At 44.3% G+C, this 288,358-nt stretch overlaps 4 protein-coding genes across 16 annotated transcripts in view; 2 read left to right on the top strand and 2 right to left on the bottom strand.

The window, feature by feature from the left end:
* Positions 1-1,053: 1,053 nt before the first annotated feature.
* Osbpl6 (oxysterol binding protein like 6) lies at positions 1,054-160,358 on the bottom strand. Of its 11 annotated transcripts, XM_075984804.1 has the most exons (27): positions 160,224-160,358; positions 87,738-87,900; positions 71,657-71,906; positions 57,300-57,392; positions 49,428-49,550; positions 47,079-47,132; positions 45,918-46,031; positions 45,640-45,810; positions 43,234-43,366; positions 40,211-40,314; positions 39,164-39,256; positions 35,556-35,630; positions 31,029-31,194; positions 29,290-29,423; positions 28,481-28,504; positions 21,847-21,954; positions 19,671-19,808; positions 15,217-15,304; positions 14,448-14,701; positions 13,544-13,681; positions 12,947-13,010; positions 11,098-11,176; positions 9,040-9,184; positions 6,966-7,110; positions 4,521-4,647; positions 3,013-3,135; positions 1,054-1,394 (listed from the first exon to the last, which is right to left on the bottom strand). In XM_075984804.1, exons 3-27 carry the CDS (start codon positions 71,750-71,752, stop codon positions 1,286-1,288), a joined length of 2,898 nt encoding a protein of 965 aa, XP_075840919.1. In that variant the 5' UTR covers positions 71,753-71,906; positions 87,738-87,900; positions 160,224-160,358; the 3' UTR covers positions 1,054-1,285. The 11 variants fall into 11 exon arrangements, with proteins under 11 accessions (XP_075840919.1, XP_075840920.1, XP_075840927.1 ...); XM_075984805.1 differs by lacking the exon at positions 28,481-28,504; XM_075984812.1 differs by lacking the exons at positions 28,481-28,504; positions 35,556-35,630; positions 39,164-39,256.
* A 20,071-nt stretch (positions 160,359-180,429) lies between these two features.
* Positions 180,430-195,493, bottom strand: Rbm45 (RNA binding motif protein 45). 3 transcript variants are annotated; one of them, XM_075984815.1, is made up of 10 exons: positions 195,086-195,493; positions 192,211-192,333; positions 190,604-190,730; positions 188,458-188,583; positions 187,444-187,626; positions 185,732-185,861; positions 185,484-185,568; positions 185,136-185,299; positions 183,561-183,759; positions 180,430-180,707 (listed from the first exon to the last, which is right to left on the bottom strand). In XM_075984815.1, exons 1-9 carry the CDS (start codon positions 195,383-195,385, stop codon positions 183,567-183,569), a joined length of 1,431 nt encoding a protein of 476 aa, XP_075840930.1. In that variant the 5' UTR covers positions 195,386-195,493; the 3' UTR covers positions 180,430-180,707; positions 183,561-183,566. The 3 variants fall into 3 exon arrangements, with proteins under 3 accessions (XP_075840930.1, XP_075840932.1, XP_075840931.1); XM_075984817.1 differs by having other exon boundaries at positions 180,477-180,707; positions 185,136-185,296; XM_075984816.1 differs by lacking the exon at positions 180,430-180,707 and adding an exon at positions 180,866-180,897.
* A 4,135-nt stretch (positions 195,494-199,628) lies between these two features.
* Positions 199,629-208,633, top strand: LOC142857129 (cytochrome c, testis-specific). Its single transcript, XM_075984825.1, has 3 exons — positions 199,629-199,733; positions 203,728-203,965; positions 208,390-208,633. The coding sequence occupies exons 2-3, from the start codon at positions 203,797-203,799 to the stop codon at positions 208,536-208,538; spliced, it is 318 nt and encodes a 105-aa protein (XP_075840940.1). The 5' UTR covers positions 199,629-199,733; positions 203,728-203,796; the 3' UTR covers positions 208,539-208,633.
* A 15,425-nt stretch (positions 208,634-224,058) lies between these two features.
* Pde11a (phosphodiesterase 11A) overlaps positions 224,059-288,358 on the top strand; it is a 262,795-nt gene continuing 198,495 nt past the window's right edge. The window contains exons 1-2 of the mRNA XM_075984824.1: positions 224,059-225,245; positions 265,389-265,547. Coding sequence (XP_075840939.1) covers positions 224,334-225,245; positions 265,389-265,547 — 1,071 coding nt within the window. The 5' untranslated portion in view covers positions 224,059-224,333. The remainder of the gene's footprint in view (positions 225,246-265,388; positions 265,548-288,358) is intronic.

Raw genomic sequence — 288,358 nt, forward strand, 5'->3', positions numbered from 1 at the left:
TTCTGTGTACCTGTGGAGAAAAAACAAAACCTGAAGAATTCAAAACACAGCTTGCCCGCCCCCACCTTTGGAATGGATACATTTTTTTTTAGCCAAGTTTTTTATTTCTGCCCTTAGCAAGGTAGATGATTACTATGTAACTATGTATCATATGGACTTGCTTGACTTTAGAAAAGGAAGATGATTTGCATAGGACCCATTTACATAATGCAAATAAGCTTTTGTTCTCTGTGGAATCTGAACCGTGCCAAGGAGTGGGCACGAGTCAGGGATGTGCTGTATGGCCTCGTGTGCCACTCAAAAACAGTGCTTCATGGTACCACCCAGCCCAGGCAGAAACTGCGAACGTCTGTTACTTCCTAATGAAGTTTTAACACTGATGACAGGTATCCGAATAAAATACAGCATTGCCAAATGCCAGGACACACTGTGAGGTCAGACGCAGGAAGGATGGTTTACTATCTGGACACGGATGGGAACTTAAAGAGCAACCTGGATGCAGAGACCTTCGAGGACCATCCCTTAGCCCTCTTGCCCTTCAGATCCGCCACACGGTAACTCGCTCAACAAAGGAAAATGGGTTTTTCCTTACTTAATCTTCTTACATCAGCTGAATCAATGTTCTGACCGAGAAAGTGAATCCTTCCCAGGATTCTGTCCTTCACATACACCTAGGAGCACACATTTTAAAAAAATGGTTTATTGTACATCTTTGCATTTCTTAAGGCATGAACAATGTAAAGATGGGATGGGTTTCCGGAAGCATCACGTCTATTTTGACGAGGCTGGTACAAGCACACCACATCGAAAAACACTTCGGGTCTGAACTAACCGACCGCTCCGGCCCAGGAGCTCTAAGGTAGGGGATGACGCTTTCAGCCAGCAGACCAAACATGTAGCAGTACCATCATCTTACATGCCCCGATCCGCGTGAAGCACCAGTTACAGTGTGATCTTCTTGACCAACTCTTCCGCCTTTGGATTTTATACTCCCTTCTTTCAGTCTGCTTTCCGAGGAGGGCATGGGTTTTCTTTTCTTTTCTCTTTTAATTGTGTTTTATTTTTTTTTTTTAAGGAATATGGTTGCAGCAAAACAGAAAGGATCCAAAAGTGGTTAGGAGCCTTGTCTAATGCACTTTTGAAAATCCATTATAAAGATGAATAGAAAAGCAAATGGGAGGTTTTCAGTAGACCCAGAAACCACGCGCAGCTATAAGAAACGTAATTGTGCATAGTTATTTATTCATCCGGAGTGTGGTATGGTAGCTACCTCTACGCCTCCAGTTTACCACAGCACAGGGCTCTCTACTTTGCTAAACCCAGGGTCCTTCCGAAGCTCCCAGTAGGTGTCATTAGAAACCCAGGCTTCTCTTTGATTTGCATCAATTACTTTTCTGTGGAAATATGAAAACCAACATTAGACACAAATTACATCAAGGTCAGATGAGAACTCAACTCTCTCATATATATATATTATGCACACACACACACACACATATATAAAATATATACAGTACAGTATATAATATAGTTAGTGTGCTATCTGCCAACAATTGATAAGCTAGCAATGTCTGGCCAGAAATAACTAAACTGTTGTCATTAAATGATTGAAATGAAAGCAAAAAGGAAAAGATGAAGGGCAGGAACTAATTATCTCTAATTACCTCTGGGTAAGGAGAGACAGCATGGAGGCCCAAACACGGCTCTGTAAGTACTGTAAGGAAGAGCTTCCTCCCAGGAACTATAGAAATCTAAGTTACATAAATCTTTAGATTTAGTATCAGAAGTTGCAAAAGCCTTCATGATACCCATGTCTGAAGGGCACACTGCAGCTCTGAAGGTCACACTACAGACCTCTGAAGGTCACACTGCAGCTCTGAATACACACTGCAGCCCTGAAGGTCACACTGCAGCCCTGAGGGCACACTGCAGACCTGAATACACACTGCCCACCTGAAGGGCACACTGCAGACCTCTGAAGGACACACTCCAGACCTGAAGGGCACACTGTAGCCCTGAATGCACACTGCAGCCCTAGGGGACACTACAGCCCTGAAGGGCACACTGCAGCCCTGAAGGGCACACTGCAGCCCTAGGGCACACTGCCGCCCTGAAGGGCACACTGCAGACCTGAAGGGCACACTGCAGCCCTGAATGCACACTGCAGCCCTAGGGGACACTACAGCCCTGAAAGGCACACTGCCACCCTGAATGCACACTGCAGCCCTAGGGCACACTGCAGCTCTGAAGAGCATACTGCAGCCCTGAATGCACTGCAGCCCCGAAGGGTACACTGCAGACCTCTGAAGAGCATACTGCAGCCCTGAATGCACACTGCAGACCTAGGGCACACTGCAGCTCTGAAGAGCATACTGCAGCCCTGAATGCACACTGCAGCCCCGAAGGGCACACTGCAGACCTCTGAATGGCAAGTCTGCACTTCCGCCACAGGATGATCATGAGATGACAGCTCTAATGGGGAGGGTGTTGCCCTGAGCTTTTCTGCGCATGCTCAGGAAGATGACTGACGATGGATCTGGAAACTACAGTCATCTCCATGATGTCTATATAATCCTTTAAATAATCCTGTAGCAATCCTCTTTGATCCTGCCACAGTGAGGCTAAATATGAGCAGAAACAAGCTCCATGTTACAGAAATAAAATTAAATCCTAATGAAGTCACGGTGCCCTTGGGGGTAGAATCCCAACCACTGCTGCCTGAGGAGAGGGAACACTGTGCTGCCACTCCAAAGGGTCCTGATGAGGGAACAATGCCCTTTGGTGAGTTCCTCTCTATCTCTCTGCCCACAGAGAGAAAGGACCCACCGAGAAGAACTGTCTGTTACGGCAACTAACTTTTACACACACAAGATCCGATTCAGCATTTCCCTGTCCAGCGTAAAGTTACCCAAATCAGTTTAAGTCCTTGGATGTGCTGCAACCCTCTTTTTCTCATGGTCTGTTACAAATTTTTAGTAAAACATGAACTTGCTGTGGGAACGGCTGACTTACTTAAAAAATTTTGGTATATGTTCAAGGTTGTTTTCCTCCATGTACCGTCTTCGGGATCTTTGGAGTTCCTCAACTCTTTGTTTCTCTGCGGCTGCGGCTTCTAAGTTTCCCTCTTCCAGAAATCTAAGAGGAATACAGTTGATATCCCAATGTTAGCATCTTTTAGAAGAAAAAATACTGGCGTAGAATTACCTGCTGAGAACATGACATCCTGAACCACAGGGACATTGCTGCTGCCCCTTCACCCTGTCCCAGGCCATATGTCCAGTCTGTCCACCAATTAAAATAGTTTCCAGACGTGTGGATTGGATCACTACATTCAGGACCACAGTGGTATGATAAGGGGGCAGGCGAGTGGTTTGGCACTGAACACTTCTCTGTGTTGTCTAGAGTTCTACAACTTCAGATGGTTCTCTGGAGAATGACAGTCCAGGGTAAGAGCCACATGAAGTCACAGGCTGGTTTCTTCTTTGTGCATCCTAGTGCCAAATGTGTTTGTTCAAGGCTGTGGGTGCTGGATGGTGACCGGCTGTTCTCTATTCAGAGACAGACTGAGAGGCAAGAGCTTTCCTCTTTTACTGGGGAACATCAGGTATGAAAAAGAAGGTATCCTGAGACACAACTGAGAAGGTGAACACGGACCCAGTGATGATCTGTGAATGTTTACATGTGTGGCTGGCATGTGGACAGGAGCTTGCTAAACATACACAAGGCCCTCGGATGGACTGCCACCAGCACACACACACACACACACACACACACACACACACACACACCCTTACATTTCAAAACAAGGGCAAAGGAGAGTAGGCATATACAATATATGTTGCACAGGGTTAATTGATGAAATTAAATGTTAATCAGTGAGACACACATTCTGGGAGGATCATAAACTGCAATTTTTAGTGGAGAATCATATGTAGAATAGAATGAAGTAAAAGTCATACCATAACATTTTAGGAGGGGAAAAAAACCTCCACACGTACATGGGAAACAGAGAACCGCTGTGTGATGGAATGCAGGTGACATAGAGAAATTTGGGGAAATGAATTCTGTAGAAGTGGACATCATGATCACATAAAAAGAACAAAAAGTGACGAATTCGGAAGTTTGAGTACAATCCCACAGCCTCTGGGACTAAGGTATGGGACTAAGTTTCAGTCAGGTCACTCCAGGTATTCCTGTCACTCCAAGGACACTCCATGTTACAGGGCAGTGTGTGTAAGGAGGTCAAAACCATAGGGCAAGGCACGATTCGCTAGTGACCAGCTGTGTGTTCAGACATTTGGTAACTGAACAGAAGGTTCCGGCCACTGTCCAGTAAGTTTCTGTTACAACGTCCCTACAAATGCCATTTTGCCCAGGGTAAGAACTTGGGTATTTCTGAGTGAATACGGGGATGAAAGAATGCATGAAGAGCGAACAAGCGATGGAGAGAGGAGTCCCAATGACCTCTGACACCCATGATGTCATCTAGAATGGAGCAGAAACCCTACGGCGACCCTGACCTTTGATCTGGCCGAAATCGGGCATCCGTGGGAGGAAGGAGGTCCTTCAGCACAGGATCCAACTCGTTGAGCTCCACAGCGAACCTCGTGAAGCCGTAGTACAGCTCATAGTTGGTTGGCAGGGAACCTGGAGAGAGGCAGAGAGCAGCTCTGAGTGTGGGAGGCAGGCGGCAAGGGGAGGAGCCCACTCCACTCATCAGGAAGAGCACTTAACATGAGCCCAGCTTCCAAACGGGCTTATAACTCATGAACACAACATCATGGTTTCCTTTTGAGTAATTGAACTGTTGCTAATTTGCTAGGTGAGACAGTTTATATTGACTGTCAGAATTGAGAGATTAACACATTTAATAAAACCCTGCCTTTAAATAAAACCTTGCATTACATTAATAGTCTTTGTTGGCCGAACACAGAATTTTCCTCTCACATATTCAGTTAGGTAACTAAAGACCAGGTTAGTTAATACCAACGTCGAAATTTCACGAGGAGCCCCTCTCATGGACTTCCTCATTTAAAAGATGCAGACGGAAATTTTATTAGTAGTTTTATTAGTAATTGTTTAAAACATTTAAAAGTTTTTTTTAAATTTGTTGTTTTGTGTGTGTGTGAGAGAGAGAGAGAGAGAGACAGACAGACAGACAGACAGACAGAGACAGAGACAGAGAGAGAGAGGAGAGAAACACCTATTCTTGGCTTTTTTCTTTGGCTCAGTTTTGTCTGTTCTCATCAAACCTTATTTTTTTTTTTATGTAAGGGTGTCTCAGGGAAATATGATGCGTGTGTGCAGATACCCATAGAGTCCAGAAGAGAATGTGGGAACCCTTGAGGTTGGAGGTGTAGACAGTGCAGGCAGTTGTGAGCAACCCCCCATGGATACTGGGAATGATCCCAGTCCTCTGGAGAAGCAGCAAGTACTCTTAACCGTTGAGTCATCTCTCCAGCCCCAGTGATTTCTTTTACTACCATGTGGATTTCAGGGGTTGAACTCAGTCTTGGCAGGAGGGACCTTCTTCAGAGCCCTTTCATTTTATTCCATCCTAACAATTTACACAAACACACACACACACGCAGGCAGACAGACAGACAGACACACACACACATTTTGAGCTATAGCAAGTGTGTAGAGGTCAGAGGACAAAAGACAATTTGTAGGACTCAACTCAGGCTGTTAGGTTTGGGGGCGAGCACCTTTAACCTGCTGCTCTCTTGCCAGCCCTGAGAGCCATCCATCCATCCACCCACCCCCTGACCCACCCACCAACCCATCCCTCCAGCAACCCACCCGCCCGCCTTACTTTCCCTTCCACCCTTCTTTTTCCTAACAGCTCACCTTGCTGGCCAGGCTGATCGTGAACTCCTGAGTTCTAGCAACCCTCCTATTTCAGGGTACCACGTGTGAGGACCACAGACATCCACCATCGCCCCAGGCAGTGAGTAAGACGCTTGGTACCCAGAACCTCACTTATGCTAGGAAGTGCACCACCACTGCTTTACACCCCAACCTCATATTCATGCTTATCAGTGCATTCTAAGATGGAATCTGTGTTTGCTTTGCTTGATGAAGTAGTCCAGCCTCCTAGAGCAAGGCTGGTGCACCGCCAATACTCAGTAAGTAGTTACTAACAACAGATGAACTAGCCACTCTACCTGCAGGAATTTTCTTTTATTCTGTTTTTGTTTTTTTGAGACAGGGTTTCTCTGTACAGCTCTGGATGTCCTGAAACTCACAACTCACAGAAATCCACCTGCCTCTGCCTCTTGAATGTTGGGATTAAAAGCATGTGCCCCCATGCCCGGCACTATCAGGAAATTTATAAACATTTAAAACAGTGGCTTAGGAAACCAAAAACTATTTTTAAAAGTTGGAGAGCACCTAATAAATTCCAATGGAAATAGATGTCACATGGAGAATTTTTTGGCCACTTACACTTTATTTTCCTTTACATGCTAATGTAGCGCCTGGCTGTGCTGATGTCTTTGGTGAAGCGCCAGCACGTGGCAGCTTTTCTGCCTATGTAAAAAAGCTCACTTACCGTGGCAAGTTACTGAATTTAGGGTTACAGATACTATATTTCCTTTGTTTTATTTAAAAAGTAAACAAGATGAACAAGGTCTTGCTTATGTGTTTCAATTATTTAAACTCTTTGTTTAGAACACCTAGCATTTGCACGTATGCATTATGTTTAAATTAATTTCCCGTGGCAGATTTGAACAGGTCAGTTTATGGCATGGCAATGATTTGGTCCATTTGTTAATTACCAAGTATCAAATGGTGGATTTTACATATAATTTATTTGTTGGGTGTAAATATAACGGCGAGGGCCTTGAGCATTTACATGTTAGATTTCACTATCAACAGGAAATGCAAGGCAAATGCATGGCCCGCCCTCTGCTCCCTCCCTTCCGTTGCCCCGCCTCCTGACCCAGAAGCTCAGGCCAGCTCACCTGGTCTCCAGATGCACTTGGCAGAGGGGGCCACCCCACAGTAGAGTCCTTCATGCCACTTCCCAAAGAGCCGGTGCACCACCTTCCCTTCCTGGTCTATCACCACGCCCTGGACTTCATTCACGTTGGAGTTCCAGTAATTCACCTGGGAAACAAGCAACCCCCAGCGCTTTAGTAACACCAACCTGCCCTTCCCGTATGCAAACAGTTCTTTCCATTGGAAAACAGCTCAGCACATTGCACGCTCAGGGAAGGTGGCTTTTCTTGCTTTTCTATCTCAACAGCGTCTCACTTAAACTACTTAACGTAGTTTAAGTTGGCTTGGAACTTCCCGTGTAGCCCAGGTTGGCACAAAACTCACAGTCCTGCTACCTCAGAGTCGCATGCGCGTGCTGGGATTAGTGCAGTGCCACAGGAACTGGTTAGAATAGTTTCTAAGCAGGGGGTAGTCTGAGCACTGGCTTACCACAGGCAAGGCCCTGGATTTGGTTCCTAGTACCAACACACACTTCTGCTCCATGCCACAGCATGATAGCATGTCAGTCTCTAGCTCCAGGCCATTTGGTAGCTAAAGAACCCAATATTAACTCACAGGCTAGTGATTTTGTCTTTAGATTCTCTCCCTTGGCTCACGGATCTTAATGAACTTGAGGTGGACATGATATCAAAAGAATTGTCAAATGCTGTAAGGTAGTTCAACATGGTGTGTGTGTGTGTGTGTGTGGTCTGTGTTGTATTTCTCCTTCAGACCAGCGTTACTCGGGGAAACGGTGCTCCAAGGGCATTTCTATCCACAACCTTTTCTCAGTAAACAAAAGCAGTACTTTCTCCTGGCCCAGTCTGGATTGCTACAGAGCAGGGTTAGATAAGTTTGGAGTGACTGTGGCTACCATCTCCATGGCTCTGCTCAATGTTTTCAAGAACTGACACCTGCATTAGTATCAGAACCCCACATACGATCACATAAATGTATTTACATTGTAATCAGGCACTAACAGAAACTAGAGAACTCGGTATAGAAATGAAATGCGTTCTAGAATTTTACTCAGTGTCCTTGTTGGCTATGTAAAAACATGATTCCTTAAAAATAAACTTATTTCTCCTTTGACATGGTATTTCTGACCTCCACAAATCCAGAAGTTTAGATTCCTCACGCAATCGTGCTTTCTTCTCTAAAATGCCCTAAGACATGACACAGGGCATATCTCCTTCAATTTCTTCTCTAAAATGCCCTAAGACATGACACAGGGCATATCTCCTTCAATTTCTTCTCTAAAATGCCCTAAGACATGGCACAGGGCATATCTCCTTCAATTTCTTCTCTAAAATGCCCTAAGACATGACACAGGGCATATCTCCTTCAATTTCTTCTCTAAAATGCCCTAAGACATGGCACAGGGCATATCTCCTTCAATTTCTTCTCTAAAATGCCCTAAGACATGACACAGGGCATATCTCCTTCAATTTCTTCTCTAAAATGCCCTAAGACATGACACAGGGCATATCTCCTTCAATTTCTTCTCTAAAATGCCCTAAGACATGGCACAGGGCATATCTCCTTCAATTTCTTCTCTAAAATGCCCTAAGACATGACACAGGGCATATCTCCTTCAATTTCTTCTCTAAAATGCCCTAAGACATGGCACAGGGCATATCTCCTTCAATTTCTTCTCTAAAATGCCCTAAGACATGACACAGGGCATATCTCCTTCAATTTCTTCTCTAAAATGCCCTAAGACATGACACAGGGCATATCTCCTTCAATTTCTTCTCTAAAATGCCCTAAGACATGGCACAGGGCATATCTCCTTCAATTTCTTCTCTAAAATGCCCTAAGACATGACACAGGGCATATCTCCTTCAATTTCTTCTCTAAAATGCCCTAAGACATGGCACAGGGCATATCTCCTTCAATTTCTTCTCTAAAATGCCCTAAGACATGACACAGGGCACATCTCCTTTAATTTCTTCTCTAAAATGCCCTCAGACATGGCACAGGGCATATCTCCTTCAATTTCTTCCTTGGGAAGCATTCCATATGGTCCTTCCTCTCTTGTTCTATGGCGCTTCTTACCTTAACAAACGTGAGTTTGCAGAGGCAAACACTGCTTTTGGTATTTCTAATGGTTACTTCTCCATAATGCTCGATCCATCTTCTCCCACTGAGGATGTTGTGTATACACGTGGTGACTTTGTTCCACACATAGTAATCTCCATACCTACAGAGGACACAGCACTGATCAAAAGCAGTGGACACAGATATGTTACTGTTCCTACAAGTGAGAATAGTCTTTGGGTAAAACTTCCTTTCCCCTCACTTCCCCTCATTCCTTAAAAACTACTGTGCAGTCATAAATATGCATGACATGACCCCTTTACTTAAGGGATAATGACGTGTTCTCTAGGGACCTAAAGCCGCTAAGTTCAACAATGCTTCTTTAGTGGCCCTCTGGGGCTAAGAGTATGCTAGGGGCATAGTGACATGTAAGCAAATACTCAGAACAGTCAAGTATCATGAAGGTTACTATCTACAAATGAGCAAAGCATACGAGGACAGAAGTGGGGGTCATCCCCAGCTTTGCAGGAACACGGAGTGATTATCAAGCGAGAGACACCAGATGAGGCTTGTGGTTTGTAGTGTGGAGGTGGGCACAGTGTATGGGGGGGGTGTATCTATAAGACACAAGGGCCAAGAGAACCTGGTATCTGGGGCCCTGCCAATGGTGTGCTCCAGATCACGAGGAGGGCAGGGAAGGCACTTGGTGACCTTCAAAAGGGTCTACATTTACTAGCAGGTGATGAGAGTATTTGTGGACGGATTGGAGGAAAGAAGCGTAATCAGATACACATTTGAGAACAATTACTCCCAGAATGCTCTCACAGTACACTGTCATAATAAAAGCTAAGAAGATGACATTGTCATAATAAAAGTTAGGAAGATGGAGCCATTCTTTAGGAAAAAGACAAGAAGGCGAACAAGCATATCTAGGGCACAAATCCAGTGTATATTCTGGGGAATGAGGTGCAGAATTTCTGCCAAGCACTGGGATGGCACGGGCACAAATCAGACGGAAGTGTATACATTATGTATATTTTCAAGTACAGTTATATTTCATAATGAAATAAAATACTTCTCAGGCCCAGCTGGTATGATACGGGTATTAGAGACACCAGGGAAGACGATATCCTCATGACTTTTCACTCATTGGATGTTTATCTCTTTCATCTTGCCTTTCCCCATATCCAATTCATCAGCTGGCTGGGTATGCACATGTGTGCATTCGTGTACGTGTGTACGTGTGTGTGTGTGTGTGTGTGTGTGTGTGTGTATGCATGCGTGTGGAGGGTAGCCTTATGTTTTGGTCTTTGCCTTCCACTTAGAGACGGGCTCACTCTGCTGTTTCTCTGCTGCATACTGCAGGGTGGCTGGCCTGTGTTTTCTGAGGATTCTCCCGTCTCCACCTCCTGTCTTCCCACAGCCGTGCTGGATCACAGACACTCATGCTAGGTATATGGCTTCTGGGGATTCGAACTCAGGTCCTCCTATTTGTGCTGAAGTGCTTTTTATATACCGAGCCATCTCTTTAGCTCCCCACCCCAGCACATCCTACCATCCAAATAGATGAAACCCAAATCAACCAGACAAGCCATAAACAACAAACTCATATCTTTGTCCTCAACACAAACCAAGCAATTTAAAAATATTTATAGTTTATCTCTTCTAAGTCTTTTTATATAGACTATGGTATAAAAGGATTCCATCATTACTTTTTTTCTAAATAACTTAGAAATTTAAGATAGATCCTTTATCTAAGCAAGATAGATATACAGGTAAAGTTATAAACAGGATAGAAAAGAAACGGATAAAGGGTGAGCTTGCTAACAAAAGCGTAGATTAATATGTTGGCGAGAACATGGCAGCTCTGGGCTGATCAGGAGGAGGCCGGGACAGAAGCAGGAAGCTGCTGCACACAGGCTAAGGTTATTCGTCCTTGTGGGAGTCCATACTGAAAATATCATGCTGAAGGTAACAGAGACTATGGGCATCCAGGGAAATGGACCCTTTGGACCTTCCCGCGTACCCACTTGTTCTGGGAGAGCAGAAGCCTGAGAGGGGAGGAGGGCAACCTACTTTGGAAGCGTAACATTCAGGGTTCCAACCGGCAGGATCTCCATCGACTTCCCCCAGAACTTATTTTTCCATCTGATATCTAAATGAGATAACGAGAGGACAAAAATACAATGCTCCATGTCTGATCGGTTCTGTAAAAACTAATAGTGGTACTGTATTTTACAAAGCATTTTTCTTTTTTGCAATTCTAGCAGATACTGTACTGCTATCTAATATTACAAGGACCTGAGGACAGCCAAGGTGAAAAGACTGTGATTCTTCCCAGACTCATTGCTTATTATTTCTCCACAATCATGTTCCCCGTTTGTTTCCATTTAACGGAACAAATTCCAGAAGCCAGAATAAAATATGTACATGTGGGAGGCACTCATATACGCATATGAACACAGACCCTATGGTGCTTTAATCCCCAGACAATAATAAACACTAAGTTTCAACTAAATGATAAAAATAGTCACCATATATATCAAGCCCGAAGTATATGTAAAAGTAACTGTGGTATGGGAAATACCACTGACTTACAACACATCTCCCCTGTGTGAAGGAGAACTTGGGATAAAAGGATAAAAAAGTAAACTAAAATCTTTACATAGAGATAGCGAAGATTTATGAGCCCGTGGGATGAACTTAATGAACACATCTCTACACTGGCTACGCTATAGCCTGAAGTCCAGCACTTTCTAACACATCCAAGCACTGGCTAAGACACAGCCCGAAGCCCAGCACTTCCTCTTATTCAATGGCTTTATGTATTTCACTTGGAGACTCAGATTTGCCTGCAAATCTCTAATAAGCACCTGGTCCCATCTGTATAAACTAAGGGAGCTTAGGGTTATTTTCATACAACTTCTGACTCTTGGGGTATAACCAAGAATTAATTTATTTTCTTATTTTGCCATAAAGTTCAGTTACAATATCTGTCATTGTGTGCTTAAGTTCAGGTAATGCTTCCTGTGAGCAATGAAACACCTTCCACATGCAAAGAAATATTTTACACTTAATAGCCAAGCCAGGAAATGCATCCTTTTCTCCTGGGTGGGGGGGCTGTTGAAGCTTTATTTTAGGTAACACTGTAAAACTGTACCCCAACAATGGACCTTAATTAGGAGAGGCTTCATTGCAAAGCCTGAACTCTGAAGAGTCAAAAGACCATGAATCACTTTAGTGTTTAAACTGTTACTGCTTGGGGGAAGAGCTGTTTCAGATCTTCTATGTGTGACACCACAGGGTGCAGAAGCTTCTGTCCTTATATAAACAGTGCAAGATATTTGCATATAAAAGACTCACTGCTCTCATACACTTGAAATTATCTCTGGATTCCCTGTAAGAACTAACACAGTGTCAATCCTAAGGAAATGGTTGTCTATAGTTATTCTTAAAAGAAACCTAGTCTGTATCCGTTCTGTATAGATAGTTTTGCTGAGCGTTGCTCATCTCGGCCGGCTGACTCTACACATGCTCCTGGATGTATTAGGTTGACAGATGTTTAGACAGAGTGCCAGGGAGCATTCCTTTGGGATTAAAATCTCTGCACATGCTCCAAGAGTAAGAGGGCAACAGACACCAGCGCCACAGTATAGAGGCCCAGAAGGCACGACGAGATAAGGTGAACCAGGCTGGAATAGGAAGCACGGAGCTGATATTCCGAAGACCCAGCATCTCACTTCCAAGACAACATGGCTTCATATTAAACTGGAAAATTTAATTTCTCAAGACGATTCCTGCCAACATTGAGTAATAGTCTCTGAGTTCTCAAGACAGAAATCAAACTGAGCAGTGTGCATTCTGTTGCTAGAAACTGTCCACAGGTCTTATACATTTGACTTTCAATTGTAGTTGAAATACAAACCTTGCCAGAACACAAAGTTCTTTGATTCACAGTGGCAGGCAGAAATGGGTGGATGATGGCTAACCTGGTGAGAGAGAGAGGAAGAGAGAGAGAGAAAGGGAGAGAGAGAGAGAGAGAGAGAGAGAGAGAGAGAGAGAGAGAGAGAGAGAGAAGAGAATGATGCTATTATTCCAACTTCTTTAAATGGTATTTTTTGTTTTTTGAGACAAGTTCTCAAGTATCTCAGACTGGCTTCAAATTTACAGCATTGTTAAGCCAAGCCTTGAACTCCCGATCCTGCTGCCTCCACCCAGTGCTGCGGTTACAAGCATGCACCACCACACCTAGATCCACCAACAATACTGTTTCAAAAAAATAAAATCACTCTGCCCCCCCAGTGAAAACTAGAGTATTCATTCTAATAATAAATTCATCTAAAATACTAAGTAAACACAGAGGTCTTACACACACACAGTGTGGGTGAGGAGGCAGTTAAATGACATAATTTTTCTCTTAACTGATAAGACAGCCTGTTCCAAATGCACAGTTATTAAAGTTCTTTTTTTTTTCTTCTCTTCACCAAACCGTCTCTTTAACATGGACGGCAACCTCACTTACTTGTTCTGAGAAGAACCGGAACCCCTTATCTTCTCTTATGCATTCGTAGGTCTCCCCCAGGACAGGGTTGAACGGTTTGCTTCCTGCTCTGAAGTAGGTGGAGCAGTACCCTGAGACGGCAAACGCAGCAACGAGAACCTGTGAAGACATCAGGTGCGTTTGTCTCTACCCCTACAGACTGCACACACTCCATGTTGAGGGGGGCGAATTGACGCCACGCATGTTTTCAATTACTTGAATCTTCATGAATACACAGGTAAGGATAAGTCAAACCACCCCGATGAGAAGTGTCCGACATCTGAGTCAAGCGCTCTTCACTCATGTGTCCACACAATTTCCTGACTATCACAGATTGATGTCAAAGGTTCTGGAAGCCAGTTTGGGAACCATGTCCTGGGCACACTCTTAGCCCCACAGGCGGGAAGGTATGGCTGCTGGTGCTGGATAGAGCAGAGGTCAAGTTTTCCAGCCTTAGGAGTAGAGGACAAAGTACCAAGAGCAAGTTGCTTTCTTAGAACTACATTCCTGGCCCACAGGACTAGCTGACAGATCCAGGCTCAGCATGCTTATACCCTCGCAGGCGGTTTTAATCTCTTTGCTAACATTTAGGGGGCACTCTAGGTCAGCAGGTGTCCCCGACCTGCAACTCAAGGTCAACATGCATCTATCCCAGGAAGCCATGAATGACTCCACATGGCAATGCCAAGGGCTGAGACCACTGTGGGAGTCTAGGTCATGAAGAACTCACATGAGTAGCCTCCAATAAGAAGATCTAGAATTTTCTGCCCATGCTTGGTTCTGCAGACCAAACCTTGGCTAACACCTATGCCGTGAGGACGTTATACAAACAGAAAAGTCGTCTACACAACGGCTGTGGCCTCGCTCAGGTCCTGCCCTTCCTTACCATCCTCTCATAGGGGTCGTCGGTCTCCGAGGCCTTGTCCAGGAGCTCGCTATACTCCAGTTCTTCACAGAGGTGCTGCAGAGTGTTGAGTGGCTCGTTGAGCTCCACGGGCATGGAGACCTTCGACAGGTCTTTGCCAATGTTGTTTCTCAAGATATTCCACAGGTTAATGTTACTGGTGTCAGGGCAAGGAGCAGGCAGGCACGTGCGGCGGCCATTCCTGAAGGCACCTCCTGTGAGCTCCCCATTCAGGACTGGGAGAGGAAGAAGGACAGTGAGTGATGTGTCCCCTCTCTGGTTCATAAAATCAGAGTGGAAAATTCTGACTGTAATAATCTAATCACAGCCTCCTTAATACATAGGATCATTTCTATATGAAGTTGAGAACAACATGCAAGACATCAGAGTACGTTTTAAACAAAGTTTTAAATATACTCAAATATTTAAAAAGAGTGCTCTCTCTCTCTCCCTTTCCCTCCCTCCCTTCCTCTCTCTCTCCCTTTCTCTCTCTGCGTGTGCGCGTGCATATTTTAACGAGAGGGACTTGACATTTGTGTCTGAACAAGATGTACGTCTTCTCTACTTAACCACATACGTCACAGATTCCACAGTCGCACACCCTGACAGATTATGCGACAGAAAAGCTATCGATAACTAACTGAAGGGGGACAATTGGTGAGCAGAAGAAGGGAATGCCTGGCTAGCAATTCAACCGGGGTTGTAATCTGGCATGCAGAGAGAACAACCTGGACGCTCAAACGATGCCTACTTTGCCGAGAAATATTGTCGGCGACACTGGTGTTGTCTTCAGATATGTTGTCACTCACGTCGCTGATGTAGGACTCATCATCAGAGGCCTAAGGAAGGAAGGACAGACAGGTGATGAGGACATCCCTCAGGATTCCTGCCTTGAAAACTCAGATCATCCAATGGTTGAAAGCAACACAGTCTTGTTCAAATGAGAAGCAGACGTCACTGTGAACACATACTTGGCTCAAGAAATATTTGAGTGTCTTCTGCAGGGAGCTAGGGAGGAACCTCTGTTTTGACGTCTCTCCTCAGCTAGGCTGGGGGAGGCTAGAATGCTTAATTCAGGAAAACACAGTAACATATACAAAATAGGAGGCCTGTGGCTCTACCCTTAGGACTCCAGATAGGCTGCCCAGAGCAGGATTATTGAGTGGAAGGTGTGGAGGTGTCCGAGAGAGAATAGGAGTTGCTCAGTCATTATAAGAGGGAGAGGCATAGGAAAAAGGGAGAGGCAAAAGCAAGAACCATTAGGGAAACATTCACCCAAGGACTGCTGGGAAGTAAAGAGTGGTGGTGACTAAGTGTAGAGAGACAGGAAAGGGCACAGCAGCGATGATAGGTTTTCATGCCAACCTGAAGGGTTATTAAAAACCACCAAATTGCAAGGGAGTGTACACAGAGTCAAGACTCAATTTTCCAGAAGATGCCTACAGCTGTCTTTAGGAAGGTGAATGAGAAGATGCTACACAGATCTAGGGAAATGCTGTAGGACAATGGTCTTGTACCCTGTAAAGATTTGTCACTTGTATTGGTTTAATACAATGCTGATTGGCCAGGAGCCAGGCAGGAAGTATAAATGGGGCAACCAGAATAGGAGAACTCTGGGAAAGGTTCAGTTTGCAGTCGTCACTCAGACATAGAGGAAGCAAGATGAGAATGCCTCACTGATAAAAGGTACCAAGCCATGTGGCTAATGAAGAGAAGAATTATGGGTAAATGTAAGATATAAGAGTTAATAAGAAGCCTGAACTAATAGGTCAACCCTATTTATGCATTTGTTACTGACTCTTGACGGGCAGTGTAAGTCAGCTTTTCCCAAAGAGCCAAGGACAGCAACTGCCTCCGCCTCGCCTTCTCTGCCTCACTTCCCAGCCCACAAACTGTATCTTCCATTTCTTCACCACCTATGTGCTCTCTTCTTCTGTTCCCATTGCTCCGCCATCTACTTTCTCACTTCCTGTGGCACCCAGCTGGGAGTGGCTGAGCTGTTGTCTGGGCCCTTTATGTACAGTTGCCTAGGTGCTATCCAGGGTCCAGCATCTGTTTCTTGATGATCTCGGTTATCATGCTTGCTGGGTGTGAGCATTGTTCTTTTGCTGTTCCTCACAGCTTCCTCTCATCACAGTGATCCTCTCTGGGTTCCACCTCACCAGGCCAGAGGAGAGATGCTCATTCCTGGGAGAGATCAGGGCTTGGGCCCAGGCTACAGATGCTGCTGAGAACACTGAGCATGACTTTCAGGCTGTACTGGTTACCAGGGAACGCCATTTTGAGTCTTCTCACCTTTTTGTTTTTTAAGCTTTATGTCAGTATTTTGCTACTGAAAGTTTTAAATTTGAATATAGTAAAAACTATTAGGACTAAGGGCATAGCTAAGTGATAGACAGCTAACCTAGCATGTGCAAGGCCCTGGGTTTGATCTCTTGCACCATGAAAAATGGTTTAAACTATTTTTAATTTCTAATATTTCTAGATTTAGTGACAATTTTTAAATTGGGGTTGAGGGGGTGGGCTGTCAGTATTGTGCCTGCTGTACAAACATAAAGACCTGAGACTGGATTCCCAGGACCCATGGAACAGCTGGGTGTGGTGAATGTGCCTGAAGTCACAGCAACGGAGGAAAGGAGACAGACCCAGAGCTGGCCAGCCAGCCTAGCCCAACCAATGAGCACTAGGGCTCAGGGAGAGAATGTGTCTCAAAATGAGATGGAGAGAAACTGAAAAAGATACTGGAAGCTGACTTCTACTCATGCATGCGTATGCACACAAACACACCCAGAGGCATATGCATACAAGAACACATACACAAACACACACATACACTTAAGTAAATAAAAGACAAGGTTGAAAAGAGTTCACGTAGTTCTCTTTCCAGAGTTCACCCATTTCCTGTGGTAAACCCTGACAGAAGGACCGCACACATGGGTCAGAATAATAGGAGGTTTTGCTTTTGCATGTAAAGTCTACAAACACGGCAATTTAAGAACATTTTTTTTTATGCTTGCTTCGGCATCACATATACTAAAATTGGAATGATACAGAGAATATTAGCATTAAAAAAGAATATTTTTTTCTGATTCATAATCTCCCTCTGTGCGTGGTCTCCATGGTTCTCACCGTGAAGAGAGCTAGCGGGAATACCACTAAGCTCAGTAAAACTGAGCTCTTTAGCTTGAAGGGGAAAAGGGCAAGTCGATCTCTTCCACCCAATGCCTCCAGAAGAAGCCCATCTCACTGATTACAGACGAGGAGACCAGTGCCTATCGGAACTGAACATCTATCACAAGCATGCTTACTGTTAGCATTTGTTAAAGAAACAGCCACGATGGAGCATGCTCTTCCTCTCTGGCGTCTGATCTCTCCAAAACTGGGCCATAAATGGTACAATGTTGCTGGTGCAGAATTCCAAGGGGACAAGGGGCATGGGTCAGAGGTGTGCAAGTCCTAAGTTTGTGGTGCAGTAACTGGGGCTGGGCTATTTGCTGTGGTCCTTTCACAGGGTTCTAGGCATGGGCCAAGACCCTGTGGTGTTATCAAGGTTGGTCTTCTTCCCCGTGAGCTAAAAGTGCTGGGGTCGAATATTTTTGTTTTGAACTTCAGGGTTCAAAAATAGTTCATGAATTATTTTCTAAATGTGACTCGGCATGTCCCTGCATTCTAAATTCTAAAGCCGACACCAGACTGGTGGATCACTCTGGAAAGAAGTAGGCCATCTTCAAACACCAGTGATGCAGCTTTTAGTAGACAGTTTTCTTAAAGGGAGCCAAGGACTCATTAAGTAAATGCACTGGTAGTGACCACATCCCTAGTCAGGGAAATCTGGATGTGGGCACTTCCCAGAAGTGGGGGAATGGCCTGGAAAAAAAAAAACCAAAACCCTTCCCTTCATGACATTAGTAAATACTTATTGAGTGCCGGTTCTAAATTCACTAGACTGTTCCAGAGACCAAGTGGTAAAGTCTCCACCTTCGTGGAACTTGTATTCTAGAGAGGGGAACACAGGAGAGACAAATGGAATCGATGGAGCATAGTGTTGGCGAGTGGTAACTAGGAGGGAAACACAGACAAGGCCGACCGAAGGCTGGGGTGGGGAGAGGGAACCGGCAGAGCCACGCTGAGGTGGGTCAGCCATCATGGGCTTCCCTGATGGTGTCTACTGAGGAAGAACTAGGCTGAATGCAGGGAGAAGATGACAGACATATCTCTGGGAGAAATGCTCCTGCCAGCGTAGACGGTGAGGGCAAAGGGCCCGTCTCCACTGCCGTACAGGACACACAACTTGCACGGACCCTGCAGCTGTGACGGGAATTCATACACCAATCCTTGCCTTGCTAGATGGGCTTGCTGAGTGTGTCAGCGTAAAGGCTTGGGGAGTCTCTGATGGGGTTCTCGAGACTGGAGAAGGGGTAGACCTAGGAGCCATACCTTGACTAAGGAGGAGGGACAGCCCTGAGAGACTCACAGTGACAATCACCTGAGTTTATTTCCTGGCCAACTCCTGAGTATTGTGGCATAGGAAGAAGATAGGACTAAAAGCCACTTTTTGTGAAAACCTCTAAAACACAGAGCACAGGGACAGGTACGCAGTCCGGTTCTTTCCAGTGTAGGTCACACAAAAGACTACTTCTCTTAGTTACTAGAGACAATACGGCTTCTTTAGCAAATTGATAACTCTAGGAATCACTCCTTTGGCTGTGGGAAGAATCTATAACAAAAAGAGACAAGAGGCTGCACCTGAGTACAGAGAATGGATTATTAACATTTTTGTGTAGCAGCTGAATTGTTATCCTAAGAATACTGGGAATTGGGACATGATTAGATTTGCCTTGGAGAAATATTAAGTTACCCAATCGAAAAGGTTTCTAAGTGTCTCATCCTTTCTGTATTACCGAATGGTCCCTGCAATGAACTCTGCTAACAATGGCTGGGTTACTTGGTCACGTATATGAATTTTTGATTATTTCCCTTTATTCATCCAAGTTAAGAGCCCTGAGTTGCAATCCTGAGTCACCATGAAGTGCTCAGGAAATGGGAAGCACCACGGTAGCTTCTATACTTCCGCCCTGCTATAGGGAGAGCCTTGTCCTGTGACATAAACAAACACCTCTAACAGCCCAGAGTCCCAGGGGCTGGCGGTCTTTGCCCAGACTCACGGTTGCAGGCAAACGAGATGGACACACCCAGGACCCTTACCTCATTCTCTGATGAACTTGCAGACAGAAGCACCTCTTGGGCATCGAAGAACTCGGACACAGATTCTGACATGGAGAGGCGGCTCTCATTGGCCACCTGCTGCGACAGAGGGAGGTTGACATGGATTTGCTCACCGGCCTATAGGAGAAAGAGAGAGAGAATGTGACAGAATCAGGTTTCCCTCCTAGCAGCACTGCTAGTCCTCCAAGTTAGTTAGATTTCTAGAAAATTCCAGACTGCCCATTAACACTAGTGTCCAAGTTCCAGTTGCCACCATATATGATGTCATCTACTGTGTCTGGAGATACCCAAAGGCAGAATGAAAAGATGGTGATGTGACAATTTGATTTCAAGTCAATGCTCTATTGGTAACAAATGGAATTTAACAGGTGAAACCTCTATTAAAAATGGGAGTGGACTGTGGTCTTAGGACTGACATTACTGGTCATAGTCTAAGCCAGTGGTTCTCAACGTTCCTGATGCTTTAATACAGCTCCTCAGGTTGTGTGATTCCCACCATAACATTATTTTCATTGCTACTTCATAACTGTAATTTTGCTACTGTTATGAATTGTAACGGAGATACCTGGCGTGAGGTGCAGGATATCTGACGTGCGACCCCCAAATGCCTCATGACCTGAACCGCTGGTTTAAGCAGTACATTGAACCTCAAGAAGTATTTACAGAAACTTCTTGAGACAACTAAGACCACGGTGATGTATAAAACTAATCTCTGAAATAGGATATGTCTAATTTTATTTCCAACCAAATCGTAGATTTTAAACTAATTAAACATGTCTAGACTACTGAATGTAATTTCAAGTAAAATACTGCTTATGTGTGCTGAGGCACACACGACTGCTTTCAAGGAAGATAAATTGAATTAGAAATAATTTTAAGAATATTATATATATTCTAATTCACTTTTCAGGGTGAAGACTCCAATTAAAGATTAAGTAATTTCGAAATCACATTTATTCATTGGGTGTACTATGGGGGCACACACACATACATGGGTGTAGGGGGCTGGGTCAGAGGTCAACCTGTAGTGCTCTGTTCTCTCTACCTCTATGGGGCTCCCTGGGGACTGTACTCAGGTCAGCAGACTTGGTGGCAAGCGGCTTGACTCACTGAGTCTCCTTGCTGGATCTAAATATTTTTTCAGTGATAAGACTTAGAACTATTGCTAGATTCTGAGCAACTGACTGGATATAAATGTGATTGGAGTCCAGTGGGACCCTAAGCAAGAATGGAGACAGTAGACAACCTAAGTCAATGGTAGGATGCCTTGGGATAGTTCAAGCTGAATGCCTGAGTCTGATTTATGGTAAAATTCATAGTAAAAATATATGGTTTGGGTGCAAATAAGACCTTAGCATTAATTTAAGCTCTCATTTTGTTAGATGTATTGCCATATACACAGCTTTAATTTCTCACAATTAATAAAACAGTAACTTTACAAAATCTTAGACATATTTTAGCCTACATTCTGAATGGTTTTCTATTTTTCATGTCATTTCTTCATTATAAAAAACAGAACAGCGGTGTGTCCTGTAGAGGCCGCTGAGAATGACATCTGAGGTACAACGTGACTGGTTAGGGCAGTCCCAGCACACAGCGGTTATGACACCTGTTAGCCATACCTAGGGCCTCCGGGCGGGCGGGCGCTAGGCACGCACCCCACCACACTTCCAGTCCCTGCTGGCTTTTGACCCTCTGAGTCATCAGTTAGCTTTGTTTCAGCAAGAACAGGTCTTCTATCCCTAGATAACTTCTTTCAAAGAAACCTTTAAGCAGTTCTTATTTAACAATTTATCAGGTAAAATTATTTTCAGCATGTCATTGGACATTTGGTGCTAATGAACTTGTTAAAAAAAGGGGGGAACAAAATACAGATGCAAAAAATAAAAAAAGCTGGACTAGATAAAAAAATAAAATATTTGGTGACATCAGATGAATATAGAAATGAATGAAAAGAGACAGCGATCACCGGGAAATCATGATGTCAAGTACACACATATGTTTTAATTCAAAGACTACTGAGCTGTCTGCAACATGAGTATTTATGGAGAAGATATTATTAATGGAAAACAACTGTTTAAAATAAGCAAAAAATAAGTAGAAATTCAGATGCCATAAAATAGATGTTCTCTAACTGTTCCTAAATGAGCCTTACCTCATCAGGGCTAGGGATAATATTTACACTGACAACCTGATCACAGATGATAGACTCTGAGTGTATTCTGTTCAGCCGACTCCTGAGCTCAGCATTCTGGTTGAGTGCCTTAAAGTAACAAAAACTGCAATTGTAACTGCAAATTAGTAGGCAAGCGTTACAAGCAAATACAAGGGACCACTTGAGACAACAACATTGGAGAGGCCCTAGCTCACACTTTCCCATGCGCTGGGCCGTATCAGTTAAGAAGGAAATAAGTGGCTCCGAGTTATGACGCTAACTTTTTGTAATATAAGAGCACTACTTATAGTTCCAAAGTCAGGCCACTGTGACGGGTGACTTCCGAAGCCCTTTTCAAATTTGAATAAAATGCCAAGTTGAAATTGTGCACGGTGCTTCTAGGGCACCATTCTGAAGAACAACTGCAGGGCCGCAGGGGTGTAAGATAATTCTGGTCAGAGGGTTTTCTGGGATTTACATCGAGAGAACCAGAATGGGAGCTTCCTATACTTCTAAAGGTCGGCCCTGGGCAGGAAGAGCACTGGCTGCCTAAAAGGAAAAGACGATGGCATTTTCCCAGTATGTGCTGTTTACTTTGAGATTTACCTGGATGGTCTGGAGACAGATGTTTTTAACCCACATCTTTAATTTTTTTAGTGTTAAAACTCTGTTTTCTCCTTAGTTGGGTAGCAAACAGGTATTATGGTCACCAAAGAGAAATCTTAAGTGTGCTCCTTACTGAGATGAAGAACAAACGGTCTTCATTTTGTTTTTTTACTTTGAAGTTTTTCAAACTTCAAAAGTAAGTTCTCTGAAATTATTGCTAATACTTAAGATCAAGGATATGTGCTATACATGGAGAATAATTATTATTTGCTGCCAATATGTTGACACTGTATGAAAGAAAAAAGCTTGGATTCTACTTTTAAGGGCTGCGCAACATTTTACTAGTTCAAAATTTCAAGGTTGTAACCAACGTCCAAGACCAAATCCTACTTCTGTTTCAAACAGGCATCCCCTCCATGGAAGTCCGAGCAAATATGGGAAAGAAAGCACTTCCCTGATAATATATATGCAGTGGTAGGTGCAAGACTTGGTCTTTGACACAAAGGGAGCAGAACTAAGTCACTCCGACTCTGGCAAACTCAAGCTGGCCACCATGCATGCGTCAGCCCGTTTTAGCAATTTTACTCAGGCTGGGTCCTCCTTTTGCCTTGCTCATCAGTCTGCTTGTGAGATTGCTGCAGTCCAGAGCCTGAGCGCTGGGCATAGTGTCCCCAGCAGGGACCAGCACCACATTTTCTAACAGTATCATGGAAATTGAGAATACTGAAGAGTCCAGGTATTGAAAGAGGAAACACCGTTGGAGTGATAATAACATGAAAGACCACGGAAGATGATAATAATTTGGGAATGTGTTCAAGGAGAGTAAACAGGGACAGAGCAAGGAAAAGGGAGGAAGATTCCAGCCACTGGTGCCAGCTGCCGAGCAAGAGAAACTACGGGGGCCTGCCCGGAAGAGGATAGATGTGCCAAGGCCAACAGGGAAGAGCTGAGGAACCAGCACTGTGCGGTGCCTACTGTCTTCACTGAACAGTCATACAGGGACCATCTGCACTCACTAGCGCCTCTAGACTGTGTGAAAGACCCCACAGAGCATGCCCAATCCTGCCTCCAGTCCTCAAACAATAACAATGTCTAACACCTAAAAAACAGCAGTACCATAACGAACCTTTACATCCCAACTTCTTCAGACAATAGATGGGAATTTAACTTAGACTCAGGGAGACACTGGAACGATCGTTTGACTAAGTGGAATTGTGGGTTCTGGGAAGGAAACAGCCTGAGCTGGAGGGGGATTAATAACACTCAGCAAAGGTTTTCACACAATCAAACCCTTTGTTGAAGGTAAATCTGCTTCAAAAGAAGTGAAAGGATTAGTAAAAAAAAAAAGTCAAAACCCAAATTCTGCACAAACAGCCTTGCTTTTTTCCCAATTAAAAATTACTGTTATATTTAGAAAATTAAAGCATCTAATATGTTTTGAATTCATACCATACTACTGGACTGGGGACACCAGTGTGTCTTTCTTCCTAGTTTTTTTTTATATTGTACTTTTTATATTGTTTCCCAGGTGAACGGCTTTCACTTCTTACCTGTACTTTATGCTCTGGTCATGAACACATGCTTGAAACTTTTTAGAAACACGATTTTGGTAGCTGCACTGTAGGCAATGGTTTCCCATTGGACACGTAGGTAGTGACAAAGTTTTACTACAGCAAACACGTTGTGATATCAGCATGGACCCACAGAGACAATGGGTTACCATGGAGACTTGATACATAGCTAAAAAATCGTAAAGAATTCTATGAAAAACGTCTTCATACCCTCAGATTTCCTGGGGTCCCAGAGAATTGCAGAATTCAGAAACAAATAAGTAGACATGGGATTTCTCTCCCATTACAGAGGACCTATCTGCGGCCTGTGACAGATAGTATGGCTGGGATGTTAAATTATGCCATATGTGCCTCGAGCCAACCTTTTGTTTACAGTCTCGGTCTTAACATACTTAAATAATTCTAAGTGCGCATTCTCCCCGCACAGCCTGGAGCCTCAGACGCACACTCTGTCAGCTCAGTTAACAGCAATGCCTTTTTCCCTCTCTCTCAGCAATGCACAAAATAACGACGTCTTTAATGACTGTGGCATGTTGATGAAGTGACATATAGCAATTCCAGCTGGAGTGGATGGGTCGGATGCTGTCGCTCACATTTGTATGGACTCACTTTACACTGTATTCAGCACAAGCTGTGTCCAAATTCTGGGGTAAGAAACCAAACCAGCAACGCTAACACAGCATACTACGCTGCGGGAGAGACCCACACATATCCCGGCAAGTTACTGCTTTGTTAATTGGGAGTGCCGAAGCTGTCTTAGTTTTATACTACACAATTTAATTCTAGTGTTCGTGAAATGAGGGCTGATATAGAATAAGGTCACCTAAAAGGGACAGAAGCCAAAAAAGTCCTATTCTACACATGTATGTTCAACATCTCTGCTTGTCATGGATGTGAAAGTTACATTTCACGAGGGGTAAAATTAAACAATTATGTTGTGTTTGTGTCTGAAGAGGAGTTTATTGGTCTCTCCAGCCTTGTGAGTTTCTACTTACTCAAGGCAGGTAACAGTGTTTGCCAGATACAGAGTGAAGAATGCTAATCTCATCTACTTCATACGCTATGTCCTGCTAAAAGGATGACAGAATTTGTCAAGTTTATATGATATATACTGAATAGCTTCCCCGAAAAATGCACCATTTTAATCATCAGATATCATATCAAATAGGACTTATGTCAAATAAAATATGAACTTTAACAATGTCAGTCAATTTAAATGACTTCACTACCATCTTCCTCCTTCCCTCTCTTTAGGAGAGACCATGAGGAAGATGTCCGGGGGTCCAACTGCTGACAGTGTATAGGGACCAAAGGCGTCTTTGGGCCACCTGAAAGCACACTCTAACATGAAGTTACACTCATAGGAAAATATACACAGGGTGTGGAGACAAACCGTCTCAAACTATTTGGTACTTATGCAGTCTTAAGTACTCCAACTATTTGGTACTTTTAGAGTCTTAAGGACTCAAACTATTTGGTACTCTTACAGTCTTAAGTACTACATTCAAGGTGGGACGGTGCTAAAAGTGCTGGCCACGATGCCCCAACTGTCTCCTACTTTCAGGATCTCGTCCTCTTCTGGCTCCCATATAACAAACACATACTGATATGACTACCACAGTCAAGAACGTCATTCAGTCCATGTGCTATTCACTGATAAAGAGGATGTTTTAAAAGTTTTTCCTTTGTAAAGATTCTCAAAGCTCTACCATTGGTCTTCACTTGAGCTTAGTCAAAAGGGCCAGGAAATGATCTACCCTTGATCTTAGTGGCCATCACTTGAATTCCGCTGGCAGTTTGAACCTGATCTCCATCAGAGAATCTCTCTTAACCTGGTCCTGGCTAGTTTGATGTCAACTTGACACAAGATAACATCACCTGAGTGGAGGGCACATCATCTGAGAAGATGCTTCCATAAGGGCCACTGTAGGCAAGGTTGTAGGGCAGTGATTGATGGGGGACAAACCATCAATTGTGGGTAGGTATATCCCTGGACACACACACACACACACGATCTATGAGGAGCAAGCCAGTAAGCAGAGCTCCTTCATGGCTTCTGCATCAGCTCCTGCCTCGAGGTTCTTAGCCAGTCTGAGTTCCTGCCCTGGCATCCCTTGATGGGCAGTGCAATTCAGATTATGCTTTTGGTCATGGTGTTTTACCACAACCATGGTAACCAGAACTAAGACACCCTGTCCTTAATACTGATGTTCTCTGCTGCAGCACCAGCTCCCCTGGTCCACTTCTGCTCTGCCTGAAAATACCACCCATCAGCATCTTCAACATCCCTGAGATGCTGATTTCCTTACTTCTCTTTCTGCCCCTCAAGATGGAAATATATATATATATATATATATCTCCATTTGTCTGTTAGATGACCTACAGACATTTAAACTCCTCTACAGAATCATTTATCACAAGCCTCTGGTAAATATGTCCTTTCTGTTTTTCCTCTTTTGGGGAGAAAGAACTCACATGCTACGTTATCCAACCAGGGGCTGGAGTCTGCTTCCTAGCCCCCTTCTAATGTTCACCTGATCACCAGGCCACGATGATCCCATAATTCAGCCCTTGCTCTACCAACCATGAAAGGTCTTTGCTTTGGGAATATTACCACACATTTCATCAGACAGTCTGAAATTACCTTAAATAATGAGTCTGACCAGGTGGTAGTGCCTTTATTTCATCCATTCTCCATACTACGATACCTGGCTAATCTTTCTAATATATACAGAATGCCACATATTTCCAATTTCTGGTAGTTAAACTTCTTTAAGCCTCCTTATCATTGATAGCATAAATTTAATCCTTCGTGTCTCAATGGGATGGTTACCATCTCATGACTACCCATGGAATAACTTCCCCATTCACCAAATTCTCTAGACTCCTATTAAGTGTTCAAAATATCAGGATCAATTCACTACAGAAGAGTAACTGTCAGTAAACTGAATGCCTAATACAGAAGTCACCACTCTGCGGTGAGGGCAGAAGTGGCCAGTGTCTGCTTGACTGGCTCAGTTGAACTGTATAGATGGGCACAATAATGTCACCGTAGCCAAAAGCTAAGACACACAAAGGTAAGCATCGAATTTTCCAGTGGCTAATGTGCAACAGTCTTAATAGTCCCAAACTATTTTCATATCTTTTTGAGCCTTTTTGGTTAGGAGGAAAATCGACATTTAACAACCCTAAACCAAACAACTCAAGAAAAATCTACTGAGGCCTTGACTCATGATGCAAATTAAGTATCTCTCAAGAGCAGGAACTATTTGAACTCAAAGTGTGTATGGTTGGTTTCACTGCTATCACTCTAGGGTGGGGTCCTTCTTCATCCCCTCTGACCTGAGGAAGTCAGATCCCTGCCTGTGCTTTCCACTCAGTGATCTGACCCTGGAAATCTACCTCACCATGTCCTGCTGTGAATGGCACAGTGTGGTCCATTTAACTCTTTCCTGGGTGGACAGTGTTCACTTACCAACAAGATCATGAGCTTCTTGGAAACCAGGTCTGTGATATCCCATATCTTGCATAATATCTAGTCAGTTAAGTGTATACACAAATGAAAAAATGATTTTCTACCACGCCAATCTCTCTTCCTAGTCATTTCTAGATTCTTACAAAGCCAAATCCTAGATCTCTATCCATTTTTGAGACAGAGTTTCATGAATCTCAGACTGACCTCAAAATCATTATGTAGCCAAGAAAGACCTTCAGCATCTGATCTCCTTGCTTCCACATCCTGAGCGCTAGCATTATAAAGCATATGTCACTTTGCCCAATTCTATGTGGGGCTGGGGGTTGAACCTGGGCTATTTGTGCATGCGAGGCAAGCATTTGATCAGCCTCCTCATATCCCCAGACCTCAAGCCAATTCTCTGTCTTAATGAGAGAGAAAGAAAAGCAAGCAAGCGGCAAGCAAGAAACAAATTTTCTTAGTATATGTTCAATATGTTTATGTCACTAAACTAACATTATAAAACATACTAGAGAAAAAAATACAACACTTTGGGGTTCAGGGTGTATTCTATGTGTCTTCATCTACATGTTCGTTTGACTATTATTTTGACCTTTCTTCTTCATGGCCCATTCATAATAACAATTTGAAAGATCAATTAATATTAACAGAGCACTGAGAGGATTCATTGACGTGAGCAGATGTCATAACTTTTGCCGGTTATTAGTGAAGTCCTCTGCAGGCTGCCAGTCAGGCGCTATGGTGACGCACATATTCCCAAGGCCCTGGATTGTACTGGAAGCCTCATATGTCCCTCAGCTGGTGGGGTTTGTGGTTGTGGGGAATGTGTAGCCTAGATATTGGCATGCCATTATAGGAGACCGAATAGTGAAAACACGGACAGATCGGGTACGCAAACCACAGTGAGGAGAGTTCCCATTTCACTCCTCGGGACTACGGAAAATATTCAAGCAGGGTCGGATCCACATGGAGAACCACTTACCCACGACTTGCTGGCTCCTTCACTCTGATCCAAGGCGCCAGGAAGTGAACAATATTTTATATAAACACTGAGTTGTCACAAAACAATCACATAACAGCATCACATGCTCAAAGGATTCAAACTGGGTGCAATTTAGGACTGTCTGAAGAAAATGTTTATTACAGAAATGTGTAGCTTTTTAGAATTTGTAATCGAAACCTCAACTCTGAGGTATACAGAGGCGTGGTTACTATTAGTAAAATAAAATATGACATATGCTAAAATATAGCATATTTATGTTCAGGAGCACAACAGACTGAGGGAAATCCCAAGAGTGCAAATTAGAAAAGAAATAGGAAATTAGTAATTACCCATTTACCTATTAATTACCTATTCACAGTCATTAGGAACTTTCAACAGATTAAAATCTAAGTGGAAAAACGTACAGTGTGGTAGACCTAGTAGACTATGTTTTATTTACCACTGGACTGAATATATTCTGGAATATTCCTTAAACATGCAAATCATGTATAAATGCCTGTTTTACTTTGTCTTTTTAAAAATCAGGAGCTATCTGACAAACGACCCCAGACATTAACTCAAGCTGTCAAATACACCAATTTATATGTACTCAGCAATTATTGCTCATTTTCACTCTTACCTTGACCTTTTTAGGAAAAACAAAAACCCAACACTACTATTCAATGCTGACTCTGCAAGGTCTTGGGAGAGTGTCAGAGGGACATGCCATCTCCAGCGCTGCTGGCCTCCTCCCTCCTCCTTCGCCTAGCATCTTTTGCTCGCCCATGCACAAGAACACTTGGGCCTACCTGTGATAGTGACTGCCGGAGCCTGGCCATCTGTGTGCTATGGCCTTTGTTGTGGTCTTGCTCGGAAACCATCTGCTTCAGCTTCTCCTTCTCTATAGCGATGCTATTAAATGCAGACTTCAAAAGAGAATGCACTGAGCAGAGAGAAAAGCGAGGAACAAACAGTAACTGTAGCAGAACGAACGCACAGGCTGTCAACTTCTGGACACTAGCTGGAGACATTTTCCAGAAAGACTAGGTTATGGTCTGACTTTAAAAAAAAGAATCAGACCTTAGGGGGAAAAAAAAAACCCTAGACTTAAATAGAATCATCTGAGTATCCATACTCTGAAAAAATATGCAACTGTAATTAATTAAAATGGAAATTTTTATATTTCATGCCAGATGAGCCAACACAGATTTGGAAGCAACATACAAAATACCAACATCAATTCTCAACATCAATACTTAGAAACTAACTTACATCTCAAGAAGGAAAAGAAAGCATGTTTGTTTGTCACGTTTGATGGTAATATTTAGAGCCATTCTGTCAAAGTGTCACGCAGCTCAAGAGTTATTACAGAGTTATTTCCACAGTGCACCCCCCTCCCAAAAAAAAGAGCATTTTGTGAATCCTGTCAACATAAACCGGACAGTGGACCCAGAAGTCCTGACTGGCTTCTTTGCCGTGGGAAACGATTTGGATTAAAAAGCAACCCTGGCTTTGCTTTGTCAGCAATGAGTGTCTCGGTGTCAAAGGTGCTTTGATTTAAAAGCAACAGCAGGAACAACGGTTCTCTCCATTGCCTACATATCTAACAAGTTACGTTGGTAAAATCTGAGGCAGTCTTGTGGTTTGAACCACAAAAGGTTGAGCTTAGAATTCCTATTTTTATATTAACAGTGTTTCAAAAGTGTGTGAAGTCTTCCAAAATAGACTTCCTTTTTTGAAAAAAAAAAAAAGCTACGCCCCTGTCTCACAATCTCTCAATTCATGTGTAACAATGCACCATCAACGGAAAGGAATTCCATCAACAGCTGGAATTAATACCACTGTTGATTTAAAAGCTCCTCACAGTGCCCTTCCAGAGGCCAGTGAGGCACGGAGCTGCCGTTTTGTCCCCCTTGCACGGAGGGTCTGTATGTCTGCTGAGAAAACCTGTAGTTTTAACAGAGGCTTTCAAAGTCTGGAAACCTGAGTTTCATGGTTAAGAGCATTGTCTGCTCTTCCAAAGGTCCCGAGTTCAATTCCCGGCAACCACATGGTGGCTCACAACCATCTGTAATGAGGTCTGGTGCCCCCTTCTGGCCTGCAGACATACACACAGACAGAATATTGTACACATGATAAATAAATACTTAAAAAAAAAAAGACTAACCAAACAAAGCTCTCTTGGGGGTGCCATCGAGTTTACCCTTCCCCTGTGCTGTGCTCACCTACACACTCCTCCAACTGCTGCCACCCCAGCCCAGAAGCAAAGGCACTGGCTCTGATCCGGATATTAGCATCCGGTTTAACAAGGCAATTAAAAATGCATTTGTGAGGAGTTAGGAAACGGTATTAATTGACACATCCATAGAGAAAAGTAATAAAACGATTATTTCAGGATTATGAAATTGGAGTCACATCCGGTTGTGCCGTAAATATCGGACACAGGAAACTCGAGCGGCACGGTGACCCGGGCGTCCGCCTGGATGTCATAAAACAACGACCTTCCATCCAATTCGCCACGGCCTGAGAAAACACCTTGCTGTGTTACCTTTCTGTGCGATCAGACAAAATTCTTCTTGTAGCTTTGTATAATCCGTGGAACTTTCCAGAGGGTCAGTGAGGTGGCTAGGAGGGGTCTGGAACTCGGTATCTGCACAGAGGTTGGGGTTGGAGGAATGCAGACGCACTGGGGACATGGTGGCGCTGAAGGGAACCTGGAAGGGAAGGTGTAAATTATTCACGTGTCCCCATGTCCTGTTCCACCATCCGCTACGCAGACAAGGTCCCTCCTATCCTTAGTCACTGCTTTCTGACGGCATGCTCGGAGACCCTCAGTCCTCACCTCATTTATTTTGCAAGCAGTGTAGGTTTCGGAGAAGGGGTCTTGTTCCTGATAGTTCAAGAATGCCCAAAACTCTCCGAGTTTTCATTCTTACAAAGAATAATAACTATGGAATGAAAAAGCAGACCTCTGACCTGAAAAATAAGTGACCTCTGACTCATCCTGAAAAGTAAGTGGCAGGGAAAAGAAGCCTGAACCTTGATGCGTGGACCTGTTCTCATCCTGAGGGCAATTTATGTTCACTTGTCTTTGAGCCTAGGCAGAATCCTGATAAATATGTAAAAACACACTTGAAGACTCACTTGGTCTACAGCCACCAGAAAAAAAAACCAAGTTTATATTACATATATTACATACACTAATGACTCAAGCCATCTAAAGGTATACTCACTAGAATATATATTCACAGATTAAACCTGTGCTGTGAGTCACTGCCATTGCCCCGGTGTGCCACACACGATACTGATCTATAACAAACGTGGTTTATGAACCTGCCACCGGTGCAAAGCATTAAGAAGTAAAGGTTGCATTATTCTAGACCATTCCCGAGGGCTACAGGAGCTTCCCTGCCTGGACTGCATCTGGACTGGCCTTGTGCTGGGTGAAGGCAAAGTACTTTATCATCCCTTTTAGAAGGATCAACCCAAGGGTCACAAATGCTATTGGCCAATCGTTCTTGGAAAATGGAAATGCTAATTCTTCTAGCAAATCCACCAGAAGTGACTTTTCCCTTCATCTTAGGCGTTCATTCACTTGTCCTGAGAAGCCATATCGTAGACTCTACAAAACTACAATTGAAATAAATGATAACTCTTTCTCCCTGGCGAATTTGCGTGTTTCCATAGGAAAAAGGAGGCAAATCTTGGCTTGGGCATGGGGGTGGGGTTTTAAAATGCTTAATTTTTTTTTTTTTTGATTTTTCGAGACAGGGTTTCTCTGTAGCTTTTGGTTCCTGTCCTGGAACTAGCTCTTGTAGACCAGGCTGGCCTCGAACTCACAGAGATCCGCCTGCCTCTGCCTCCCGAGTGCTGGGATTAAAGGTGTGCACCACCACTGCCCGGCTTAAAATGCTTAATTTTAAATGTATTTTTTGTTGTTGTTGTTTAAATTTCATGGATTTGGTGAGATAGAATAGGAAAAAAAGGATTCTCTCTCTGTGTGTGTGTGTCTCTCTCTCTCTCTTGCTCTTTTTGGATAGAGAGAAAAAAGGAAATCTGGCTTCTGGGCAGCACTAGCCTGGGGGCCCTGCTGATGCAGCTCAGCTCTGCCAGGGAGTAATCTCTCTGGAAAGCTACCAAAGGGGAGACGATGCTACTGAGGAAGGAAGAGAACGGGGAAACTTCCCACTAACAAGTGTCTTTGCATGCTAACACACATTCTCGGAGGCATTCAGAGGGATCGGTGCCATCATCTTTTATTCTCAGCAGGGACAGCAGGGACACTGTGCTGGAGATGTCAACAGCTGCCTTTCTTGTCAGGCTCAAACTTCTTTTCAGTCCAGATTTGAGTCAGACAAGTTAGGAAGGAGTCACTGGAAAGAATGGGATGCGGGTGTTCCCTTACTCTGGGGACTCCTTTCTGGGGTACTTCTGTGCTAACGATGACAGAGGGCCTTTGGGAACACCTAAGAGAAGCATGGGGTCTGTGGAAAATGATTAAAGGTAGACAGAGGAACATTAAGAAACCCAAAGGCGGGTGTTTTCGGTTTGGGAGATACTGTGTGTTGAAGGTCCTGGGAAAGAGTTTTAGGCCACTCAGTGGTAGCGAGTTTCTTGTCATCAGTGATGACTGGGAAGGGAGTTGCCACCAGCTCCCCGTGCTTAGAGCTGAGAATCCTCAGTGCTGGATTTGGGCCTTTCTCTCTGCTCAGGAAAGAACCTCAAGGCTTCTGAGGGAGGAAGCCTGGTTCTGGAACTTTCTGATACTAGTAGCTGTAGTATGGAGTGGACATGTTAGGGGATGCCCTGAAAACTCACCCACAAATTAGTCAAAAGAGAAGGGAATTGTAAGGAGACCTGCTGGCCCCAAATATAGCAAAGAGCACTGGGAAAGAACCCCAGTGTGTCCAACAATAATAAGTTTAGAGGTCTTACTCAACCGGGGTGAAAATCCCCTGTTCGTATTCTGCAGTTTGCTTTCAGGGATATGTTTGAGGTACTGGAGGCTTGGGGAGCCTTGGTGTTGTTCCATAGTTGGGGCCAGTGTTTCTGTGTTTCCAGTTTGAAGTTCTATGGGCTTTGGCTAGTGGAGAAAGTGGGTCATTCCAGGGGCAAGCATTAAGACCCAACAAGAATAAATTTTGGAACCATCTCCTCAGGTATAAAGGTCACTCCACTCCGGAAGCCTGAGTGGAAGGGGATAAAATTGACAAGGATTCTGTGGAAAAATTCTAGACCAAAAAAGCTTCCTATAAGATAGGGAAGGTTCAAACGTGGGGTAACCTTCCGTGTTGGGAAGAGGAGGGGCATTAAAAGAAACAGGGAGGCTCAGCCAGGCCACTGGAGTTGGGGAGGGGGCAGGGGGCAGTGGTGGATCCTCCATGCCTCTCAGGATAGAGTCAGAGTGCAGACCCAAGCAGGTTAGTAGCCAGCCACCCCAGTTATTTCTGTAATTATTCCAAGTGTTGACAGTACCCCCTTTTTCCCCACTAGAATCTAAGTTATTTTTATAATTCCTGTGGCCACAGCTGGGTTGGGATGTGGGCATTAATGTTTCCTATTTTAAAGAGCCTTTTCTTTTGCTTCCAAGTGAAGAAAATACAAACCTACTCTAAGCAAAGGGGTGCTAGCCCTAACTTTATTATTTTCACTGTCTGCATCTAAAGTTTAAAAAACCGAGCCCAGAAAAAACACAATCACCCCCCTGCACGCTCTTTTGGAAGGGTATCAGTGGAAGAAGCATTAGCCTTCTCACAAGGTAAATGAGTTTGGCTTTCCAGACTACGATGTTGTTACTTCTCTAAAGATCATCTGGATTTCTCTACTTGGGTCCTTTAACTGGTTAGACACGTCTACTGTCAGAATCTGTTATTGAACCAGGGGCAGAGACTTCATTAATCTGCACTTGAATACATCCGCTGCACCAGAGTGCAATTTCAGGAATGACTTGGTTCAAATATTTGTAAATCTATCAACGTAGGCGTCTATTCCCTAATTAATTCCAAATCACTGGTTGTTTCAATAAGCAAAAGTAATTCTATCCCGTGGTCTGGCTGAGCACTTACGTATCCCTCCCGAGCTGACCACGAAGTAGAAAACCAACAGCCCCCACACCAGGAGCTACTCTGCCGGGCAATCAAAACCTTCTCATGAGTATTCTTAGCAATTCCAATCTGCAAATATAGCCTAATTTTTGTAAGAATAAAATTGTAATTAACTCAGAAAATATTGAACAGATAAAAACTAGCATACATGCTTACTACGAACTCGGGAATCTCTTATTTTTAAAAGTGAACAAGGTCTTGGGATGAATTAATATTATGATTGACTTTTATCTGGCACATGATTCTGTGGGGAGCTGTTCTGCTTCCTACTCTCTGGGGGATGGTCAGGATTCTTTACCCTATTGACCTAGGTCCTGCCATCCTTTCGTTTGCCTCTTAGGGGAACAGCCCTCTACACATGGATTAGACGCCATCTAACTCTGTGCGTGTTTTAACAACAGTCCTCTACACACGGACTAGACGCCATATAACTCTGTGCGTGTTTTAACAACAGCCCTCTACACACGGATTAGACGCCATCTAACTCTATGTGTTTTAAATTTCCATACTATATTTCCAGTTTCCAGGTCAATATTCTTTCTAGAAAGCGATTTCCCTTGCTATGTCTACTTCGGATTCATGAAGAGGTGACATGAAAATCCATATTCTCTTATCCCCTCGCTTCTTTCTCACATCCTTCAAAAAAAAAAGGTAGCAAAAGTTCTGGCGATCAGTATGGAAAAATAAATAAATAAACCATCTCAGGGCCCCATATCCAGTTTGTCAAAATTAGTTAACCTTAGTTTCCATCCTTTCTTCCAACAACAGGAGAGGAAGAGGATTATGAGCTAGCTCTCCCTTTGCCAAAACAAGCACCCATGTCCAATGGCTGCCATGCAAGGCGAGCCAGAGAGCATTGGAAAGTAACGTCAGCTGGGCAGGCCACAGGTGATGCTCAACACACGGGTGGCACCGCCCCCACAAAGTCACCCTTGCACAAAGGTCCTCGTTTGAGATCGAAAGCCACTCACTGTGGTAGCCACTGCTGCCGCTAGCCTCTGCCGGCGCCGAATTGTGTTGAACTGGCCCTTCGCAGGTGGCCCTTCCTGACAGTGAACGGGAGAAGAAAAGGGGGTAAAAACATGGGGTGGGGATGAAGAGGGTGGGATTTATGGGGGGGATGAAAGATAGTCAGACAAAGAAAAAGGGAAGTTTTAACTGTAATTGACTTTTCTTTAAAAAAAAATTAGCATTGGAACAGGTCAAAGGGACATGCATGCCACAAGGAATGTTCTTTATTCTCACTGCAGACCCCTCAAACATTGTGAATCCACCTCCTGAGTATCATCCCTGCCCCCCAAAAGATGGAGCACTATGAATTAGCACATTAATGAGGAGCCTGTGATTCTAAGGCAAAATGAACGCGCACACCGCTTTTGAAACATGGGATGACACACTGTATGAAGTCAACAGGCATCCAAACGGTAGTGAAGAAAACAGGCAAACTCAGGGGAAAGTAATTATATAAAATGTAATGGCAAAAAGAATGCATTCAGGGAAAAGAATAAGGGAAGAGAAACAGGATTCTTCAACCCCTTACTCAACCTCCTACCGAAAAGACTGCTGGCAGGGACTCCGTATTAGCATGAGTGCTGGGATCTTCAGCTTGAAGAGTTTCCCAAGGTGGAAGCCAGGCATACTGGATTGGGGTTTGGGGCAGCTAGGGAGCCTTTAAGTGCCTCAGTGTGTGGGGCCAACTTACTCTATTAATAACACAGGGCCACAGAACTTCTCTTCTATAGCACTTCTGACTAAATACTGTTATTGAGATTTTTTATGAGAACCAGAAAATCAGAAGTTTTGGGAGTCCTGGATGCCTATTTTCTTAAAAGATGCTCCCCACAGAAACTTCGAGACAAATGCTTACTTTGTGAGTTACACAGCAGATTTTTGAAAACAACAATTCAATGGTATCTAGCTCAGATATGACCAAACAGGTCTAACATTTAACTTTTATCTTCAAGAAAGGTGAGCCATCTATCCTACCGAGAATAAGCTACTATCCAATGTCCAGGGTGACATGCTTCATTTTCTACTTTCTGCCGTCAACAACAACAACAAAAAATAACCTATCTTAGAATTCTTTCAAGATGACAATGATTAGAATGATGGATGTGAAGTTCGATGATACAGTATCAACACGAATAATGATCACCACCCAACTACCACCGCCACACAGCCCAGCTTCCTTCACAGTCGGCTCACGACCTAAGTTACAAACAACAGAAAGGGAGCTATCATGGCCCAAGGATGTCTCCTTGGCTGCAATAATGGTCGTCTCGGAAAGTGAGATGATTATCACACAAATACTTGGCATCATCAGATGGAATTCTCAAAATCAAAAAGCTTTGGGAATAGGAAGGAAAAACCAGCAAGGGCAAAAGAAAAAGGGAGCCGGCATCTTAAGTAAATGTTATGTCTTTCTGTAGGCAAAAGACAGCGGAGTAAAGCTGTTTTTGCCTATGACAGACATTGCTGGGTGAACAGATTCAGCCCCAAAGGGTGTGCATGTTGAAGGGGCTCTGGTCCTCTTCTGCTTACACAGAAACTCCTGCCAGCTCTTGGGAGACCTGTTGCCTTAGGCAAGCAGAAATCGTTGTCTGTGTGTGTGTGTGTGTGTGTGTGTGTGTGTGTGTGTGTGTGGTGGGGGGTGATACCAAACCCTGAGGTACTTCAGTCAAATGATACACACTTTAAGTCCAATTGGAAGGAAATGGTCTCTAGGGTGATTAATAGCTTCCTGTCATCCAAAGTCTATGTTTCTACTGAAAACTACATTCTTTCCTCTTGGGCAGGCAAAGGGAGCGTGGGGATGAGGTGATCTCAGATGCCTCTTCTAAATCAGAATCCTAAGGTTATCTGGGGCACTCCTTGGTCAGGCAAAGCAAGACAGCATCAGTGAAAAATTCCAAGTCTCTCAAAGATCTGCCTGCTTTTGCACTGATTTCTTCCACTCAAACAATCCTGATGAGTTCTCGGCACATTTATTAACCAGAACTATATTCTGTTTCCTCCAGGGGGAAACATAGATCAACTGGGCTTGTGGTGGGAATCCTGACCCCACAGACAGCCAGGGGCATTGTGCTCAGACTTGCTGAGAGCTGGTCCACTCAAGACAATGGCCGGGAAGGGAATCTGCTCAGTGGTTTGCGTCATGAAACCTGATTAGAATAGTATCTATCCCAAGCGGGCATGTACTTTGGGTTTTAGCATTCTTCAATTCTTTTATTTAAAGAAAGGGTTCTTCCAGTTGCAAAAATGACTCTATTCTCTTAGACATGAGAACATAAAGACCGAAAACAAACACAACTTATAAACTCAAAACAAACGACAATGTTGCAAGTTCCCTGTGAGATCATTTGGCCCATTTCCCCTTTAGCAGGAATTTTATGAAGAGAATGGAAAACACATAAAGTATGTTCTTCCAAGGAACACGCAGAATTCCATTCATGGGCTGCAGATATTTGAAATAGAAATGTTACTGCGTAGTGCTTGTGAAAATTTATTATGAATTCCATCAAATTAGAAAGCATGCCAGCAGTTTGTTATTGACACATGCGGAGTGACAATACAAAGAATGTTGTTAAATCAGCCTGCATTAGAGGAGAATTACGTTTGTTAATTACTCAGAAGAAATGGAAGAACATTGAACAGGAGTTACTTTCACCTTTGTGTTAGGATCTAAATTCACAGATAAATTTTTTTAAAAAAATCTGAAGTCTAATTTTAACTGTGCAGGTAAGCAATCATCTTACACAGCTAAGGTAAGAATAGTAGAGATTTTTGTCAAGATTTGAAAGTAGTATCATTTAGACATAAGGGGTTTTGGGCATTGATCATATTCTGTATCACTGAAATGCAAAGAGGATCAAATCTGAAAATTTACAACTATTTATTGCAATTAAAATTTTTACTTCAAATAAATTTATCATGAGCTATGGAGATTTTAGTTCCAATTTTAGAGTGATCATTGTAGGCCAGATATGATCTACCTTTGTAATTACAGAATTTCAGAGTTGAGACAGAATTCAGTAATCAGTAAATTATTTCAATAACCTGAGCAGGAGCAAATAGAGTCCAGAAAGTTGAACAGAAATACATAAATTATGAGGCCAGAGAATCATATCAGCCACGCTGACCCCCACTGTGCTGGCTTTTAACCTACAGCACCCCTATACAAGGCCTTGATAAACTATGGACAGGGTTCACCCATGAAAGAGCCCTCTAACGCTGACTACATAAATGAGCCCACACTACGGTCCGCTGACTTTCCAGTTTTGATTTTCAAGTGGCTTTCTGTCTGGGTTTTAATGCTTCAAAGGCTGTGACTGAGGATGGAAATCCAATCATGTGGCCAAGTTGGATCATCTTTACTTTTCAAGGTTTTTGGACTTAGGTCCAACTAACTAAAACGAGTAATTCCATGTTTAGATGACACCAACTCCGCAGAGCACACGCTTTAAAGTGGGTAAGCTATTCCTTCAACCTCACGCCCAGGGGCTGATCTGGAATGGATACAGATGTAACGCTTTAACAGTGAATGAAAGCAAAAAGGAAAAGGATAAACAAAAGGCTGTACCTGCAGTTGGATTTTTGTATCTTTGCTGACACTTTTTGTTCTCCAGCGTCTGGTGACCCGCTTGTCTTTCTTTGAAATATCTACACAGTTAGCCTACGTTACACAAATAGTTAAAAGCAACAGAGGGTTATTAAGTTCACACACACATGATAATGCACACACATAGAGCCCAGAAAGTTAGTAAGGAATCATTAGAACCCTAAAACAAGCCAGCCAAAGAAGAAAGACGTTAATACTAGAGCCAAAGACCTCTCTACAACTGACTTGTGAAAGTTATATTTCTAGTGAGCAAAAATGAAAACCAGATTGGAGATTGTGAGTATCTTTTCTACACTAAAAGATGCTCATACTTCCAAAAGTTCTAGAACTTAAACTTCAAAGCCATCATTGTACATGGGGGAGTGATACAAATATGTATGTCCACAATAGACTATAGTACATTTACGGGTAAAACACTGATAAAATTCAGCTAGGCGGTGGCGCACTCTTTTAATCCCAGCACTTGGGAGGCAGAGGCAGGTGGATCTCTGTGAGTTTGAGGCCAGCCTGGTCTACAAGAGCTAGTTCCAGGACAGGAACCAAAACTACAGAGAAACCTTGTCTTCAAAAAACAAACAAACGAAATTGATAAAACTCTTCCTAATTAATACAAGAACACCAAACTTCAAAAGTATCATGAAGAACTCCAGAGGGGCTGGAGCCATGGCTCGGCAGTTGTTCTTATAGAGGACACAGGTTTGATTCTCAGCACCCGCACAGCAGCTCACAACCATCTATTATTACTCCGGTCCTAGGGGATGTTCAGGACTCCATAGCCACTGCACACATACGGCGCACAGATATGCATGTAGATAAACACAGATACACATTAACTAAAGAAAGAAAATGACTGCAGAATATAAACCATAGATTGACGTTATTATAAATATTGCAATGTTCATCTGAGTTAGTTCTTCCCTTTTGAGTGCCACCTCGCAAAGTCACAGGACAGTTCAGGAAGGGCTTAAGTTGGGATCTTAGACCTTGTTACCGGGCAGTCACGTTTACCTGCATGTCAGTGAAGTTCGGGGCTGACTGAGTCCTCTGAAGTATCTCCAGGTTTTGCAGGAGCTTGCTAAGTTCCACAAGGTTTGACTGACAGTGTGCAAGATCTAGGAAAGACAAAAATGTCAGAACTGGGTAGAAATGGTGGAGATAATATGAAAGGGGTTCAGTCCACACTGTGGTAGGTACGATGCGGTCGACGGGTGGGCAGATCTGTATTTATATAATGGTGATGCAGGTAACCCAAAGGATACCTTGCTCGGGGTCAGACCATGGGAGCCACTGGCGGTGAGAGAGTTCCAAACCCATTCTTACCACCTGCGTCTGTGAATGTCGATGGTTTTAACCTGTCAAGCTGTGTGTGACCGCTTTCCTGTCTCCACAGTTTGTCTCATGGACACTCCAGAGGCTTCAGTCGTCTTGTGGTTTTATTCCTAGGGGCTGTCTACTTGTTCCTCTAAAATGGTTTGCAAGTTGGCTGTGTGGAATTTGGGTGGGGCCAAAGTCAAATTCAGTAAAAACAGAACAGAGTAAAAATCAGTTAAACACATCTGTTCTTCAGCTCACTGATAATGTGGCAATAAAAGATTCCTTTAAAAATCTATTGTAGATTCTTACTAATTTGAATTTCATCACTACAGAAAAAAATATGTTCCAAGAGCCAAGTAATTTTCCCATATATTGGTGGCCTGGATTCATATAAGTCCAGAAGAGTCAATCCCCTTTACTGTTAGGATTATAAATCGGACACACAATGGGTTCCATAAAATGCTATGTCTTCAAATTCAAACAATGAAATAAATACGAAATGTTCCCTTTTTGAACTGAAATCCATCTCAGGAGTCAGCTTGCTCCACGGCAAATGGTCGGTATAGATTTTTTTTTTTAAGTACAGCAAGAGATTAGGGGAGGGGGGAGTGTTCATGGTTTCATGGTTTGAGAGCAGACTTACAAGCGAGACTCCACCCTGTCCCCACAAGGTTTAGATGATTGACAGAAAAGTTTTAGCCAATACGAAAGGTGGAGGAGGGCAAAGAGGTTGGGAAGAACACCTGTCCAAAGGCACACAACAGGACATATGTAAATACATCCATGTTAAGAGCAAAGCAAAACAAAACATAACAAAAAAGAAAAACAAACAAAAAAACCAGTTGCTTGAGTCTACAGAAGGCGACCAGGTTGCAGGGGTAGGTAGGGCCAGAATGCTGAATGCACTGGCTGCTAAATGCTGAGACAGGATTTTGGAGTAACACCCTAGAGCCAGTGAAGAGCCCCACGAGGGAGTCTGCACAGTTATTTTAAGGTCTACCAGGCTTGAGTGGGCACTGTGTGACGAACAAAGCACCGACCTTGGGATTAGTGAACTGTGTGCTGGCTGCCATCCCAACCTCCCCACCGAGGCAGCTCTAGAATCTGGGGCAAATGTCTGGACCATTACAAATTGCATTTTCCTCATCCACAGAGTGCAGAAAGCGAACAGTACCTATGCCTCATGGCTGGATGCAACAGAATATTAGCTGCTAAGTATTGGCATAGTGCCTGCAAACAGGCTCAAAGGTGATGATTTCCCATGAGCCTTTGAGAAGGATGACTAACTGAGCAGGAGACTAGGTAAGGTAAGGCAGTCAGGAGGCTGTGTGACTACCAGGGAGGAGAAGAATGGCTGGTCGGGGTCCCGAAGATAAGGATGGATGTCAGATAAAGGTTGGTAAGGATAAGGACAAGACTTTGAACTGGCTGTGTGAACGGGGGGGGGGGGGGGAGTGAGCTGGGTGCAACAATCACTGACGTACGGGACCCAGGTGTCGACACAGCCCCTGGGGGAAACCCATGAGGCGGGTAGGGCACATTCCTTTCAGAGGCATGCTTTGCAGTGAGGAGGTCTGAGTTTGAATCCTGGGTCCTCTTTTGCAGCTACAGGGGCCGGGCTGAGATGAGGGAGCATCTTGAAGACGATCCTCAGCACAGGGGAAGCTGGGCAGTCTCCAAACACTGCAGGAATCTACAGGGCTGGCTGAAACTGCTCCGCCTCCTCCCACAACTGGAAGTTGTGAGTGGTGAATACGTCCCGGGAAATACTTTAACGAGATGTCATATGGACATGATTATGAATCTAAAACTTCTTTTAAATCATAATTTAACATGTGGACTAAGTTTGGGAGTTTGGTGTCTCAGAGAGTTGAAAAAATGCATATTTGGAGTTATTACGCTGATAGAGTTTTTTAAAAAATGGTGAGGGTACCAGGAGGATTGACAGATTGTCCATGTTTTCCTTTGTCAGTGAAAAAAAATCAAAAAGTTACATAACACCTGTTCTTATTATAATTTCATAAATAAACAAAATTAATATTAAGTTAAATTAAGTCAGTTGAATCTTACTAAACTCTCTCTGCATTGCCCTTTTATTTTTTGTCAGTTTTGTGGGTCGAATGAAACTGTTTCGGATGGAAATGGTCTGTGGATAAAGCATGGGGCAATGGGTTCCGCTGAGGAAAGAGAAAGCTGTTAAACAGCCCAGGATGGAGTGGACAGGTCAGAAGACCCCAAGGCCTGTCCATGTAACCCCACTTCCAGGTAAGTCCGGACATGCAACCCTGGACCCTATGGTTTCCATCTGTGCTGACAGGGAACAGAACTGTTCCGTGGGCACTACGACAGCAGAGAAGGGGGTATGGAAGGGACCTAGGGAGGAGGCAGCGTGGAGTCCAGGACTAATGGGGGAGCTCTTCAGGCCCTGAGGGACAGGTCAAGGCAAGGTCAAAAAGGAGCTGGTAAAGAGATGGAAAAAGTGGAAGAGTGTGGAAGCCAAGGCAGGAGAGAAACTCAGACCCACTTCTGAGGAGCTGGGAGAACCGGCAGGAAGTAAGCCTGGGTCACAGAACAGAGAAAGATCTAGAAGGTATAAGACTAAGAAAAAGGAAAGGCCAGGTCACTCGGGGAGGTGAGGCTGGAGGCTGCGTTGTTTTGATTTCCACCAGCTTTGGGCTTGGGGGCTCACTCTGAGAGCTGCCAAGGCATGAACTAACCTTCCGCACACCTATCCATCTCTTCGGAGTCCTGCAGCCAGGCCGCCACTTTACTCTGCCCCGTTGTGCAGGTCGCAGGGAGGCTGTTACTGCATGGTAGAGGGGACTGCCATGGAAAACTGTTGGGCTGCATCTACACGCAAAGAGATGAAGGGCACGGTTTACACACGTGAAGGCTGAGTTCATGCACGCTAACAACACTCCTTCTGCTAGCTCCCTCATCCGATGAAGAAAACAGTGTTCAAAGAAATCGTGACCCATCCTCACGAGGTGGCTAGAACTTACTCAGAAAGCTGTATCTGATACAGACTGTAGGGTCCTCACTACAGTCTCCGGGACGCATGGCTAGAGGCCTCTCCTTCCCAGATCCTCCCTGTACCCTAGTGTGTGATTCCTAAGCTCACTACCCACCAGCAAGCAGCCTTAGGATGCTCTGAAAACATTCTGAAGACTATATAAAAGGCCTTCTTGCCAAGTTGTCTATAGCTGATAGCTTTCTCATGAAAAGGATTTTTGTGTGAACTACAGCTGAACAAAATATGCAGATACTAAGGTGTACAGTTAACAGCCACATAAACAGAGATTTGCTTCCCAAGAAAGGATATGGCTTTAAAGCTGCATTTGACTCGGATACTCACTGGCAACTGATTCGGCCTCTCCTGAATGATTAAGAAATAAATAATGCACACAGCCAGCAAACCCAGTCTTATTTATTACCTACACAGGGTCACAAACCAATTAACACGCAGGAGTCTCATAATTCGATATGTGGAAAGCAGGGAAAGGGACAAAGGCTCTTTACTGCATTTTGATAAATGTAATGGAAATCACCCAGGGAATCTGAGCTCGGAGCCACGCCACTTGCAACGGGAGAAACGGGCCTTTTGTGGGAAGCAGAGCTGGAGAGTGTTCTTATTCCCGAGTGAACAGTGAGGGGAGGGATTTGGTTTCAGTCCCCCAATCTCAGATATCACCCAAGTTATTTAATAAATAAGACAAGGGCCAGAAAGAATACATCTTTTATCAACGCTTTGTGCCAAAGATACCAGCCGAAACTGGAAAAACCTAAGAATTAAAAATTAACGTTTTCTTTTTAAAGACCTGTTTGGGATACAGTTCTCATTAAGTTGGGACTAACCCAGATTCATCCCACTCTGTGATGAAAATGCAGGCGGCCCAGAGAAACACAGCGACTATCTTGGATACCTCTGAGATCCCAAACCCCAATCCCCCTGGCTTGTGACTTGTTCTTCGTATTCCCAAAACTGGTTAGTGTTTCAGCCAACCTCATTCCTAGGAGAAAGGCCATCCGACAGTCTTTATCAGGAGTGCAACTACAGGGAAGTCATAGATCGGGTTGCCTTGTGAAATATAATAGTGGTTTTAACTTATACACTAGTATTTTCCATCAAATAACAAAAGCCAAGCATGGTAGATGCCACTAAGTTTGATAGGTTAGGTCTGGTGTTTCTCAGTGAAGTTCTCCAATGCTATGTAGGAAGGAAACTATATAATCTAGGTATTATGGAGACTCCTGTGGAAGCAAAGAGAGAAGGCAGACAATCCACTGAAACGTTTTTGAACCCAATCAGCTTCTCTGACCTCAGTTTGGGGTACCAAGCATAAAGCCACAACACCCCTGTGCAATGCAACCCAAGGGCCGATCAAACACAGAAGCAGTTGCTTCCCAGCCTGTTGCTGTAACCTTGACTTTCAGACAAGAAATACCTCCAGCATTTCGGCAACACAGGCTGTGAATCTTAACACAACCCAAGGAACCACAGACTCTCTTGTCTGTGTTTAACGACAGGAGGTAGTGACTTTGGAAACAGCTGTGTGGCCACATCCCAGGATGGCTATGTCACTTGTACGCATGCAAACACAGCCTCTGTGACAGATTAGAGAGGAAGGACTGTCATATGCATAACATACTCGCTCACTGAAACGCCACCAATACCACGGGACCTCTCCAGCTGACCTGCATTAACTCCGGGAGCCGGGTGAGGGGGTACCGAGCCGAGCCGCCTCTCTCTGGGTGATGTATACATTGTAGCTCAAAGCACCGAGCTTCGCCTTCAGAACTTCGGGGTCTCTTTATTACTACCCAAGAATTCCCAGCTGTTGTCTAAATAAATGTTTGCTCTACCTCCCAAGATTCCTAAAAAAAGCCACACACACATGAGGTGTGTGGTCCACTTATGATAAAGGAAAAATAACTGGAAACGCTTGGTGATTCATGCGTCTGGCTCATTTTGTGATTAACTCTAGCGCTGATGTCACTTGTCTCCTGGGTGTCAGCTTACAAAATCAAACTTCTCTTCGGGTGTTTTCAAGGACACACGGCGACGTGTGTGTACACATTTCTAAGCGGTTTCCAGGCTGACTTCTCGCAGCACGACGTCATACCTTTCCATCCACAACAGAAACGTTAGCAGCCGGGGAGGACTCGGCTGTCGAAGCTGCGGGGAAGATGTGGAAACTGGCATCTCTTGGCGATCGCACAATCTCGTTCTGACGGTACAGGCGGTGATGACGCAGTTTGGAGACCCAAGCATCAAACCAGTCCTGGGATTTCACCTGGAACAGGAAGCAAGGAAAGACAGCTGTGGAAACCGACTCCTGGATGCCACGGGCGAGGGCAAACCGCATCCCCCGCTAATGCCGAAGGCCGAAGACAATTTCACCTTCAGATGATAGATGTGCTCCTCCGTGTCAAGGTCTATTCTCCGAGCTTTCTTTTTGATTGACATGACAGACAGCCCAACATCAATGCTCCCATGGACCTTCCCCTTTTGGATCTGAAATCAAAAGACTAGTGAATTATGGAAGGATATCTGGGCTAGTGTGTCTCTGTTCTGAACTGAGGGGAGCCCAAGGAAAATCTTAACTCACTTATGGGGGTGACTACATTCTTTTTAATGATGAGAAAGTGGCCAAGGTCTGAGGGCAGTTGGGCTGTCGTGATCACACCGATTTCAGCATGCAGAGCTACTCCTCTTCCTCTGTTTTGGGCACAACTAGTAATGTCAGCGCTCCGTGATTCCAGATCGCTTAGCTTCTAGCTCCTCTAAAAGGCAACACCAATGAGTCCCAAAATAATCGAAGTCAACTTTTGAACCGTGACCCAGAACACCCATGAATCAGCCGGATGGCAGCTGCTAGCATAGAGTTGGGCAGCTGAGATCAGAGATCAGGGAACATCTGCCCTCCTCTTCTGACTGTCCCCAGCTGACCAAGGACATAGCCGGTTCCATGGCAGAGGGGCAGACAAAACTAATTCTAAGCCCTTAGTTTATTGCCCTACACCACACGGTAGGAGGGAAGGAAGAAACTCGGAGAGTCTCGTGCAAAGTACTTCTCAGCTATTAAGCAGAAGCAGTCTGGAGTAATCTTAATGATTTGGAGTTCTCAAGACAAGAAGGTGAATGAACACAGGTTAAGTACAAAAGATTTTTTTTAAAAGAACTTTGACAAGAACAAGGAGGGCTATACATTTCAAAAAGCAAAGAACATGGAATTCATTTCAAAGTGTAAAGAAAAAATAGTTTCTGAATATCCTCTCTAGGAGAGAAAGGGTGATATTATTAGTGTGTTACTTTTAGGCTTAAACTTCTGTTTAAAAAAACAGTTAAATATCCATGCGCTAGTTTGAGGGTTTTGTGCCATCTTGAGTATAAGCAAAAAGCACACCTGCTCTAGAACCCGCAGGGTGGGCAGCTTGTTACAGGCACAGACACGCAGGAAGCTGGTGACTATGGCACAGAGCTTGCCCAGTCACAAGTGTTTACTCACTTCAAGCGGGAATTCTAACTGGACCTGCAAATCGTGTCCTTGGAGCTACTTACGTCGAGTGGAGCCTTTGAGTACTTCAACAGTCCATTGTCCAGGACAAAAAAGCGCTGCAAGAACCAAACAGCCCTAGTTACTGTTTGCACTCGGAATTACACAAATATTCACAAGCCCAGGTCCCAGGGGCTTGGCATTCAGCTGCTAACGTGTTTGATGACTCTGCTACATGGATTCAGTGCATCTGGCCACAGTCAGAGGTCAGTGGGTCTGCGTTCTAGTCAAATGGCTTCACGCTAGGGATGGGGTCTCCTCTCCATGGTCTGTCTTCACCGGGGGAGGTCTAGGGACCTGCAGCTGAGACTTCATAAATGAACTGCTTAGAACATTATAAAAATAAGGAAAAAATAACCTGGAGAGATTATGGCAATTCTGTAAAGATTTCTATACTATTCTGCAGGGAAGGAGCTAAATTCTGGATTTCCCCCTGGATACTATGGAAACTTTCTAAAAATTCTCATGGCTCTTACAGGAGCCATTACACCATATCCACTACTAATAAATTGCCTTACAAGGCTTAAGTGACCTTGGCAATTTGCATGTATTTTCTCCTTGGCAATCTGCTTCTATATTAGTAAAAGAGATTAAATATTATTTCCAAGATACCTTAAGAATAAGGGCTCCACCTCTAGCTGGTAGCTGATGGTTACAAGGGCAGGAGGATCACGTTTTCCTTGGGGATGCGGCTATTGGTCCACTGCTCATGTCCCAGCCAACAGCCCCAGGGAATATACATGAGCAATACTAAGAGGATCCGATGAAACAGACATATATTAAATATATTAAGATAAAAAGGAAGCTGGTCGGTGGTGGTGCACACCTTTAACCCCAGCACTCGGGAGGCAGAGGCAGGCGGATCTCTGTGAGTTCAAGGTCAGCCTGGTCTACAAGAGCTAGTTCCAGGACAGGCTCCAAAGCTACAGAGAAAACAAAACAAACAAACAAAAAACAAAAGTAAGAGGATGTGTTGAGGTACTCTGGTGGGGGGGGTGTGCTGGGATGCTCTGTGGGCAACTGTCTGCCCTGAGGTCTGCTGACTACAGACGGAGTGAGTTTGCCATTTTTAAGTTGCAAACACTGAAGAACTGTTGGCTGGTTTCCTTTCCGTGGGCCATTCAGTAAAAGTGGAACAGCTCTCGCGAGCCAGCCGCCCTGTCTGTGGGCCCTCTTCCAGCTCCACACATGTAGGAAACCCCTCTGTGGCTGGAATTTATTCTGCTGGAACATTTCCATGGGACGCATGAACTCATAGCTGCTGAGACAGCGGAACATCAGGTCCCCAAAGTCACCCTGCCTAGAACTCACAAAGGGCCACTGCCATCCCTGTGTTTGGGATTCTTGAAAACAGGTGCCTGCCAGAATAAAAAAGTGCCACATTAAACAAACAGTTCAGTTGCCTATAACTGGGGCATTCAGAGGGGCTGGCGCCTAATCAATGCTTAGCGGTATTAGGGAGAGGAGGAAAAGCACTGTGGGGTGGGGGTGCTCTCTCGTCTTTATGCAAATATCCAGACACACAGTCCAGAAAGAATCCAAAAAGATGGCAGTCCGCAGCCATTCCAGTCAGAATGCCAAATGGAACCTAGCAATTCATTTTTTTAAAATGGGGGTTTTGGCCTGTTTTTTTACTAATTTTAAGTTTCTGTTAAAGAAGTTTAGCCAGGAATAACTTAAGAAAAGTCACAGGAAAGCACCAAGTAAGGCTACATGCGAGGAGACAGACAGGCAGCTGCAGGTCTACAAGGAATCACTGGCTCACCAAAATTCAAGTTAGAAGACTAGAGAAGGGAGGAGGGAAGTCCTTGGTGTTGGGGTAACATTATGGGCTGGAGGGAGAGTTTCTGACAAGGGAAAGCTGTATTCGATGAAAGCCCCTTTGGCTGGCTTTCATCCTACTCTGGAGACAGGTTGGGGCGGCGTTTCTCTGTCTATTTCTTTAAGGAAGTTGCAATCCATAACCTCTGTGCTTGGAGCCAGCAGGTGGCCGTTACTCAAGCGTTTGGTTAGCAAACCCATCTACTCTGAGATGAAGTTTAGCAGCAAAGCTGGCGAGTGTATGAAGCTGCTTTTGCCGTGAGAGTCCCCAAGGGGAAGGGATTCTATGGAGGAACGGAAGAGAGCCTTCTCCTCAGTGACACAGAATTTGTTTTCTTTTCTCCTCCTCTCCTGGCCCTCCCTTGATTCTTCCCGCTTCCCCTTCTCTCCTTCCTGGGCTTTTGTTTGCTGGTTTTTGTTTGTCTTCGAGACACTGTTTCAAACTCAAAAGCTCCAGTGACCTTTGCTTCCCACCTAGTAATGAGTCAGAGCTCTATGATGATGCTCTCAGCTTCAATCCGATCAGGAGTTACCTTGTGCCAGCCCTTTAAAGGCCATTTTCTTTTCTTCAGCATAAACCCCTCGTGCCTGTCTGGTTTCTGGACATTGGTTTGGCCTATTTTCAGTCCTTCTATAATTTCCCAGCTGTCAGCTTCCTGAGAGAAAAGGAAAACAAATCACTCGTGTTTCGTGCTTAATGAGACACATTTAAGGAGAGTCCTAGGCAGAAAGTCGCCTTTGATGCCGCCCTCGACTCAGCAACAGGATGAGTGACATTCTGGTGCTAATTGCAGTATCAAAACAAGTCACGCACTTTCAAATGAAGCTCCCATGAGTTTCCCAGGTAGACCTGGAGGCAGGCAGACTCCAGAAGAGGGGCACTGGGAACACTGTTTGCTTGGAAGCGGAAAGGAATTTTGATTTCCTACACTCAGAGCATTTAAAATGCATTTCCCCCCTGATGATCCTGGGCCCCAGAGGGGTTTTAAAGTTAGACATCTGATGATAAATGTTCATTCAGTGTGCAAACCAGGCTTTCTGTGAGGGAATGGAGAGGTTGCTGGGGTCCAGTGTGGAACAACCTGCTGGTACACCTATGCAGTGCTGTGGTCCTCTTTCTCCCTACTGCAGCCCTGTGCATCAAAGTGTGCACCAAAGCTTCACCCAACAGCGCATACCGAGAAGTACAGGCTTCCCAAGAGGCATGTTTCCCCGGGAGCCCAGGGAGAGCACAGCTCCACGGCTAAGACCCTGGGTCCTAGATCGCTGGTAAAGCCTGTGCTTAGCGTACACAGAGGCCCTGGGCTCAGTCTCTCCAACAGCAAGAATAAGACCCAAGAATAAACAAATTTTTAAAAAGCATCTTGGTTCTAGAGTCTCACTCTTCCTGCTAGATAACAGATTAAATCAATTTCTTCCTTCATTAGACATGTTTTGTTCATATATGTTAGGAATATTTCCTAACAGAGCCTCTCGGCCAGGAAAAAGAACTCCAGTCAAACCAGATTAGACCAAATCAAAAATGCCCATGCTTAATGAATGCCACACTCTAGGGTGGCCGGGCATGGGGGGGCGGGCAGAGGGAGAGCACACGCAAAACCCGAAACCACATGTTCCTTCTCTGGGCAGCCACCTAAATACCCTGTGGGAGTGGTCCTGACCCTCCCCTGGGGACGGGTCAGTGTTTGGCATGCTGAGAGTTGGAGTCTGGACCAATGCAACTCCCAAGCCAGGGGCTGGGGTGACACTCCCAACTTAATATTACAATATACGGTACTTTTTTTAAAAAAGCGTTATCAGCATTTATAGATCAGACAATTGTTTTTTACAACTTGAAAAATCCAAATTTGCTCCTAGCTTATAAACTCTTGGTGACACTGAGCTTCTTAAGTGCTGGTCTTCAGTTTGCTGTGGTGGCCGCCACTCCACTCCTCTTGGCAAGCCTACTTGATTCTTATGACATTCTAGGTCTGAAAACCCCACAACCAAGTAATTGCCATAGGTCCATATGCTCTAGGTTAGTGGTTCTCAACCTGTGGGTCGCAACCCCTTTGGGGTTCACATATCAGATATCCTGTATATCAGATATTTACATTATGACTTACAATAGTAGCAAAATTATGGTTATAAAGTAGCAATGATAATAACTTTATGGTTGGTGGTCACCCCAACATGAAGAACCGTATTAAAGGGTCACAGCGTCAGAATGTTGAGAACCACTGGGCTAAGTGAGCACAGCCTAGCAACATTCTTACCATGCCCGATTCTAGAGTTTTGGCATGGCACCCAGAACTACCATCGGTACTTTTAACAGAGAAAGGTTTCTCAATTCCCTCACAAAACTGCGCTCAGAGAAAAAAAACCTCTCATCTCATCTCAACTCTGCATGCAGCCTCAGCTTCAGGGAGTGGCTATGCTAGTAAGGGCAGGCCTTTGGTAGTGGCCCACCCTCAGCTGAGTGGGTCGCTGCACTCTGAAAAGACTGTCACTTAGATCCATACGGAAGGAGAATGGGTTAGAGCACTGTATTTCAGGATAGACCAAACCTGCAACTAGGAGTCTCACAGTCTCAGGAAAGGAGGTCCCATTGTCGGGCACAGATACGGCACACGGCATGGGTGAAGAGGGCTGTGTTCACCATCTCTTTCTCCCCGTCCTCATGCTAGAGGCTGCTTGCTTTGGGGCCAAGTCTAAGCTATGCCAAACCAAAATATGCAACATCCAGGGTGGAATTTTCTCCAAACTTTTGTCAGGAGATAAAAACACAGAGACGGTCCTGTCTCTCTGAAAAGCCTAAAACCAGCACCGAGCCCGCATCCTTCCTAAACCCAAGCCCACAGCTGCCTCTCCCCACCTCAGGAAAGACCCGAAAGGTATTGTTGTTTCCCCACATCCACAGAGGTCTCTGAGGAATGAGCTACACATGGTGACCTGTGGGTGTCTAGCTGGCGACATTGTGCGTTCTTCCCGCGATGTGCAACACCTCAAGATGTGGGTTCTGCTTGAAGACAATTCTAATTCTGCCAGAAACTGTGGTTGATCTGGGGTGCATGGGGTGGCGCACTCCTTTAATCCCAGCACTCAGGCAGAGGCTGGCGGATCTCTGTGAGTTCAAGGCCACCTGGGGCCCCATAGAGAGACCCTGTCTCAAAACAATGTAACAAAAGATACTGCAATTGACTGTTCCTTAGATACAAATGTTTCTGATGAGGCAGCAGTAGGCTGTGTAGAATGCCCTGGTTGTTGGCTGTCACAAGCACAGGTGGCACTGTCCCATGACCCCAGGGGCCACATGGAGGCTCCCGAGTCCTCTTTCTTTATACTGGGCTGCAACTCAAGAATAGAACCCTATTTATGAACAGCGTGAAGACCAAGGAAAGCAGTCAGTCCTGATGGAAACCATCAAGGACTTCTGGCTTCCTGTTCCCATCGGAATAGTGGCGTTCCATAAAAATTAAGTAATTAAGAACAACTTCCCATGTGCATAAATATCTTCCCTGGACTTCTGTCCTTAGTAATGTGTGAGCTGTATTTAAAGACATTTCTCTCTACATCCTATAGAAAAGGGTACTGACCCCTCCCTTGCCCCCTTCTCTCTCTCTCTCCATCTGATGGAGAATCTCTACATGACATAAAAAGGAAGCATTTAGTAGCAAGTACAATTTTCCCCCTTACTAATTGAAGTCAGGTGTAACACAAACTCATCTTTTTGTAGCTACCGTTACCATTACCGTTCCTTTTGGGGAGAGCCAAACGGGAGAGTGGGAAACAGGTAAAACAACAGATCAAAAATTAGCCTATTTCCTGAGTGAAACCCTGTACTCCGAACCAGCAGTGCCTTCTCTGTGAGCTCAATGTTCCCGAAACAGAAAAGACTCGTAATCCAGCACTAACAATTAGATAAGTTGTCATGCTGACAAAGAGGCAAAGGATAAAAGCAGGGCAAGCAACAACCCCACCTATTTCAATTATAAATGCGGACGGAAGATAAGGTTACAAATAAAATATGTAGGAAAGGAAACAACCCATTTCTACACAGGACAGAACCTTCAGCATTCTGTTTTCCACAATGCCAACGTTGCTCTTTCTCACTTAGTGAATTAGGTGTATGCCATAAGAAAATTAAAATACTTTTCTAAAAATCAAATAGTGTATTTTTCCTAAAATTTCAGTTATTATTTATTTTCAGCTAGAGTCTCCACTCCTCCTAAGTCTACATAAAACAAAAATAGAACCAAGAGCCCCAGATGATCATGTCAGTCCTGACCAACCTCAGGACTCCTAATTGCTGAGCCATCTCCCCAGCCCCCTCCTACATTATAGTTTAATAATTCCTTTATAGTCTAACAATTCTTCCCTTTCCATAGACTGGAGGTCTACTCTTGATGTGATGGGATAAATTTTGTAGTTTGCAATGCCTTCAAAGTATAAAAAGTACAAGATAGTCTACGGGTGGTGTGGGGAGAGGCAAAAATGTCTCAAGAGCTGAAAACAAAGAATTTAATAAATCCTGAGCCAGAGCAATGCCTTGTCCAAAGCGCTCCTACCAACCAGTATCCAGGAAGCCTGTGTTCTCAGGAGGCTCTGAAGTGGGGAGATGCACTGGTACCCTAAGTGTGTACAGCAGCTCTTAGGAGCCCCCAGACTTGTCCACGTGTACTAACACATGAACAAACAGAAAAGGTCTGTTAGTTCCATAGTAAGATTTAAATGGGGAGCGCAGAAGCCACGGGGGTAGCGAATGCTCTTGGTACCCCTAGCAGGACCTGCCTTTGGTCAGCAGACCCCAGCGGCTGTGCATTGGCAAGCCGCAGGGAGTGGGTTAGACCTTTATGCGGGAATTATATGGAGACGAGGAAATCAATAAAACTTTAATGATCTGGAGGCTGGTTGCAAGAACGCATGGCACAAAGCAGGTGTTCAGTGGATGCCGCTGCTCCATGGCCCACGCGTGTTCTTTCTCACCTTCTCACTAGCTAGAGGACAGACACCGCAGAGAGAGATGATGATGATGTTTACCAAGTACGTGGTCTCTACAGACTGATCAAATGGAAGTCTATCCTTCTTACTTTTAAGTTAATTTTTTAAACATGTTTTTATTTTTAACTGTGTGTGCGCGCAAGCATGGGTGTACAACTACACACACGTGTGTGCATGCCACTTAGCTGCAGGTGTCCACAGAAGTCCGAAGTGGGCAACTGATCCCCTAGAGCTGGAATTACAGGCAATTATCAGCTGCCAGATATGGGCGCCGAGAAGCAAACTTGGTCTTCCGTGAGAGCACAAAGCTATCTCTCCAGCCCTCTCTGAATTATTTTTATAGTTTCATAATTCTTTTCCTCTACCCCTGTCTGACAGAATAAACTTTGTAGCTTGTAACATCTTCACAGTATAAAACATACAAGTGTGCATATCCGTAACACCAGGGCATACAAGTGTGCATATCCGTAACACAAGGGCAGTGTGCATATCCATAACACTAGGGCATCCAAGTGTGCATATCCGAAACACTAGGGCATACAAGTGTGCATATCTGTAACACTAGGGCAGTGTGAATATCCGTAATAATAGGACATACAAGTGTGCATATCCATAACACTAGGGCATCCAAGTGTGCATATCCGAAACACTAGGGCATACAAGTGTGCATATCCGTAACATTAGGGCATCCAAGTGTGCATATCCGTAACACAAGGGCAGTGTGGACATCCGTAACACTAGGGCATCCAAGTGTGCATATCCGTAACACAAGGGCAGTGTGCATATCTGTAACACTAGGGCATACAAGTGTGCATATCTGTAACACTAGGGCATACAAGTGTGCATATCCGTAACACTAGGGCAAACAAGTGTGCATATCCGTAACACTAGGGCATACAAGTGTGCATATCCGTAACACTAGGGCATCCAAGTGTGCATATCTGTAACACTAGGGCAGTGTGCATATCTGTAACACTAGGGCATACAAGTGTGCATATCCGTAACAATAGGGCATACAAGTGTGCATATCCGTAACACTAGGGCAGTGTGCATATCTGTAACACTAGGGCATACAAGTGTGCATATCCGTAACACTAGGGCATACAAGTGTGCATATCCGTAACACTAGGGCAGTGTGCATATCTGTAACACTAGGGCATACAAGTGTGCATATCCGTAACACTAGGGCATACAAGTGTGCATATCCGTAACACTAGGGCAGTGTGCATATCTGTAACACTAGGGCATACAAGTGTGCATATCCGTAACACTAGGGCATCCAAGTGTGCATATCCGTAACACTAGAGCAGTGTGCATATCCATAACATTAGGGCAGTGTGCATATCTGTAACACTAGGGCATACAAGTGTGCCTATCTGTAACACTAGGGCATACAAGTGTGCATATCCGTAACACTAGGGCAGTGTGCATATCTGTAACACTAGGGCATACAAGTGTGCATATCCGTAACACTAGGGCATACAAGTGTGCATATCCGTAACACTAGGGCATACAAGTGTACATATCCGTAACACTAGGGCATCCAAGTGTACATATCCGTAACATTAGGGCAGTGTGCATATCCGTAACACTAGGGCAGTGTGCATATCTGTAACACTAGGGCATACAAGTGTGCATATCCGTAACAATAGGGAATCCAAGTGTGCATATCCGTAACACTAGGGCAGTGTGCATATCTGTAACACTAGGACATACAAGTGTGCATATCCGTAACAATAGGGCATCCAAGTGTGCATATCCGTAACACTAGGGCATACAAGTGTGCATATCCGTAACATTAGGGCATACAAGTGTGCCTATCCGTAACATTAGGACATACAAGTGTGCATATCCGTAACACTAGGGCATACAAGTGTGCATATCCATAACACTAGGGCATACAAGTATGCATATCCGTAACAATAGGGCATCCAAGTGTGCATATCTGTAACACCAGGGCATACAAGTGTGCATATCCGTAACACTAGGGCAGTGTGCATATCTGTAACACTAGGGCATACAAGTGTGCATATCCGTAACACTAGGACATACAAGTGTGCATATCCGTAACACTAGGGCATACAAGTGTGCATATCCGTAACACTAGGACATACAAGTGTGCATATCCGTAACACTAGGGCATACAAGTGTGCATATCCGTAACACTAGGGCATACAAGTGTGCATATCCGTAACACTAGGGCATACAAGTGTGCATATCCGTAACAATAGGACATACAAGTGTGCATATCCATAACACTAGGGCATACAAGTGTGCATATCCGTAACACTAGGGCATACAAGTGTGCATATCCGTAACACTGGGGCATACAAGTGTGCATATCCGTAACACTGGGGCAGTGTGCATATCCATAACACTAGGGCATCCAAGTGTGCATATCCGTAACACTGGGGCATACAAGTGTGCATATCCGTAACACTAGGGCAGTGCAGTAGCGTGCTCTTTTCTCAGTACTCTAAGCTCTGTACAGGAAGCAAAGCAGCAGGATCAGCTGTACAAGTTTATAAGTAACCATCTTGAGGAAATAAATCTTATTTTATGGGAACCTGCCATTTGCATATACTCTCTTTTCAGAGTTTTCCCATTAGGGAACCTGTTCATTGGCCGGGTTAGCATCACATGGGCGGGGATGAGGGGTGGAGTGTCCATCTTCCCAAATCTGAGGGAGGACGGGCAGAAGAGGAAGGAACTCTGGCTCCCATGATACAGAGAGAGGCTTACATCTGTACTGTTCTCCCCAGAGTCACTGCTGGAAGGCAGACACTGGAGGGAGGCCACACAGTGTGGGATGGTCCTTGGTGTAGGCACCGCTGGCCCTCGCAGGGAGGTAGAGATGGACAGTACGGGTTACAGAACTGGACAAATCTAGTTTGTATTTCACTCCCCTACTTAACGTTTTCGTCTTAGGAGAAACGGCTAAGCCTGAGTTTCCGGATTCATGGAACGTAATGAATATGCACATGTCAAGGAGCTGCTTATAAAAACTGTATCAAACGTGATAATGTATTGAAGTGCTTCGTGTAGTACCGAGTATGCAGTAGGTGGGCAATATTGATAGATGCTGCGATTGCTGGGCTGACGATCCCCCCCCCCCGGTTAATTAATCATAGAATTATTCGCTTATCTGTCCAGGAGGAAATAACCGTGCTTTTCTTTATTTCTTCCCTTAATATGCTTTCAGACCTTCACATATAACCCTGGAAACTCAAGGGAAATAGAGTTCTTACTATTCCCCCCTCATCCAAGGCAGAAAACATCCCTGCACGGGAAGCAGAAGAAGTGGCAAAGGAGCCCTATTGTTAGCTACTTTAAGAGAGTCAGGCGTCAACGTTATTCACAGCTCATTTGGCCCCAGAGCGGGTGGGTACTGAGCTACCTGTGAGAGCAATGGCGCAGTCACTGACCTTGGAGAGGGGGATGGGCTCCGGCTCCAGCAACTGCCGGCTGATGGAGGGCTCTGTGCTTGATGACGCGGTCCTCTCCAGAACGTGGATACTCTGCAAATGAGCAGAAAGCCACCTAGGGTTAGAGCTCCATCCCTCACGTGGGGAACATGGTGGGGGGGCGGGAGGGGGAGTCATAGGGAGCACAGCAGAAGAGTGAGCTGCCAGGAGATGAAGAGCCTGGAAGGCCAAGCTCAGCAGCAGCTGGGGAGAAGATAACAGTACTGCACGTGGCCTCTTGAGGTTTACCGCTGAATGTCTTCCACCGTGCTGGATTTGACCTTACAGGAGTCACAGGAGATATCCTGGGGGAAAAACCCTTTAGAACACAAGAAAACTAAATATGTCAGGTGGTCCACAACAGCTTCTATACAACAGGGGAGCCCCTTTGTCACCTCTGAATGCTGTTAGAACCACAAACCCGAAGAGAGACTTGACTTTGCCAACTACAGAGCATATAAGCTCATAGGCAGGGCATGAAGGATTAACTCAAGACATTTGGGCAGCCAAGGGAAACCGGATGCTCCAGTTTCCAAAATCAAGGCACACACAGAGATCAATTTGGCATAAAGTGCAATAAACGTGAGCTCAGCGCCTATAGATAGCAGCGGACTGCTAAAATGTTGCCTTGGCTTCGTGGACCAGAAGGGTGAGACACCATGTGACCCGGCAGCGGCATCTGGAAAGGAGCCTCCTGCGTGCTTGGCACGGAGAACACACATCAACCTCTTCTCTCCTTGACTTTGGAAATAGTTATGCTATAAAAAAGAGAAGCCTGTTCATCTTGACTATTCACCATACATACAATACAGTGCATATTAAAATGAGTGAAAATCTAACTTATATTTTGTTGATTTTTTTTCAAGGCACAGGCAATCATAAAAAAACATTTACTGAGACACAGTAATAAGTTTTTTTATTACCACGTGTGTGTGTGTGTGTGTGTGTGTGTGTGTGTGCGTGCGCGCGCGGGTTACTAAAAACTGAAAGTATAATTGATAAAGCTACTAACTGATATCAAGTATTATAATTGGTGACTAAATTCTAAAACAAGCCATCTTCTTCTTCAGCCCCCAGCATGTAACAGAGAAGTCAGTACCTTTTCACACAAACCTCCGTCCGGCAATTTGCTCACTGACAGAACCTGAGCACCTCTGCTCACCCTAGAACTAACCCAAATTGATTGATACCTCAAATTGACTTCAAAATCACATTTAAAGAAAAAAAATACTCTTTCGGCTTGCATTCATATGTATTCCTTACTACAATCGAGAATTCTTGAATGTTCTATCTTTAGCATCGGCAGCTATGAAAGTTGAGAGCTATATACCTCATCTCAGACTCTAGTTACACTGAGAGCTTCCTGGAGGCAGGGCCGGCTCATCTGCACTGAGAATCACCATTTCATTTCACTGTGGCCTGCCCCACACGGCTCCGTCAGAGTGTAGCGGAAGTATACTGTGCGTTTAGTGTGCAGGAAGGCCTGGGTTTGATTCACAGAACCACAAAAGGTGGGGGGAAAGGCTCTTAAACATAACTTCTATAATTCAGGAAGCAGAGGCAGGCGGAACTCTGTGAGTTTCAAGGCCAGCCTGGTCCACAGAACGAGTTCCAGGACAGGCTTCAAAGCTACACAGAGAAAGCCTATCTTGAAACGTTGCTCCCCACAAAGATCCATAACTTCTTTAAAACCTTCTAGGCTTCTGCTGGAACTGTAAAAAGCAGAATTCTAATACAACAGAATGCCTGACAACATTGAATGAATTTATTTTAAACTCCCATTTCCTCTTTACGGCATTGAAAGTTCTGGTCAGCTGGGAAACATCAAGTTTGTCCTTGAATCTGCAATTACAAAGTTAGACCCATATCATTTCTCTCTAAGATCACGATTTGTGCTATAATTGTCTACATTCTTCTTCACAAGCTGAATGTTCTCATTTTCTTTCATGATGGCCGGGAAACATATATGACCTTGAAGGGTTTAAGCATGTTCTATAAACATCGCAGAGGACTACAGAAACACGGCGCTCTTCAAAAATATAGCTTCCTCTCAAATCCTAAATTACAACTCAATTTCTAGGTCTGTGTGTGTGTGTGTGTGAGAGAGAGAGAGAGAGAGAGAGACAGAAAGAGAGAAGAGAGAGAGGGGAAGTGGGGGGAACTGAGCCAAGGCCTTGTGAACATGCGGCAAGGACTCAATCCCTAAGCACCATGCCCAGCCTCTAGGTATACATACAGAGCACACAGAGGTGGAGAATTTACCCATCCCTTGTTCTCCCCGCTCAAGGCGAGCTGATGCATAAGGAGCCTGGGCCACTCTTGACCATAGCCTTCCCTGCAGCTCTTCAGCTTGGGAAGGCTGCTCTTCAGACTAGAGTTCACAGGTTTCAATACCCCCTGGGCAGCGAGAGGAAAGCTGCCCACGTGACTGTCCTTTGAACAGACAATGAGACTCTGCATAACAGCTGAGCAGCTCAGGACAGACAACTCGCCCAGAGAAAAGCATGACTCTAAGGGCCTGTTTAACAGAGCCTCTTGTCTTTATTTCAAAGGCACAAAGCAATTGCTAGGAACATTTGAGGCTGCGGCTATGGATTCCTGGATGGGCTCACTTTCCGTCCACGTGCAGGGCACTAAGAAAGGCGCCCAAACCACTACTTCCTGAATGCCGATGCCACAGAAATGGCTCATCCGGCTCTCTCCTCCCGTTTCTTTCTCTTTCACTGTGAAAAGACGGACTAAAAGCAACCTGGGGAGGGAAGGATCTACTTGGTTCACACCTCCATGTCACAGCCCATCCCTGAGGGACACAGGGGCAAGGACTCAAGTGGGAACTGAGACAAAGGCCTTGGACTAACACCGCTTCCTGCCTTGCTCTCCATGGATTGCTCAGTTTGCTTTCTAATACACCTCAGACCACCTGACCACGGGCTGGCAAGACCTAAAGTGGGCTGAGCCCTTACATCAACTAGAAATCAGTAAAAGGCCCCATAGACTTGTCTGCAGGCCAATCTGATGGAGGCAGCTCCTCAGTTGAGCTTTCTTCTTGGCAGATGACCTAGTTTATGTCAAGTTGACAAAAACCACCCCCTTATCATCTTTTCTAATTTTGGGGTGTGCGTGTGTGTGTTGCCTTCACATGTAGTATGTGCCTATGGAGGCCAGAGGTCATCCATCCTCAGTATAATTCCTCAAAATGCCAATCCTGTTTTTTTGTTTGTTTGTTTTGTCTTTTTGAGATAAGGTCTCTACTGTAACCTATGTCACCAAGTAGGCTAGCCTGAAGGGCCAACCAACCCCAGGGACCTACCTCTTTTTATACCCAAGGCCCGAGATTCCAAGCATGCCCAAGACACTTGCCCACCCTTCTATATGCATACTGTGGCCAGGATCAGGCCCTTGTGCTGGGATTAACATCCCCTCAGCCCCTCTAAGATAAATTTATATTTACAAATTATATGAATTATTTTTCAAAGGAGAGCATCTAAATAGGCCTGACTCTCTCCTAAGGGCCACGTATTTAAGCCCAACACAGTATTTCAGTGACATTAGCAACCTACTCGGGTAGTGTTGCCACCAACCAGCAGTGAATTCCTATAGTGCTTACCATATTGCCACCGACAATCTTTGCATGGATTATTTTGTCACATCGTCTCAAGCTTTTGTACACTCACACACTTATTTTATGACTGACTGAACAGTGAGGACAGGGAGCCAGAGTGGTGCCGTCAGTAAGCACTGAGGTTTGAATGCCAATTGAGATTTGATTCAGGGGCCCAGGCTTTTCAATAGTATCTTCCATTGAAGCTAAAGCTAATACAGGATGACAGACATTACAGAAACTCCTAAGAAATAGCCCCGCCCCCAGGAACTAAACACGCGGCAAGGCTCCCTCCACCACAGCCGTCCATGGATGCAGAGGTAGGCACAAGTAAACGGAAGGAGAGAGGTTACAAACTCTGAAATGACATACAATTTCAAGGTTAATTTCTCGGACAACCCTGAAATTAACCTTGAGGTCGTGTGATTTCCAGTTTCTAATTCTGAGAACCGAGAGTCATCCGGCTTTAGCCCTGGGACTGTAGCGTATGGCACAGAGCAAAAGGTGTAACATTTTTAGACCGGAATACCGCTCTTGTTCTGTTTACCAAGTGCAGGACAAAGCACTAACCAGGCTCGGCTGCGTGTCTTCGATCTGTTAAGAGGGGACCTAGAGTTGGCATTTCTACAAAGCACTGCCCGGAGACTGGTACACAGTTGACGCTCAATGGCAGCTACTTCCTAGCTGCAAACATCCCACCATCAGTCAGGAAACTCACACGTTCCCACGGAAACGGAAGGATGTCTGCTACTGCGCAGGGATCCCTTTGCAGAGGCGAAGCCATAATTACAGCGCCCCCAGGTCAGTAACCCTCAACAGGACCGTGGCACAGCCAATGCATCAGAACTTATCGTACCGGCTGTCAGTGTGAACGGAGTAGGCAAATGCCCAGACAGCCACAACGGGAAGCTGCCAGCTGCAGGACGGTGTGGACCCTGCAGCCACCTGAGCGCCAGGAGTGGAAGAGGCTCAAGTCCTTGCCTGCCTCATCTTCATCATTTCCTCCAAGGAATACTTTTCCCTGCAATACCAAAAGCCACAAGAACAGTGGTTCTCAACTTTCCTAAAGCTGCAGCCCTTTTCTACAGTTCCTCTTGGTGCGGTGAACCCCCAAAGCTAAAATTACTTTCATTGCTACCTCATAACTATAATTTTGCCACTGTTATGAATCTTAATAGAAATGTATGTGTTTCCCGAAAGTCTTAGGTGACCCCTGTGAAAGGGTCATTCACCCTCCAAAGGGTCCCAGGCCCACAGGTTGAGAACCTCTGAATTAGAGTCACTAAAACCACAAGGTCATGCTAACAGTGTAGGAATCTTAGAGAGCGGCACCTGTCCGGCCCATCCTGCGAGAGCAGCAGCGTGTGGACAGTGAAGTGCCCATAAATGCTCTGTAAAACTCAAAGCTGAAACCCTTAGAAACAGTACAGGGCCCAGGAAAGGTCCCCCATGGGACAGTGGGAAACCCCACAGGGAGAAAAAGCCAAGTTAGCACAGTCTGACAGTCTGGGTGCTTCTCCACAGAAAGAACAGTGTCTCTGCACATAGGTTACGGTTGTGTAGCTTGGTCTTCTTGTAGGGCTCCTCACGGTGGGAGCAGCAGCTGTCTCTGACTCTGTTACCGGCTTTGGGGACCCAGAAGAGGAGGTGTCTCCTCACTGCATAAATAGGCCATGGCTGGTTGACACTCACGGGAGGCCAGCCCTTATCTGACGAGAAGAGAGGAGAGGATGATAGGGTACAGGGCACGGACTGGGAGGAGAGGAAAATGACTGGGTTGGAAAAAAATCAATCAAGAACTGAAATTTTGCGAAAGAGGTGGCTCAGCAATTAAAACCAGATGTTCTAGCAGGGGAGTCAGGATTCACATGGTGGTTCACAACCATCCGTAATTCCAGTCTCAGGGGATCCTACGCCCTCTTTTCTGGCCCAGAGAGGTACCAGGTATGCACACGGTACACATATTTAGGCAAAACACTAAATACAAAGAAATAAATAAAGCTTAAAGAAAAAGAAATATTGCTTGCAAACACTGAAGTGCTACACTGATTGATACCTGGGAAACAGTTGGCTACAAAGGGACAAAGCAGTGAGAATACAATAGCCTTTAATTCCCAGAGTTGCCTTTAAGTAGAAACAGAGCATACCGTTCAATTTATTACTTAATACCCTGATTTCTAAACACTTAGCAATGCTAGTCACATAGCAACGTGGCTATAGAGCAACTCAGAGGCTAGCCTGAGCTACAAGAGACCTGTTTCAAAAGACAAGTAGGACTAAAAGTCCCTTGCAGCTTGAAAAGGGCACCGGGGTGAAGCTACAATCTCCAGCTGTCACAATTACCCAGCATTCAAAACGGGTTTCCAGTCTCATAGTCACACCCACGATTTTGCCGACTGTATAAGGAAAAGCTCCAATCTTTTAAGGTTTATATATGTACATTACAGGCAGACTGTGTATATCTATGGCATCGTCTGTGCGTACCATAAATATTTGCTGAAGAAAGAACACACAGGTGTTGTAATACAGATAATGCCTTAGTTCCTGATCAGACGTGATTACATGACCGTAGATAAAACACAGGTAATCAAGAGGAGGGTGCTGGCCCAGCTCATGCCTCAGTGTGTTTAGAAAATTTCTTCCTATTTCCCACAGGGTGTTTCTTTCATCTTCATTTACCTTCAGGTTTAAATTTATAGTGCTAAGGCTTATAACATGGTAATAAAAAAGCTGACAGATAGATAAATTAATGACCCCTTATAGATTTACTGTAAAAACAAACAAACAAACAAAGGGAAAACAGAATTGAAAAACACCCGTGTTAAGCAATGGAGTCTTTAGCTACTTTGGCGTATTTCATGTTTTAATGCAAATGTAATTGTTAAAACCAAAATTGGAATTGTACTGTATTTCAGTTTAACAACCTGCTTTTCCAATTAATGTTCCCCAAGCAATAAATATTCTTCAAAAAAAAATTTAAAGAGCTGTGTAAGATCTCACTGGACGGCTATGAAAGGCTGATTAGCTGCTTCCTTAATTCTGAACACTAGATGGCTTCTAATTTTTCACTGATTTAAAATACTTTGATAATCATTTTGTGTACAATTATTCACATGTATACTAAACTAAAAAGTAGTATCCAGTCTTTGGTAATTCCATACATGAATACTGTGTATCTGGATCACTGTCTCGCCTATATAACCTCTGTTGTGTCCTTAGGACATATTGTTCAGAAGCTAAACTACTGGTCCTCGAACAGGACCTGATTAAAGGTTTTCTATAGACACCGCGAGGTCCAAACCCCACAAGATCAAAGCACAGACTTGGCAGCAATGTGAAAAGCACGCGCGTCCACAAAACCTCGCCAGCGCTAGCTCTGACGGGTGCTACAGTCAGCTTGTGGTTAGGATTCGAAGGAAGGAAGTCTGTGCTTGGAATGTGACCTAGATGACATGCACAGGGCGTAACATCTGCACAGCATCTGTAACCTAGACTTAGGAGTAGCAGGGAGGGGGTGAAGAATGCAAAAGTTTCACACTGTTCCTTAAAATCAAAGTTTTGTAGGCTTAGGGTCCTTCCACAGGATGTCTGATAGTCCTAATGAAACACCGTAGAATATATTCTGACTTCCAAACCCCAGAGAATAACAGACTCCAGGGAACGACAGACTTCTAGGGCCTTTCCAACCGTCTACAGTGCAAGGGGCCCTCTGGGACTCACTAACATCATCTACTTGGTGTTCTGCCTACGACTCTAACGAGCTGTGTTAAGCTTGAATCTGACAGACGGATTTGCCGCTGTAAAAATGCCATTCAAACCCAGCAAGCTGGGGGCGGGGGTCCGTGAAGGGGTGAAGGCAGGCCTAGTAAACCAGAGGGCCCCTGCAGGCACCCCAGGAACAGCAGCAGACTCTCACCCCCTAACGATGATTCCTCAATCATCTGTGGGTAATGAGTAGCTAAGCGCCAGGTGTCAAATTTCTTTCCAGTGGTCTCTGTTTCGGCACTTGTCATATGTACTGAGTGCGTGCTGTAAACAGAAAATGACAGCGGTGGGGATCTCCAAGCGGTGACAAGAAGGTTGGGGGGGGTGAGGGGTTGTTCATTACTTCCAATGGGGAAAAAAAGGCTAGTTGGAGTTAGTAGTAAACAAACGATCAAACTTTGCCTTCCAAAGTCAATATATGCAATAAATATACAGATGACTCAGCAAGTAACATGTCATTCACAAGAACAGCTATGGGTGCAGGAAGATTGTTTTGGGTACCATTGGGTTTACAGTTTACTTGGTCCGAGAATGTACAGACATCAGCACGGATGCTCAGGGGGCAACGTGAGGGGCAATACTAACGCAGAAGTGATTGACAGATCCCGCTTTGCAGAGTTCTCCTCTAAGTACCCAGAAGGCCCTCCCGTCTGACTGACTTTGCAATAAATAGATCAAGCAGTGCAGTGGCCAGGACAGGGCCTCCAGGAACAGGCAGAGAGCAAACCCTGTCCTCGTCACGTGCTAGCTGTGGGCTCTTACTGCCGTATTTTAGTTCTCCGGAAAAGGTACTCACGTCCAGCCTTCCGCAGTGAGTGTTCATGGAGGATCAGTGGCTGCTGCTGGGTTCTTATCTACTCATAGCTCTGCCTAACACTTCCAGAACGTCCCATTCGTAAAAGGATCTTACATCAAAACTTGGCTGGAGAATGGACTGCCGTGAAGGAACTGTTTTCCTCCCTTAACCAATTCTAACAAGGAGTGACCCATCTTAATGTCCAAGATCAGAAGAGATGGGAATATATCAGGGCAGTGTGACCACAGACAGAAATAGTACTTTCTTATTGATACTGGTCCTAAATCCTGAAAAATGAACTCCAGACAAAACCTTTGGCATTCCCAAAAGGCTAAATTTAAATTGGAATAAAGTCAAGAATTTATTAACACTGAACACTAAAGATTTAGTCTTTCATATTACTCTGGAAAGGACAGTCCAGATTTTCAAATCAGGTTTGGGATTTTTCTACCCTGACGTGGATTCCAGGGTCAACCTGCACATCTTCGGGGGCCCACTGGATTGTACAGAGATGTAAAAATTCATATTATTCTGCTCCCCGTGGATAAGACTTGAGGTGGTCTAAACCTCAGGTTAGGTATAAAATTGGGAATACGTGTCACTTTTCCTCACACAATTAGACCACTGGGGGCTGGAAATGGCTCAGTTGGTAAAGCATTTGCTGCACAATTATGACGATGACCTGCATTGATTCCCCAACGCCTGCCTAAGAAGCCGAGCGGGGCCGTGTGCACTCTTAATCTCAGTGCTGGGAGGCAGAGACAGGCAGATCCCTGGGGCCCACTGGCCAGCCAGCCAGCCTAATCAGCGAGCCCCGGGTTCCAGTGAGAGACCTTGTCTCAAAATTCGACATACTTGGCTCCTGAGGAAAACACCGGGGATTGATCTCTGGCCTACACACGTACACACATGCATGCATTCACACATACATACACATATACCTGCACACACACCTTCATACCATGCAGCCACAAAGGCAAACACAAATATGAAATGTTTCAAAATGAGAACATTTTTTTAAAGTTTGAGATAACATTATATTTTGCAACACTCAAAGGCAGAAAGAGGTTTGCTATTCTTAAAAGAAGCATCTTGTGTTTCAAAGATGAACCCTGGTCATCTCGCTGAAGATGCTCCAGAGACTTAGCAGGGACATCTGCCAATTCAGTCAAGATAAGCTGGGAGATGTTCTTCTCAATATGTCTGTCCAAGGAGAAAACTTGCTACAAAAACCTCGTACACCAGATATTTAGTTCTAGGACCCTTTTCCCACAGACCACAGATGCTGAGGTGGCTATCAGAACAGTCTATTGCCAACCGGTTCTACCAATACGTAGACTCATTGCTGGGATGGCCTCAAGCATCACCAGTGGGCACAACCAAAAGGGTTCTGGCTGATTATGAAATACACTGCTCTTGCTAACGCATAGGAAATGGTGGATGCTCGTGTGTGATGGCTAGTCTCCACTGCCAATCTGGCTGGACCCAGATTCACCAAGAGAACATGCCTCTGGTGTGCCCATGAGGGGGTGTCCAGAGGATGAACTGAAGAGGAAGGCCTACTTTCTGGCTGCAGATGCAATGTCGCCAGTGGCCCCGCATCCCTATCGCCATATCTACCCCCATGATAGACTGTGTCCCCTTCTCCTCTAACCTTGTCTCTTGTCAGGGATTTTGTTTCAGCGACAACAAAAGTAACTAATATAAAAACTTGGGAGACAGCTCGGTTGATCGGTGCTTGCTGTGCAATTCTCAGTGTAGACTCCAGCAGGAAAATCCAGGAGTGGCGAAATGTGTCTGCAATCCCAGTGATGGGGGACCAGAGGCAAAGGCTCATCCCTGAAGCTCGCTGGCCAATCAGTGAGCTTCAAGGTCAGTGAGAGACCCTGTCTCAAAATATAAGATGGAGAACAACTAAGAAAGACACTCAACATTGATCTCTGACCTCCGCAAGCACACATACATGTACCTGCACCTGCGAGTTCACACATACACATACAGACACACACACACACACACACACACACGAAAACTTAGGTATACAAAGTTAAATAATACTGCAACAGGCCTATTGACATCCGGGATCAAAGTTCACAAATTCTGATCTTTCAGGAGCCAGGCAGTCTATATAAATAAATACCGGAATAACTGACAGACAAGGATGTGTGATCAGGTAGAAAATGCCCCCAGAGCCACTACTGAGAGAATCAGTGTTGTCACTTAGGATCTGGGCACAGTGTCCCTATACCTTCCAGTTTATAAGTGCAAGAAAAATACGGATTTTTTTATTAGCCAAATATTAGGAAAAAAGCTTTACAATCTAACCAAATTCAGGAAGTGTTTGATTAATGCAGGTTTTCCTTCAGAACTTAACAGTCATCTTAATTCATTGCTACACAGCACCAAAGAAATGTTCCGCATGACTCTTAATTTACTTAATAAGTTTTATTTCCATATACTTCAAGGGACAAGCTTTATTTGGGGCATGTTGTCTTATGAAAGCCTCTGACGTCTAATCGACTCCTTTGTTGCCCCTCTGGAAGGTTCATGCGTGTGCATGTAAGGACGTTGTGAGGTCACACACACACAGGCAACTATGTTAGGTGTTCTAACATCTCATACCAGAGTCCAGGAGGACTTCTCGTGGGAGCACGTCCTGAAGCCCTTGAGCTTGTTAAGGACTAAGTGGACCCTTGACCCCCTCGGTGGACGAAGAAGCACTTAGTGAAATCCCAGGCACTGCGACACATCACGCCCCGTCTTCTCTCTTTCATCTGCTGTGCTACATAGCTTAGCGCCAGGAAAGACAGCCAAGTGCCACCATGCACAGATGTTCTGCTTTATTTACCCATGGGGAAGAAAGGGGAGGGCAACTAAATCTGGCTTGGGAATCTGCAATAAAAAGATAAGACTAATATCATTGTGAGTCTTTAAAAATACCCTCTGTTTAGAAACGTTTACGACACAGTGTGGAACATCAACTCATCAAAAGTAAACAATATAAAAATACTAAATATTATCTATGACAAGGTCAGTGAAGGCGCAGGGAAAGTGGTTTTGAATGGTTAGTGAGAATTAACATGAGCCATCCTTGATCCCAAGGAAGCATTAGAAGGTGGAGGTTGGGATAGGACTCCACTCAGGGAAGAGGAAGCAGAGATACAGAAGGGGAAGATTTCGGAATCACAACACACCGTGTACATGTTGTGAAATGGGGCTGAAACAGACTATGTCTCCACTGGGCACCCAGCCCATAAGGGAATCTGGCTTTACTTGTGTAGGGAACAGGAAGCCTTCGAATGATTTCATGACTTTGCCATATTCAGGGAAATTGAAACGACGGGGTTCTGAAGGTGCTAGTGAGGCAGGGGTCCTCAGCAGGACCTGGGAAAAGGTGACAAGAGTCTGGGCTGGGAAGCTGATGGTGGGAACTAAAGGAAATGATGTTCTTAAGGAAGGGTATGATCTAAGGAGTTAATCTAGGGACTTTAGGTGCAGTCAAGGAGAGAGACACAGAACAGAGCCCGCGTCACTGACAACAGACTGGCTTACACAGATTGCTGTATGTCACAGTCAGAGAGGGGGACATCTAAGCAGACATGTTTAATCAGCTCATCAGCACTGTGCACCTAGAACCTGTGAATGACGAGCAAATACGGTGGGTTAAAACACTGCTGTGTCTCTGCCGTGTACGATATCCTTCACCTATGTGATTAGGAGAAGGAAGAGTTGAACTGTGCAACACAGCAGTATCTGCACAGATGTCTGTCAAATCAGGAGGGAGAGAAGATTGAATGAAGACTAATTCATCACACTTTCCTGGTGCCCTTGTACTACACAGACACATATAAAAGTACTAAACCACAGCACAGCATACACCAGACTTCCAAGTTCTCTACATTTGTTCTGTGTTTTAGGCAATGATGGAGGTGAGGGGGGAAATGAATGATCTTTATTCCTTACTATTATTCTCCTCTTTGGAGATGAACAGACACAAAAGAGAAGTCGCGAAGGTAGCAGAGGACAAAGTCTTGGAAAGTGTTTCCACTCGCTGAGATACACAGGGACAAAAAGTAAATCCATGCAGGCTTGGCTAGCCTGGAGCTCACCATGAAGACCAGGCTGGTCTTAAACTCATAGAGATCTGCCTGCCTCAGCCCCCAGAATGCTGAGATGAATTAACGGCACGTGCTACATGGTGAGACTCTGTCCAAAACAAACAAACAAACAAAAAGCAAACAAAATCTTCATGACCGATTACACGCCCTCTCACGTCAGCAGACTTTCCTCTCACAAGCCAGACAGGAGTCACCCATTCTAACTTCAGGCTCCGGGGCAGGCCAGGGTCTCCAGTGTCCCTGTCATTTGCATGTGGGGTTGGGAGCCCAGGTGCAGCAGGCAGATCAACAGGCACGACAGCCGTTTCCATAGCAGTCTCCACCAGTCATTTTTTATTTACCACAGGTCTCCAGGGTGAGCTGGGCCCATGCTTCCCTGCTCCTTAGCAACCAGGAAAGGCATGCGACAAAATGCTCAGAGCAAGGGGGAAAAATGGAGACTCCATAAATAGAAAGAACAGAGGAGCAGGGGAAGGGGAGACTGGCCAGTTTAGGGGGCATCTCAGCGTGCAGCAGCTGTTCAACACCAAGCGTTTTCACACACAGCACCCCGAGTCTCTGAGAATTTACAAATGCATTGCACCCAGTATTACAACATCAGGTAATCGCAGACTTAGTTATTAGTTCACGGCAGAAGAACTTCTAAGATAGCGTGTGAGTATCCTTTTGAACACTGTAACAAGAGGCACGAGCGTTAAAAACTTCCGCAAGACGCTGTAGTAGGAATATCTGCGTTAGGATCTGTGAAAAATATATACAGAAAAAAATCATAAGTTTGCATAGACTGCCCTGGAATTCTTGCTGTAAACGGCAAGGGCATGCTGGGAGGGATAGTGGCTGGGGTTCTCTCAAAAGCACCCACAGAAACGTATCCCCACTGCTGTGGATCCATATCTGAGTTGTCCATTTAAAAATGCACGTACAATGAATTATTAATAGCTGACGCACAGCCTGGCACCACGGCTAACACCTATAACTGCAGCACTTGGAGGCTGGCACAGAATTGCTGAAGGCTTGAGACTGGCTTGGGCTACATAGGAAGCTGCAGGCCAGCCAGACAGGTGAGATTCTGTGTCAAAAAGCAAAACAAACAAACAAGCAAACAAAGAAAAAATAATTGATACACGTATTTCTTTAAATTAGGCAATATGTTATCATCACCTAAAACGCGAGTAGAGCAGAGATGCGAGGGCCCCTGCCAGACTCTTCACTAAGTAAAACCCACACAAAGGAAAATTACCATGAAAAAGTTGACAACGCTCTTGTAAATTTCCACTTATACAACCAAATTACTATCATAAGGCACATATAATGGATAACCGTTATTCCTGTCTGCTCAAACACCGCTGTTGTGTCTGCGGCCAGCATTTATGTGATGAATCCCCACATAACCACGGCAGCAGAGCAGCCCCCCAAACACGGATGCAGCGACTGCAAACAAAGATAGTTTTAGAGACTGGATCCAATGGGACTACGGTGTATTCTAGCATAAATAGGCTCTGACACTTTACTTCCTCTGCTGCCCTTCAAAACTGTTCAGTCCTTGATGCTCGTGGTGCTCAGATACCACAATTCCATTTGCCTCCTAACTCTTGAGATTGTCAGTGACCGGATCCCAAGGAGCCTGGCAGAGGATAGGGCTTGTCGAGCACGGCTGGTCTTACAGAAAGTCTCCTGAGGGTTCATGGGTTCTTTTCGACCTCCCCAAAGAAGAGGGACCTGAACGTGACCGTCCTGATACTGGCTCCATAGCCAGGTGTCCATCGTGAGAAGAACACCGGTCCTCTGGGAGGAACTCTGCTCCATGCTGGGGTCTGCTTTCTGAGCCTCCCACCCCCAAAGGAAAGTAAAAAATAAAATAGCAGAGAAGCCACTGTAACAGCTTCGCCCTGTCGGGAATGGCTACACAAAATAAGGGGGGGGGGGTGACCTGTGATCTAAAGGACTTCACAACAAACTTTCAGATTCAGTTAGCAAGAGCGCTATCCACACAGGGTTCTGTCTGCAGAAAATGATAAAAACGCGCTGGTTCTCCTACCTGCCTGCTTTCCCTCTGGGAGGACGTTGAGGCACTTCTATGGGTCGGAGTGGATGTTTTATGAGCAGGGGATATGCCCTTCTCGTCTGAACTCATCACGGCAGTTAGTCTAGGGGTGTGCACGTGAGACCATCCCAATCCTCCTTCCGACTCCCAGACGAAGAACCGGACAAATGGCGGCTTTAGTCCATCTCGCACAGATCAGACTGGACCAGGAAAGCACAGGTTACTACTGGGGTGTCCAAACCACCTAAAAACAAAACAGAAATTTAAAAGAAAATAAAAATCATTCTATTTAGGGTAAAATTAATTTGCATTAACAAAGGGAAGAATATACATTTAGAAGCGCAGGTCTGGGGCTCAGAGACATCGAAGCTGAAGGCACAAGTTATGATAATGATAAAAATGTACAAAATGATTCATATATGAATTCTGAAATTTCTATATGTGTAAGGAAATTTCATATAAGTCTATAGTTATATTTTTAGAATTTCTAACATTATGTAACAGATTATGTGAATTTGAATGTGGTAGGATCTTATGATTAGGATCTTAGTGATCACCTAGATACAGACAAGAATCCCTTGGTTGGGCAGGTAACTCAGAACACTTGTCAAGGATGGTCAATTTGGTGCTCAATCTGACCACCCTATAATTAAGTAATTATTAATTTAAAAAGAACAATCTCAACAGTTAAGAGAACTCTCCTGACCTTGTAAACCTGGATGCTCTAAGTGACTGAAGCTTGTAATCCTGTCTCAGGATTTTAAATCCCCTGCTATTCTATTAAAATAAAAACCGCTTAGCTGAGCGGGAGCAATGGCTCAGTAGGTAAAGAGCTGCTCTCCCAGAGGACCCAGGTACATTTCCCAGCACCCATATGGTTACTGATATGCTATAACCCCTGTTTTAGGGGATCCAGCTCCTTCTTCTGACCTTCAAGGGCACCAAGCACACACATGACACACAAACACGCATTCAGGGAAAACACCCACACATGTAAAAAAATTTAAAATCTTAGAAAATAAAAATAAACCATCTATTGTCCAAACTGGAAGAATAGATTAAAGCAAAATTAGCCTTCGTGAGCCATAAATTCAAAGAGCCAGAGGCCCTTTTGTCAAACAGCAAAGGCTTCAGCTTGGACTGGCAAAAGGCAGTAAAAAAGCCCACAGCCGCGGATGATCATCCAATCTGCTCGGCAAAGGCAATCTACCAAGTGTGAATCAAGATTCCGAAGCCAAGTCCTGGTGCCTAGAAGCAGAAAAGTGAGAACGCTGTTTAGATCGTTGATTCAAAGGACTTTGTTTTCTGGCCCAAGATGTTTTACAAGTAGATGCTGACACTTGAGCCAAAAGTGTGGCGGCTTTTCGATGTGTTCAAGCGCTCCTGTGGGATGGGGCTGAAGTGGCCAACCTATTAATCGAATATCTACTCAGACACAAATTCAATCCAAGTTTCAGGCCCTCTGTTAGTCTGATATACAACCTCCCTCCCCCCACCCTGTTCCCAGCTCTTTCTTCCTTCTCCCCTCCCCACCCCAGTACATCCACCTGCACTGTCTTCATTAGTATCAATGCTAATATATTATTTTAACTCGACATTTTCAGGGCAACTTGTACATAATTAAACCATGTTCAGTCTTATTGTATTATGAATACATTTAAAAGCTGTCAAAACCAAAGAAAATAATGGATAAAGAACTAAAGGCATCCCAAGATCCAATTTTGAGGTTATTGTTGTTATCGATGAATTTGGGATCTCGTGTTTTTAAACAAAAGGTGTTGTGTGGCTTTTCCTGGGAGACTGGGACAACTAATCTCAGATAGTGAACCGATTGCAGATAGAAATTTAATGCAGTGAACCACTGAGTTTATTGGGGTTCCATACAGGAGTATGGGTGAGAGGTTACATATAGGAGTACAGACAACCCTAAGCAACTGCATCACTAAAAAAAAAAAAAAAAAAAAAAAAAAAAGAAAGGAAAGAAAAAACCAACAACAACCCATCCCAGCATAGATGATGGTTCATGAAAGCCAGATCCCTTCAGCTCCCCATATGGCTTGTGGTAGATGTCAGAGTTTGAGGCCAGCCTAGTCTACAGAATTCCATGACAGCCAGGGGTACACAAGAGAAATCATGTCTCAAAAAACCAGAGAAAGAGAGAGATAAACACACTCTGCTCCCATGCTTGAGTAATAATAATAAAACAATCTGAGGTCAGAATCCTAAGAGACCACCCCCTCATTCCATTAGCCTTCTCTGTCACGTGAGGGTAAGGCAGTGACAGAGCAGCGGGCACTGACCGAGTGTGAGGTGAGCATGCTCAACACTCCCGTTCACAGGAACACTCTGCTCTATATAAACGAGGAGAGAATAGGGCCTAGGAAGTCAATGGCTGCAGTCCTCAGCTTGGTTTCCATCTGCTTGCTATTAGCATCCCCACAGGAACTTACTTTTCCAAAGGACTGTTATCTGTGCAGGCTGAGAGGACCCCAGGAACAAGCTGTGGGATGCTTAATGTGAGGTCACAGGACAATGACTTTGATTGGCGCGTTGACCATGGGCCCTGCTGACTTGGGCCGCTCTGTTACCATCCCCTGGTCGTTTTGCTAGTACTAACGTTTAAAGACTGGTCTGTTACTTTTCATTCATCATCGGGGTTTTGACCTCTCTGGCATGTTAAAAAGGAAGACTGCGTAACGTCACCGTGTGCCTTGCAACAGGAAGAACAACCCTGAGAAATACAGTTCCTGATGATGCTAACAGACAAGGACAGGATGCAAAAGCTTTCAGCTCTGCTCTGTGGCCTTAGCATTTACAAATTTTTGTCCATTTTGTGCACATTTCTATTCAGGCAGCCAGTGACCTTGAAGGTGCCCTATTTTGAGGAGGAATTTTCTGTCAAAACAACCATTCTCCACTTGGAGCTCCTGGGCCAACTAAAGTTAAAAATGTCCCTAAAGTGACCCTTGTACACTGCCAGCAGAAATAAAAAAAATGGCGTGGCTGCCATAGAAATCAAATGCTTCAACTATTCCTTAAATGTTTGTAAACAAGGTGACTGTGTGATTCATTCCATCTCGAAGTAAGAACTAAAGAACTAAAGGCTGGAGAACATACCATGCACACACTCATATCCACACATACAATCCCAAGACGCAGAAACAACCTCAATATCCACCAACAAAGGAATACATAAAAGTAGGGAGTATTCTATTCAGAGACTAGGATATTACTTAGACTTGAAGAGAAAGGAAATTCTAACAAGCATGGTTCTCTACGGACATAGAACTTACGGAATAAATCTCTCTCCCTGCAGTAAATATGGGCTTCATTGGAATGACTTACGGGCTGAAGCCCAGCTAATCCAACAGTGGCTGGCTAAGGAGGGAAAAGTCTGAGAACCCAGTGGCTGCTCCGCCCCACAAGGCCGGGTGTCTCAGCTGGTCTTCAGAGCATGATGGAATCCTGAGGAAGTAGAGTCTGATACCGGTGAAGGAGTGGATGTGGTGGCAAGGGGAGGGGCAAGCAGGCAAGGAACAAAAGCTTCCTATGTCCTTATACAGACTTCAGTCAGAAGGCGAGGCCCATATTAAAGGTGTGTCTTCCCTCCTCAAGATTTGAATTGAAGGCATAGATCTCCTTGACTCAAGGTCCAGATCAAAGGTCTGGACTAGAAGTGTACAAACCCACCTCAGACCAAGCAGAAAATCTCTCACGGGTGTGCTCTCCATATCTGGACTGTAATTCATTCAGATATAGTCCAGTTGAGAACAGAGACTAGCTGTCAGAGTTGGGGGAGGGACAGAGGGGAGAGCAATGAAAGAGATATCTTGATAGAGCGAGCCATGATGGGGCTAGGGAGAAACCTGGTGCTAGGGAGAATTCCCAGGAACCCACAGGATGACCCCAGGTAAGACTCCTAGCAATTGTGGAGAGGGTGCCTGAACTGGCCTGCCCTATAATCAGATGAGTGACTGTCCTAATTGTCATCATGGGACCTACATGCAGTAACTGAGGGAAACAGATGCAGTGATCCACAGCTAAGCACTGGGTCTAACCCCTGGTGTTGTTCAGTTGAAGAGAGAGAGAAGGGATCACATGAGCAGGAGGGTCAAGACCATGATGGGGAAAACCCCAGAGACAGCTGACCTGAGTGAGTGGGAGCTCACGGACTCTAGACCCCCTGAATGTGGGTGACAGTTGTGTGGCTTGATCTGTTTGTAGGGCATCTGGCAGTGGGACCAGGACTTAACCTGGGTGTGACTTTTTGGAGCCCATTTCTTATGGTGGGATACCTCTGTTCAGCCTTGATGCAGTGGGGAGGGGCCTGGTCCTGCCTCAACTTAGTATGCCAGTCTTTGTTGAAGCCCCTAGAGAAGCCTTGCCCTCCTTTAAGGAGTGGTTGGGGGATAGGATGGAGGAGGTAGGGTGGGAGGAGAGGAAGGAGGGAGAATTAGGATTGGTATATAAAATGAAATAAATAAATAAATAAATAAATAGCCATCACAATGGATGAGTCCTGAAGGCAACATGCCACATGAAACAAGCCAGATAGAAAATGGCAAATGCTGCCAGACTGCATTCCTACTGGAGACCCAGGGTGGGAGTCCCACAGACAACAGGCGCGGTGCTTACCAGGATTTGGGGGAGAGGACACAAAACTGATGCTTCCAGGACTGGATCCAGAATTCCAGTTTGGAACATGAGAACAGTGTGGGAGTGGATAGCAAATGTGAAATCACTCAGTGCCACGCTTTTCGCCTGAAATCGTAATTAGAAGATGTGATGTGTGTGTGTGTGTGTGTGATCACCATAGAAACGTTCCCCACCATCAGCTACGCTGACTGGTACAACATCCGGGCACTATTTGACACCATTTTTGCAGCCAGGTTTCATCATGCGATCGTTAGAACTGTCGCTCCAGCCTGTTTCATGCCTCCATTTCCGCACGTTCCAAACATGTCTGTTCTCTGTTTATCTGACTTGGTTCTACAGCATCCCTGAGGGAAGGGGCAATCTGACTTCTGTCATTGTGGTTCTACGTCACGAGCCACAAGCACCGCTCTGGGCACGGACTGAGCTTATCACGTCAGCTCCGTTCCAGCCCCTCCGTTTTACCCATTAAGCAGCTGACTGGGCTCACACACTGGCTGTAGATAACCTTACTCTTACGTCGCTTCTTTGATATTACCGTATAGGCTTGAAGATAACCCTAAGTAATCCAAACGAATTACAAACATCGGTTTCTTATCTGTTCAGAAGTCATTTGAGAAAACAGACTATACAAAGTTCAACCTTCCCGAGAGGAAACTTCCCCAAAAAAAGATCTGCCAGGCTACTAATGGCACCCGAGGGGCCTTACTAGGCTTTATCCTTCCTACTGCGGAGTTACCCATGAGGAATAGGGACGATGTGATAGCCTCAGTTCTTTCCAAACACAGCTGATAGACTGGCCCGGCTGCACCAAACTGGGGCACCTGCCACCTACTAATTGACTGGCCCATTGTCCAGCTTAAGCACGGCCATTTCGTGGACAGAATTTTGAGAAACAGCCACCCTTCTAGAATGGCAAGGTTTGTACTGATTGGTACGCATGTGCCAGGGTGTCTACAGCGCTAAGTTGGGGGACCAGCGGGAGGGTTGCTTTGATTACTGCTCACGCACTGTCAGGTCAAGGAGAGGTGAGCTGGCTTAGGAGGTCTACTGGCTCGTGATTATTCAACTGGGGTACGGTAACCTTTGTGCACACTCAGTGCTGAGCTCAGGAACCTGTTGTGTGTTCCCCTCCTCAGCTCAGGCTTCAGAGATACCCCGAAATTGGCCATAGCGGTGATGGGGGTGAGGGAGCATGCATGCCACTATACTGTTCATAAGCACATATATCTTGCACTGATGTTTTATTTTTACATTTAAAAAAATCTCATGGATTAAGAAAGCAATCCCAACTCAGAAATACGATTCAAACATCATCACAAGACAAGGGAATGACCAATTACGACACTAATTATGATTATTTTATGTTTGGTTTGATGGCACATACCTATAATCCTATCACTTGGAGATTGAGGTAGGGACTGCTGCTAGTTTGAAATTAGCCTAGGTTATAAAAGAGAATGGGCTATCCTGGGATTATCTAGTGAGACTCTGTCCCAGAAACTTAAAAACTAAACAATAACAACAAAAAAAAACACAGAAAAAAACAAACAAACAAACAAAAACCAAATGCCTCCTAAACAAAACAAAACAAATAAAAGCCACAAAGAAGCCAGGTGCTATTAGTGCATGCCTTTAATCCCAGCACTTGGGAAGCAGAGGCAGGCGGATCTCTGTGAGTTCGAAGCTAGCCTGGTCTACAGAGCAAGTTCCAGGACAGCCAGGGCTGTTACACAGAGAAACTCTATCTCAAAAAACCAATCCAAGTGGCTTTGTTGTGGGAGGAAGCGTGTCACTGTGGGACAGGCTATGAGGTTGCCTGTGCTCAGGATACCACCCAGTGTCTCAGTCGACTTCCTGTGGCCTGCAAGATGTAGGACTCTCAGCTCCAGCACCCTCCCCACCATGATGGCAACAGACTGTAACCGTAACTCTGAATTAAATGTAAGCGAGCCATCCCAATTAAATGTTTCCTTTATTAGAATTGCCGTGATCATCGTGTCTCTTCACAGAAATAAAAACCCTAAAGACAGCAAACCAAACCAGACCAAACAACAACAAATAAAAACCCATCAATGTTACCTTAATGTCAAAAATACTTGAAATATCACCAAAAAGTAAAGGAATGGGAGTCCTAATAGTTTGACAAGGTTGTGTGTATGAGGTTTGCAGAGTGTTGGTCCTACTGTAAGTTATAATTCACAAACAAATTAACTCCAAAAGGTTCAAGCTCCTGCTTTTTTTTTCAGGGGGGCATGTGATCCAAGTCTCAGGGAAGATGCTGAGGGGGCAAGAGACCTCTAAGCCTGGCTTAACACAAGAGATTTTGTGGGAACGAGAAGGAAGGAAGTAGTTTAAATATTCATACAGAGATACTGGAGTGAAGCTAGCAGGCTAAATACAGAATGGCTTCATTCCAAGGCTAAACTACAAATAACAGTTGAGGTTCTTAAATTTTTAAATTATTTTCATTGGTTTTACACATCCTACAGACAGTTTCTTTCAAGTATGCTACGTGTTCTGAGGACATTCGCGCCCTTCCCATTTCCTGCTTTCAAAGTCCACCCCCTTTTCTCCACCTAGAGGCCTCCCTCTGCATTTGACACATCGCTGATGTGCGCTCACAAACAGTACCTCAGGAGAACTGCAGGGAACCACAAATGAGAGAAACCATGCAACATTTGTCTTCTTGTTTTATTTATTTTTGTTTTTGTTTTGAATCTTTTGGTTACTTGAAATGGGGTTTTGCTATCCAACCCTGACTGGCCTGGGCTTGTGACCCTTCTCCTGCCTCTGCCTCTGCAATGATAAGCTTACAAGTGTCCTGCGGCTGGCTGGATCTACCTGATTTATTCACTCAAGATGATGCTCTCCAGTCCAAGCTACTTCCCTGGAGGAAGCAGAACTCCACTCTTCTTTATGGGTGAAGGAGCCGCACTGTGTGCACATACCGCATTCTCTTTATGTGCTCAGCCATTGATGGGAACCCTGGCTGATTCCAGAATATGGCTCTGGTGAGACGTAGGCACCCATGCGGTGTGTGGCCTTACAGTTTTTTGGGCGCGTGCCTACCAGCGAGAAGCCAGGTCCTATGTTCATTCTGCCTGTGCTTTATGGCGGACCCTTCGTGATGATTTCTACAGTGGCTGCACCAAGCCGCATTCCCACCAGCAGTTTGCAAGGCTCCCTACCTCCCTGCCAGCGTCTATCACTGTTTGTTTTGTAACTGGTAGCCATTCTGATTGTGTTAAAATGGAATCGTAATGTTGCTCCAGTTTGCATTTCCCTAGTGACTAAGGCTGAACATTGTTTTTCACATAGTTATTGGCCATCTGGACTTAACCTTTTAAGAACTGTTGTCTCATTAGTCCATTTATTGATCGGGTTGTTGTTTGGTGTTTGGCTTTTTTAGTTCTTTTAGTCTCAATATTAATGCTCTCTATGATGTAGGGATGGAAAGGATTTTCCTCCATCCTGATCCTGGAAGCTGTCTCTTCATTGACTAGTCCTTTCCTTTGCTGTGCAGAAGTGTTTTAATTCCACGCATCTTTAGGCTTCATTTCCTGAGCTACTGCAGTCCTTCCCAGAAACCCTTGCCTGTGCCTTCATCATCAAATATTTTCCCCTCCCAGAACTGTGAGCTCTGATCCACCCTGAATTGACATCTGCATATCAACTCTGTGACATAGTCAGTGATATCATTCGGTGAGAGATATGGGTCTCGCGTGGCCGTCCAGTTTTTCCAGCACCATTTGTCGAAGAATGTCTCTAGTTACTTGTCTATTGCTATAATAAGGCACTATGACAAAGGCGACTTCAAGAAGAAAGAGTATTTATTTGGTGAGGTTACGGCCACCATGATATGGTAACATGGAGTGTGGTGATGAGGAGGCAGGCATGATGCTAGAGTGGCAGGAATGGCCTGGATTGTTGAAACTCCAAAGCTTGACCCCAGTGTCACTGCTCCTCAAACAAGGCCACACCTCCCAATCCCTCCTCAACTGTTCCACCAACTGGAGACCAAATACGTGAGCCCATGGAGCCAATACCATTCAATCCATCACACAGATGGTGCCTGTTCGAAAAAATAAAAAAGGATGACTATCACTGTGGGTTCAAATCTCAGTCTTTTATTCGATTCCATTAATCTAAACTATCTTGCTCTGTGCCAGCTCTGCTGTCTCTGTCATGACTTGGAACCCGCTGCTGTGACATTTCGAGGCTGGTCCTTTCAGCTACGAGTTGCCTCTGCAACCCAAGTCTTCTTAGAATTTTTCTCCTTCTGTGACAAATGTCATTGGAGCTTTAAGGAAATTACATTGAACCTACAGATTGCCTTTGACAATGTAGAAGGGGATTGAGTTTATTTTCTGTTAAAATCCTGTAAGGGCAAGAAGAAGACAAGACAAAAGCAACAGAATTTGGGGGCCAGAAGTAGAATTTATTTATTTAATCAATTAAAAAATGGAAAGCATAAGGTGGTAGGATGATGGATTGATTGGCCATGAGGATATCCGGTCACAAAGACAGTGAGTGACGGAACTCAGGGACCACTTGACAGGTCACTTGACTCAGGATGAAAAGGACTCAGAAAACACCACATATGCCCACAACGAGGTGTCGGTAGGCGACCCACAGGATGCACAGGGCACTGAGCACATCCCTGCAATGCATGTTCCTCAGAGAACCAAGAACCGGACCCCACAGTGTGACAGCGAGCAAGTCAATTATGGAAGGGCTTATGATGTTAATCCAATTTTGGATTTCTCTATCTCCTCCAATGTAGTTTAAAAACATCAGTTGTGCTTAGAAAGATAGAAGCTGAGCACCAGAGAGATGGCTCAGTGGGTAAGAGCACCTTTGGCCAAGCCTGACAACCTGAGTTTGAGCCGTCTGACTTACATGGTGGAAGGAGAGAACTGACTCCTACAGATTTGTCCTGTGACTTCAAAGGCGTGCTATGGCAGGCATGTGCACACACGCACACACACACACACACACACACACACACACACACACACACAGACACACAGACACACACGTACACACATGTGCACACACACACACACATAAATACATAAGAACAGCCTCGTTTACAAGAGTGAATTCCTAGTTCCAGGACAGCCAGGGCTGTTACACAGAAAGAAAGAAAAAAACCTATTTTTCTAATCAGCATTGGGTTGGTTTTGAAAAACCTGCCAATCATGCATGAATTGAAATGCAAGATGAACACTGCCCCACTTCCTTTACCTCTGCCTTTGACATCAAATCTGAAAATATACCTGTTCAAAGATGCTTATTTTATCAAAAAGAAAAACCTCTTGATTAGGATAAAAATTGGTGGAATTTGTGATTATAAGGTAAGAATATTCATGGAATAAACCAGTGCATTTGTCCTAAGTATAGATACCAAGCGAGATAGTAGGAAAAATCAAGCAAAAATACAAACTAAATCAGGAAATCTAGGGCATGATGTCAAAATGAATGCTAATAATTCTCTTTTTTTCCTGAAAACTTCATTATTATTTGCTGTTTGGATAAAGAACTCAAAAGGATAAAAAGGGTTTTTTTAGAAAGGAAAAAGCCTAAGAACTTGTATTATTTTATATACTAAAGACTTTATTCTATTTTTCCTTGTTTTATAATTTTTTAAAAAATAATTTATTTATTTTTTACATGCTTTGTTGTGAAGATGTCAAATCCCCTGGAACTGGAGTTACAGACAGTTGGGGGCTGCCCCATGAGTGCTGGGGATTGAACCCGGTCCTCTGGAAGAGCAGCCAGTGTTCTTAACTAATGAGCTATCTCTCCAGCCCCAGGTTTTATAATTTTACATTTAAATCTGTAATCTACTGTGGTTTGAGAGAAACTGGCCCCCAGTGGCCAACAGGGCGTGGTACTATCTCAGATGCACAGGCAGGCCCAGTGTGGCCGTCTCTTCCTGTTGCCTGTGGATTCATATGTAGAATTCTCAGCTCCTCCTCCAGCACGACATACCGCCATGCTTCCCGCCATGATGATGATGAACTAAACCCCTGAAATCAGCCCAGTTAAACCTTTTCCTTTATAAGAGTTGCCATGGTCATGGTGTCTCTCCACAGCAAGAAAACCCTAACTAAACCACCTATCTTTAGTTTATTCTGTATAAATTGTAGAGCAATTCTCCTTATTTTGTCTAGGACACTCACACATTATTTGCTGAAAAAAGCTATCTTCTCCATTCATTAGATTTCAAAGACAAGAAAATTTTTTAAAAAAGAAAACTATTAGTTGAACATTAAAAGAAGGAAAAATGATTAATCATATTTGTAAACTCTTTAGATTGCTGAGAATTAAGTGTTAAAATGGAGTGCTTAAGGAAAAGAGACTCTGGCTGGATGTGGTGGCGCACGCCTTTAAATCCTAACACTTGGAGGCAAAGGCAGACCCATCTCTGTGAGTTCGAGGCCAGCCTGGTCTGTATGAGAAACCCTGTCTCAAAAAACAAACAAACAAACAAACAGAAACCACAAAACAATAACAACAGAAAAGATCCCTGCAAAGAGGAGAGGGGCAAAACCTTATTAGCTGCTCTTAGAGAAGACGGAGTTCAGTTTCCAGTACCCACATTGCCTCGGGCACTGCATACATGTAATTGAAATAACATACATACATACATACTAGCACATAAAAGAGCAATAAATAGAGCTTTAAAAAAACAGAAAAAGAAACTTAGTCTAGTCTAAACATAAGCAATGAAACCAAAATCTAGAACTCAGTGATAGAAGACTCCCAACATCCACCGTCGTTTCTCCCCCAGCCTTCCTGTGTACATTTGACCTCTTCATTTATGCAAACCCGAGGCACCCTGTACTTGATCTGATGTAAATGTTGGCATTTCTTCACTAGAACTTTTCTTTTTAAGTGTTTTATTTTGGAGCAATTTGGAATTTGCAGAGAAGTTTCAAGGATATTCCAAACTATATCGTGTACCCTTTCTCCAGGACACTGTCTGATTTCACCAGTTCTTCAGGAGGTGACGTGGTGAGGGGTGAGGCTTGCAGTTTAGAAGATGGATTTGAAAATAAACCCAAAGGCCGAACCCGCAGTTACTGTGGAAGTAAACTCTGCTGCACTTCCCAATTTATTACATATGAAGAATTAGTCAGCAAGTTGCCATTTAGTCCTTCATTCTGTCATCACTTCTGAAGAGGCACCGCACCTGCTGGGCTCCAGCACAATACTCTTTCCACTTCCTCCACGGTTACGTCACTCGGGTAACAGCTTCCTATCTACGCTCAGAAGCTTAATGCCTTGTCCCCTGTGCGCCTGGGTCACCACCTCAGGGTTCAGAACAGGGCTTGGTTGACACTGAATGAAACTCAGCTATCTTTGGCAACTAAGAAACGAATGAATGCTTACATGGGTTAGTAAAGTGTCCGTGTGTGTGTGTGTGTGTGTCTGTGTGTTTGTGTGTCTGTGTGTATGTCTGTCTGTCTATGTGTATATGTGTCTGTCTGTCTGTCTATCTGTGTGTGTCTGTGTTTATGTCTGTCTGTGTGTCTGGTATGTGTCTATGTGTGTATCTGTGTGTCTAACTATGTGTGTGTGTATATCAGGGGTGACATATGGCACACAATGAAAGACAAATCCGTCAGATGACTCTGAGTTCTGAGATGTTAACCTTCTATTCCCAGTCACACACAGCAGAATTGCGGGCAGTCATCTCCTCCACCGTCACTCTTTACAGGAACACGACTCAGCACCGTCGCTTTCAAAGCCAGCTCTCATAAGCCCATCTGTACCGTTGTGCTAGCTCACTCAAACTATTTCCTGGCCTTATTCATTCGATGCACCAAGTCAGTGAGATAAAATTTAAATAATGCTCCAAATTAGAATAATTAAAACATGAGTCATTCTTTCTGTAAAAACATATTTGAAAAATTCATGATTACTGGACACTACTGTGATTCAGAACAAGGCACTGTGAGAACGAGCAGGCCAGGAGATTACGAGACTGTGGATGAGCAAGGTGTTATGGTCAACTTGACTCCCACCGCTGACCTCTGGGATTAACAGCAGAGAGAGGGCTGTATCATCTATGAATCCTTCCGTTTCCCCACAGACAAACAGTATAAACGTGTCCAGAAATCAAAGCCCTTGATCACCTGACTGTCCCAAAGAAGAAACAATCATTCCAGATGAAAGACCACAAATTATCCATTTCCCAAATAAAAAGAAAAAGGTGATGGACATGGGAGCACCTTTGGAATTCTCTGCTGCATTTAGGGATTGACTCTTCAGCCTGGAGTGCCCCATGAGCAAGTGTGGACACGAACACACACATTCAATATGGCACAAACTGATCCCAAGAGCACAAGGAGACTACTGTCCCTCCTGAAACATCCTTCCCAGCATATGATGCACTGAGTTTAAACAACTCAAAGTCTCTGACAAACTAAAGATTTAAAAGAATAACTCTCAATGCCAAGAAATATATCTAATATTAGCACCAAAATGAAGTTGAAGGAAAAATTCATTTCCTGATTTCATATATGCATTTCAAAAGTGCTCATAATGCTAATAAATGTTTAAGAAAACGAACCTTACAATTAACTTCTTTCTCTACTAAAAGATAGTGCAATAATTAGTCGCTTAAGGCTAAGATTATTAATTTGAAACTATTTTAAATATCCCAAATATAAACTGAATAGTCTTATAATATTATTTTGAACCACACGATTTTTCAATAGAAAAAATATGTAATTATTTTTATTTTTTAAAAAATCCCATAGCATTCACTTATGAAAATCCCTAAGAATTCTTTATTTTGATGGATGTATTTCCTATCAGGTTCTACAAAACGATCAGGAAACGTCAATGACTCCCAAGGTTCAGCTACTGCTTCTAAAATCCATTTTGTACTGACAGAACCAAGGTTTGTAAAAACAGTTGAGTGCCGGAGCTCAAGAGGAGCTGAGGCAGCCTGCGCTGGCAACAAAAATCAGGGCCAAAGAAACTAACATCTCAAGTGTGCTTCTGGGATGCTCTCGACTGGTACGGAGCTGGGACTGAGTGTAGGCACATGCTGTGCACGTCAAGGTTCACTGTGACTCAGTGTATCAGGCTGTCCTCTGCAAACGTCCATGTGCAACCTGAAGGGCGCCAGAGAACAAAGCAAGCTTTATTTGAGCATCTTCAATAACAACAAAAACCTATGTTATGAAATGTTTCCATGGCAAAGACCCACAGTTGGGTCCCATATGAAATTAACAGCAGTACTTCTAAAAAAATTTCAATTTAGAACAAGATATTGATCAAGGTGGGAAGAAAGTTATTGATTAAATACAACTCACTGTACACATCGAATTCTGATGGCCATACCTCTGAGTGCCAACATGTTGCGCATGCCAAGGGCACAGCAGACCAATCACTCAGTGAATCAGATGTGCCAGTTAGAAAATGGACTCTACAGATGCCATTCAAAGAGAAGCCAGGTCAATGAGTCGCTTTTGTACCCCTGACCACATGACAATTAAATCAAGCAATGAAACCCTTAGGTCACAAAGTGCCCAACCTTAAGATGACCACACCAGTGTGTGAATAGAGCACTTCAGTCTGCTTCCTATGCCAGTCGGCTCTCTCAAGATCAACGGGCCCATCTCATCTCGGAAAAAAACTTTCCTCTCTCTAAGCAAGCTTAGTAAGTCCTAAGGGGACAACTCTCGAAGCACCTGCGTCTGATATAAAATAATAAACGCTGAGATAACAGCAGCGAATAAAGACAATCGGTTGTGCTGCCGTCCACAGAGGTGAGTTCACGGAAGACGAATGCAGAGCTCTTCAATGCCACAGCTTTCAAGGGGGTGCCTGGCAGGGCCAATCGATCTGTAGGATTCGTTGATTAAATATTGATGGAATGCTAAAGACTATCAGAAAGCAATCGTTAGGATGGTAATGAGATCACATTGCATATTCTCATGGTTTTCTGACTTTTTGTGTGGAGTGTTCATACGGTTTAAAAACCAACTGATTTTTAAAAGTTTTCATATATGAAAGTGATGGCCTAAAAACTGGCCTGCTTCCTTTTAGTTTGCAAACCATGTTGTCTTAATTATGTAGCTCTAAGTAGAAAGCTTCTCACATCACATGATTCCACTAAATTATTACTGAGCCTTGCTTCCCAAACTCCCAAGAGGGACCTGTCCATGCAAAAACAGGAGTATTATTGGAATTCGTGAAGACTGTTCCCCAGATTACACACGTCTACACTACCAACGCCTCTATCAGCACCCAGAGGAAGAGTGACCAGTGGAGGTGCAGCTTGCAAAACTCCCCTTAGACTACTAACACCATAGCCTTCCCCATGGGAAGGCAGAGGCGTGTGGATAACAAGGAGGAGTGTATCCCAACGCCGAAGGCCAAACACCCCAGGCCAACCATGCCAAATGGAATCTATGACCTGGCGCTGAAAACGTAGTAGGTGCAGATGGCAAAGATGGCAAGCAGATTGTAAAGCATGGGGGACTCTGGACTCATCACTGTAGTCTCACAGGCAACACCAGAACCACCAAGTGTCTGCTGACTACAGAAAAACAGATAATAATGTTTGTCAGCCTGCATGCTCACACTGTGCTGTCTGCATGCAGCCATATAAGGAAACCAAAGCTAAGACCACAGCCATTTTTATGTTGAGGTCTGCAACCTGTCTCCCAACCTGTTTCCACATAATGTAGAGACCGTAGGCAGAAATATAGGAGTTAGCCAATATTTGTGAACTGATGTGGGAGTGTCATATATCAATCTGTTGATTTCATTGGTTAAGTAATAAACAAACTGCTTGGCTCATAGCTTAGAATATAGGTGGGTGGAGTAAACAGAACAGAATACTGGGAGGAAGAGGAAGTGAGCTCAGAGACTTGACAGCTCTCCTCTCGGGAGCAGACGCCTCAGAAGAGACGCCATGCCCCGCTCCCGGGCAGACACACGCCATGAAGCTCCGACCCAGGATGGACATAGGCTAGAATCTTCCCAGTAAGACCGGTGCTCACAGATTATTAGAGATGGGTTGATCGGGATATCAGAATTAGCCAGTAAGGGCTAGAGCTAAAGGGCCAGGCAGTGTTTAAAAGAATACAGTTTCCGTGTAATTATTTCGGGTAAAGCTAGCCGTGGGGGCAGCCGGGTGCCGGGGACACAGCCCCGCCACTCCTATTTCAACAGTGAACATTTAGGTCCTTGCCTTTAAAAAGAGTCAAATGGAACATTCACTGAGATGACTAAACATAATGAGGATTGTGACGTGTTATTGAAGGTCAGACAAACAAGGAGGTATAAAGAAACACCTTCCTGTTCCCTGGTGCTGTGTCATCATCGTGTGGAGTCATTTGGCACTGCCTGGTCTGCCCTGCGTTTGCAGGAAGTGTGCGTTCTGCACCCTCACCTTTGCCTTGTGTCGAAGTCTTCTAGCTTGCCTGCACCATTAGCTTCTCAGTGAACTGGCCTCAGATGCCTTCCGCTATTCTTGGGGCACAGTCCGCCAGTCTGTTGGCACTGGTGGTGCCTTAATTGTCCTCGTTTGCTGTTTTCCCGGCAGGGAGCAGAACCTGGAAAAGAGGGATGACAATCATACAGGGCATTTCCAAAGAACGTCCAAGACACTCTCAGGAGGATGCCCCCCAATATCTCTCTGCATGACAAAGTTTGTACCAGGCACCTCAGCTTTTATCTCCTCCATTCAGTCTTACACAAATGCAAAGATAAGAACCCTGAACTCAGTGCTCGGTCACATTGCAGATTCCCAACTACACTCTGCCCAGAGTCTCAAGGGAAAACCCTCTACGTGACACAGCAGGTATTTCCAGTGAGGACAAAGTACATTGTGTGGAACCAAGCTTAGCTTTCCCATGATGGAGGTGGGTCTTGTATCTTATCTGTTGCTTTCATTGGTTAACTAATAAAGAAAACTACTTGGCCTGATAGGACAGAAAATTAGGTAGGTGGAGTAGACAGAAACAGAATGCTGGGAGAAAGAAGCCAAGTCAGGGAGTCGCCATGATTATCCCACCCACCACAGACGCAGGTTAAGATCTTCCCTGGTAAGCCACCTCGTGGGCTACACAGATTATTAGAAATGGGTTAATCAAAGATGTGAGAATTAGCCAATAAGAGGCTAGAACTAATGGGCCAAGTAGTGTTTAAAAGAATACAGTTTCTGTGTAATTATTTCGGGTATAAAGCTAGCCGGGTGGCGTGACGCAGCCCGCCACAGTTCCTTCAACATTCCCATGAACTGCGGATGCCAGGTGGTGCCTTAGAGAAGACAAGCACAAAGAGGGCTCATCACATGAGAACAGAAATCTCCAGTTCCATGACTCCGACAGGATCCTGTTGTCGTCTCTAATTGGCCTTTCAAGAACAGAGCTGCTTCTGACTTTACCAGCACAGAATCTAGCTTTCATGATAGATCACTCAGGAAGTGAAAAACACAGAATGAGAGAATAAACGCTTACTTTAAGAATAAAGGAAAAAGTCAGGCCTAAAGCAGAAGCTGCACCGATTACTCTCTGCCCTGAAACACGACGGCAGCTTTTCCTTCAAGCCATAGACCTCTCTAGCAAGCTCATTTCTTCACACGGAGACAGCGTTAAAAGTACTCATCAAGTCAGATGCTGTGATCCGCATCTATACTCCCAGTTCCTGGGAGGTTGAGACAAGAGGGTTTCGATTCTGAAGTCTACCTTGGTTTCTTAGTGAAACCCTGCCTTGAAAAAATAAGTAAGTAAATAAATATAAATAAATTATTTCTCAGATTTAATTATTTTAAACTATGTACACCATCCGCTTCCTAACATGACTTACTGAAAATGCAAAAGAGATCTGTCCACCCTGATTAGATTGGACAGACTGACTGCTCCATTTTAAAGGGGAGTTAAGGTCAGATCTTATCCTGTAGTTTACACTGGCCAGGAACTTCTGGAAATCCTCCTGCCTCAGCTTCCTAAGTGCTGGCATTACAGGGAGCCAGCATGACCAGCGTGATTGCTTTGTTAAGTTACATCTTTCTGCCAAAAAAGTATTTCTTCCAAATTCCTCTCTATCTCTTAAATCAAAAATAAATCTACGGTGGGTGCTATATTTTGTAGATCTAAGCAAGCATAACCATCGCTCATGATGATGGTGTGGACAGACCGGTTAACACCCATCCAGGTTGTGAACCGGTGCTCAGGATGGCACCTTTTTCTTTCTGGCACAAGGGATCCCATTTATGCCCTTTAGTCTCACATAATTAATTGTAGGCAGATGGTGAGATCTAAATTTTCAGAGTAGAAAGTCTACTGGCCGCTTCTCCTTGCTGTTGCCAGTGATGGATTCTGTCACACTGTTGGTGCAAACTAAAGGAGGTAATACAGTCAGACTTCTGGGCTATGTGGAAGCCTTTTTACTCACCGACCCCCATCCTCCTCCTTAGTCATTCTGCGCCATCGGAAAAGTGAGAAGGAAAAGAAGAACAGAGGATCATGGGACACAATCACAGTTTCCCACCCTCACCTCTATCCCTGATCTAAAATGCATCAGAAGACACGGCGATGCAGCGGGCACCTTACGCCCCCCGCCCCTCCCCCTCTCCGGTCTAAGAACCTCCATATGTGTCCTCATGGCCCATGCAAAACAGACCTGCATCCAGGGAACATTTTACCACCTCCTCCCTTTTCTCCTCCTATCATCTCAGCCAATACATCCTTTAGATTCTCACTCCAGAACACAGTCCCCAGCTCTGTCATCTACTTTCTCAACTCCCTTTCCCAGGCTTTTGGTTTATTCGACCGCTGTGAGGGTGTTTGGGTTTCAGAGTTATCTCTGTCCATATCTGGTCTCCACCGTCTGCAAGTGCACACTCGGAAGCAGAGAGATCATAGAGAGCCTGACCACACCCCGACACATACACCACAGGTCAGAGTTCAAAATGCAAAGTTGCTAGGTTTTAATCTGTGTGTGCCTTAGAAGGAATGGAATCTATTGTTGTCCATTTTGTTAAGAGCGGACTTTTGCACTGTTATGCAATGCCAAGGTTAAGGAGTCCTGACTTGTCCTGAAACTGTGAGTAACGTTCATGTAGACCTGTGCTGTGACCTTCCAAAGGACTGAGCACTCTGGGTTAAAAATTATTACACACTTCAGACATAAACAAACATCACTGAGAGCCACAAGCTAATGAGTATTGTGGCTATAGATATTAATTGGTGAAGACAGGTAGAGAATAGGTATACAGTAACATCTGCATTCTAAATCCCCAGGTGAATATTATCCTGCTTTGTTTCTTTTCTTTTTGTTTTCTAAAAATAAGGTCGTTCACCACGTGGCAGCTCAACCTTAATTAAGAACTGTCCCGGGTCCCATTTACTTCGCATAGAAACCGTGTGTAGGGTGGAAGTCCAAAGGTGAAAAGCCCATAAAGTTTGAGTCTGGTTGTTCCTTGTCAGAGTACACGTTAAAGATTAATTCTTAAAGCTGCAGGTAAGAAATGCGCCCGAGGCAGGGACAGGAATAGTTCTTCTCACGAGTAGAACTGAACCATGCTTAAAAACAACAATAGAGAGCGAAAACAAAGCCAAGCCTACTTGCACTGAACGAAAGAATCATCTTCTAGGGCTGGAGAGATGGCTCAGCAGTTAAGAGCACTGGCTGCTCTTCCAGAGGACCAGAGTTCAATTCCCAGCATCCACATGTCAGCTCACAAATGTCTGTAACTCCAGTTCCAGGGGATCTGACAGCTTCACACCAATGCACATAGAATAAAGTTAAATAATATATATATGAATCATCTTCTAATTTAACATGTTCTGGAGCAGAAAAGGGCTCCTGACACCTCAATCCTGAGTCCTTCATTAAGTGCAGGCTTTAAAGGTTGAAATGCTGACTCAAACAAAAGCTCCCACAGCAACAGATACTCAAGTAGGAGTCTCTGGAAGCTCTCATTGAGGACTTGGGTGAATTGCCAATGAATCCTTGGAGTGGCTCACTCAGGAAGGCAAGGATCGGCAGCATCCCTCCAAGCCCGGTGACTAATCCTCCCACAGCCTGCGTTCTGCCCACCAGACCTCGCGTTCTTGTCTGGTACATCCTCCGCTCTTCTTGTTTCTCATTCAAGCCGTCAGAGATGGAGACGAAGTCTACCAAAGACTAGACTGCTATATGACGCTGCAAGGCAAATGTATATCATACAAGGAGACCAGCAAAAGCAGGATCCACCACTCCGCAAAAGTAACAAAGGGAAGTTTTATAAAATGGTTATAACAATAAAGACTACCACAGTAGCCGTCAGGACAGGGTTTTACAAAGTAATCCACAAGACAAGTTCTTTCCACAATTGACTCGTGACGCTGTAGCCATGTGCAGCCATGGTGTTAGCTCAATGTTCGCCTTACTTCCACAAGGATGCATCGGTCTCCATTTAACCCCCTCTTGCTCCCCCCAGACACTCTACAAGACCTTATTTGGCTCTGTTGGGCTATTTGTAGTCGCCACCAACTGATAACTGGTGACAAGACCACCTCGCTGCTTTTTCCACCACAGCAGTGTTCTGATAAGAAACCTAAATCGCGGCTCTTTCCACCTTTGGTAATTCAAAATACCCCATGGGTTTCCACACTAGTACAAGAATCCAATAACTTTTATGGAAATAAGTTGTGCTGGGGTAACTTCCCAGAGATGACCAACACAGATTCCTGTCAGTTACCTAACAAGTAGGCTTTGCTGCAATGTAGCTAATGTCATTAACGCAACTATGTATCACAGACGTTAAAAGTCACCAGCTAAAAAAAAAAAAAACATGCCAGAGTTTTCTTATCTGCCATTAAATGCTATTAACTGAGGCTGCCCAGGAGAAAGTCAGATGTGTAGTTATTTAAATAAACATCAAAACCGCAGAATGGAGAGGACTTAGAAGTTAAAAAGCAACGTTCCTTTAGTCACACAATTGACAACGTAGCTCCAGATAACAGGACAAGACAGGCGGATAATCTTTGCAGGCTATAAAGCAGAAAAGATATTTGTGATATTCACAGCATGGAAATAAGAATTCTAGCTGGGAATTTGTGGGCTGAGAGAGATCAGAGGAAGATGGGGGCGGGGGGGAGGTACCTGTCGATTAATACCATTTGGCAGAAATAGACAGGCAGGCATGAATGAAAAACACTTCAAACCACGTGAGTGGTGCCTGACAGTTGAGAGACGCTAAGTGAAGCCCATTGGTTGGTTCAGAACTCAGGGCTTCCCTGAAGCTAAAACAGGAGAGTGGGGAGGGGCCACACAGGAGGTGGAACCAGCTACGCCAGTTTCAAATGCATTTCATTGTGCAAGCTGAGAAGGGCAGGGGAGAAACTCAGAACAGAAGGTCCCATGACCCAACAGCTAAATAAAGGAAGAGACAACAGTTGGTCTCGGAAGGTCATGGTAGCAAACCAGACCAGAAATGGAAGCTGCGGGGTATGGGACAGAGGAACAAGAGAACTTAATATCTGACAAGGGAGATCCAGCCTGTCTCCTCACTAGCAGCTCCCTCCTACCTCCGTCCTTCCTTATTGCTTCCTTTCTGTGGTGCTGGGAATCAAAGCCAGGCTTTGACTCAATCTGGCTCATTGAATCTGCTGATGCAGAACCCAAGGATAATGACAGATGGTTCACGACATAAGCCGTGCCAGCACACTTAATTCGCTCATCGCAAACGCACTTTCCACAATCTTTTCTAGCTCCACCATCCAGCCAAGGTTTCAATTTTTGGTTTGCATCTAACTCAAAATTATGTTTCTCGATTAGAGGGAGAACAACTTTTCCCCCAGATCCTAAAGACCAAACAGAGAAATGACCCAGCCCTATTAAGCAGCAAACAACTTTCTATTTCTCTAGCTAGTTCTGTTAATCTTGTCACGAATTCATATCAGATTTCTGGCTATAGATTACTTACAGGAGTCTAAGCTATTATGTTTTTGCTTGCTGACTTCTATCTCACATCCCAAAGTAAACAATATAGAAATCGTTCAGCAATTCAGTTGCATTAAATATTATAAAGCCACGGACAACCTCATTAACTACAAAGCACAGTAGAAACGCTAGAGACATACTCTGCTCTTGCGGATGGTCAATGTTCTCTAACGCTAGTCAGCAAATCTCTGCAAACAACATCTGGATCAGTGACTTTTTTACACGGTCTACTACTTGATGCAACTGTCCAACCCTGTTATTATTTGAGAAGGCAAACCCATGTAATGTGTGGACGAACATGGCTAGGGTCTAGTAACACATAATTCGCAAAAGTGGCGGAATAAGTTGGGTGTGGCCGCAGGTCAACCCAGATCTAAGGCAGGAGGATCACGAGTTCAGGGCTAGCCTGAGCTATACAACAAGCTTATGTCTCAAAACAAATAAAAACAAATGAGCAAATGCCCTGTGGAAGAACTGTGGTTGACCCTCGTATAACAGGCACTCAGTTATGGCAACCCAGAGGGTTTGGTTTTGCTTATCTGTAAATCTGTTTTTCTGTTTGTCAGTGTAATCTGCACTCCATAATGTGTCTAAGGCTGAAGATGTGAGACAACAATTCTTCTAAAGGAAGTGCACATCGCTAGCGAAGTGATCAAAGGGCACACAAGGGGCTGGAGAGGTGGCTCAGCAGGTAAGAGGACCGGCCGCTCTTCTAGAGGCCCTCGATTCAATTCCCAGCTCCCATATGGTGACGCATAACCATCAGAAGCTCTAGTTCCAGGGGATCTGACGCCCTCTTCTGACCTCCTTGGACATGCGGGGCAGATGTGAGGCACAGATGCAGACAAAACACTCATAAACATGAAACAAGAGAAAACATTAAAACAAGGGACAGACATCAAGGAGACAGCAACGTCCGGGATAACTTTAAAAGAGAATATACGCACAACAGAGGAGATAATAAGTAGATTTCTGTCGATTATACAGTTTAACAGTCTGAAATTTCTTGAATTCAAAGCTTCAGAAGGCACAGAGTAGAGTCATAAATATTTAGGCACACGTTATACTTACTTACAAAACTGAGAGACATTCCTACTACTGTGTGAATTTAAATGATAGGACTAGAAGTCCTACAGACACACTGTCTGAAATTCAAATCCTAGTTCTGTCAATTACTGGTAGTGTGATCCTGACAGTACCTCAGTTTCATGACCTATAAAGACAAAGACAGCTACAGAACCTACTGTCCGTTAGGATTGTCTGAGGAGTCCACAGATTCACTGTGTAACACTTAAAACTACATAAATGCCTGGTGCTCTTACAACTTTACTAAAAGCAGAAACTGTAGGCTGCAGGGGATCATCGCCATTCGAAATAAACTGGCTTTGCCCTCATACGTCTTAAGCTTTGATCCAACTGAATCTGTTAGGTAGAGAGTCCTAACGACTTGGCCCTCTCCACTAAGATCTTTACCAACTGAGAAGCATTCCCACCTTACCTGGTAAGATTTCTCTAACCACTCTCCACAGCTAAAATTACCAACTCAAGAATAATCCCAAAGCTATTATCCAACGGTTCTGTAGCACAATTCCTCCAAACGGGAAAAGGCTTTGCCTGCTCTTCTCTTACAGGCAGAAATATCAACAGCCCCCTTTTTGCTTACAACCGGAGCAATCCAAAAGGAGAGAGTAAACAGGAACTTGGGGAGAAAGATAAAGGACCTTAATGACTCAGTTTTCAAATAAATCCACATCTGTACGACAGAGAAAGGCAGAATGTGGCATCCGTGTGCACACCTGGCCAAAGAGGGGAGTAGGGTGGCTGTCAGTCGTAAAATTATCCAAGCAAGGAGAAATCAAGGCATGTTAAACTGTGTGGTATGGCGGACTTCCTTCTGAACAGTGTGAGCAAGGCGGATGGGGCAGCCTCTGTCCAACACATTGAGTCTAAAGGACCACTGTGACCATACACTGATGACTTCAGTTACATGAGCAGTGGATTTCGTTCCCTGAGGAACTGCCAAAACGGACACTTTGTTCTCATTAATGGTATTACGACTGGACCACAAATTAAGTTGGAATTATCACATCTAAAACAGAAACAAGGAAAGAAAAAGAGGTTTTGGCTTCTTAGCCACATACTAAAGGGTTCTCCATTAAATGCCGCCACCCCCAGCTATGTTCCAGCTTTCTCCGCTACACCTTCTGAAAGCTGAGCTTCCTACAATTACCCTGATCACACCTGCTCTCTGCCCACTGTGTGCGTCCTCTGCCTAAACGTCTTCCCTCGCTTCTGCATCCTATCTCGACCTTTATTTCATACCATAGGATCTCAAACCACTCCCCATGGCCCAGCAGAAATCATTTTTCCAGATTCTTGAATTTTTTTTAAAGACAGGGTTTCTCTGTAGCTTTGATGCCTGTCCTGGAACTAGCTCTTGTAGACTAGGCTGGCCTCGAACTCACCAAGACCCACCTGCCTCCCCAGTGCTGGGATTAAGGCATGGACCATCACCGCCTGGCTGGAGATTCTTGAATTTTTTTTAAGTTTTTTTAAAAATATTTATTTATTTATTATGTATACAATGTTCTGTCTGTGTGTAGGTCTGCAGGTCAGAAGAGGGCACCAGACCTCATTACAGATGGTTGTGAGCTACCATGTGGTTGCTGGGAATTGAACTCAGGACCTTTGGAAGAGCAGACAATGCTTTTAACCACTGAGCCATCTCTCCAGCCCCCGATTCTTGAATTTTTTAACCCTTGTTCAGTCCCCCTGGATTTGTAGTCTGTCTTGATCAAAGTTGACATACACAGCTTCTCTTTTCACGAAGGGCCGTTCTTTAGAGCAGTGTCCACATCTGCTCCATCTCTGTGAATCCATCCATACCACAGACGCTCATAGTTTTCACTGACCATGCAAGAAAAGGTCAAACTGCGCTAAATCATTGTGACTGACCGTTTACATCAAATGCATACGCACATGCCCTCAGAGCCTTGCTGGAGAAAAGCTTCATTCAAAAACATATGGTGGTGGTGCATGCTTTTAATCCCAGCACTTGGGAGGGAGGACAGAGGCAGGCAGATCTCTGTGAGTTTGAGGCCAGCCTGATCTACAGAGCTAGTTACAGGACAGGCTCCAAAGCTACAGAGAAACCCTGTCTAGAGAAACCAACCAACCAAGCAAACAAACAAACAAAACAAAAACAAAAACACGGCTCAGTGGCTAAGTGCACTGGTCCATTTTTTTAGGCAACTTCGGTCCATTCCCAGCCCCCACAAAGCAGCATACACCCATCTGTAACTCCAGTTCCACAGGATCTGGTGCCCTCTGCTGGTTTCCAGGTGCTACATTCACATGTTGCAGAGACATATGCAGGCAAAACACCCACACAAACAACAAAATAAAATTAAAATAGAAAACCCCCACAAAGTCAAAATTTGCCTTCTCATGAAACGGGAGAAGTTTAATGCTAGCTACAGTGCAAAGAAGCTACTGTTTGTAATACAATTAAGTGGCCTATTAAAAGCTTCCTTCTCATTAACATTAACAGACTCACCCCCAAGTTAGATAAGTCACAGGAAGCAGGCTCATTCTTTCACCAATCTAGACTCAAAGTGCTACTTGCCTCTAGGTGTCTGCCTTAGTCAGGGTTTTTATTGCTGCAATGAGACACCATGACAGCAAGTTGGGGAGGAAAGGTTTTATTAGGTTTACACTTTAGCATTGCTGTTCATCACTGAAGGAAGTCAGGACAGAACTCATACAGGGCAGGATTCCAGAAGCAGGAGCTGATGCAGGGGCCATGGAAGGGAGTTGCTTACTGACTTGCTTCCCCTGGCTTGCTGAACCCATCATCTTACAGAGCCCAGGACCACCTGCCCAGGGATGGCACCACCCACCATGAGCTGGGCCCACCAGGTCCCACAGCCATTTAGTCTCAAAGAAACACATAGAGGCTTATATTAATTATAAACTGGTGGGCCTATTAGATCAGGCTTCTTTTTTTTTTTTGGCTTTCTTCCCCCTCCCCTTTTTATTGATTTTATTAAGCTCTACATATTTCTCTGCTTCCTTCCCTTCCTCTTCCCTCCCTTCAATCTTCTCCCATGGTCCCCATGCTCCCAATTTACTCAGGAGATCTTGTCTGTTTCTACTTCTCATGTAGATTAGAACCATGTATGTCTCTCTTAGGGTCCTCATTGTTGTCTAGGTTTCTCTAGGATTGTGAATTGTAGGCTGGTTTTCTTTGTTTTATGACTAAAAGCCACTTATGAGTGAGTACATGTGATAATTGTCTTTCTGGGGCTTGGTTACCTCATTCAATATAATGTTTTCTAGATTTATCCATTTGCCCACAAATTTCAAGATGTCGTTATATTTTTTCTGCTGTGTAGTACTCCATTGTGTAAATATACCACATTTTCCTTATCCATTCTTCATTCAAGGGGCATTTAGGCTGTTTTCAGGTTCTGGCTATGACAAACAATGCTGCTATGAACATGTCCTTGTGGTACGATTGTAGCTCGGGCTTCTTATTAACTCTTATAACTTACATCAACCCATAATTCCTGTCTGTGTCAGCCACATGGCTTGGTACCTTTTATCAGCGAGGCATTCTCATCTTGCTTCCTCTCTGTCTGGGTGAAGAATGCAGACTGAGCCTTTCCTCTTCCCAGAATCCTTCCTTTCTTGTTGCCCAGCCTATACTTCCTGCCTGGCTACTGGCCAATCCGCATTTTATTAAAACAAATCAAGTGGCAAATCTTTACGGGGTACAAGACCATTGTCCCACACTATCCCCTATTGATCACTAATGGGAACAATGCCTTACACCTGGATCTCATGGAGGCATTCCCTCAACTGAGGCTCCTTCCTCTGATGACTCCAGTTTGTGTCAAGTTGACCCACAAAATAAGCCAGTACAGCTTCAGATAAAGAGATCTTAAGACATAGCGATCATTTCAACTGCCATCTTTAACAAGCTTTAATTCTTCCAAATGTGAAAAATCAGACATTCTGACATGTTCCGGAGCCCACAATTGCCGAGACAAAGATTAACAAGAGAACGTTTGCATCTTGGCCACCTGAGACTACATGGGCAGATCCCCGCATGTCCTAACATTCCACTTGGCACTTGCGGATGTTGGTAATCGGTTACCAGGCAGAGACCAACTTCTCTCTCACGTGAAATTCCAGGGCTGTGCTGATGGGCATGTTCTTGCCAGATCCCTAGTCACCCTCCCATGTCCGCAGTCCCCCAGCCACAGAAGGCATCTCACTGCCTTCCCACCTCACAAACAATGACATAAATGAGTTTTAATATACACTCTAAGGTATGAGAGAAGGTCCTAAGGCCAAATCATGCCACAGCAGACACCCCAAGACCTGAACGCAGAAGGAAGAATGGACCATAACAGTGTGTCTCCTGACGAAATGCTGTATTGGCAGGAAGGGGTCTGTTGGGTGACCCATTGATGACACTCAGGACATTTGGGCCTCTGATGTCACATCCCTAGTATCACCTGCATTCCCGAAATGACAAGAGAATCCTTGGACAAGTGTCAGGAGACGCTTACTAATTTAAGTGGCTGAGTTTTTTTTTTTAAAAAGCAACTCAGAAATATATACACGCAAGTATAAACATGTCTGTCACATGCAAACTGAGGTCAAAATAATGTTAAAAATTACATATTCAGTAAACACAGTCTAGTGACAAGGTCATAAATTATGCTATGTTTTGAAGTCATATAATCAATACTGACAATGTATAAAGTGGCCTGATTCTGTGTTATTTTTCATAGATGTCTCAACTTAGTAATCCTGGCCAAATTTCTCTGTGCTCAATACTTTACTCTTTGGTTAGTTAGGGATTATTCCAACCTGTTCCGTTTCCTCGGACAGTTGCACCTGTCTTTATCTGGGTCTCTATCTGATTTCCGCAGCTACTTTTTTCTAATTAGCCTCCACCAACATTTAACAGCTACATCAGGCATGCTGGAATTCTTATGACTAAGCTTCCTGTATTAAGACATATTGCAGCAGCAATAAAATCGAATCAACGTGAAAGAGTGAGTCGGCGAACAACGTGGCCCATGCCATGCAAAGCTGTTCAGGAAATTTAATTTGATGTCATAAACCGATAAGAAACAAATACATGGGGGAAACAGGGTGGCCCACATTATCACATGGCAGCAATCACCCAGAAATGAGAGGCAGAAGCCTAGAGGGCTGTAAGGTTGTTCACCTTCGGCATGGGAGTTCAACAAATGAGGCACAAATCCCAGCGTGGATGCTACCAGCTATGAAAGCTAAGGGAGGTCATTCTCCTCGGTTGGTCCTCAGTCTCCTCATCTGCAGAATGGGGTTTTAAGCTAAACAGAGTTCAAGCTGCTGTGGAGATTATAGATATTATCGGGCCATGTAAGGATGATGTCGTCAGATTACACAGCATCTAAGCAATGGGAAGGTCATGGCACAGCGTGTCGCTCATGTGCTCCCGGGATGCTGGTCTAAACAAACCAACTGTGTTGCCACTCATACAAAAGCACAGCTTATAGTTATGCACAGTGGATATATGCAATATGAGTGAATCAATTACTAGCTCCTATTTTACTATACTATATTCTTAGTATGTTTAGATACACCCCTACGTCCCCTTAAAGCAGGCTATTAAGTTGGATAACAGCCCCAAACCTCTCCTGTTTACTACGTTTTGCCTGTATCATTTTCTTTTAGGCTTGATTGAATGTCTTCTGTTTTGTTCATAATGGGCATAGTCTGTACGTACACACGCGTGCATGCACACACACACACACAAGGACACCACAGACAATGTATGTAGTACCGGTAGCATCGGGGTCTAGGTGAACACACTCTACAGTGTCTGCACATTCTATAGTGATCTACTTGCCTAATGACCCTTCTCTCAGAGCACACACAGAACCCATAACATATGCTCCAGAGCTAGCAATGCAAACTTCCCACCACAGACCAACTGAGGTGAGGTAAAACCACACTAATTTGGATTGCTAGTCTGCCGACTCAGGAAAATTATATGTAGAAATCATTGAAATGTTTGTGTCAAATATCCAACTTTTCTGAGACTTACAAGCAGAGGACACCTGATTTCACTTCCATATTCTAATTGCTCTCTGGTCGCGTGGCCATGGGGAAGGTTGCATTAGGGAGTTTCTCATTATTATAACGTGCACTGGGCATACCACCACCACAGCCATCTCTGACCCTCTGCGTCACATCCATTGGGAACACTGCATTAAAGAAGAGTTAAATGAACACAAAGCTGTGACGTGCTCTCCTGATGTGAATATGTCAGAGAACAAGAGCTACACAGAGCGATATGGATTCATCTAAAAAGGTCCATGTCTCCCGACGCACAGACTACAGCAGCGGTTAAGTGAGGACACAGTGGAAGCGCTGGAGGCCACCACAGGACAACGATGACAAGCTCCAGGATAGAAGACAGGCTGAGGACGACGGAGGAGAGAAAGAGTCAGGAAGAGCCTTTGAAGCTACCTCTGAGCCACTGCACTAATCCAGGCACAGCCCTGCTTCACTTGTTCTGGTTGAGAGAGTGAATAAATATCCATATTTTTAAAAATGAGCAGAATGCTGTGGGAATTAAGTGTTCACATGAAGAAGTAATCCACAGAAATAAAAGAAGGTTCTCTTGAAATGTCTGATGTTGGTATAGGCAATATGGGTAAGCAATATCATAGATGAATCTCAACAAAAGAAGGTTATTGTGGGGACAGAAAGATGGATTCATGGTTAAGAGCACTGGCTGCCCTCCCAGAGGACCCAGATTCTATTTTCAGCACCCAAGTTATTACTCACAACTAACCTGTTATAACCCGTTTCAGGGCATCTGATGCCCTCTTCTGGCCTCCATGGGTACCACATACATATGTGGTACGTAGGCATTCATGCAGTCAAAACATTCATACACACAAAAATAAGTAAATAGAGGGTTTTTTTTAAAGACCGTTGGCTGTTTTCTTTTATATGAAACTCAAAGACAGGCTAAAGTAATAGTTTGCTACAGTGGTCAGAATGGCAGTTACTTAAGGGAGGGGATGCAGGTTGGGAGGGGCATTGAGAGAACACCCCAAATTGGTGGTTCTCAATCTGTGGGTCTCAATCCATTTTCATAGCAATTACATATCAGATGTCTGGCATATCTGATATTTGCATTACAATTTGTAATAGTAGCAAAATTCGGTTATGACGCAGCAACAAAAAATAATTTTATGGTCGGGGGCTCACTACAACATGAGGAGCTGGATTAAAGGGTTGCAGCAATTAGGAAAGTTGAAAACAAGTATTCTAGATATTCATCCAGAGATAACTTTATTTATTGGAATACATTTTTAAAACAATGTATATGTTATTGTACATACATTTAGCCTTTTGGTAAAGGAAGATCTAAAGAAACAAAACACTGTATTTAATATCTCGTGTTCTCCAACCTTTGCCCTTATCCCTCCTTTCTGGTATTTTCTCAGGGCCAACCACTGTGCAAACACTGTACACACACCATCCAAGGTCCTCATCACTAAAGAGTCTGGGTGTTAATGCAGGCAAGTGCTTCATTGCTGACAGTGTTTATTTGGCCCCGATAAATCATGTACCATCTTCAGACACCACATCTGCCCTTGTCTTCAATTATAAGACACTGTACATGCTGATTAAATTAATAATTGGTCTCAAAATGTAACTTCTTTGGCTGTTTCAAATCCCCCCTATGTCATCTGATGTCCCTTGGGGTGTCTTACAGTAGACAGCACGCAGCCACAGTCACGATGTCTTTTTCCGCCTCCCAGTATTCCTTTCCCTGGGTTTGCAATCCTCTATCCCGTGTGACATCTGTAAAGCTGCAAATCGCTTACGGAGAAGCACATGGCTTAGACCTGCTACCGCCACACTGCTAGGAGGGACACAGTGTGGCCTGGCAGTCAGAACTTTCTATCAATAACTCTTTCACCCTGTAGGGGCGCTCAGGGATGTAGGAGCCAGCCATGAAGCAGGAAAAGAAAAGCAACGAGAGGTGGGTAGATGTCCTCTCTTGGGTCTTCTGGGGATAAGGTTAAAGCCTGGAATCGCCCTCCTGTGCAAGCCCATGGGTGCCATGCATGCCAACATGCCCTGAAAATACCCTTGTGAATAACAAAAACAATGTCATGCTTATTCCTCCTTTAATATAATTTTTTTAATGTAGCTTAAGGGTTGCTAATGAAGAAAATACCTAAAAGTTGTGAAAAGGTTTGGGCCTCACTCTAAAATGTCTTAATGACATCAGGGCTTCTCACAGAGGGGGCAGCGAGGAATTTCTCCAGTCTTCATTTCCTCTCCTTGTCCTGGTTACAGCGGCTCCTGTGACTGATTCCTGAAGCCACTTAAAGTCACAAGACCATACCATCTGCCCTCTCTTCAACGTGAGCATGGATTAAGGTTTCCTGTTTACATTCCTTCTGATCTACAAAATGGGAGTGGCTGGGCACCATCTGCTCCCTCAGAGAGCATGCCCACCCCTCACCAACCTAGCAAGTCCCTCAAACACTGGGGGGCATACTGGCAACACACTTGGTTTCTGCTTGGCTTCTCTACTGGTGTTCAAAGAGAAGATCCAGAGTGCCACAGGCTGACCTTCCTGTCCCCTTCCGGGTTTCCTCAGAAAGTACCGTCCTAGCGACACTCATCAAAGTCAATACCCACGCTGGTCCACAGGAGAAAGTCCTCCATGGTCTCATGCATTTGAACACTTGGTCCTCAGTTGATGGCACTATTTGGGGAGGTTTAGGAGGTGTGGCCTTGCTGGAGGAAGTGTGTCACTGGGGGCAGGCCTTGAGAGTTTAAAGACTCCTGCCATTTCTAGTTTAGGCTCTGTGCTTGAGAGTCAAGATATGAGTTCTCAGCTTGCAGCTCCTGTCACGGCTGGGTCTTGTGGCCATGTCTCCTCTGCTTCATCATCATCAACAACTCTTATCCCTCTGGAACCATGAGCCCAAATAAACACTTTCTTCCTTCAGGTGCCCTCATCACTATGCATCATGACAGCAACAGGAACATAACTAATACAGCCAGTAAAGGCCCGCACAGTCTGTACTATAGCGTGAAAATCAGGAATACGTAATAAGGACCCTGACAGCTCACTAGCCTCAGTGTGGTCTTCAGGGTGACGATCAGTGTCCCCAACTAACCTTAGAATGGCCCTGCAATTACTTATCTTTGTCTGTTTCCACAGCATATTATCTAATTGAAGTTTCTAAGTTCTTCTTTCCCTTTACTTATGTGGCTAATTTCTATTACTATTATTAGTTATTATTATTATTATTATTATTATTATTATTATTATTATTACAGTTTTTAAGACAAGTTTTTTCTGTGTAACCCTGGAACTTGCAGTCCTGGAACTTGCTCTGTTTTGGGGGGTTGTTGGTTTGTTTCGTGTTTTTGTTTGCCCCATTTTTTTTTATTTGTTTTTTGTTTTGTTTTGTTTGTTGTTTTTTTCTGAGGCAGGGTTTCTCTGTAGCTTTGGAGCCTGTCTTGAAATCTGGTTACTTTCAATTCGGTCCATGTAGCAGTTCTGAAGGGACACACTCTCTGGTTCTGCAGGCTGGGCCACACCCCTCCATTACCTGGTCTCAGAGCTTTTAGACTTTTACTATAGCACTTATCAATCTGCAAATCGGGATCTGTGACCTTCCCTTAGGATGTGGTTTGTCCACCACCTGTAGCTTCTCAAGGTGACCTTGTGTTCGTGATGTAGGCTGGCAGGTTCCAGAGGAACAAAGTAAGGGAGAGGGGAGAAAGGAAAGGAGAAAGTGGTAACAAGCAAGAAAGAGAATGAGGTAGCGAGACCTAAGAATAGTTCATGCCTCAGCCGTGTCCTATTTGAGCTGATGGCAGAAGTAGCACCTCAACCCAGCTCCTCTCAATACCAAAGGCTGCTGTCCCCCGAGGGCTGGCCTGTGTTTCCCAGTGCAAAGCCACCATTAGAGAGTCTGAGGGACAATTATCCAATCCTAGAGAGGGAACTTGAAAGTGAAAGCAAAATAAGAATCCTGGACACACTTTAACCTTGTGTTCAGTCATTTGACACACACGAGTGCACAATATAATGGAAGCAAGGAAAGGCCTCCTTTGAGCTGGCTCTGAAATTTATCCCAATGTAAAAGCCAAGGGACCCCTGGAAGTTGCATAACTATTACAAGGGGCCTGAAAAGGCACACATAGTGCAAACATTTCCTATACACTGATCCATTCAAACTCCTTTATTACCCTGTTGAGGATGATGAAACTTATATGTAGAAAGGGACCCCCATACTCTAAATAGTTTAAAGTTGCACCACCTAGAAAGGGGTTATACTTTGGTCCTGCATCCCATTGTGCTGTTGGAAGCGGCCAACTTGCTAAATGCAAACTTATAACCTGTCTGAACCAAAATTGTTTCCAACCTTATGAAGAGACTCATGGGGCTTGCGAAGGGCTAGGCTGCCTGACCTAGTATTGGAGGAATGTGACCAGGATTCATGAGTCAACACTAGGAGAAGCTACAGGAGACAGCTCTGCATACACTATAATAATGGGTTCAAGTCAAGCAACTGCTTGTGGGCGGTACTTCTCCTTAGTCAGGTGATTTGCAGAACTGAAAGACCTCACTGAACGAACAATCTGGAACGCACCAAGAAAGTGAGACTATGATCCCAGATTGCAGTCGAGCTGTGGATCGTGACGAAGGGGCCGGTTCCACGTTAGCTGTTCCACGTCCAACCTTCTGAGACCACAACACAATGCTGTCACCACAGAACTTGTGTTCAGGAACCATGCAACCAAGCTTGGAGAAAAAAAAAATCTAATGCTTCAAGTAAGTTTACAATTTTGTGTTGGGCCACCCTAGTAGCTACCCTTGACTTTGTCATTTCAAACTATATGATGATGTTTGGCCTCTGTCTGTACACCAAGGATGCCAGGATGTCGGAGAGCTATAAAGCCCCTCCATCACTGACAGTCTATCCTGCACGCTACCGTCTCAGGTCATGCTAACACCTTGTCATAGCAGGACTCCACCGCTACACTGACTCTCATCCCAGAACAAGTAGGGTCCCAAAATGCAATTGTAAACTTGGAACTGTGGCATACTAGAGGTAGTAACAGGATTAATGATGTGCAGGGCACGGGTGTTGGGTACCGTATGGAACTGGACACGCTTTCTTCGGGTGTGCCCTTTCAATTCTTACTTGGCTCCTTGTCCACCTCCCGTGATTTCAAAACCAGTGATTCTGAGTTAAAGTGAAGGACATCCACGTACACTGACGTCCTCTTATACCGACTAAAGAGAAAGATCTCAGGGGCAGTGAGCGAGGGGCCTCTGCCTGGATGCTCCTTTCAAGTAGGCAGATTTAGAGGCCGCAGTCTCTCTTCTCCGTCTTAGGGATCTCCATAAGATCCCAGCATCCCAATGGTGGAGGCCATTAAGATGCTTTCTGTTGGGATATTAAAAAGAATTCCACTCTTGCCACAAAGCATTTCAGTGATGTCTAATTCAAAATATTAGCAATCCTCCTTTAAAATGAATTTTAGGTTAACTAGACAGAGTGGCTCCTCAGGTTTCATCCACTTGACTCCCAAAGTAACTTCCCTTGGAGACAGGTTCGGAATAATAATGATGAAATGAGCTTACTAACATTCTTGTATAACCTGAAAGTGCTGGGAATTTTCACCTCCCACCAATAAAAAACAATTTACTTTTGAAATATGTATGAAGGAAATTTTAATATTCAAAACAGTTGAACACATTTAACATTTTTTTAAAACCAAAAAACCCTCATGACTGACATTTTTAAGGTAGCGTACGTAAGGTTATAACAAGCAATCCCCCAAATTAATTCATCTCTGAATTTCATTTTGAATTTCACTAGCAGTCAGCAAAATAATTCTAAAACTATCTCATTCCATCCATATAGCGACCACTTCAATTATCAATTATATGTAGAATAAATACACGTGTTCCCAACCTGCTTGATTAAAAAAATAGAGTCGGGCAGTGGTGGCACACATCTTTAATCCCAGCACTCAGGCAGGCAGAGACAGGTAGATCTGTGAGTTCAAGCTCAGCCTGGTCTACAAAACGAGTTCCAGTACAGCCAGAGATACACAGAGAAACCCTTCCTCAAAAAAACAAACACAAACAAAAACAGTATGCTAGGAATACTGACTTCCCCCCATTTCTCTCTCTATATATATATTTTCAAAATATCTTACACATAAATTCTCTTTCCAAAAAAAAAAAAAAGATTAATACCAAGAGAAACCTGACCAAGACGATAGACTGAGCTTGTGTGATTATAAAAAAGGAGAGCCATCATGATCAGGAGGGGACGTGTAGTCAATCAATGTTGCCTTATATTCCTGGTCTGACAGTCTTATTTCTAGAGATAAAATACTTCCCCCCCCCCAAAAAAAAACAAACTTCTCAAAGTGAGTGAGAGAGAAACTGGACGGAGAACAGTCAAACAAAAATGAAATTTGCTCAATACGAAATTCCCCATATGAACCTCTGCAATCTGTTTTCTGATCTCTTCACTGCACAGAGTACTTCCCATCAAGGCCTGCAGCCATTTCCGAACTCTAGAGGCCAGTGACTAATACCTGACTTTCACCTTCCTGAACGTCTCTCAATTCATACTTGTTCAGATGTCATTTCTGCAAAAAGGCCGAGATGCAGGCAGAAAAATAGAATACACAGTATTCCAAGGTTCCCTGGCAGATATATCTTCTATAATTTTATAATTGTACTTATATCCTTATTACTTCATAGTCCTTGATTGGTTACCCTACCCACTTTAAAACTAATTGTTCTCTGATGCATCTCACGAATCTCTCTTCTTCAATTGTTTGACCGAATTAAAACATTCCTGAAGAATAATGAAGCCATTCTTAGGGAGAAATGGTGATGATGTCATAGTCATTCTTAGGGAGAAATGGTGATGGCGTCATAAGTCATTCTTAGGTAGATATGGTGATGACATCATAAGTCATTCTTAGGGAGATATGGTGATGATGCCATAAGTCATTCTTAGGTAGATTTGGTGATGTTTTACAAACACATGTGACTATGTGACCATAACCTAAATTAATATAAAAAACCCTTAGTCTTCCTATTAAGAATTCCACAAAGAGCCAGCATCCTGATTTATGTTGCCTCATTTTTGAGGCGGGATCTCATGACATAGCGTAGCCTGGCCTCAAAGTGCCATGTCTTGCCTCAGTCTCCCCGGTGCTGGGATGGTGAGCATGCATCACGACAGCTGGCTTGTCGTTCTGTTTTCTATCGTCAAGATTTGTTCAGTCCATTTGGAAACGTCATCTAGATTAGTTAAACATCAGTCTTTGGTGTGAATTCTGCTCGTATCCATCCACAAAAACACGAATACAGCTTCCATTAAGATTTAGGAGATGAAAGGCAAAGAGATAAAGATGGCTGGAGTTAAAGACAACAAACTAATTTGGAATTTTAAAAACCCCTTATATTCATCCATTCAAATCGAGGGCATCGGTATGTACTGGTCAACAGTTTGCTTCAAGGTGACATTTTCTAACTTTACCCCCTGAGAAGAACTAGGAGAATGCTGTGGTCACCACACCTCGTGCCTAGCATTCTCGAGCCCCGTTTGAATACCAGTTCAGAACATCTCAACTATGCGGCCAATGTCAGGTCTGGAACTAAAGGTACAGGGAGAGTACCACAGTTGTCTACCAAAGACTCGAAGTGCTAGGAATACCGACATGAAATCAACAGAAAGACACTGGCTAGAAAGATAGACAGGAAGATGGACAGACAGATGCATACATGCCACAAACAACATGCCCACATATACACATACGTACCGGCTAGATGCTTCTCTAACAATGCAAGAATTTAATCATGAAAAAAATGCTTGAGCTAGATCAAAACACTTCAACCATGTGTAAATATAACCAGTCAACTTCAGAGCAGGCCAGTCAAGCAACTCATTTTGGAAAGTATTTATCTTGCTTTCTTTGGTTGCACACCATATCCCAGGGTAACTGAGGCCATGGTGCGAAGTGGTTACTGCTTACAGAAACATTCTAGCTCAAAACAGGAGATGAATGCTCCAACCAAAAGCTTTCCATTTTGCAGCTCTTAACCAACAAAGGGGATCAGGGCATTGACCATCGAGTGCTTGCTGGTAGGAACCAGCTGATATTTCCAGAATATTCACAACCTCAATAATTTCATCTGGAAAAACAAACCGGCCAGTACTGACTCAAATGCAATGCAAGCAGAAAAGGATAACTAAGAGTTAATTCTACCCCTTGAGCTCCAGTACACTTTCCAGTTAAAGAAACTCATCAGTATTAATGTACGAGTTTCCTTTGGGAAAGAAAACGGCTCTCTGCCAAAGGAGCCAGTGGCATCTATAAACAAGTTCATCCCTGGGTTCACCACTCTGCCCAGGAGTATTTCCAGTATATACTCTTGGATATTTCTTCCCTAGAAGCTAAATGTAAGGGCAATTCTATCTTCTCCAGCCAAAATTGAGATAATTGACTTAAAGAATTCAATGAAAATTCCCTACAGAAGAAAAACACATCGGATATAATTCTACTGTTGAGTTCTCACCAATTTATTTTAAATTAAACAAAATTAAATTAAACACAAACCCAGGATACAGTAATTTAACCACTATTTTGATCATTTCTCTTTTATCTAATTAGCAAACTAAGTCGTTAAGTAATACCACTGAGAATTAGGAGACAGGTAAATGGCTTTCTGGGTCTTATCATTTTCAGTGCTTGACCTTAAAATATCTGTACCCTCACCAAAGGAATTTGAGCAGGATAACGCCAGAACACAGGCAGGAACCTTAGGGACAAGCAATAAGGACAAGAGTGTGATGTCTCTTTTAATCCATGACTCACCTACCTCCAGGCAAATTAGTTCATGGTCTGGAGTCTCTGCCATGAACCATCCAGACAGAATCAACAGTCACTGCGCAGGCTGGCAGAGCTTCCACAAGGAAAACAGCCAGTCTCCCCAAGTGTGCCCAGGCAGTGACGGGGTGAGCCTGCTTTCCCACCCGGGGAATCGTCTTTCTGAATCTATAAGGTTGAATGATGAAGTGTGACATTCAACAAACATCTTGATCTTGGGTCAAAAGGACTCAGATGTGGCACTGCACAAAAGGAGCTGGAAACAAAACAGTGTCCAACTCTCGTGTGACAGCCATGAGCAAGCAGCTTGTCTCCGACGGGGTGGGGGTGGGGACATCAAGGCACCACTCATAGAGGCAGAGATGTTATAAAGGCCTTAAGAGACTCTTGGGGGACAAGAGAACTCACATGACAGGGTCTGAGCTGCACGGAGATGCCCATGTGCAAAACTCAGAACTCACGTGGCAGGGTGCGAGCTGCACAGAGATGCCCAAGTGCAAAACTCACAACTCACATGGCAGGGTGCGAGCTACATGGAAATGCCCAAGTGCAAAACTCACAACTCACGTGGCAGGGTGCGAGCTGCACAGAGATGCCCAAGTGCAAAACTCACAACTCACGTGACAGGGTGCGAGCTGCATGGAAATGCCCAAGCATAAAACTCAGAACTCATGTGACAGGGTCTGAGCTGCACGGAGATGCCCAAGTGCAAAACTCACAACTCACGTGGCAGGGTGCGAGCTACATGGAAATGCCCAAGTGCAAAACTCACAACTCACGTGGCAGGGTGTGAGCTGAATGGAAATGCCCAAGTGCAAAACTCACAACTCACGTGGCAGGGTGCTAGCTACATGGGAATGCCCATGTGCAAAACTCAGAACTCACGTGACAGTGTGTGAGCAGCACGGAGATGCCCAAGTGCAAGACACACCCAGCCAAGGTTAGTGGGCTTCGTTATAAAAGCACTTTTAAAAATCTTTTTTTAAAATTGTCATCATCAAGTGGGGTGAGAGCTGATGAACATGCAGACGATACAAGGAGAGCTAATGCTGTAGCTAAGGGACAGGAAGCCCCTTGACTGATCATTCTGCTTTTATGTTTGAAAGTTTCTACCATCAAAAGGCTTCTTAAAATTTTAAAGGGTTGGGAACGAAGCTCAATGGCGGAGCCCTTGCCTAGATGCGCGATCCTGCGCATGGTCCCCAGTGCCACCAACAAACAAAAAGGCTTAGTCCTCTCTATCCCTTAATAGTTACAGGTTCCCTAGGCAAAAATATAACCTTTCTGAACTCATTTATTTACAAATCAGAGATAACGAATCCTGGCATATCTCACTCTAAACTCCAAATTCTTACTAGGTATCGAGTAAGGCAGTGGATATAAAAATAAGTTTGAAGCTATAAAGCAATATACAAACAGCAAATTCATACCAGTGAAGATTTGTATTGGGCCATATTCTGTGTTTGAAGATAGCATTGATATTTTTCCAGACACACACGGTGTCCATCTGTTGACTTTTGGTTATTCCTGCTTTAAAATGCAGGGATAGAACCTATCCCTCAGAAGTTTGGATGACACCAATTAATTATCTTCCTTTATGAAGTATACTGTGATTCATCTTCCTTGTACCGTCATTTCCTAACAATGCAAAAATGTATGCTTTTGCATCTTCACACACACACACACACACACACACACACAACACACACAACACACAACCAATTGACGAGCAGGAGAAGATGCCAAGAAGTGGATTTCAGAAGAAAGCTGGTTTAGGATTTTAAGTCAGCTGGCTAAACTGCAGCTCATAACCAAGAATCGACTTTCATAAAGCCCACAAAAGCTTGGGTAGTCAAAATAATGTTCATGATCTATATTTAAAAATTGCATTAGGAATTAAGACGCACTACATCCTTAACAGGATTCGGTCAGGCATGGAAATGAAAGAGCGAGATATTTGGCTCCAGTATGACAAACTCAAGGAAACCCAGCTGAAAGTAAACACAAGGCCCATCCCCTATTTTACTTGTTAAAAACTTGTTTGTTAGGCTAACTTTAATCAGATGCAAACATCACAAAATAGAACGGGGTACCAGTGGGGCCGACTGGTAGCTATGCTATTGTTGGCTTCAGTCTTAAACTGAATAAGCATTCTAGGTTAATATCCAAACATGGACCTTTTAGCTCAAAATTATTCTCTCTCTATCTAGCACATGCACACACGCGCACACACACATGCACATACGCATGCACGGTCACACACACATGTGCATGCAGGCACACATATGCGCGCACGCACACACATGCATGTACACACACGCACATGCGTACACCTGCAAACACGGCACACACAGACAGAGTTGCATCAATTCTTTTGCATTGCCTTCTTCAAACAACAGCAGTACCAAGCACCTGCTTGCAGTGTTTAGCTCTCCAGATCCGGTCTTGGGGAGTGTGGTCTTTGTACCATAACTTTTCCCTGGCCTTTCAGCTCTGTCAGAAAATGACCTTATGAACTGTTCCTTCTTATGCTGCCCCAGATGCCCCACCGGTTTCTTTCCACATGACTTCCCTAAGACATCCAGGCGCAACCTTCCAACTGCTGGCTTGAGGATTTGCCCAAAGAAGCCCATCTGAGCTGCTATTTGTGAAGGTACTAACAAACAGATGTTTGAAATTGCCCCCTTCTTGCTCCTTTTCTGAGCGAGATTACACAGCTCCACAGCAAAGGTCTGTGCAATTTAAGACAGACCCAGGCTGCCCGCAAAAGCCCCTCTCCAGCAATCACCCCGTTAACAGACCTGGTCTTCAAATTCCACACAATTACAAAGTTACCTTCTAGGTCCTGTGTCTCCAGTCTCAACATGTCCCAGTCACAGAAGGGCTTTTCCCTCCTAAGAGGCTGGGTGTGTTGCTTTCTCAGAACATCAACTCTTTGCTCTGTTTTCCTAATTCATCTCAGGGCTGGGCAGCCTCCATGACCTCCAAAGAGGAATGTGTTTCTGTCAGCTCATGCAACACGCTACTGTCTGTGTGATCTCCCAAGTCAGGAGACGGCTGACAGGGCAAAGCTTCTGAATAGTTTATCAGGCCCTCATCTGTCCCCTCCTGGAGCACAAACACCACAAATATCAAAGGGCAAACCTGAACCAAAAGGAGCAGAAGGACTGGAAAGGACTCGACGGTCATTTCAAACCCTAGAGCATCACTGTTCAGAAAGGGTAAAAGCCAGCACTGAGAACACCAGCAGACATAGCTGGATGGAAACACTGCAAGATTTTGGAATATCCACTTCTTCCTTACTCCCCTCCCCAAACTGCTGGACTGTCTTTGGACTGCCCATCTGGAAATACTGACCTGGAGACTTATTATTAATTATGAAAGCTTGGCTTTAGCTTAGGCTTTTCTCCAACTGGCTCTTAAAACCTAACACATATTTTTTAAATCTACTTTCTGCCACGTGGCTCAGTTACCTCTGGCGCCTAGAGGACTCTGCCCAGAAGTCCCGCCTCTTCTCTCTCACATAGCTATTGGTCATTTAGCTCTTTATTAAGCCAATCAGAGGGTGCCTTAGGCAGAGGCACATCTCTACAGTGTAAACAGGTATTCCCAACAGCTTCTCTTCACAAAGTTTGCTCCCAGCATTCCTTTAAACCCAGAACCTAATGACACATTGTGTTATGGAGGAAATCAAGGTGAGCGGCTGAGGTAAGAATTGAAGATGACCTCTGATAACCTCTGTAGCCAGCAGCACCAAATCTCAAGCAAATCCCTTACTTAGTATAGGCCGGGAGCAGTGGTGCTGATGGCTGAAGACTGCTTGACAAACTTTGCTCCAGAAAAACGAAACATTATAAAACAACCCCAAATCTTCCCACTTGGGAGCACAGTATTAAAACACTAGTACCACCCTGGGGTTTTTAATAAGCTACCTCAGAGGGTGCTAGGATTTGGGAACTTAGTGTGTTCTAGCCACGAGCAACCAGTTTCTATCTTGTACACCTCGAAGAAGATTAACAAACGAAGTTGGGCATGGTGGTACATGCCTGCACTCAGGCATTCGGGAAGACCAGGCAAGCAGATCTTGAGTTCAAGGCCAACCTAGGCTACGTGGCAAGACCCTGTTCCTCCTCAAAAGGAAGGCATTATGAAGTAAAAACAAAACTAAGTGATGCTCACAAAAGAGCTTTAAAGGTAAAGTTACCATGCAGTAGACATTCTTAAATAGCTGATGCCAGCCGAGACAGACTTTGAAACATAAAATATTAATACACAATTTCATGAAGATGAACACATACTAATCCCATCTGTTTATGCAACCAATAACAGAGCTTTGAAATACATGTAGCATTTTGGGAGGTAGGGGGTTCTCTGGGAATCAGACCCATGGCTTCATAAATTCTAGGTAAGCACTCTACCACTGAGCTGTGCCCTCAGTCTGGAGTGTCATGATAGGACTAGGAGAAAAAGGAACATATAATCTGATTTATGTAAGTCAGCATCTGATCAAACAAGTACACAAGGACATTTTTATGTGACATTTTAAAATCAAGAATATAGTGACGTCTAGTCAACACTGTGTCTAACGACAAAGTTTGCATTCTTTCAAACAGTGACCTGCTCTTGGTAGTCAAAAATGCAAAAGTAAGCACCAGGAAGCCAAGGCCTGTGCATCTCTTTGAGTTCAGGGCTAGCCTGGCCTACATATCAAGTTTCGGGGCTTCACACTGAATGAGACCCCATCCTTAAACAAAACAAATAAAATATGAGCTATCCAGATATCTTGACTGTATACTAAAAATGTTTCAAGTGTCTGAAACTCAAATTTAGTTTGACACCTTGAATTTTCATCTGTTAAAGCTGCCCATTTTAAGTTCCATCTCCACGAGGTGACAGATAAGACCAAGAGTCACGGAAAGAACACACTGTGTTTTCCACTTGTGAGCCTCTGAGCGCATCCTCTCGGAATCTATAGCATGAATGGTGTGCAAAGTCTAAGGATAAACGTGATGATATTACTGGAAGCACTTCCGTTTCCCCAGCTGCAGAATACACAGTGCTGTGCCCCTTCCGTTACCAAACCACTGATCAACAAGCACTTATCCACATCTTACTCCACCATCCAAATCTGAAATTCTCCTATCAGGAGCCCTTGCCAAAATAAAACAGTCGCCAGCTCAATCTGTCACCCATTTTTCCTTCCACAGTAATTCCTCACACCAATTTGTCACAGTTTATCAATGATGACAATTCCTACTTGAATAAGGGAGATGGGCATCTCTCATTTAGTTGAGACTCTGCCTAGGAACTGCAGAGAGGCCAGTGCCCTTCACCCCAACCACATCACAGCCGGCATCTCAAAAGGTCTTATCACGGAAGCGAAGACTCATAGTTCTAAGATGGGGTCGTGCCAGGGATTGAGAAACAGCAGGTATTCGTGCTAACCAAGGGAAGCAGGGAGGATGTGCATTGAAGATAATGGATAAGGTGGGCTTTGTGTCTGTTTCTCTAAAATGTGGTTCTATTCAAGTGGCCTCAAGTAACCATCATGTTACCTGTCATGCAGACAGTATCTCATGGACTTACACTTGTTTACACAGGCTAGATCCTCTTGGAAACCCAACTGGGGGTCTCCTGACCATACAAGAAGAAAAGATGCTTGGGTGTGTTTTTTTTACCCTAAACATCATCTCTTCTTTCTGTGTTGTGGTTGGAGCCACTATGCTGATTTTGACATCACAGTATAGTCCTTGGGCCAAATACAGCCTGACACTTATTTCCTAATAAAAGTTTTATGAAAATACAGGATGCTTGTGTCTTTACAACATATTATCTGTGGCTGCGTTCACACCATAATGGTGGCGCTCGAAAGGGGTCAACAGAAAGCATGGCCCGTGAGCCCACAGGTCTTTACAACGTAGGTAAAAGTTTGTCAGTCCCTGCGGCAAAGTACTAACAATAGTATATTGAAAGAGAGAAAAAGTGGGGGGGGGGAGAGAAGGAAAGGGAGAGAGAGAGACAGGGAGGGAGAGAGGAAGAGAGAGAGAGATGAAGTAGCAACATTCAAAGCTTTGCATCTTTTTTTGGCAACAATTTGAGAAAGTGGGTGGTGTGTTTCAACCAAAAAGTATAAACTCAGCTCAGGTGACCTTTCTATTTTCTGTGTAGCACCTCAGACACGGAAGCGGAGTTTGAAAGGAACACTGCCCTTGACTCTTACATATCCTTAGACTCCAAAGTACAAACACACATGCATGAAGTACATAAACAGCATCGCTTTCTGCTTTGGGCAAAATTCCCCAGTGGCAAGCACACCGTCCACAGGATGGCTTCTGACACCATTATGTGTCATCTGATGAAGACAGCAAGGAAATGGTCTCCATTTAGTGCCATAGCCTGCAGGGAACTGTCACCATTGCAAGATTTTAGAATTCAAATCAACGTAAGTTCTTCGGTGGCTTCCCTCTAGACAGAAGCAGTGTGGGATTCAAAAGAGCAATTGCCTTCAAATGGAAACCACAGCAAGCTTGAAAATACCCCCAGCCACATGGGTTATGGAAGCAAGTAACAAGGGCCGGGGTGGCGGACTGTGATTTGGAGGGGCTCTTGATGAATACGTCTGCCCTACAGGAGCCAGGCACAAATCGCCCCTGAGAAGTTCCCTTCTGCACTCATGGAAAGAGCTTACAGATAGTCACGGCACACTTACAGTTAATGACATTTCATACCACAGAAAATTAAACAGATAATCCTCCCGTTGAGAAAAGCAGAGAAGAAAAAAACGCTACAGCAACCGTTGCCAAGTTTGACTTGACGATACTCACAGAGTACAGGGCTCACCAAATAGAAACTTCCAGAACTCCATCTGATTCAACCCTTCTGCTTGATGAGGGATCACAGTGGTTCTCCAGCTGGGACAGAACGGGGGTCCTTTGGCTCTTACTCCTCCAGCCTGCATCACTTGCTCCCTGAACCCATCCCTCCTCCACTGGGCTAAAGGTATAGGTCACACCTGAAGGCCCTGATACACCTCAGCCAGCAACAACCAGATCTCAATACGTCCAGACGTCATTTCTTTTCTCTTCAAGTGTTTGATAAACGGCTCTCATGAGCTCAGAGTTAAGGGTCAATGCGATGATGATAAACATGATAGGCATGGCCCCAAACTCTTGAAAGCACACACAGGCCGCAGGGCCAGGGAAGGGAGCCGACACTAGATGATAAATAAACTCACTAATGACAGTTAGCTCTGCCCAGTGTTGTGAAGATCAACAATCTGTGAGATCAGAAAAGGAATGTGGATTCATACTGTAATATCCGAGAAAGCCCGCAGACTGGATTACTCTCTTACCAGCTGCTCTGTAGTTTCCCGCATTCTGCAACATCATCGGATTTCCTGCTGTGTTCCGTAGGAATGACATTTAAAACGAAAGCAGCAGGAGGAACAGGCCTTCCTGGGGTAAAGGCAGAAACTGGGAGGCATTTCAGGCAGTGAGATGGAGAAGGCTGGGGAGGTGGATGAGTAGAGGCCTGGGAGACAGCAGCTGCCTCCCACTGCAGGGCAGGACTTCGCTTCTGTTCTCGGGACAGAAGAGAGTCACTGAAGGTTTTGAACAGGGGTTTGACTGACTGTGATATGACGCCGTGGGGAAGGGGACAGAACTGGACCTTGGCAGTCACTGTGGGGAACATCTAACAACAACATTTAGGTGGTAGACTTATCGAAAGATAGGAACAGATGCTAGGTGAAAGAGTTGTACTAAGGGTGATCCCCAGTCTTTTGCAGCTCCAGAGAGATGTTGTGGGGATCAAATCCCAGTGTGTGGACGGATACTGAAGATGGACCACCCCTAAGCATAAATGATGACTAGTGTCTTGTTACTAGAGAACCATTTCCCACAGGAGGCAGCGTTTGTTTCCACTTGTGGATGAACACACAGCACACAAGGGCTAGAGCTGAGTTCTGCATCACGATGTCTAAGTGCACAGCACACAAGGGCTAGGGCAGTGTTCTGCATCACGATGTCTAAATGCACACTGACATAGAGAAGGCACCCTTTCCTCTCCACATTTTCTTCTGCCTCACACCACTACAAACAGCACGCAGCACTGAGGACAGGTTCACACCCCGACAAGAAGCACAACAAACAACAGAGTTCAAACACACACGCAATGCGGCGCCATTTCCAAGCTAGAATAGAATTACGAGCAAGTGCCGCGTGCATTAGTTAGCTTCCCGATCCTGTGACAAAGCGCTTGAGAGAATCAGCTTACACAGACGGAAACCTTATTTTGGCTCAAAGGTTTGGGACCACGGTTATTTACTGCGATTGCTTTGGGATTGTGCTAGATGAATGTACTACTCAGGAAGTGGGTAGCAGAGAAGGTGTGGTCCCCTTATGGCAGCTAAGGTGCAGGGAGAAAGACAAGATTAGATTCCAACCCCCTCGAAAGGCATACTCCCCGTGCCCTAACTGCTGTCCACTAGGATCCATCCAATAAAGGGGCCACCACCTCCGCCATGTCCTAGAGAGGACAAAGTCGTTAACACAATGGGCTTTCAGGTACTGCCGGATCCAAACTACAGCAACGAATTTTACTGTTGTTTTCTTTTTGATTAAGAAGAAAACAACAACATAAGAAGCCATGATCCCAGCACCTTCACCCAGTAGGTCTAGAAAAGGCATCTCGAGAAAATCAAGCAGTACACCCAGGCTGAATGAAACGGCCAATGCTCCACCCCCCAAACCTCTCAGGGGGTCTTGGAAACACACAACACAGGGAGATCACGTAAGGGGTCTCTGCAATCAAACCCACTGTGTCCTTTCCCCAAAGCAACATCACCCCTGGAACAGAGGAAACCCTGGAAACCCCACACATCTTAATGTGACTCTCAAGTCCCACTGCCCCTTCCATCAAAACCATTCCATAGCAATGCTGGGACAACACTGTGGAGGGGAGGGGTAACGCATATGGAGACTAGCTTATTGCTAAAGCAGCAAAAGTATTGCTATTCTGTGTGGTGCAGTAAGACTCATACATTTTAAACAGCTTCCATAAGTTCTTCCTTCCATCAGAGGCAAGCCCCAGTAGGGATTTAAAATTAAACCGTGAACTGAGTGTCAGGAATTATGAAATAAGAGTAAGTGGGGGCTCCTTCTGAATGGCAAACACCGGGTTATTCAGAACGGTGAACTAGAAGAGACCCTGGGGGCAGCACCATCTATTCCGGCTTTCTTGACAAGAAAGCCACCTACCTTCTCTAAGAGCCAAGGGGGGATGTCTCTTTACAAGGAGACACCCACTTATTCATTCATGAAAACATATTGGGCTCCTAATATGTACCGCTCCCAATCCTAGGAACCGGGATACGGTGTTAAACCCAACAGACTTGGCGTTGAACATGGCGACTTACAGTCTGACGGGAGAGACAGTTCTAAAACCTAAACACCTCTGCGTGTGATTAAATGTCAGACGGAGAAGGAAACAGTCTGATGAGAGAGACGTGAAAGGGGCTTGGCTTCACTGAAGCAGCACTGAGGGGGGGTTAGAGGTCAGGTGAGAGCGGATCAGAGCAGCATTCAGGGTGGCATGAAATGACCATTTGGAGACCTGAAGTTACTTTTCTAAGTGCAGCGGAAGGCAGTGAGCGATGTCGATCAAGGCAGAGATGGAAGGATGTCTGTGCTCTGAAAAGGATGAGCAGAGAACAAGACAAGGGGAAGCTGAGGCAGTGGGAGCCGGAGGATGAGGCTGGGATGCGCTCTGAGTTGAACAGACCAGCTGTTTCATGTGGGAAGTGTAGTGAGGGAGTGAGCATGGAAGACGGCCCTGGGTCCCTCTGGAGCAACTGACTGAATGGCATGCCGCATACAAAGGCAGGAACAGCAGGACACACCGGTGGAGCTGATAGGTACAGGATCAAAAGCTTGGTTCGGAGCAGAGAGTTGAAAAGCTAAAGATGCCTTTGAGCCCTCCAGATGGAAACGCTGAGTAAGTGGTGGGATTAAGCTCGAGAAACGGGATTCATTTGCTGTTCCGCTCTACAGATCCTAGAGGAGCTGCTCAAGGCTGGCCCGCCTCCTTTTGAAGGTGAAGGAGTCTGTCCTACTCTCTACTCCCGAGCTAGGTGGCAGCAAAATGAGAAAGGAACACAGATACCTTCTAAGAGCTTTAAAGAATGCCCATCTTCAACGAGCGAAAACTGCACTCTGAGGAAGCAGTGAAGTTGCCTACAAACCATCTACGGATATCATGCATCTTAAAGTGGGAAGATTATATAAACACGTAATTCCAGAGGTCAGCCATTCATTCACAGGACTCCTCCCCATCCTCGACTCTTACAGCGTCCTGCCCGCCCCCCTCCACAGTGTTCCCTGAGCCTTGGTGGGGAGGGATAATACAGGTGTTCCGTGAGGGCTAGCCCCTTGGTTTTAGCGATGTTTCCACATTAACCCACTGGCCACTGTGGAGAGGAGTGTCTCTATGAATGGGCGCAGCAGTAATCTGTGGGTATCACTCAGGTTTCTTTGCGCACACCGCATCTCTTCTTTCATTGACTGTAGATTTTATAGGTATGCGTACACGTACACACACACTCACACACACACACACACACACACACGCCCACACACACACAGGTTAGAAGAGGCCCTAGATGGTTAAGAGAGCTCACCTACCCTGACACTGACAGTAACTTAAAGCATCAGTATTCCATCCACACTTTGGTGGACTCGGACTTTGAAACTCACTACACGGTCGAACAAATTCACTGCTTCACTTGGTTTGGTTACAGGTTTTGTAAAGGACTCCAAATTGTGATGAGTGCGTGTGTGTATGTGTGTGTGTGTGTGTGTGTGCGCGCGCACGCGTGCAAGTGCACACTTGTTTGTGTGTGCATACCACTGAAAGCATGTAGGGGTCAGAGGACAACCTAGGGTGTTTGTGGCTACCTTCCATCTTGTTTAAGGCACAGTCCCTTGCTGTTCGTTGCTGTGTGTACCAGACATGCTGGCTTAGAGGCTCTGCCCCCATCTGGCTGTACGGCACCGGGATTGTAGACTCACGGAACTCACCTGGCCTGACAGGGCTACTGGACATACGTCTCCCTGTTTGTGTGATCCACACTTTACCCACTGAGCCATGTTCCCAGCCCTGTTTTTGTTTTGATTAAAACCTAAATGCCATGATTCAAAAATCCTTCGTTCACTGGAAACTTTCACAATTTAATAAGCGGAAGCAGCAGAAGAAGCAGGCTCTCTTCTGGAGGGGGACACTCAGCACCATGGAGACAGCCAAATACAAAGATGACGTCATGCACATAGCTGATTCACGGGGAAAGGGGAAGAAGGGGAGGAGGCGACCTAGAGCCAAGTAAGATGTGGGGATTGAGATGACACTGTGCTGGAATGGAGGATGCTGAGCTAGGCAGCTGCACTGTAACCACCACTGGGCGCCAGCGAAGTTAAAAAAAAAAAAAAGGCAGAATTTTAGCTGGGGGACTTGAGACCAAGCTGTCCCTGTTCTGTTTCTGAGTACATATTTTCCACACTGGCCTCCCTAGAAAACATACTTTCTCATTCACACTCGCCCAACATTAATATTTTTTCCTTTTATCGAAATCCAGATTACGGTCTCCCCTCCATCTACTCCTCCCAGTTCCTCCTCCTTCTACACCTCCCCTCCCACTCGACCCATCCTTTCTGTCTCTCATCAGAAAACAGGCTTCTGAGGGATAATAAATGTAATATAATAAGATCACACACCAGAATTGGACAAAACAAACAAACAGGAGGAAAGGAGCTCGAGAGAAGACAAGAAACAGGGACCCACTCGCTCACACACCCAGGAGGTCCATAAAAACGCTGACCTGGAAGTCAGAGTACACAGAAAGGACCTGAGGAGCGCAAAGACAGGAGGAAAAATATACAAATAAAATCAAAATGAAAACTAATAAGATGAAATTTTAAAATTGTCTTAAAAAGGAACATCCCTGACACCGTGAGACAAGGGTCTCCGCAGATGCCTTTGAGTTCATTTCCTCTTGGCCACTGACTGCTAGGCATGAGGTCTGCCCTTAGGAGAAGTCCGCTTCCTCAGTCAGACTCCCTTGAGGGAGACTAAATTTTCATTTGGAGGCGGTTATCTATTGGAGACGGTTTCCGGGTTAGGGAGGGGGCCTGTGTCCACTTCTCCTTTCAGCTCCAAGATATCATCTGGAGCAGCAGATCTCTGCATACCACCTCAGTCTTGGTGGGTTCGTATCAATCACGTTGATGCAGAGCCCTTGTTTCCTTGGTGTCCCCTATCACACTCTTTCCGCCTTCTCTTCTTTGGGGTTCCCTGTGCCTTGGAGGAAGGGATTTGATGGAGAGACCCCATTTAGAGCTGTGTGTTCCGAGGTTATCTTTCTCTTTGCACACTGCCTGGTTCTGGGCCTCTTTATATTTGTCCCTGGGCTGTTGTCTCTGGTTCTTGGTCGCTCAACCAGTGTCAGGGTTCCAGCTCAAGAAATGGGCCTCAAGTCAAATCAGCTATTGGTTGGTTATTCCCAAACTTTGCACCATCATTGCCCTAGCATATCTGGCAGGCGGGAAGATGAAAGGGTCTTTTGTATTTTCATATGGAGCTGAAACTTGTCCTTTCAAGACCCGTGAAGAAGCGCGGCAGAACATTGATGGGTATTACACCGAATCTGTGGCTTGCTTTCAGTAGGATGAACATTTTGTTCCACTGACTCTTTATGTTTTGTTGTTGTTTGTATGTTTCTATTTTATTGATTTCACTCCTGAGTTTGATTATTTCTTGCTCTCTATTCTTTTTGGGTATGATTTCTTCTTTTTTATTTCTTCTTTCAGGTGTGCTGTGCTGTTAAGTTACTAGTGTGAGATCTCTCCAATTTCTTTTATGTAGGCGCTTAGTGCTATGAACTTGTCTTTTAGAACAGAGCCTCATTGTGTCCCATAAGTTTAGGCATGTTGTATATTAGTTCTAATTCTAGAAAAGTCTCTAATTTCTTTCTGAATTTTCTTCTTGGCCCATTTTTCATTCAGTAGTGAACTGTTCACTTTCCACGCATTTATAAGCTTTCTGATGTTTCTGTTGTTAATATCCAGCTTTAATCCACGGTGGTCAGATAGGATGCAGGGTCTGTCGAGACTTGCTTTGTTCAAGTATGTGGTCAGTTTTAAAGAAATTTCCATGGGGAGTGGTAGGGTTGCTGGGCTCTAGTGGAGATGTATTGTCCTGGCTGTTGTTGATTGCTTTTACGCTGGCGTCTCGGCATCTGTACAGGAAGACTGTACTTTTAGGTGCTGATATGTGGTCTTGTCTTTGTTGGGCAGCATTTTGCCCACAGCCACTGCTGAACCCGCTTCTCTCACTTGCCATCTCAACCCTACTGACTAAGCAATCTAGACATAAATGCCATTAAATAATACTCACTTTTATAATTTTTCAAGATCAACATATAAAAAACATACGTCTACCCCATCATCCTTCTCGCGGCCAGTACAATGCTTGCTGCAGCATGCTCTATCCCTGGGAAGGTAAGCTTCGATTTGGCAAAGGACAATGGCAATTAGAAACATGGAATGAACAGAAATCACTCTTCAGCAAAGACGATGAAAGGCAAAGCTAACGAAGAGTCAGGAGGGAACTCAGCTGGTAAACTGCCCTTAGTACAAGTAGGAGGACCTGAGTGTGAGTCCTGGCACACAAACCAGGTGTGCCAGTATGCACGCGTAATCCCAGAAACGGGGAGGTGGAAGCAGCTGTGACCCTAACCAAACCTAACTGGCAAGTTCCAGTCTCAGTGAGAGAAACTGCCTCAGGAGTCGAGGGAGACGACTCCTAAGAGATTACACCTAAGGTTGATTCCTGGCCTCAGGAGTCGAGGGACACGACTCCTAAGAGATTACACCTAAGGTTGATTCCTGGCCTCAGGAGGGACACACACATGCTCACATGCACGCGCGCACACACATACACAGGAACAGTAATCAAAAATATAATAATAAATAACAAAAAGCCAAAGGTCTCGGGCTGGAGAGATGGCTCAGTGGTTAAGAGCATTGCCTGCTCTTCCAAAGGTCCTGAGTTCAATTCCCGGCAACCTCATGGTGGCTCACAACCGTCTGTAACGAGGTCTGGTGCCCTCTTCTGGCCTGCAGGCATACACACAGATAGAATATTGTATATATAACAAATAAATAAATATTTAAAAAAAACAAAGGTCTCTTGAAGAGAATAAAAAAGAGTTATCAACTGAGAAAAACATTTTCATATGTGAACAGTTCTGTAGACAATACCAGAACTGAATTCCTGATATTTACCTTACTTTAGTTATGATATCCACTATTGTTGTGATGCTATCTTTACAGGAAGGTGAGTGAAGGAGATGCAGGGCCTTTGTGTGCACTTTGGGGTAACTTCTTACGAGTCTGTAATTATTTTAAAACAAAAGCATTTTAAGCATAGACACTGGTAACACCCTATAGCTAATGCCTGTCTGCACTAAACCAAAGCCAGCAATTCACGAGTTGGGACACCTTTAGGAATGCTAGCCTGAGTTGGAATTCTCTCCAGGTTCCTCTCAAGAAGCAAGAGCAAATGTTGCCGGCATTGCTGCATGGTTTCCCTTCCCAGGGTCTTATTGTGACAAATACAACAGAACTTTCAAAAAGAAAAGAAAAATGACGTGGCTTCAGGCACGTACAGCAGTGCACTTCAGGAACATTATGAGCGCGCTTCTATTTTCCCACTAATCTCCTGAGCGATCATTCAGCCTTTGAGACTGCAAGATTAGTATTATTAAAACGCTGAATAAAGTAAATTACCCTGCTGTTTTAAGACTCGGAGGAAAGCATCGTAAGAGAACTATGGTTATGTCAATTGATGAAATGCGCCTGCAAGAGAATTTTCAGTCACTAGAATTGCGCCTAGTGTGAATAACAAGACTAACGAAGATTGCTAGTATAAAACGGAGGGAGGGGGACCAGAGGGGGGACCTCCATGCTCCAAGATAACGCGCTAAGTTCACTACCTAAGTGACTCAGCTTATTAACACTCCTGGCAACCCACCAGGTAAGTACAGCTATTAACAATGCAAACCAGAAGGTGGTTAGTAGATTAGATCATGGCCAGGTTTCTTACCTACCAAAGCCCACCCCCCCATTCCTGGACAAAAAGATCCTCCCAAATGCTTGGAAGGTACCAGAGAAACCAAGTGCACTGGCTTCTGCTGCTGTCTTTCATCTGACGTGAAAGATTGTAACAACTAACCGAAGTAATAAGGGCCATATAATTCCAGAAATCATAATGAATTCAGGAGCCCCGTGCTCAGCCTACGGGAAGCCTCAGCAAAGTCAGAGGACGTAGCTCTAACGAAAGGAGGTTCAGAAACCGCCATGAACACCGTAGCAAGTTTCGAGACAACCAGTCCATCCCACACAGACTGGAAATCCATCGTGGGAGGTCGGAGGTCATCTCACTTTTGCTGTGTATTTCATTTCTAAAGCCAATTCCAGGATTTCTTCCTGTTTCTGTGCTCAGAATATCGAACATGTTTCTGGAATCAGCTGTTTCGAAAATATAACGGTAAAAAGAGGAAGATACTACTTTACGCTTCCCAGTACTACGAAGATAAATACACTCCAGGTTGTACATGATGGACTGCCCTCTCTAGTCCATGAGAAAAACCCTCTCTGTAACAAACTGACAAGCCTTGTTTGCATTTACGGGTGATCTGACAGCTAAGGTGTGCTCTGAGTCCTTCCGGAGAAGGCTATGAGAACTTGACAAGATCCCCTGAACCCAGGAGCAAGTCTGTTCTCCAAGTCTACAGCACAGGATGGAAAGGGTACCACAGATCACTGCTTCTCAGAGGCAAACCGAAAGCAGCTAGTTCAGAATTCCATTATGGACAGAGGGGCAACCCTGATGTTGCGGTAATAAAGAACAGCATACGGGGGGGGGGGGGGGGAGATGGATCAGTTGATAAAGTACCTGCCAGGCAAGCATTGGGTCCTAAGTGTGATCCCCAGCAGCAACATAAAAAGCTGGGCTACAGCAATGCATGTCTATAAGCCCAGCACTGGGGCTTGGGATGGCAGACACAGCAGGATCCTGGGGCCGTCCTGTCCAGTGAGTCTGGGTAAATCACTGAGCTCCCTGTCTCAAAATACATGGCGGAAAGCAACTGAGGAAGATTTCCAGTTCTGACCTCTGGCCTCTGCAGGCATGAGCACACACATGTGCACACACATGAGCACACATGAGCACACACATGAGCACACACATGAGCACACACATGAGCACACACATGAGCACACACAGAAACGTGCACACATGCATATAGCCTGCAAACACACACAAAGGACAGCACACAGTGTCAGCCGAAGGCAGTGGAGAAAAAGATACAGCATGTGACAGTGAAACCCTGACAGTAAGGAGCTAGGAAGCTCAGCTTCTTCCTTTAAAAAGAAATAGCATGATGCCGGAGAGATGGCTCAGCAGTTAAGAGCACTGGCTGCTCTTCCAGAGGACCCGGATTCAATTCCCAGCACCCATGTGGCAGCTCACAACTGCCTGTAACTCCAGTTCCAGAGAATCTGGCACCCTCACACAGACATCCATGCACATAACTAATAATTATTTGCTATCTATAACAAAGGTGCTGCAGATTTAGCCATCATAAATACCTCATAACATTAGTGCTATTATTCAGCTTTATCGATGAAGAAACTGAGGCTCACCAGCTTCCAGTGACTTGTCTGACATCACTGAGCTGGTAAAGCCCATGCTAAAGCTTCAATGTGAGCACTTAGAATCAAAAGCTTTCTGCTCTCCTTAGTCACGGTACCCTATGCTCATAGAGAAGTCGCTTCCCAGCTCATCTGGAAGCCTGATAAATTATTAACACATTCAAAGTTATGCATCTCTATATCACAGTGAGATATCTTAGGCTAGATTCTAGAATAAGACAACAGGAAAACATGGTAACCGCGTAAGAAAACGCCCGGAACTTTTCAAAGAGAAGCAAGATGCACTGCTACTTTGCCTGAGGCATGAAAAGAGGTTTTACCTCGTTTGTTTTTTTAATAAACAAACAAATATAGGAGTGGTTTAAGAACACCAAGAGCTAAGATGATGCCAATGACATGAAGATTTAAATAATGCCAGAGGATAGTCCTGAGTGTAAGGCTAGGCTTCGGCTCCGTCACAAACAAGTAGAATCGCTTACTAGATTCGGACAAACTAAAAGGATGCTGGAGGCAGCAAAAATGTTGGGGAAGAACTGTTTATGTACTGTTGTGTGCAGAAGACAGTCACTAGGCTCTAACTATACAACAGACGTTGAAGACTCCCAGAATATTCCTTGGCAGGCACTTGGCAATGACAGTAGTCTGTTGAAATGCTTGTCTAGAGGCAGGGAAGAAAGTTCAGTCAGTAGGACTTGTCATGCAAACATGAGAACGTGAGTTGGATCCCTGGTCATCAAGTTAAAATACTGGGTATCTGGCCTAGACTTGGGATCCCAGCACTGAGAAGGTGAAGGCGGAGACCTCTAGGGCTTGTAGCCTGATCTCAAGAAGACCAGGTGGTTAGTGTGTGAGGAATGAAAACCAATGTGGGGGCTGGAGAGATGGCTCAGAGGTTAGGAGCATTGCCTGCTCTTCCAAAGGTCCCGAGTTCAATTCCCAGAGACCACATGGTGGCTCACAACCATCTGTATTTCTTGCTATAAGTTGCCAAGAAAGAGCAAACTATAAAACTGTACAAAAGTATAACACCAACTTCTTAGTATTGATGGTCTAGATAGTTGGTTAATTAATGAAGCATTCATTGCTAGTCTCCCTGCAGAGTAGGCCTGGGACAGTTACACTTGTCTGTTATTTTTCCTTATTATCTTAAGTGCATGAGTGTTGATCTGCCTGAAAACATGCGCACCACATGCAGAGGCCAGGAACGGGCATCGGATCCCCTGGAAGAGATGACTGTGAGCCACTGTGTGGGTGCTGGAACGGAGCCCAGGTCCTCTGCAACAGCAGCCAGTGCTCTTTACAGCTGAGTCATCTTGCCAGCTTCCGTCATACTGGTGTTTGACAAGTTACACCCAGAGCTGAGGTCTACTCCAACACAGTACTGCACACACAGCCTTCTCTGCTTTAAAGAAAGTGATCAGGGGCTGATATTGGTGACTCAGGTTCGCTCTGGTGCATTCCAAGGGACGGGACATACATCCCAGCCATCTTAGGCAATCTATTCATCCATATTTCATGTATTTGAATTTTCCAAATCCTCTGTTGCATGTGACCGGCCCAATTGAGCTCCGTCCTTACCCAGTTTCAGACTGCTCTCCACCCATGTGTAAGAACACTAGCCTCATCCCATCCTCAGTACAGGAGCCAGTCAGACATCTTAGCACAGAGGGAGATGCTACCCACAAGATAGTCTATTGCTACTAATAGACCCAAAGTATCTCCAATGTGGTCAGTAATGAAGCGAAGCCGGGGCTTTAGCCACAGACAGAGAATCCTGATTCCTCCCTACTTTTCACCCAGACATCACAATGCCATAGGCCCAGCACTGGAGAGAGGACCACATTTTGTTATGAAGATACACCCGAGGCACTGAAGTTGTCATAGCAGAGGCTAGCCCACAGTTCTTCCAGCATCTTAGTTCTACTGTTTGCTGGGTACCTGGCTAGGTCCTGGGGAGACCAATTCAAATAGAAGTGGGCTCATAATGTAAAAACTCTAAATCATGAATTTTCACCCCCCCACACACACCTAATTGTAGAATATATACCAGACACAGTGGAACACACTAAAAATAGAATAATCAACTAGGAAGGTCCAAAGATGGATCAATGTGCCTCCCCACTCTGCTCCCAGGTGCTACAAAAACATGTCTATGTGAATAACTTCTGTTCCAAATATATAAGCTCCCAAAATGCAAGGAGATCCCTCTAGAATGGAGGGATACTGGCACACTGTGTCTGTTATTCCTCACGATTACCTCCTTACCCCACACTCCCATTCCCACCGTCTATTCTCCTCTCCTCTTCTCTGGCATTCAGAAAGCCACCTCTGTATAAGAGGACCACCTAGCCTCTCTTGCCCTGTAGCTTCCAGGTGATCTTGGCTCATGGAAGGAACCAAAAGGAAAACGAAGAGCAGAGACATCAAGACGCTAACCCCTACTCCCACCCCCTGGATGCTGTCCTGGCCTGGCTACGCTTGCCACTCTGTAGTCCGAGTCCTCCCTGGGTCCCGGAATCACAGTTTCTTCTCTTGCTTCTTCTGGTCCAGGGGAAGGTAATAGTCCTCCAACTTCTGCTGGCTGCTTCAGAATACTAAACCATCACCAAGTAATCCCTCAGTCTCTTTGAATCACTTGTTCAATGTCCCTCCTGTAACCCTTTAGGAGTGCCGTCCCATACCAAACAGATCACTAACTGAAAACAATGGTTTTTGTTTGGGGGCTTTTGTTTTGTTTTAGAACTACGAACTCTAATTTCCAGAAATTATCTAAATAACTGTGAAGTCCTGAAGTCTGGCAATACCATCATTGTCTGACATTGACTAAGTAACTACACTTTGGTAGGGGCTCAGTGTCCGGGTACCAATCTCAGCAGCATCTGTGTGCCTCCTGTTATCAGTTTGGGATGCTCACACACAGGACTTCAGGGAAGTTCTGGGTATTCAGGAGTGAGTTACAGGCTTTGCTTTAAAAACAATTATTTAATGTGATGTACACACGACTGAGGGTCCTATGAGTAGAAAATAGCCAGCTCCCTGCTGTCCCCAGACAAGCCTTCATCCAAGAGAACATCACTATGTTGAGCTAAAGTCCTTCCACCTGCCATTATCACCACCGCGGTCCATTCAAGTGCACTTGCTCACACAGCTGATCCTATGGCAGCTTCAAGTCTTAAATGGTTCTAATGTGTGGAAATAACAAAGGAATTATGTGCTATGATTCCGAATGGCGTCACTCTGATTCCAGAAAAGCAACTCCTGATTCACTCAGACTATAGCAGGGACTGCAGCCAGGAAATCATGGCAGGTCCTCAAAGCAGTTTATCAAACTCCTTATACACATGTCAGCTTCAGGAAAAATACACACACACACAGACAACACACACACGCGTGAACGTGCATACACACATGCATGTGAACACACACATGCATGCACACGCACACGCACACATACATAGACAACACACGTGTGTACACTGCAGTCACACACACGCACGCGCACACACATACACACATGGTACTGACTACTTTTCAAAAAAGCTTTGTCATCTTTCTGTCTTCTCCAGACGCTGCTGTCTGGGTACTGTTGTTGTTTTGAGACAGGGTGTCTTCATGTTTCTCAGAATGGTCTTGAACTCTCTTTGTAGTACTGGCAGCCCATGGCCCATCTATCTCAGCATCCTCACACTACAAACACAGGCACATAGCACCATATGTAGCCCCAGGTATTTATCACCTGGAAGTTTTCTCTAAGCATGACTTTTAGCATATGTTCTGATTGCTCCATGGCGTTTCCTTGGGCACGATCTTTTATTTGCTCCCTTGATTTGGGGCCTGTGCTTCAGTGCAATCTCGCTGCCTCTCTTCTACCCTGTTCTCTTAACTACTTCTCTTCTTCCCTGAGTCATCTTTAGATTGTGACACACTCTCCCACCCCCAGATGTCAGCCGAGCACCCTAAAATGCACAAATGTACTCCTGCTGCCATCCTGAGGACCAGGCTCACCTCTTCAGATGTGGTGTTCCCTCTGGGACCCGGGTTATCCTTGGGGCACCTGATTAGAGGCAAGGGAGGTTGCCCAGGCAACCACTCCAAATTGCCCTAGGATGCATGGCAAGTCTGTTTTCCACAGCCTGATAGGGCGGTCACACTAGCCAGCCCAGTGACAGTTGAAGGTGAAGTGCCTGTACAGTCAGCCACCAGCCGGAAAGAACATCCATCAAGGGGAGCTCAATAACATTTGCATGGCCATAAAACTGTCAGGCTCCCAAGGCCGCAAGGACTCTGCAAAGGGACCTTTCTAAAGAGCCAACGGTTTTAGATGGGAGGATGAACAACCAACAGGAGCTGTGTGTGCTGAAACAACTACAGAGAGACACATTACAGACAACCAGCTGGGACTCGGGGGCTCTGCTGGGGACAGCCGGTTACCACCCCGCTTTCTCGGGGGATTTAAGAACAGGTCCACCTGCTAAATGAACTGCATGGTCTGGAAAGAGTTGCAATGCACCTCTTTCCTCCCTATAATTTCTTTAGATTAGAATGATTTAAAATGTTAGTTCCAAAGGACGAAACCTGATAATGCAGAATATCTACATGCCCACTAAATTGTTACACCGGACTACATTGCGATCAAAATTCAAAACCAGCAGGGGAAGAAAGCAGCAAGACAGAGAGGAAATGCATACGGCTAATATGTGTGCTCACAAAACTGCAAGGTTTAGTGAGGGTGTCTTTGCAGGAAACAAACATAGGGAAAGAACACTCGGTGGCTGATTTGCAGCAAAATGCAAATGGTCAACACTATACAGAAAAATGCTCAGTCTGAATTTAAGATGTGTTTTAATATTGCTGATACAGTAGCTCATGCACGTAAGCCCTAACACTTAAGTGGCTAAAAAAAACAGGAAATGCTGTGAGTTCAAGGCTAGCCTGGGCTACAAAATGAGTTCCAGGCTAATCTGGATTACGGAATAACTCTCTATCTCAAAACAATCAAACAACACACACACACAACCAGATTGACAAGAATATACTTTTGGGAGAGCAACCAGATAACAAATCCCAAAAGCTTCCCGATACATATAATGCTTTGGAAGGTTATCTCAAAACCAGACTCAAACAAGCACACAGCCTTACATCCAAAGATGTCCTCTACAGCAAGAGTTACGGGAGGAAACAGCAGGATACCACCTTTGTGTTCAGCCGATCCTGCCGCCATTGAAAATGATGATAAACATTTAGGATCCACACGGGGTAAAGGGAGACATTTATGAAAGAGAGCATGTGGAGCATAGCAGGATTCCACCTCTATGGGTTCTAAGAATCTAAATGCTGAAGTGGAGGGGGATCTTCATATTTAACACAAAACGTTACCTTATTTCTGGACAGCAGAACGGTGAGTCCATTTTATGTCTCACGCTGGAGTCAAATCTTATTTTTTTTCTGCCACGAATAAAACTTTCTTCTTATTATAATAATATTTACATTTTAAATGTTAAAAAGAAATCATAATTTATTTGTGCGCACACCAAGATACTTATTTCTCACCCAACTTTTGCTTTTGACCAAAATCATAAAATCATTGTGTAATAGCTATGTCCCTAGGAATTAGAACACAGGAGGCTGAAGGACATCTTTGCATTTTAAGTAGAGAGCTGAACCAGGGATTAAATATGACATCACCAGCATCCATTCCTGGAAGCCAGGTCAGTGAGAAAGCTGCAGCCTGGGGTATGGGGGAGGGGGGTAATCCCCAACATCACAAGGGAAGGGAAGCGAGACTGCCTGGGGTTGGATGAGACCGAGTTACCGACCATCGCTGGCCACAGCCAACACAAAGCTGACTCTAGCAGGCGGCTTCCCTTCTTCATTCTCAACGTGCAATCCAGCAACAGAGAATGACGGGCTGCTGATGTGGCAAAGAATACAGGCTCTGAGAGCGCGCAGCAGTGTTCTGAGATCGCCAGGTGGGGAGGACATGGACAGCCGGGGACAGTTTGAACACTGTGCCCTAATGGTTCAGGTTTGACCTCAGGAAAGCAAAGTCATTCATTGCTACTGTTTGGACACATAAAATAGCTACCACTTGCTACTCTGTGCTTCAGCAATGATGACAGCAGTGCTTGACTCAGTCACGAACACCGTTCTCTAATGGCAACTACCTCCATGCAAATTCAACTCTTTAAGACCCAACCGTATCTGGCTGCTGAGGACTGGTGACTTTTTAGCGGAAATCGCTGCTAGGGACATTTAAGTGTACTAACTTGTGTGGGGAAGATGTTTAACACACACAAAGCAAACAAAGGTTCAGGGTCAAATAGTTACTCTTGGAACTTAATTTCCATTTCTAATAAATCATGCACACAGCTTCCTCTGCCCTTGCAGGATGCTTCCATTTGGGTTCACTGCATAATGGCACAACGCCTTATTAAAGGGCTGGACTTGACTTCAGGGTGAGTTCCTTCAGACACTGCTTATTATACCCCCTCGTGCTGTTTCTGCCCTGCAAGAAATGATTGACAGTAGTCTATCCTGCCCCATCAGCAATTCTTCATGTTTTTTAGGTTTTAATAGCTTACATTAATTATATTATACTACTGGGTTTCATTGGACATTTCCATGCAAGCGTAAGTTATTTCGATCATATTCACCCCTTTTTCTCGCCCCCTCTATCTTTCCCTGGCTCCTTCCTTCTGTCCAATATCCACCCTTCTGCTCTTACAGCTTTTGGGTATTTTTTCCCCATGATCTAATGATTTTCATTACAGTTGTTTATGGGAGCGTGATGAGGGGGCATGGGAGCATCCCAAGGGGCATGGGCATCTTACCAGTGTTTACGCCACTAGACACAAGGGCTCTCCCTTCCCCAGCAACCATTAACTGCCTATAGCTCTTCAGAGAGTCCCTCCCCTCAATTCTGCTGTGTACCTGCCCACCTCCCTCTCTCTGTATTTGCTAAGTGCAAATACACCACTTCAAACTGCACACACCAGAGATTTCCAGAGACTGTGTGGCATTCTATATGAACAGGTCTACCCTCAATAGCCGACCCCGGGATGGAGAGGAAACAAAGAGACGCTTTCCCACAGAGGGTCCTTGAGCAACGTGGTGGGCTGAGAAGTCAATTACCTCTGAGCTAAACCCATCACAATGCCAGTTCCGAGGCAGACCCCGGCTTAATGGACGCCACTATCCAGTGCTCCCAGAAGAGCAATTCTTTCTCAGATGCATCCATAATCAGTCACACTCCAGCCACATCCTGTGACTGCAACTTTCCCATGTAACCTGTCTGCAGCATCCTGAAAATCCAGCAGAGAAAGGCTCTTTAGGAGCTAATCCTAATGTCAGCAATGCTCGCCACATAAGCATGGCTGTGCACACCCCTCAGCCCGGGATATCTCTGCCACACCACACAAACACCTTCGAAAGAAAAATGTTTACATTTATTTTTGCTCTCCCAAACTGAACAAGAATGTACACCTAGGAGAGGTATTTGGCCAGTGATTCTAATTCCTGCATTTTCCTCAAAAACCAAGTAAGAGTAAACAAATAAGCAATATATAAACAGCGATTTAAAATTCCAATGAGAGCTTTGTTGTTGTTGTTACTGTCACTTTTTAAAAGCAGGGTAACACTCCCATTAACCCAATTCGGCTAGCGAGACAACAGAACTTGACTTGTTGGGCCCATGCAGCACTGCACGCCCCTGGCACTGCACCCGGCACTGCACGCCCCGACACTGCACACCTCTGGCACTGCCCGCCCCTGGCACTGCACGCCCCCTCACTGCACGTCCCTGGCACTGCACGTCCCTGGCACTGCACACCTCTGGCACTGCATGCCCCGACACTGCACACATCTGGCACTGCACGCCCCGGCACTGCACGCCCCCGGCACTGCATGCCCCCGGCACTGCACACGTCTGGCACTGCATGCCCCCGACACTGCACGCCCCTGGCACTGCACGCCCCTGGCACTGCACGATGCTGGATTACATGGGATAACTCTCTTTCCCTTCCCTCCCAGGCCCTCAAAGATCAAATCCACTCAGCATGTGAGCATGTGATTATAATTCCAGCACTCAGGAGGCTGAGGCAGGAGGACTGCAGTTTTGAGGCCAAGCCCATCTAGAAAGCAAAACTACCCTCACACCTCCCGGAAAGAACTGTGCTTGGAAATCTCTGGAAGCTCCACACCGCCACGTGGGGGAGATGTCCTGAACAAGCCTGTCACCTTGCAGTAGCTCTGGTGGCGGCACAGTAATAGCAGGTGTGCCTATTCAAACGGATCCATCCTGACAGGACTTACCGTCCACGGTTCTGTATGAACTGAAAGGCAACATGCCACCATGTCACTAGCTGCTCCTGACATGAGATTTACCACCGGATGTAAAATGGGGCTTGGATTTAACAGCACATAATTAGTTCCTGTGACACCCAGAAGAGACTCTTGCCAGGAAGGGGGGATGGGACAACTCTCGGCAGCCACATGCACGGGTGATACATAATCACTTGCCAAGGCCCTGCCATTTAGAGCATGGCATCTAAGCCAGTTCCCTCCCCCACGTGTTGGCCGAATAAGCAGGGCAAGACGCGCTATGGCAGACTTCTTAATGATTCTCATCAAAACGACACTTAGCCCGTGAGGTACTCTCTGTAGAACCCAGCTGCGGAATGAATACCAGTAGGCTAGGTAACAGAAATATAGTTTGAGTCTTATTGCTCATCTTTGATCTAAGATTGAGATTTAGTCTTTTTTTTTTTTTGGTCTGTGCCTCAATTTTCTATTCTATGAAATGGGAGCCAAACACATCCTCCAAAAACGTTGCTATCGGGAGTCAATGTGAAGATACAGAATACAACGAGCACAATCCTTGGCCCATAGCAACCAGCCAGCAAATGATAGCTATTAATAAACCTCATGTATTATAGATTGTCTGCTCTGCTTCTAACCCGAGTCCCTTACTCAGACTGCCTTCTCCTCAATGAAGACGCAGTGGGAGAAGTTCTACGATCATTATGGCTACAAGACGGTAGGGACACCAGCCTCTGAGGGATGAGGCAAGTCAGAAGCTGAGCGATTGAAAGGATGGGAGCAAAGAATAGTTTTACACAAGTGGCAGGGTACAGACCATTGTCCCACAGCACACATGAATTGTCAAACAGCACAAGGGTCACCATGTCCCTTTACCCCGAACTCACTGAAGCTTGATCAACTATCCCAATGACATGGGAGAATGCTCAGCGGGTGAGACCGATTGCAAGAATAAGGGGCCTGAGTTCAAATCTCCAGAACCCATGTCTAAAATCAGGTATGTCTCTGTGTGTTTGTAACCTGAGCACTGGAAGTGTCTCAGGGTTCCTATTACTGTGATAAACCTCCATGACGAAAAGAAACTGGGGTGGAAAGGGTTTATTTAAGCTTGTATTTTCAGGCCACGCTCCAGCACTGAAGGAAATCTGCTGTGAGACAATGCTCTTGTAAAGATTTGTCACTCGTATTGGTTTAATATATGCTGATTGGCCAGGAGCCAGGCAGGAAGTATAGACGGGGCAACCAGACTAGGAGAATTCTGGGAGGAGGAAAGGCAGAGTCGGAGTTGCAAGCCAGATGCAGAGCGAGCAAGATCAAAATGTCTTGCTGAGAAAAGGTACCAAGCCATGTGGTAAAACATAGATAAGAATTGCGGGTTAATTTAAGTTGTAAGAACTAGTCAGTAATACGCCTGAGCAATAGACTAAACAGTTTATAATTAATATAAGCCTCTGTGTTTATTTGGGTCTGAATGGCTATGGGACCGGGTGGGACTGTTACAGAAGTCAAGACAGGAACTCAAGGCAGAAACTGAAGACTAAAGCAGAAGCCATGGAGAACTCTGCTTGTGGGCTTGCTCCCCATGACTTGCTCAGCCTGCTTTCTTCTACCATCCAGGATCTCTTGTCCAAGGATTGTGATTCCCACAGTGAGCTAGTCCCTCCTTCATTAATCATTAATCAAGAAAATGCCCAACAGACTTACCAATTACCTACAGGCCAATCTTATAAAAACATTTTCTTAATTAAAATTCCCTCCTTTCAGATATGACAAAAATGAACCAGCACAGGAGGTGGGTACAGAGACACATAGGTTCTGGGAGCTGGTGAGTTAGCCACTCCAGTGGAATCTGCAAGCTCTCAGGTCAGGAAGAGAGCCTTATCTCAAGGCAATAAAGCAGAGGGAGCCATAGAAGAAGACGCTCAATGCTCTGCTCTGGCCCCCAGTACATGCACTGAGCATGGACCCACCACACGCTCACAACAAAAACCATTCTGTCCAGCATTATTCATTATACTTATCCATCACCATTGTGCACCTCTTTCCATTCTAAACAGTTTCATGGCTCTAGCCCTCTCCTGAACTAGACAGTGAACTGTGACAGGATCCCTGTATATTCCGGTGTCTAGCTCATAAAACGTGGGCTCTCTTATAAAGGACAACCATGAGCACCCCACTAGTAAATCAACATGGATAAAGTGTCGTTATCCAATCCACAGATGCCAGTCAGCCAGCCTCAACCACAGCTTTAATCCAAGATTTCAGGACAGAATCCAAAACCATGTGTTGTAAGAATGTTACCTGTTTCCTTCCATCGAAGACAATTCCTTAGTCTCTCCCCACTGCCTCCCTCACTTGTATTCTCTCAGGGGACCTGGGTCACGCTCACCTGGGTCCATATCTTACGCTCACATAACTCACACCATAGTCTTCTGATGAGATCCCAGCATGGAGCTGGGTTTGACGTGGTGTAGATGGCAGGAGGCGTGGGCACAGATTCACCCCACCTGAGAGTCACCACTCTTCACCGCCATAAAACCACTATTTCCTTTTGGAATCGAACAAGACAGCAAGGAAACTCTATGAGGCTACGCCAGTACTCCTGGTTTGTTTGTTTTGCAGTATAGGGAACCGAAATTAGGGTCTCACACCTGAGGCAAACACTCTACCAGTGAACTAGGCCAATTGCTCTATCAAGTTCGGAATTCGCTGACTTGTTCCCTACTGAAGCCTTCCAAATAATGAGTTTCCAGTTTCCTGACTCTGTTTGGGCCTATAGGTTGACTTCCATCTGCGACAGGAACTTGCCTCCCATTTGTTTATCAACAGAGACCCTCAAGATGCTATTTCATTTAATAGCTCGTGACTCATTACTATTGCAGAGAGAGAGAGAGAGAGAGAGAGAGAGAGAGAGAGAGAGAGAGAGAACACCACACAGCCGCAGGTCAAAGAACAACTTTCAGGAGTGTGCTCTCACCTTGCTGAAGCAGGGTCTCTCTCGCTGCTTCTGCCATTCCACACACTTCAGGCTTCTGGTGATTCTCCTGTATCTTCCTTCCTTTTGGGCCCCAGCAGCGCTCAGATTCCAGATGTGCAAAACTAAATCCAGTCTTTTACATTTGTTCTGAGGTTCAAACTGGGGCACCGTACTATCTCTCCTGCCTCCTATTTATTTTGATGTTTCAATTTTCCAAGAAAATTGGTCACTAAATGTCTCTTGCTTTTAAAAAGGCAGACTTAGTCAGTATGAATTCATCCATCAGGTGGAATGTTCAAGGCCAAAAAAATATCTCAGCTTTATCAATTTTCTTTGGGAATTATAAGACAGTGAGAAATCACTCGTGAAAGGAAAACACTTCTTTCCTTCTCTCCCACTAGTAGCTGACATTCATCTTTGGTTAGAAACATTCTCTTAGACTCATCTGTTAGGTAATGTTTAGAGCAGCAAGCCTGCACTATCCTTTTCAAAAAGACAGAAGACCTCAGAGACCAGCAAGATGGCTCAAAATCCTGACAACCTGTGTAGGATCCGCAGAGCAAACAGAAAGCTGGGAGGCAAGAACAGACTCCGTAAGGGGTTCTCTGATCTCTCCAGACACATGTGTGCCCCTCCAACCGTGTATCATATATGCACACAATAAAATAATTTTTAAAAAGATAGCAGACTTGAAAAGGAATCTTCAACACCAGGCGCCTTTCCCAACACCCCATTCGCCAGAACCCCTCTCTTCTACTATGGTTTCTGATGCTATGATAAACACCATAGCCAGAAGCAACTGAAGGACTAAAGACTTACTTTCATCTCTGGTGTGGGAGGTCCTTCTGTCTATGCGCTGCTTTTATTGGTTAATGAATAAAGAACTGCTTTGAGCCTATGGCAGGGAAGAACAGAACTAGGCAGGGAAAGCTAGGCTGTATGCTGGGAGAAAGAAGGGCAGAGAGAGAGGAGAGAGAGAAGCCATGGCTGCTGGAGACAGACGCTGGGAACTTTACCTGGTAAACCACAGCCACGTGACGATACACAGATTAATAGAAATGGGTTAAATTAATATAAGAGTTAGCAAATAAGAAGCTAGAGCTAATGGGCCAAGCAGTGATTTAATTAATACAGTTTTTGTGTGATTATTTCAGGTCTAAGCTAGTCAGTTGGGAACTAACTAGCGGCCTCCTCCAACAAACTGGCAACTTCCCTCCAACACATCTCACACTTCAGGCAACAATCCATCACTGAAGGAAGTCAGGGCAGGAACTGAATCAGAGACCATGGGAGGGGGGGGGGACAATACTTTCTGGCTTGCTCTCCATGACTTGTTTATCTTGAATTCTTAATACAACTCAGAACCCGCTTCACAGGGGTGGCACCATATGTATATGCATAGGCGAATTTAGCAACAATTTTAATGTAAAGATAGGCCACAATTTTTTAAAGAGAGCAAGAAGGGGTATGTGGGAGAGTGTGCAGGGAGAAAAGTAGGAGCAAAATGAAGTAGCTATATTATAATTTCGAATAATAAAATAAATATTTTTAAGTCAAAAAATAGGACAAGTCATTAATGCACCTAATGTCACAGCACAGGCAGAGTGGAGGAGGGAGGGCTGCGAATTGTACTGAGGATCCGGAGTCTCACGGGTGACTGTGGCTGAGAAAGCAAGAGCTTGGTCTGAATTATCTTTCACCAAGGCTCCTAGTAAATCCACAGTGGAATGGCTCCACAATGTGCCTGCCTCCCCACGTTGCTTATTGCTTCTTGGGGAAGGGGACAGACTTGGTTTTCCCTAGGGGTGTGGCTCCTGGTAGGTCAATCATGCTCCAGCGGGCAGCCTCACTCAAGAAGGAAAAGCAAAGATGTGTGGACAGTAGGGATATGGAACCAATGGGTGGTTACATTTAAGACAAGTTACCAAGAGAGGACATGAAGTTAAGATCTGTCAAGAGTGAAAAGGAGGAACTGGGGATGAATGTGATCAAACAACATTGCACAAAGTTCTGTAAGATTTAGTAAAAATATTCGTAATGCCCCACAAATGTGATCACAGGTGAATCTGACGGAAGCAATTCATCAATTGAGGGTCCCTCTTGACAGGAGTCTAGTTTCTGTCAAATTTACAAAAAGTAACCATCTCACCATCATTGGGGGACCTCATCCTAAACAGAAGTACCACTGGCCTCTAAACCAGCCATGGAACCGCCCTTGACACATCAGACTCAGGAGAGATGCACAGGAAACAGCAACTGTCCCCTTCAACCTGCCTCGATTTTCCTCCTGTGTCCTTCCCACCTCCATTACCCACCAGTCTCTCTGTCTTAAGAAAGGACCCTCGAGTCAGACCTGGTAGCGGCCAACTTTGATCCTAGCACTTGGGAGGCAGAGGCAGGCAGAAACCTGTGAGTCGGGGACCAGCCTTGTCTACAGAGCAAATTCCAGGACAGCCAGAGCCACACAGAGAAACCTTATTTCAAACAAACAAACAAACAAACAAAAGAAACTTCAAAGTCATTTTCAAATATTCTTTCCTAACCCACTGATAAACTCCATGGGTCTGAAGTCCAGTGCCCCTTCTTAAACATTAGTGGGATTTCACGCTCTTGCCATGAACCCTCTTGGTCCCTCCCCTCTCCCTCTCCACAGCACACACCAACAGAAAGGACCTCTTCTTTGCCTGCTGAAGAACGAGGTACTCCCAGCATACTGTTCTTCATAAACTGGCGTCAAAGCACACCTGGCTCACTGTCTTTGGGCCTGCAACTATTTCTTTGCTACTCTGCCTACCAAATAGGCTGTATAAGGCCTTGTAATGCAGGGTTGGTCTCTGTCTGACCTTAGAAACCCACCATCTTCTCAGAGCTTAGTAAATGCTCACTCTGCTCACAAACAGGCCCTCACAGAAGACACAGTTGCCTACTTTTTAGAGGCACTAGACATAATCGAGGCAATTTTTCCTACAATTTTATTACTGGCTCACAACTGAAGGAGGCATATGTTTGTTCTAAGAGTGTGATGATGGGGATATTTAGTATCCAGGAGACTAGGGAAACCCTTTGTTAAACAGACATTTCCATAACAAATACAGAGCCCGCTGAACAAAGCATTTACTTACATCCCAACCTTATAAATACCGAGGTTTAGGGGATGTTTTATTTGAGATTTCATTGGTTTGGCTTGCAAGGTGTTCCGTTTTATGTGCCAACTTGACTAAGTAGTCTCTAATTATTCAACTAAACATTCATGGATGGGCTGCTATGGAGGGATTATACAATGCGACTGAATTCTCTAACCAGCTGATTTTAAGGAGATCTTGGTTCAAACTCTGGTGGGCTAACGGGGTTGGCCGAAAGGCTTTAAAAGCACAGCAGATGTGTTGTGCTTCTGAAGAAGAGACTCCCCTGCGAACCGAACCGTAGTGCACCCTCCGCTCGTCCAGGAAGAGATGCAATGGGCCGCTCTCACACTTGCCTAGCCTGTTCCCATCATTGCTGGTTAGGTTACCATTGCAGGACTGTAAGGATTCCTTGGAAGAATAGAAGACCTTTGCTTTGGCTCAGGGTTTCAGAGATTCCTACTGTTGACTGGCTGGCTCCACCATTGGTATTGCCAAGGCAGAAGCACCACAGAGGAAGGATGAGGCAGTAGCTGCTCAGACAATGGCATCCAGGAACCAGAGGGTCAAAAGGGACCAAAATTAAGGTATATTTTCCACAATCCCAGCGATCTATTATCCCAAAGAGGCTCACATCCCAATACTGCCATGTTATCAAGCCATCAGCAGATTAATCCATTGATCATATCAAAGCCCTCATGACCCAATCGTTTCCCAGTAGATGGATCCAATGACTGGAGACCTTACCTTTAATACATGAGGCTACAGATGGAGCCCTTTGCATCCAAAGCAGAGCAGTCACATATGCTCCTTTCTGCGCTAAATATTTTTACCACTCACTGGCTCTTTTTCTCTAGTGCAAGCCTAGCCAGTACCGTCCTCTTCTAGAGGGAAGCAGAGAAGAGGCTAAAACAGCTGAACAATTAACAAAATCTAAATAAGGCCTTCACAGTATCGCTTCGTTACAGAGTGGGAAGCATTCAAGTTCCTAGAACATCAGATACCCTATCTTCAAACATAAGTACAATACACATAGCATATGCCACAGCTTCTGTCCAACCCGTTCATTCTACATTCAGTTGGCAAATACTTGTTATGAGAGGCACTGGGGAGAGAATGGTGAGCCAGGCAGGCATGATCCCTGCTCTCAGGGAGTTTACAAGCGAGTGAGAGGATCCGGCATCAAACCAGTAATTATACAAATACTCAATTATAATTATTATGAGTGCGAGGAAATACAGGATGCTGTTGGCATATTTAGTAGAGAGCCTTCCCAACTGGAGAGAGCTTTCGGAACTATTCCTCAGGGCTGACACTGGTGTGGGTGAATAAGCAATAGCCAGGCAGAGTATCAGAAGAGCACCCCAGACAAAAGGGAATCACGGAACACATAAGCAAATCACAACATGAACAGAATGGCCCTCGAAGACTTTTCTAGCAGCCATGGAGAATCTGGAAGGAGGCAAACTACGTTTGGGGAGACCACAGAGATAGCTTTCATTGTGTTGCAGGAAGAAAGATGGAGGAGGGCTGGACACAGGCCGTGGCAGGAAGAGAACTGGTTTGCGGAAGGATGCGTGGGGTCTGCAATTGTGTTCAATGGCCCCCGCATTGAGGAGGCAGGGGAGGGTGGAGGGCATATCTGAGAGCAAAGATGGCGGTCTATTCGGGACATACATGAATCCACAGTTTTTATAAAACAACCGAAGGGAACACACTTCTTCACTACAGAAGACAGCTGGCCCATTTGAGATCTGCGATCACTAAGGCAGAACTTGATGAGGTCAAGCCGTAAGGGAAAGTAAAGAACCGAGGGTGGAGGCCTGGAAAGACTGGTATCATAAGGGTCTAGAAAAGCTCCCAAAATAGCTGGATGAGGAGCAGCCTGGACAGCCCATGTTTGTACAGCACACAAGCATGTATACAAAACTACTCTTTCTTGAGCTCTTCTGGTCCAACCTCCAACTGAAAGAGGTGCATTTTTTCTTTGTTACTGAAAAGAAAATGGCCAAGTATAAGGGTAATGACTTGGGGGAAAACCAGCTTGAAAGAGCATGAATGGCTTCCAGCTAAGGTCTTTTATACAATGTGTACCTGCTGCCTGATTACGGTTTTGCAATAGTTATTGAGTCTTTGAGCCCAACTATAACTTGCTGAAGTCACTTCCTACTAACACTAATGGCTTGGTCCTTTATGCATAATTAGTTCAGGTCATTAGCTGCAAGGCTATGATTAGAACGCATAGCTTTAATCTTTTCCAAATCTCTGGGTGTCATATTATATTCTGAGTGTTTCACTTGAAAGAAAACACTGAGCTAACAGGAAGTATTAATTTAAGAGGACCACCTCACTCTCCACCCCCCCCCAAAAAGAATTGTATGAATTAATGCAGGCTCAGCCACTAAAAGAACAAAGTCGGTGTTTGGATGGAAGCCACACCCCAGCCCCTGGCATCCATCTATCCAAAGAGTCTGGAATGTTCAGGTGGAAGTTTCACCCCAAGTCCCCTCCCTGGGAGTTGTTTCAGTCCAGACTCCACCCCTGAGAAGCCCGCCAAATGATGACCCCCCTCTTCCCAAAGACACTCAAGACCACTCCACAGGGTATTTAAACTGCCCCCCAGAGAACAAACATGTGGTTTTCTGGTCTTCCTTCCCCAGCTCCTCTCTGGGGGTGGGGGACTGGAAAGGCATCAGAAGCACTGGAATCCATTAAACCTGGCTTTTTTTTTTAATTCTGATTTTTAAAAAAAAAAAGGCCCTGAAGAGGCCCTGTAGATTCCAGCAGTCACAACAGCTCTGTGCATGACAGTAAAGCCTAATGAATATTTGATGACGACGATTCTCCTTTCTGCCTGCTGCTGCTAGGCAGTCAGTCCCCAACTTATCAATGGGACTTGTGCACAAAACTTGGTTTTCAATCTCCTACCTAGACCTTCAAACATTATTGTACTTCAAAATATGTTTTGTAGCCAGGTAAATATATAGACAGACAGACAGATGATACAAACATACATAGATAAATGGATTGTAATGCTGGCGTCGTGATCATGTGTTTAAGCCCAAATGGCATCTAACTAAAGCCCCCAACAATCATTTATAATGCTGCTTTTATAAAATAATATAATGAGGTATAATGTATGTTCCAAGGACTTCTCTATCTGGGCAGGAGTCCCATAGTGGAGAATCTGCCAGTCTTCATAGCAGCAGCCAAAGGAGATTTCTGGCTCCAAGCTGAATCTGGCTTGCAGGAGGGCAGCAGTTAGGAACCAGGGCTGGTGGTCGCCATTTGAGAGTTCCGAATCCAAAGAAGGAGATACAAGAGATAATTCAGAACAGGTAAAGAGCAGACTCAAGTCCTAGACAGGCTGACTGGGAACTGTCCCCAAATGATAACAGGTGATGGACAGCTATCAATCACCCAAAGTCCCGGAAATCACATCAGAAGTCACGCGGCCGCTCCCCGTGTTGTGCACGAGCAGGCCCTCTGCTCGACCTGCCTAGGGTAACTCGGAGGCTCGGCACATCCTCGGGTCTGTATTTTGCTCTATCGGAGCAGACACACCCATGTTGAACTCAGTAGCTTGGCTCTGGACAATCTTCATTCCTGTCCTGGTCTCAGCCTGTGATCCACCCCAGGAAACAGTGTCTACCTACTTCACTGTATGTTCCGTCTGTGTGCCAATGTTTGTCTGCGTGCTGGGTACTTATCAAGTCATAATACTAAACAGATGGCCATCAGATAGTAACTCCAGGTCAAATCATGGTAGAGTGATGGCTAATCTTTATTGTCAATTTAATTGGATTAATTATGCATAAAAGATTAGCGAAGTACACATTTGGGTGTGTCTAGAGGGGGTTTTGGTTGTTTTTCTTTTTTTTCCCAGAGATAATTAGATTATGAGGGCTCTTGCCTAATCAATGGCTTAACACATTAACTCATTCAAATTTTAAACACTCCTGGGAAGTAGAAACTGTAGAAAGTGTCACTGGGCACTGTTTCTGGGGGCTGTACTTTGTTGACCGGGTCCCTTCCTGTTATGATTCCCTTTGCATCCTGGCTAGCACGGCTAACAGCTGTTCCACGCTCTACAGACATGATGATGTTCAGTGCCAGCACGGACTCAGAGTCAGCATCCTAGGCAGTGAGGCCTCTGCAATCATCTGCCACAGTAAATCTTCCTGCCTGAAGTTGCTTCTCTCGGGGATTTGACCACATCAAAACATTTGACACATTTGACTGTCCTAGCAAGCCAGGGCCCTTAACACGCCAATTCCTGTCATTAAATCTTTCCTATTCTATGGGTTCATTTTTGTCTAGTAAAAACCTTTAGAATCACCAAACAGACATATACAACCTTGTCTTAATTGCAGGGGAAGAGCGTTTGAAAGTCTTTGCTGACTTTACAGCCTTTATTTTTAATACAGTCTTATTTTTCAGTGTAACACAGTAATCATGTAGAGAGAGATTTTAAAAAGCAAAACAAAACCAGAGGTGATAATGTCTTCCAAAGCCTTTTAAGTTACTTAATAGAGACTAGAAATGGCTATAGGCTTCAGGCCAAAGCCTGGGAGACTCTGCCCAGGCCAATGGGGAAACACTTTAGCTATTATGGCTGCCATGGAGAAGATGGGCTTCCCACTCAGACTGGAGCTACAGAGCCCTGTTAGAAAATTCCACCTGAGTGCCTTAAATCTCTCCCCTTAGTACTTTAAAAAAAAAAAAGTCCAGATAGCTGAAAGAAAATTCTGACATTAAAAAAGGAGGCAGAACATAGGAAGAAATGGAAGAGGAGACGAGCGGAGGGGACAGATGTTTTTCTGTCAGCTTAGTGGCTGCACAAGAATCTACGGTTATTTTCATTACCATCTGCAGCCCTATAGTCCCACAGTCAATGACATGCTGGCCTTTCAGGCCACAGCCTGGAGGACCTTCTGGTCCCTCAGCCCCAGCTCTGCTGAGGCCAACATATGTAGGTTTAAACTAAGACTCTATTGTTCTATTTACCAGCCAAGACTCAGAAGTCAGATGTGGGGTGAAAACCTACTAGATCAGAGAAGGGGAGAAGCAACCAGCTGACCTTGTTTTTTTCGGCCAGAGATTCAGCAAGAGATTTATCCCTTCACTCCCAAAACCAAAAGGCAACGCCAAACTCTCTAATCCTTTCCCTCTCTTTCCTGTGAGTCTTCTCTATTCAAATTACTGGCTTCTCTATGACCAATTCTGGCCCACTGGTCACTAGCTCCGCCCCCTGATTCAAGGTAAACTTTATCTAACAGTTATTTAAGTGTTACAGTGCGATTAAAATTCCTGAAACAAGGGGCATGGATTTAAAGGCAGCAGATTCAGTGCAGAGGAGAGATGGAAGGGGGTCCTGGCTGTGGGGAGAGGAGGAACTCTACCAACGGTGTTCATGGAGCACAGATAGCATCCTATGCAGAGAAGCATGGCCCAGAGAGGCTCTGGTGAGACAAAATGTCATGAGAGGACACTTACTCTGGCTGCTATGATCCAAATCACTCATAAATGATGGGGATCTGGTTAGAACATCCCTGATAAGGTGGGTTTCATGCGTCTCCATTTCTCACCTGCTCCAGACTGATACCAGAGCTGCTGGGACCACAGACCATGATTTAAGCAGAGTGACTGCTGACGGCAGATGAAGTTAGATTCATAAGCACGTGCACACAGACACACACACACACACAGAACCTTTAACGTAAGGAAAACAAAACCGTTCACAGCAGGAAGAAAATAAACACGGTTAACTCCATGGCTCAACTGTATCCACATGGCCTACGTGATACAAATGCTGAATCCTGATGGCATTATTATTATTATTATTATTATTATTATTATTATTATTATTATTATTACTGAGTTTTTCTGTAGCTTTGGAGCCTGTCCTGGAATTAGCTCTTGTAGACCAGGCTAGCTTTGAACTCACAGAGATCTGCCTACCTCTGCCTCCCGAGTGCTGGGATTAAAGGTGAGCATTACCACCCCCTGGCTCTGGTTGCAATATTTTAACAGCCTCACCAAACATCCAATGTACCTCTCCCAACTATTTACTAATAAATAAAAATGGAAAATCAGTATTTCACCTATAAACAGACATCAAGAAACTCCTTAGAAAGACACAACAGCACCAAATATCACTTCATCAACATCAGTCATGAGACAAACAGATGTGATGCCTGCCTATAATTCCAGGACTCAGGAGGCTGAGGCAGAAGGATGTTGAACTGGAGACTCAAGCTACAGAGTAAAACTGGGGCGGAGAAATGCAAACACCACCAGAGAAATCTATATTGAAGAGTATGCTATAACTGTCTTAACAAAACCCCTCCATCACGTCAAGAGCAGGCTAACCATCACTCAGGAGTACATGCATGGAGCCATGTTCAGAAGCCAGGACCCAATCAGAGGTCACACGACTTTCTCACTGGGAAAAGAAAAATTAGCTTTGTCTTACTATAACTGACTGTAATTCATGTAAGAAAACAACTGACCAAGAATTCACCAGAGTGTCTGATAGAGAAACCAAACTATTTGGTAAGTGATTGAACAGAAATCAAATTTTCTAGCCCTTGTCTTGAAAAATTAGAAACTCAAAGAAAGGGTAATATTAGAGTTACCTTGGTTATGCTTCCATGGCCTCAGTTTTGCTGCGACCTGACTTTTTATCCCATTGGTTTAGTATAAAAAGAAGACTATCAAGTCATAAAATAAAATTGATTTTTCACAGGTTGAGTTAATTTGCATGAATTCATAATTCCCAGCCACGCAACAGAAAGTACCTTCCGTGCTCGCTTTCCCTTCTGTGTTGATACAGTGTCAACAGGTGTTTGTATCCTCAAGAACTCAAGAAGGTTCTTTTTGTTTCCTCCTATCGACTAGAAACTAATTCCTCACACGAGACAGATATTAGATACTGATTTATTCAAGAGACAGCCTGTGACACAGCCTTTATATTAAGATTATGGAAAAAATTACCAAAAAGTGTTGAAAAATTCGATGCATAACCTGATTAGCCAACACACTTTATGCGTCTCAAGAGCTAAAGGCTATTAACTCACTCGGGGGTCGTCTCTCACAACCTGAGACGTGACCTGAAAAGATGGAGGAAATGCTTCTCTGCCTTCGATCCTTCCATAACCAAGAGCCCAAGGCTTCCGAAGTATGACAAATGACCATTCTAATTAAACTGATCAAACACTTAGCGGGGCTGCTCACTGGTGTAATGCCCTTAAGAGGATTAGACAAACAATTCTGGAAATCCACAAAGCCTGTACGTCTGCTAATAAATTACTGCTTCCATACGCAACCCCAAACAACTCTGATTCGTCACGTCACAGACCTGAAAACACCCTAGGAGCATCACCTGCTGGCTTTGCTTTGTTTCTTAACTCTGCACAGTGCTCTGTGGTGGGGGGAGGATTACTCTGTCCCCTCTGCCCACTTGTCCCTTTATCATCAACACTCTGTGTGTCCGTTGTAGGAAATGTCTGTTTACTTTCTTTCAGAGAAGCTCTGCTGTTTCACCTCTGGGTTTATCGTCTATGGAGAACTGTTAGGAGGAGGCTAAGACTTACTAGACAACCAAGATACAGAGTTCAGGGACTCCTTTGCCCCACAGCAATGACCAGTAGACTGCAAGCACCTACGATCGCCTCTGGTGTTTCAGGACATTTCACCCACTGTATCTCACTCAACAGTATCTGAACACAGTTGAGAAAGTCTCCATTTAGGTTATCTGATAAATTGTGTTGCATCTACCCTGCACGGGCTGTGTTAACTTTAACCCCACCCCTCAGCCCCAACTTTACTCCTCTGCCTACCTCCACTCTTTGGGAGATCTGCCTCTGGCGAAGAGGAAGCATGACAGGAACTGATTTACCCTCCTAACAGAGCTAAAGAGCGAGTAAAGAAAACAGCCATTCAGGGGCTGGATAGATGGCTCAGTGGTTAAGAGCATTGCCTGCTCTTCCAAAGGTCCTGAGTTCAATTCCCGGCAAGGCCACGCCCAGCAGACTAGCATGAAGTGGAGTTCCCAAACACAGAGAGGGGAAGAAAAAGGAAGGATAAAATCTGGATAAATCATGGCAGAAAGAAAATGTGCCAACTCCTATCCCTCCAGAAATACACACACTGTGTGTATGTGGAGAGAGAGAGTGTGTAAGTGTGTGTGTGGAGAGTGTGTGTGCATGTGCGCATGCACATGTGTGTGTGTGTGTGTGTGTGTGTGTGTGTGTGTGTTTTACAACTGCATTTAAATCCTTTACACAGAAACTAAATGATTCCAGATGAACGCAAAGACCTGCAAAGGAATGATGGGCGCTATAGATGGTGAATACAATAGTAGCTATATGAATACATAGTTTTAAAATGTTATTTACTTCACCTTAAGAGATAACAGATGGTTCAAATGAAAGCAGCAACAGTTCAATGTGCCATTTATTATGAAAGCAAAATATCTGACAATAATCGCACCAAGGTCAGGAGGGGAGGTGAAGTCCCTATTGCAAGATTCCAGTACCAGAGGCAGGTGCTTCGGTGCCATGTCGGACTGCTTGGATTAATAGCTGCAATCCACCATCTACCAGGTTATCCCATTCTCGGAGGGCTCTATCTATATCTGCCCAGTGTGTGGCCTGACTTTAAAGCTGATGTCACTCCTGAGAAAGCAGTAGGACAGCAGCAACTCCGCACACATGTGGGACTCGCCGTGAACTCCACCCATCAGAAACACACCTCAGAATAGGAAGAACCCCTGCCAGCATTCCCCTGCATCAGCACACATACCTGCAAACCAAACCTACTGTGCACCACACACCAGTCACGATGCTTTAGAAGCCAGGGTCTGAATACCTCACTCAACTCTCTGTGCCTCAGTTTCCCTGTTTGCAAAATGAGAAAGGTGAACCAGGTGATGTCTGAGTCCCTTTCACAATTTGGTTCATGCTGGAAAGGCAAATACTACATACTGAGATGCTAAGGAAATATGGAGGCAGAGGCTTGGGGCATCTGCTTGTCACAAAAACAGTCTCCGAGTTATTCCCAAGGAACCATTATTTTGAAGGCTGGCTGTTCTTTTCCTTTTAAGTTGTCGTTCTGAGCTCATTCTGTGAGAATCAGCTGTCTGACAATTCCCAATAGTTCACCAATATTTTCTTTAGAATACTAACCAGGATTCTAAGCTCTTTAAGTCAGAACGGTGAGTTAAGCTGTACTTCTCAACAGAGACTATCCAGTGACGTTTGTATGATCAGGCATTTTAGCAATACTTTTCTGGAATTCTGAATAAATTCAGCTCTTTCAGAAAAGTTCACAGAACTATAACCAATAAACAATCTTCAAAGAACACAGCACTCCACCAGCACCCTCAGAATGAGATTACTAACACCCTGTTGGTAAGATGGTCCCCACATCGATGCTAGCAAACAAGAGAGAGAAAAGGATTCCAACATGAATTACAGACAGCTTTTAAAACAACCCACAGGACTGGAAAGATGGCTCAGCAGTTAAGAGCACTGGCTGCTCTTGCAAAGGACCCAGGTTCAATTCCTGGCACCCACACTGCTCACAGCCATCTATAATTGCAGTTCTAGGGGATCTGATGCTCCTCTGACCTCTGTGGACTACTGCATGCATGCACATACTTACGCTTGGGCATATGCATGTGTGTATGCACACACATACACAAACACATAAAATAATTTTTAAAATTTGTATGTGTTTGAGGAAAAAGATTTTTTTCTTGAATTTAATTCAAGTCATCGATTTGCAGAAGAGTCAAGCAGCCCATCTGCAACCAAACTGAAGCTGTTCAAGAGTTGCAATACCTGCATATTAAAGAAATGCATTTAACCTTTATTAGCCTTACTGCCGCCTTGGAAACCAAATTCTTAAACTTTGTTATCTCTCACCAGTTGGCCAGCTCACAAAGAATAGTTAGACATTTTCCTCAAATAACTTTTTCTCAATGTTTTTAGAAGCATTTCTCATGGGGAGAAACAGAAATAACTGTCAGCTGCCCCAGAATGAAAATTATGAGACTAGACACACAGTATTGCTTTATTCAGGTATGTGTTTGCATTAAAGGGTAAGGAAAAGGCTTCAAAAAATGTTTTAAATCCAGTATTCCCAAAGACTAAAAAGTAAACACAAATAAAACAAACCTATAATTAGCAATTCTAATAGCAAACAGTATACAGAGTAATTTTTATAGGAATCAATTAACAAAAATTATATACTGAGCAATACTTACATGGATGTGGGAGTTAAGAAAATGAATAGATAGGGCTGTCTAGCTCTAGGAAAAGCCTTTAAAGAAGATTAGTTTGAGGGATTTTTAAAAACGGAGAAAAAAAAAGAAACCCAACTGCTTCCTTAAGAGTTCTGAGTCTCCACTGGGGCTCTCCATGACATCCGAGCGGTTATTCACACGTGGCTAAAAGATGAAGACTCAAAGGAAAGCCCAAGAACAGCAGGGCAGAGCCCAAACCTACACAAGAAAATCTACTTCCTTCTGAACAGAAGACCCAGAAGACATTTAGCATCAAATCCCTAACCACCCTCCAGAGAGATGCTAAGGGGCTGGCAAGATGGCTCAGAAGGCAAAGGCACTCCACCCCTTGAACAAATTGCCTACACACACCTCTCTCTCTCTCTCTCTCTCTCTCTCTCTCTCACACACACACACACACACACACACACACACACACACACACACACAGTTACACACACAGAGTCACACATATCTCTCTCACACACACACACAGTCATACACATACACACAAGAACCACACACACACTAAATAATAGTGATTACATTTTTAAAAATAAATATCAAACGTCTGGAATGTGGAAGAAGAGAGAAAAGAGGAGGGAAAAGAGTGGGAAATAGGCAGATCCCTAGACTGGCTTGGTCTGTGAGCTCCAGGTTCAGTGAGAGACTCTGCCTCAAATTTAATAAGGTGGAGAATGACAGGGGCAAACACTTAACATCCACCTGTGATCTCCACACATGCAAACAAATGCATGTTCGGCCCACACATGAACATCTGTACACACCCATATACTACACACAGTTGGGTTTTTTTTTATGATCTTGGCTAGCATATGGTTCTTCAAAACAACCAAATATAGAACTACCATACGATATCACTCCTGGCCAACACACCCAGAGAAACTAAGTCAGTGTGCTGTGCAGACACCTGCACATGCACTTTTTTAAAATTTTCTGTAGCAGAACTCACAACAGCCAAGCTCTGAAACCAGCCTTAGTCACTACCAGATGAACAGACAGAGAAACATGTATACACCGCAGAGGTTTGCCCAGTCTAAGGGAGGTCGGAATGATACCACCTGCAAGACCATGGATACATCTGCAGATCCTAAGAGTAAACAAGATAAGCCAGAGCCAGAAAGATAAATACACAAATACTTCAAGCTTTCTCTCATCCTCTATTTTTAAACTTCATATATAAATCATTGGGTATTTGTGTGTGTGTGTGGGGGGGGAAATGTATTTGTACACTGTAAAGATTATTGGTGTAATAAAACACTGATTGGCCAGTAACCCAGGCAGAAAGTATAGGTGGGGCAACCAGACTAAGAGAATTCTGGGAAGAGGAAAGGCAGAGAGTCAGACACCAGTCAGAGACAGAGGAAGCAAGATGAGACTGTCTTACTGAGAAAAGGTACCAAGCCATGTGACTAAACATAGATAAAAATTATGGGTTAATTTAAGTCGTAAGAGCTAATTAATAGTAAGCCTGAGATAACAGGCCAAACAGTTTATAATTAATATAAGCCTCTATGTGTTTCTTTGGGACAGAACGGCTGCAGAACTGGGTGGACAGAAACTTCTATGTACATGTGTGTGTATGTGTGTGCATGCGTGCATGAGTGAGTGTGTGTGTGTATGACATAAGTTAGAAGAGAGTCTGGGGGAAATGAGAAAATAGTATGAGGGCAGGGGGTAAGAAGGTATGAGAGGGTGAATATGGTCAAAATACATGATGTACATGAACAAAAATATCTTTATTAAGCCTATCACTATGTGTAATCAATGCACACTAACAAAAATCCCATTGCGGACAGCTACGCAACAAAACTGATCAGCGCAAACGATCCCCTAGAATGTTTTTATCAGTTGAAAGACAATACATTCTTGTACTGAACAATCTAAAAGGAATAACAGGGCACACAGGAAGAAAATAAGTGTCCCTCCATATTCTCCCCAGCCCCATGTTTTCTTCCCAAGAGGCAATTGTAGTTTTCGTTTTTTATGGGACAGCCTTACAGTTGCAAGACAAAGTGCCTTGAATTCATATGTAACACAGGTCATCTTCTAACCTGTGCCTTGCTCTGTTTCTGTTATTCTAGCCTAGAGATCTCTGCATACAGCATTGTGTCAGGTGGTCTTGCTTAATTTTGTTTCTGCCCCAAACTATTTATCAGTTTTTTTGTTTGCTTGGTTAATTCGGTTTCTCAAGACAGGGTTTCTCTGGGTAACAGAGCCCTGGCTGTCCTGGAATTAGGTTTTTAGATCAGGCTAGCCTTGAGCTCACAGAAATCTGCCTGCCTCTGCCTCCCAAGTGCTGGGACTAAAGGCGTGCACCACGATGCCCAGCTTAACCAGTTCAGGATAATAACTTCCTATACACTTTTCCTTAATCAATGCTGTATGCAAGCTCATCCTGCCAAGTGTAGCAATAGAGCAACCCGTTGAGGTCCACAGAGCACATGTTTAACTCGGGTGGAAACGCCAGTGACGCTGTCCCTGGATGCTGCGCCTGCCATTCTGTCCACCCAGCCACAATGCTCACTGGTTTCTGAAAGCCTTGCCATCATAATGTAGTAAATGTCATGATTTTTGCCGATACAAGAAATTAAATAAGGGAAGCTTGAATTTCTCCCCTAATGAAGAAAGCATGATTTTGTATTTATAAGTGCCACTTCTAATTAATTTTCTGTGAAATGAATGGTTTCCTCATTTCCTTCGCCCTTTCCTTTAGGTTATGAGTCATTTTCTCTTCTTGACACATGAGAGCTCCTTGGCCATGAGGAATGCTGTGAGCAGCCTCTGATATGATACATCTTATCTTCTGCCTGTTAGACTGGTGACCACCCCTCACACGGAGCTACATCTGTTTCTTTTCATAATGTTATTTCTTTTACGGTCTCCAAGATATTTAAAGATTTTACTTTAATGGAGAGCCAGGTGGTTTCCAAAAGACCTGACTTTCATCCTCTGAGGTCTATACTTTTATTTCCCCATTGGCACATCCTGAGAGACAGGAGAGGTCGCAGCTACCTCCATCCCCTTCTGCTGACCTTCTGCTACATTACCTGCTAGTCTTGGAGTCAACACTGTCCTCTTCCCCTGTGTTCCTAGGGGACTTTGACATGAGCCCTACATTTGCTTCGCTTGCAGACTGTCTCCCTCCTCCCCCTCCTGTAGCTCTTGCCTCAATTGTAAATTTACTGGGATCAAAAAGAATACATTAATGTCTTTCCACAATCCACATGCCAGTCAACCGTGCCACTCTCTCTATTCTTGGGAAATTATGCGATCAACACTGCTCAGTTGTGCTGCCTGATGGGGTGAGAATATGCAAAAAGCTTGTCTAGCTGCTATGGATAAACAGAAAGCAAAAATATGGTCATAATTTAAAATAAACCCAGACTCTCAACTCTCATCTCCAGAAATAACACACAATGAAATATGTTTACTTTAATGTTCTTTTAGATACTTAGGTAGCTAATACATGTACTATATGGGATAGAACTGTGTTATGTATTAGAGCATCCGAGTAGCTTCTTCAAATGTAGAAGAAGGAGTTGAGGATGTAGCTCAGTGGTAGAGCACTTACCTAACATACAAGGTCCTGGGTGCTGTCCCCAGCACCACAATACAAATAATTCAATAAAACTAGTTTAGGGCATGTGAAGTAGCACCTACCACTAGAAATTGAGGCCAAGTTTATTTTTGGTTTGACTTCAGGGGGTGGATTCTAAAAATAAATGAGTGTAATTCTCCATCCTCTAACAGGTTTCAAAAGGTGGACAGGTCTGTCTCAAGGCCACAGAAAGGGTGGCAAAACCTAGACGCTAAGGTCCCATGCCCAGCCCCGGTGCACACTGACATAAAGAAGGAGGATGCCAAGGAAATGAGACAGAACAGTCAACACAAGAGAACCTAACTTGCTGCTGTGCTCTCCCACTACTGAACAAAAGATGGGACGATGGTTGTCCAAAAAGCAAACTCTTGGAGCTGAAGAGTTGGCTCAGTGGTTAGGAACTTGCTGCTCCTGCAGAGGACCCTGGCTTGGTTCTCAACAGCCATGTGACAACTAACAACCATCCATAACTTCAGCTTCAGGGGATCCCATGGCTTTTCTGGGGTACGCATACATGCATGAATGCAATGCACTCATACACATAAACGAAAATAAAACTTTTAAAAATGGAGTAAACACTAAAAACTATATACTCACATTTTTCATTTTCTGGTCAGAAAAGAGAAAAAGAAAGAAAGAGAGGAAATATATAAATAAATACATGAGGGGCTGGAGAGATGGCTCAGAGGTTAAGAGCATTGCCTGCTCTTCCAAAGGTCTGGAGTTCAATTCCCAGCAACCACAACCATGTGTAGTGGGGTCTGGTGCCCTCTTCTGGCCTGCAGGCATACACACTGACAGAATGCTGTATACATAATAAATAAATAAATAATTTTAAAAATAAATAAATAAATACATACATGAATATATATAACAAGAAGGGTTAAAAATCTTAACCCTGACTCACTTTCTTATTCTTACAGCCCTGTGAGCTTGAACATCTAGGAGCCAACTTACAGTGAGTCATTCAGGCATCAACAAAAACACAACTATTTCTACTGCCTGAATATTTGCTTCGTATATTTGAAAACAACATCAAAAGGCAAGCGTCCCAGCTAATTTTAATTGTCAACTTTCAAAAGCCTCAACTGAGGAACTACCGAGGTCAGACTGGTCTGTGGCTATGTCTGTGGGGGACTGTCTTGATCGCTAATGGATGCTTCAGGGGCCAGCCCACTGCAGGCAGCACCATCCCTGGGCTATGTAAGAAAGCTGAGCAGAGCTCAACCATGTGAGTGAGCTAGCATACAGCGCGCTAGCACACAGCGCTTCTCCGTGTTTTCTGCTTCACGCCCCTGCTTAGCTCCTATTCTGCAATGGGCTGTGCCTTAGAAGTGGAATCCACACCAACTCTTTCCTCCCTAAGAGGCTTTTTGTTTACAGTGTTTGTCACAGTGACATGCAGCCAAAGTGACATTATATCTTATCCCAAAATAGCCTCATAAGTAGAACGCCCAGTCTAGAAATGGCTATAACCTTAATATTCCTACAGCTGGAGCAGAAGGATCTTGAGTCTGAGGTCAGCTTGGGCCACGTTAGTTCAAGACCAAACTGAACTTTACAGAGAGAGCCTGTCAAAACAAAACAGAACAAAGGACTAAATCAAAAGCCGGTAACCTTGTCTCCAAAGGAGAACAAAGCAACACTCTTAGGACAGAACTCCAGAGGGCGGCTGTATATTTGTCAAGGAGGTATAATGAGAAAAAAATGCATGCGTGTGTGTGTGCTTGGTAATATTCAATGAGGAACAGTAGGAAAGCAGACCTAAAGGTTCCTATTTCTGAGCCTACTACATTATCGGGGACCTTGTGAGGTGGTTATTAGCATCCTCACTCCAGGTGTGCAGTACAAGCCCCACCCTCGCCTTACACACCGCGGGTGGCTGGTCCTTCCTAGCCAGTGCTTGTCATGTAAGCCCAGGGCTCTCTCGACTCTGAATCAATGTCGCCGTGCATCCTGACATATCACGCAACCTTAGTGAATTTACTGCATTTACGTTAGCAGACACACAATACAAACGAGTCCTCTGTCGCCGTCACCGACCTTCCCACATCTGCTCAGATACCTCAGGGGGTGCCGTCCTTCAGTGCCGAGGGTCCTCGCCACTCCTCAGAGCTCCTAGGTCATGTGTTCATGTGTGTGGCATCTACTAACTCCGTGTTCGACATCTGAAACCCCACCAGTTTCTTTAGCCAAATATCTCTGACTGATCTAAGGTCACAAGCCCTAGATCACCTTTTCAGTGATTTAACATGAACCCTTTTTCATTTGCTCCGAACTTGAGAACTCTCAGACAGCCAGGGCTCCTGCCCTGAACCTCTCTTCCTAACTTCTACCCATCATCCCCTGGGCATCTGGAGTATTTCACTATTGGAAAACTGTCAATGTCTCCCTCCTCCATGGTCACACATCTCCATAGTTCTACATGGTCCTCTTCCCAGTGGGACCACTTCCTGCCCATGCTTCCCGCCAATGTCCTACGCCAACTCTTGGCAATTCATGCTTATACAAAGGGACAGCTTCTTGTCCTTCAAGTGACATCTGGGTCTTGACAGAGGAGCCTGCTGTGTGGCAGCCCTACTAACCTTGTTTTCTTTTCCCTGAGAATTTTAAAACACCATCATCAGTTCTTCCAAGATCCTCTGCTTTGCCTTTTAAAAATATAATGATTTTGTATGAATTCATCACCATACCTACGTAAGATCATTGTGTGTAGCCTGTAGTCACCTCCCTGATCCTCCTAAAAGACAACCACACCCCTTTCTAAACATTTTAATTGTTTGTTCATCTGTTTATAGGCACGTGCGGCACAGCTTGAGTAGAGAGGTCAAAGGCCATCCTATGGGAGCAGTTCTTTTCCTTCCACGTGGATGCTGTAGATAAAATTCAGGTCATCAGATTTGCAACAGGCCTTTACCCGCTGAACCAGTGATGAACATTAAGCTTGGGAGGAAGCTTAATGTTCATCACTGCTTTTCTTTAAAAAGAAAGAAAAGAAAAGAAAACAGTGTGTGTCAGAATATATATGTAAAAACTGGGATTTTTTGTTTCTTGGTTTGTTTTGTTTGTGTTTTTGGTTGGTTGGCTTTGTTGTTGTTTGTTTTTGCAGTTGCTTATCCATTAGCTTGTCTCGCTGACTTCCCCAGGTAAGCTAGCACAGCAGTCTTGGTATATAATATGATGATATTTAGGAATTCAGACACCACTCTTCAACCCAGCAATCCTATCCCTTGGCATCTGCCCAGGAGAAACATTTACACGCATACCTCAGGAAAAATAGTGCAATTTTTTTAATGCAAAAGAAAGGGGCCACTGGCTGCAGATCAGACAAACACAGTTACAAGGCACGGATGGGATATTGCACAGCAGTGGGAGTCAATTAGCTACACACAGCATGGTGACACAGAGTCAAGGGAGCAATTCAAAAAGATAAAAACAGAAACAGAAAACTCTTTTGTCCAGGACTTTAAAGTATATTACTTAACCTTTTCAGGAAACAACAACCAAAAAAAAATTATTCATGAGGGCAGGGGAATCCTTTATATCTCCCACAGAACGCAGACTAGTGTCTTCAACAGAATAGGGACTTGCTGAGAAATTATCAACTGAATGATCACAGGATCCTAGTTAACCAAGCAGCGTAATAAAATGAAATCTCCCTAGTCTTCATAACTTCATGAGTGACCACATTAAACTTTTGTCCACTTTAGTTTCACGTGAGTCTGTTTTCATCGATAGCACTCCAACCAACTTCTCACCAAAAGCATTTCATCTTGGACAGACTTTTTTGAGGCGGGGGGTGGAGGTGGGGGGAGACAGGGTTTCTCTGTGTAACCTTGGCTGTTCTGGAACTCGCTCTGCAGACCAGGCTGGCCTCGAACTCACAGAGATCCGCCCACCCTTGCCTCTGGAGTGCTGGGATTAAAGGCGTGTGCTGCTGCCGCTGCCACCACCACCAGGCAAACTCTGTTTCTTACTGGAGTAATATTAACGTAAGGAAGAGTAAAATTCATATGAGGTTCAATTAGAGATAAGACAACATCTGTTACACGATCTTGTGGAATCCAACAGAACTACAAGATACTAAAAGCAAGATACAACTGATAACTCATCACCATTTAAAAAAGCAGTCTCCCCAAAAGCAATCCAGCCACTGAATGTATAAGTAAGTTCCCATCACAACAACTGAAAATCTGGCCAAAAGCAAGAGGTTTTAGGGTTGGTAAAAAGCAAAGGTTTTACATTTCAACATATCCTGATAACTTTAAAAAAATATTTACTTGGGTAAAATATACTAAATCAGGAAGCCAATACCAGGAATAATTCCACCAATCAGGGCCTTCCTTGTAACCCAATGAGGCATGCACATTCTCTGTAGGTGATTATAGCTGAGTTACACAGCATCTTCCCTTCGACCTTGGGAACCTGCTCGTTCCCAGAGTTACCGCGAGGTCTTCTGATTCATTTATTATTGGTCTTTGCACCTGCAATGCTGTAACACTAGATAGGAATATCAACATCGTGAACTCGCAGTATCCAAAGCTGCGGAAATGCCTCAAAGCAAAGGGGGATGGGGGCGCAGAAGGGAAATCTATAGATATATATGAAAAACTAAAATAGAGAAAAGCAAAGTTTTATAGTCTTAAAGTGAAAAATTTAATTTCCTTTGAAGAATACATTTCTTAACTCTGTATCATAGCTACCAATCAATACGCAATTTTTCAATTTAAGAAAAGATGTTCAAAATATATTTTGTTAATCAGGAGAAACTGCAATCAAATATAATGTATGATTTATTAAATCTTGCCTAATGACTCCAAAATGGAAATTATTTTCCAAAAAGCCTTATAGGACTTTCTGTCCAGAAGCGAGAAATAATTTGGCAAACCGGTAAATCCGCTTAGTTTCTGTCATTTGCTTCATGTCCATTATGTAATGCTTCCCCCAGCTTTAGGTCTCTAGTTTCACCAACCTTCCAGGTAGATAGATCACAGAATCGTCACAAAATCAGTATCTGCCCATAACTTTCCAAAGCAGCTTAAAACGTGGCTTGCGGTGCGTATGCAGACAGAAGAGGTTTTTATAAATCTGCGGGTGCCATTAGTTCTCCGCAGCTTCCTCCCCAGGTTTCCCATCCCTCCTCCCCCAAGCGTCCCCGGCGACTCGATTTGCGGGCAGCTCCAAGCTCGACGCAGGGGAAGCACGTCCTGACTGCAATGCAAACCCTGTCCCGATCTGAACCGGAGAAGGTAGCTAGGGCCGTGAGCGTGGACGCAGGCTGCAGGGAGGGCTGCAGGGACGCTAGCCTGGGTTAGCCAGGAGCGCCCACGAGGGCAGTCCGCAGTGCACGCGCACAACCAAACCCGCTGCACAACTTGCCCGGCCACTGCCCGCGGCTCCCCGGATTCCCTGAAAGGTGCAACGTAGGCGTCAGCTCGCGCGGGCGCGGGCGCTCTCATCCGCACCGGTTCGGTTCTCCGCCGACAATTACATCAGTCCTCCCGGCCCCTACTTCCATTCCCAGCCAGCCGGCCTGAGGGTGCGGGCACAGGGGGTGCAGAGCTGCGCGCGGGGGGCGGGGAGGATGCGTGTGTACCAGGAAGCCGAATTCCCGGGCAGCCGCGGGAACGGAGGGCGGGCGGCGAGCAGGGACAGTGACACCGTACCCCCTCCCACTCTGGCAGCACCGGGGACCTATTCGGCCTCCTCTGCTTCCGCGCTACCCAGCTTGGGAGCCTCTGGGGTCCGCGATGCCTCCGGGGGCCTGGGGCTGCGGCTGCCCACCAGCTTATCACCAGGGTCCTCGGCCCTCCGGACGCGCACAATGCCCCTGGGTCGCGCGGCTGGCGCGGGGTATCCACCCAGAGGCCGAGAGACACTTACCTGCAGGGCGAGCGGAAGGTCGCCGTGGGAGATGGCCCGTGCTATCCGCTCGGCGCGCTGGCTGGCGGAGGCTCCGGAGGCGCAGGGACCGGCGCCGCCTGCGCCGAGCTGCGGTCTCCAGAGCGGACAGCGGCGGCCGCGCGGCGCCTCCAGTGGTCCTCCGCGCCGCAGCCCCTCCTCTCCCACGGGCGGGGCGCTCTGGCGGGGCGGCGCTCCGGGCTCCCCGCCCCCCGGCTCCTGTTCACCCGCCAGCCCAGATCGATCCCGCGGGCCCGGGGTTGTCCAGCTGCGTGCCCACCGCACCCGCTCCTGGCGGGCTCCAGTGTCTGTCTGGTCCTGGGCAGGCGTCCTCGTGAACCCGAGGGGTACAGAGATTGGTCACCCGGCAGAACCTGCTCAGGACGGGCGATCCTCCCGCGAGTCCAGTCCAGCAGTGGTGCGAGTCCTGGGAGAGGAGAGGCCGGGAAAGACTGCGGCATTCAGGCCAGGGAACGGTGGGAAAGGGCTTCACCCGGGAACCGCAGCCTGGCGGCCTCGGCTCAGTAAGACCAAGCCTCTGGCCCCTGGCGCCCTTCTGAGGCCTCGTTCTATAAACAAACACTATGTGCCGACTGTCCCGCGAACTCCCAGTCCCAGAGGGACAATCGGAGTGTGTGGAAGGAAGAACCAAAGGCTCCAAGCCCCTGGCAAAGCCCCGCAGTGTCGGTGCAGTACACCCTTTCCACCTAGAAACTTCCATGCTTAAACTATTCCTGGCATGCGTCCAAGACCAGATTGATCTAAAGGCAAATTTGCACGGAGGGACGAGGTAGTTTAAATATTTGCACAGACGTTTCTTCTGTAAAGGGATAATTGAAGAATGTTCCCGTATCAAGACATTTCTGTCATCAACAACTTCAAGGGGACAAAGCTAGAGAACTGGGCCAAACGGGGACTATTAGAGGCTCTAGCTGTTCTGAATTGGATGGGGCAGGAGAGGGAAAGCCCTTTAAAGGGGGACGGTGCCCTGAAGATCTTGCCCCCTACTGGGATAGTAGTGATGGCATTTCACAGTTGTGCTGATACAATGTAGCTATGTGCACTCTTGTCTACAGATAATTGCTCTTGTATCTCCAGTCTCATTTTGGGGATTAACTTTTTCCATCTTGAGTAACAACTGTCATAAAATAACAAATGCTGGACCTTGTGACACATGGCAGTCTCCCCCCAAGTTTCCTCCGTGTGGAGACAGTCTCCCCAAGGGAGCCATTAGGTTGCCAAACTTTACTCCAACATAGTCCCCTTTTCCACCGGTCCCAGTGGCCGAAACTCTATTCAAACAGCTTTTACACACAGACACAGGCATAATACACGAAAAATACCAGAGCATGGGAGACAAGAGAACTCCCAGTCTTCACCTAACGATGTCCTCTCAAAAATGTTCCCATAACCCCTATCGGCAAATCATACACTATCAGGGGACTTGGGGAGTTACCAAAACCCACACCTTACAGTTACTCATCAGAAAGCATGCGTGTTTGCCATCCTCTTCCATAGCAATATTTGGGCAAACAAATTTTATCCATCAGAAACGTCTCCTGCCTGTCCTGCTGACTAGTGGTCAAATAAGCTGTCATGGCACTACCCGATCCATCTCGGACAGCGGGTGGGTTAAAGCGGGCTGGATGTGCACAGAGCCGCATTTCAAGGCAGTTTCTTCCACTCTGTGGATCCCAGTATTTACAAAGTTCAGACTGGCAGAGATGTGTACCTATGAGGAACGGGTTTTTCACCATCCTCCAATCATGGCAGTGCTCTTGCTCTGGAAAGTGTCAGGGAGTATCACTTTACCTATGAGGAACGGGTTTTTCACCATCCTCCAATCATGGCAGTGCTCTTGCTCTGGAAAGTGTCAGGGAGTATCACTTTCTTTACATGTATATTCTCACTGGAGCTTAGGTCACAAGTTGGACGTTAGCTAAAAGGACCTCTACTCCCGGAATCCACCCCTTTATTTGTTTCAGAGAGGGACGTTTTCTGTGAAGAAGGATAAGGATGTTCTTAAACCCCCAGTGCTATTAATCCTGTAATTCCATTACATGCAAATGAACAGAGCCTCTGTGAATCAACACCATCCCCACCGTCAGCCATCCAGCTCACACGTCCACTTCCATTGAAGGCTTTTATCGCGTGCTGTTTTGGCTTGGGTTTGCTTGAAGGCTGATGTGCTTGCTAAGGCTTCCCTGAAAGATACAACCCCTAGGCCTCGTGTATGAGGAAATCCGGAAGTGAGCCTTGAAGCTGAGACTGGCCCAGCTGTTTGGCTAGTGAATTATCTGGCCCTTTTGGAGTGTGCCGGAGAAAGAAATCCCATGCTTTGACGTCAGAATGCTGTATTTGGGCTGAACAGTTCTTCAAGTGACAGATCTCTTTTCCTGGGTGCTTACAAGTCTGCTTGTCAATATGGGCAGAAGCATAGGGCTGTCGGATATTTCAGAGGCAAAAACAACACAGTGGACACTACATCTCAAGTCATCATTGATTAATGCCGTTTGCAATGGATTAAAAAGATGGATGAGAGTTTCTGCCCTCGCTCCTCCCCCTTTCAGGGTGTGGTCCATGGAAGGATCACAAGCCAGCTAACAGACTTCATAGAGACTCACCGGAGGTGGCAGTCACAGGATGCCCAAGCTTTCTGGGGATGTCTGGTCCCTTCACTGGCCCCTCGATAGCAGCAGGATGTGTGCAGGTGTCTGATTTCCCGGCCAGTTTGGACTCCCTTACCTGTGTGGTCTCCAGTCCTTCGACTCCTCTTTTACACTTCTTCATCTCCCATAAGTGTGAAGATGACCCCCCCGTGATAAATTCCCTCATTCCAGACACACTCCCTGTTGCTGAAACCCCAGTGACACCCTGTTTGCAAGGATCTCAAGCCAGAGCTGAGGTGCCTCCATCTTGCAATGGGAGCAATTATGACAAATAGCTGTTGAGAAGCAAGGAGAAACGGGGCTTGCCACTCTAACTGTGCTTGAAACAAGAGGCAAAATTATCCATTGTTTGACATTGTATTGGTTCACAGAGAAGATTCAGCTTTGACACCATATAATTATTCAGCAATTATTAGTAAATTAGCCTGTGTTAGTAAATCACATAATCAAAGTGAACAATTATTTTACATTTGGTGGGACATCATTTTGGCTTCCAGAATAGAAAATAAATCAAACATCAATTGGAAAATTCTGACCAGTATCTTCTCCCAGCTGTTGACAAATTCTGAGTTTCTCATTTTGATGCAAATTTAAACATATAAATGAGCATTCCCTTTTAAATTTACTTTTAAGAAAGTGAGCTTTTTGTTTGCTGTTTCTTTTGGCTTCTTGAAACAGGGTTTCTCTGTGTAGCCCTGGCTGTCTTGGAACTTACTCTGTAGGCCAAGCCAGAAACTCAAGAGATTCGCCTGCCTCTGCCTCCCAAGTGCTGGGATTAAAGGCTTGCGCCACCACCGCCTAACTAGAAAGTGGTCTTTACAACAAATGTATCAAAGCTAGCAAAGTGTGGGTAAAGACACTTGCCACCCACCAAACCTGATGACCCGAGTTTGTCCTGAGACCCACATAATGAGAAAACCAACGTCCATAAAGTTGTCCTCCGACTTCCACATGCGTGCATGGCATTCATGTGCCCACACATCCCCCAGGGAGAACCACATGAAATAATAAATAAATAAATGTGATTATATTGTGTGTGTGCGCACGTGTGTGTGTGCATGTGTGCACGGGTGTGTATTTGGAGGAATGCGCATGTAAATACAGTTACAATGAAGGCCAGAGCCATTAGATCCGCCATGAAGCTGGAGTTTCAGGAAGTTTGAGGCACTATAATGTGGGTGCTGGGACAGAATTCGAGTCCTCTGCAAGACCAGTACACACTCCTACCCGAAAATATAATTTTTTTTTTTTGGTGTTTCGAGACAGGGTTTCTCTGTAGCTTTGGAGCCTGTCCTGGAACTCCCTTTGTAGACCAGGCTGGCCTCGAACTCACAGAGATCTGCCTGCCTCTGCCTCCCGAGTGCTGGGATTAAAGGCGTGCGCCACCACTGCCCGGCTCCAAAAATATAATTTTAAAACCCAAATTCAGGGCTGGAGAGGTGGCTCAGAGGTTAAGATCACTGACTGCTCTTCCAGAGGTCCTGAGTTCAATTCCCAGCAACCACATGGTGGCTCACAGCCATCTGTAATGAGATCTGGTGCCCTCTTCTGGCCAGCAAGCATACAGATAGACAAAACACTGTATATATAATAAATAAATAAATAAAATAAGAAAGCCTTCTTCAAAATAAATAAATAAATATAAAACCCAAATTCATGATTTTTACAATATCAAGGGGCATAGTTAGAAAAGCAAAGGAAACATGAGTTTCTTTGAAACAATGAGTTCTTGAGGGCTGCAGTGTTCCCTAGTACTTCCGGTTGCAGGGAGCCTTTCTCTAGCCTTTCTTCCAGCCTGCTGGACAGATTTGATGGTGGCTTTGCATGTGCACACATACCCCCAGCAGAAGTACAGCGTCCCCTAAATCTCACATACTATCACGCTTGTGTAACGATTCTCCCCAAGAAGACTGCCATCAAGAACCTGAGTGTTTTCTGGTGAGCACGGAAATCTAACCCGGCCACGTGGCCTCACATCCTTCATCCCCACCCTGGCATCTTCCTCCCAAGGGACTTGGTGATCCAGCCTAGAGAATTCCACTGTCTCCACTTCAGCGTGAGCCATTTGCTCAGACCGCCCTAACTCAGTGCCTAAAAGGGTAAAGAACTGAGGTACCGCTGAGTGTACAGAAACAGGCTAACTTGTCCTGGTCAAGGCTGGGGACCGTAGTAGCTATGTGTTCTCTTAGTTAGTTCAGCAGTTCTCAACCTGTGGGTCTCAACTCCTTTAGGAGTGAATCAACCCTTTCATAGGGGTAGCCTATCAGATATCCTGCATAGCAGATGTTTACATTACGACTCAGTAGCAAAATTACAGTTGCGAAGTAGCAATGAAAATAATTTTATGGTCATGGGTCACCACAACATGAGGAACTGTATTAAAAGGTCACAGCATTAGGAAGGTTGAGAAGCAATTGATTTAATTCAATAAGTATTTTTGAATGGGTTGCACAAATTAGGCACTATTATAGAAATGGAGTTAATATGAGGAAGAAAAAAAAAAAACATGTGCCCTGATGGAGCTTACCTTTTAGCAAAGTGAGACAATAAGCAATTGACTCGACAGATGAATAAATGATGCAATAAATCAGAAACTCATAGCTAATAAGGGGAGGAAGTAGAGCATATTGACGGGGATGGAAAAGGATTGTCAAATAAGCAGTTGATAAAAAATAATGAATCAGGGCTGTCCTGAGAAGGTGACAATTGAACACAGGCGTTAAAGAGATGAGGTCATCTGGAGGCTCCCAGTCCCATCCCAGTCTGCCCTGTAGACATACTGGATGGAGGAATGGACAAAGGGACAAACCACGGAGGACTTGTAAGCCACTGGGAGGACTCTGAATTTACTGTGAGATGCCACAGCCCACAGGACTTCATTCAGAGGAGTGAGAATATTTGACTCGTGTCTCGGCACAGCGAGGGTTGAAATGGGCAGGTACCGAAACATGCACGGGGTCAGAAAGAGGGCTCTTGAGTCCAGGGACAAGGCTCCAGGAGGCTACGGTAAGGAGTAATAGCATTAACGATGTTTTAGGCAGGTGCCGCAAATTTGGTTTTTCTGATGGGCTGGATATCTGATGGATTAGGTCACGCTGGTCTTTGAATGACTTATCAATGAGACTTATTGTCGTTAGATGAGAGTAGAAAAAGTTCCCTGGTCAAGAGTATAGAATCTCCGGGCCAACTGACATTTCCCGTTGGACCAGGTCAATCACTTTGGCTCAGGGACCACTCCCCCGGAAGGAGGACTCACCTTAAGTCACGCTGTCAAGATAGATGGAATGACTAGTGTTTTGACAACTGATGTTTTAACTTTCCTGCCCAGAATCTCCATTCCTAGGGCAGTACCTAATCGGTCGGCCACAGCTTTGCAAGTCTACTGGCTTTTCTCAACTATTTGGGAAAGTAAGTTCTTTCTTCTTTCCACCCCTTTCCTAAGCTTGTTTTCCTTAACATATGGGATTTCCCAATATTTTTGGCCCTCCTAACTCTTTCTCTAAAGACTTGCGACCTGCCATGTGGATGCTGGTTGGGCATATGTCTGACCTCCATGTAGGCTCACACAGCTTGCCCCACCCCCTACTCCTCAGCTCCATTCTCCAGAGAGCTGTTGAGAGTCACATCTATCCTGTGTGTGGGGGGGGCTTTTCTTTTAAATGCTAATAAAATTGTTCTTGAGCTTCTGTTTGAGTCTATTCTCAAAAAAATACTTTATTAATGAGGCTAAGAACCCCAAGAGGGGGACCCTAGCTTCCCCTATAACCCCTGGTGTCCCAGGTGGGATCCCAAAATTCCATTAGCAATTCTATTGTTCACTAGGATGATGAGAAGAAATGGTGGCCCTTCTCCTTTCTGTCCAGGTAGTACTAGTGACGGACAGAGATGCCAATACCTGAGGGTGACCATGACACACACAGACACACACACACACACACACACACACACACACACACACACCCTTCCTTTCCTGGAGACTAACGATCAAATGAGACTTATAACACACTTCCTCAGCCTAGAGGCCAGATTCTTATTTCCCTTGTCACTGTATTAGTTCTCCTTAGACCAGCCCGCCTTCCTCCAGATAAGCCGAGAAAACAAGGACTCGGTGTTCTTTCTGTTCTTGACAGAGGCCTGCTATGAAGTCCTCAACACAGACACTCTTGGACCTCCTCCTCCACTCCCCAAGTGTTGTTTTCTTTGTTTGCTTTGCTTTGGTTTGGGGTGGGGACTAAACCCAGTGCCTTGCTCTTGGCTCAGTCATAGAGACCATTCTGAACCCCAAGAACTCTACAGTTCCCGGTCCACAATGGTGTTGTGGAGGTGAGCCTTCTCTATGAGTACATTAGCTTAACAGTAAATGCTGTACTCCTGTGGCGAGTCAGACCTCTTTCCCCGTGACTCTCTCCAAAGTCATTACTCCTACTGGAAGGAGTGGGCTATGTAGGGGTGTGGTGAGATGATTTAGCTGAGTGGGCCATATAGGGGTGTGGTGAGATGCCTTAGCTGATTCCCAGAGGTCACATTTTAAAGAACAAAATCAGATGAGCAAGTCTCTTTTCAAAACCCTTTCATTTAGGGCAGCTGACCTCAAAGAATGAGTCTCAGTTTAAAACCTACCCACCTCCCAATGCTTAACGAACAACAAGCATCACAGGCTCACGCTGGTTGCCTCCAGAGTTTAACCAGATTTTGGGTTGGTTGGGTCTCATAGCAATTGTTTAAAGGCTTCTATTCCTGTGGTCCAGTTGTGACGTGGAGCTCACTTTATAGATGAATTTATTGAAAAGCCAGGATATGGCACACAGCTATAGCCCAACCATAGAACACATTTCAGGCCAGCCTGACCTTGTTTCAAACTAAACTAAAAAGACAAATAGAGTAAGAGAATGGTAATGCATTTAAGGTTTTTTGTTTTGTTTTGTTTTTTGTGTGGTGCTGAGGCTCAAATCAGGGCATCCCTACACAGGGTCAAATGGTCTGCCAGTGAGCCATACCTTGTGCCAGCCGAGATTTTTTTCTTTTTCTTCCATTATTCCCCCCATGTTTTGTTTTTGTTGTGTTGAGATGAGATCTTATCCGAACAACCCAGGCTGGCCTGAACTTACACAACTCTCTTTACCCAGTCTCCTGGATGGTGGGATTACAGTCCCGTGCCTCCATTCCTCCATTCCTGAGAATATTCAAGTCTATTTTAAACCATCCTATATGCCATGTAAGAAATACATTGCTATAGTTCATTTTTGCTAGGAGGTATGCTTAGAGTTCCTCAGTCACAGAGATGCAGGGGCCATAAGCTCCTCTTTGCCCTAGCTGGTGGCTGCACCTGATTGTTCCAGAACCCTGAAAATTGGAAAGTTAGAGTCTGCTATGTGATTGAGCCCAGGATCAGGAAGAGGGGGGCAATCTCAAGCCCTAATTATTCACAAGATGAGACTTTGTCTTAGTTGCTCTTCCTTTGCTGTGACAAAACCCCATGACCAGGGCAATTTATAGAAGAAAATGTTTAATGTGGAGCTTATGGTTTCAGAGGCCCAGAATCCAAAATGACAGAGCACAGCCATATTAGTAGGGACAGCTGAGAGCCTACATCTTAGGAGGCAGAGAGAGAAACTGGGAAACCGTGACATCTGCAGCACAACTCCTCTAACAAGGCCACACCTCCCAATCCTTCCCAAACAGTTCCACCAACTGGAACAGAGCATGCAAGCACATGAGCCAATGGGAAGCATCCTCATTCACACTACCAGTTTTGTATCTGAAACCAGCAGGATGGGAATTTGAGAATGGAGCCAGTCCTGTCTTATGGAAAAATGGGAACAGGAATTTATCAATATGTTTCAGCGTTTAAAGTCACTGTCTTGTACCAAATCAGCACACTAGCCACTTGTGCATTGTCTCTACGTTGGCGTCCCTTTCTGCAGAATGTGATATTTAAAAAACTGTCTTTGTTTGCTTTGTTTTGTTTTGGTTCAAAAAAAATTTCCTTTTGGGGGGCACTGCAGGGGTGAGGGGATGATATGGGGGGTCCAGGAGGTGAGAGGAATTAGGATGCATGATGTGAAATTCCCAAAGAATCAATAAAGAAATAACATGTTTTGTTTTTTTAAAGACTGCTTTGTTTTCAGTAGTCTCTTGAATTTGTTATTCTGAGTCCCCAGAACTAGGAATGGTAGCACACACTTACAATCCCTAATTCCCAAGACTGAGAAGGGAGGGTCAAGAGTTCAAGGCCAAGCCTGGTGTGATGGCACACACCTTTAGTCTCAGCACTTGAAAGCCAGAAGCAAATGGATCTGAGTTCAAGGTCAGCCTGTTCTACACAGCAAAATTCTGTCTCAAATAAATAAATAAATAAGTAAATAAATACCCATATAAATACATAAATAAAACATAAAAAGGTTAATGACCAGCCTGGATCACATAGAAAGACCCTGCTCTAAATCCTAACTAAATATTTTAAATTTATTATTAATATTATTATTATATTATGTATATGAGTGTTTTGCTGCATGTGTGTATACCACATGCATGCAGTAACCACAGAGGCCAGGAGAGGGTGGTGGAGTCCTGGGAGTAGAATTATAGATGCCTGTCACTGTCACTGGGGGGGACAGGACACCATGTGGGACATGGACGGAGCCTGAATCTGAATGATGTCCTGTGAAAGAGCAGTCTCCTAGCTGCTGAGCCATCAAGTCCTGAAGAAAAGAAGCTTTCTTTTAATTGGAAAGTAATGCCCTCAAGTTTTATAATATGCCCACCCCCAAGACAAATGATAAAGGTCTTAAGATAAGAGTTTAAACTTCTGGAAGACTGGAGGGTTGGAAAGAATGGTCAGAAAGGCACAGATGTGGAACCTATGGACCTTCCCTGATTCCCTCCAAATGCTTGGTCCTTATTAAAAGAACCTAAAAGCTGATTCAGAAAGAAAATGCAAGAGCATGTTATTAATGTGTTAAATATATTGTGTGTGCTTTGCTGCACACACCTCTAGTCCCAGGACTTGGGAGGTTGATGCAGAGGGACCGAGAACTTGAGGCTAGCCTGGAATACATAACAAGTTTCATGTTAAGGCTAAGGCACATAGTAGGATCCTGTCTCAAAAATCCAGTAGTTGAAACCAAGCCAGGTTTAGTGGAGTACACCCTTAATCCCAGCACTCTGGAGGATAAAGCAGGAGAATCTTCGAGTTCAAGGCCAGCCCGGTCTACAGAGGGAGTTCCAGTACAGTCAGCACTACACAGTGAGACCCTTTCTTCAAACTCACCCACCCTCCAAAAAAAGCCAGGGACTGAAACTGTCAGCCCTGAAAGCATGCATACAAGTAACAATGTATGGACTGAGCACGATATATCATGGAATATATCTGCAGGCAATAACAATTAGTACAATAAGAGGTCATAAATTTGAAAAAGAGTGGAAACAGGTGCTCTTTGAGAGTGTTGAGATTTTTTGGTTGTTGAGGGAGAAAGGGAAGTAATTATACTATAATCTCAAACAAAAAATCCCAGAACCCAGGGTGCGGTGCAGTGGCAGAGACCCTGGCTAACTTGTGATAGGGCCATCGGCTTGAGCCCCAGATTCATTTTTTATTAATAATTTTATGGAATAAGATTAAGACTGGGTCTTGCATTTTAGCCCAGGTTGTCCTGGCACTTTGAAGCCCAGGCTGGATTTGAATCCTCCTGCCTCAGCCCCCTGAGCACTAAAATTACATTCAGATTTAATTTTTATTCTAGAACCCGGTAACACTTCATTCTATAAAATAGAGTAAATGTCCAATTTTAAAATAGAAGTAATATTTTAAAGAACTAAGGCTAACTATTATTTTAAACGTTAAGCTTCTGGGGTCTGCAATTGAATGAAATTTGTCCTGGTGACAGAAATCACAGCACACCGTGACAATGTGGGGGGGGCTCCCTTGCACAGCACACTGTGACAATGTAGGGGGGCTGCTCCCTTGCACAGCACACCATGACAATGTGGGGGGGGCTCCCTTGCACAGCACACCGTGACAATGTGGGGGGGCTCCCTTGCACAGCACACCGTGACAATGTAGGGGGGCTGCTCCCTTGCACAGCACACCGTGACAATGTAGGGGGGCTGCTCCCTTGCACAGCACACCGTGACAATGTAGGGGGGCTGCTCCCTTGCACAGCACACCGTGACAATGTGGGGGAGGGCTCTCTTGCACAGCACACCGTGACAATGTAGGGGGGCTGCTCCCTTGCACAGAACACCGTGACAATGTAGGGGGGCTGCTCCCTTGCACAGAACACCGTGACAATGTAGGGGGGCCGCTCCCTTGCACAGCACACCGTGACAATGTAGGGGGGCGTTTCCTTGCACAGCACACCGTGACAATGTAGGGGGGCTGCTCCCTTGCACAGCACACCGTGACAATGTGGGGGGGGGCTGCTCCCTTGCACAGCACACCGTGACAATGTGGGGGGGGCCGCTCCCTTGCACAGCACACCGTGACAATGTGGGGGAGGGCTGCTCCCTTGCACAGAACACCGTGACAATGTAGGGGGGCCGCTCCCTTGCACAGCACACCGTGACAATGTAGGGGGCTGCTCCCTTGCACAGCACACCGTGACAATGTAGGGGGGGAGCTCCCTTGCACAGCACACCGTGACAATGTGGGGGGGGCTGCTCCCTTGCACAGCACACCGTGACAATGTGGGGGGGGGCTGCTCCCTTGCACAGCACACCGTGACAATGTAGGGGGGCTGCTCCTTTGCACAGCACACCGTGACAATGTGGGGGGGGGCTGCTCCCTTGCACAGAACACCGTGGCACATGGATTGGCGGAACATTTCCCTATCACCTTGACATGGTATCAAATGGCATGAAATGGACCAACTTATATTTTATCTCAGTAGGAAAAGATTAAAAAAGAGGGGTGTTTATATGGTAAGACTGACCAATTCATATTTATGTAACTGAAACAGCATACCAGTAAGTAATATCATACTAAAATAACTTGAAAGAGGTTGTTAAAATCTTTGATCATATCCATAGCTACTTAGTTAGGCAGAACTTTAATCTCACATTGCTACAAATACAATTTCCTTAACCAAAAACATTGATTTTCATTGCCCATGATCTGCTAAAAGTAGATGTTAGCAAGTACAACAGGGCTAACATGTGTCATTAAGAATTAGACCTCATTATTTCTGCAATAAATGATTGAATCTGCTAGTGCAGGATTTATGGCAATTTTTCAAATAGAAATGGTTACAAAGACTAGCTTTTCCCAAGATATTTCCCCAAGGACATATAATAAGAGAACTCCCAGTGATGTATAAACAGAGAAGCTGATTGCTTACATGGATGATTTAGGGGAGTAGCAAAAGCTACCCCATCTTGCTGGTGCCAACACATTCATTATTTTCCTTCCATCATGCTTTGGGAGTGTTGTGAGCAGAGGAAGCCTTAAAAAGAACCGGTTTCTTCCCTTTCAAGCTTCTTAAAGGACAGTGATGTATTAAGTCCTATTAAAATGCATTAAACAGAAATATTTTTATTGGCCTTTCAAGAAACCAATTTTGTGTAATACATTAAATTTAGGACACATTTTTAATACCCAGAGATATAAAAAATTTTATTTAAAAGACGACAGGAAATAAAAGGCATCTTCCATACATGATTTGACTTTGAGTCACAGTGTTAAGTTCCTGGCTCAAAGGTATCCCTCTGACCCAAACTAATGGCTATAATAGATAATAAATTAAAGTAAAATTAAAAACACAGTGGGTATGGTTGTATTCAATAAGACAGGAGAGCCAGGGTCAGAAAATGCACCCAACAATAGTCCTTGTCTTAGCTTTCTATTGCTGTGATAAGATGCTGACCATAGGGAGGGGAGGGTTTATGTGGCCCACACATCCTGATCTTTGAGGGATGTCAGTGCAGGAACGCAAGCAGGAGCAGACGCAGGAGCCATGGAGGACGGCTGCTTTCTGGCTTCTTCTTCACGGCTCACTCATCCTGCTTTTTTATACAACCCAGGACACCTGCCCAAAGGTGGTACCATCCACAGCGAACCGGGCCTTCCCACATCAATCATTGATCAAGACAATGCTCTATAGACTTGCTTACAGGCCAATCTAATGGTAGTTCTCAATTGAGGGTTTCTTTTCCCAGATAACTCTAGCTCGTATCATGTGACAAAAAAAAATAAGAATAAAAAACAATAAAAAAAACAAAACCAAAAAACCACCAGGACAGGTCTGCGGGACATGGAGAGCCCAGCCTGCTGCTGCTGCTCACTGACACTATGGTATCAGCCTCAGGAGGACAGAATCACCTGGCAACCATAACACCACCCGCCGAGAGTGTCATCAATAGCTGGCTAATGTTCTTCTCACCCCTGTACTCACAACATTTACCACTGCGACTTCAGCGTCCTTCCCACAGAAGGCAGTAAACACTTCACCCAGTCTTTGGGCCCAGCTGTGGCCCAGGCTCTCACCAATGGGATATGCAGAGACACCATGAAGGAAAGACGTGCTCATCCGAGGGGCTCTGCCCTCTAGTCTTGGTTATCACAGTGAACCTTTCCCTCAGATGGCCGTTCCTGCTCTGGGCCCCTGGGGTGAGCTGGTTGAGAATCACACTCTGTATTAGTTACTCTCCTGCTGGTGCGACAGAACCCACTTCAGGAAGAAAGGGTTTAGTTTATCTCACAGTTTGAGGTAGAACATCACGGTGGAGAAGTCGCCAAGAGCTTGAGGCAACTGGTCACATTCCATCCACCGGTCTGGAGAGGAATGAACGCTTTGCCCAGCTCACTTTCCCCCTTACACAGACCAGGAGCTCAAAGCAGGCAGGGGTGCCACCCACAGTGAGCGGGTCTTCCTGCAACAATGAACCTGATTAAGATAATCTCCTGCAGGCATGCCCAAAGGCCCATCTCTCAGAGGGTTTTAAATCTCTTCATTGACAATTGCAATGAACCAACCATCACTTCCTCTGTGATTAGAGGCATGAACCGCAAGGCCCAGCTTTGGCCTTCGACCACCAGGAATTCTCCTAAAACTGGTAAGAGGGCATGCATGGTAGCAGCACCAGTGGCTCCAACAGTGGGTGGACTGGGATGGAGGATCCAAGTTGAAGGACAGTCTGGTCTGTACAGTGTGACTCTACCTCAGACTTCTGGCAATGTCTTATCTTCGGTGGGAATATCTATTAATCAAGAAATCAATCTGCAATCAGTTTCCTGGCCATACTGTTCCTCTCACTGAAACCAGTAGAGGGGGTTTTCTGTTGTTTTTGCGGATGCAGCTCAGCCTGGCCTCAAACTCGCCTCGGGTGCATGGATTACAAATTCACTATCCTCCCCTAGTGGCTGGATACATGGAAGCACCAAGGGCCTGAGGGTGTTTTAGAGATTATTTTTCCTGGTGATTAGGGTTAGAATCCCTTCAATGGAAGGTTATTAAGCAGTCTACTGATAAAGATAGCTCCAAAGGGTAGCACCCACTTCTGTCTTCCTTTGAGGCTCACCCGCACTTCATATCATTATGAAAAGCAATCTTTTAAAGATTTTTTAAAATATTTATTTTCAGTGTTATGCCTGCAGGCAAGAAGAGGGCATCAGACCTCATTACAGATGGTTGTGAGCCGCCATGTGGTTTCTGGGAATTGAACTCAGGACCTTTGAAAGAGCAGACAATGCTCTTAACCACTGAGCCATCTCTCCAGCCTCTGAAAAGCAATTTTTATTGCTGTAACTTATTTTTGAAATCCTAGGGGTTGATTTAGGGCCTCATATCCCAGACGAGTGTTTAAGCACAGATGCAGAAGCCAGCCCCTGAAAAAGACTTCATAGCCTCCGTTCTTGGTGGATTTGGCTCTATAGCTGGGGCTTTGCTCTTTCTGTCCTGGAATTCTCAACAGGTATCCCAAAGGACTAGCATGGCCTTCTCACACACACATCGTCACACAACAGTGACATGTTTCAGTGACGAGCTGCTGACATGTACATCTGACTGAGTCACTTGGAGGTCTCGTCCTTTACTGCCCGACGCAGCAGAGATTCCTTCTGGTTTCCACTATCACCAACTTTCTCTGCTTGACAGGAACTTGGTTTTGTTTGTACTGAGTGTTTCCTGGCCCACTGGGAGGAGCACAGGATGGCAGTGCTTATGTCTACATTGCTAATTACCATCTATTTGTAAAAGATGGGAAAACAGGACCAAGAAGGGGTGTGGTACTGTCCGTGAGACCTCTCTTGGGGTCACCGGAAGATTCCAACATCAGCAAGCTCTAAAAGGCTGAGCTGTTGGGCAGAAGCCAGGCACTGCGGTGGGCACACCACACGTCTCTCAGGATGGCAGGGGCATGCAGGGCAGCAACTGTGACCCTTTACTGTGGGAGCCTTCTTTGGAGTTTACTACAGGGGAAACCCTGGTTGCGTGAGAAACCCGATTACATCAAACATCTCACACGGAACCTTTATTGCCTGGAGCCCAGAATTACGCTAGAAGTGACACAGCAGGATTCCCAAGGGAGACTCCAGCCGAGACGGTACCTGAGGTGGGGGAACCTCAGAGGGCATTCGTATTGAGAGCGGAGGCTGCTTCCAGCTCTTTCTGGCATGTTGGTGGAACCGTGTTACTTGCCAACGCAGGTCAACCACCCAGTGCAAGCTGCACTGCCTTAGACTCTTCCTGATGTCGATCCTATCAGCTAGAGATTGTGACTTGTTTTTCTTCCACGTCCCCCAAATGCCACATAGCACTCTATTCTTTGGTGAGCCATTTACTAGCATGGTAAAGAAAGAAGCCTTTCTGACCCACAATAGGACTGGGAACGCTACTTTCTAGCGCCACAGCTGAACACAGCAGGATTTATTTTTAAGATAAAAGGTTAAAAAAGGGTTATGTTTTGATAAATCACACCTTGGAATAAGTTGGCAAATGACTGAAGTATACAACTTTAATTCGTTTTACAGCATTAAAAAATAAACACAAGAGAACAAACACCCTAACAATCTGACCCAGCTGCTGGAGGCTATGCCCGATGTGCAGGTTCTACACGAGAAAATCGGTTTGCTGCACACTGCTTACAACGGCAGGGAATTCACAGAACACCAACTCTGCGGGGTGTCTGTGAATAGTCACTTCCATTGTCTGTATTTCCCCAGTTTTTGTGGGCAGCAGTACTTACCTTGTCACAGAGTTTCATATCTCAAACACAATCATTTTCTTAAAATAACCCCTCAAGTCTTCCTTCTCCCGAGCCTGCAGCGGTATGGTCAGGCAGGCAGTTTTTACAAACGCTGCTCTGTTGTGGCCCTGGTCAACCTGCATCTCTGCTAGGTCACAGAGACCTTGACATGCAGCCTTCGGTTCCTACTGGGTGACCTCAGAATTCCCTTTTCTGGGGCAGCCGCTCAGAGAGACTGGCAGGGACTGTGCGTTTTCAAAGCACACATGCATTTTCTCCGAGCATGTTCGTTTCTCATCCTCGGGAGCAAATGCGGCCGTCAATCACCTCTGCTGAGCTCACAGTGGGAGCCCGGCAGGGAGAGAACTGCAGCTTCACATTTTCCCCACACACTTCTGTCGGACTCTCTAGCCACACCATACCTTTAGTTCCCGGGGTCCATGTGCTCCTGAGTTACTCCTTCTAGAAAAGGAAATGATACAATCCATTTATTAGACTTCCAGACACTACAATGGAACTTGTTATCAAACGAGGAATGTTATCTTTCCCCTTTTTTCTAAAATCGTGTAAAAATAACTCTAAGTTTCTTTTTCTGATGCTGAGATGGGGTGAACCTGCTAAGACTTTTAATAGAACTTAACAACCACATATGTAAGAAATCCTGCCTGAGTGAGGCTATACCACTACATATGACTTCTTATATTTATACATATCAGTTTCTTATTGCAATTCATATTTACCTGCACTAAACTGAGGAAAAGGAGATCCTCAATTTTCAAAAAAATTTTATGTTAGAAAACATAACTTCTTAGTGTTCTTCAGCAATCTAAACCAAAGATCAACATATAGAAACTGTTTAGAATTGAATGTTGCAAAGTGAAAAACCAAAGGCTGCCTATCAGAATCACTTAGGGAACTTGTTGAGAAATCCCTACCCACCACATTGCCAACTGGTGTAGCCACTCTGGCAATCAGTGTGACTTCTCCAAAAGCTAAAACTCCATCTCCCTTACGACCCAGTGATCCCGCTCCTTGGCATATGCCCCAAGAACTCGGCATCCTATTCCAGATACTTGCTCAGCCATGCTCACTGCTGCTCTATTCATAATAGCTTGGAAGCTGAAGCAGCCTAAATGTCCTTCAACTGACAAAGGGATAATGAAAATGTGTGACGTATACACTGTGGAATATCATTCAGCTGTAAAGAAAGATGGAATCAAGAAACTTGCAGGTAAATGTATCAAATGAGGTAACCCAGACCCGGAAAGACAAAGGCCCATCTTCTCTCTCATCTGAGGTCCCAGCTCCAAGTCTGCAGAGGTGGGTTTATGACCTGGAGAAACATTAACTTCCAGGCCTGTGTGCACAGCGCCTAGTCTCGGCGGCTGAGAATGCCGAGGAAGAATCCATGGCCCTTGCTTTTCTTGTCTCCGGAAACCCACACCTGCCAAGTTTGGCTGAGCACTTGGGGTGAACCCTGACTTATTCCGGCCACAGTGGTAGCAGCCTTTCTGAGAGGGTGAAAACATTCCCTATTTATTGTTTTCTGCGAGCAGCGAAACCTTTAATGTCACCCCTACCACACACACACACGCACCCCACCCCTACCACACACACCCCTCACCCCTACCACACACACACACGCACCCCACCCCTACCACACACACCCCTCACCCCTACCACACACACACACACACGCACCCCACCCCTACCACACACACCCCTCACCCCTACCACACACACACACACACACGCACCCCACCCCTACCACACACACCCCTCACCCCTACCACACACACACACACACGCACCCCACCCCTACCACACACACCCCTCACCCCTACCACACACACACACGCACCCCACCCCTACCACACACACCCCTCACCCCTACCACACACACACACACACACCCCACCCCTACCACACACACCCCTCACGCCTACCACACACACCCCTCACGCCTACCACACACACACAATCACCCCTACCCCCTCCCACTAGCGCGTATGCACACATACACACCACTCCTGCCCCCCACCCCTAACACACACACACCCCAGAATTGGAGCATTAGCTGGGTGGGATCTTGCCCTGAGGGCATCTTTCCTGTGATAGTACACAGTACAGTCAGGGGCTTCTCTTTAAGGGTTCCAATTCTCTTAACAGCTACAGTCTTTCCTAGCACAAGTCCTGGCTGCAATCTTAAGATTTTCCTTCATCCACTTGTTGCTTCACTACAGATTTTCAGAAGAGTGACCAGTAAGAACTATTTCACACAAGTCCATGTCGGGAGGGCTTGAAATTCCCATTACTAAAATTAGTCCATTGCTTTTAAATTCAGCTTCATGCAAATTCTCAAACACAGGTGGGATGCAGTCAGTTTCTTTTCCAGAACATCAAGTGACTAGCCTGCAGGCCAGCTGCTACCTAGTCCTCAGGAGCTAATCTCTACTGTCTGCATTATATTGGCATTCTTATATTTTACTCCAGTCTTTGGGATAGGGTCTCACTATGTAGCCTTGGCTGGCCTGGAACTCACTAGACCAGACTGGTCTCGAACTCTATAGAGATCCATCTGCCTCTGCCTCTGCCTCCCCAAGTGCTGGGGTTAAAGTTACTCAATTTCTCTCTGCTTTACCTTCCAAGCTTCTCCTGGAACAACCTGTTAAACTCTGCCACTAACTTTGATTATGACTTTCCAAAAAAGTTCCAAAATCTTCCAAACAATGTCATTGTGTGCTCAACTCCGTGACCCTATGGGGGCCATTTCTGCTCAAGCCATCGCAGCACCTGTGCAGACTGAGGAAGCAGGCTCAGTGAGCACACTGGAAAAGCTGGACAGCAGGAAGGCTTACATACGGCAGCTACAAAAAAGGACCAGCCTCTGTGTGGGCTGGCAAGACAGCAGATTAAAAACTGGAAGATGGGGGCTGGAGAAATGGCTCAGTGGTTAAGAGTACTGCCTGTTCTTCCAAAGGTCCGGAGTTCAATTCCCAGCAACCGTATGGTGACTCACAACCATTTGTAATGGGGTCTGGTGCCCTCTTCTGGCCTGCAGGCATACATGCAGTGAGAATACTGTATACATAATAAATAAATAAATCTTAAAAAGAAAGATGTGGCGGTACACAGAAATTAAAAAACAAAAAACAAAAAACTGGAAGATGTTGAATTTTATCTCTAACTATGAGGATAAGACAAAAGTATGAGGCAGAGGGTGCTTCCTTTGTCTAAAAATGTGTTATTTTTGCCCAGTATAAACACCTGGACAGGAGCATTTTTGAAAGGGAATTCAATCATAACTGTAGTGTTAGAGCCAGACGGCCTGTAAATAATTTCAACTGTGAAAAGTGAGCTGTGTACAGGAAGTAAGTCTGGGAAGAATGAATCTGCTGGTAACGAATCCTCAGCCGTCTTTACTTCAAGTCTTCGTTTCCCACAGCGAGCTCTGCCTCTTAATAAGCATGGCTCCAGGCTCACAGAAAAATCACTGGCTCAGTTTCTGTCTGGGAAGACCAGATGCAATTTTATTTTATTTTTGCTTTGTTTGACAGGATCTCACGGCTAGGCTGGCCTCAAATGCACAGCAATCTTCCTGCCTCAGCCTCCTGAACATTGGGATTTCAGACATGATATGCCACACCTGATAAGTTCCTAGTTTCTATTTTTCATTTCAGAATGAGTCCATCTTCTATCATAGTCTGTTGTGATAACTGCTTGCATATCATATTTTTGGACTGGCCATTATGTTTCTATATTTATAAATAAAAAAAAGTTCATTTGCTCAAAGCCACTGATACTATTGAAATTTAAGTCAGGCGTGCTAGCCCAGACCTATATTCCTAACCCCTGGCAGGTAGAGACAGGAGGCTCAGGGGTTCTACGTCAGCCTGTTATTACATGACAAATGACAACCCCATGTAAAAAACCAAAACAATCCCTATAAATGTTTAAATCATTGACACTTTATAGTCCCCAAAACGCTGATAAAACTACCAACAAGTTTTGGCCTAGCAACAAATCCACAGCACTCCACCCTTCCTAGTACAATGTCTCCGCTGTGTCACTGCGGCGTCGACGGAGGGATGTGTGGATTGCGCACGTAGCTTGTTTCACTACTCTAAGACGCACGTGGCTGAAAGGAACACCTTTACTTACGCCGCACTGGGAAGAGACCGCCAGTCAGCCTGGTTCACCCACCTGGCATGTTTCTACTCCCAAAGATATTAAAATGTGAAGATACGTATCTCAAAAATCAACGAAACAGGCCGCTTATTTCAATTCTGAACACCTATTACTATTTCTTCACTCTCGTCTTTCACATAAATAAGTCATGGTTTAGTTATGCAAAGCAAACTTTATTTCTGCTATGGACGACAACATATTTCTCTATGAAAGCTTTATTTCTACTGTTCACAACAACATATTCTTCCAGGAAACAATTTCTATATTAGTTTACCATGACGGTCGGACAGAAATACAAGTCAGAAATCCCAGGAAGCAATGGTGTGCAGACTATCAGATATGTGAAAAAAAGAAAAAAAAGCTGTCAACTGTCCACAGGGAGTTCGTCCAGTCAGTCAGCTGAGGACTATGTCATTAATTAGTCTCTGTTCTGTAGAAAGAACACAATACAGGTAAGAAAATCATCACCTGGAAGGGAACAGCTTTCGTAATTAGTATTCCCAAACTGTCGGGGATTCTCTAGCTTCTATACAGCCAGTCTGATCCGTTCAATCATAAATGCCACCAAGTAAACAAAACCAAACTTACTCAGAAAGTTGGAGCCCGCAGGGACTGGATTTCTAGAGGGAAAGTTCTGTGAATTAACTTAGAACAAGATGCTGTGAAATATTAAAATTTCTATTTGCCTCAAATAGAAAGAGAAAAAAATTATAAACACAAGACTTATCTCCAAATAAAGTTCAACTACATTCAACATTAACTCTTAACCAGATTCTTATTTCTTAGGTGTGGCTCATTTAGTCTCAGGCGTATTCCTGGAAACAAAAGCAACCAGCATTCAAGAGCCCTTGTACCAACCACACCAAAGAAGTTCTTCCTGTTACAGCCATGGAAAGTGCCGGGGTCTATCACACTACTGTGCTGAACCTGAAAACAAGATCATCACTGACAGACAGGCTCTCACTATGTCTTCCAGGCTGGCCTTCCACTCTTGAATTTACTTGACTCTCCGGCCTCAGTCTCCCAAGAATGGCAACTATAGGTTCAGGCCACCAAACTTGGCCAATATAATTTCTTAATGCAACCCAAAAGGTAGAAAGTTTCACTGTGATAGCCAAGGTAAACAGAGGGTGGGTAGCAAAAATCAATGCCATGGTGCATTAGAAGACACCCAAACTGTAACTATGTCTATCCTAACCACGTCACCATTTTCAAGTTATAGGACTTCTTTTGAATCTGCCCTGAAAATGTATCTTGATTCAATAATGAGAAAGGGCCAGATTCATGCTGTGCTGGCTAGTCATGCCAAAAGCTGTGCAGTTTCTCTGACTGGGAAGCCAGGTGAGCGCACAGCAGCGTGAAGAAGCTCCCATAGTTTAGAGCTTGGGTCTCAGGGTCCCAGGGGCCTGGGAGGTAGTTGTGCACCATCCCTGGACGGGAGGACATCTGAAAGGCTGTGCTAAAGCCACACGTGTCTGAGTCTGAGTCCCATTTACAAAGCCTTTATTTCGGTCTATCAGGGATGCTGCTGTCTCCGGGCCTCTGACGTGAAGGGATCTACACAGACTTAGGTATTAGAGGTGGATCTAGTACAAGTCTGCTGCAAGCTTGTTCACACTCTCTAACGCTCTCCCCCCATACCCACGCTAACCTCAGTCAGCATTTCCGCTCCAGTATCCCGAGTGCTGAGATTATAGGCCAATAATTCCCTTTAAAATGTAAATTATCATTGGGAAAGGCTCAACTATGAGAGTACTTCATGCATTTTCTTGTAATAGGAAGTTAATATTATTGCCCCTTTAGAGGACAAAGATATCCTGAACAAAAACAGTCATTGTCACTGATATGCTGAAACATTTAGACATAGGGTAAGTGTAATCTTTGCAGAACATTTTTATTTCTGTTTATTTAAACAGAATTAAATTAATAATATTTTTTTAATAAACAAAATTTGCTTGCTAATTCTCTTTCAATGATAACTTAGTATTTTTAGAGCTGAACTGTCAAGTGTTTGGAGTAATGAGTGTAGATTTGGTCATTAAATAAGACATTCAAGAGCATTTTTTTTTTTTTGACTTTCGAGACTGGGTTTCTCTGTAGCTTTTTGGTTCCTGTCCTGGAACTAGCTCTTGTGGACCAGGCTGGCCTCAAACTCACAGAGGTCCTCCTGCCTCTGCCTCCCGAGTGCTGGGATTAAAGGCGTGCGCCACCACCACCCAGCATTCAAGAGCATTTTTAAGGTGGGCATTTGTCACTGCCAAATGACTTCTATAAGGGAGGAACTAACAACTTGCTTTGCGTTACAAAAGCAGGGTCCTCAGTGGTGAGGCCTACAGTGATTAATTCTGACAGTTATGCGTGCACAGCAATGAACCGGACACAGCTGACATGTAGCAGGGCTGGGGGGTGATGAGTGTAGGAAACAGGAAAGAGATTATCCTGGAAACTCAGAATTCATTAGAGTAAAACAATCTAAGATGACATCTCCCTTAAGTCATAGCTAAAACCCACCACAGGAAAAGACTGAGTTTTAAAAATTACTCAATACAACAATGAATCCCTATGTTTTTCAGTATTCGTGAGAAAGAAGGATTTAGCACTGGTCAGAGTTCTCTAGAAATACACATAAGTTTGAGTTCAGAAAGACACCAATATTTAGGTTTAAAAGGTCTAAATATATATATTATTCATACTGTTTCTCGTTAGTAGGAAGTGAGATTACTTTTTAAAGCCATATTCTATTATTAAGGATTTATGCGTCTGTCTGTGGGTGTGTATACAGGACTGACTGTGTGTAGAGTTCATAGAGCGCACCGGATTGCCCTAGACCTTAGGAACATACAGGTGGCTCTCAGCAGCCTGATGTGAGTCCCCTGGAAGAGCAGCAAGCACCCTCAGTAGCCAAACTCTCTTTCCAGCCCTGACTTTAAACTATTTTTTTAAATTTAACAAATATATTGGCCAGGCAGTGGTGCACACCTATAATCCCAGCACTCGGGAGGCAGAGGCAGGCAGATCTCTGTGTGTCCGAGGCCAGCCTGAGCTACACAGCAAGTTCCAGGACAGGCTCCAAAGCTACAGAGAAACCTTGTCTCGAACCCCCTCCCCAAAATAAACAAACAAATAAATAAATAAATTACAAAAAGAACTTGGCTTTATTTATAGGGTTTAAGCCGACATGGTCTTAACTAGCTTCTAAAGTCCCCAAAGGAGAATCACAAGTAAAGTACTTACAGACCTTATTCCTGCCAAACTCCTTGGCCAGCGGCTAAGAAAGACTTACCAAGACTCAGTAAGTTCTCTGCCTCTTTTTGGGTTCTTCCCGTGGGGAATCGGCCAGCATGACTTTCAGTCTGACCCCGTTCAGAATCTTCCCGTGCAGGGTTGTGATTGCGTCGTTGGCACTTATCCTGTCTGCGTACTTGACGTAGCCCACATTCTTTCCTGACACAAGGTAAACCTCGATCAGGTTACCGAAACGGCTGAAACACAGTAAAAGACCCGAGCATCAGCAACAGACGGACGCTCTCAGGAAGTTCTAAATACAGCAAGTTCTTGACTCTTCCCCAGCGCCTATGGCCAACACCCGGCTGCATCAGGTACTCTGCAAACAGCCCCTTCTTCAGGAACACCCTTGGCTCTGCCAGGAGGCTCCCTCCTCTCCAACTGCCTCTTCATTTTTTCCTCACTCCAACATGCTCTTCCTGCCTCTGCTTACCCCACGGCTGCCCTCCCTCCCAACTCTAATGCTTTCTACAGTCTACCTCATGGCTGCCCTCAAGGGTTCCACTTCATTTCCCAGGTAAGCATGAACTTAACTTTCAGGACAGCAATAAATTGTTTGCTTACGTCACAATTAGCACCCCAGTCCAGGGGCTGCCTGGCACAGAGAAGCGGCTCAAAAACAAAACAAAACCTAAAGCTAAATTAATCAGTGACACGAAGGTCGACATTCTATCACTACATGCCTGATACCGTGTGCATCTTTAACATGCTCTTATCTGCTTACCTCACTAATATTCTTAGAAGGCAAAAGGAAAATGTCTTTTAAAAAAACGCTAGGGTAAAAAAAAAAAAAGGGTAGGGTAGATATAGTTATATTAAAATAAGAGAAACTGGCATTTCCCCCTCCCCTTTTCTTTTTACACTTATTACATATTATCCCTATAACCAAGTGATTTGCTCTACACGACGTAATCCTCAGGTGCCAATCAAGTGCTGGCAAACGTAAGATCTTTAGCAAACATTCATCTGCCTGGATCACAACACGAGGAAAACGGAATGCGCAGACAGGCCTATGCGAGCATCTTCTCCCAAGGGACGAGGGATCTGTCCACTCCACACCGCAGTTCTTAAAGACCATCCCACGTGTCTTATGTCTTCAAAACGGGGGGTGGGGGGACCAGGAAATCCTGGTAGAGGTTAGGATATGTGCCCAACAAAGGAGTGAATTTTTTTGAAATTTATGCCCTGGCAATGCTGAAGCATACATGGGCAACCCATATATGGCGGTTCTGTTGAACTCTTCCTTACTGGGTTTCATTCATGGTCTAAGTTGATGAGGACGACTGACCAGGTCTCTCCCTCAAGAGGGTACCAGATCCCATTACAGAGGGTTGTGAGCCACCATGTGGTTGCTGGGATTAGAACGTAGCAGGCAGTGCTCTTAACCGCCGAGCCAGGGGGGTGCGGCAAAGGAAATGATGGTAAATTGAAAAGACCACTAAGGAGTCTTTAAAACCTCAGAACAGACCGTTTCTCAGTGGCGAGATTAAGAGAACAGTGGTTACTTGCTTAAATGCATCGAATGTACCTGTTTTTACCTACCGACGTGTGGCTCTGTAGAAGCGAATCTTACCAGAATATATCCTCCAGCACGTCTAAGGGCAAAGGATGAGGATTAAACACGATAAAAAGTCTCTCTTTCACGGGCATTTCAGGAGGGGCTTTCTTTTTGCACGACGGAAGTGCAACATCTGTCTGGATTTGCGGCACCTGTGACCCAGAACTTCCTCCGAACTGCTGTGGAAGAGCAGGCACAGAGGAGAGAAATAAGATCGCTCTTCGGGGATTTGGGGCCCAGAGCTAAGATGTACGTCACTGCACCATGAGGTCTTTACAATAGTTCTGAAAATGTTTTCTTTGTTAATAAACAGATATCATATTTGCTGACCGCATTACAGAGGTCACATTCTCACACACTCACCAGAAACTGCTGCTGACTTGGGTCACTCCACACCATTGACGTGAGCTGTGACGTCACCATCTGGGTGGCCATTTTTCTGATGAGACTGGAAAGAATAACCGACAATTTACATAAAACTAGGAATAGTGACCATCTTAAGGGTGACTTGCTTGGTGTGACTTCCTCACCCGAGGTTAACTGTTTGTTCCTAGTCGACAAGCCACTGTCCTTGACCACCCACACTAACACATTCCCAGAATGCTACTTACTCTGCCGAGTTACTTCCGTCATCCAGGAAGGAGACCCCTAGCCGATTCCCAGGGGGGTACTGGAATCCGTGCAATTTGTATTTTGCATAAATAGCAGATGCTACATTAAAATACTGAACCACACCATGACCTGAAATAGAAAAAGCAGAGATGGAAAAGGTAGAAGATGGCGGGTATCCATAAGGCCCAAGTTACAATGTACTCGAAGGTGAAAAATACAGAACTCTGATGATCACACAACTAGTAAAGAGAGATCCAAGGGAACAGAGTGCAAAGCTCTGTTAAACACACATGCAATATTATTTGTAGGCATTGAAGTGTAAGTCAAATTTTGGTCAAACAGAAACATAGTACTTTAAGAAAATATGGTCCCAGCATCTATTTCATCCAATGAATTGAATTTTAAGACCCCCCCTCCTTTCTCAGCAGGAACTCAATACGTAAGCCAAGCCAGGGCCTTTAGTTTACAATCCCACTGCCTCTGTGTCCCAGTGAGGACTGGGACTACAGGCACTCACCACCAGGCCCAGCTTAATTTTTTTTAATAGAATATCAATATACATAAAAACCAGAACTCTTTTTTTTTGTTGTTTTAATTTTTGTTTTTCGAGACAGGGCTTCTCTGTAGTTTTGGAGCCTGTCCTGGAACTAGCTCTTGTAGACCAGGCCGGCCTTGTACTAAAGATCAACCTGCCTCTGCTGGTGGGATTAGAGGTGTGCACCACCACCATCTGGCAAAATGGAAACCCCTTAATTCATTGAAATGAGGAGTTTCCCATTAGTTACACTGTATACTCAGCTGCCTGAAACATCAGAGGAAGGCGGTAGGCATGAAAGCAGCAGGCTGGGGGCAGGGTCTTAGGCTGCAAGCTGCCCATTTCACATGCCTTTGACGAGATTTCAGCTAAGGGGGCAGCACTGAAGGGAGGGGAAGATTCGTCCTTGAGCCCAGGAGCTCGCGACAGAACCAAAAGGTTTCAAAGACCAACTCTGGGGAGAAACACAGCACCATTCCATTTTCCTCTGTAAGGATCAGTGCTCACTGTCAACTCGACACAGCCTAGAGACACCTGGTGAAGGGACACTCAGCTAAGTCACTGCCTGGATCAGAACGTCAGCTGACAGGCCTGTGGGGAATGCACTGGTTGAACCGATACACCTTATTCTGCAGCAAATCTGAGAATGTACAGAGATGCAGAGCCCTTAGGATGTAAGAGAGTGTAAGAAAAGGAGACTTGGAGGGTGCCTGGGGAGGAAACCTTAAGCATTTTATAACTTTGCTAGCATCAATCCAAAGGGTAAAAATAGACCAAGACTGGGCACTGTTGTTCAACAGTGGGATAGAGAGTCCTTTATTTTGTGAGTTAAAATATTTTTACAGCGAATGACTTTTATAAAGAAGACACATTCTCGGGAGTTTATTTACAAAGGTATCCTTGGATTTAACTATACAGTAGAAAAGAAGGATCTGGAGAGGGTAATGGGTAGTGATGAGATTGAAGTACATGGTACCTAAAGAAAACATCATTGTGAAAACAATTACTGTACAGTAAACATGTATGTTTAACAAAAGAACAAAAATTAACTAGAAAAAAATAAAATATAAACTTCTTGGAACATAAACAGTACAAAAATGTGTCATGGATAAAAACAACAACAACAACAGAAAAAAAAAAACAGTAAACTTAACAACAGCAAAACAATCATCTTACCGTAATTTGAGTAAGGATCGCGCTGAACCTCACAATACTCCAGGCCTGGGACTATGTCAAAAATGCTGAAGAGCTGCTCCTCCGTGAAGGGGACGCGCGACACAACCGACAGGCGCTTAGAGACAGCTTCCTGGCCTCTGTCACTCTTGTGAAAGCTTGAAAACTCAGGCTGCTGTTCTCCAACTATACACACACATGTAAATTGTTACATTTGTATACACTAAAAATTCATGTAACCATTTTGCACACGGCTATTTGAAGTGTACTGTGCCAAACAAAGACACTGTATTTTGTGGTATTCTTTTTTAAAATACACTTTTAACTTTATTCTTTGAGAATTTCATATATGTATGCAATGCATTCTAATCCTATCTATTGTCCCTACTTTGTAGTATTGTAATATTTATTCTACAATCATGAAGAACATGTGACCAGAAAACAGACCACTTCACCCACTTCTCTACCAAACTTCAATACAGAACAACTACAGGAATGTCTAGTTAAATACCACAGGATGGAGTTGAGTATACAAAACTGTGAAATATGGCAAGAATTTTATCTGAAAAGTTATGCCAGTGACAACCAGGGACCTTGATTTCACCACTTCCCAGCAGCCTCTTCTAGCTTCTGCACCTGCTAGTCTCCTTTCTGTAAGCCAAACTTTAAGGCAGCGTACTGAACAGATACCTGTGCAACATTTTTGTACTTTTGGTTGGCTGCACAAAGGCAGAATTCACACACACACACACACACACACGTGACACAGGTTAGTATGTAGATAATGTGTAGCTAGCCAGAGAAATCTATATTGGACATAAGTTAAACAAAATAAGGGTGAAGTATTAAGGATATTAGAAGTACTGACAACTTCTCAGGAAAAACAAGACAAACTACATATAAGATTTTTCACTCACTCGGTAAGATTTTCAGGTTGCTGACGAAAGAACGACCTGAGAATGAAATTAGATCACACACTCAACGCTGCTAACGCAGAGGTAGCGGCGGCCCACTCACCGAAGGGAAGCAGGCTGACTCTCGGTGGTTCATGGCCCAGGGCCTCGTGCCTTATGCTACTGTAATAATCTTGCTCCGAGGACTCGGATACTTTATTTTTAGGTTCAGCCAAGAGCGCTCTGAAACCTGAAAGTGAGAAGCCATGAATTTTCAAGCTTCATAGCAAATTTAACATATTTGGACTTATGGGTCTGACCTAGTTTTAGAAATACAACTATAAAAAACAGAATCTACATAGTGGCCACCTCCATCAGCCCGACTTCTTCATCTCATGGTAAAGAACAAAACGTAAATGAGAAAACCACAAACAAAAACAAGCCAAGAACCCCTCGTCTAGTCATCAACAGACGAGAAAGGCAATGCAAAGCAATGCTGTGCCTTCCACCCCAAGAAAAGATGGCCATCATCCACTTGCCCAGTTTCCTTAGAACTAAAACCTCACCTGGCATCTTCACATTTAACCCTTTGCCAACCTGCCTCCTTTATATGTCCTTAGCTTAGTATGGTACTTTGCACATTAACTTCTCTGCCTGTTTTTAAGTTATATCTTTAATCACGACAGTTCTGTAACTGGTCCCCTTGTTCTAGATTGAGAGTTCTTACTTAGGGGTCCAAGAATTAGCTTCAAACAGTGGAAGAGGGAGAGACAAGTCACTGAAAGCAGACTGCCAACAGCCACATGAAAGCCAGGGGAGTCCAGGCATGCCTATAATTCCAGCATCAGGGAGGCAGAGGCAGGAGATCGGGCTAGCCAACTGGTGAGCTAGGTTCAGTGACACCCCGCATCCTCCCTAAGACCCTACAAACCCTCTAAAACAAAACGCTTATCCATGCTATGCAACATGGGTGTACGTCAAGGGGTCATGGCACTCACGTGTCTCAACAGTGTGAACATGACGGACCAGCTGGCTTGAACTCACTCAGTACTTCCGGAGGAGCTACGGCTGCTTGAGGGATTTGGAGGTGATGGAAAACAAGATATACTTCTTGTTTTCAGCCTTTAAAAGTATTCTTCTATTCTTTATTTTCTAGGTCTTAGCCAATACAGACATAAAGGTTTCCATCTGGGACTACCAGTTACCTCATTCCTATCTTCCTCTTGGCATGCTGAGGAGCACACCATGGGAGCCGATTAAGAAGAAAACTGTGCTGTGGCCTTTAGAAGCACCTAAGAATTCTACTGACCAAAGGCAACTCCTTCCTGTAGATACTGATTTTTATAATGGTCTAAAGTTCGATAATTTATCAAACCTCTCATTTCTCAAAGTCAACTTTATGTATAATGTCGAAGTGTGCAATAATTTATCACTATAGCTTCCAGTTAATTATCTGTGATAGCGAATCTCACCAACCCGATCTTAACTCGTATATTTGTTAGTGTATTAAATACTGGTGAGGGTTTAGGCTGAATAGGAACAAATACAAAGAATAAGATTTGCCGGGCACATGGCATATGCCTATAAAGCCAGCACCCAGGAGGCTGAGGCTGCAGGATCACAAGTTCAAGGTCAGGTTGGGCTATATAGCAAGATCTGTCTTTAAAAAACAACAAGGAAAAATATTTTTAAAACCTAGAAGGGTCAATCAATTTTTAGTACTTTAAATTACAAACTGATTTTTTGTATGTATGTATATATATATATATACTATTATATATTATATTTATATTATATCCTATATAAATAACAAGCCTGAATATGCCCTGTGCTTACATCCTGACAGCTCTGTCACCAGGATGGCTTCTGTGCATGGCTGATTCCTAAGTCCAAACATTTCCCTCCTTGAATCACATGGAAATATTCACTACTTATTTAACTTTAGCAAAAATATAGTCAAAGACTCCCTTATTTATAATATTGAGAATTCTTTTTTTTAAGGCCTTTTAGCAAGGTTAAAGAACGAACAAACAAACAGATCTGGAGCTGGAACGATGCTGGCAGTGGTTAGGAACACATTTGCTCTTACAGAGGACCTGGGTTCTGTTCCCAATACACACAGTGGCTCACAACCACCCGGGACTCCAATTCCAGGGGTTATGATCTCCTCCTCTGGCCTCTACAGGCACTGCATCCATGTGGAACACAGATGTGTATTCGGGCACAACCGCACACATAAAATAAAGCTTTAAAAAAAATATCATTCTTACTTTTATCACAGTTTTCTATTGCCTGGGCGGCTTGGGATGGCTTCAGATACCGCACGTAGCCCAGCCCTTTGCTTTCTCCCGTGACTTTATTCTTGATGATGCTACAGTACTCGATATCGCCGTACACCTGCGAGAGGAAAAGAAATGGCCTCAGGAGGCTCACAACTAATGACAGAAAAGACACTTCAAATTTAAATTTTTACCTACTCATGTCTCATGTATAAGCAAAGCAATCCTTCAAGGCTACACCGACATTCTGCACTGCGGATTTCGCAGACAGCGACGCCGAGCCCACAAAACCCACAAACCTTGCCTAGACAACAGAGAAACTGAGCCGGGAGAGAAAGAACTTATCCACACCGTCTTGCTCAGTAGAGGACTGTGAGGGCTTTGGAACTGGGATTCGGAGATTCAAATCCTAACTGAGCAACTTAGTACGTAGGCAGGTGACTCACCTTCTCTGTGCCAGTGTCTTCTGCAGCACTGACCGCAATGGATTGCTAAAGGTTAAATGGACTAATTTGTGTTAAATGCCTAAGCGCCTGGGAAATACCAAATACGCAGCAATGCTAGCTGAAACTGTGTAGGTGTCTCTAATAGTATCGCCAACATCTGGATGCTCTTCTGAGCGCACTTCAAAGTCAAACACGATGGCTCTCTCAGATGATGAATCCCATGTGAGAAACACACTAATGTTTACAGTTGAAGGCACACGGGATTATAAACTCATGGCATGTCATTTAGTATGAATTTTACAGAATTCTCTTGTAAATGTTTTTCTTCCCTCTTAGAAAAAAAAGAGGTAAACATTTTCTTACTATGGATGAAGTATGGAATATAAGTTTTTGGAATCTGTTATTCTTGAAGGTTAACTCTCAACAGGAGGGCAAAAGACACATAGCATCTTTTCCTGCTAGCTTTTTTTCTTGCTTGTAACCTACCCTCAACTTAGTGCTAAAAGGTTAAACAGAAGAAAATACCACCACCACCACCACCACCACCACCACCACCACCACAACAACAACAACAACAACAACAACAACAAAACAACTTAAAACATCGTTGAGTAACTTCTGGGAAAGCCTATATGTAGCCATTGCATACAAAGGCACAAAGATTTAAAATTATCTTCAAAAATCATTTCCTCTGAGCAGTAGCTTAGAGCCGTAATGGATTCCCTTAAATATGACCTGTGTAGAAGCCAGATTTTAGGACAAAACCACTTGAAGGAATAACTTCCCTCTGAACGAGCACCATGTCAACACAGCATGATAGGCATTAGCCAACACAGCCCGCGCACGGGGGCCTGACTGGGGCCTGACTCAGGCCTGCGACTCACTCTGCAGAGAGGCAAGAGAAGTGAGGACCAAGAAGTGCTCAGAACTGTAAAGTCTGGGCGCAGGCTCTGGGGGCAGAGCGGGTTTAAATCTTGGCACCACCACCTATTAGCTGTGTGGTTTTAATGAAAACTCTCTGGCCTTGCACTTCATTTTCTCAGCCTATGCTTTAGGATGAAGTCTGGGCAGAGGGGATGGTCACTGTTACTGTCCAGATGTTTGTGGCTGTACAGTGTTGAAAACAGAGTTATGATAAGAACACACAAGGACCTTAAATTTTTCCTGCAGGTCTTCTTCTGTATAGGACTTTGGTATCATAACAAAGATTCTTGTGAGTTCTTCATCTTCCACATCTCTGTGACTTCCTGACGATCGGGACTGAGCAATGAAAACCTAAGAAACATACAGAGCCCTCAGGATAACGATAACTGTATCCCTATTCCTTAAGCACACTTACTTTATAATACAAGTATTCAACTCAGAAATGCAATGTGATAGGATCTTATAATTTTTTTTTCAAAAAAAGCTTTATTACAGTGATTTAAAAAACTACAATACCAATCTTTACAGCGCTCTTTCCAAGCACATTTTGGTTTTTGCACTTTTTCCCTTTTGTCTTGTTTTGAGACAGTGTCTCCCTATGTAACACTGGCTGTGATTAAACCCTGCATGTAGGCCAGGCTGGCCTTAAGCTCAGAGATCTGCAGGTCTCTGCCTTCCAAGTGCTTTCATTTGCATTTCTGACTACCAAGAGCAGGTCACTGTTTGAACAGATGCAGACTTTGTGGTTAGACACAGTGCTGGCATATCTTTCTTTCGTGGTCTACCTGTTTGATCAGATGCTGACTGTACATAAATCAGATTATATGTTCCTCTTTCTCCTAGTCCTGTCAAAGACACTCCAGACTGAGGGTAGAGCTCAGTGGTAGAGTGCTTGCCTAGCATTTATGAAGCCATGGGTCTGATTTTCAGAGCCCCTCTCCCACCCCAAAATGTTGAATGTATTTCGAAGCTCTGTTATTGGCTGCATAAGCACACGGGATTGCTATATGTTCATCTTTATGAGATTATCTATTAATATTCTACATACGGATATCTATCTTCACTGATATGAGCTTCTTTTTTTCTACGGCATGGTATCTTCAAAGCATTTTCTCTTGTAAACATCACTTAGTTGTGTTTGGTTCATTTTTGTTTTATGGCATCTTCTTTTGGGTGGCACACGGTCTTCCCGTGGAGCCTATGCTGGCATTGCACCCAAGAACTGCTTGCCTGAGCTTCCTGAGTGCAGGGAGTACAGGCAAGTGCCACTATGTCCGGTGATGATCTTCTCCCTGAGATGCTTGGTTTGTTTATATTTAATGTAATTATTCATATAGTTGGGGTTAAGTCTAGACACTCTACCTGCTTCCCAACACTACATTTTTAGACACAGGCAGCATCGTCAGACTGATCTGTCTCTGTGAATCTCCAAAAGCTTTTCACATGCAGATGGAAAGTTTACCAGAGGTTCTACTTTTCTATTGGCAGTTCAATCTTACTAAAACATTATCAGGGAAGTGAATCTGAATCTAATTTGCTTTGTAGTACAATATTTGTTTATCAATTTGTCTTTGTTTTTTTTTTCTATTTCCATAGGAATGTTAAAATCTATGACTAAGGCTATAGACTTGTTTGTGCGGCTATAACCATAACATTCTTAAGGTAATGCCACTTTTTATAATTTGAAGTGACATAGATCCCTTATACACAAGGACTCATGAGGCTTTATGCATGCATACGAGTGTGTGTTTCCTTTAAGGAGGGTAGCATATCACTGAAGTATATGAGAGCCACGGACAGTGAAGGCTGCAGGAGGCAGAATCTCAAAAGGGATACTGAATAAAAAACAAAAACATGTCACTGTATACTTCGGTGGAAGAGAGAGAGCACTGGACCCAGGGACACAAGAGTTGTCACTCTTGCTCAGAGGACAGCTTGTTAGAGAGGCAAAGGACCCTGCTTAGAAAATGGAGCCGGGTGGTGGCGGTGCACGCCTTTAATCCCAGCACTCGGGAGGCAGAGACAGGCAGATCTCTGTGAGTTTGAGGTCAGCCTAGTCTACAAGAGCTAGTTCCAGGACAGGCTCTAAAACTACAGAAAAGAAAGAAAGAAAGAAAGAAAGAGAGAGAGAGAGAGAGAGAGAGAGAGAGAGAGAGAGAGAGAGAAAGAAAGAGAGAGAGAAGGAAAGAAAGAAAAATGGTGTCAGAGGCAGGTCCCTAGGTAGTCTATCTTTAGTTGTTTCTTCAATAATTCCCATCCTAGGCCAAGCACTCCTGGGGTATGAGTAGAAATGCCCCTCAGAGTCAATCTAGTTGATACATCAATAATGAATATCCAAAGGAAGATACAGGGAAGCAAGAAAATGCATATATTGGAGGAAAAAAAGGGACCTAAGGTAAAAGAAGATCAGAGGTGCCATCAGCTCACAAATTTCTTTTTTTTTAAAATATTTATTTATTTATTATGTATACAATATTCTTCTGTGTGTATGCCTGAAGGCCAGAAGAGGGCACCAGACCTCATTACAAATGGTTGTGAGCCACCATGTGGTTGCTGGGAATTGATCTGAGGACCTTTGGAAGAGCAGGCGATGCTCTTAACCGCTGAGCCATATCTCCAGCCCCCTCACAAATTTCTAAATTTTAGAGCCTGAAGTGTCTGTTTACTCTCTGATAAAGGAATGTGTCCACACAGCACGTGGATCACCTAGGGCACACCTTGTTCTCAGTTTCATCCCTTCCCTAGCTGATAACACCGCATCCTGGTGCAGCAGCAGCAGCAGCAGCAGCAGCAGGAGAGACCCCAACCCACAGTCCATGAACACACATACACGGTATTCTTGTAAAACCAAAGTCAGGACTCCCCAACTTCTGCATCGTTTTCTAGCTTATCACAACATAATTTTACTTTGATAAACCTTGTGGCTATAGGCTGGTCCTGTTATATCCCCTGTACTTTGTAACCGTCGCTTCCGCTGACACACCCCCCCGCCCCCCGGCAACCCCGGGCACCCCGACCCCAGGCACCGCAACCCGAGTACCCTTATCCCTGACACCCCAACCCGAGCATCTTCACCCCACACACCCTAACCCCAGTGCCACACCTTGATGGGCTTGGTTTTGTAGGGGCTAAGGCACTGCCCGTGCATCTCCTCCATAGCCCGGCAGGCCTGTGAGCTGCGGGCGAACTTGATGAAGGCGACGCCCTTGGACTCCTTGGTGTGTTTGTCGCGCACCACCCAGATGTCCTGGATGTCTCCGAAGGGAGAGAAGCGCTCCCGCAGCACCGACTCGGGAGTGTACTTGCTGATCACTAGGAAGATGCGGCTGTTGGGCGGCTCGTCCAGGCTGTCCACGCCGGGGCGGAAGCCTCCGCTGCCCGCGGAGCTGCTGGCGTCGTCCATGGTGCCCCACGTAGGAGAGGGAGCCTGGCCGGCTCGGTCCGCCCGCTCGCCCACCAGCCCGCCGCGGCGGTTGCACACCTCCGCTTCCGGAAGAGCGCTGAGCCCCGAAGCAGGTGCGGTCCCCGGTGAGAGAGTCCGGCTTCCGGGAATCTTCTGCAGCGCCCCCTGGCGCCACGGTGGACTCTGAACAGCCCCAAATTTCAGTCCCATGCTAACAGAGGATCAGCCTGTGCAAACCGAGCTGCCTTGTGGCCAAGAAGACCCCACCTGCCAGATGCTTAAGCCTTCCCAAAGCTGGCGTCTGGTTTCTTCTAAGCCAAAAATGGTGTCGTTACGAAAAGATTACTCTTCACCCTCGTAAGAGAGAGACTGGAAGTGGTGACACATGCCTGTAATCCGAGTCTCTTAGGCAGAATTAGGGAGTTCGAGGCTAGGATCTGGGCAACACGCTGTCTCAAAAATAAAACAATAACAAAAACACCAAACTAAAAATAATAATAAAAAAAGGCAGACCTTACTCATAAGGGTCCATCGTGACAGGTACAGAGGATTTGCAGCAAGGGAGAGAGGAGACTTGGTTCCAGGAAGAGAAGTGGAGATTTATAACAGGGCAGTATGGAAGTCAGTAGATGAGAAATTACTGAAGATTGGGGGTAAGAGGGACTCTTGTTAGACCTGCTTCACAGAATTCACGCTGCAGGCTGGCCAGAGGGGTGGATATTAACAGCGGTCAGACATCAGGGCAGGAACCACCATGAAACTGATTTATCAGGATTTGTCCTCATTCTGGATGCCCCGAGGACAGAGAGCCAGAAGTTGGGGATGGTCAAACAGAAGACTTGGGGGAGCTTGTCTGAAGTTTTGGTTTTTGACAAAAAAAAAAAAAAAAACAACGTTTTTTTTTGACAAAAACAGGGAGTCTTTGTCACCATTTTGACCATAAGCTCAATTAGAAGTCGCTAGAGACAAAGTTTGTGGTGGTTTGAGTAGAAATGGCCCCAATAGAGTCATAGATTTGAATGCTTGGTCTCTAGGAAGCGGTGCTGCTTGAGGGGATTAGGAGGTGTGGCCTTGTTGGAGGAAGCACATCACTGGGGGGTGTGCTTTGGGAGTTTCGGAGCCCCAAGCCAGACCCAGTGGCCCTCTCTTCCTGCTGCCCAAGGATCTGGAAATAAAACTCTCAGCTCCTTCTCCAGCACCATGCCTGCCTATCTGTGGCCATGCGTCCCACCGTGGTGACAATGGACTAACCCTCTGAAACTGTAAGCAAGCCCCAGTTAACTGCTTTCCTTTATAAGAGTTACCATGGTCAGCGTGTCTCTTCACAGCAATTGGAACCTGACTAAGACAATTAAAACCACAGAGCCTGGTGGCTGCACGGTGTCTTTACAAGCATAGAATCCTAGCCCCATTCTTTAGAGGTGGGGAACCTGAGGCCCAAAGTTAAGAGGCTCAGGTCACAGAACCAGGCCCTGGGGGTAACGTAACCCTCTGTTTGATCTGCTCAATTCCCACAAGCACTTCCAAGAAGCAGGAGCAGGGGAAAATGGTGGCTGCTCACCTAGGAAGTAGGAGAAATTAGAGGTCCCAGTGAGGTGGGAAATACCTGCTGGCTTTTAGGGCTTGTTAATGAGCCTCGATGAGGAGGTCAGCAGCCAGCTAGAGCCGAAGACTGAGTTAGCCTTTACTAGCCCTAGAATGAAAGGAAAGAAAGAACCGCAGAAGCAGGCTAGGAGTACAGCTCCTAAAGCGCCCGTATCCCGGCTGTAAGATCTGGCCATCTACGAAGTCAAGCGCATCCATATTTGCTGTGCGCCAACTGTGGGCCAGGAGCTAGACACTGGGTGGTAGAACAAGAACCATCTTGTCACAAGATTCTGTAAACTCCTTGCGTAGTTCCTGCTCCAGACATGTCAACTGTAGAGTAGAAATAACGCTACTATAATTAGTGGAGCAGTTAGCTGTCAGATGCAATTAGTGAAGTTACCCATTCATTCAGTTCATTAACTTTAATGAATTTAATAATTTTTTCTAGAGACTTTTATTTATTTTTATTTTATATATTTGAGTGTTCTTCCTGCATGTATGTCTGTGCACCACTTAGATACAACACCTGTGGAGGTCAGAAGAGGGCACTGGATCCCCAGGAACTGAACTTCCAGATGTCTGTGAGCTGCCATTGGTGTGTGTCTTGACCATGGAGTCATCTGTCCAGCCCCTTAACAATATTTTGACACAGAGTCTCACTCTCTGGTACAAGCTGGTGTTGAACTTTAAAGTTTTGCCTCGGCTTCCCAAGTGCTGGGATTATAGATTAGATGTGTGCTATCACACTTGGAAAATAATGTTTTTAAATTTTAATTGTGCGTTGAAGACACAAGAGACAAGTTAGTAAACAAAATGACCATTCTTTCTTCTCTGCTCAAAGTTAACAGTTTAACCTTGTGTAATGATACATAGAGCTAATAGTTCAGGGACCAAATGAAACAATATGTGTACAAAGACAGAGGAGAGCCTAATCTAGTTCCCTTTGACTCTAGTGTCCACACCTTCCGTGTTGTGTAGCTAATGCTAAGAGTCAGGAATTGCGGATTGTTACAATGAATTTGACACAGGAGTTACAGTCATCTCTTACAGTCATCATTATGTCCTGTGTCTGCAAAGGGAGTGTTCTGTTTCCATGGAGCTTAGAAAGAAACAGGAAGCAGCTTGTCATATCTTTCCTCTGTCCCTCGTCTTAGGAAGACCTGTCAAGGCAGTGAAAGAAAGGAATCCTTTTACTGATGCGAGGAAGTGCAAAGAGTACCAGTAAGACCATTTGCACACTGGCGCCACCTAGTGGGAGATTTTTTAGACTGCAAAGGCTGTAAAATAAGTAAACTATACTAATTTGTACCCTGAAGTTTTAAAGCTTATATTATTATTTCCTTAAAGAAAAGCACTGGAAAATTAGCTTGGCCTATAGCGTGCACACACACACATACATACATACACACACACACACGCACACAAGAAATGCTAGTCTCCTTCAGTCTGCATGCCTTTGAAAGGCATGTGATTCAATTAGATGGCATCTTTAAAGTGTGTAGACTGCAGGACAAAACTCATAGGTGTCATTTAGAGTGGTTTCAATCAATTATTTGGTTACTATGGCTATTTAAATTAAAATACAATTTCTTATGATTAAAAATGATTGAAATAGTTACAGATCAAGTTCCTCCGTCTAATTAGACGTATTTCCAGTGATCAGGAGCAGTCTGTGACTTCTAACAATGCCCACACAGAATATTCCTGAAACAGCAGAAAGGGCTGTCAGACAGCAGTGCTCTTAGGGAGTGAAAACATTGCAGTCCCTGTCTTCAACCAACGCACACACTTCTCACTAGTGCATTTCCAAGAACTTGGATTATTCGACCATTATAGAAAATTATTTTGATATTCTTACTTCTCTGTCCCAGACTCATCACTGACGGCTCACTGATATGATCGTGTGACCGCAGAGAAGGCAGTGTCCCTGCTATATTTTCTAAACACAACGTTGACTTTCTTTCCTTTTTCCCTTTAGTCCCAATGCCCTTTATCTCAGCCCTCCCTACTCTGTCACCTTCCTATGACTTTTTTTTTTAATTTATCTATTTCAGTTCTTCTCTAAACTGCTCGTAGTGATTAGTATTTTGCAACCCGGCTGTCAGTTCCCATGTTATTGAATTTTCATGTCGTTTATTGGCAATGCTTTTCTTAATGTTTTTCGAGACAAGGTCTCACTTCGTAGTACAAGCTGACCTAGAACTCATGGTGATCCTCCTGCCTCAGTCTCCTGATGGTAGGTGTACAAGATTGTGCCACCATATTGAGTTTATATTGCGATAATTGAAGCTTGTTGTAATTTTAACCTCTGGCCACAGTGAGACTGTAATTCATGAACGGTTGGGCATGCAGGGTTCAGTATTTGTCCTTTGAGTTTGGTTGATACGATGTTTTGCTAACAGTAAGCATCTCATTAATGTGATTTGATTGTAGCCACCAAATGTTCCTGGCCTAGTCATAAAACAGATGCCGCTCCACGTTTGTACACAGTATAAGGGTACAGAGATTTTCTTAGGTAAAGGTCGAACAAACAAAACATCACACCGGAGGCAGTTAGATTTGGAGGCCATCCAGCCTCTGCGAGAGTTGGGAGTTCCGCGGGATCTTTCAGCCAATCAGCAGCGAGGATGGAGCCGGCCTTCAGCTGGTGCTGGATCCGGTCTCTAGGAGGAGTCCTGGGGCACAGAGGCGGCACCTTAGATCTTGGCCTCACTGCATCAGGGGACCAAGGGTGGCACAGGGCACCTCTGCTGTGATTGTGGTAGGTGCTGGCCTATTAGAAGAGCGTGGGCTGGGCAGATTTGCCCTGTGAGCCCTGCTTGTGGGCGGATGCAACGAGGGCCTAGATGTACCCAGAGAGGAGCGTTCAACGGTCCCCAGCCCGGCAGAGCCAATCCAGTATCCTGTCGATTAGGACTGCCTGTGGTGCCTCTGATACCCGGGTGGGAAGCATGGCTCAGAAAAGCTTTCCGCGCATGTTGGGCAGAGGTTGGTAACGATGTAGAGGCCTGGGCACTTGGGAAGCTGGATTCTTGTTCCAGCTCATAGTGTCATGGCCACTCTCTAGGGCTGTGATTGTAGATACCGGTGAAGGGCTGGTAGAGTGAGATTTCCTCGGTCACGTTATCTCGCCCCACCTTATACAAAGGAAATTGAAAATGAAGTTTATGCCCTGGGAATGCTGAAGTATGAATGGGCAGCCTGTATATGGCAGTTCTGTTGAACTTGACCATGTTGGATTTCATGGTCTAAGTTGATGAGGACGACCGACCTGGTCTATTCCTTAAGAGGACACCAGATTTCATTATAGATGGTTGTAAACCACCATGTGGTTGCTGAGATTTGAATTCAGGACCTTTGGATGCTCTTAACCGCTGAGCCATTTGGTCAGTAGTCCTTATGAATTAAGACCATGAAATCCAATATGGACAAGTTCAACAAGAACCACCATGTATAGGCTACACATGCATGCTTCAGTATTGCCAGGGGCTGCTTTATACAACCACATGTTTCGTGGGTTTTTGTGTGTGTTTACTATTTATCCTTAAAGTATTCTAGTGAGCTTCCCCTCCCTCCTCCACCAGTTGAATTATTTGGATTTTGTAAAATTTAAAGGCTTTCTTGGTGCCTTCGTTGTTCTTACATTTCTCTTCTGGTCATGAAAAGTTAGACATAGTCCATAGTAGACAGCAGTATTAAAAACTACTTACGGCCTGAAAAGTAACAGGGGACTTACCTAGTGTGTGTGAGCCCTAGGTTTGATCCCTAGCACCACTAAAATGTAAAACAAACAACAAAAAACAAATAAACAACAACAAATCATCCAATCTTCCTTTTTTATCATTTAAAACAATTTTCAGTGAGATGGTGGTAAATGCCTTTGATCCCAGCACTCGGAGGCAGAGGTAGGCAGATTTCTGAGTTCGAGGCCAACCTGATCTATAGAGAATTTCAGCACAGCCAGGATTGTTACACAGAGAAACCCTGTCTTGAAAAACCAAATAAAATAAAATTTAAATATATTTTGATCATATTCTTTCCCTTCCCCAAGTCCTTCCAGATCCTTTCCCCATCCCTATTCACCCAACTTTATCCTTTCTCAAAAAACAAACAAAAACCCAACGTAACAACCCCCAAACCAATAAAATAAAACACTACCCCCAAAGGAAAAAAAAAAACAATAGCAACAAAAACCCACACCAAGCTGTAACCAAATAAAAACATACACATAAAAAACTAGAGTCCAATGTATGTTGATCAACTACCGAACATGAGGTCTGCCCTGGAGGGGCTGATTTCACTCAATCTTTAAGTGATAGTTTGGGGGAAAATAAGCATATTTAATGTTTTAGTTACTGTATTCAACAGAGTACTCAAAGGGAGGCAAACTTGTAGGGTTACAGATCTAAGGCTACTCCGTCCCGTTCTTTCCACCACTCGTCAGTTGTGACCTGCACCAGGTTGATTTCCATGTGCCTCCCTTGTTTTGTTCGGATGTAGGAAAACATGGGCAGTAACCGACTCAGAGCTGTGCGGATCCACTGAGTTCACGGCACACTTGGCTTAGAACTCAGGCATGTTGCTGTTCGTTAGTACTGAGACTACTTCAGACTCAGGTGAATAGTCGGTTCTCATAGTTCACGTCACACCTTTACCTGTTTCTTCTTGCATACACAGTACTGGTAAAAGCCAGTTGTGGTCACGGAGCCTATAACCTGCACACTGATGGCTGAGGCAGGAGGACTGAGTTCGAAGCCAGCCAGCTCAAACTACAGTGATTCCGAGGCCACATAAAAAGACTGTCTCGAACAAACAAAAAGACAGCAATAAATAAGTAAATACTGATAGAGTATCTGCTAGTTTCATGACGAATCAGTTTCTTTCTTGCCATTGCTGAATCTCTTGGTTTTATATTACCTGGAACAAGACTGTCAGTGTCTGCTCCAGCAACAGTCGTCTATGACTGAAGATGGCGACAGTAAAAGTCACGCGGTGACTGATGCTGGCAGAGCACTGAACGGAAGTATTTTTGGCACGTGACTTTGATGAGAAATCAAATTTAGAGTTTCCTAAATTACTAGTAACATTTAATTGGCACAGCTCAATCTGCCTTGTATAGAAAGTCACGAATGAAGACTCTGGGGAGCACTTTGATGGTGTTTTGTTCTTCACGATACAGACTTTACAGCTACAATGTACATATTTTACAAATTGTCATACGTTTTCTTGTGTGGAGGAATTTCTCTCTTTTATGGCTTTAATCAAAGACCCACTGCGTTTTGAAAATTTGGGGGGTGGATCAATGATGGTTATTGGCTCCTGATCAGATTTTAAAAGTGAGGAAAACGCCGCTCTCATCTTTGTGTAATGACTTTCATTATTCAATACTGTTTTTTTTCAAATTTGTCAGATTAATTGACACAAATATTTTGTTTCTTAGTGGGATTATGTAAACAAATATATTCTTGGGACTGTATTGTCAAAGAATGTCATGATTTTAGTAATAGTAATTTGTTAAGTTTAAATCCATCTTAATCACGAACTCCCCTGTTCTCATTCTTCACGGAACACAAAGTGTAAGGAAACACAGCCCAGGTAGGCCAACCATTATCACGTCAGCGGCTCTGTGTTCGTGCGTGTGTTGTATGTGTGTGTGTATCGTATGCATGTATGTGCTTGAGCCTGTTTGTGCAGGCATATATGGAGGCCAGAAGATGATGCTGGAATGTCTTCCCTGATCGTTTCTCCATCTTGCTCTTAGAGACAGGCTTTCTCACGTAAGCCCAGAGCCCTGCTTGCTAGGCTCTCAAGAAGTTCCTGTTCCCATCTTCATAGCAGCAGGGGGAAAGGCACACTCTGGGAGGTGATGCCAGGGACTCTGTTCGCTATACCTGCCGAGCCATGCCCAGACTTCAAAGTTCAGCTTATGGAGTTGTAATTATTTACTTTTCATGCCATTTTGGACAAGAAGCATTTATTTAGCTGTCCAACTAAATTTTTGGTGGTCACTGAAGCACCTTAGTTCAGAATCTTGTTTGTATCTCTCGCTACACAACAAGATTGTCCGCACTTAACACAATATATTTTATGCTGCATTGACACCATGTTCCAGTGAGGCCTGAGCTCAGTAATGTCATTTTTTATTACTTTCAGGTAATACCTGTTACAAATAAAGTAAGTACAAAAGTCGTGTTACATGTTATCTTATAGGGGCCCCACTTTTCTCTGCTTGATTTTAATCTCCTATGCATGGCGCTGTGATGAGTGTGTAAGTAACACGCTTACCTGTCACGCTTGTTCTGTTCTTCTAGGTGAAGGGATGTCCGTGTCACACAGCATTTTTGCATATGCATTTAAATTAATATAATTGTTTGAAGGCTGTGGTAAAACCAGGCTTATACCAATAGGAGTATATGAAGAAGCTAAGACTAAAAATTTAAAATAAGTCTGATCAGGTGGCTGTGATGACACACACCTTTAATCCGGGAAACAGATGCAGCTGGATCACTGTGAGTTTGAGCCAGCCTGGTCTACAGAGAGTCCCGGGACAGCCAGGGTTACATAGTGTGATCAAATCAACAACAACAAAAGTCTGACGAATGAGATGACTGAAGTGTCTATAAAGCTGGATGCTGTAACACATCTGCATTTTTGAGTACTCAGACATTAAAGCGCATGTACATTAAATGCTATGGTTTGCTTAATGGTATTGACATTCCCTTCAGTCAGAGTAACGGGATCCTTCTCCCTCCCAGTTTTCTTTCCAGGTTCGCAAATCTGTTGTTGTCTTTAGTCTGTGACTTAAGGTCTCATCGCAGAACAAAATGGGAGATGCTGAAGCAGGCAAGAAGATCTTTGTTCAGAAATGTGCTCAGTGCCACACGGTGGAGAAAGGTGGGAAACACAAGACTGGTCCAAACCTCTGGGGCCTTTTCGGCCGGAAGACAGGACAAGCACCAGGATTTTCTTACACCGATGCAAACAAGAATAAAGGTAAAGGCCAGGAGCGGTGGGAGATGCTCGGAGACTTTATTGCAGGAAAGACTGTTCGGGGTCTGGTGTGGAAGTGTCTGCCTAACTATTGCATTGGAAATAGACTCCCATGTTTCTGATAACTGAAATGCTGGTTTTTTGCCATAACATCTGGACTTAGATAGCTTGCTATCCCTCCAACCAGAAGACTCGAGTCTTTCATGGCATAGAATTTGCCCATGTAGACTGTTTTATATGTTAATTTTATGTTACATTTATCTTGAGAAAGTGTGGGTTAAGTCTAAAAAAGAAAACATTTTAATGGCACGATAGCAGTACTGATTGTATTTGTAGTGGTGATTCTTAGCAGTGTTGGGAATATAAAGTTTGAAAATATATTTAACAATTTGGTATTGGTTGGTAGAAGGGAGTTAAACAGTAAAGTGAGAAAGCTTTTTAGAATTGAGATTAAAGACAGCTAGAAAAAAAAACTATAGTATCTGTGCAAAACAGTTGGTTTCATACATGTGTGTGCACAGACATATATAAATAGATTAGCACAGCAAATATTCTTAAATTACAACTCTCCTTTGAACTGTTCTTGGTGGCCTAACATACAGACCACAATCTCGGAGCACTCGTATCTGACGAGGGTCTCAGTGTATAGTCCAGACTGACTTTGAACTCATTTATAGCCTAGCTTGGCCTCAAATTCACTATGATCCTCTTGCAAGTGCTAGAATTATAGGTACATAAGCGATTTTAATTTTTTTAAATTGGAGTGAAATTCACGCAGCATTTAGCTAGTTATTTTAGTGTATGTAATTTATTAACATTTAGCATCCATGATAGTGTACCATCATCACCTCTCCCTGGCTTTATTTATTTGTTTGTTTATTTGCTTGCTTACTTGTTTATTTATTCACGTATTCATCCATCCATCTATCTATTTATTCTTTTGAGACTGGTCTCACTATGCAGACCAAGCTAGTCTTGAACGCACAGAGATGCACTTGCTTCTGCCTCCCGAGTGTGGGATGGAGGTGCATGCTGCTGTGTCTGCCTTCAGAACTTTTTAGAACGAAACACCATAGCACCTTCATCTGTTATGTAGCCACCCCTCCTGGCTCTGTTCTTCGATGGCTGCTAGACAGCTCTGTCTCTTTGGATTTGCATGTTGACTGTTTGATGTGCAAGGAATCCTGTAACAAGCTACTGTTTGTGTCTGTCTTCCTTCACCGGCGTGATGCTTCCAAGGCCCATGAAAATTGTAGCCAGTATCAATACTTCAGGATAATTCTGATGGTGACTCCAGCGTGTGGTTTCGATCTCCACTTTGTCGTGTGCGTGCGTGTGTGTGATTAACGAGTGCCCAGTGCACATGTGGAGATCACAGACAGCTTGCAGGAGTGGGTGCTCTCCTTCCACTATGTAAGTCCTGAGGATAAAACTCGGGACGTTGAGTCAGGCCTGCACTGTCATTGTGTTCAGGATGTGCAAAAATGCTGGCAAGCAGGTATTGTACGGTAAAGGATTTTGTTCTTCTCTTGGGTTTCTATAAGGGACTCTGTAAAATCTGGGGATTTCCTAAGTGAAAGGATTATCTTTGTTAGTCCCAGGGACCAGGACCCAACTCTTGCTGATGCTGTGACTCCACTCCTAGATGCTGGTTGGGCTCCAAGATCATTTTCAGATCTTGCAGGAAGGACCAATCATGAGGTTAGATAATTGTGCCTCATGCTCAGGGATTTCAGGTAGACTTCTGGGGACAGAGTGGGGATCGAGATGCTGGAACTGGGTTCTGTCATGTTACAGTGAGCCTGTCAGTCATGTTTATGTACTGAAACCCCTGTTAGACGCTCCTTACCAGCCAGCACTCTGGCAGAGAGAGGAGGTCCTGATCCTTCGAAAGCATTTCCAGGAAGCGTGCATTTGTGACCCTCCAGACCTTGCCTTGTGGGTCTCTTAGGCCCTGCCCCAGCGCACGGCCTTTATAATAATTGTTGGCACTGCTTTCCTGAGTCCTGAGAGCTGTTCTAAAGGAATCACTGGACATCAGAAGGTTGTGGGTATTTCAGAAGTTTGGGTGGCTAGACCTCCCCTCCCCCAAAAGCCTTATAGTTTCTTAAATAAAGGCCTTCTTCCAGAAGGCTATGGAGTGTGTGCTGACTGTGGACAGTTAGTGTTAGAACTGCAGTTTGGTGAGTGCAGTTAGATTTTCAGTTGTTAGGTTACCGAGGAAACCAATTTTTAAGTCACGTTTGTTGCTTTCAATTATATGGTTCTTGAATTTGTGTAGTACTTGGGAATTGAACCCAGGGCTTCATCCATGCTTGGAGCATACTCTACCTCTGGGCTGTACACTCATCTTGACAAACTTTTAAACTGTTTCCTTTTGTGTCTTTTTATTAATATTGTTTTGACAGTGAAGTTGGAAGGTCCTAATTTCTAGTCTAATTATAAACCACATTCGAATTGAAATGAAATGAAAATGACGACAGAGCTGTGTGCCGCCCAGTCAGTTGTTTCCTTTTCTGTACATAAAAAAACAAAAACGTTTTCAGTTCATGAGGTCCCTTTAATCAGTTGCTGGCTTTCTTTCTCGAGGAGCTGGAGTCCTGTTTAGAAAGTCTACAGAAATAGCTCTATCAAAGGATAGGCCTGCCATGAAAGTGTGGTGATAACTAAATAAAAGAACACTGCCTCTTAGGCTCACGGATTTGGAGGAGTGAAGAGTCACTGGTGCACTGTGTGTGCTGATCTTTGAATAGAGGGGAAAGAAAAAGAAACAGATTAGCTAATCAGGGCAATTAGTACTGGGTTGTTAGATACAAAGCAGAGGTGCGAAAGTCGTGTTGAGGAAGGAGCATTAGGGGCAAAGACAGGGAGAGGACGCAGCAATGGCGGAGCTGACCGCAAAGAAAGGAAATCAAACGACGTCGGATATTCTCAGGCTTAGGGGCTGAGACGAAGAGTGGCAAACATGGCTGCCTGTGCTGGTTGAGAAGGAAAAGGGAAACGGCACGGGAAGACTAGAGGGACACAGGACCAGAGTGAAGCGCGGAGGGAGTGTAGAGTATGAACAGTCTTGACGGCTGGTCCATCTGCTGCTGTCAGTCCTGGATCTGTGGATATGTCCCTGGGCCACCCTGTCCTCGTCTAGGGCCTTCCTTTGGAGATGAAGTTGCAGATGCGGTCCAGTTAGTGGGCAGTTCTTCACAGGTGGAGTACCAGATGCTGGCCATGCTTGTGGGTTCACCCTCACCCGAAAGTCGGGTGGCTTGTGTCCTTTTCACTGGTTTTCCAAGGGAGAAGAGGACAACTTCGTCTGTCATCATGGAATTGGATTTCTGATCACAGATTTCCATGACAGATAGGTAGGGGTGCGTGCGTGCGTGCGTGTGTGTGTGTGTGTGTGTGTGTGTATGTGTGTGTGTGCGTGCGCGCGCGTGCATGTGTGTATGCACACACGAGTGCAGGCACATACACGCCACACTTTACCTATGGAGATCAGAGGACAACTTTGGGGAATTGGTTTTCTCCTTTACTGTGGGCTCTGGGATTTGAACTCAGGTTGTCAGGCCTTCAAAGTTATTTTACCCCATTGTTGTAGGAGCTGTGGGTTGCATTTTGCCACCCAGCTCCCGCCACCGGCTAGCTTTACCCGAAATAACAACACACAAATTGTATTCTTTTAAACACTGCTTGGCCCATTATATCTAGCCTCTTTTAGGCTAATTTTTACGTATTAATTTAGCCCATTTTTAATAATCTGTGTAGCACCCCTAGGTGCGCTTACCAGGAAGATTCTAGCCTACGTCCATCCTGGGTCGGAGCTTCATCAATCGCGTCTGCCGGGGAGAGGGGAGCATGGCCTCTGAGCTCACTTTCTCTTCCCAGCATTCTGTTCTGTTTACTCCTCCCACCTATGTTTTAACCTATGAGGGCCAAGCAGTTTCTTTATTATAATTAACCAATGACCTTTCTCCATCACCCCATGAGCCACCTCTCTACTCAATAGTCACAAACTCTTGAATTCAGGTAGCTTTGTTATATCAGGGCAAGGTACATTCTTCTTTGGGCATCATTATGCCCAATTTTAAAGCAGAAAATTGGATTGGATTGCAGGCTATCTGAGATTTTCTCTACAAGGGACGCTGTTATTCCAGAAGCTCGAGACACCCTGGAGGCACAGCGTGTCTGGGGTAGTTGTTCACTGACGTATCTTTGATGGTCCTATACAACACATGACTATTGGCTCTCTACAGAGAAACAGGAATAGACTCTCTTTCTGGGATTTTCTTGTAGTTCAGGCTCTACATTATTAGCTAAACAGTCTTCCCGTTGAGTGACAGGTAACCCTCTGTTCACATATGTGGGTCATAGTGAACAGTAAGCCCTAAGAAGTAACCATGAAGACTTAATACTTATTTTCAACCTTATAGGTATTGTCTGGACAGAAGCAACTTTAATGGAATATTTGGAGAACCCAAAGAAATTCATCCCTGGCACTAAAATGATCTTTGCTGGTATCAAAAAGAAGAGTGAGAGAGAAGATCTTATTCAGTATTTGAAACAGGCAACATCCTCATGAATTAGAAGTACAGCTTCAAAAATACTAGTTCTCAATTTCAAATATTGTGCTTAATAAGAAGCAATTTCTGCTCTTTCTTGATCAGCCTGTAGTAATTTTAACACGTTAAATAAAGGTTGATATTTTTGATTGTGTATAGTCCACTCATGAGAAATTGATTTTCATTATTGTGCTTGCCTTTTACTTAACTGAAAACAGGGAACATATAGTCAAACCTTGGGAATGCTTTTTGGTGGGGGGCGGGGGGGGAGAGAAAGAGAGAGAATGAATGAATTATGGATCCTGGGTGAATAAAACAAAATCTAGATGGAAGGAGAAAGTCATGGCCTGCCTACTTTGATAAGCACATCTTGGGTTTTTTTTTGCTTTTGCATCTTTAAGCTCTCTGATCCTAAATAACACAAAGCTGGGCCCAGGCTCTTTTGAGGGGGAAAAGCCCCAGTCAACTACTCAAAAGGCAGAAAGAGCCCATCTCAGAGTCACAAGTGCAAAGCATGGTGGGGCAGGCCCACTCCAGCTAGTGGAGGGCACAGTGCTCTCTGCAGCGAGGCTTCTCCTGAACAGGACCGCCATCCAAATGATGGGGTCCCAGGGAGGAGGGCACAGCTTCCATACCAAAGAGATGGGTAGAAGACTAGTTAGGGGCCATGACAGGGAAGGATGAAATACCTGTTACCCCATTTATGCTTCACATCCCCACCCCAGGGTCTTAGGGGTCAACTTCATCCTCTAAGTGGTACCTAGAATTTAGTTCAGGCCAGAAGCAAAGCATTGATCTTCTACCGATAACTTTCACCTTTATCAGCACTTGACTTATAGTATGTACTGCTACTGTGAGATGAACTAGTTGAAAAGGAGCAAATTCTAGAAGGTTCCATTAAATTTGCTAAGTGCTCAAGCTTACTCTTGTTATCCCTGACGAGTTGGAAGGAATGTACTTCTCTGGGATGCCAGGGTCAGTACTGTGTGGAAACCTGTCTGGGAATCGAGAGTGGCTTCAGGCAAGGCTAAGCTTGTCATGTTGTCCCTCAGGGTGTTTTCTGCGAGGACAGAGAGGTTGCAGGGTCTCTGAGGGTGTGCCCAGAGCAGAGCTGGGTTTGCAGAGCTGTTACCTCAAATCAGACACCACATCCCATTCTAGTCTGCATGAGGCCCGTCAACTTTGTGAGACACAACTTGAGCTCAATTCTCATTCGTAACTCAGTCCAGATCCACGGAGCCCTGCAGGAAAAATTGCTGGTGTTGCTACAAGCTGCTGTTCCCCGCTGCAAGCTTCAGGCAGGAGGAAGGCGGCTTTAGGCTTTTTTTTTTTTTTCAGGCTTTTGCCTTAGGAGTAGAAGCAGCTGTTCTGAGGACTGAGGTAATAAAAGGCATTTGGGTAGAAATGAGGAATAGTTTCTCTTCAAGTAGATTTCTGCTTAAGGAATTGTTGGGTTAGTAACATATTGAGTATAACGTTAAACTTCAGAAAGAGTAAAGCAAGTCGTCCCCCTCCCCACATTTTGTTTAGTGGAAATGTTTTATTCATTCGAAAAGTTGGAGGAAATGTTACACATGCGCATGGTAATTGAAGTTGTGCGCTGTGATACACTTTATTATTGAAATTGTCTCTGAGAAGCTTACATTTATTTTAGGATGGCTTCTGGCCATGCAGACAGCTTTATTCAGTGCTGCTTTAGCTAGGTTACATTGAGTCTCCCAGAATCCTCTGCGTGGTTCCCAGTCAGGCTGGTGACAAAAGCATTATGCTTGAGACTGGGAGGAAGCAGGGCCAGGCAGAAGGCTTTATATTTAGTGGGTCAGCTCACAACCATGCACATAAACTATGCTCGCCACACATCTGTTCGCTTTTGTGTTTGGCGGACAGCCACCTCTCCAACTCCTGCTGGCCCCTCTTTTCTGTGAGATCTAGAGCAGGTATGTGGCTGTTCTGACGGCAGACTGGCTTCGCTAGGTCACCCACATCAGTGGTGAACACCTGACTTGACAGGAGAGTACCAGTTCGCCCTCTCGGATTATCCTTGCTCTGTTTGTGCTTTTCCCAGCTGTCTTGCCCTGAGGACTGAGACCTAATGGCTTTAAGCTCATCTCTAGATCCCCAGCCAGTAACAAATACTCTAATCTCACTCAACTCCACCCAGGCTGCTCTAAGTCCCCTTCTTGACTAGGCCCTGGGTCTTGGCCTCTCTCCTTAGCTATTTAGACCCATGTTTAACCTGAATCCTACTTAATCAGTTCAGCAGATTCACGTCCGTGGCACCTGAGCACTCCTATCTGCCTTCAGCAAAATCCTGTCAAGTTTATCCATCCAGAATCCCCTTTACCTCTGGCATTTCTTTCCTCCGACTGCTTTTCTGCTCCCTGATCTGCTCCTGGGCTGTAAGTCCCTGGTTGTTCTTTGGTCTTCATTGTTGAGCTGATTTTTTTTTCAAGGCCAAAGTGATCTTTCATAGTTGCTCCTTAAATCAGCACACCTTTAATCTCAGTACTCAGAAGGCAGAGGCAGGCAGATCTCTGTGAGTTCGAGTCCAGCCTGGTCTACAGAGTGAGCTCCAGGACAGCCAGGACTGGTACACAGAGAAACCCTGTCTCAAAAAACAAAACAACGAAGCAGCATCATTTTACTGATGTTTACTGTCTCAACAGCCTTCTGCAGTCTTCCCAAACCCCCTGGGTAGCTTCTGTGACTTGATTGTGATACTTTAGCCATCTACATTTGAACCTTTTCCTCCCCAGCTTCTACCTAAAGTTTGTGTGGTTTCAGCTCTAACGAGTCTCTTGTTCCCAGCACCCATGTGATCTTGCTCTCTAGGCAAAGACACTGTGGATACCATAGCTGTACATAGGCACCATAGCTGAACAACACAATTTGGGAGCAACAGGGACCTCAGGGTAATACACGGAATGTCCTTCAACCTGAATTAGGTGTGCCCTGATAGGGCAAGAAGAGAAAGTAAATTTACTAGAATCTAAAGTTGTCAAGTTATGTTAATGTCCCCTAAACTTAAATTAGATGTTCAGGGGAAGAGTACTTAGGGTAGCTAAAAACATTGTATGATGATGAAATTTGAAAAAGTAAGTACTTCGATTTTATAGCACCACTTCCTAGAGCAGGAGACCAGAGATCAGGAGAAGTTATGCCGATGTGTATCAACAGAAAAACATTTGGAAGAACTGAGAAGTCAGATGATTGGATGAAAACTATTACCTGTAGTACCATCCATTTTAATAACCAATCTTAAGAGCTCTGAAAGAATAATGTATCATTTACATAAAGTCAGACTGTGCAATCGTTTCACTTGGCAGCTTTGTGTGTCAGAAAGGGGCAGAAAAAACTCTTTAGAAAAAAGTGGGGCATTGTTAGATCTTACACATTTACTTCCCAGACATAAAGCTGGCGTTCATGTGGGAAGCAACATAACAATTGCTTTTCAAGAAGAGTAATTGTTTAATTGAACCCTTGTGTAGTACAAGATCACGGTGTACAATATGACTCGTATGCTGTGTGTAATCCACTGTGTTTACTACAACAGCATTTGCTGTGTGTAATCCACTGTGTTTACTACAACAGCGCATGCTGTGTATAATATACTGTATTTACTACAACAGCATGTGGAAGGTTTGCTTGTTTGCTGAGCCCTCCTGCTTCATCACCTTCTAAAATAGCACAGGCAGGAATTCTCTGAATTTCTCACTTTGTAATCTTAACTGTCCACGCGTGAGTTTGAAACCACAGTGTCACACAGTTCTGCTTGACTTCCTGATTGTGCCCTCGGTGGGACCTCATTTAAGCAGAGAAACTAAATGGTGCAGGAGGATCAGGGTGTGGGAGGATATATATATATAACGTGTATGTGGTAGGACAGATCTCTCATTTTCTAATATATTTTATTTCTGGAATCATTTATTTATATTCAGAAAGAAAATTAAGAAAATTCAGTATGAAAACAAAACCATTCAAGAAGGCGTATGTGGGACATCCTCCCTACTCTCCCACATCTTTCCTCTCTACCATTAAAAGATGAAATTCCTGGGTGTGATGACGTAAGCCTGTAATCCTAACATCTGATAGGCTGAGGCAGGAGGATATGAAGTAGCAGGTCAGTCCACTGCACAGTAAGAACTTGTCTCAAGAAACTGAGAACAAACCAACAAACAATGACAAGAACAAACTACAGAACAAAAGATAAAGACAGGAGAAAAGGAAAGAATAAAAGGAAAGGTAGGGATACAAAAAACTCTACTCCCTGCCCCAATTAAAAATCATACAAAATGTAAGGGTACAGAGACAGAGACCAGAAAGCATTAAGAAATAAAGAAAAGGGAGGTCCTTTAATAACCAAATACCTAGTCGGTGCTAATCCTCAAATGTGGAATTAGACCCTGGGTCCTTGTCCTCCAGTATCTGACTTTTCTACCTTTTAGGTTGGATATAGTCAAGTCTTTGAAATCTGAGGTCCATGAACTTTAAATTACCACCACCCATACATGATGTCTGTCCTATCGAAATCTGAAACAATTGCATGGAATCAAATTTTTATTGTATTAATCCTGCTCAGAGCCTCAGTTTTAGTTAACTATCCTTTTTTGTAAGATACTTGACATTATGTGAAAGTACTGACTGCATAAACGCAGTTTGATAATTAAAATAGTGGTGGGGAAAAAGAAGTGTGTGTCCATGTCTGCCATGGTGAGACTGTGCTCTGCTACAACCAAAGGTTGCAGGGGGACGTTTCTGTCCCACCAGTCGCTCCCCAAAATAACAACACAGAGACTTAATAGTAATTTTACAAATGCTCAGCCGATAGCTTAGGCTTGTTTTTAGCTCGCTCTTATAACTTAAATTAACCCATTTCTATAAATCTATGTGCTGCCCTGAGGCCTATTTACTTCAGGTACATACTTCCCATAGTGCTTGCTCTGTGTCTCATGATGTCTCCCCTGACTCTGTCCTTCTTCTCCCCAGCATTCTCTCTGCCCCCCAAACCCTGCCTAACCTTTGGTCAATCAGCTTTTTTTACTAACAATGAGAGAAACACCTCTTCACAGTGTACATGCAGAAGGATTATTCCTTAGCAGAAGGCATCCGTTAGTTTATTCAGCAAGTATTTGTTACACATTGCAGTATCTGGTCTCCACGGACACCTCCAATAAACATTGTTTCTAGGCACTCACGCCTGGAAGTTCTAAGTTCATTAGATTTAGTACCTGGCAACTAATATATTAAGTGTCAGTTTCCCCAAATAAGTTATCCCTGTATGAGTTACAATGTTTCTAGTTCTTGGTATCACGTTCTCTGCTATCCTCTAGGGTGGAAGATTAGGCCACGAATTTTAGTTACAGCTACACGTCATGTGTAGATACGGACTTCTTAGTAGGCAGTTTCGCTGTAATGGCAATATTTCAAGGACTTGGAACAATGGTTATCTCTCCATCCCCAGCGCACGTAGGCAGCTGTGGCTTCCCATTCTGGACCCTGATTAAAGGGATAGTACCAGCATCGGACATTCTTATTCCCATGTCAGAGGAGAAAACGAAGAAGCATGGAAGAGGCTCCCGAGGCATCTTAAATACAGACATGGTGCTCATTATCGCACTCATACTCCACTGACTACGACTTGCTAGGTAGACTGCCAAACTCGAGGGCCAAGGTCAGGCAGAGGTATTCTCTTCCTGCAAGAAGGATAGCAAGTACACAGCAATTGTGCTCCATCCCTTTGGAAGGAAGAAGGCACTGAATACACGCAAATAAAACAAGCACCATGGCACATGTGTCTTTTCTTTTCCCGTGAGTTCCTTTCTGACCACTCCTCTGGTGAGCCCAGTCTCATTGCCTCTGATGTAGGTGCACCCCTGACTGATCACATCCCAGGTGTACTCAGATTTGTTCCCATCTCTGCTTTCGGTACTTGATCGTAATCTGCCTGCTGGCATGTCAAGCTCACTTAGATCTCTGCTTGTGACGCTGCTGGCATTGCTGTCGCTGTGTCTGTTCTGTGACTTCTCTAAGTCTGATGTATGCAAGGAAAGGTCAGGCCCCTGTAAAGTCCAGTGTCTTGGGTTTAATGATAAAATTGCTGTGTCATCTTACTGGCGGTATGAAAGAATTTGGGAACAGATTCTTTGAAGCTAGGACTAGAAGATTCTGATCTGTTGTTTTTATCTGAGAGTCTCAGTCAAGATAATTGCCAAAAGAGGTAAAATGCAGATTTTTTTTAAAAAAAAAAATGCTATCTTAACTGAATAAATGATGTCTTCTTTTCTAAAAAGAAATTGCTTTATTTTTGTTACTTATTATTATTGTTGTTTTCTAGTGATAGGTCTCTGTTCTAAAGGGCTCCATGGCTCTAGGAAATACTAATCTGTTGCCAGAATTCAAAAGCATTGAGAACAACAAATGGGGAGATCTGGCTGCAAGGAACAGAAGTGAACTAGACACTTTGTGAAACTACTGGGATAAAAGACAAGACTCACACTACAAGAGAAAACTAGTTCTTAGGTTGGGCTAAACAGGCCCCCAAACCTAGCATGATCTGCATTTCAAATAACCTGGCTTCTTGGAGTTTTTCTTCCCCAATTCAAATGAGTTTGCATTTGAAAGCTTGGTAAAACATCATACCTCCTTAAATTTAAAGATTACTAAGTGCTCACGGGTGTTGGGCCATCCTCTGGAATGTCCTCAGCCTACCAGGGGCCACACCCTCAAGGAAAATGGGCTCTTGTTCCCACAGAAGCAATCAGCGGTCCACAGCTCCTCAGCTAAGGATGGGGTACAAGAGCACCTCCCCCTCCATGCTGGATCATGCTCAAGTCTCTGTGGGTAACTGCAGCTGCTCTGAGTTCTTGAGGGCCAGAATCTCTCCTGTCCAGAAGATGCTGCTTCACACCAGTCTACCTGAGCTTCTGGATCTAACAGTCTTCTGAGTGTGTGTGGTGTGTGTGTGTGTATGTGTGCTTGTCTGTGTGTGTCGGTGGGTGTGCATGCACACACATGCATGTGGGGGGTTATATGTGTGGGGATTTGCACGAGCTCACATGTGCATGGGTGTGGAGAAGAAAGAGAGAACGAGAGCGAGCGAGCGAGAGAGAGAGAGAGAGAGAGAGAGAGAGAGAGAGAGAGAGAGAGAGAGAGAAAATGAGAGGAGGGGTCTCACCTGCAGCTAAGCACTTCACAGACACTTTCCGCACATTGACTAACTGCGAGCTTCTGCATTAACAACCATCACCTGCACAGATGTGGTCTGAGAGCTGCATCCATCTGTGGGCTAGAGATAATAATTTAGAGGGCAGTTTGGTATTATGCCCATGTAGCAAAATAATAGCAGCAGGTTCACCCCAAGGTCCACGAACATCTCAACCATGGATTCTTTGCTCAATTTGCAGTGCCAGGCATGTATTCCCTCTTGCAGAGTGGGCCTTAAGTCCAATCACGTCACCTTTGTACCTTGGGCCTGTCTTGTCTTGACACGCTGGCTGCTATTGTCATTCTGTGGCTAGAGAAACTTCATTTTACGCTAGGCCTTTGTCTTGGTGACCACTAGCTGTCTGTCTCTGACTCTAGTCCCTGGAAGATAAGCACTCGGTAACCCTGATTCAGTGGCCCTACCCAGAAATGTATAGTCATGGCATGTGCTTTGCTATGACTATGACTAACTGCCTTTTGGGGGCACCTGTAACCTGCTTATGCAGACATTCAAGGTCGAGTTTGAGGTTGCCTTCACTACCTAATCTTGGTAGAGCAGAACAGCTCTTGACTTGCTCCTGCAGATACTCAAGGTTGTCCGGTCTCTTTTACCTTTAAAATCCCTCCCCTCATCCTCCTTAGAGGAGCACGCTCTAATTTGACTAAGAGATTGCTGTCCTGCTAGTAGCTTTAATAAATTGAACTAATTATAGTCTGGATGGAGTCTATGGTCTTTTTCTGGGGTTCGTGAACTCCATAACAGCTCGCAAGGTTCGCAGCTGGGTAAGATTGCTGATCACACACACACACACACACACACACAGAGAGAGAGAGAGAGAGAGAGAGAGAGAGAGAGAGAGAGAGAGAGAGAGAGAGAGGGAGAGCAGTCTACACAGCATCTTCTTGTACTATGGAAGCTTCCAACTGTGAAGAAGCTTCCTAGCCAGTCACTTGATTTCTAGCATGTCTGTGACCACGTGTGTGGGGAGCACTTTAATGAAAGGACTAGCATGAACAAACATGCTTGAAGCTCTCCCCGATGTCAATGTCAAATATCCTTCAGGGAGATTTGATGAAGCCTTGGCTCAACATGGGGATGGACAAATACAGGAACTGCAGTTACAGAGCACATGACAAAAGAGGAGTTTGAGAGGCAGGTATGGGAGAAGGCTCAGGAAACAAAAAGGGCTGCGGGTTTGTTTCTGGAAGGCAATGGGAAGAACAATGAAATAAAGGGGAATATGGAGGAGTCGCAAGCTGGTTTCCGAGGGCTGCTGTAACAAGAAGCCACACTCTTGGTGACTCAGAGCAAAGGAAACTCATCCTGTGATTTTGGAGGCCAGAACTTCAAGACAGTAAGAAGGTTGATGTTTTACCTGGAGATTCTGAGAGAAAATCTACTTCCTGATTCTTGGCTAGCTTGAGGTGCCTGCCATGGGTACTTGACATTCATGGACTTGTGGATACAGGACTCCAATCTCTAGCCTTATCTTTGGATCACCCACCTCCTCTGTGAGTCGTGGTGCCTTCTCTCCTTTGGAGGAGAAAAGCCATCGTATTCTAGGCTTACCGTCAGTCAAGGGTGATACTCTTGATGTCCTTAACTTTATTACATCCATTAAGACCCTCTTTCCAAATCAGATCTGCCATGGAACAGTCCTTTTCTACACTACAAATATGCGTTCCTCTCATTTGCTAGTAAAAAGTTGATTGGCTGATAGCTTAGCAGGAAGAGATAGGGCATGAGAGCCAGGCTAGGAGAATTCTGGGAAGAGGGGGAGTGGAGTCAGAGAGTCTCCAGCAAATGCAGAGAAGCAAGGTGAGAATGCCGTACTCAGAAAGGGTACAAAGCCACGTGGTGAAAAATAGATAAGAATTATGGATTAATTTAAGTGCTAGTAACAAGCCTAAGCTACCGATTGAGTATATATAACTCATATTCAGCCGCTGAGTCGGTTTCTGGAGCTGGGTGGTCAGGTCCAGAAATGTCCAAGTACACAGATCAAATGTGCTGTTTCTGCTTTCATATGTCTTTTAGGGGGCAGCTAATCATCCCACTGGATGTCTTGTGAGGACTAAATTCAATAGATAAAAAAATATGAGTAAGGCTATAATCTAACAGTCGTGTAGAAGAGAACACCAGTTGAAAGAGAGAGGACAGGTGATGGCGGCTTGTCTTAGGTCAACTTATGAGATAAACTGTATAGAATCAAATGATTAAGGTAAAATCAGGGTGACCTTGATACATTTAAGTAATATTTGACATTTAGGGGCAAATGTTTGGTGACCATTGGAAATAGGAGTCTGGGATTCAGTAGAGGGCTTGTGTGGTCAACTGTGGAATGGGCATCTCCAAGAAAAGAATGCCTGTAAGTACACATACTATTGCCTCTGTCTCAGCTAACTGGTCTGAGCTATGTAATCTTTGAGTTATAGAGCCTCCAGTTGAAATACAGCTGCCATAAGGGACCGATATTGAAGTTTTCCCACCTAGAGGGAAGTCATGTAGAAGACCCGACGGATGAACACTTTATAGAAATAGAGCCCTCTGAATGCAGCCACATAGCGACTCAAATACTACAAAGAGGAACCAAAGAGCCAAGGGTTAACCAGCACATCTGTAGGAAATAGAGAAATCATTGCACTAAGCAAATAAGTATCTTATGCTTCAGCCACCGCCTGCGCTTCATGATCCAGAGGTCACAGAATAAAATCCAGTGACGTCTGCATTAGAGGATGAAACGGTTATGGACGAGCTTAGGAGATAGGAGTTCCCTGAGATTCAAGAGATTGGTAGCGGATTAGCGGGATGTTTGACGTAGCATGCATTTTCAGGTATGGTAGTCCCTAGGGGAGTCTCCTGACTATGCAGTCTTCCTACTAGCCTATCTATTTTCCCAGCGTCCTATCCCTTCGACGTGACTGCTTATATTCACGGGGTGTTCTGTAGTCAGCAGCTGATGCTGTAGTAAATCATAACAGCGCTGATGGAATTAGCGGATGAGCAGAAGAGGGCAGAGTTACCCAGAAAATCATTTGAGTTATTTCCAAAGGGGAAATGCAGTTGGGTTTTATTTCTTACTGAGACGTCTTCGAGGTTCCATGTAGAGTTGAGCACTTTCCTTTTCCTGCTCCAGATCCGACGCAATTCCTGTTTGGTTTCCCCTACTTTCTGCCTAGGTAAGATGGCCTTTTTGGGTTCCGTCAATAGGTTCCAACCTCTTCTAACTTCTAGTTAGGTCTGGTCACTGACAGGAGGGAGAGGCAAAAATGAACTCAAGGTATTTTTTCCTGCGATCGCTCCTCTGAGGTAGGGTTGAGTACTCAGTGTCTCATGGCGGCTGTCACTGAATCCTTCCAGGTACTGATCACTTTGCAAGTGTGTCTCCTGGGTCCTGGTAACCTTTCTTTCTATCCTGCGATCAGGGTGGTGACTGTCTATTGTTGTGTCTATAGGTTTCCTTCGCTACCCCTGGGATTTCTCTATAATCTACCTTTGAAGTTAGCCTTTCTAATTCGTTCTCTTAGAATCATTTTGATTTGAGTGGGTTCTGTCTCCTGTCGGGACTCTAACTTTGTGAAAAGAAGCGAGGATGACGCTTGGACCACACCAACACAAGCTTATTATGCAGCCTTCTGTCACAGTGTTCTCAAGCCTGCCCGTTTCCTACCTCCACACAACGCTTCCGTGTTACCGTGACTTCATGTGCCAAGCAGGGAACACAGACACAGCCAATTCAAAACCAAACCAGAAATGCCAAATTCACCCCCCCCCCCATCTCTTTTATGGCTTGTCTTACTCTTATCAGAATTCTCAGCACCCGCCTCTTGTTTTGCAAAAGAGATCCAAGATCTAAATCAGAGGTTTTGGATTCAGTGTGCAAGATCAAAAAGTGATTGGCTGGGCGGTGGTGGCTGCACAACCCTGTGAATATAGTTAGTGCCACTGGATCGAGTTCAAAAAGGGTTAAGGCAATCATGACACATTGGAAATATATACGATATAGCAAAACCAGAGTTTTTATCTCCATCTTTGCCTACACAGACTGGCGAATGATAAAACTGCATACGTAATGAGTATATCAAAAAGGCTATTTATTAAACTTCTGCCTTAGGCATCCCAGGACTGATTTGTGCTCCCGTCTCTGAGGATGCTTGGGGCCTGTATTGCCTGCATATGCAGTAGTACTGTGTAGTATGGCCAGGAGTATGCTAGTAAAGGGGGTTTGGGTATGCAAAAATTTTATTGAGGTATAATTCCCTCATTTAAGGTTTACAGTATGGCCCAGCCTCGGAGAGGGATGGTACAGTCCTGTAATTCCAGATACTTGGGAGGCGGATATGGGAGGACTGTAATTTTTAGGCTTGCCTGGGATACAGAGTGAACTCAAGGCCAGCCTGGGGAAATTAGCGAGAGCCTATCTGCAAAGGAAAAACAAAAGATGGCAAGGGGCGGAACTCGGAGGTAGAGTGCTTGCCTGGTGTGTGCTCCGTCCTAGGTTCATCTCCGGCACCTCAGAACAGCAATCATGGGGAAATGATGGCAGGACATGGGTGTTAGAACATTCTCCTTACCCGACTCCTCACAAACAAACAAACAAAAGCCCAAAACTCCCCACACTTAGCTCAGGCATTCTTCTTCCTTTCCATTCAGAAATTAGTCCATTTTCGGTCCCTAATGGAGTGTCCTGTTCTAAACTTTTGATATAAATGGCATCATACAAATGTGACCTTTGTGGGTGACTGTCTTGACTTCTCATGATTTTTTTATATTGTATATGTATCAAAACCTCGTTCCTTTTGTGGCAGGATATTATTTCATTGTAGGACTTTATCTACTAATTAAGTAATTAGTCAATTGTTTTCATCCAATACTAATAACTATTAAACAACCAATAATTTGAAAAAAAATTCCTGGAGGTGGGGAGATGGCTCCATGTGTAAAACACTTGTCACCCAAACTGGTGAACTGAGCCTGGATCCCCTAACTGAGCTGGTTGCCCTAACATGAGCATCTGTAACCCCAAGGGCCTGCAGGGAACGGTAGGTGGAGGCAGGGCTCTCCACAAGCTTGTGGCCCAGCCAGCTTGACTTTCACAGCAGTGACGAGAACCTATCTCAAGTACAATGGAGAGGTAAGACCCCTGCACCCAAATGATGTCCTCCGCCCTCCACATGTGCCATGGCACCCACATATCACATACGCCCAAGCACATACATGTACGCGTGCACACACAACTCTCTCTCTCTCTCTCTCTCTCTCTCTCTCTCTCTCTCTCTCTCTCTCTCTCTCTCACACACACACACACACACATGGACAGAGAACAACTGACTCGCTCACACTCTCAAATCCAGTCTTGGAACATTTGTGGACTGCACACACATTTCCATCATGGCTAACTGTAAGCTGTATGCTGAAAGCGGACATTCATTGGAAACATAGGCTAAAATAGGCTCTTGTAAGCCCCTATTAGCCAGTTCTAGCAAGCCATTAACCATCCCCCCTCACATGTCACTGAAGTGACCAGAGATGAGACTGTAGGCAGTGAGGTTTCCACACACCACTGATGATACAAATAAAGATGGATACAAATTAAACCAGCAGAATAGCTACTGTCTATTAAGCACTTCCTGTGATCTGGGCACTGTGCAAAACATTTTTCTTTAATTCTTCATCACCACTTACTTTCTTGGCAGCTGTCAACTCCTAACTACCAGCATTCTGCTTCTGGCTCTCTGCCTGTAGCTGGTCTCATGCTGTTTCGCAGATACTCCAACCTGTTCCTTCTCACAATGTTGGAGCGTGCTTCTCCGGCCTGGTAGGCTGTTTGTTATTCAAGCTGTAACACACCTCATTTTTATAGGTTTCTGCTGAGCTGCCCCCTCCGCAGAACGACATCCTCCTCACCTCTTCCCCTTATCCAGTCCTTTTCTAACCTTTGCTCTTCATGTCACCTATCAGCGACATCCTGGTGTCCTGTGTATTTTCTTTGTTTTCCTTCACCCTGTGAGCACCAAACACACAATCCATGAATATGCTGAGCTTCACTAACTTGTATCTCTTTATTTATCTAGTCTTTAGAGACTTATTTATTTCCGTTTTATATGTGTGAGTGTTTTGTCAGTATGTATGTGTGGGCACCAAGTGTGTGCCTGGAGTCTGTGGAGGCCGCAAGAAGGCATTAGATCCCCAGAAACTGGAGTTAAAGATGGTTCTGAGCTGCCATGTGGGTGCTGGGAATCAGGTTCCTTGCAAGAACAGCAATGCTCTTGACTGCTACGCCTTCTCTCCAGCCCCTTATTATTATTATTATTTAGACAAAGCATCTCATGTAGCTTTGATCCCCATATGTCTAACTCCCAACTGCTGGAACTATAAAGTCTGGGACTACATACCTGCTTTATGGAGTGTTTAGCATGATGCTTGCTAGCCAAACGTTCAACCAACTGAGCTCTATCCTCAACCCTGGATTATAACTTCAAAAGAGTGGCTAAAAAGCTTGGTGATTCACACATCGATAAAGTCGCTACAAAACAACAAGAGCCATTTCCTTCCTCCTGCTGGTCACGGTAAAGCAGTGTTGTGTACGAGGCGAGAAAAACACTGGGGCCTTTCTTCAATCCATACTGGTGTTCTGGTTGCCGGGCTGCGTTGATTAAGCAGGGGCATTTGGAATTAAAACTTTAGAACAACATTTTTTTGGTTAATTATTGTGTGGGTGGGTGGGCTGCACTGAGATCAGAGAGCAATGTGAGGGAGTCCCTTCTCTTTCCACGTGTATCCTGGGATGGAACTCTGGTTGTCAGGACGGGTAGAAAGTGCCTGTTCCCGATGAGCTGTCTCACGGCTGGCCTGGAACTCTTGAGCAAGTGTTCTCTGCCCCTGGTGTTGTCGGAAGGATACTTAGAAGATGCTCTACCTCATCAATCACCTTCTTTGTATGTTCTACATTTTGGCACAGGCGGGGGACAGTTCGGTGTCCTGTCTGAGTGTGTGCGTTCCTCTAGAGCCAAGTTAACGAGCGTATGCCACTTGGCTGTGAGTCCTGGGTTCATTTACTTAGTTTCCCAGCATTTTCTATCTTTAAAAAAGAGAAATAAGCCTCTGTGCCATAGGCCTCTTGAAAGAATTTAATTCCTATGCTAATGTAAGGTTTAATACACCTTGCCTACTCAGCTCTGATGTCCACTTACAGAAGACATCTACATTGGGCTGCCACTCGGAGCCTCCGGGAATTGCTCCTTGCCTCCTTTGCCGCTCTGGTCTATCACTCTCACCTCTAGCATTCTGGAAGGGTCTCCTATTCTGGAAGTGGCTCGGGTTCTGCATTTGCCTTGTTCCCGCAGGAGCGAAGGTAACCCTCCTTCAGGAAAGAAAGCATCATCATCACCCCGATCCTCTTTAAGATGCCAATGCGAAATCTTTTGTTAGCATGACTAACCAGATCCAAAGAACTGCCAGAGCAGGGCCAACCTGTTACAGCAGACATCTTGGTGCGGAAGCCCCAAGACGTTGTGACTTTTGAGAGAGAAGGAAGAGAAGGTAAGGACTCTTTGGTGAGAGGAAGAGAATCAATGGATCTAGTGCACAGCAGAAAAGGAGGCTTACGCCCACGGGTCCACGAGCCCCTGCTCCAAGGGGTCTCCCTAAAACAGGGTAACTGAGTTTTACACCCTCATTCAAAGTACAGCTCCCCTCCATCACCGAGAGAAGGGAGGGGGTAAGGATCTCCGAGTTTCGTTAAATTCAAGAATCTCTTACACAGGGAACTTCAAGGAAACTAGTTTGATTAAAATTTACTGCACGCCCACAGAGTGCTGGGCAGTCCGAGGAACCGAGCAAACTAAAAGTACAGTCTCATCCCAGAAAAATAAAACCCGGGCTGGCTCTGGGGACCCTCATTTCTTCGGAGTGCACTTTGGGTTCTGAGCCTCACAGATCATCAATATTTCTCAGTACGTGGACTCCCACTGGGCTTCCCAGAGGCCTTCTGAAAAGCTGAAGGATTAGGGGGCGGAGCGGGGCGGGCTGGGGAGGTGAGGCTGCTAGGGCGGCGTGCGGGGCGTTGTGGGGGGGGCATCTAGGTGCGTTCCCCACTCGGAGCTGCGCAGAGACTCTTCCAGGAACCGCCTGGCACCCTGGGCCGTGGACTTTGGCTGCTGTGCGTCCCATCTGCTCCTCTCCTCCTACCCCCAGCAGTCTCGGAGCCCCACTCCGGGGCGTGTCCTGCCTACCTCCTGCACACAGTGGTCCACTCTGCCGGCTCCAGCGGCGGGCGGAGCGGCGGCTTGCGGGAGCTGGAGCAGCGGTGGTGCGAGCCGCCCGGGAAAGCAGCGGTGGCAGCGGTCGGCGCTCTGGGCCGGGCCGGCACCTGTCCGGAGCAAGAGGAGCAAGGGTAGGGTGGGTGACAGCAGCTCTGAACCTCGGAAGAAGTTGGCACCACCCAGCTGGGATCCTGCTGTTCCTATCAACCTCCTGCTGGCCCTCAGGGAGGTAGCACCGAGCTGGGGACACCGGTGTGGGCAAACATGTGCAGCAACAGCTAGAGGCCTCGGGACAGGTTATCGTGTGGTCCAAGAGCAGAGAGACAAGGCAAGGGGCGCCTTGGACCATGGCAGCCTCCAGCCTGGACTTCGGGGAGGTGGAAACTTTTCTGGATAGGCATCCAGAGTTGTTGGAAGACTATTTGATGCGGAAAGGGAAGCAGGAGCTGGTGGACAAGTGGCTACAAAGGCACAGTCCGGGAGAGGGGGCTTCAGGCCTGAAGCCTGCCCTGGCTGGCACTGGCAGCTTGGCTCAGGGTAGTGGCAGAGGCAGCACTGGGAATGCTGGTGTTGCTGGACCACAGGGCTCTGCTAACAGCCATCCCATGCCCAGTGGTGGGGAAAGTGCTGGGGTTCCCCTGAGCCCCAGCTGGGCCAGTGGCAGCCGGGGCGATGGGAACCTGCAGCGGAAAGCTTCGCAGAAAGAGCTGCGGAAGAGCTTTGCCCGCTCCAAAGCCATTCATGTGAACAGGACCTACGATGAACAGGTGACCTCCCGGGCCCAGGAGCCCATGAGCAGTGTCCGGCGGAGAGCCCTGCTCAGGAAGGCCAGCTCTCTGCCCCCCACCACAGCCCACATTCTCAGCGCCCTGCTGGAATCGAGGGTGAATCTGCCTCAGTACCCCCCTACGGCCATCGACTACAAATGCCACCTCAAAAAGCATAACGAACGCCAGTTTTTTCTGGAACTGGTCAAGGACATCTCCAATGACCTTGACCTCACCAGCCTAAGCTACAAGATCCTCATCTTTGTCTGTCTCATGGTGGACGCTGACCGTTGCTCTCTTTTCTTAGTGGAGGGGGCAGCTGCTGGCAAGAAGAGTTTGGTCTCCAAATTTTTTGATGTGCACGCGGGAACCCCACTCCTCCCATGCAGCAGCACAGAGAACTCAAACGAGGTGCAGGTCCCCTGGGGCAAAGGCATCATTGGCTATGTCGGGGAGCACGGAGAGACAGTCAACATTCCTGATGCCTATCAGGTAGGGCTCTGCTTGTCCTCTGGTCCCCAGCCCCAGCCTGGCATCCAAACCTCCCCTCATCCTTTGACAACCAGGACTACTTTTATTTAGATCCTTTGCAATATAGTCTTGCTATTTGAGTTCCTTCCAGAGTTTAGTTAGAGAGTGATATTATCTTTGATGGAATGGTCTTTTCCTAACACAATGGCTTATGGGAAAATTCTGTATCACTCAGTAACTCCACATGTATCTCTGTCAAGATACTATCCCTAAGAACAGGTCTTATGGTTTAAATGCATCTGTGAACTGCTAGAAAGAAGATTATCTTCTAGAGCCCCAGTGATCCTGAAGAAAATGGGTGTTTTGTGTCTCTGGGGTTTGCCAGGGGATGGGGGGATGATAATATTCCATATTGTATTTCAAGGTTAGAAGGTGAACAGAGAACCTAACTCTGAGATGCCTGCCTTTTCTCTAGTAAATTTGCACGAGTTCCAAGACAGGAAAGATGGGACAGACTGACTCTCTGGCCCATTCGGCTCTTCTTCATGTCTGCTTCAGGGGAGTTTAGAGAGGCTGGACAAATAAAGGGACTCAGTCATCTTCAAGCCTGGACATAGCAGTCAGCTTTAGATGGAGGTGGGCAAGCAGGTTTTCAGTTTGTAGAATACCCCCATTGGTATAGGGTTTTTTTTTTTAAAGCAATTCCCAAGGCAATAGGCACAGCAAACATGCTAGATTCAAGTGAAAAGGCAAGCCCAGCGTGTTGCTGTGTGGTTTTTCTGACTTCATTTTGACAGTGATTTGAACTTGATACGAGATTGTTGAATCTGAAAGTTCTCATTCTGTCAGTCCCTGAGGGGCGGAGCTGGGTGTCACTCTCTGTGAGACTTTCTCCGAGTTCCTAAGAATGGAAAGTTCTCACCCTTGCTTCTATGGTTGTTTTATGTCTATATCTTTGTCTCATGGAGACATATGTTTCTCTAGAGTTTGGATGCCATTGAGTACAGTAGCAAAAAATGTGGGAAGGACTTTTTTTGCATTTTTTCCTCTGTTTCACCTGCAAGTTTATAATTTTACATAGACCAGCTGAACTGAGCTAAACCCAAGTCTCATATATTTGTGACATGTCTGTCAATATGACCCTTTAACATTAAGGAGATCCTGGGAAAGTGTTTTATTTTGTTAATCTTTTGTTATTCACTATGTTCTTCTTAAAGACCTTGACAAGTTGAGGATCAGCAACCTAGTTATGATTTTCAATAAGTGTCAATTTCTCTATGGTCCTAAAAAGTCATGGGAAGAAATGAAAACATTTAGGAATTGATGTGTTGAAGAGCCTGTAAGATCACACATCTTTTTCCTCTCTTTCCACACCCATATTGTATGTGTGAGCTACAAAAGACCCTCCTGAACTGGAGGACACTCGTGCAACCCTGGGCAGTAGTCTTTTTATTGCCTTTAAAATTCTTATTCATCCATAATTGATTTTCTCCTATTTCTATGGCTTTTTAAAACTATTCTCCTTCAGCTCATAACTTTCATTGGATATTGTTCATACACAGCACTTTCAAGCCTAGAGTTCTTGGCACCCCCAGCCTGCCTTGCTGAGGCCTAGGATTGGGACTGTGGAGGCCGTGACAGGCAGTGACAATCGGGTTTTCAGTGGCTGTGGCTCCCTGCGAGCTCAGCCCTTACTCTGCAGTCCGGGTGTAAAGCAAGTTGCCTCTTTGTATTTGGAAACTGACACGGGAGAAGGGAGCTTTTTCTTTTCCCGTTTCCCCCAGGGCAGTGACAGTGGCTATAAATAAGACAAGCTTGTTGGCGAGCTGAGAAGGGAAGGTAGGTGGAAGGTGCTACAGGGAGCTCAAGATCTTGGGCCACTTTAGTTTCACCTGTTTCGGGCGAGGAATCTCTTGTTGTTGCTGCCGTTATTATTATTGACTTTGCCGTTGACTTCTGCTCTGTAGTTGTGTGCTTTTAGTTGTTTGTGTCTTCTTTCATTTTTACTTATGATGCTCTCTGATGAAACTGCTTTTTTCCCCTTTTGTGTTAATACATTGTCATCATCATTAGTTGAGCCTAAAGAGAATTAATCTCACTGCCTCCATTTCTCCACTCACAAAGTGGCAACAATGCCCCTCTCTGGCAAAGGCTGTTCCGTGGACACGAAATGAGATGCTGCACCAAAGCCCCTAAGACTGTACCGGCACGTGGCAATTATTTAAGAAATGGCAACCATCTGTGGTGATGGTGGTGGTGGTATCTGGTTTGTCTGTATTCTTGTTTCCCTCCTTTCAAGTGTTCCCCTCATCTGAGACTGGGCACATTTGAGCAGTCTAATCTTTCCCTGATCCAAGCTCCGCCTTCAAAGCAACTGTTTTTGAGCCAACGTTACATTTAAGGAATATGTAAATAGATGTCCTTCTATTCTGAAGAGTCCCTTAAGTGTCATTGATGACAGCCAATCATATCCTAGCCTAGCCAGAGCTCTGTGCTTTGTTCCCCCAGGTGAGTTTCGCAGACCTGAATTGCTGCTGCCCCCCCTTGCCTGTTCTAGCATTTTCCCCATCTTTCCCCTTCTCTGCACTTACGGATGTCTCAAAAAGAAGACTGGTCCTTCCAAGGTCTAACTTTAATAAAAGTTAGTTTATGTTCATGGGTGTCTGCCTGCGTGTGAAAATGGCATTGCATGTGCTGGATCTAGACGTTCAGATGTTTGCCATCTGCCATGTGGATGCTGAGAACTGAACCCCAGTCCTCTGGAAGATCAGGGTTCTTAGCTGCTGAGCCATCTCTCCAATCCCACATTTGACTATAATTCTGATGCATTAATTCGTCTGTCTGTAAATATCTTGAAGTCTCTATGTAAAAATATAACCATCCTTCTTGATTCTTTATAAGCCCAGAGAGTTAAAAGTGTGTCTTGCTCAAATCCAGTTAGTGCTCTTTTTTTCTTCAGAAGAATAAAATTCTATCATGCAGAGTTTCAAAAATTTAATTATTGGGTAATTAGGTTAATGATCTTAATCACGTGAGAAAGAAAAAGGCATTAAAGCCACTTACACAATTATGATGATGAATATGGCATCCTGAAGTCAAGAGTAGACTATATAATGAGATACTAAGGTTGAATAGGAGTCTGGCAGCAAAACTAAATCTCCTTCGCTTCCACTGCTTTACATCGCGTTTCTTAGTTGGTCCTAAAAAACAGGATTGAAATTGGGGGGAAAAAATAAAGAATTGCGGGTGGAAAAATACACGGCTTTTAGGTATCCAGTTTGATCACAGTGACTATAATTTACCTTTCTTCTCTGACAGTTATAAGTTATTAAACAACCCACTTTAATATAGTAATGAATAAATTGCCCTCCAGAGGTTGCAAATAAGAACGCTTAAGTAACAGGTGTTCCCTTTGAGATTATTCCAAACGCCCAGAATACAGCACGTTAGACCTTAGTAAAAAGTGCGAGATGAGTCTGTGTCAGTGTTGATAATGACGATACAGGTGTCTGCTGGGCTTGGGTCTGAAAAGCAGCAGGCTGTTTTGTTAGGTGAACTGAGAGGAGGCACGGGGATGACGCAGGACAGTTCCAGGTGTGCTGGTCTTTCTGTTTACACAACAGAGTCACTGATTCGTCAGATCCCACAGGCAGGCAGAGAGCCCGTTATAGTCGTGGGTGTACAAAGGCGAGAGGGCATGCTTGCTTCCTGTACCCCAAGCCTCCAGGCAGCGAGCTCTGAGCTTTCTGCTACACTGTACTCGAACGGCAAAGCTGGATTGCGTCTCTTTCACGGTCACTGCAGAGCCCAGGTTGGTGTAGAGGATTCCCTGAAGGAGGCACCACGCTAACTGTTTAGAACGGTCAGGTTTTCCGGCTGGAGATGATTTTCAGGCTTGTGGACGCGTTTTAGGTTCTATGAAATCACATCAGACAAAAGAGTGAGGTGTAAGCACAGAACGCGTGTACGCGACAAGGAGTGTTTTAACTCAGCTGAAAGACTGCATGTGCTATATGTAGTTCATGTGTGCAAAAGTGAGTGGAGGACACGAGGATCTCGAGTATCTGATAAGAGAAGCTGTTGGCAGTAGGCCACAAGAAGCTCCTTGGTGGGATGCAAACGGCACATTGAGTAGCTGGGTGGCAGTGACTGAGGAATGGGGCAGAGGAAGGCGTGAAGCTGGGAGAATAATTGGGAGTGTGTTACGATGGTCTGGCAGGGCCATAATGAGCAACTCAACTCCAACAGAGATGGGTATTGGGGGTACTGGCACCAAGGAACAGGTGGGAGGATGTGTCCTGTGGGTGAGAATATGGGTGTGGGGGAGGGTAAATCAATGGTGATTTGGGGAGTCTACGCTTGAGAGATAGGGGGAGGGTAACAGCTTTATCAGACATAGGAGGCATGGGGATACGGTGACCCATTCCTGCAACCCCAGCCTCCGTGCATACAATCTGATTGGTTGCTCTAAGTCTACCTAGTGCCTTTGAGGTCAGCCTGGGCTACAGGATGGGACCCTTGCTTAACACAAAGTGAAGCAAGCAAATAAATAAAACCCCAACCAGAGAGAGGAGCCAGGTTAACAAAACAGCTCTGTCATTTGTGGAGTTCAGTGTAAAATGATGGCACTGAGACACCAGCCTCCCGTTCCCAAGAGTCTGCGCTCCAAACCACAGCCACTTCTGGGCAGAAATCCTAAATGATCGCAACTGCCAGGCCGAGAAGTTCTTGAATCTGGCCTGGGGTGGGTGAGAGGCCCTGGATGAACTTCCTGCTGAATGATCCCTGGTGCCTGTAGCTCAGGGTGGAGATGATCACAACCTTGTTCCACCCTGAGCTGGCACGGGCCACACGGTTGTTTCCACCCAGACTCCACTCAGGAGCAAAGAGCTACAGCCGATGAGGCATACAGGCTCCTCTTCCCCTAGAGACAACCAGGTTTCTGTGCCTATTTCCAGAGCAAAGGGGAGAGGAGGCAGTCTGGATGGGACCTTGTATGCTAGGGAGCGAAGGTCGGGTGGCCAAGACCTAATTTGGGGGCAGAAAATGGGACGGGAGCACACATAGAACCCAATCTCTGAACTCAGGGTTCAGACTCATTCGTCTGATTGGACTTTACATGCAAGGAAGATACTAAGGCCAGAGTGTTAAGGATGTCTCACAGGGCAGTGGAGCAGCATCCGCCCCTCCTCCCACAACGGCTCTGGCCACATGTTCACTGGCCCTGCCTGACTGTGAGTCATACTGAGTATAAGAGGTTCAATTTTATTCCAGCCCAGTGTGTATTGCAGTCCTTCACGTGGCCTCAGCTCATCCTAATTAAATTATGTGCCATTTTCGATGCCTGGATAGGGCCTTTCTATTTCTGTGCTTTGCTTCCTTCCTGCCAGGGAGACTATTTTTCCTCCATCTTTGCCCATCCAAACCCTACTCTGCCTTCCCCTGATATGAGAAGAGACAGCTGACTGGTCGAGCTAGAGAGGAGACAGAAAACAAAACAGAAGTCAGATAGTCATTGTACTTAAGAATGTGTTATACTATAGTAGTATGGTCATTATGGATCAATACTTAATGGATCATCACCTATAATACTATACTAATATTTAACAGTTCATGGAATTTTATTTCCACCTGATTTTGGTCTTCATTTTTACATTTAAAATGTCAGTCTGAGAAGGAATTGATTTTAGACATCTGGAAAGTCTGGTGTGAAAAGTGCCTCTGTCCCTAATGAGGGAACGGGGTGAGGGGGGCACAGATCATTTATGGTCCCATCGTTGAGCGGTGAGGTTGACTTTAAAAGGGATGTTGGCCCTACTCCAACACTGTGTAATAAAGGAGTTCCATGAAATTTGATTTCAGCTCTGTACGCAGTGTTTTAAAAATTCCCTCAAGCCTACAAGCAAGTTCACCATCCCAGAATCGATTTTTGTGCTTGCAGTAGGAACCATTTCCTACTTCAGCCCCTCTTCCTGACAGACACATGATGGTGATAAACACAGGACAAATCACACTTGGTTGCCTGGTCTGTGGACGGAGCGCAGACAAGTCCTGGTCCCCAGAAATCCCAGAGAGGTGATTTAAGGTGAACTTAAGTCTCTCCTTTTACCCATAAACTAAATGTTTACTAATCTGACTGATTTATTTTGCTTCTTGAGGTTTGGTCACCTGTTTATTTACAAGGCAGGCTTAACTTGGAAGCTAACTTTTCCTGTCTAATACAGTATTCAGGAGCATGAGTTTTCCTCTTGAATAGCTTTTCTCTGTCTTGTAGAGAAATCACAGAGATCCCGGAGGTACACTGCTTGCTTCTTTGGTTCCTTATTTTAAGGGTGGTGTCTTGCAACCTGACCACATTCCTGCAGGAGAGCAGGATACGAGTCATAAAATGGCAAGCTTAATTGTAAGAAAGTGGGATGGGTTTATAATATTTTGGGAGAAACTCAGGTTCTTGGTCATTTATAGGCATTGGAGGCTAAATGTACTTATTTGTGTTTGGATGAAAATAGCAAAGAAAACCAGTTTCCCGGCTTTATAAGATGTGAATTTGCTATCAACACAAGGGTTTCTTATTAACCGGTTAGTTCCAGCAGAATGGTGGTTTCACACGTTAGTGATAAATTGCTTTTGATCAGAAAATATAGGTTTGCAAATGTCAGATGAGAAACTATGAGACATCTCTGTAGGGCTTCAATTAACACTTTTGGTAAGAGGCAGTGGGAATGTCACTGGTGATTAACAGTAAGCCCTCTCACCAGAGTACTATAGGCCAGTTCTCAGCCCTTCAGTGAGAATCAGTCCTTTCAAGACTGCTTCATTTTACAGGAGGCAAGACTGAGGCCTAGCCACCTTAAGAATTGTTCAAAATGATTCAGCTGACCAGGAGGGAGCTGGGATTCAAGCTGAGATTTGTGGCCTGCAGAACTTTCATGCCCAGCTAGTTCTTGAACCATCTTTCCTGGCTGCTCACAAGTGTATGCACACTTTCCCCGTCCTTTCCTCGGCCCTCCATCACAGTCTAAGTAGTCACGATGGCTCCCAATGACATCTTAGCACTGGGGAGTCTAGGATGCACATTTGGAGACAGCCTGGGCTACCCAGTGAGCTCTGCTCCAGTTTTTCTCTCTCATCCTTAGAAGTTCATCTTCTTGAAACTCGCTGATCTGTGTCTCATCCTACCTCGGCTCCACATCTGGCTGCCTTCTTCCAATCTCTGCGATGACGTAAAGGCACCTGCTCTCCTTCCTTAGTGTCAGCACTGCTGGGTACTTGTTTTAAGTGATCTTGTGCATGCGAGCCCGATGAGATCTGGATCAAGCCTTCACTAACCTTCACTAACCCTGCAGTGGACCCAACAGAGACGATAGTGAACCGGGTCATTTTCTTTCTCCCTGCCCGACAAGTCCTGCCTATTCAGACAACATGGATGACTGAGCTGGAAGCCCATCTCCTCAGTCTGTCTGGACTGGCTCATTCTGTGGGTCAACCTGACACAAGCTAGAGTCGTCAGAGGGAGGAGCCTCCGTTGAGGAAAAACCTCCATGAGATCCAGCTGTAAGGCATTTTCTCAATTAGTGATCAATAGGGGAGGGCCGAGTCCATGGTAGGTGGGACCATCTCTGGGCTAGTGTCCTGGGTTCTATAAGAAAACAGGCCGAGCATGCCAGGGAAGCAAACCATAAGCAGCTCCCCTCCATGGCCTCTTCATTAGCCTCCAGGTTCCAGCCCTGCTTGCGTTCCTGTTCTGACTTCCTCTAATGATGGCCTATTATCTAAAAGGGTAGGCCAAACTAACCTTTTCTTCCCAACTTGCTTTTGGATCATGGTATTTTGTTGTAGTAGTGAAAAGCCCTAAGAAAATATTCTTAAACTATTTGGCCTCTATTTTAAAGATTAAAAATAAGGACTAATAAAGCCCAAAGAGCTGGGGACGTTATCTGAACTGCTTGTCTATGCCAGTCAAGTCCCCCTTCTTCACTGTTCCTTCTTCTTTTCTTTTAAATAATATTTTTTCTTTGGCTTTAAAGAGTTCATGTGGACACCATATTATACACAGAAAGCCTAGCTGGGTGTGGTGGTGCACACCTTTGATCCCAGCAGTGGAGAAGCAGAGACAGGCAGATCTCATGTAAGTCTGAGGCCAACATGGTCTATACAGTGACTTTCAGGCCACACAGGGCTATGTAGTGACACCCTGTCTCAAACCAACAAAAAAAAAAAAAAGAACCAAATACTGGTAACTAAGAACATACCGCTGAAAACATCCATGGCAGGGCATTCCTGTTCTGCCTAGCTGGGTTTTCTGGTTTTCTTATGGTTATCTCATTCAGACAATGAAGATTTTTAAAGGTAAAGTAGCTTCTAGCTGAAGGCCTTGCCTGTCATAGGATTTGTTTTGTTTTGTTTATCTTTGCAAATCCCTTACAGATGTGGGGGATTATATTGATCAGCCTTGCGATTATTATTTTTTTTTTAGAAGCGTTGCCCTTTCAAGCTTATTGGTTGTAAGTATCATACTTCACACAGTTTCAAAAGGTCTCATAAATATTCAGTTTTCATATGGTTGCATTTACAAGCTATTGATTCTGACTTGGTCCTATTCGCTGTCCTTCTGCCCTATCCTTGCAAAAGCCCTGCTTCTCATCTGTTACTTAGAGTTATCACCAATAGATTGGACTGGTTGTTAGCTCTTTTCCCCTCCCCTCTTCTAAACTGCCACTCAGAGACTGGAAGGGCAACTTCCAAAACCCAGAGAGCACAACAGTTGTGAGGAGGGGCGCCTATCCAGGGCTTGTGGCCAGGGGAGAAGAACCCAGCCAGGGACAAGCCAAGTGTTTGGAGAGAGGAAGTCAGGAAAATATGCCCTACTCATGCCCTGCCCTCCCGCCATTGCCATACAGTGGTTGAAACCAGGAAGGCAGTGTGGACCAAGGGAATCCGGCCCAGCAGTCAGCTTCCTGGCACAGAACAGTACAAATATGGCAAGCACGGCCAGAGAGGGGAGACTAATGGTCCAGCAAGGACACACAGCTTTCTCACGAGGAACATGTGTGTCAAGACCAAGTCAGGGAGGAACAGGCTTAGACAAACTGAACGGCATCAATTTATAGAGTACTGAGATCCAAACCTGTTTTAACACCACAACGGCATCCACTTCCTTTCCATGTAACCTTACTGATTCCTGATGCTCTGTATTTTTTGAAGAAACGCCAGGATCATCCCAAACAGCTATGGCTTTGTTTTTGTCGATGGAGCTTTTCGCCTTGATTGTAATGTTTTTGTAAAAGATTTGACAGTGCAGAGGAACAAACTCTACTCTCAGGAGCAGGAATTGTCTGGGGTCTGTCGTCAGCTTTTCAGCAATGGCTTAGACAGCATTTCCCGGCACGGCCCCCTTACAGTACTTTTAAAGTATCTAATCATTAAATCAAATCATTACGTTCTCATCAGATGATGAAAAAGCATTTTCAAAAGCAATGTAAGTCCTAATTTATGTTTCCAAATGCACTCTCCAGAGTTCACAGCCTGGCTTCTGCCACATAGAAGAAACTTTTCATCTAGAATATCTGTATTGACTATTTCCTGTGTTCTCTCCCCCCTTCCAGCTTCTCTCTCTTCTCTCCAGCGCTCTCTCTCTCTCTCTCTCTCTCTCTCTCTCTCTCTCTCTCTCTCTCTCTCTCTCTCTCTCTCCTCTTCCTCCTCCTCCTCCTCCCCAGGGTTTTGCTATGTAGCTCAGACTGGACTTAAGGTTTTTCCTGCCTCAGCCTCCTCCGGGCTGGAATTAGAGGTGTGTATCACCATGGCCAGCTTTTCTATGTTCTTGATACTTGGCATTGGGGCATCCTGAAGAGATTGCTTCTCCCAAGGCTAGCCAATTCTAAGAGATTGAAAAAGCGCATAACTCACCCCTGTCCCTTGAGGGTGCCTCTGATATATGGACCCAACGATTCTGAGCCCATATCCCTACACTTGAAGTTATGGTTCCAGCTGCCCTAACTCGCCTGAGACACCAAAGAGAAATGACTTCAGACAAGGGAAAGCTTCTGTTGGCTCACAGGTTTTGAAGTTACAACCCTTAGTCACTTGGGTTTGAGCTGAGGTAGCTACACATGGTAGAGGAAGCTGCTTGCCTCATACTCCCAAGAAGCAAGAAGGCCTGGAGGACTCTGGACAAGATATACAAACACTTAGTTAATGACCTGCTTCCTTTAAACAGGCCCCGGATCGTAATGCTGACTCAGTGCTGAGTTCATTATGCGTTAGGCTGTTGAAAAAGTTAGAGCCAGTTCTCATGGGCCTCAACGTGAGCACGTCGCACCGAAAACCAAACCTGCAATGCATATTTCTTTGGGGAAGATTTCATTTTAAATAATTATTTCATACTAGGGCTTGGTACCAGACTAACCAGAGATGGCCTCTCTGACTCAGAGCCTACCAAAATTATTCAAACCAGCCAATCCTAAACCAACTCATGTGTCTTCCCTCCTTGCCTATTCCTTCCCTCAAAAACCCCATTGAAAGCTTCCAGCCTTGCTCTGCCCTCCTCACTTCTGCTAACTGACTGATACACTCCTTTCTCAATGTGACCTCCCAGCATGCTTTGCTTTTGGAGTCTGTGAGCCCAAACTCCCTCCCTCATGAAAATAATTTCTACATCTTTATGTCTTTCCATACAAGATGAAACATCATGGGATATCTAGCTATAATTTTTTTGCAAGACAATGATTATTTTAAAATACAAATAATTTGATAGCTTAAGGGAACATTAGACTGAGGGGATTTACTGATTGCAATGCACATTTGGCATTTGACAAACATTTTAAACTTCTTTCTATAATTGATCAGTACGTTTATTTTTCTAGTACAATGTGCAATGCCAAAACTATATGTTTGGTTTCTGTGCTGTATAATCTCCATATTAAATCTCCAGCCTCATAGTCTGCAGTTTTATTGTTGAAATCTTAAAGAGTTTAAAAAATAAGAATACTTGAATTAATTCATTGTGGAAAATATAATGTTGGCAAGTGACATTAAAGAGCAGATGAAGATCAGATTGCAATTCAACAAGTTCTTTAGCTTATTAGGTAATAGTTTATTAGGATAGGAGAATCAATAGCATGGAGGGAAGTGTTTGTGCGCGGGAGTGCATGCACGCACGTGTGTGTGTGCATGTATGTGTGTGCATGCATGTGTGCGTGTGAGTTGCATACTAGGAAAGTATCACACCATCAGCCTCACACCCCAAGCCTTTGTTGTCATTGTTTTTGAAACAAGGTCTCAAGATGGTTGCAAACCTGCAATTCCTCTTCTACTACTTCCTGAGAATGGGGATAACAGGCATGAACTACCATTTCTGGCTTCATGATTAATTTTACTTTAAATTTGTTGGCCACTAATTAACAGGAAGATTTCCTTCATGCTTTTTCTCCTGTGCTATCTAGGCATTGCTTTAAAGGCTGCGTGTTGTTTGTTTTACGTTTATGCTGTCTGTACTGCTTTATCAGGCTACCAGGATGTTTTAACCTTTACTTTTTTTTTCAATTAAAAATTTTGATAGTACTCTTTTATCATTTAAATGGCTGTGTACAGTTTAATGAGTGAATGGTTTTTATGGGTATTTTGCAACCTAATGTGCGGGGTTACATATTTAAAGTTTAATATCGGCTGTAATGGAGTTAAAAATTGTAGGCTTGGGACAGAGTTGCTAGGAAACATTTCTAGATTTTTATTTTTTTTTTCTGCACATGGATTTCTGGAAAAGTGAGGCTGGAAACTTCTATTTCCATAGCCCCCGTTCTAGAGGTATCACTTAACCTCCTTACCCTCTGCTTTTACAACTGTTGCCTGAAGACTGTACTGTGTTATTAGGACTCTACCAGCTATTAGGACTGTCTTCTGCTTCGTCCGTGTCTTCAGGAATGTGACACCAAGACCAGATTCTTCTCCTGCTTTTTGTTCTTCTCAGTCCTGGCTTGGAAAACATCAGACAACACGAGCTTCTCTTCTTGCTCATGGTCCTGAGATTATCATGTCGAGAACAAGGAGAGAGCCGTTAGGAGCAGCGATGTCCCGGCATTCCCACAGGGAGCAAACACACACATACGTATCTCACTGCAAATTAACCAACACAGTGTTTCTCAGCAAAGGCACCATTGGTATTTGGGATTGAGTAGATAATTCTTTGCTGCCAGTTGAGAGATGACGGTATATATATCATGGAATTCATAACATCTTTGGCCTCTACACAAGTGAGATGCTTGCTTCATCTTTAACAGCCTCCAGATACTGTCCAATAATCTCTGGAGATAAGGCTGGCTGCTACCCCACAGGCTTCGGGAACCAATGATGTGGGGAAAGTTGACAGTAATTATATAGTGTTTTAAGACTATTCATGGCTTCTAATGTAAAAATTCCAGGTCATCTTAAGGAAAATTTTATGGGTACAAATGCTAAGGTTTGTCTACATAAATATTTATTATAGTCTTAGTTATAATAGTGTAAAATTATCAACCAAAATGTCCGACTAAAGGCTTGGCTAACTAGATTATGGTTCATCATAAAATGGAATATTTAATCAGAGGAAATTGCTTACAAAATGCTATTAAATGAACAAAGCATGTTAGAAAGCAATAGACTCTCAGTTTTCTTAGCAACAGCAACAACACACGCTCAAAGGAAGTGATGGATAGAAGCAGTTTGGGAGTAGACACTCTGGATTTGGTCCCACGATCCACGACCTGTGTCAGATTTTATTTTTCCAGTCATTTGTGGCTGTAATGCTAACACAGGGGTGCCCTAAAGCACTAGTGCTGGGACTTTTTGAAATTATATATGAAAAATGTTGTTTGTTCTCTGGTAAGGACTCCTGAGTAGAGGTAAAAAGTCTGTCGCAAAAGGCTCGAAGCTGATAGGTCAAAACACGAGTAGAGGTAAGCTCGGAGGCGGGCGTTCAAGAATACGTTTCTTTTATACTTGAATGCAAATTTACATCGATATTAGGAGTTGCTTTCACCACAGTTGTGTCTGCACAGCAGAGTGTTCTACCCACTGTAGCCACACATGAAAGCTGATTTCTTACTCCTGCATGGCTAGCTGACAGGGAGCTCCCTTCCAAAGAAGTCTCTCCCTTGACGGCCTCCTCATCTTCAACAGAGGACTGCCTTCAGCTGGTGAGCGGGAGGGAGAAACGAAGTGGGTAGGTTCTGTAGACCCGGCGCCAGGGATAGCACCAACTTCCAGTGCCCGTTTCACTATGCTGGTGTGCGATGTGGCTGGCCGATGTGGCTTTATCCCATCCCAGACACATACCGTCACTGTCCTGCTCAGAGTCTGAGGTCTTCAAGCTGTAAGCTGTCCTCTCCAGCAGCTCTTCATGGTTCTGTTTGCAACAAGTGCTAAGGGAGAAAAAACCTGGAGGGTTTAAGAAGTGATCAGAAAGGCTCAGGGAGAATTTTGTAGAATCTTTTTGTTGTTGCCTGCTTTTCCTATCTATTGATGAGAATGAATTGGAGAACTGAAGAGAGGAAATTTGCTCAAGAGATTATTACTCTAAGCTCAAGGGTGTCATGATTACAAGGTCAAGGGATGTGATCAGGTCAGGGGACATAACTTGTGAAAAAGTAAATAAAAGAAAGTCATTAGGGTAGAAAAAATCTCCTTCCCCAGTATAGTACCTTCTGATCAGACCTCCTTCCAATACATGGGAGATAGGCAGATCCCAGAGGATGGGTGGGCTAGAGACCTCCCAGAATCCCTTTCTGGGTATGTTAGCATAGAGTAGGGATAATTTAGGACACTGAAGGAGCCTTGACTCCAGAGCCCAGCTGGGAAGGGACGCTAACAGTAGAATGAATCCACTAACCCTCATCAACATGACCCCTTCAGGGTCTTACATAGAATGAAGTAGAAGTCATGGGAGGGAACAGGAAGCTGGAGGCTGAGAACCCACTGGGACTGAACAATATGTGGACTCCTGAGCCATGATCGATCAGACTTCATATTCACAGCATATATCCAAAATGAATATTACTATCAATTTCAAGAGAATACTTTAGAGCATTTAGTGTGGGACAATGGTCTTGTCCCCTGTAAAGATTTGCCACTTGTATTGATTTAATAAAATGCTGATTGGACTGTAGCCAGTCAGGAAGTACAGGTCGGGGGGGACCAGAATAGGAGAATTCTGGGAAGAGAAAAGGCTCAGTCTACAATCATCACCCAGATGCAGAGGAAGCAAGATGAGAATGCCTCACTGATATAAGGTACCAAGCCACAAGGCTAACACAGACAAGAATTTAAGATGTAAGAGTTAGTTAATAAGAAGCCTGAGCTAATAGGCCAGCCAGTTTATAATTAATGCCTCTGTGTATTTGGGGGGGGGGATTGAACGACTTCAGGACTGGGAGGGACAGAGAACTTTACAAGTGTGGGGTCCTGTGTAACTGCATTGGATACCAGCTCATAGACCACACTGGGACAGAACCGATGCTATGATTTTATATGTAAGAATAAATAATGGAAGCCCATGAGACAGCTCAGTGGGTCAAGGTGCTTATCGTGTGAGCCTGGTGACAGGTTTAATTCCTGGAACTCATGTCTGGTGCACGGATGGACTTACCAAAGTTGTCCTTGCATGTTGTGGCATGTGGATCACTCCACCATGTACACAATAATAGTAATAATTAAATAATAATAAAAGTTCAAACAATACATTTAAAAGACTGAATGATTGGAGTGGAAGGTTTCATTCCCATAATGCTTTACCCAAATGACTCATATTCTTTTGACTTTTGTCATTTAATTTTGGCTCATTACTCTTTCTACTAAATTGTAAATTTATTAAAGGTATAAGCTATGGCTTTCCTGGTTTTGGAGGACTCTATATTAGCTTAGAACCTAACACATGTTATGATAGGTGTCTCTCTCTCTTTGTCTCTGTCTCTCTCTCACACACACATACACATACCTATAAACATGCTTGCAAATACAGAAGAAAACAGAACACAGCTGTGATTTGGTCACAAGAGCAAGTAAGAGTACTGTAGTAGGTTGGAGTGCCATGTTAGAACCTTCAGGGAATGTCACTGAACTAAGCCACTTATACGTCAAGGGTCCATTCGTTTCCTCATTCACTAGTGTAGGATGGGTACAGGGGTACAGTGGTCCAGCCTGGGAATGTTAGAGAGAGGAAGGCCCAGAGAACCAAATATTTCATGTATTACCAGTCAGACTGTGGAGGATAAAAGCAAGGAGTGAATGTATGTGTGTGTGTGCACGCGCACACACACATGTGTAGGGATTAGACTGCGGCTCCAATAGGACTGGACTGGGGCTTTGGCAAAATCAGATGGCGAGCTCATGACAGTAATGTTGGAACAAGGGTACTTATTCTGCTTTCCAGGTTCATTTAAACGATGGTAGCAGTGGTGGTGGCGGTGGCGGTACCTTTCAGGCAAGGCAGAATGATTCCCTGGAGAAAGTATGGAAGGTCAGACAGAGAGATCACTGATGCAGGGCGGAAACAGAAGCCAGATTAATGGCTATAGAGAGCTCATGCTGAAACCTTTAGGGACAGCAAATGCAGCCACTCCCACCCATTTCCACTGTCTCTGGGAAGCACTTATGATTCTCCATTCTGTGCTTGAGTTCAGTAAGGATGTCGGACTTTCTTCTTCTTCTTCTTCTTCTTCTTCTTCTTCTTCTTCTTCTTCTTCTTCTTCTTCTTCTTCTTCTTCTTCTTCTCCTTCTCCTTCTCCTTCTCCTTCTCCTTCTCCTTCTCCTTCTCCTTCTCCTTCTCCTCCTCCTCCTTCTCCTTCTCCTTCTTCTTCTTCTTCTGGAATTGAACTGATGGCCTCACACCTCACACATGCTAGTCAAACCCCATCAGTGTCTTGGATCGTTTTCAGTTCAGTTATCTACCATTGCTTAAAGACACTCAACCCATGAGAAGGCTAAAGCTCTTTTGGAGTCATCAGTGATCAGTTTTGTTAAGGAGCTAAATGACATTTCCAAAGACAGATCACAGCATACAGTGCTCTGCAGCTCAAGGGAATGCAGAGTGGACACACACATTTACTGCGCATGCCCCAGAACTCTCGGTGCTGCTGGCTCTCATCCTGTCTCCCCTTTCCTCTTCCTATGGTCTCTCCTCTCAGTGGTCCCTTTCTGTTAGGGCTCCCAACTCTTCCCCCAGCTTCTCTGTCTCCTACTGATCACCCTTACCTTGACTGTCTTTTTGTTTATCCTCCCATCTTCTCGCTCTTCCTGACATTACTGGTAACATGAAATAGATATAGCATTAAAATAAGGATCCACTCCCAGTTTTAATTTCAGAATCAAAATGTAAATCTCATAGACCTTCCTGCTTCTTTTACTACCATGTGGCCAGCGATTTCACCTTCTTTTCCATTTTATAATCAGGTACATGGAATATTTGCCTTCCCTTTTAAGTACACAGAGTTTAATTACATTTTAAACTGTTACCCCATGTGATCCTTGGTTGTAATGTGTTTCCTGTGGGTCAGTGTCTTGCAGTATAAAGAACCTTGCCTCCCAAGGACATTCTAAGAACAAATGGCAGAGAAACTGTCATTTAAATACTTGATATCCAACACCCAAGTTTTATTAAAATGAGGACAATGGTAAACACTTCTTCTTTGGAACTCTCAACAGCACTGTCTAAGTTGGTATGCCACCAACAGGCAGTTTATTTGTCTGGAGTCTTATCTCTGTTAACCCTATGATAGTCAGTGTGCCATGCAAGGGAGTGCCCCCCCCCCCTTTCTCAGTATACAAGAGGAAATACTTTTCATCTTCCTGAATGTGCCAGGATGTGTGTTGTTGGATTTAATCACCTCTGTTATTATAGCTCTTCTCCCTTAATGTCTTAATGCTCTAAAATGTGCTTATTCATTTGTGGAATTCAGCCACTGGGCTTGCTTTTGTCCCTCAAAGGGAGAGTCCCTTAGATCCCTAACATCTCTGTCTTCCTTTCCTTGTGGTTTCTAGCAGAACCCGATTGCCTCAGCTTTAGAAAGATATTTTTCTTCCTTGATAAAGGAACCCATTCATTATAGATGCATTCTTAATTCTAAATTCTCTATACACATATAAAGCTAAAGAATAGGCCATAGTGTCCACACTTTGAATAGGAAAACTTGAGTAAATGAGCCCCAGACAACTCTATACTTGTCCCATTTCTGGCAGAGCTGTCATCTTTTATAAACCACGTGTGTCTAAGGAGGCAGTTATCATAAAATATCCCTCATAATACTTATCGCTGCTGCAGTGGAAATGCTAGTTTGTCTATTTCCCATGTCCTCTTTGCAGAAATTCCTTCCATATATTACCCATATGGTGCATTTAGAATAAATAGAAATGTTTCTTGTATTTGAATATTATTTTATGCTTGGCAATGGTACAGAATAATCTCATTGATTTTCCTGGTAACCCAGAGAGGAAGGCAGGGTAGGTGCTGTCTTCTCCTGTTCTCTTTTACTGAGGAGGAAAGAAGGGCCAAGGGACCACAGGCCCCAGCATCAGAAACAGGCTGTTCTGTCTCTCCCTCTGTGTCTCCCAGTCTCAGTCTTGGAGAAGACCCAGTGAATAACTTCCTTTTTTTTTCTGCTCTGAACCAAATGAATCGGAGGGGGAAAAGACAAGGAATATGCCATAGTTCATTTTCTGTTACTATTACAAAATACCCAAGATAATATAATTCGTAAATAATAGGGATTTGTTTATTTCAGAGTTCTATAGGCTAATTGGCCCAAGATCATGGTGTGGGCATTAGTGAGGGCCTCCTTGCTACATCATGTTGTGGTGGAGGCTATCCCATGGTGAGTCAGACCAGATGACGTCATAAGGCTTCACCCTCATGATGCCCTCTAACCCCAATTATCTCCGGAAGGCCCCACCTTCAAATGTCATCAGCGTGAATTTGGGGATTCAGTTTCTAACACAAACTTTTGGGGGAACATATTCAAACCAGAGCAGAATGCATATGAATCATCAAAATATCACATTATAATCAGTGAGGCAGACATTGGCATACACACTTGTGTTTACAGGCATTTATAACATTCAGTTCAAGTTAGATAGACATGCCTTTCCAGGTACAAACAGTGCCGAGTGTCCAAAGTCCCCCGACATGAGGTGATAGCCTTGAGACAAATGGAGGGTTTGCTACTTGCAAGGAGTCTGTCCCCTGAAAAAGAAGAATCATGAAGGACAGGCTACACAGTCTCCCTACTCCTTACTTGGGCAGATGACCCTAACTTCTCAGAACCGAGGAGTGGGTGCCATGGTTGGAGAAGGTAGGGAACCTACCATGGGATCCAGAGAAGGAAAGAGTTTCTCTTTCTCATAGATGCCTTGCCTCCTGACCAATAAACAGTCATCCCTGACAGAAGAGAACTGTTTTTCACCACTCCCTCCACAACTTTCTCCTTTCTGTGCCTCCTCTTCCTGATTGCCAGGTGCCAAGGCTAAACCACGGACACCCCCCTTGAATTCTTGGATTTCCCTCGCTCCCTGTCTGAGCTCTGTCAGCATGCTCTTTTGATTTGCACTGAAGAAACCTCAGATCGGTCCATCTTTCTGCACTTCGACACGATGGTTGCCTAGAATCACAATTACACTCAAGCCCTGCTATCTTTCACCTTTCTGCTGAAACTGCTCACTCACAGGCTTGTCTATTTCACTATTTACCATAGTCAAAAGGATGCATATGAGGCCTTGGGGGTTATTAAAGTGCCTACCGGTATGGCACAGTAGAGGAGGGTCAGGCCAGCTTCTCCAAGGGGTTAGCTATCCTTCTTGCTTTCATTCTGACAGTAGAAGACCTGTCAGCAGAGGGAACACACATCTGGGTTGCTAGGTATGTACCCTTCACTAATGGGAAGAGCAGCAAATAATTTTTTTCTTCTGTTTACCTTGAGATCTTCGTGCATAACATGAGAGAGCTAAGAAAATGATTTCCAGGGACTTTCCATTAAGAGAAAATAAACTCTACAACAAATGGCTCTGCCCAAGTGTTTTGAATGAGTAGCTTTGTAGAAAATTATGTTTGGTATTGGGTGAGCCTTGCGCCTGAACTGCGCATAGAGTGACTAGTATATGCGCTAGAAGGTCACAGATGAGGTTCAGAAGTGTCACTGGCTGGCAAGTATGACTAGGCCTCTCGTAATGAGAGGTGAAGGTGTAAGTCACAAAACAATCCCACACCAGTTCAGAATCATGGATAACAAAAGGTTTATTTATTTAAGGGGAAAACTTACAGATCACTGTCCTAGACAACAGTCCTTTGAACAAAACAGGAACAGAGTCTAGCAGCCGGAAGCCAGAGCCAGAAGCAAGAGAGAGGGCAAATGGTTACCACTGCTTTTTATAGTATAAGAGACCACACTCAAGTGGGCTGGTATCTTAAAGGCCATTGGCTAAAGGAGCAGAATGGGCTCCCACAGCAGAGAGGTTATTTTGAGGAAACATGTCTTTATCTATCATTGAGACAGCTGATGGAAGGCAATTCCTTGGTATCATCATTTCATACCTTCTACAGGAAAAAGATGATCTTGGTTCCAGTCTCCTTCTGTAGGGCTAAGGATGCAGCTAGGTTGAGAGAGTGCTTGCCTTGAATGTGCAAAGCTCCGGGTTCAGTCCTCAGCACCACATAAACTGGGCGTAGGGATACACATCTGTAATCCTATACTTGAGAGGCAAAGGCAGGAGGATCAGAAGTTCAAGGCCATCCTCAGCTGCATAGTATGTTGGGGACCAGTTTGAGATAGGAGATCCTGTCTCAAAGATCAAAAGAAAAATAAATCAGGTGTTCTTTGGGGTTTATATATTATCTTCAACAGAGGAGATATCCAACAACCATGTCATAGAATGTGAATTTGTCTTTAACTCAAAGATTAAAGAAAGTGTTCCTACATAATTATTACCATCTAAAAATATTAATCTCCCGAGACCTCATCCCTCACTGAAGAGCTGCTGGTAGCCAACAGCTGCTGGGGGAGGGAGAGACTCTTCTTTCAGGGGTGGCTACTGGTAGGCTGTGCATGTCGAAATAGCTCTGAAAGCCCATCCACAATGAACAAGTTCATTATCCATTAACACAAGAAGAATTAATTGATCACTTGGTGAGAGCAATCATGGCATGTGGGAGAGTTTCACTCACTGAGGGATGAAAGAAATCCATGAGGGAACCGAAGATAGCCCAACTCCCTGAGCTTCGCCAAGAGCAGCCTACATCTAAACTGGATCTGCGGATGCGAAAGAGGCAGCCAGTGATCCTCCTTGACTGGACGTCATCTTACCTCCCATGCGGTGATTTTATTGTTCTAGTATTGCCCTTCCAATTCTCACTTATGACAATGATCAAGGAACTTGTAAGTCGTCAAGAAACATTGATGATTATACCAGAGAGGTCGACCATCTTTTCCGCATTGCATTTCTGTAAACTAGACACTAAGTTTCAGGATTGCTCTAATCTGTAGTTTATAATGAACTCTCCCAGGATACCTCTTCCGTGACTAGAACTCAACCTTATAATGTCACTAGAGTTCTGCTGATCAGATTTCACACTTGAATTTTTAAAAGAATATGCAGCTCAAAAACCTGCAAGAATGCCTTCCAGAATCTGTTTTTAGCAATTTCCAGCCATTAACACTGAGTGAGCAATTAATATCTGCAAAGATCCCAGCAATTGTATCCTGCTTAGAGGGTTTGGAACAAAGTACCTCGAGACTACATCTCTCCAATGTTACTTGTTAATGTACCAGAAGGCAGATATGTTGTCTTCAGCATTTGGATTAACTCTTTATATCTCATGGCAGCATTATGAAAGAGTTCTGTTATCAGTTCATTACTTAGCTGATGAAACCCAAGTATAGCTAGATGGTCGAGGAACTTTTTAAAGATTATACAGTCATGAAGTTGGAGAGCCAGAGTTTGAATCCAGATTGAAGATTAAATCCAGGGTCTTGCACATGTTAGGCAAAAATTTTATCACCCAGGACACAACTTCAGTCCCAGTTTGTGATCTTAAGGTTAATGGTTAGCTGTAGTGTGTGCACATGGAACAATGGCCCCCTCAACATCTTTTCACAATGCCCATCACCAAAGCTGGGAGACAACTTTGACAAGGACTTACCAGTGATGGTTCTGGAAATTGCACTGTGAGTATGCAATTTTAGATTTTGTGGAATGTGAAAGACGATTGTTCATTTTTCATCACAAATAGTGAGCACCCACGCAAGCTGTGAAGGAGTCTGTTCACATCACTGGACTGATGGTTAACCCTACCGAACTCTAGAGATAAGAGGCTTTGCAAGGCAGAGCTAGAGGGGTTGTCTTTTTACCGTTATATGTATCCACTGAAGCTTGCCTTGGCTCAAAAGCCCAACGCTCTTGCACATATAAACATGTAATTTCCTTACTGTGAAATCTTTTGAAAAGTGTAGATGGACTGTAAGTAGGCCATTAAAGTCATAGCCAATGCTGGGATTTATGGAGCCAACAGCTGTTTGGTGTTTGGCTGCTGGGGCTATGTTTTAGAGTCATTCGTTGCCTTAGTCATGTGCTGTGTCCATTGCAGGGTACAGATACCCACTAAAACAGCAATACTAAGTTATTTATGGGGTGGGAGCTTGCATTCCAGAAATAACATATGGAATCTCACAGGGTTCAGAACAAGAAGTAAGTCAATGAGCCTTGTGCAGACAGGTTTTGGGAAAGGAACAGTTTTTAAAGTCTTAATTTTTAGTCTGTATTACTTGCCTGCTTCTGAATAATAGTTTAAATTTAGCGTTTGAGACTTTCATTGCTGTGTATAGTATATTCTGGTACTATCCATCCCCATTCCTCCTTCCAAGTTCTCAAAGACCCCTCTAACACATCCATTCCCAACTAACTTCATATCCATTTAAAAGAAGCCCACCAGGTCTAATTCCTGTATGCAGGAGGGGAGGACAACCATAGGAGCATGGGCGACCTACCAGGAACCTGACTGAAGAAAGGCGACCTTCTGTTCCCCATCAACTGACAGCAGTTTCTCAGTGAGGGATGTGGCCACATTTGCCCCTCCCACATTCATGCTGGAATGGTGGTTGGCTGGATCTTGTGTATGTCTTGTACAGTCAAACACAGCTATTGTGAATTCCTGAGTAAAATGGCCCCGTCATGTGCGGAAGACACTGATTCAGTCCTCCCTAACCTTTGGCTCTTACAAACATCTCACTCTTTTTGTGACGTTCCCCTAACTTTTGGGGGTTGGGAAAGCAGTAATACAGATTTATATTTAAGGCACTCCACAGTTGCTTATTCTCTACACTTTGAATTTCTATATTAGTGGCAACTCACTGCCCCAAGAAGATGAGAGCTGAAAGCTTTATCAATCTATGGGCATAAAAATGTTTATTTAGAGGTCAGTTTGACATTATGCCCAAATTAATAATAGTTGCAGGCTCTCCCCTAGGGTTTGAAGCATATTCAAACCATGGAATCCTGGCCAATAGTACCAAACATGAGTTTTTTCCTTTGAAGCAGTAAGAACAGTTGGTTACCCCTATAACATTCATACCACTATTGTGTTTTGAGAAACAGTCTATTTTATAGTCTTGGCTGTTCTCAGACTTACTGTGTCACCCTCCTGCTTATGGCAATGCTCCTGCTTCAGCCTTTGAGTGCTGAGATTAGAGACATATGCCACAATGCCTAGGTCTCTGTTTTGTACTTTGAATAGCCCTTTGTGATTTGTGCAATGTTTTTGATGTACCATCTTGGTCTGTCCTTTTGGCTACGAAAGTTGGAAATTATGCTCATTGACTGTGGAGAAACTGAGACTCGGGGAAGGTAGGCAGTCCAGAATTTTGCAATTAAAGAATAGCAGAGCTGGGATATAGAACTGAAGAGTTCAGGTGTATGAAGCACGTTTGTGATACTCTAGGGCATCTTAGGTGACAATGAGCTGAGCCATCTCCTTCCAGGATCATCAGGAAACCGAAATTCATGCTGGCGTAGCTACATGATCAGTCCAGATACACGTATAGAATCTGAAAAATATCCTGTGTCAGGCAAATAAAGTAAAATCTGTATTTCAAACTCTCTCTCTCTCTCTCTCTCTCTCTCTCTCTCTCTCTCTGGTCATCATTTCTATGAGATAAACTGTATATGGAGAAAAAGATATTTTTAACTTGTCATGTACCTAGTCGTCAAGTTTCAGGGAGTACATTATTTCTCTTTATTAGAGAACAACTATTACCGTTTTCCTCCTGCAGAAATCAATCTTTCCTAACATATCTAATTATATACCAGAAAAAAAATGACTTTGATGTTTGTCTTCCAGCTTAGCGGCTGCACATGAATCTACTGATACTTCAATTACTGTCCGCGGCCCCATGGCTCCGCAGTCAGTGCCCAGGCACTAAAAGACCTGACAGGTCTTCTAGTCTTGGCTCTGCCATGGCAGTGATATGGAGGTTTAAATTAATTATTGTTCTCTTTATCAATAAGACTCAGGAGTCAAAGGCTAAAGGGAAAACCTGCTAGCTCAGAGATGTTGAATAGCAACTAGTTGACTTTGCTTTTTGGTCAGACATAATGCAAGAGATGTCTCTTCCCTCACCCCAGAAACAAAAGGAAGCTTAGACTCTAGTCTCCACCCCCTCCTTCCTGTGCATCTTCTCTCTCCAAATCGCTGGCTTCTATATAGTTAATTCTGGTCAGCTAGCTGCTGGATCCATCCCCTGATTCAAGATAAACTTTATTGATAGTCTAGAGTGTCACAGTGTGATCAAAATATCCTGAAACACGAGTTGTCCTCATTCATATAGTTGTTAGCACCCCTGGTTGTGACCCTGGAGACCAGGGTTCAACTCGTTGGTAGGGATACAAGCTGGCATTTTGCTGTTGGTGGCAAGTTGTTAGGACATGCTGAAAAGGTTGAGACCAAATAAGTATGAGTTTGAAGCCAGCCTGGGCTACATCATTTCTTTGTCCCTGGTGTTAGTGCACAGGTGAAGTCAGACAAGTAGAGCCAATAGGCAGGCAGGCAGGAACTGGGCATCCAGACACTCATCCCCCTTCTCTCTCTCCCTCTGTCTCCTTTTGTGTATGTGGTATTTACATATGCACACACGTATCTGAAGATCCAGACTAGAAAGAAAAGTCGGAAGCATTTGGCATTGAGGAGAATGTGGCATCCTCAGGCCTTGTGGCAACAGCACACAGTTCATGACTGTGGCCTTCACTTCATCTTCAAAACCAACAGAGCAACAGCAGACATAAGCATCCTCCTAATTGCCAGCGCCATATATAGTGAGTTAGCCTTCAGAACAGGGACCAGATGAGGCTTGTAATGAGTTTAACTTGCAAATGAAGTGAAATCATTATGGGATTTAATGATTCCTCTGACAACAGGGTCACAGCTTTCATTCCCCTGAACCTACCAGGGAAATGTGTTGCCAGGTATCTGTGCCAGTGATTTACACACACACACACACACACACACACAAACACACACACACACACACTATGCACAACAGCCATGTGCAATGGGCATTATTTACTCCATTTCATGAGTAAAAGCTGAGAGAAACTAGGCAACTTATCTAATAGAAATAACTCATCAATCGTCAAGCCAAGGTGCTAACTCGGATGCTTGAGTCGAAAGCTTGGCTTCTTCCTATCTGGGGTTCCTATAGAGTCAGAAATATGTGCTCTGGGCCTCTGCCAGCATTGTTGTTAGATGAAACTCCAAACCATGAAAGCCCAATCAGAGCTGTAACAAACAGTTCATGTTCAATCTCATGTACTAAAATAGAGACAGAAGGCAATGCTCTCCGTCCTTCATGGCAGCTACTTCAACACCAGCACTCTTCTTTAATCTTGTTTTATTGGCTGACTGGGGAGCTAAACAATTTCAGCCTAGGGTAATTTGGGCTTAATCCTCTTGCTCATCATCTCTGGCTCCTGCCTCATCCTGGCCTTCCTTGACGTTCTTCTTTCTCACACTTTCCGGGCAGCCACCACCATCAATGAAGGACACCGTGTTCACCATGAACTTGTGACTTTGATACAATGCTAGTAGGTGAACACTCAGGCACGGTGGATGTACTTGGCAGCCCCATTTAAAGACCTGCCCAGGGTCTGCAGCCCCATCTCCAAGCAATCTTCATTTCTTAGGCCCAGGATTTAATTCAGCTTCATCTGGCCTCCATCCATCACCCCAGTGGGAGCAAGTCTCAGAGTCCATGGGTCCTTTACATTTTTTATCAGCGGCTCCCCCGCAGCCGTGAGAATCTTTACAAGAGTAAAGTTGACCCTCCAGACTTCATAGTGGTCACAAAACTTATATCCACTAACCAGCTTCAGTTCCTGATCTGGGTGTGATGTCCTCAAGGGTCTTCATGGGGCCACATAGGTTTGCCACAAACCCAGTTCCTGGCTAACAACATCTTTCATACAAAGTATTATGGAAACACTGGAAAACTCCCAATGTAGACTTAAACGTTAGCTTCTATTGCTTTTGAAAGAACTTGTATGAAAATAATTAGTAGGTTTTATCTAGTTAGAGATTAGTATTGCAATGCTTTCTTTTTTCTGAAATTTTTTAATGTTTTGTTGAAAGCAAAGCATTTCTTTTTTATTGATTTTAGTGAGCTATACACTTTTCTCTGCTCCCCTCCCTTCCACTCTCCCCTCCTTCAACCCTTTCCCGTGGCCCCCATGCTCCCAATTTACACAAGAGACATTGTCTTTTTCTACTTTCCAGGTAGATTAGATCCCCTCTTAGGATCCTCTTTGTTGTCTAGGTTCTCTAGGGTTGTGAATTGTAGGCTGGAGAAACTCACAGTGATCCCATTGAAATCAGGAACAAGACAAGGTTGTCCACTTTCTCCATATCTGTTCAATATAGTTCTTAAGGTCCCAGATAGAGCAATAAGACTACCAAAGGAAATCAAGGGGATACAAATTGAAAAAGAAGTCAAACTCTCACAGTTTACATAAGCGACCCCAAAAATTCTACTAAGGAACGTCTACAACTCATAAACACTTTCAGTAATGTAGCAGAATACAAGATTAACTAAAAAAAATCAGTAGCCCTTCTGTACACAGATGATAAATGGGCTGAGAAAGAAATCAGAGAAATATCACCCTTCACAATAGCCACAAATAGCATAAAATATCTCAGAGTAACTGTAACCAAACAAGTGGAACACCTGTATGACAAGAACTTCAAATCTTTGAAGAAAGAAATTGAAGAAGACACCATAAAATGGAAAGATTTCCCATGCTGTTTGGGTAAGTAGAATTAACATGGTAAAAATGGCAATCTTACCAAATGCAATCTACAGATTCAATGCACCGTCCATCAAAATCCCAGTAAAATTCTTCACGGACCTTGAAAAAAAAATAATACTCAACTTCATAAGAAAAAGCTGAAAACCCAGGAGAGCCAAAACAATCCTATACAGTAAAGTCACTTCTGGAGGCATCACAATCCCTGACTTTAAACTCTATTACAGAGATACAGTACTGAAAACAGCCTGGTATTGGCATAAAAACAGACAAGAGGACCAATGGAACTGAATCGAAGACCCAGTAAAAATGGTAATCTTACCAAAATCAATCTACAGATTCAATGCACTGCCCATCAAAATCCCAGCAAAATTCTTCACAGACCTTGAAAGAATGATACTTAACTTCATATGGAAAAGCAAACTGGGCACAAACATTGGTGCCGACAGGAGCTTTGGGGCATCCTTTGATCTCTGTTGCTTTATTCGCAGCCTTTTACAGGCACAATATAACCCACCAGGAGAATAAATAAAATACCTATGTCCAGCATAAAGAATAAGAAAATGGATACAACTGCAATCATGTCAGCTTAAAACCCAAGGCAGCGGCACCTGCCTTGCAGGATTCTGCCGTCTCTCCATAGAGCTATCCTCCCCACACCCTGTCTGGTAATGCTGTGCTGAATCTAATTGGGTTATTTTTCTTACCCTTTTTCCTATGGCTTTGATCCTATGCATGCTTTTCTATCTAATGTAAAATCTCGCTTTGCCTGCTTTTCAGCTCCATCTAAATATAATCACTCCTGATAGATCCATCTAGTTTTCTGCCTAAAATCGTGTTTCTTCACATTAATTCATGTTAAAATCTGTAGCAATGATTTTCACTACTGAAAAATGTTTGTTTTTTACAAAATATATATTATACTTTGTACAGTCTACCTTTGGAGATTTTTGAATTATTGCTACATGTTTTGGTGTGCTGAAGAATGTTGGCATCAACATTTTGCAAATGTATTATGGCTTACCTGGCTAAAGCCTACCTAAATTTGTCTTCAGAACCTAGAAATTAATTATTAAATATATCAAAGGAGATTCTGAAGATATTATTAGGTTAATGATTTTGAAATGGCAGTGTATTATTCCGATCCTCCCACTTCCCTTGTATTGGACACACTCCAATAACACAGGACAATTCTCCAATTCAAGATCCCTTGTCCATGCTGGTACTTGGCTGGCATGACCTCGTGCATGTCTTGTGTAAGCAACTGTAGCTGGTTAGCTGTTGAGGGATGGGTGAGACTTTCCTGACTCAGCACTTCTCCTAGTTCTGCCTGCTCCATTCCTTCTGCCCCTCTTCTGTGATGCTTTCCAAACCTTGGGTGTAGGGGTTATTATGGATGGGCACCCCATGCCAGTCTCTGCACTTTGGCCAGTACTCTGTATTAGCCCCTGTCCATTACAAAAGGAAGAGCCTTTGACACAGGGCGAGAACTGCAATAACTGTAGATATTAGGATAAGTATTAGGAAGACAGTTAGGCACTGTATCACTTAGAAGAATGGTATCAGTAGGTTCTCCTCTAGGGTTTACAGCCTCTTCAGCCATGGGTTCTTAGCTCGCTTTCAGTACCAGGCAGAAGTTTGACCTTGTTGAACAGCCTTAAGTTCAACCACTCAGTGGCTGGCTACAGCTGAGAGATTAGTGTCGTTACTGCGCCAGAGGGCATATCTCATGGAGTTGATTGCGATTATAGTTCTCAGGATTAAAATATTTAAAAAGTTTTGCTAATATGGTTTCTAGAACAGTGGTATTCCTTTGTGTGTTATTTATCCATTGGTTTTTGCTCTTTCAGCATTCTGGGAATTGAATTCAGCGTCTTGTGCATGCGAGGCTGGCAATCAAGAGACTAACATCAACAGATTCCTTTGTAATTTTACTTTGCATTTTCCAAATCATTGAAGTCGGCAGTCATCCATTTCCCTCAGTGGTGCTGACCCCATTAGCATAATTTACCCATGGTGCAAATAGCAACATTTAAAATCCTGGACTTAGCAGACTATTTCACAAAACATCTTTTGAACATACAACTTTCCCAGCATATGAAGACTTTTTCATAAACACATGGTAGGTTAATGTTTAAGCCAGCTTTGGAAAAGTAGGGGATCATTTTCTAATTTTGTTTTTAATCCTTTTTTCCCTTAAAATAATTTGAAGACAGAGTCTCACTACTAAGTCTGAGTGGCCTGGGATTCACTCTGTAGACCAGGCTGACTTCAACTCACAGAGGTCTACCTGCCTCTGCCTCCTGAGTGCTGGAGTTAAAGGTGTATACTACCATGTCCAGCTTTCCCCCTGTTTTTTTGACCTTTTTAAAATATATATATATATATATATATATATATATATATATATATATGTATAGAGAGAGAGAGAGAGAGAGAGAGAGAGAGAGAGAGAGAGACACTGGGCCTAGTGTGAGCTTTTGAAGTCTCAATGCCTACCCTGAGTAGCACACTTCCTCGAAAAGGCCACACTCATTCCAAATAGGCCACAGCTCCTAATCCTTCTCAATTGGGCCAATGCTTGGTGATTAAGCATTGGAATATATGAGTCGATGAGGCCATTCTTATTCAAGCCACCAGAGTAAGAAACAAAGTTTGAACATGCAAGGCAGAGAAGTGATTGAGGACAGACATCCTAAAGTCAACTTTTAGCCTCCATGTGTGTCCATACAGAAAAGTACACCTGTCTCACACACACACACACACACACACACACACACACACATCAGTCAGTAGATTTGATATTTCAAAGACACTATAAACAAAAACTTCAAATGCAAGATTGTATTTATTATTATTATTACTGTTTTTTCTAGACATTGTTACCCTGTAGCCCTGGCTGTCTTGGAATTTGCTCTGTAGACCAGACTGACTTCAAACTCAGAGATTCACCTGCTTTTGCCTCCCATGTGCTGGGATTAAAGGTGTACACCACCACCGCCCCAGTGTAAGACTGTAATTTAAAGGGGTTTATGTGTCATCATGATGTTCAGAAGAGTTCTTATGTAAGCTCCTACACGGGAGAGCAGTGTTCCCAAAGACAGCTTGTTTATAGAATTCTCTGTAGGACAGTCTTGGCTATCTCTAGTGACGCTAAATTACACTAAAACAGCTTCATTTCATTTTCACTTAAAATACCCAGCTTCAGAGCTCGTTCATTTAAGCTGCCCCACGTGGCACTCTGTCTCCTTAAATCCCTGCAGCAAAGTTATGTGGCTATTGTCTTCTAGTTCACAGACAGAGTCTATGGTTTATCAACTATATTAAATCCTTTAATAACCCCATTTTCATCAAAGTCTTGGAATATTATTTTGATATTTGGGTGATAACACTAGTGTTACTTCGAACTTCTTATCGTATATCACCCACCCAGGTAGAAAACATGAGCATGGAGCACTGTGTTTGCAAGTCTACCGTATTCTCATATCCTGCTGTGATCAGTCTCAACATCAGGGCAGTTGTGATTGCTTGCACAAGATCTCCAAGATTACACTCACTAACAACATTGCCCTGTGGAAGGGAGGGAGGGCTTCTGAGGCACATGAAGTACTACCTAAGCCACGCAGGAGGAGGCTCACTCACTAGTCAGCGTGAACAGAGAAGTAGGTACGTGAGACTCACCCACCTCTGAGGCTATATAATCAGCTAATGGTTGGAGAGGCAGTGGAGACATTGTCTTTGATGGCATAGTTGCCTTTAGGGCAGCCCACACTTCTGTAGGTGACTCCCCATCCCTGCTCCAGTAAGTAACACCACCTGAACTCATTGGCTCACTGAGCTAGACTTAGGAGGATGCCTCCCTTTGGTCTATTGCAGGTGCTGCAGCTGACGTCAATAAATAGATGTTTGTTTACCTCTCCCAAGGGAAAGTCATGCAATGCCTTCTTTGAACATAGTATTCCTTTAAGATTAGCTTTTGATCAAACTTTAAAATTATGTGACTTTTCAATTATGTGACTTAGTACGCCATTGTATCCCTATGAGTCTGTGAGAGTTTGCCCTATCACTGCTGCAGGAGGATGCCTCTTGAGGAAGTGTGGTAGTTCGAGTGTAATTGGCCCCCATAATCTCTGGAAAGTGTGCCTTTGGTGAGGTAGGTGTAGCCTTGTTGGAGGAACTGTGTCACCGTGGGGGTGGGTTTTGAGTTCTCTTTTGCTCAAGCTGCCCTTGGTGTGACGCTAAAACCACTTCCTATTGCTTGCAAGCTGGAGGACACTCAGCTGCTTCTCCAGCACCATGTCTGCCTGCATGCCACCATGTCCAGACTTAACCTCTGAAATGTAAGCAAACTCCAATTAATTGTTTTTTTTTTCATAAGAGTTGCCATGGTCATGGTGTCTCTTCACAGCAATAGAAACCCAACTAAGACAATGGAATGAACAAGACCAAAAAAAGCATAATATTTTTTTCTTATTTGAACAATTTCTTCAGCATTTATCTGTAACTAGTTGACAATATTTCCAATAACATTTATTGAGAAACTTTTCTTGCTTTAAGAGAAACTACTTAGTGTCACAGCAATCCCTTCTTATTTGAAGTACAGCAGGTCCTCTTTTGAGGAGACTAGGGACAGTTTCTTCTACTCTTGTAGGACTCTTCTTGTCAACTGGATAGTTTTGGAATTTGGGCTTCGTAGTCTCAAGAAAGAGACTTTTAGACTTCTAAATTATCTGTTTATCTTGGAGATCCTGGAGTGTTGCAACTTTTCCTTCAAGGAGACCCAAGACTGAGAAGGAGCGGATTCAGGGACGTGAGGACATATACTGATCCCAATGACCCTCCTGGAGGATGTCACGTGATAACAGCCGCTTCTTACATCTTTTTCACAGTGCTCAGTACCTCGTTGTTTCTAACCCAGGCTGTCAGGACTTGCTTGTGCTATTTGCATCCAGACTTACGTCAACCAGTCCAAATTATAGTATTTTTTTTTTTAGAACAAATATAAGCTACTGCTAATTTTCAGTTTCCAGTTTTGGTCCTTTTGGAAAATCAAGATGCATTGTTATATAAGAGGTTGCGATGTTTAACACCAAAGTCAGAGTCAGTCTGAGTTGAAAGATTCCTTTGACTATTAGGACATTGCCCAACTATGCTATCTTTCTCTTTGTTTTCTGCTCCAGTTCAGACAATAGCATCAAGTTCCTCTAGTCTTCTATGCAGCATTTCAATTGGGCCTAATTTTTATAATGAAGAGTTTTATTCCCAGGGTGATAACAACTTAAAAAAAAACGGACAGAGCCACTTAGTTTCAGGCTAGCTTAGACCCATTTATATGTTTCTAAACGACAGCGTGCAATGATGTGTATTTCTCATGGTTATGTTATTTGTTAGGACTGGCTCATCTCCATCTTGGCAGCAGCCATCTGGTATACCTTACAATCCAGTAACATGAAGTCCTCTCTCTTTGGATGGCAGTTTTGAAGCTGTAGCCCAGTCCTGGATGGTTATCCCCACACCCTCTGGAAGCTGTGTTAACTCAACTGCTTCCTAAGTCACTTTTCTTTGTGTAACTTTCCTCATGTTATAATAAACAATCACTTACAACACATGAAATAATAACCTATGGCTTTATGTGGTAGTTACAAATTCACCATACTATAATCAATTTTCCTTTGAATATTCAGGTATTATTCAATTTTTCTTATTATAAATTTTTAGTAACGAAACTAGTGAATTGATGAGGATAAAACTTTGCCGTCTTTGTTACTAATTACTCAGTTCTTCTCCATATGTATTTTATATTATCACCAGCAAGGTATAAATGTAGGTAGCTTACTAAAACTGAAAGTAAATAATGCCATCTGGGCCAGAGATGACTCAGTAGGTGCAGGTGCTTGCTATAGAACTGATGACGTAACTTTGATCCCCGGATCAAAGAGGTGGATGGAGAGAATGGACTTCTGCAAGCTCTCCTGTGACTTCCTCAAATGTGCTGTGGCACCCACGTGTCTACACACACACACACACACACACACACACACACACTCGCATACATCTTTCTAGTCTGTTAGCTTTTCCATTTTAAATTATTTTTACTATTTTAATTATTGTTGCTTTGAAATCCATTTTAATACTAAATGATCTCTGTTTTTATCATATTCAACAAGAAACGTGATCGGAAACCTTTAAAAATACATTTTGTTTTAAGTTGTAGTGAAACACCTTTCAGAGACTTGAAAAGTGTACTTTAAATAAATGGCTTTTGGTTAAACATTAATAGTAACAATACAACTTAGAAATGCGGTTAAACATATGATGTCGAGAATTACAGTAATTTGGCATGAATGTGGGAAAGATTGGAAGCATGCTGACAGAGCAGTTTACAAATCAATTCCATTTGGGGGCCACTTTTCAGGATGTTTTATGGGCTATGGTAAAAAATGATTTTCAAACTATGGTGCTGGAGTGGCCCTTTTTGGATTTTAATGAGTGGATAACACCAACTCTGCTGGCCGACCCCTGACTTTTGAGCATCACTGTCCTGATCTTGGTGCCCCTGTGTTTCTTGGTTCCTGACCGTTTGTCTAGCATCTGACCCACAACTCTGTGACAATCACACCCTTGTCATATCAACAGGCTTCCTGGCCTTTCTAGCTCCAACTCACACCCTGCTTCATTGACATTCTTGAAGTTCCCACTGTAAAGGGAAGAGAGGTGGCATCTCTTTCCTTAGCTGACTCTTTTTACAGCTCCCCTTCAAGTCCTGGCCTCTCCACTAAAGCTGAAAGAGCACAGGCTGGCATTTAACACGATAGCACATTCGCCACGGATCTGTATAGATGCTCAGCAAAGCAACTTAAGAATTTATCGTTTTCTTCTTTCCGACCTCACCTGCGCTTTGTGCTCATCTGAACGGTGGTTCCTCCACTTTCACATAGTTTCTGCCCTAAGGATGCATTTATGGCGAGACAGATAAATAATAAATGAGAACAGGACAGGATCAAGAGGAAGTGCCCGCTAAGAGCAGGACAGAGAACCAGCATCAGCGCCGACCAGCTGACTTCAGCAGAACCGAAGGGAGTGACGTCCCTCAACGGCACATGACAACTGTGATTGTTCCAAAGCCTCATATTAAAAGTTTTTATGGAGTCTGCTAACCGCTAATTCAATTTGGAAGGCTTAAATAGAAGAAAGCTCACTTTGTGTTTCTCGGCTGGGGCTGACCTTAACACACACACACACACAGATGGCCTCACATTAACCGGGCTCCTCAGTCAGACTGAAGCTTCCAAAGCCATGAAGGGCTGTTGATGATATTTTCACATCCAGATCACTACACATTATTTATGAAAGGATTCAATGACAAGACTTTTGCTTACTGCGATGACACTTTGCAAACACACAGCAAGAGCGACAATGCTAATTTTGTTCTTTGCCCAGCCGGAACCTAATTAGGAGGCACAAAGTACCAGCTATCACGTTACCGTGTGTGATGTCTTTGTTTTTATGGGGTATAATCTGAAACCTTTCACCAATTCACGACAATTAGTTGTTCTTTCTACAGAGAAAGACAGGACATTCCAGATCATTAAAAACCGACCAAAAACTATAGAGTTTTGTCTCTCAAGTGTCTTCTGGACAAGAGTGTCCAGCGATAAGTTACCATGGCAACGAGATTGTCCCTGTTAGGGTTACTATTGCTGTGATGAAACAGCATGACCAGAAGCAACTTGGGGAGGGAAAAGATTTTGGTTTACACTTCCACATCACTGTGCCTTACTGAGGGAAGTCAGGACAGGAACTCAGACAGGGCATGAACGTGGAGACAGGTGAGGCCCCGGAGGAGTGCTGTTTATTGGCTTGCTCAGCCTGCTTTCTTTCATAGCCCAGAACTACCAGCAGAGGGATGGTACCACCCACAATGGGCGGGGCCCTTTCCATCCATCACCAATGGATGAAAATGCCTTATAGTCTGACTCTAGCTCAGTCTTCTGGAGGCATTTTCTTAACTGCGGTTCCCTCCTCTCAGATGACTCTAGCTTGTGCCAGGTTGACATACGACCCACCAGCACAGAGATGCTTTTGTGCACTGAAACCGAATGACTTCTTACTAATTGATGAACCAATAGAAGCAATTTCCTTTTGGTTTCTGGAGAGTCTGGAGATCAATTGGCTGTAGTTTCAATGTATTATTTATTTTATGCTTTGTGTCTCTGTTAATCTGTGTATTCCACAATGCCATAAAGTGTTTGACAATAGTGTAGCGGGAAGGTGGGACTAGCACGGTGTTCACACCTGGTGAGGTATTCCCACGAAGCCTTCAAGGGAGAGTTGACTCATATACAACTAGTGAATTTGTCCTGAAAACTCTGAAGTATTATTGATAGTCTGTTTCTGTCAGAGCTAGAGACCATGGGTTTAAGTAACACTCTGTTTCAGTGGATTTTAACACTGACAAACAGCCAGAACTCAGATACCTGGAGTTACCCCACCCACCACCAACTGGGATTCAACTGCTCTGGGTGGCGCTGCGGCATCAGCTTCACAAAGAGTCCCAGGTAATTGCAGTGTTCACACGGGTTGCTAGGGCTGTTCTCTCACCATGCACACATGAAAGTACCCACAGAGTGGACACGCCCTATATACACGCATGTGCTGTAACTAAGGGGCTCAATCATTTAGAATCAAATTCAGTTGAAATCACCACAGAATTAATACAGTGTTTCTTAATTGCCTGTTTCCTCATCTGCTGGTTCTGAAAACAAAGCTTCCGTTACATGGATGTCAGACTTGACAGTTTGAGCACCTTGGATTTGAAAGGCCATGTGTAGCACAAGTGGAGTAGAGAGTGTGGTTTAAAAAAAAATCATCCTTACGGAAGACATGGTGGTTAAGATGCATTCTTGTTTGGATGATGAAAATCTTTCTGGAAAATACTGAGGCTAGAGGACCCAACACTTGCCTACAGTCCAAAATGAGATCGTACACAACTCACTTTTGCAATGAATCTGAAGCCAACCTCCAGCCAAGCTCCAGGATGGATCTTTGACTTAAAGTCTTTGTATTTTTCTCTCCTTGATGATAAGCTACCTGACCAAGCAACTTAAGCAAGGAGAGAGCCATGCTGGATCAGAGCCACAGAGAGTCCATCTGTGTCTTAGGCTCAGGGGATTTTGGGCCGGGGCTGAGGTTGATCATCTCCATGACTTAGAGCATGTGCTACAGAGAAGGGCTTTGTCACCCCAAGGCTTCAGGAAGTGGAGGAAAAGGAGCGAACCATGAATCGAGTCTTAACCTTCAAAGCCACATCCCTGATGGTACACTGCCTCTAAATCACAGTACTGTTTGAAGCAGTGGTTTCATCTATGGTTCATGGCCTCTTTTGGTGGTCGAATGACCCTTTTACAGGGTCGCTTAAGACCATCAGAAAACACTGATACTTGCATTATGATTTATAACAGTAGCAAAATTAGTTATAAAGTAGTAACAAAAATAATTTTATGGTTGGGGTCAGCATACATGAGGAACTGTATTAAAGGATTGCAGCATTGGGAAGGTTGAGAATCACTGGCCAAAAATTTCTCCAAAAGGCACAACCAGCTGGAGACCAATCATTTAACACATGAGCCTGTGGGGGGAGGGGAACACGTCATCTTCAAACTGTGAGACTTTTTATGTACTCTCAGAAGTATGTTCAGGGGGGCTGATGGGCATGCGCAGACACAAGGACTAATCAGTGGCAGCTCTTTCTCAAGGACTCGAAAGCTCAGAGGGCAGAGGTTGTTTTTCTAGAGCCCAAGTGTCTCTTGAGGATAGGAGCCCAATCTTCTCGTGGAAGATCTTAAGTCACAAATCTATGGACTTACCCTTTTCTAGGTGGGAAACACAGTTCAATTATTTTGCTGAAAAGGGAAAAAAAAAAAACGGACTTTGTCTTTTTGACGTTGTCTTTTTAAATGTTAAAAATCTTAGCTGGGTATCACATAGACAGAGTCGGTCTGCCCAAAGAGCGCCTTGAAAACTCTCTGCTTATGAAGAACAGTTATACTCAAAACATTTGATATGAAAAAATATTATGACATGAAAATTCTTGAGGCAAGGAGAGGCTACACCAATTATGAGAAACTCATTCCAGATTTTAACAACCTTGTGAGAGGAGCCTTACCTGAAGTTCTTAGCTGCTCCTGGGGCAGATTAGTTCTTGTTCCCTGGTCCTCGGGGAGACGAATATAAATGGAGTACCATTGCCCTCTGATGCTGCTCCGGAGGCCTGGAGGCATTTGCTAGGCTTCTGTTCAGGTTTCCATTTTTAGGAGCAAATAAGATCAAGGTCATGGGCTCCGTGCTGATCCTGCCTCCTCCATACTTGGCTGTCTGTGGAACTTCACTGACTTCTAGAGAGCTTCGGATGAAAAGTGATTGAGCAACATTCTCGTTCTTACTGAGGCAGGCTTTACTTTCTTTTCCAAGTTTCTTTAACCATAACAATGCACACACACACAGACACAGACACACACACACACTCGTTTTAGGGACATCTCCATAGGTTGAGCACCGCTGCTTTAGACAATACCGGCTATGTAGAGGAAGTGGACCATCAGGGATGTGGCTTTGAAGGTTTCATGGTTCACTCTTTTTCCTCCACTTCCTCAAGCCTTGAGGTGGCAAAGCCCTTTTCTGTAGCACATGTTGTAGCCAAAGAAACGATCAACCTCAACCCCGGCCCAGAATCCCCTGAGCCTAAGACACAGATGGATACTCTGTGGCTCAGATTCAGCATGGCTCTCTCCTCCTGTAAGTTGCTTGGTCAGGTAGTTTATCATCAAGGAGAGAAAAATACAAAGTCTTCAAGTTGAAGATCATCCCTGCCTTGCTCCCAGTATCTGAGAGAAAGCACTCTGGGGCTTCCTTTGGAGATGAGTTTGGCCTAGGCCTCCTGGTTGGTAGAAAAGAAACTTTTCTTCGGAGATGCAGGCCTTCATAATGGTGCAAAGGTCAAGGCAGAAGATCCAGACCTGTTCCAGATAGAACTTGTGAGTCAGCCCACTACAGTCCACTCTGCTGATGTATATCACCAGAATACATGCTGTTCTTTTCCCCTTCAATTTTTAGGATTTCCACATCAATGCATTCTTCGGTCTTGTTCCTTATTATTATTTATTATTTTGATAATTCTTGCATGCAGACTGCATAAGAGATTTTAAGATGAGAAGTTTAGCGTTGACTGGATGAGTTGGAAGGCAGCCTTCGGCCACTTTGAAAATGTCCTGGTGTGTAGTCAGAGCGGAGAACCCCTGGGCCTGGGGCCAGAAGTGCACCCCACTTTGCTTAGGAAATAGCTGTTTTTGTTCACTTCACACATAGACCGCACCTCTGTCTCAGCCTCTCCATCCCAGGAAATGACGTTTCTACTTACCCGCTTCTCAGATGAAAACTCGAGGCTCGATTTTTCCCCATTGTGCTTCCTTCCCCAGCCAACCCCTCAAGTACTGTGCTCCACCTTCTCTCGTCCTCACCCCTCTGCTGACTTTCCTGTAACTCCCTTGGCCTTTCCTAAGCCAGAGCATCTCTAGGCCTTATGTCATGACTTCCTACCAGGTAGCTGCTACCTGGTATCCGATTCTGTATCAGATCCAAAAGGTTCCTGATTTCTAAGAACGGTCTTAATTTTTAAAAGTAAATTTAAACACCTAAAGAACAGTTCATCCATCTTTGTGGGATCTTCACATCATACTGTATTTGCTTTGTAGCCCTTTTACATAAGTGAGTTAAATACATTTTTATTACACAGCACTTAGTTAAATATGTCTTCATACAATACAATTTCATTTTCGATGTTCTAAAATATGTTATGTAGTGGAAACATAATAATGTTTAAGATTTCCATGCCTTCAATTTAGGGAAGTAAAAAAATTGAAGATTAAACCTGCTTAGAATTTATAATACTTGGGGAGCTGGGTAGATGAGTCAGTGGTTAAGAGCTCTGGCTGCTCTTCCAGAGGAAACGGGTTCTACTCCCTGCACCCACATGGCAGCTCACAGCTGTCTGTAACTCCTTTTCCAGGGGATCCAATGCCCTCATATACCTGCAAGCACAATGTACATAAAAAGAATTTATAATACTAAAAAATTAGATTTGTTATTTATTTTACATGTGTTATTTTTTTTTTTTTTTACTTTCTTGACAGGGTTTCTCTGTAGCTTTTTGGTTCCTGTCCTGGAACTAGCTTTTCTAGACCAGGCTGGCCTTGAACTCACAGAGAGCCGCCTGCCTCTGCCTCCTAAGTGCTGGGATTAAAGGCGTGCGCCACCACCGCCCGGCATGTGTTAGTGTTTTGTCTGAGTTTGTGTGTGTGCGTGGGGAGGGGTTTGCTGGGAACTGAACCCAGGTCCTCTGCAAAAGCAACAAGTACTCTAAATGACTGAGCCCTCTCTCCAGCCCCAAGAATTTGTAATAATGTGATAGACCTTCATGCAGGACTCTTCCCCCTAAAGAGAACTTCTCTATATTCACTCTTTATAGGGATCCTCTTGGGATCTAGAAGTCAGTGCCGTGAGCAGGAGCTGCTCTCATTCAAAGCCTTTTTAGCATACGCAGTCAGCCATCATGGCGATAGCCGGACGTAGGGACGCACGCTCCAAACATTAAACACTGTCTAAGCCTCTGCAAAGTTTTACTTATGAATTAACAGTCTTTCCCTTTACCCTTCATTACCAGGACAAACAGAGGAGCCATTTGGTCATATATTGTAGTAATAAAATCAAATCCCCTTAAGAGAAAGGTAAACAAAAGGGAAACCCGTGTCCATTATGTCTAGCTGCACTGCGGCTCTCAGGAGAAGCTGGGAGACGATCCCATTAACTCAAAGTTCTCAGACACAGCTGCTGCCGGGTTTCGCCTCAAAGGTTAAATTTCTATATTAGGCGAAAAGGTCTATCTCTCTTGTGGATCTGACCTGGGGTTTCCTCCTTCTCTCTGTCGAATCGCACACAGGACAGAAGCAAAGGGGGCTCAATCAGAGCCTCCACCGCAGGCCAGCAGCGCCGCAATGCCCGTGTCCTAGTGGTTGATACAATTCCTGCTATCCATTTGACTATGTCCTTGGTGCTACACATCCTTCCCAAGGCATCACGTCAGAAAACGATGATGATATCTCGACTCAGTCATGCTAAATTTAATTACTCGCCTAAGATGGAATCTGCCAGATCTCTTCATTACAGAGCATATATTAGCATTATCATTAGTAAGTACATTAGGGTGGCCTTTGAAGACCATGTGAATGCCTGTTTAATATCCTTCACCTAAGGGTCTTAGCAGTCGTTGATGACCCTTGCTCACGACAGTAGTTTTACTGGTAGTTGGCAAAGGATATTACATAACTTATTTATCCTACATCTTTTAGCTGGCATTCTGTTTCTCTCCTCCCTCATTCCTTTTTGGAACTGTTTTTGAAATATTAGAATGGGTGCATAGATTTTTTTCCATAATAATTCTAATTAAAAATAAAGTAATTCTTTCTTAAATATTTCAATATTTTTTATGCATTTGCTACATCACTTTCTTGCATAATATTTTACATCCAGGTATCATTATGAAATAACATATTTTGTTGAGTAGAACGCAATGGAGTTCCCTAGAACACTGGCCCCTTCTCCTTTCGTTAGTCTGGCTGCTCACCATGATGATGATGATCTATCATCTATTTTCCTTTGGTGCTCTAAATACAAAATCAAATCCATTTATTGAGAATAAAAGCTGGGGGCAGGAGGAGGGCCTTTCCCAGTGACATATGGACTCACATTTCCCCTTCGCCCCTCACCTCCTGGCCCTTGGAATGAATGCCTTCTCTGGCTTCTTTTTAGGACCGAAGATTCAATGATGAGATCGACAAGCTCACTGGGTACAAGACAAAATCGCTCCTGTGCATGCCAATCCGGAGCAGCGATGGAGAGATCATCGGTGTGGCCCAAGCAATAAATAAGATTCCTGAGGGTGCTCCATTTACGGATGATGACGAAAAAGTAAGACTTCACGCCTTGCATGACTTGGACTTTCCATTCTGCTCACAGATTGCCGCTCTCCCTGAAAGGACGGGAATTACATGAATAGTCTTCGATTAGCTTATTCACAGATCTGAGAGCTTTTCCTGAGCTGTACGAGATGTAATGGGAGGCTTTTTTAGCATTTCAGAGAATGTGGCATAATTGAAAATAATCGCTCCACTTTTTTTTTTAAAAAGCCTGCTTCTCATTACAAGTTCCAGTAGTATTCTCGCTATTGCTTGGTCTTTATTTGCCTTGTAAGTCAGCCTTTAAATTATCAACAGCACCATGACCATACGTGACCCAAGGGAGGGCAGAGAGTGTGGGAAGATCACTGCGCTTCAAAAACTCAGCATATTCTCTTACCGTTTCTATAACTGTGACGGAGAAGCTCTTTTCTTACTTCTTACATAAAAACCTCAATAAAACGAGGGTCATTTAATTGTTATTGTAAATCACTAGTAAAGGGAGCATCAGTTTTGGTTCTGAAGAACAAGTGGCTTTGGCAGAAGTCCATACTTTTCACTCTAGAACTTTAAGTTCCTCTAATGATTTACTGCAAGCCTTGCCGAGAAGGGCTCTTCAGGGAGCAGAGGCTCTGGCTCTGGGACGTTTACCTTCCTACTGAATAGAAACTGGTGGGTGTGAAAGCGAACTTCACTTGTCATGTTGGATGACTGCTATACTGCTATTTAATTGAAAACGTTATGATTTTACCTTCGGGATGAGGTTATCTTATTTGCCAGTGCCAGCTGTTAATAGTCCCAGAAGGCAACTGCAGTGGCCCAGAAGGTCAGTGTGAAATGTGATCCTGGGAAAAGGGGAAGGGTTTAGATGAACTGAGTCCTTCGCTGAGGTCCTTTCTAAGTGGGATTGAAAGAACTCAGATCATTGTAAGAATACAGAAGCTCACAGAACCTCGGGTGACTTCCTGTCAATTCTGCATGGGAAACACATGGGTTGGGATCACAGGAGGTAGGTGGGTAAATCCCACATGTTTTGTGCTACCTGAGGTGGGAGGCAGCAAGATGTTCTAGAGCGTGCTGGCTGTAGATGAGAGAGGCTCACCAAAGGGCTTTCTCGGAAGAGATGGTATCTCGTCTCTAAGTCAAGAATAGGTTTCAATGGACAGAACTAAGAGAAAGAGATAAAGTGTTTAGAAGCCAGTTTTCAACAAATGGTGGTGGCTTCAAAGACCCGTGGCTGTCCAACGCCAAGAAAACGTGATGGTGAGGGCTCAGCCCTAAACAAGTTGTACATCACCCCTTCTAAGGCTCAAGGAAGCTTGTGGAAGAGGGGCAGGAAGAAGGTAACAGAAGACAGGGGAGAGAGCTGTGCTTTAGGCAGAACCCGGCCACTGTAATAATGAACCCACAGCAGCTGTAGTTACTGCACAAGACTGGCCCTGTAAACACGGAGAGAGAAGTGCTCATAACGCGTACCCCTTACTGCTGAACTATTGACGAGATGGATTCTTAGAGAGGAAAAGCCGTTGCTTTCCGTTGTGTTATCCACTGGTAAGCCCAGCAGGCTCCAACAGAGAGCTCTAAATCCACAGGGATATAAACTCTCAATCCATGGCGACACAAATAACCCAAGCTAAACTCCGTGAGTCAGAAAGCAAAACAAATAGATAGAAACAAGAGAAAGAGGTTTGTAGGGGGAAAATAGATGGGTAGGATGGACATTAAAGAGAGTAAGGACCGAGAGTAATCAGTATGCGCTTAGAAAACTGTGTGAAATTGCAAAGGAAAGTAATAGTTTCTGGGTTGCCCACAGGGGGGAAAAACAGGGAACAAGGAAAGGCTTGTGAGTAGGATTAGGAGGCTCTGGAGTCAGAATGCCTCCAAGACAGACTCAAGCATTTTCTCCTTAGCTGAAGGAGCTTAGACACCTTGTCAGGTCCTTCTGAGCCTCACAACCTTCCTCACAGGGTTTCTGTGAGGAGTGAAACAGATCGTAGACAGTAAGTGTTCGGGGTGACCCTCATCAGGAGACACGCCACAGCTGCCTTGCCATCATTCAGACACGTAGTAGTAAATTTATTGTGCAATTAGCATAATGATATTTTTTGTCCCCTTACCTTAAAATTCCATTTTTTAAGATTTCAAGTTATATATGGCACAATTTTAAAACACTTCAATGTATGAAAAACAGCAAAAACTTCAAGGTACACAAAAAATTAAATATATCCATTTAGAGATATTCATGTACTTAATGTCACAGCAAATAAGAATGTATTTTGTTTCTTGAGAGTTCCATGCCTGTGACTCAGTGGCTGTATGTGGTTCATGCGATAATTGTTGGGAGAACTTGGAAAGGTCATTGGTTCCTCCTCTGGCGTAGGGATCGTCGCCTGACAGATGGTCATCCTGCCCCGTACTAAAGCTTTCTCTTCAGTGGCTTTAATGATCTCATGCTCTTTAAAATTCTTGGATAATTAGCAAGAATTTAATTTGCAGAGAGTTTTGTGTGAGTTCCAAACTCCCATAAGCATGTATTCATCATTTCAGCTACACACTGGCAAATTACTAGTTTGGCAATTCACGCTGAAGGTTCACATAAAGACAGGCCATGTAGAAGGGTGACTGGAATTTTCTGGTTCAGTGCATGGGTCCTAAGCAAATGTTCTTGCTTTCCAGGGCTATGCATGAGCTATCTGATTTGGGTGGTAAGATTAGAGTTTTCGTGTCCAATTCACTTATCACTTTGTTCTTCAGAGGGAGTAAAGGGAGACATTATTTTTGCAGACTAACATTATGAGTCAGATAGAAGCAAACCTTGGTGATCTATTAAGACATTTGTCACCAGCATGGCAGCTAGGAAATGGCCCTGCGTGTAGGCTCTTATCTATCCTTTCAGGCTGTGCACACTTCGGCAGCAAAGGTGTCACCTCTTGTCACGTCAAATAAAACAGAGCGTGTCTGGTACAGTCGCTTTCCAATGGCAGATGTGTAACAGTCATAGCCTGGAGTTCTACTTTGGTTGTTGATATGGGGTTTCTTAGCTTATGGTTACCTCCTCTCAGCTCATAAATCAGAGCATCAGCTAGCCTGATACGTTCATCCTTTGGACCTGGGATGCTGCCAACACAGCTCAGCTGCTGGAGACTGGCCACGTTCCAGAACTTGTTACTGGTAGTGCTACCCTGCCAGCTGGCATTGAGGGGGTGCCTGGAGGGCTCTAATGAGTCTCTGTAGAAGCTTGAGTTTGCTATGAGATATAAGCATGAGATTCACAGACAGATAGTGGGGAGGAGTTCATAAAACCTTGACCTTGCACTTCAAAACTCCATGAGGATGATATTAAGCAACTATGCATTGTCTAAGGTACAAGAAATGTCAGGTTCATTGTGTTGAGGAGGGGAATGCTGAGTTCGTTATACCAAAAGAAGGACAGGTTGGTGGTCTCAGAAAGACAAACACAATTCATGCAGGCTACTAACACAAAAGTTGGCTAGCATATGGTTGGTTTCTTTTCATTTTGATATCTTTAGACATGGTTGCAAGTTGCAATTCTACCATTACAGCCAACTAGCCACTTTCATAAGGCAACTTACTGAGAACAAAGATAGATGGATTTCTTCTTCATCTTCTGAGGAGTTTCTGCAAAAGATGCGATGTAAAAGACCTTTTCTAATAGTTTAATAAACCATTGATCTACAGCAGTGGTGCTCAGCTTTCCTAATGCTGTGACCTTTAACACAGTTCCTCATATTGTGGTGACCCCCAACTAAAAAATGATTTTTGTTGCTTCTTCATAACTGTAACTTTGCTACTGCTATGAATTGTAACATATATCCGTATTTTCCAATGGTCTTAGATGACCCCCATGGAAGGGTCATTAGACCCCCCCCAAAGGGGTTGTGACCCACAAGTTGAGAACTGTTGATCTACAGGGACACACTGTAACACTTCCACCAGGAGAGTTTATTGTTTTCTGCTAATATTTCATTGCTTTTAAGATGCTGAAATATTAAAGGAGCGGTGCATCAACTGATTGCAAGAAATGCCCTCTGCATACTCATCCTTTATTTTCACGTTTTTGCTGCATGCCAGCTAAGCTTTCTGAACATGTTGCTATAAAATTATGATTAAATATTAGTGTTCAGCAAAAGAGCCCAAACGTCCTGGCAGATGGCTTGTGGTTTCAAGTTGTATTTGATCAATAAGATCTTAGTCCAGGGAAAAATTTGGATCAAATCCCATAACTTGTTAGTATTTTATCTCCATTTAAACCATGATTTAGTCAAGCATTTTAATGGTGATTGCCCAGGGTCCAGATAGTCACGGTCAGAGCATCAGTGGCCGATTCATCATGGCCTATGCCTTCACTGGACGGCATCTGACCAAGAGTTTCAAAATAACCAAGGTTTGCAAGAAAGTTGTTTACAAACACATTCCTGTCAGAACTCAGGATGAACTTTGGTTCTCTTTGCCTGCTGGAGAAATACTGTGTGGCCTCCTGCCTCTGCCTTAGGCAGAGTCCACCTCTGGGTAAGAAAGCAAGCGTGTGCCTGCCAGACTGACACTCAACGAAGACCGCAATACTCTGCCATTTTGTTATGGTGCCTTGGGTCCCCAAGGCCACACCTTGGCATATCCTCCCCGTGGACTACAGGGTACCCTGTTTCTCCACTTGTCTTCACAGCGTAAGGGAAACCCATCATTGGACCTCAGGAGGATCTAGACAGAAACGTTCTGGTTTGTTGTTTGTTATGGTCCTTAATACATTTTACCCCCCCACCAGGTGTCCCCAAATGATTGCGGTTGAATTTTGACTGACAATTTGTTAAGAAATAGAAATGATCAAATAGTCAAAAAATTTTAAAAATCAATATTACTATTTGACAAAATGGATGTGTCTGCATGGTGTGGGCTTAGGATCTAGGTTGACTGACAGCCTCGGGGAGAATATATTGCCTTCCTCCGATGGCTAATGTGGCCGTGTCCGTAGCCCCTGGAATCTATGTAAAGAGGGAAGGGGAGAACCAGATCTGTCAAGTTCTGACCTCTGTAAACACACACCTGCTGAGGGAGCACATCTGTTCCTTCAGCCAATAGCCTTTAATATACCAGCCCACTGGGGCGTGGTCTCTTATACTTTAAAAGCAGCAGGAACTGTGCGTTAGCTCTCTTGCTTCTGGCTCCTGTTCTGGCTGCTAGATTCTCTGTTTCCTGTTTGCGACGAGAGGACTGTTGATTGGGACAGTGATCTGTAAGTTTTCCCCCTTAAATAAATAAATCTTTTAATTATCCATAATTCTTAACTGGTGTGGTATTGTTTTGCAGCTTCACACCCACAATCATATACACATAATGACAGTAAGTAAAACCTAGACAGCTGTCGTAAATTGTTACTGGCTTCAACTCAACCTGCTTCCTTTTCTCTTTATTCCAGGAGCTCACTTAAAGTGTGTCTCTCTAGGCAACCTTATATACCAAACTTGCTTTCTTTTTTATGCTTTATTTTATTTTTATTTTTGTGTATGGGTTGTGTGTGTGTGTGTGTGTGTGTGTGTGTGTGTCCTTAGAGGCTAGAAAATGGCTTTGGAGCTCCTGGACCTGGAGTTTGGGTAGTTGTGAGCTTCCCAATGTGGGTGCTAGGAACCAAAGTCCAATCCCAATGTTAAGAGTACTAAGTGTTCCTAACCACTGAGCAGTCTCTCCAGCCTCCCAGGCTTGCTTGATGGCTGAGCAAACAGTCTCTCCAGCATCTAAGCTTGCTTGATGGCTGTGTCCATCCCAAGCATTCTCATAATGTTTTCTTATGAGTAGCAAGTTCTAGCCACAATAATTGTTATGATCAGTCAGGTGGAGGGAATGGACAGTCTGGTTGATTGTAACCTAACATGGCTGGGCTGTCCATACTATAGAGCTAAATAGGCAAGGTTATGACAGATCTGGCAGAGTTGGGCCAGCTAATACTACAGGACTATTAAACCCACAGCTCTTAATGGCTATCAGGACGTGAAATAGTTAAACCATGTCTAAGAGCACAAAACATCAGATAACTATCTTACAAACATGGTTCCAGACTTGAGCATGACTTAGACAAGAAAGAATGTTCTACAATGGCAGGTTAGAAATAAATAAGAGCTTTGTTGGCAGGAAGAATTGTTGTTAAGGAACCAGAGCAGGTGCTGCGGATTCTTATTTCCTGGAGATCTCAAATGGAGGCAGACAACTGTCATCGAATGAATAGCTGAGTGCTAATGTCTGGATAAACACGAGGTGGCTTCTTTTGGTCTTAGAATGCTGGGATTCCTGAACTTCTGCTGGTGCTCCTCTTCGTCCATTTCCTCCTCTTTCCCCCCTGGAGACGAAAACTATCTATGTAATAACAGCCGGGCCTGTCATAAATTTGGAAAAACTCAAATTATTTTTTACTGTAAGTAGAATGTAGCGGACATCAAATACATTTCACTGTCTTCAAATTGCATGTTTTTCAATGTGTTCCTTTTATGATAAGATCATTTTCTAAGTATGAAAATAATATAACTCTATTGTAGAAAGTTTGAAAAGTATAAAAAAGCAAAATTTATATCACCCATAAACCTCTTTCAGAAAATTTATTGTTTTTGTTCTTGATGAATTTCCCTGTCTTTATTTATTACTACCTGTAAAAATGTTCTGAATTTGTAGTATGTAATATATAGAATACTTTTTAAAAATCATATATTAAGTAATTCCTTAAATGTTTGATTCAAATGGTTCCATTATTTTTCTACTGTGTAATTATATAAGTTGGTTTAATCATTTTGTTTCTTAGCATTGAGGTTGTTTTCAAAAATCATATTATTATAAAATTACTATTAACCTCTTAATAAATAATCAATCTTGGGCCTTGCCTTAGAATAGCTATTCAATAAAGTGCTGTGTCATAGACCAGAAATGAACCAACTCCTACAGTTCAATATGGTTCAAAGTAACTGTGAGGATTACTGGGTCAAGAGGTTTGAAATTAATTTTAAAATAGCTTTATTGAGATATAATGCACATACCACATAACTCATCCACCTACAATTTAATAGCCGTTAGTATAGTCACACAGGTTTGTAACTATTAACACCCATTTTCAAGGCATTCCACTCCCCCATACCCTCTGCCCATCAGCATCACTTCCTACTTTCTCTCAGGTTTCCGAGTATTGTATCCAATCATTGTCCTTCTCTCTCTATGGATTTGCATAGTTTTGGGCAGATCCTCCAAACAGCAGCATAGAATATAGAATCCTCGGCAGCTCTTTTCTTTTACTTACACGTTCTTTTACTTACACGACGTTTCAAGAGCCATCCGAGATGTAGTATATGTTAGTGCTTTATTTCTGTCTATGGCTGATCATATTTCATCATATGGATACAGTAAGTACATTTATTTACTCTTTCATCAGTTAGTGAACATTTAGATTACTTTCTTTTTTTATTATTATGAATTACGCTATAATAAACATACCATTTTTTTCTGAAGGTGATTTTATTTCTCTTCCATATATTTCTAGAATTGGAATTGCCGGTTTTTGTGCTAAAAATCCTGTTTAGTGATTTGAGAAACTACTGAGTTGTTCCTGCAAAGGAGCTGCACATTTTCCACGTTCACAGCACTGCGTGCTGATTCTGGTCCTCCCTCGCGCTCACTAACACCCCTGGTAGTCTTCATTGCAGATGCCCTGGTGGGTAGGCAGGAGCATTTCAGAGTGGTTTTATCTTACCTAGATGGCTGACGGTGCGGAACAATTCTCATGTGCTTCATGTGGAAACACTTACTTTTTGTCTTTAAGTTTCATCTATACTATCTTCAGGAAATTGCATTAATTTGTAAAGCTTAGAGCTGCATATAACGAGAGCCTGGACTAGGATTCCCGTACCGCACCTAAAGGCAGTGCTGGAGACAGAAGGGTGTGGAGACAGGTCAGTCTGCCAGGTCAAACTGATGCACTCTGGGTTCAGTCAGAGACCTGACCCCCACACACATACCTGCACCTGCACACATCCATGCTAAGACTTCCTTACACACACACACACACACACACACACACACACACACACACACACACACACTATCAGACTGGAGTTGGGACTCATTAACACATAGTGACTTCATGCATATATAACCTTGAGGTAGGTAACTCATTTTATTCTAACTTCTTGTTTCCAATGGCAAAACATTTTCTAATGTATGTTTTTTCCCCTTCCAACCTCTCTCTAACTTTCCTTTGTTTAAAAAAATAAAACCAAAACCCAAAAACCGAAAAACTCTACTTAAAAATCAGAATTTGCATAGTGCTCGCTTGTAGCCAGCAGTGGAGTGAGCTGTTCTGTGTTTATCGTCCCGCAGCCAATCAGGGATCCCCCACCCCATGTTTATTTAAATTATGGAGTGCAGTATTTAAATGAGACCACATTATAGTTCTTATTGGAGAATTTAAGATGGAATACGAGCTAAATGTATGACTGACATAGTTGTAATAGTTGTAATTTCTATTTCTAATAATCTATCCATTTAAAATACAAACTTGAATTGTTTTCTCCTTTCCTTCTTTTTGGTATTTGAGGTAGAAATGAAGCCATTGCTTTTTTTTTAACATTTTCAATTATTTCTTTTTATGTCTCCCTGATCTGCCTTGGGTAATATCCTGACTAGATATGATTATAGGCTTCTTTATGGGCAGAGTCTGATCTGCTTGTCAATCAACAAAGGAGCATTTTTTTTTCCTCTCCTCAAATTGGGCACACTCCATTAAGAAAGGAGGAGAAGTGTCACATGCAAGGACCCTATGCTACCAAAGCAGGCAGCAAGGTCCCCCAGGGGAGGCCCACGCTGGAGTGGGGACATGTTAAGAGAGGGCGGAAGTAATGAACAGCTTTGAAAATGAGGTTATGTAAGTTAGAGCTGCCCAGAGACGCTTTGAAGGTCTATCACACACAGTTCTTGAAAGGGGGCGCACATAAAACTGGAAGGTGGTAATGAAGCTCTCCCGCTGGAGAGAGTCTGAAATGAGGCCCCATGAGAAAGAGCAGCACCGTCGGTTGGCTGGACCTTGACTTCCTTCATCTGTAGGGCATATGTGGTGTTTTGGAAGGACTTTGTCTAGACGATACAGAAAGTAACTGCAGGAACTCAGTTCCTTCTTGTTCTGGATGTCGCCCAGCCGTCGATAGTGCAGCATCCTGCAAGAGCTAACTCCACGGTCAGGGCTTTGTTACTTGAGTTATTTGGTCTTCAAAGACTCTCTTCCTCTCTTTCCTCTTCCTCTTGCTCTCTTTATCCACCTCCTATTACATCAACATCAGGTTTGCGAACAGTTTTATACTGACTTGGATTTGCCATTATTCTTCAGGGGTCCTGGTAGAGTATAGCAGACATTTGCTTTAGGTTTTCTGTTCCACTTCCTAATTCTAAAACAGAATGAGGAGTCCAGATAAAACCTGCAGTTATTCTCCATAACCTCGAGGGCAGACAGCCCAGTCCTCAGACCATCCGCAAGTGTCTGTTGCTTCTTTCCAGAAGTTGATTCTAAATCTATACCAATTCTTCATTAGCAAATCTGGGGAGACGAATCAGTGTATAAAGGGCTTGCACATTGCAAACCCGAGGACCTGAGTTTGCATCCCCAGCCCTCAGGTAAAGACTTGGCATAACATATGAGTTGAGTTCCAGGACTAGGGATTGGGATACAAGCAGATCCTGGGGCCTCATTGGCCAGTAAAATGGCAAGTTCCAGGTTCTGTGAGAAGCACTTTCACAAAACATTAAGTGGAGAGTAAAGAGGAAGATATTTGTTGTAGACTTCTGGCCTCCACGTAAGCATGAGTGAGTGAACCTACACGTAGGTTCCCCCCTCACTTAGCACTTGGCATGATGTCACCAGAACTTTCTAGAACACATGGGGGAGTCTAGTACTTTTTTCTGGCCAATATTTCTCCTCCAGATCTAGAATGCCATGGCACAAAGCTTTGGTGCTGGTGCTGTGGCACACTGCCATGCTGGCTTTCACAGTTTGGATCTTTGAAGAGCCACCTGTCTGAAAACAACAGATGACAAACTTTCGGTCTACAACACAGATGTCTTAAGTAGAACACAAATGCTTCTTCCTTCCTCATTCTCTCGTCTTCAAACTGCTGCTGAGGGCAGATCTCACACAGAATACTGGGTGAAGGAAGGGTTAATCTTCCTGGTCGTGCACAGAGAGGAAGTCACCCTGCTTGAAGCCCCATCAAGACTAGCATGTAAAACACTGTTCTATCAGTGCTAGAAATATCAGGGTCCAACCACCTCCAAAAGGAAGATTATTCTGAGTAAAAACTCTTTGGGGAAAGACTCTCTGACCCCATTGTCTCAGTGATGTTCAGTGTTTATGAGAAGCTGGACCTGATGCCAAAGGCAGGGAGCTTGTTCTGCTGACAAGACCAGCTGGGCAGGCGATAGTGGAGGTGACAGATGATGGCTTGCTGGGGATACAGCTGGCTACACAACTCTCTGAGAACATCTGGGTTTGCGTTTGGGGAAACTTCGTGCCTAACTTAATTTACATCATCTTCAGTATCCCTATGAGGAAGGCAGCTCTCCGGTTTTCTTGCGGATGAGAGGATGCTGTCTCTCCTGCCAAAAGAGAGCATCAGATACCCCTGAGCTGGAGCTACAGACGGATGCGAGTCACCTCGTATGAGTGCAGGGACCCAGACTCAGGTCCCCTGGAAGAGCAGCAAGCACTTCTAACCATGAAACTGTCTTCCTAGCCTCCCTCTATTCTTAGGTCTCATGAATTGAATACATGACAGTTCTCCAGAAATCCACTTCCAACTTGGAGGCAGAAGTTTTGTAGGCGCCAGTGTCCTTAAGGCAACCCCGGCTAACACTCTCAGAATGACAGCTCTGGCACCACTTAGGGGAGAGGGATATAGGAGGGGGCTTCCCCTGAGCTCCTCTTGCTTCTTCACAGAGCGGAGTGGAGGAATAAGCAAAGCTCTAGGCTTGAAAATGATCAGAAACCATCGGTTTATTAGGATAATTTTCACCAACTGTGCAATTAGTTTTGCAAACGACGTGATGATCATATATTTATTTTATTCCTCCAAAAATTATTCTGCTTTACTGAAGTATTTCACAAACAAATATAAGAAAAGACTTCCTGTCCCTATGTAAGTCTGTAAAGCCCTCTCCTGAGCAGCCAGGAAGCCTGCCAGACGTTCATGGACTTCATATGGATTCCCTATGTGTATCTGCACAGCCTGGGTAGAACATCTCAAACTATCTGATGTGGGATTCCCCTCTGTGTGCTGTGAATAGCACTGGTTAATAAAACAACAGGCTTGTCCTGATAGGGTAGAACAGAGCTGGGGGAAGGGGACGGGGGGGGGGGGGGCAGGGACGACTAACTGAATGCTGGGAGAAAGGAGGCGGAGTCAGGAAGAAGCCATGGAGCCCGAGTTGCAGCCAGAGACAGACACACCATAACTTTGCTGGTAGGCCACGACCTCATGGTGATGCACAGATAATGGAGATGGGTTAAAATTAAGAAGTAAGTGTTAGCCAATAAAAAACCAGAGCTAATGGGCCAAGCAGGGATTTAAATAATAAGGTTTCTGTGTGATTATTTCGGGTCAGAGCTGTCAGGCAGCTGGGAAACAAACAAGCAGCCCCCATACTACAACTATCTGAAGGCTGTTTTCCCTTCCTTTCTAGCTGGAGAAAGTAGGGCATGGGGCATAGCTTTGAAGGACATGTATTTGTCTCCTAGTGCCCCCCCCCCTTCACTCCCTCTCTTTCATGGTCCTGAAAATTGAACGCAAGACATTTCATGCACTAAAGAGATTATCTACCACTGAATACATCCTTAACCCTACTGCTCTTCATTTTGAAAGTAAAAATTTACCTTATTATTCCTATTTAAAAGGCAAAAATAGATGAATGCACTATTCTGACCTTAAAGGAGAAATCACAGAGTCTGAGACGCTGAAAAATCCAAGACACAAGTACGTTCTAATTGACAAAGCAGTGATCTGATTGAAATGATTCATGTTTCTTTCTGAGAAGGGCATCTTCCTGCGAGTCACATGACGAGCCTTTGTGCCACTATCACTATGGCTTTGATGAGGCTTGAGGTTGACAAGGTTTTTATAATGCTAAAACCATGGGGTGTTGTGTTTTTAGGTTTGATAAAGATTCACGCAATTGGGTCTCTTTCCCGTTCCCTCCCTCCATCATGCTACTTAAAGGGATCTGGTGGAGGAACTCAGATACAAATTAAAGTTCATATCCAGATCATGTGTCCACAGCCCCTACCCCAGTGGCAGGATGTGCCGGTAAGGCCTGGCTCCACTCAGACTGGGTCTCACGGATCCACCCTGTCTTTCTGGCAGGAATGGGGGGTGGAGGATTCAAAGGGACAGCAGTGTTGAAAAGTGCTCCTGTCCCTCAGGTGGAGGGCAATTCTGGTGAGGGGCAGTGACTTCCTGAGAACACACAGTACCAACAAACAGCCCTCCTCAGGGAGCCAGCACAGTATCCCCCTGTCAATCAGAAACACTATTCTTCCTGGAAGTGGGGGGGGGGCGGTTATTAACTACAATGAGGAACCTTGCCAATGCAATAACTGCCCATGCTGGGTCCCAGAAGATCAGTTAGTAGATTCATTTCCCCACTGCACAAACGGCAAAAATCCCTAGTTTGTACATAAAGGAATTCACAGGCGAACACGTCCGTCTTCTGGGGAAAATGAGCTTTCATTTCCTTGGTTGTTTGTTGCTCTCCTCTGAATATGACAAGGAAGATTTAGCCCTGGGCCGAGGACTCTGGACTTCATTCATTCCGCACGACCACTAATAGCTTTTCTTCATAACCACATCAAGAACTGCAACTGCCTCAGGAAACAGCGTTCCCCATCTCCAGTGAATTGCTTATCTCTCCTGAAGCAGGACCACATTGCTCATGTTGTTGTATTTATGTGTTTTCTGATGTAATAGACACGCTAAGGTTATCAGTTGTTCTAGAATAGAGAATGAATGTTGGGCCCCTTTGAGAAGAATGCAGTGGAAAACAACCCAAGCAGACTCCAGTTAGATGAAGCTAGTAGGCAATCCCCTTGCGTTTTCTTCTCTGAGAAATCACAGACTTTCCGAGTCAGAGTAATGAAGTTTTAAGAAAATAATATATGAGACTTGGGGCTGCTGGGAACTCTGGTGAGTTTCAAGAAAGATCTCAGGAACGTCCATCACGGGGGAAGTCAAGGCAGGAACTTAAGCAGGAACCTGGAGGCAGGAATGGAAGCAGAGGCCTCCGAGGAATGTGGCTTACTGGTTTGCTCTCCATGGCTTGCTCAGTTCATTTTCTTGTGTCTCCCCAGGACCATCAGCCGAGGCATGGTACTATTCACGGTGGGCTGGGCCCCCCTCAATCAATTACCAATCAAGAAATTCCTCTACAGACTCGCACACAGACCAATCTGACAAAGGCATTTCCTCAGCTAAGGTCCTCTCTTCCCAAATGGCTCCAGCTTGTGCCATCTCCACACAACAAAACAAAAGGCCTAGCAGCACACTTCTCAAATACTGACTGGAGCCATGACTTGCCATGACAGCTCACTGTGGTCTTCATCATGGCCTTACTTCAGTATTGATTCATGGCGAAAGCCAGCACCTAGGGGAGTGAAGAAACAATGGGCTTTGTATGTGAATAGGTTAGATCAACCAGAGCCTTTGGCAGGTTCAATAGCAGAAAGCATAATAGTCAGGAACATGGAGCTTGTGATTGCAGTGCTTTGGATCAAGCACAGGGCCCCCCTAGGCACGCGGAACAGAGCAACAATGCAGGGCACACACCTGTGCAGTCTAAACCTGTACGAGTCAGAAAAAGTCTTACAGTGGGTGGATCGATTCTGTTTATAGCATCTTAGAATTGGAGTGACTGAGTTAACACCGCCCGGTCCCCATCTTCCCTGGATTCCATTCTGTCTCCCCAGGTGCTTTTCAGTCTCCATCCAACTGAGCAATCACATCTGCTGGCAACACATTGGGACATTTCAGTGACTGTGACCATGGCCCCGATGAATAACCAAAGTATTTGCTGACTGCACAGACAAACAAATGTCATCAGGTTCTCCCAACCTACACCTGACAAGATGCCATTGTGACTTTTGACTTTATAAACACGGTATCCTGGAGCTTTGGTGCTGACAGTTCTTTGGGGAAAGAGCTTGCTCTCAGTCCCCAGCTAATAAAGGACTCTAATTTGGCCTTATATGCACGGTGGTCTGTAACTTTCCCACGTGGGCTAGAACAAGACTATTTAAGCCTTAAGTAACATTTGTTTTGCTCAAATAACTGTAATTCAATACACACAGTAATCCCCATCACACACACACATAACACACACACACACACACACAAGATGCATTTGTTCAGTGATGTCTGCGCGTGCACAATCAGATTTCAGGTTCCATGAGAACACTGTGTTCTCCCAACATTCAAGGTGGACAGCTATGTCTGCTTTTGTGACCGTGACAAAATGCCCGCGAGCGTCTTCCAGGAGGAAAGGTCTGCCCTGACTCATTGTTCCAGAGGTTTCTGTCTGCAGTTGGCCGATTCCATCACTTTGGGCTTCCGTAGGCAAATGATCACAGTCCTGAGAGTATGTGATAGAGAAGACCGCCCACGTAGTTCATACCTACAATAAAACCTTCCCACGGGGTGGTGCAGTCATGTTGTCCGTTTATACCGTTTAACACATCTTGTAACGGATGAACTACAGCCCTAGAGAATAGCTGGACTGTAGCAATGGAAGAGTAAGCAGTCGCTTGATAGAGACCTCTCCAGGGACTGTTGTGGAGACATTGAACCTCTAGTGATAGAACAGTATCCGCTGTTCGTGCCGTGGCACAGACTAAAAAGCAGAAGTATAATAGGTAAAATGAAAGTGCAACAGATAAAATTTCTTCAGCCTCTTGAGTTCTATATGAGGAGAGAAGCTCTCCTCTTAGATGTGATTGTCGCCCACCAAATACTTATTTCGAAACAGAATCGATCTAGAAGCAGCGGCCTTTCCCCATTGGTGCAACAGCTCATTTCTGAAGAGAAGGAATAACTCCCGCGTGGATGTGAAACTAGCATTGACGGAGGACTCAGTGTATTAGACACTTTCATTTAAATCGTCTTGATTGTGCATAACCACCCAGTTTGGTGTGCATTATTCCCACTTCCGTATAAGAAACACGCGCTCCAAGCACCAAGCATTTCACGGAGGACATTCCCCAGGATCGTGGTTTTGTAAGGTTTTGGCTAATAGTCGCCCTGTGATATTTAAATGCTTAGGAGAATTCTTGGTTGGGGAAGAGTAGGAGGCTGGAGTGAACAGCTGACATCGTGGAGTTCCTTGTCTTCTCTCCTGCCTCAGGAAGTTTGGAAAACCCTCTAAAAGCTGTCCCCAGAAAGCAACCAAGAACTGAAGAGGTAGCCACAGATCTGCTCTACCAGGCCTGGCAGGGCTTGCGTTTTTTATGATGGTTTTATCTTACTCTCTGAATTTTTCAATCTCGTCTCCCCCTGGGGGCAAGGACAACATCAGTATCTGAAATTACAATGGCAAGCCCAATTGACAAGTTTGGGAATAAATAAAACTGACATTTGCAATGAACACACTTGGCTGCTGGGGGCAGGTGGGTGCAGCAGTGTTTGCTTCCTCTCTGTCCCCTTTCAACACAAATCTGTGGGTGTCAGGAAGTGGGCAGGTTAGTTCAATAGAAGTCATTAAGAGAGTTTGCTAGAACCTGAGACTATAGCGTCTTCAGGTTGCCGTTTAGTAAATGATTGGGCTCTAGTATAGATGGATTTTTTTTGTTCTTGTGCCACTTTTTTCCTTAACAAATTAAAGACTAGAAATCCTCTTATGTTATGGGACAAAGTCGAGGCAGGTAGAGAAAGGGACTCAAAAGAATTGGCTGACTGTGAACTTCATCAAGCTAGCAGGTTGCATTCCTCCTGCCCCGGCTTTAGTTGCCCCCTCCAGGTATCCTGCCTTGAGTTCTGATTCCCTCACTGATTGACTAGGACCGGGAAGTGTAAGCTGAAATAAACCTCTCTTTCGCTCGGTTGCTTTTGGTCACAGTGTCTGCTGCAGAGATGTGGAGTAATCCAAACCTCACCCACACCTACCTTCAGCAATATGGTGCTGGGTTTGCACCAACTCATTATCCACCCTCAAGTTGAAGTCCATGGGCCTCCTATATTTTCTTTTGCCCTGTGGTGACATGTATGGAGTAGCAAGAGATGCCATCGTTCTGCCATGTATCATGTTAGCCCTTCCACTCAGCCCCAGACTGAAGTCAGAATAGCTCTGACACACTCTCAAATCATGCTAGGTCTTTTTGAATAATAGGTACATTTCAGATCTTTGTATAAATCATTTCTCTTCCCAGTCCTTCCAACAATTACACCGCAAGAGATAGTTATATAGTTATTTTGGTATTGATTGATGGCTGCTAAGTAGAAAAGAATTGAGTAGGAAATGCTAGCACAGTGTACCGAAGACATGATAGATTGCTAATTTGTTTTCTTGGTGGATGTTCCCTTGGGAGTTGGTGCTGGCCATGCATTTCTAGTAAGAGCCCCTTACCGCTTTCAGAATTCTGGATCGGAAGGTCACTTCTCTAGGCTGTCTCTGTTAGTTGCCCTATTTGGTCGACTGAAAACAATCTAATTATACAGACATGTTGATGTCAAGGATATCCCAAGGGAATTATAGTTCTTAATTTTCTCTGTGTGGTGTGTGTTCGTGGAAGTACGCCAGTGTGCGTGGGTGCTTGTGAACAATGCGCATGGATACATGTTCACAGTGTGCGTGGGTAGGTCACACAGCCAGCCACGGGGCTCTCCCTGTCTCTGCCCTGGCAGCTTTGGCATTACAAGTGTGCACAAGTATATCTTTTCATTTTAAAACTAGTTTTCATTGTATTTCTTCTTCACAATTTCATACATGAACGCAGCTCATTCTGATGGCTGTCACCCCCCCCTACTCACATTCCCGCCTCTGAGACCCCCCACTCTTCATTACAAGTCTTGCTCCTACATTCGCGCCTGTTTGTTCTGTTTTGAGGCCCACTGGGCCCACTACATGACCCGAGGTTTGGAGGTCCCCATGCTTGCATGGCAAATTCTTCTAGGACTAAACCATCTCCCCAGCCCTAAACCTTAGTTTTCTGTTTCTTAGGCACAAGTATAGAATTAAATGGTGTTGCGTATTTAAATATAAAACTTTAACAAACCCGGAGCATATGAAAAAGTCTCCTTGAGTTCATCATGTGACAAAACACTCAGGAATGTAGGTGTCACTTTTGAGTTAATTGCTTCATTATAGTAAAAGCACAGAGCTCCTTCAAAGGGCGTCTGTGTTTGGGTAACGGTCGGGAGTGCACTTTTGACAGCGTTATCATAGCTGCTCTCCGTCCTGTACATGTGTCTTCCTTCTTCCAGCCTGCCTTCTAGGCTCAGAGTTTGGCTGTTTCCTTGAAACGTACTCTGAGAGCCTTTTAGAATGGATGCTGATTAAAATAAATGCCAGCGGCACGTTGATTATAGGGCCACCTGGTGGCCGCGATTCACCACTGAAGGTCCAGTGAGTCACTTCGGAAATGAAAGGTTCCTCTAGACAAGGAGGACTTGAGAAAACAGAGGTTAGAAACAGACGGTGGTTAAAGGGAGAAACAGAAACAAACAAACTCTCATTGACTTTTAATAGCCCCAAAAGGAAGACGCAATTGTTTTTAATGGATGCCCGATTTAAAATTAGCATTTTTCTGTGGTCAGTTCTCAAGTACAGGGAGAGGCAGGGCTACACTTGGGTTGTTTGGGGACACCAAGAAGCTGTGTTTTGCAAGGGTTGCTTGCAAACGTTTGTATCTTCAAATTTAACCCGTTCTTTCTCTTCAACCCTTCTCTTTTAACCCCAGGGTGTGAATTTTCTCTCCCACGTGGGTCTATCACAGGAGGTTAGTAATTTAATGAATTTGAATAAATGGAAATCAACATAGCCCTGAAAAAGCAAACCAAGTGCTCACTGGTTTGCATTCTGTCCCTAGCCCTATTTTTATTAACTATTAACTAACCTGTGGCCTTTTTAGGCATAGAAATGACCTTGTGATGGTTGTTAGTTTACATGATGAAAGTGAGGCTCAAGTCAAGGGCAGGGAAGAAAAGACAGCAGTGGAAAGAACGGGGAGGTTTCACAGTACCCAATCAAGGTCTTTAGGACGAATAAAGGGAAAAATGGCTGGGAGATTTTCATCTTGGTTAAGTACGTAGTTTACACTGATTTAAGTTCTTCTTTAGGGCCATTCTTTCCCATTTGTGATGAGCACAAGTGAGGCTGTCACATGACTCATGAACAGTTGAGAGTAAGGGTCCTTATTCCTTAATTATGGAATGAACATTCTTGGGTAGACCCGACTGTAGATACCTGTGGCAGTCTGTTCTTGTCTTAAAACCCAGATACCATAAATGACAAGGAAGCTAACAAATATCTAGGCATTTCAGATTTGGCTAAGAACAGGGAAACCTTTAGCTCCACACCTGTCTTTACACCCAACATATCCCTGCTTTCAAAACCATCGGAGAAGGACAGTCTACAGTTTGAAGGTACTTTGTACTACCCTAGCTACTGCCAATATCCAGAGTAAGACAACCCAGCAAATAACAGTGGAGTGGTGCCCTTGCAACACCCCCAAAAAGGTTAGCTTAAAGTCCTGGTAACCTAATGTCCCAGGGTGTGCCCTTATCTGACAACAGGGTCCCTACAGAAATAACCAAGTATAAACGGGGCCACGAGAGCAGGCCATATCCCAGTATGACAGCTGTCCTTTCAAATGATGGATACAGGCACGTAGGCATTCACAGAGGAAGGGCGGTGTGACTAGAACCAAGGACAACAGGATGGAAAGACTGAGGACAGTGGCCCTAGGTCACAAATGGCCTAGCCTACCTGACAGGTAGAAGCCAGAGGAGCAAAGGAGGAGCCTTTCTTCACGCCTTCGCTGTAAACTGCCATTCTTGGTACTATGAGACAGTTCTTTTTAGCTGATCTGGGCTCGCCTGTGGGGCTTTGTTATGGTAGCCCTGGAAACCTAACAGAATAAGCGCTGTTCTGGGTCTGACCACCACGCTCTGGGATGGGGACCTTTGGGGAACTCTCTTATTTAGCGTTTGGAAAGACTATGAACATCTAAGATGCTAATAGGTGTGGGTACCATCTTACTGAGATGAGACAGCCTGAGTAAGGGAGCTGAGAACTGTAGAAATCTATTAGGTCTAGTTTCTGATCTCTCTCTCTCTGTATGTGTGTGTCTCACTGTCTCTCTCTCTCCTTCCCTCTCTCTCACTCTTTGATTGTCCGTGTGTACGTGTGTGTGTGTGTGTGTGTGTGTGTGTGTGTGTGTGTGTGTAAGTCTGGTTTTCCCTATAGGATCAGTTAAGGTCACAGATCCTTTCAAATGTTCATGTATCATCTGAAACCAAGCATCTCCATCCCGAGCAGGGTTACTATTTTTTTATGTGTATTTTTGTGCATATTTTGCTTGCATGTCTGTGTGAGGATGACAGACACTCCAGAACTGGAGTTGCAGGCAGTTGTGAGCTGCCATACAGCTGCCGGGAAATGAACCCGGGTCCTCTAGAAGAGCAGTCAGTGCTGTGAACGGCTGAGCCATCTCTGCAGCCTGTTATTCTTGACCTACGCTGGCAACCCCACCTTTCATTTTCAGGGTCCTGATAGGGCTCTCAAGCAATTTCTCTGACGAGAAAAGGTTGATAATATTCTCTTGACTCCTCATAATTTGTAATTTATGACCTTTTAGGCCTCTTCCTCCACATCTCTTTCTTTCTGTCTCTTTCCATCACCCAAATCAATGCAGCTTAATATGTGTAACAGAGTGAAAAATTTACATGGAGTCAATTTTCTGCTTCAGACGAATTCCTCTTTAGAAAGCCAGCCGATGCCTTTGTAAAAGGACTAAATAAATCCGTACTGAACGGCGTAGATCCAGAGATGCTGAAAGAGGAGCTAGAACTTATAATTCAGAATTTTGTCTGCAAGAATAATCCTGCCAGTTCTGAGAGAATATTGCTTTTTTGGATATCAAAATGGGTGCCTCCGCTTTATAAACTAATCATTTCTACTTTAAGTTCAACTCCCTAATTCAAAAAAAAAACAAAGCTAAGAGATAAGTCTCATTTATAACAATCCCACAAGTTGATAAAATTAAAAAGGAAATTCCAAGTAGACCAGTATTTATCTAAAAGTGGACTAACTGGGCACTTAGTGAGGGTATAAAAGTTGAAGATGTTGAGGTAGATTTTGATCACTCCATCCAAAAGGGAAGGAGGACTCTCAGGCTGTAGTTGGTTGCCAGGCCCTTCTGTGGCATGCTGTCTGTTTGTCTTCGTGTTTTATATACATATGCATAGGTATGGGAAAGGCATGTGCTTGATGGGCTGCTTCTGGCTTGTGGTTCTCCAAAGTCCATATAGACAGGAACCTTACAAATACAGTCCAAGATGTTTCTAATCAGAAACAAGAGACTTACCTTTATCATTTTTTTCTATCTTATGAACAATTAAATAATGCAGATATAAAAATCTAGGGAATGCTGACTTTTGTGTGTTGGTAAGCTTGAGTAATTCCCATCGTTTCTATTCCTTGTTTGCCCTGCCTTTAGAATTCTTGTATGCAACTTTCTCTTTTGAAAATGAAAATTCTAGCCTTTGGGAAGCAATGTATCGGAACCGATTCTTTTAAGCATTTGAATAAATTAACTGCATTTCCAATTCAAACCTTAAAATTTCTGCAATATTTTTCTTTGTCTTCTCTGTTTTATTCAAGTTGTGTTTGTTTTTGTAAGGAACCCCTGAGTTTATCGCATATGTTTGCTCCTAGAGTAGAAATCAAAGTATATTTAAAAGGCTGTTAGGATTTGTTGTTTAAATGGTTTCTTTTAAATTTATCTATCAGTGTAACTTATGTGGCCGTAACTTATCACTGAATACTTGGAATTTATTCTATTAGGTTGCTCCAAAGCAAGGCACACCAACTAATCATCGTATGATTTCCTTTTATAACTCTCATAAAATCTAGATCTATCATTTTCAAGTTTTAAAACCTAAAATTTTATACGGATAGCAATGTTAGTACCAACAGCAATGCAAAGTCTTTCTTCCTCTACAATATATTTTATATCCAAAATAATATAGTCTATCTATAAATTCAGTAAATAATTAAATGACCTCATTAAGTTTAACAGAAGGATTGAGTATCTTTATTTCAGCACTGTATATCTACAAGTTGTGACTAGGGCTACAGATATGTTTGTGGATGACATGTATTCACCGAAAAAATATTTATGCAAAGCCTACTATGTGCTAGACACCGAGAAAGCTAAATCACAATATACAACCTCCTTTCTGAACTTACAGTTTATTAGGATAAATGAGCGTAGACAGATAGATGATAGATAGATAGATAGATAGATAGATAGATAGATAGATAGATAGATAGATGTTACATGATGTAAGACAAAATTACTAAATGAGACAAGACCATAAAGTAACATTTCCCAAATGATAGTATGTGTGATAATTTTAAGCAGTTGACATAGACAACACTTTATGTTTTTATTGTGTATGTTTTTACCTCAATTTATGAGGAATAGTACTGGCTTTCCAATGTGGCAATGATGACCTCCAATTTCCCATAAAGTTAAATGTACTTGAGTAAAAATATGAGAATTCATTTCAAGAAATCATTAAAGATAAAAACAGAACTGTAGTGTATAAATGTGGAAAACCAGGGAAGTATACGAAATAAAAACCGAGATAAGAAAGACATGACACAGCCGCATCAATGTGGTTCAGGAAAGGTTCTGGTAGGACAAGAAGTCGGGGCAGGGTCTGTGAAGAATTAAGAATGATAAGGCTGACTTCAGTGCATCCCTTACCAGGACCAGTGACCCTGGGTGTCAGAAATGACATCATATTATGTGGGGTCCCAGAGAGGAGGTGAGAGAGGATCCGTGTCAAGGTGGGGGAGGAGATACAGGCTTAGGGAGAGCAAGACTGTCCAGAGCACTGTGATATGCTGAGGGATTTGGGCCCTTGCTGTATTGGGCCAGCGTTACTGAATGATGAGCAAAGAAGGTTCCGAAAAGTCTACTGGGTCGTACGTGTGCCTCTGGGCATGAGAGTCAACACAGTCACTCATGAGGATTTGCTATCTGGGGTGGATGTCCTCTCTACCACTGGCTGTGGTCTACACCAGCTCATGACTGTGGTCCACAACAGCTCAGGACCTGAAAAACCAATGGCCAGGAGGCAACATTGGGTATGGATATTGTTAGGTGTGTGGGGGTCATGTCTGTTTCAAGGCTAAAATGGCATCAAAATATAGGATACCAAGCAACTCCATTAACTTTCTGCCAGCAATTTGCTTATGGTTGGGTTCTTTTCTCTAACTACCTTAGTTGAACATGTAAAAGAAATACAGTAATCTGTTGTTATTAGATTTGTGGTGATATGTCTTGGCTTTGTCTTCTTAATCTAGCAGCTGTGCACGTGTGTGTGTGTATGGGTGTGTATGCATGTGTTCAGGTGTACGGGTTTTTTTATATGTATGCATATGTATATTTTGTGTCTTCCAGTATATACTTGCATATGTATTTGGCTGTTTTCCTTAGTCACTCTTTGTTACTTTGTTTTTTGAGACAGAGTTTCTCTGTGTAACAGCCCTGTAACAGCCCTGGCTGTACTGGAACTC

This window comes from Microtus pennsylvanicus, chromosome 9, assembly GCF_037038515.1.
Source record: "Microtus pennsylvanicus isolate mMicPen1 chromosome 9, mMicPen1.hap1, whole genome shotgun sequence".
Lineage (NCBI taxonomy): Eukaryota > Metazoa > Chordata > Mammalia > Rodentia > Cricetidae > Microtus > Microtus pennsylvanicus.

What these genes read in the sequence shown, in the direction of transcription:
- Osbpl6 (XM_075984804.1), bottom strand. Translation starts at nt 71,752, where the DNA reads ATGAGTTCAGACGAGAAGGGCATATCCCCTGCTCATAAAACATCCACT. An exon ending in AGCCCATCCCCCTCTCCAAG is followed by an intron (nt 49,551 to 57,299) that starts GTCAGTGACTGC and finishes CTTTTCTCTCAG; the next exon opens with GAAGCTGACAGCTGGGAAAT. An exon ending in AGCACATCTATCATCTGAAG is followed by an intron (nt 45,811 to 45,917) that starts GTGAAATTGTCT and finishes TTCCTGTTCCAG; the next exon opens with GTGAAATCCCAGGACTGGTT.
- Rbm45 (XM_075984815.1), bottom strand. Translation starts at nt 195,385, where the DNA reads ATGGACGACGCCAGCAGCTCCGCGGGCAGCGGAGGCTTCCGCCCCGGC. An exon ending in CGATCCTTACTCAAATTACG is followed by an intron (nt 185,862 to 187,443) that starts GTAAGATGATTG and finishes TTTCTATTTCAG; the next exon opens with GTCATGGTGTGGTTCAGTAT. An exon ending in GTGCTGGAGGATATATTCTG is followed by an intron (nt 183,760 to 185,135) that starts GTAAGATTCGCT and finishes ACTGTGTTTCAG; the next exon opens with CCGTTTCGGTAACCTGATCG.
- LOC142857129 (XM_075984825.1), top strand. Translation starts at nt 203,797, where the DNA reads ATGGGAGATGCTGAAGCAGGCAAGAAGATCTTTGTTCAGAAATGTGCT. An exon ending in CGATGCAAACAAGAATAAAG is followed by an intron (nt 203,966 to 208,389) that starts GTAAAGGCCAGG and finishes TCAACCTTATAG; the next exon opens with GTATTGTCTGGACAGAAGCA.